General features: G+C 41.7%; 2 protein-coding genes across 6 annotated transcripts; one reads left to right on the plus strand and one right to left on the minus strand.

The window, feature by feature from the left end:
* The first annotated feature begins 34,501 nt into the window (after nt 1-34,501).
* Lpin2 (lipin 2) lies at nt 34,502-131,671 on the plus strand. 5 transcript variants are annotated; one of them, XM_042675362.1, is made up of 21 exons: nt 34,502-34,615; nt 41,986-42,101; nt 96,161-96,361; nt 105,024-105,119; nt 106,737-107,038; nt 110,400-110,507; nt 111,414-111,537; nt 112,366-112,705; nt 115,149-115,248; nt 116,440-116,627; nt 118,173-118,266; nt 118,897-118,966; nt 119,749-119,838; nt 121,083-121,165; nt 123,088-123,232; nt 124,394-124,542; nt 125,291-125,377; nt 126,532-126,684; nt 127,182-127,296; nt 127,925-128,028; nt 128,323-131,671. In XM_042675362.1, the coding sequence occupies exons 3-21, from the start codon at nt 96,170-96,172 to the stop codon at nt 128,465-128,467; spliced, it is 2,685 nt and encodes an 894-aa protein (XP_042531296.1). In that variant the 5' UTR covers nt 34,502-34,615; nt 41,986-42,101; nt 96,161-96,169; the 3' UTR covers nt 128,468-131,671. The 5 variants fall into 5 exon arrangements, with proteins under 5 accessions (XP_042531296.1, XP_042531295.1, XP_042531297.1 ...); XM_042675361.1 differs by lacking the exons at nt 34,502-34,615; nt 41,986-42,101 and adding an exon at nt 42,102-42,119; XM_042675363.1 differs by lacking the exons at nt 34,502-34,615; nt 41,986-42,101 and adding an exon at nt 42,697-42,800.
* Nucleotides 131,672-134,531: 2,860 nt separating this feature from the next.
* On the minus strand, nt 134,532-184,950 carry Emilin2 (elastin microfibril interfacer 2). The gene is made up of 8 exons (XM_042675292.1): nt 184,690-184,950; nt 184,101-184,223; nt 155,975-156,153; nt 150,053-151,969; nt 138,149-138,523; nt 137,336-137,368; nt 136,733-136,861; nt 134,532-135,539 (listed from the first exon to the last, which is right to left on the minus strand). Exons 1-8 carry the CDS (start codon nt 184,806-184,808, stop codon nt 135,202-135,204), a joined length of 3,213 nt encoding a protein of 1,070 aa, XP_042531226.1. The 5' UTR covers nt 184,809-184,950; the 3' UTR covers nt 134,532-135,201.
* Nucleotides 184,951-214,910: the final 29,960 nt, after the last annotated feature.

Consider the following 214,910-nt stretch of genomic DNA (forward strand, 5'->3'; position numbering starts at 1 on the left):
TCCTCTGTCTAAGTTCAGAGAACCCTTCCAGGCTTTCCAGGACACAACCTCCAGCAGTACTTGCTTTGGGATCACCATCCCCAACAGCATTTGTGCACATGTGCACACACAAACACATGTAGACCCCCGCATGCACACTAAGGCCAAATATCTGAGTCTATGTTGTGTTACTGTTGCAGAATGGCTGAGAGGATAATTTACAACAAAAAGAGATTAATTTCCTATAGTTCTGGAGAGTTCTATGAAGTCCAAGATTAAGAGGACAGCATCAGGACAGGACCTTCTTGCTGCATCATCCCATGGAAGAAGGAGAAGGAGAAGCATGAACTCACATAGAGAAAGGGAATGTACCCACCCTTTTGTCAGGAACCCACTCCAAGCTCCTGAAACCATTCCACAATACACCACAAATACAGACCTGATTACCTCCTAAATGACCTACTTCTCAACACTGCTGCTTTGGAGATTAGGTTTCCAGCACATGAACTTTGGGGGTTCAAACTAGCAGTGGGGAACAGATCAGACAGTTGGGAGGTCTTCCAAACATCTTCTCCTTTCATTGCCTTTAATCAAACTGTAACCCATTCACCTGACTAACTGACAGACTGCCATGACACAAGAATGTCAGGCAGGTACAGGGTGTGGTGTTCTTATTCTTAGCCATGACATGTGCTCTGAGTTGGATCTGGTCTGAGTGAGAACTCCAAGTTTTTTGTGTTGGAAACTTGATTTTTGGGGTGGCATGATGAGAGGTGGTAGAACCTTTAAGATGTGAGGCTTTGTGGGAAGTCCATGTCATGATCAAGGGCATATTGCCCTCAGAAGCAATTACAGTCATTCTCATGGGATCTGAAGTTAGTTCTCAGGGCAGCAGGCTGCTGCCTGAACCCAGAATTACTCTCGAACTTCCTATCTGGCCAAGTGATCTCTGGTTCCCACATGAGCTCCCATTATGATACTTCCCTCACCAAAATCAAATTAATGGGGGCTGCAAGATCTTGGACTTTCTACTTCTAAACTGTGCTCCTAAAAGCTTCTCTTCTTTATAGTTATCTAGCTTCAGGTATTTCATCACAGGAACAGCAACAAGAAAAACTAATACAGCAGGTTAAGGAGTTTTCTGAGAGGTCAGATGAACCCTGAGGAAAGTGACTGGCCAGAATCACTCTGAAATTTCCCTTCTCTCCACAACATTGCCATGTCTGTACAAGGAGATCTGAAAAAAAGGGGTCACTGAGTGGGAAGCAGTGGCAACTGGAGAAAAGAATCAAGTAGTGGCAGGTCTCCCATACCAAGAGATTGTGTAGGCCCCTAAAAGTGTTTGCTGTTTTGTTTTAAATAAAATAAAATAAAAGCAACAATAGCACATGCCATGTACCACCAGCAGCTGAGTTCTCAATGTCAGGAGAACCATGTATGAGAGCAGAATCTGACACCCTATCCTACAGTTCCACCTACCAAAATGAAGAATAGGGAAAAAGCAAAAAGGATGTGGAATTATGTGCAAACAAAATCTGAAATGGTATATTGTAAATTCTAAAATTGTGGGAAAGCATATGAAGCTGAGTATGTTCTTATGAAGATCCCTGACATCAGCAGAAAAACTTAATGGGACACAGTGGTAAAAGAAATGGTGTTTCTCATAGGTCCCATGGTTTCCCTTATTTGCAATATCTAGTATATGTATGAGTCAAGCAGAAAAGGTCAGATAATGTGATGTTAGGAAAATGAACCCTTAGATATGTATTTTAATGTTTTTTTCTTTCATGCATTTGTTTCTAATGCATTTATAAGATTATCTCTTTGTTGCTTTGTATGTCCCTTTCCCACAGTATAACCCCTGCTTTCACTATATTTGATGTCAGTATAACTTGTAGAGGAGATGGGGAAAAACAAGTCGTTTAAGGATACAGGTGGACCTGTTGCACCAATGAGAAGTACAACGAGCTTTACAACGTTGGTGCAAGGGGGAGGGGGTTCAGGGGGGAGGGGGGAGCCGGGGAGGATTGGGTGGGGGGGTGGGGGGGGGGAGGCTGGGAAGGGATGTGAAGGGTAAACAAAGGAGGAGGCTGCAATGCTTGATAAGAAATGTACGCATTATCCTGCCCATGTAATTGTAATCCCTCTGTACAGTGTGTTCACAAAAAAAAAAAAAAAAAAAGACACAGAAAAAAAAGGAAAGAAATGGTGTTTCTATTCAGAGTTGCTACATGATAACATTTCTCAATCAAATGCTTCTAAGAATAATTTCAGCCTTTATAATTACCAGACTCAATTAGCTACATCATGGTAGCTTAGGTAAAAAGCAGCTCTTATGAAATGGAAAACTATAACTGGAATTAGAGCCATTGATTTAAGTGATGCCAAAGGTGCTTTTTAGCACCCAAGATTTATATATCTGTGCACTACTAAATGTGGCCATATTGGAACATGGTAGTAAAGTTTCACTTTTATAAAATAAATATATTTGACACAAAATTTAAAACACAAGTTTTCCAAGTCCTTTAAGTTCAGCTTTATGATTTTATTTTTCTATTTAAAAACCAAGTCATTGAAAAAACTAATTTTAGGGCTGATTTTAGTTAATTATATTAATGTATTAGTTATATGAACTAGTTTTGACTTTAAAACTTCCCAGTGATTTAAATAACTATCAACTAAATTAAACATAAATATGGAAATGTTAAAAGTCTCTTAAATAGTCTCATGTGTATAAATTAGACCAATGTAAAAATCACAAACATTTTTGTGTCTTTGTTTTTGGGGTTTGGTTTTGTTTCTTTTTTTGGGGGGGTCCGGTCATGGGGCCTGAACTCTGGGCCTGGGTGCTGTCCCTCAGCTCTTCAGCTCAAGGCTAGCGGTCTACCACTTGAGCCACAGCGCCACTTCCGGCTTTTTTCTTTTTGCTTATGTGGTGCTGAGGAATCGGACCCAGGGCCTCATGCATGCAAGGCAAGCGCTCTACCACTGAGTCACCTTCCCAGCCCCTTGTTTTGTTTCTTAAAGATAAGGTCTTCTTATAGAGCCTGGGCTGTTCTTGAATTCATGATCCTCTTGCCTCAGCCTCCCAAGTGCTGGACTTACAGGCATACATCAGCACAATCAAACATTTAATGTCAATGTTAACGTCAATATTAAATTAGAATCTCAAGCCAGAGCTGTTTATCAACTTAATTATCTAGAATATTCCAACTACCTAATACAATGATATAAACTGAAGGGTCAGGAACTGAGTTTTAATATTCTCACCAGGACAAGAAACATGGACTCAGATTGCTCAAGATGTAAAGCTGGTACCAAAATCCCTCTACAAAGCGGGATGTGCAGAGGGCAGCTAGTTTTTAAAAATGGACTTAGAAAAATATTACCAACTGACACAGAAAGGCTGTATAAAAGCTTGCCATCTGCTTGGAGGTGGTTCTAGGGGAAAATTAATGGATCTCAAGTTAGTTGGGCATGAATGTGGCCTCTACACCACATGGTGTAAAAATCCTTAGCCAAGAATTCCCATAAATATGGTCAATGTCTGGGGTTCTAGATAAGAAAATATAAAAACACATAAATATAAAAACACATTATAGAGAACTTCTGTGTCTACCCACAAAAGATTATCATTATGGAAATTGTTCTCTCATCATTAGAAAATCCAGCAAATATATAGAAATAAATGGTTAGGTCATTGTCTACTAGACAGTCAGGACTTTGAACCCTAAGAGGAGGAGAGGAAAGTTCTCAGATACCTATGATTGCCCCAGTTTCTTGCTTAACTGGAGTTAGTCTTCTAACTGCAGTTCAATATGTGTCAGTCCCTTTGGATTGAAGAGATAGAATTTGAAGTTCCAGGAGACTGAGGCATCTAGAATTGTGAGAAAGGGTATTGGAGATAAGAGAGCTACAAAGAAATGAAACACCAGAAGTTTGAAATGGCCTGTGGCCAAATGCTATTCTGTGGGTGTGTGAGGAAAAAGCTACGGGTCACACAATTCTTTAAGATCATATGAGCCAGAAATAGTTCTAGTTCTCACCAGTTGGAGTAAGAAATTTTGTGGTACATGAAGGGTTGATATACCCTTCAGTAGCCAAAAAAAATAACTATAGACTAACAGGTGATCTAAATGTACTCTAAAAAAATTTAAAATAAGCCACAAAAGGACCAGATTTCTACAAGACTTTAATATGTCTGAACAATGCTTAAAACACTTTAAATGAATGCATTTTAGACAATAGGCAAAGTCAGGTGCTAGTAACTCTTGTTCTGCAATCCCAATTATTCAAGCGGCTGAAATCTGAGGATCACAGTTCAGAATCAGCCCAGGCAAAAAAAAGTCTGAATGATTCTTACCAATTAGCTAGTAAGAAATCTGCAGTGGAAGAATGACTCAAATGATAAAACACTAATCTTGAGCAAAAAAGACAAGCAAAAGTGTGCACACACACCCCCACACACCAACAGGAAGGCATGTATTCTGGGGACCCTGGCTCAGTGATGGAGTGTATGCCTCACATGAACAAGGCCTAGGTTCTATCCCCCAAACCACACAGCAAACTAAAACAATTAGCAAATATGCACAGAAATAGGAAAATATGACTAATAATCAGGAGAAAAAAACACAGTAATGAAAACAAGCCCTGATAGCATTAGTAAAAAAGGGGCCTGAGCTTAGTGATAGAATGATTTTTAACATGACGAGAAAGATCTTAAGACTTCCCTTGTAAAAACATTTCTTATGCCAAAGAAAGACTGAATATATCAAATGCAGACACAGGAAAATTTCAAAGTATATCATAATAAACTTGCTTTCAAAACTGTAACCATGTTCATTATTGCACTATCCAGCATGTACTTCTGCATGGCAACCTTGGCAACCATCAGGCTTCTCCAGCCTCAAGGCCCATCTCATCAAGGGTGTTACATGGAAATAGATGTTGGACTGGCCCTGACACCTCAGCACCCTTTCATTCCTCAGCCTTGGGAATTCAACTCTACCCTAAGTTGAACACTTTAAAGGCTGTTGCAGCATCTTAGTCTGGTCCTCAAGAAGAGGCTGCCCAGGTCAGAAAGCTATTAAGGAGGTAAGTGGACAGGGCTAGGGTAAGGATTGCAGAGGGGTTAAAGGAAAACTTGATGACTTTTGTGCTCAAGCAGCTAGGTAGATGGCTTTGTAGCTGAAAGAGGAGCTGTTTGGACACTGAAGGAGAAATGGTTGGAAATGTAACATCATAGAAAAAACTACATACTCACAGTAAGAAATTATGACTTTCTGAGAATATCAACTATAAAGTATCCTGATTGCAGGGTTGGAGTTGTAGCTCAGGTGATAGAGCACGGGCCTATGAGCAAAAGCGGTCCAGTCCTAGTCTTGGGCAAAAGAAAAGAAAAGAAAAAGAAAGGGTCTTTATTGCAAGAGAAAAAGGCAATGTGAAATGTATGACCAGAGTAATGGAGGATGGCGTTCATATGGTTACCAGGGTTAAAGTTTTGATGCTTTAGAACTATGAATTCTGTATCCTTTTATTGCATATTAGAAAAACAAAACTCCTCTTTGTGCTGCATTTATAAAATTGGCATTATAAAAGCAAGTCTTTTACAATAAAGAAGTTAAAAATCAGTTCTGGCATCCAATCAGAAATTCCTCATTTCTGTAACAGTTGCCAGCACACTTCCAGGTACCAAATGGCACTTGTAGAGATTAGACTGTATGTTCTGGTTACTTCTAAGTATCCTCTACTATTAACTGAGGAAGGGATTTACAGATTTATAGTACTTCAAAGATGTTTATTACGTTCTACTCTAAGGTTGATGCTACTTAACCACCACAATGCATTTAGTAAAACACTCAGCGTCTAGGAAAGATTATAATCTTGTTCTACAATGACCATAGTGCTTTAGACACTTGTACTTTGACCTCTCTCTTGGTATTTTTATTTTTTTAAATTTTCTTGTAAAGATGCTGTACAGAGAGGTTACAGTTACATCAATAAAGAAATGAATACATTTCTTATCGGGCATTGTTACCCTTTCCTTTGTTTTTCTCCCACTACCCCTTCCCTCTCCCACCTCCCTCAGTCCCTCGCCCCCAAAGTTGTAAGGTTCAATTCCATCATAGTGTCTTGTGAGTATTGTTGTTGCAATGGGTCATCCTGAGTCCTTGTATCAGCATTTTTTTATTCCCCTCCCCACCCCAATTAGATAAATGTATATACAAGATGCAAGGTACCAAAATCCAATACAGTGACAACAGGGATATATCATAGGTGGAAGAACATACAAAAGAAACAAAGAAAAAAATCACATAGTACATTAAAAACAACAACAACAAAGAAAAACCTCTTGTGTCCATATCTTGGGGTTCATTTCACTTAGCATCATTTTCTATGGTCATATGTACATAGTGTTTGAGCTTTTCTCCCCATCTGAGAAGATTATCCTAGACATATATTAATTGTTGCAAATAGGGAAACCATGGGACCTATATTTCTTTGCGTCTGACTTACTTCACTTAATATGACTTTTTCCAAGTCTTTCCATTTCCTAACAAATGGGGCAGTGTCATTCTTTCTGATGGAAGCATAGAATTCATATATATCTATATATATATATATGAATTTTATATATATAGATATATATATATATCACATTTTCGTGATCCATTCATCTGCTGAGGGGCATCTGGGTTGGTTCCATATCTTAGCTATGGTAAATAATGCTGCATATACATAGTCGTGCTAAAAGCAGACACCCTGAAAACATTACAAGAAGGAATAAGAGAAACTCTAGGGCTTCTTGCACAGGTCGAAATTTTATTAATAAAGACCCAGAAACAACAAATCAAAGAAAGTTTGGACAAGTGGGATTACATTAAACTTCAGGGCTTCTGCATGGCAAAAGACATAGCTAGTAAGATCAATAGAAAGCCTATGGAATGGGAGAAGATCTTCACTAGCTATACAAGAGACAAGGGTCTCATATCTAAAATATACTTAGAACTGAAAAAAAAAATCCTCCAAAAACAAATCCTCAAAGAAACAACCATCCCATTAATAAGTGGGCTAAGACTTAAAGAGTGATTTCTCTGAAGAAGAAATAAGAATGGCCAATAGACATATGAAGAAATTTTCAACTTCTCTAACCATAAAAGAAATGCAAATCAAAACAACATTGAGATTCCACCTCACCCCAGTTAGAATGGCTATAATCAAGAAATCTAATAACAAATTTTGCAGAGGATGTGGCCAAATGGGAACCCTATTGCACTGTTGGGAATGTAAACTTGCTCAACCACCCTGGAAACAAGTATGGAGGTTCCTCAAAAGACTACACATAGAGCTCCCCTATGACCCAGCAATCCTACTTCTGGGCATTTACCCCATTGACCACAAAAAGGCTATACTAAAGCTCCCTCAGTATTTTAAAGTTATGTTCTTTAAAAGCCAGGTACTGATGACTCACATCTATACTCTTAACTACTTGGGAGACTGAGATCTGCTCAGATTGGGGTTTGAAGCTAACCTGGGCAGGAAAATCCATGAGACTTTTATCTCCAATTAACCATCAAAAAAAAGCCAGAATGGAGCTGTAGAGTTTTGAGCAAAAAAGTTCAGGGACAGCACTAGATCCCTGAATTCAAACCTCAGGACTCTCTCTCTCTCTCTCTCTCTCTCTCTCTCTCTCTCTCTCTCTCTCTCTCTCTCTCTCACACACACACACACACACACACACACACAGAACCTGACTAACCAAAAATGTGTGTAGTTAATTTAAATCATTGGTGATAAATCAACACATATATCTACATTAAAATCTCAATTCCTACCATGGTGAACCCTTTTGTACAATGAATATACATGAAAACTGAGAAAAAGCAATAATAGGGAAGTCAAACTGCCCATGCTGGGGGTGGATACCAAAAGGAGGTGAACGTGCCAACAGCATGCAAGAGGGTGAATATGGTTGAAATACTTTATATGTCTGGAAAGACGTCTGGAGGTTCCTCGGAAAACTAAACATAGACAAACCCTACAACCCAGCCATACCACTCCTAGGCATCTACCCTGAACAACAGAAACCAGGATATGACAAGGGCACCTGCACCTTCATTGTGTTCATTGCTGCACTGTCCACAATAGCCAAGATTTGGAAACAACCCTGATGCCCCACTACAGATGAATAGATCCAAACATTGTGGTACCTATGTACAAAGGAATTTTACACAGCCATTAGAAAGGATAAAGTAATGGTATTCTCAGGGAAATGGATGGAACTAGAACAAATCATGTTGAGCAAGATAAGCCAAGATCAGAGAGAAACGGTAAGTGATCCCCCTGATAAGCAGATGTTAGATTCAAAATGCAAAGAGATATGACAAAGTAAACAGGACTCAAGATAGCCATACACAGTGAAACCAAAAGAGATCTGTCTTGGAAGAATAACACCAAATAGTAATACCCAAGCACCTCTTCATATGTGCATAAAGTACTACACAGACTGAAAAGAACCCCAAAGACAAGGAAACAAAGGGCCTCTTCTTAATTTGTCGTATCATTTTTAGATGACTCGATGTTCTTTACCTCATATATGGTGTCTACATGTGCACAGCTGAGGGAAGCTGGGAGGAGGGCACAGAATCAGAAGAAACTGGGTTAAAAAAAATACAGCAGAGGAGCCCATCAACTGCACTGGACATGGATGAAAGTGAACTAAGCAACTCAATGGCGGTGATGAGAGAGAGGGAATGAGAGAGGAAGAGGGAACAGCTGACACTATGAAAAAGGAAAAAATGTACTTAGCACCCGATTTGGAAGAAATAGTTTTCTCGTTAAAGTTCATAGAGTTATTAAACTTTGTAGATTAAGATAATGACTATTATCATTGTTAAGGTTAAAATATGTTTGTGACTTTAGGTATAACTAAGCTTTGTAGATTAAGATAATGATGATTATCATTGTTAAGGTTAAAATAAAATAAAATACTTACTTTAGGTAAGCATAACTATGCCACAGTACTGTGAAATTTATATAATCACTTAATCTCAATAAAGAAATTTTTGGAGGAAAAACGAATAGTTTATATGTATATATAAAATAGAACAATGAAACCTAATGAAATTGCTTCAAGAAGGAGGACAGGGAGTGGAGAGAGTGATGGAGTATGTTTGATGGAGTACATCGTTGGCCCATATGGAAATGTCATAATAAGATGCCCTTAGAATAGCTAGTGTATACCACTATAATATCTTCCTTAAATTTTTTATTGTAAAGATACTGTACAGAGGGGTTACAGTTACATGAGTAAGGTAATGAATACATTTCATATCCAGCATTGTTACCTCTTCCTTTGTTTTTCCCCTACTATCCCTTCCCTCCCCACATACCCAATTCCTCCCTCCCTACCTCAAGTTGTAAAGTTCATTGTAAAGTGTCCTGTACATCTCATTGTTACAATGGGTCATCCTGTATCCTTGATTCAGCATTTTGTTGTTTCCCCTTCCCCTCTCCAAATTAGAAAAATTCATATACAAGATACAGGGCACCGGAATCAAGAGAGGTGATAACAGGGGTATAGAACCAACCCAGATGCACCTCAGTAAATGAGTGGATCAAGAAAATGAATGGATCAGAAAGAATGACACCACCCCATTTGCTAGGAAATGGAAAGACTTGGAAAATAGTTATACTAAGTGAAGTAAGCCAGACCCAAAGAAATATAATATCTTTTTGAAAAAAATTCAACCTCTAAAATTTACATGAAAGCTTCAAAAACAACTTAACTCACTACTATTACCATCTAAGTGGTTTTTTACATCTTAAAAAAATAGACTTTAAATGTAGTCTATAACTGTAACTCCTCTGTACATCACCTTTATGACAACAATGTAGGCCAGTGTCAAGAAAGGATGCCACATGCTTAACACATGCTGTGGCTCTCTGGGGACCATGCACACATGCTGCTATCCAATTATGAAGGTAAATATTTGTCTTCTGAAAAAGGATGGAAACAGCATACAGTACAACTAAGTTTCATTGAAAACACTTCGGACGAGCTGGAGCTGGAGCTCAGCGGTAGGGAACTTGCCTACCATGTGCTAGACCCTGGGTTTGATTTTTCAGCACCTCAAAAAGAGAAGGGAAGGGTGGAAATCAGGAAAAGAGAGGGAAGGGGAGTGACAGAAAGGACGCTTTGTCAATAATAAGCTCTTCTGGTTCTAAGCCAAGAGAAAATGTTCCACATGGCTGGGACAATTAGAACCAAAGCAGAACTTCCTTTCAGAGACCAGGAGATATACTCCAGCATCTGTGTTTTATTTCCTGAGGTTGCTTTGATGGCTGTGGGGCCAGAAACTGCCAGAGAAGCATCTCCAAGCAGCCCGTGTGGTAGCTGCAGTGTGGTTATATGTGTACATGAACACTCTCTCCCCTCTCCTCCTGTACTTTTCTCAAGGAAAACCTCTTGGTCACAGGCTGTCTGTCAATACAGTCACCTCCAGCTTCTATACTTGCCACACCACCCAGTCCCAATCACCAGAGTTCATCTGAAACTACCTCTTCATCATCCCCAACCCCAAACCAGAGATTGCATTACCAAGAGGTTTTGTTGTTCACTTATTTCCCAAGAGCGTAAGCTGTACAGAGGGAGAAGAGAATCAACTCCCTGACGTGGCAGAATTTAAACACCTGAAGTCCTCCTCTAAGGCGAATGTCAATTCTACTGAAATAATAAGAAATGATGGAAATGAAAACCAGCCCTTCTTTTCTTCTCAAAATTGAAGACACCCAGGAGGTTGAGGCAGGATGATGGTAAATTCTAAGCCAGGCTGGGCGACATAGCTACACTGTCTCAAAACATACTGCCAAAGTTACGTTATTCCAACTGTGGTATCATTTCTTCTACTCATTTATCAATTCGTTTTTTATTCCTTTAGTAAATATTTACTTAGCTCCTTGTCTGGGCCAGGCCCTGTTCCCCACATACTCCTGAGCAGGACTAGCTAAGTGCTCTTAGTCCCTGCATTCCAGCCACATTTATGTCCAGTGTGAGTGGAAAATTACTGCCAGCCTTGACCTTGGCACAGGTTCTGCCAGAAGGGTTGGAAGTGAACTGGGGGTGAAGAACTGGTTTTTTCCAAGTGTATTAAGGCAGAACTCCTCTGGAGGCTGGGACTTAATGACCAGAGAGTGAGACAGGGTAGAAAACAAGCATTGGTTATCAAAAACTCTATATCAGAGAGATCAGAGAGAGGTGGGGGAGGAGGAGGGAGAGGGAGAGAGAATGAATTAGGCTATTTCATTTAAACATGTATAATTGTAATGTTTCTCCATTTATACTGCTTAAAGCTCTTCATACCTAATTTAGCTTCTTACCTAACCATATTAAAGAAGGAAAGTCATTGACTTTACATGGAGGACACTAAAAAAAGAAAAACTTAAGTAAAAAATAGAAGGATAAGTCACATTACCTAGAGTAATGGAAACATTTTATGTGTATTTTTAAATATGGTCGTGCAAAATCACTTTATGCTATGAAATAGACACTTGGATGTGTTTGTTTCTGCCAGAATCAGAGTGGGTGATACTCAACAATACTTATGAAATAAATATCTCTGATATAGCATGGGTGCATGCGGAGCCAATGTGTTGAATTTCTATTCTTATTGGCCAAAAATAAAATAATAAGAAAAATTATTATCCTAAGGCTGAAGATAACCAATCAATGCCCAGACCTTTGCTAATAAGTTATTTAAAACAAAATAAGTAAAGAGAATAATTAAAAGAAGCCAGCCAACAAACAAACTAAAACCTACACATAGTTGAAACATTTATTGTAGTGGTATGTTATAGATGTAGAGTTGTATATAATTATTGCTATATTACTTATTGATTATATAGAAATATTCTATTCATTATATAGAAGTATAATTATATACTATTATTGTATCATACTGATATTATGTTGTATAATGAAAGCTGCTAGTAAGATAAAGAGATTTGAAATCTAAAATAATTACATGAACACCTTAAAGAATAAAACATTTGGAATGGCTCCTTATTTCTATAATAGCATCAGTTACAGAAGTGCAAGCTGTTGCTCATCCCTTTAAGCCAACACAGGAAATTTGTAACAAAGGCATCATTCAGCACAAGAGTCAAACTCTGGGAACTTCCTTTAAATAAATTGGGAGGAGAAGGCGGGGAAACCAGAAAATGTTTAGTACTATGTCTTTAAAATTCCGCATGTAGAGATTAGGCAAGTCACTGGAAAATGGCAGAATTCTAACCTAATTTACTGGTTCTTTTCCATGAGGTCTTGAGAATTTTACCCCCTTTAGAGCCTGATGATATCTTCCTAAGTCCATGGCTCCATTTCTGGCTTTTTTTGCTGATTAATCAGAGATAAGAGTCTCACAAGCTTTCTTGCCCCGGTCCTCAGATCTCAACATTCTACATAGCTGGCATGAGCCACCAGAACCTTGCTGAAACCTTTTTTTTTTTTTTTTTGGTGGTGATGGTGGCGGTGCTAGGATCAAACGTGGGATTTTGTTCAAGCTAAGCACATGTGTGCCAACTGTTCTAAGCCCTTTCCTCCTTGATTTTCTCTGTAAGTATATATAGAAGACACTTTTGATAGGACTGCATCCCAGATGAAGACTCAGAAGGACTTTGTCCAAAGCCCTATACCTAGTCCATAGCTGAGCTGGATTTGAGCCAAGCACTTAGGCCCCAGAGTCCACATTGCTAACAGTTCATTGGACTCTGCTACCACTCCAGTTAAATGAAAAAAAAAAAAAAGAAATAGTTTCATAATCATAAAGCATACTAGAAACATTACTATCCTCCCAATATTTCAAGGTCCCATGGTGGAGAGGGGGACATTACCCAGGGCAAGATGGTTCTGGAAGAATCCCACCTCCCTCTAGCTCCCATTGACACAGTCTCCAAACACATAACATGCCAGAGAAAACACAACAAAAATATGATTCGAATAATTAGATGGTGGAAGAACATAACTAATCTCTTAAATGTGAAGTCCTTCAGGAATCAATGATTTATTTACGTCCTTACCAACTCTGTAGACCTCACAATCATGCCTGGCACATTAGTATGTGTTTGATAAATATCTGTGAAGTCAAAATAAATTAGGGCCTGGAAATGAATAGTACACTCAAAGTCAAAGGAATCTTAGAACCCAATATAAATTTCAGGGTAAAGATGTTGGCGGTCTTAATGCACATGTATCAGATGTTGCTACATCAAGTTCACGGTGTTCACACAGAGAAGTGAAGGCAGGAAGATCAAGGTCTGGTTCAGAAAAAACAAAAACACGTGAGACTCTAGTTGAAAAAACAAATCAAAAGCAAAAGAACAGAGGCTTGGCTCAGGTGGTAGCGTCCTAAAAGGCTCTGGGTTCAGTTTCCAGTACCACCATAAAAAGGAAAGAAAGGAGAGAGGGTTGGGGGAGGGGGAGAAGGAGAAGGAGAGGGAGAGGTGAGGGGGGGGGGAAAGGGGGGGGGGGGAAGGAGTGAGAAAGGGAAGAAGTGAAAAGGGGGAGGGAAGCAGAGAGAGAAGGGGAGGAAAGGAGAACAATGTGAAACCACTAACCAGTGTGAGAAACGTTCCTTATAGAAAGCCAAGGCGTTGCCCCATTTGTAAACAGAAACTAGAACCCTCTAACTGGAAAACCAATCAGTTCTGAAAAATCACAGCAAGCTGATCTGCTCTTGTAGGAATCTTTCTACACAACCTGAGGAATGAGGGACCCTGAGAGAAAACAGCACTGCAGCTACTACAGATGAGCTCATAAGCAAAAATTAGAAACCATCTGGAACACGGAGCCCCACCAGGAAGACTCTCAAGAAATCACTCCCATCTATCACTCCCGTCTAAGAACTAGTTATTAGAACAACAGGAAAGAATCTTGAAGACATTTGTGTTTAAAATACAGAGAGCGTCAACCCTGAGCAAAAAAAGCCAAGCAGGAGCACAAGACCCTTAGTTCAAGCTCCAGTACTAGCAAAAATAAAATATAATAAACAAAATACAGAAAGAAATAAGGGAAGAAATAGTCTAAAATCAGGAACCAGGTATTAAGAAAAGGGCAAGTGAGTTTAGAAAAGAATATCTAGAAATATTGTATGTGAAAATTATATTAATTGGAATCAAAGAGAAAACTTTATGAACAGTTGACTGGAGAGAGAAATGATGAATTAGGGAATATCTTACAAATCACATTATATATGTGTGTGTGTGTGTGTGTGTGTGTGTGTGTATATATGTGTATATATATATATATATATATATATATATATATATATGAAAGAATAACCATGGAAGACCATTTGAGGTACCACTGGAGCATAAATGGCATACCAAAGAAGAAAGTAAGAACACACCATCATTATTGAGAAGATGACATGATTTTTTCCCTACCATCAAAGATACATGATAATACTCCATATATCATGAAAGAAACTAAAAATAACCATCAGAATTCACACTTAAATTCAACTAAAATACCAAAAAAGGGGAAGTAGTAGAGCTACATGGGTCAAGCAAAGTATAACTGGTATAGAGCATTCTTCCTTAATACCCATGCTTCAGTTTTGTGTCTGGTAAACCAGGAGAGTATTACCTTCTCTGAGAATCAGATCTCTGCCTTGTCAACACTAGGAGGTAGAGAGGCTGAGAGTAATAGGGAAGGAGCCCAGATTATCATATTATTACAATCTCGGGAACTTTCTCAAATCCATTCTAACGTGTTGCCAATGTATTTGTAATTCCATCCTTATTTCTTCCAACTTTAATCCTGCTTTAATTGTGATGTCTAAGCATATTCTTTATTCAAAAATAACTACAAATCAATCACAGAACAAATTCCATAGAATTGTGTCAATGGGTTGTTCAAATTTACTGAACATTTACAAAGGACAAACTTTTAGAGTTGACATCTATAAAGTCACAGGGTGGGACAATGAGGAATGGGTTTGAATTGGATAGGGTTGGATATAGGATCCAGAAGAGGGGTGCAGCAAGTACAAAGGCTCAGGACCAGGTCTGTCTGTACTTACTGTGTTTGACTAACAGAAAGTCGGTCAGTATACCTGGAAACTAGGTCATATCATATGGAGACATGAAGACTGGAATAAGGAATTTGGACTTTATTCTAAATCTAATGGGAATCCACTAGGAAATTTAAGCAGAGGAATAGAAGTAGAGAAAATGGATTGAGAAGGGACAAAAATGAAGGGAAAAGGGTGAGTTTTTCTTCCTCCAAAATTCATGTGAGGATTGATGACAACTCAGACTAACATTGGTAGTCAAGATGGAAAGAGGAGACAAAGAGGAAATATATTTTACTGTTAAAGATTTGCTGGTGCATTGGATATAGTGAAGGAGGGAAAGAGAGAACAACCATGTAGAACTTGAAGTCTTCCAGCCTGTTCACTTGAAGGAGGGTGACTCCACTATCTGAAATAAGAAAATAGGGAAAAAGAGGTTCTTGGAGGAAACTGAGCATTCCATGGGGGCATGTTAATTTAATTTGTGTGTGTGTGTGTGTGTGTGTGTGTGTGTGTGTGTGTGCTGGTACTGGAGCTTTAACTCTGGGCCAGAGCACTGCCCCTTAGTTTTTCACTCAAGGGTGGCACTCTACCATTTGAGCCACACTTTCACTTCCAGCTTTTTACTGATTAATCGGAGGTGAGTCTCACAAACATTTCTGCCCAGGCTGGCTTGGTACTGTGATCCTCAGATCTCAGCCTCCTGAGTAGCTAGGATTACAGGCATGAACTACCACCACCCAGCTGGAATGTTAATTTTGAGACATTTATCAGACCTATGAATATAACAGTGGGGAGGTTGAATAGACAAAGCTCTGGTTCAGGAAAGTGATCATGGGAGAAAAATTAGATGTCAGGAAGAGGAGGAGGGTGCAAAGAGGTATGCTAGAGGAGACAACTTGAGAGACAAGAAGAGGGTTGATGAGTGCCAGAAAGGCACAAGAGAAGAATGTTTGGCCCTGAAAACAGAGTGGTCCGCTGTGTCTGATCAGAGTGAGGTGGTCGTTGAGTTTAGTTTTTATGTCACAAGTCTTGGTGTGGACTTGAAAGAAAATGGACATTGAAAAAGTGGGAGCTGGGTGGTAGTGTAATCCTGGGCCTGTAATCCTAGTTACTGAGGCTGAGATCTGAGGATGGACATTTAGAACCAGCAGGGGCAGAAAAGTCTGTGAGACTTTTAATTAACCAGCAAACAGCTTGAAGTACCAGTGTTGCTCAAGTGGTAGAGCACCAGCCCTGAGTGAAAAAGCCGAGTGAGAGTGCAAGCTCCAGTACCTATATTTAAACACAAACTAGCCCAGCCCACTGGCTCATGCTTGTAATCCGAGCTACTCAGGAGGCTGAGATCTGAGGATCGCGGTTCACAGCCAGCCCAGGCAGGAAAGTCCATGAGACTCTTATCTCCAATAAACCACTCAGAAAACCAGAAGTGGCACTGTGGATCAAGTGGTGGAGCACTAGCATGGAGCTGAAAAGCTGAGGGACAGCACCCAGAGTTCAAGCCCCACAACAAAACAAACAAAAAACACAACTAAACAATGGAGACCCAGAATACAGATGGTTTTAATGTCATTTTCCCGATGGAGAGTAAAGAAATGATAGATGGTAGCTGAAGAGGACTCTGAGTATATGTGGGGGGAGGGTATGTCTTTAGGATGATTGATAATAGATTGACTCATGTAGGTGATATTTAACTGAGGAGATACAGTAAGATACAGACAAATCCTGTGCTAGAGGGAAAGAGTGACTAAGATGGGTGGAGTTTGGTTATATGTGAGCAGAAAACCTTGCCCTCTTCCTTCACAGGAAAGAAGGCAGAGACTCAGCACAGGCATATGTAGTAAACTGTAAGAAAATGCAAAGGTTCTTATTTAACTGATTCAGCCTTAGTTTTTGGAAATGTTGAGATTTGAATTCAGGCTTGGTGCTTGCAGAGAGGCACGCTGCCACTTAGACATGCCTCCAGTCCCTTTTGGCACTGATTTTTTTCCCCATGTATTAGTCCTTGAACTCATTGATATCATACTCCTGCTTGGCCTTTTCTTTCATGACTGGCTTTCTATCACTTGAGCCATGCTTCCACTTCTGACTTTTTGCAGGATATTTGGAGATGGGGAGTCTCTTTGGCTTGTCTGCTGGGATGACTTTGACCCTGGATTCTCAGATCTCAGCCTCCTGAAGAGCTAGAATTAGAGGCATAAGCCACTGGTGACGGGCTTGAACTGATGATGTTTGAGATCATCTCACTTCCTGTCTGAGCAAGCATCTACACTGCTATTTTTTTTTTTTTTTTTTTTGCTTCTCCTCATACCTGGGATGGCACAAACAAACCACAACCAGCTTCTTCTGTTGAAATGGAGTATTGTAGACTTTTCCAATTGGGCTAGCCTGGAATTACAATCCTTCTGATCCGAACCTTCCATGTGGCTGGGATACAGGCACAAGTCACCAATGTCTGCCTCTGATTCCATTTTCTTAAGGGTCCTGTTACTAAGTCTTCACAAAGTGAAGGATTGGGGATAAGATGGGGCACTGAGTTGGGTATTTAAAAGAGGTAAAGGTATGACATAATCATCTTAGAAAGCAGGAGATGTAGCACGGTTTCCAGGAAGTGTCAGGCCTATTTGAAATCTGGGTGTATGAGTTTAAAATGAGACTCATCTGCACAGTTAGGCAATTTCCTGTATAGTATTTGATTGCACAAGTGTCATTATGATAAAGACCTGGAGTTTACCAGGTGAGTAAATAGAGATAGAATGGAGAAACTAAGGAAAGCAGGAAAGCGAGGTGTACCAGGAAGTGATTGGTTGAATAAAAAAAAAAAGAATATATATAAATATATTTGCCATATACAATATATTTATATAATATATATTATATAATTATATAGTGTATATATTACAATATAATATATGATATATAATATACAATTTATAAATATGCATTGCATAAATATAATTATATATAGTATATAATATATAAGATTTTTAATGGACTGGTAATGTGAATGAAATAGAACATTTGGAATTTAAGCCTTCAAGTAAATCTGCCAGAGGATAATATATCCTAGTCAGAAGGTAAAATGCTTAATTTTGAAATGTCAGAGAGGTTTCTCCTCCTCAGGCTTCCCTTAATTATAGGTAACATTTAAGTTAATATTATGAAACAGGCTATAGTTAATAATCTAAGAGCTAAACTTCACAAAGAGCAAGAAAGGTGCCTGGTTGTCACTTTACTGAAATAGTTCCCCTCCTTCCTCTCATTTGGCTGAAGTTATGTAACTAGAAAATCAGGCTTCTTCCAGCTACTTCCTTTCAAATGAAGATGTAGGGGAAAGATGACTCATCCCAACCCAGGCAGGACAAAAGCACTCATTCCTTCTTGCAGTACGAATTCTGCACCTCTTAGAGAAGGATCCAGTGTGGCCCACCCAGTAGGGCACAGTAGGGCACAGTGCCTGGGTAGCCCAACACTGTTCCCCTTTTTTCTCTCAGTTTTATCCTTCAGTGGGAATTAACTTCTCAGATTATTTCCAGAGACGGGGGCTTTACATGGGAAAGGGCAGAGGCACTGAGTACCTACAACAGAAAGTTTAGGCCATCATAATTGGCTTGGTATGGGGCTGGGAAGTTGGCTCAGTGGTAGAGTGCTTGCCTTGCATGCCTGAGGCCCTGGGTTCCATTCCTCAGCACCACATAAGCAAAAAGAAAAAAGCCGGAAGTGGTGCTGTGGCTCAAGTGGTAGAGCGCTAGGCTTGAGCTGAAGAACTGAGGGACAGCGCCCAGGCAGAGTTCAGGCCCCACAACTGAAGAGCTGAGGGACAGAAGCGCCCAGGCAGAGTTCAGGCCCCACGACCGGAAGCAAAAAAAAAAAAAAATTGGCTTGGTATTGCACTGATTCTCTTAAAATTCAAGTAAAACTAGAAGTATTATAAGAAAGGATACAAAGCAAATATAAATATATGTATATATATAGTTTTTTTTAATGTATATCTTGGGACGTAGAAATTCTGCATGTATTTATCATTATGAAATACAGATACTGCATTAAATTGTTTAAGAATCTTCATTACAATATCATTTATAATATTACAACATAGAAAGCAATTTTGGGTGTAAGGGTAATCTGGCTGTAATCTGGCAGATGTCACCCCATTGAACATCAGGGTTGATTTGGCTGATCTGGCTGGCTAGGCAGGAGTCCCTTCCTCCCTCACCACTCCATGTGTGTTCCTCCTAAAGCTGCTCACTCGGTTGAAGAGGACAAACCACCCTCACCCCCAATAGAGGAGGACTGGTCTTTGTTCAAGAGTAGCTATGTTCCCCTGCTAGAACCTCCAAACAAGCTCTCATAAAAGGCAATTTCACAGTAAAAACAAGAGGTTAAGAAAACTGAAGTAGCTGAATACTGATGACTCACACCTATTTCAGGGGATCATGGTTCCAAGCCCAGCCAGGGCAGAAAATTCATAAGACTCCATCTGCAAAATAACCAGCAAAAAGCTGAGTTGGAGATGTGGCTAAAATGGCAGAGCACCAGGTAAGCAAGCAAGCTGAGCAAGAGGGCTCTTGATGAGCTCAACATTGTATAGCTGTGAACGTAGCCATCAAAATGTTGATATGTTACCCGATGCATAAACAAAGCTCATTTCTTTCTTTAAATTAAAAATTGCTAAATAAATGCAAAGGGGAGAAAAGATGAAAAGAATATATACCACTATTGATAGCTATTATACTATATGATGGAATTATAGGCAAGTTGGTGTAATTTTGTTTATGCTTTGTTATGTTTTTGTTAGAAAATAAAACAACTAAGTGTGAAGGTTTTCAGTCATAAAGGAAAATATTCCATTTTATTTTTTATTTCCCAGCTGTGCAAAATGAATTCATCAACTGGCCTTTTAATTTTGTCCTTAAGTCTTAATTAACTAACAAGGCTTTCATTCACAATATTTATTCTGACAGCATTTATCACAAAGAAGCAGTTAGTTCACTCAACCTAAATTACTTGATTGGGAAAAAAAATGGTTCTTGCTGGAACATAATGATGCCCATAGGCAGACAAGGAGGCACAATGTTGTTTTTCTAATCTATGGGTTTTCCAATAACTAAATTATCTTCTCTTGGAATGTAGGTAATGCAGTACCTTCAGTTTGAAGACATGCAGCATTGTAAGGCTGAACAAACACAGTTCAGGTTCTTGCTGGTATTAGAGTGGCAGTCTGGTAGAGAGAAAATGGCAAGTGGCTACCATCCAGCTAGCTGTGTGCAGAAAAATTAGCAGAAAAAACAGAAGACCACCCTCTGAAATGTCATCTTATCCCTATTTCCTATACTGCTACTTAAACTCCAAACAGACCACGAATGGAAAAGACAAAGAAAAAGGTAGGCCAAAAAAAGAAATCTAAAGATAGCTGAGCTCTTATGGTTCATACATGTCATCCTAGCTATTCAGGAGATTGAGATCTGAAGATCATGGCTGGAAGCCAGGCCAGGCGGGCAAATCTGAGAGACTCTTATCTCCAAGTTAACCAGCAAAAAACTAGGAGTAGAAGTGTGGCTTGAGCTGTGAGTCAAAAAGCCAAGTTAAAGCATGAAGCCCAGCATTCAAGCTCTACTATCAGTACACACACACACACACACACACACACACACACACACACTCACAAAATATTAAAATGGAAAAGCATAGAAGATTAATATACTACTCTAATAATAATAGCAACAACAAAAAAAGTAGAAAAGGAGAGGGCCACAGCACTCACTGTGTTCCCATTGGCAGGACAGTGGCTATACAATGACAACAATGCACTGTCACGAGAAGAAAGAAGTTCCATCCATCTGAGCACAATAGACCGCCCTTCTAGAGCAGACATTTTGTTATTCTTGTACCCTTAAAACCCTGACCTTGCTCGCTGAAGTTGGCCCATGGTTTTCCTCTGTGTTGAAAATGCTTAGTAAAAATTCCATGGCTGGGGAAGTGTAATTTCATACTTCTAAATGGAATAGAAAAATGCCAACAAGTAAGCTAATAGAAACTTACCTTTTTATTACCTAATGTATGGAATGTCTACACAAATATACTCAGGTTAAGTATTTACTTAGACAAATTCTAAGAAGTACATTAAGCACGTTGGGAAATGAGAATAAAGAGGATGATATGCCTTATTTTTTCACATTGTGAAGCAGGAAAATGTCCCATCAGTTCTGGCATTTGAAAATTAAAGCTGATCATTATCAAAATCACCAGCTGCAACAATATCAAAAGGCATATCTAAAAAATAACAAACAAAAAGGCTAAAGGTAGACCTGTGTTCAAACCTCAGTACTGCCATAAATATACACTGTGCCATATATAATTATATATTAAATAATTATACTATATATTATATTTATTATGTTACATTATAATAATTTAGAAGCCCTAAAGAGCCTATGGTTACAGTAAATGTGTCTAGGTAGAATACATTGAAGAAAGTGAATAAATCTTTGATGAATGTATTATTAGTCAGCTTTCAATTACTGTAACTAAATCCCAAGATAATGAACTTACACAGAAGAAAGAGTAAGATGGCTCAAGATTTTGGAAGTTTCAGTCCATGTTCAGTGGGCCCTGCTGCTTTGAGCCTGTGGCCCCATGTTACACGAGAGCCTGTGGCAGAAGAAAATTACTCACCTCCTGGCTAGTAAGTAAAAGAGATAAAAGGAAGGTGAATGGTTCCAAATATTCCCTTAAAGGGTATGCCCCAATAACCTAAGGACCTTCCTACTTGGTCCCACCTTTTAGTGGGCCCACCTGGGGACCAAGTCTTTGCCACCTGGATCTTTGGAGGACATTCAAGAGTCAAACTATAGCAATCTTGTGAGGTAGAAATGTGAAATTATCACTGAAATAAAAGAAGAATTGGAATACGAGAAAACAGGAGATATATGGTTAGGAGAAAATTCTTTTTCTTAGGGTTTTGAGTATCATTTTGTTTGTTATAGACAGAAAGGGCCTTAAGAGAAACAAGAATGAGACAAGGGAGAGAGTTCTGGAATAGGAGAGGAGAGGAGGCAAGAGGACGTGAACAAGACGGGATGAGCAGTGCATTTCCCCACAGACTTAGCCCAGAACTTGAGTGGTGAGTTGATACATGGACTATAAATTCAAGGGTGTAGTCGTTACTGGAGGAGAGGGAGAAGAGTGAGGCCCAGCTCTGGAGGCAGCCTTGTATAGTGAGGCTCACCCTACCTGTCTTGTAGGTTGCAGGGTTCCAGCTGGGAGTGTCATACACTTTTACCCTGTAGTGTGGCATCTCAGAAATAGAAACACCAGAAGTGGAGCTCAGTGTGGATTCTGGCATGGGCCCCAATGACTCAAGGAGTCAGGCCTAATAGTAATTGCTTAGCTAGAGAGCTGAGCAGTGGTGGCATATACCTATAATCCTACCCACCCAGGAGGCTGAGCTCTGAGGTGGTCTGAGGCCAGCCTTGGGGGAAAAAGGTTCATGAGATTCTTATCTTGAACTAATCAGCGAAAAGCTGGAAGCGGAGGTATAGGTCAAGTTGGTAAAGTACCAGCCATGAGCAAAAAAAAACAAATCTTAACTGAAACGTGGTTTCAGGCTATATGGATGAACCAACAGAGCAGGTAAGGGGGAAAAAAAAGGGCAAAGAGTTGTCTGACTATTTGAAGACAGAGCCTATATAAATGCCTCATTATACCTCCCAAACTTGTGTATACATATTATATTCTAAGTGAATGAGCAGAGTACAATGAAACCCCTTCCCCTCCAAGAATATGTTTCAAGACCCTAATAGTGAATTTCTGAAATTTCAGATAATTGACCCTTATACATAGAAAGCTTAAACTTATATATGTCAATTTCAAATGACAAATTAAGCATAAAATGAGACTGCTAATAAAATAGGAAAAGTAATTTTTAAAAGGTTTCAAACCTATCAATTATTTATCTCTGGAAATCTTAATTAAATACTTTCAGACCTCAGTTGACCATAGGTGACCAAAATCTTATCTCAGAGTTTAGGATTAGGAGTGAGGTGAGGCAACTGTTTAAGATACAAACTCAACCAGGAGCTGGTGGCTCAAGCCACCTGTAATTTAGATACTCAGGAGGCTAAGACCTGAGGAGCACAGGTTGAAGCCAGCCCAGGCAGGAAATTCCGTCAGACTGTCATTTTCAATAAACTACCCACAAAAGGCCAGAAGCAGTCCTGTGGCTCACGAGGTAGAGCACTAGCCTTGAGCAGCAGAAGCTCAGGGACAGCACCAGGCCCTGAGTTCAAGCCCCAGGACCAGAAACACAAAAAACACACAAAGAAGATACAAACTCTCAAGACAATACCTGCCTGGTGGGTAACATAGACATTTGCAGGCAGAGCCAAGAGATAAACTCAGAGTGGGCAGCCTATCTGGTCAGTTGAAGAAAATGCTGTGCATAGAAGGCATCTTCCAAATACACTGGAATATTTACCTTCTATCCTTCCTTTGCTGAGTTTATTTACTTTAACTCTCCCTCCTTGCAACTAGCATAGTCTCTCATAAAGAGCAGGCCTTCTAGATGTGTTTACAGAACTTAATGCAAAGCAGACAGTGGTTGGTACTTGCCTAGCTTTCAGTGTAGCCATGGAGCAAAAAGCCTTCTGCATATAGGCAGCATGGCTTGTACTTGTTGCTCTCTCTTAGCCTCACCGTGCATTCTGTCTTGTTCATTTTCTGGCTACCTGGGCAGCCTCCATGAAACTTCTGGGATTCCTTGTATGCTCACCTAGCTTTGCAGTGAGCAATCATAAGAATATGCCAGCCACCAGGCAGCCGAGTACAGCCCCACTCCCCACCCCTTTCCGGATCCTCACAGACCAAGGCACTGAACAGGCCGGCTCTGGATGCCCTTCCAGCATCTCAAGGCATCCCATGAAGGCTTGGCTGCATCCCACCAGGATATGCAACTTGCTCAGATGACCTTGGGTAAATACTTTTCCCTGCTCCAACTTTACCTCCGGGCGATCTGTGGGTGGCCCATCTGCACAGTTTGCCCATCTCAGCAGGCAGGAACTAGAGCAGACCTGTCACTAATCCTCAAACCCATGAAATTTGTTATTCTGAAATTCCCTGGCTCCTTCTCCACAATAGAGGCCTTGTGCAAAGGCTAGTTTGCATGAGAAATTTAGGTAAAGCTGTTAGTGCTGTTAACAACCATGGACCGGGAGCCAGGCCTCTGATGCCATACATGTAGTTCAAACCTCTTCAGAAAGAATGCCAAGTTGCAGATGAGAAAAATAGCAGAGAAACTATTTAAGACTCTTGTCATGAGACAGAACCAAAAATCTGGGCCACAGCTCCTAGGTGCAATGGAAGATGACATGTAGGACATCTTACATGAGATTATCCCAATCTTATTAAATATTGCAATGTAGGCAGCAACTCATTTGCAATGCTCATAATGAATCTTGCTAGACAGCTGAAGGTCTCTAGCTAAAAGTATGACTGATTAAAAGCCCCTCGGGACAAAATAAATCTTTTGAGTGTGTCAGTTTTGTCTCCCTCCAGTTCTCTTATATCTGTCCCCTTGTGTAACAGCTAGCATGTGAGACCTAGCCAGGTGGCAGAATCACACTTAGCAAGCTGGGCTTCAAAGCCACCATTTTCTGTCTAAAGGTCAGATCAGCCTCCTTCTTAGCCCCCTGTGGAAAGGGAATGAGGAGGCCACTACCTGTCTCCCCTTGTCCCATGATGCTTCTGAAAGAATTAAAACTTAAAAAAAACAATAAGGAATAAAATAAAAAAGAACAATAAGGAATAATAAATGTTTGAATGGACTTTTCAACATTATACAATGCATAGATATATTGAAATATCACACAGTGTCCCCCTAAGTATGTGTCAATTAAAAATAACATTAAAAATATAAACCACCAACAACCACAAAAATAGAAAGCAGTGCTTCAGAGAGTGTTTGGCACATTGTAAGTGAACAGTAAGAGGTTTCCTATTCCATCTTCCTACCCTTTATTCCTGACCCATTTTCCTCAAGGGCCCTTTTCAAAGGGCAAAGAAAAGCCTGTTTGAGACATATTAGAGCTTCAGTTCACTTCTTGTACTGGAATGGTTTGGAGTGCATGGAGTCAGGAATTCACATTGGTGGGAATTTCTTACTGAAACGATTTGTTTTTGTTTAATGGAATCTGTTCTACCTGCTTTCTGAAGGGAAATCTACTTTATCCATAAAGTAGATAGTGGAGTTGAGTGAGGTAATTAGTTTGTGCTAGGTTGATCTATCCAATGCATGGATGAGCAATCTAAGGCACTGGGAGGTGAATCAATAGGTCATGTGCCAAGGAATGGATGAGTGGAGAAAGAGTGGAAATCTCCGCACTTCCACCAAAGCTGTTTTCTCTCCCAGTTGCACTGAGACACTGGCTTTTGAAGTTCAGAGGCCAGAATAGGATACAAGTATTAAGAAAACACAGGACATGTGACTCAGTGTAGAGTGTGTGCCTATCGTGCTCAGGTTCCCAGGTTTGAGAGGAGGGAGGAGAGAATAGGAAGAAGAGGTGCCCTGTGTCTGCGATCCCAGCTTAGAAAGCAGGGTCAAAGGATGAGGCCAGCTTCAGGCAAAATGCAAGACCTCACTCTTTACTTTTGGAAAGCAAGAAGGAATGGTGATTGGCTCAAGCTGTAGAGTGACTACCTAGCAAGCTTGAGGCCCTGAGTTCAGATCCAAGTATTGCCAAAAACAAAAGAAGGAAAGAAAAGAAGGAAGGAAGGAAGAAAGGAAGGGAGGGAGGGAGGGAGGGAGGAAGGAAATGAAGTTAAAAAAGAAAGACAAGATGCTCAATTATTTTTGTCCTGTGTTTGATGCCCAGCTTTAGTGATGCAGCAAAGACCTTGTTGAATGCATATTGGTGGGGAAAGCCACCAATCAGGAGCTTATACTTACTTCTGCCATGAGCCATATTTAGCATCCTTCTCTCCAAACAATCTATGTTGGTTGAACTGCAAATGTCCACAGGAAGAACAATTTCACAACCAGGAAAGGCTTCACAATGAGTCAGGGCTTTAGGCTCTGTCTCCAACCAGCTCTACCATGATTAGCCAACTGTAATAGACAAGTTATACCACTTGCTCAGCCCTGCTGGCTATTTTCGGCATCAGTATATATAAAAAGGAAAGAACTTGCTGACCTCACTGAAGTGATAGAAGGATTAATCAATGAAAGAAAATTTACTAAAGCAGTCCCCATAAAGTTCTATTTCCTTTATAGACTTAGAAGGTCAAATATATTTAACTCGAAGTCATTTTAGTTGAACTGCTAATAATATGTATACCACATATTATTATAATCATCAATAGATTTCCTTTTTTTTAGGGCCTTGTGCCTGTGGATCAGGCATTATTCCGCTTGAGATATGGCCCTTGACCTTTTTTTCTTTGTTCTTCTTTTTCTTTTTCTTTCTTTTTTTGTGCTTTAGTGATTATTTCAGATGGAATCTTTTTTTGTCTGGGGCTGGGCTAGAACTTCCATCCTTCTGATCTCCACCTATGTCGCTGGGATACAGAGTGATTTTTATTCTTCATTATTAAAGCAGAATAATTTTTATCATATATCAGAACTAACATCTCAGTGTCAGCTATCTAGAAAATATTCTTCCCTCAACCTTTTGTTTAACTGAGAAATTACTAAACTTTTACTAAATTGTGCAGTTCCTGCTCTATTATTCCATACTCTTTATTCTTGCCTCCTTGAAAGGGCTGCTCTCAATTCATATTCCATCTTTTTTTAAATAGATGAATTCCCTTAGGAAATAGGGATTTAAAATTCTGCATGATTTCTATAATTACTATTTTGGTCGCCTTCAAATGTTTCAATCCAACTCTCCTAAAATATATGACCCAAGCCTGAATACACTAGCATGAGTACACTCCTTGTACAGAAGACATAGCTCCGTATGTAGACACTTCTCTGCCTTATGTCTTTCCGGTCACTTTATCAACCTTGAGATTTTTGCAAAAAGCAAATTGTAGCCATTAAATGCAGCAGATCACATGTCCCACACATGTGGGTCTTTCTAAAGCCAATGTGATTTACGATGCTAAGTTTAAAAAGCTATCACTGCTGTTTATTGACCTGCCTGTCTTTTTCATGGCTTTTCCCAATGAACTGAGACAAGAAAACTCTTAGAAGTATACTCATCTTGGATGATATAGCATCATCACCTGACTTTGCGAATTAAATACTGTGCCTTACGTCAGGGAAAGATCCAAACATGGTTCACTTTGAGAAATGTTATTTCTATGTTCCTAAGTAGATGAATAGAAAAGAAGTTTTTGAAAGTGAAACTTTTTTTGCAGAACTGGGAGGTTTTGAACTCAGGTACTTGTTCTTGCTAGGCAAGCCACTTGAGCTATACCACCCCATACCTCAAACGCTTTTTGCTCGACTTATTTCTCACACTTTTGGGGCTGGCCCTGGACCTCAGTAGGCCTACATACTGTATACATCTGTGTGGCTGGGATCACAGGCATGCACCACCACATGCTGCTTGTTTGTTGAGATAGAATTTCAATAAGTCTTCTTCCCAAACTGGCCTCAAACCACTATCCTCTTAATCTCTGACATCTCTGTAGCTGATTACAGTACCTGGGAGATTGGGTTTCCATATAAAGAATCATAATACTGGCTCTGTTATTCAACAAAAAGGAAAAACTATGTCTAGATGATGAGGTTAGGATGAAGGTGAAAAGCACTTGCTTAGAACTGGGAAGAATAAATAGAATTGAGGGACTGGGAAAACTTTCCAGAAGGAAGAATCAAGGTGCGCAAAGTTGAATGGGAGTACAGAAGATGTGTATGGTTAACAGACAGAACTAGAAAATGGGTCAGGGGATCATGGTCCCTCAAGTAATTCCTCGATGACCACTGGTCTGGCTGAGGGTTCACATGTGGCATTGCTATGTGAATATCTCCAGGTTGCTGGACTGTCTTAAAACTAATTCAGGCAGCTGAATGTGGTAGCACACACTAGTAGTGTGAGCTACTCCCCAGGATGAGACAGGAGGACCACAAGTTCAAAGTCAACCTGAGCTAGCAATATAGTAAGACTGTCTCTTAAAAAAAACAATAAATTAAAAAAACAAAAACTAGACCCCGGTTTTCAAAGCCTAGAGCACTGATAATAATGAGCCTGTACATTTGGAAATAATTGGCTCCTCACAAGTAAACTGTTTACATCAAACATTGTTTTTTAATTGGTTGTTTTTATTTGTTTTTTTTTTTGGGGGGGGGGCCTGGTCATAGGGCCTGAACTCTGGGCCTGGGCGCTGTTCCTCAGCTCTTCAGCTCAGGCTAGCGCTTTACTACTTGAGCCACAGTGCCACTTCCGGCTTTTTTCTTTTTGCTTATGTGGTGCTGAGGAATCGAACCCAGGGCCTCATGCATGCAAGGCAAGCGCTCTACCACTGAGCCACCTTCCCAGCCCTGTTTTCAATTTTTAATTATTGTTAATTAAGTTTTAAATTATCATTAAGTAGTTATACAGAGAGATTTCAATTCAACATTTCAGTTTGTGAGTGCAAAGCATCTTTTTTATTGTGAAAATACTGTACAGAGGGGTTACAATTACATGGGCAAGATAATGAGTACATTTCTTTTTTTTTTTTAATTTTATTTTATTTGTGAACATACTGTACCGAGGGGTTACAATTACATGGGCAAGATAATGCATACATTTCTTACCAAGCATTGCAGCCTCCTCCTTTGTTTACCCTTCACCTCCCTTCCCAGCCTCCTCCCCTCCCCCCCAATGAGTACATTTCTTATCAAGCATTGTAACTTCCTCCTTTGTTCCCCCTTCCCATCCCTTCCCAACCTGCCCCCCGCCCCCCCCCAATCCTCCTCCCCCACCACCCACCAAAGCTCTAAAGTTCGTTTTCAACATAACGACTTGTACATCTCATTGTTGCAATGGGTCCACAACTGTATCCCTATTTAAATGATTTGTTTTTTCCCTTCCCCTCCACAAATTATACGGACATCAAGTACAGTGAAAGCAGGGTTATACCCTGAGGGAGGGACATAGAAAGCAACAAAGAAATAATCTTATAAATGTGTTACATAAAAGAAAAAAACATTTGAATACATATCTTAGGGTTCATTTCCCTAACATCAACTTATCTGACCTTTTCTGCTTGACTCAGACATATACGAGTTATTGCAAATAAGGGAAACCATGGGACCTATGTTTCTTTGGGCATGGCTTACTTCACTTAATATAATTTTTTCCAGGTCTTTCCATTTCCTAACAAATGGGGCAATGTCATTCTTTCTGATGGAGGCATATAATTCCATTGTGTATATATACCACATTTTCTTGATCCATTCATCTACTGAGGGGTATCTGGGTTGGTTCCATATCTTAGCTATGGTAAATAATGCTGCAATAAACATAGCTGTGCTGGTAGCTTTAGTGTGGTCTTGTTTGTGAACATTTGGGTAAATGCCCAAAAGTGGGATTGCTGGGTCATAGGGGAGCTCTATGTGGAGTCTTTTGAGGAAACTCCATACTACTTTCCAAAGTGATTGAACAAGTTTACACTCCCACCAACAGTGCAGTAGGGTTCCCTTTTGACCACATCCCCTCCAGCATCTGTTATTAGAGTTATTGATTATAGCCATTCTAACTGGGGTGAGGTGGAATCTCAATGTTGTTTGATTTGCATTTCTTTTATGGCTAGATAGGTTGAGCATTTCTTCATGTGTCTATTGGCCATCATTCTTTCCTCTTCAGAGAAGTTTCTCTGTAAGTCTTTAGCGCACTTATTTATTGGGTAGTTGTTTCATTGAGGATTTGTTGTTGGGGAATTTAATTTTTTGAGTTCTAGTATATTTTAAATATGAGACCCTTGTCCATCGTATGGCTAGTGAAGATCTTCTCCCAATCCGTGGGCTTTCTATTGATCTTGCTAGCTACGTCCTTTGCCATGCAGAAGCTCTGCAGTTTCTTACAATCCCATTTGTCCAAACTTTCTTTGATGTGTTGATTCTGGGTCTCTTTTAAGAAAATTTCGGCCTTTGCCAAGGAGCCCTAATGTTTCTCCTGTAATGTTTTCAGGGTGTCTGCTTTGACTTCAAGGTCTTTAATCCATTTGGAGTTGATTCTGGTGCAGGTGATAGGTAAGGATCTAGCTTTAGTTTTCTATAGGTGTTTAACCAATTTTGCCCCCACCATTTACTGAAGAGGCTGTCTTTTATACATTTTATTTGTTTAGCTCCCTTATCGAAGATTAGGTGGCTATAGGTCTGTGGGTTAATTTCTGGGTCTTCAGTTCTATTCCATTGTTCCTGAGGTCTGTTCTTGTGCCAGTACCAAGCTGTTTTGATTACTAAGTACAAAGCATCTTGATCAGTGTTGCCCCTTTCATCATTCTTCCCCATCTCTCCCAACTCTATCCATCCTTCATCTGCAATTTACCTGGTTCCATCTTCACATATGTACATTGAATATTATGCCTGCGTTTGCCCACCCTTCCTCTCTCTATTCATGTGTTGCTCCTTCCCCTTGATCTCACTCTTCCCCTTATATACACAACACATGTTCCAGCTTCCTAGTATTTGTTGTTGTTGTTTTGAAACTGTAAATTAATTATTTAAAGGAGTAAAATCAAAGCAGGAATCCTTCCCTGCATATACCATACTTCAGTTAATACATGTATATGATCCTGTATGTTTACATATATATTTATAATTTAGATTTAACTTCCACACGTGAGAGAAAACATGTGACCTTTGTCTCCCACATTGGAAAAATTATATGAAGACAGGTTTCAGCAAGCATCATTGTGAGATTTATCCAAACACATCTCAGAGATGAATTAGTGAGCCCCTCTGAAGCCAAGGATGTTTTCTCAGGAGTCTTCTGTCTCTGAAACAAAAACAAGACCACCAGAAATTTTTCTTTAGGAGGCTAAAAATGGAAGAGATAAAGAGATGTTGGCCCAGTGGGAAAATAAAGCTTCCAAGGCCTGTGCACACTCTTCTATACTGGGACCTAAATTTAGAATCAAATCTGAAAACAAGATCAAAGACTGCTTCCTTTGCAAATTCCACATTCCCAGTCTGAGTTTCCGTTGGTATCTTGTAAGATCATTTCCCAAGCTGCTATCCCAGGCTACATCTGACTCAGAACCTCCCCTCCTCATCCCCCTCCCCCGCCCCACCGTGTCCCCCAAACCGAGAGCTGGATTTTCTGGCACAAGATCGGAGGAAAATTCCAGAAAATTCTTCAACAACTAGAGTTTGGAAAGGAAGATTTTCCCCATCATTCCCCAAGCCTAAACTGAGCTGCTTTCTCCCTCCCAAGGCTGTGGATTATTAAACCTGATTTAATTAAACTCTGATTACCTACAAAAGCCTGGCAACCTCAGTCCTCAGATCTCAGCCTCCTGATTAGCTAGGATTATAGGAATAAGCCTGGTGCCCAGCCTGGCCTTTTTTTCTGATCATTTTTTCCTCTTGCCACACCTCTGTTTGCACTTTATCTTTTTTCCCTTCTACACTGAAACAAAAAGTTCTAGCTCAAGCGAATTGTGTTTTAGAGAGGAGGTGCAGTCAGAGTGATTGTTACAGAAAATGAAGGAGCATTGGGGACAGTAGAAGTTCCAACAAAGAAGTTTCCTTCTTTCTGTGCTCTTTCATACAAGTCCTGATTTATTCTTAACTCAAAAGTTAATACCCACAAAGTGGGCCATCCTGGATCAAGAAAATGTGATATATACATACACACACACACACACACATACATATATATATATATATATACATATATATATATATATATGAATTCTATGCTTCCATCAGAAAGAATGACACCAGCCATTTGTGTGGAAATTGAAAGACTTGAAAAAAAATGGTATTAAGTGAAGTAAGCCAGACCCAAAGAAACATAGGTCCCATCGTTTCCCTCATTTGTAATAATGTAGTATATGTCTAGGACAATCCTAGCAGATGAGAAGAACAGCTCAATAGCTATGTACATATGACCATATAAGATGATGCTAAGCAAAATGAATTCCAAGACATGGACACAAACAGTTTTTCTTTGTTGCTGTTGTTTTTTAATGTACTGCATGATTTCTTTTTTCTTTTGTGTTTTCCTTCCTATGGTTTATCTCTAATTGTCACTGTATTTGATCTTGGTACCCTAGGTATTTTATATATATATATATATATATATATAATATATGTTTATCTGAATTAGGGAAGGGAAGGGGAGCAACAAAATGGTGAGACAAAGGACAAAGGGGGAACCAATGTGCCAGCAATACTCACAAGATAGTATGTTAGAAATGATCTGTACAACTTGGAGGGGGAGGAGGTTGGGGAGGGAAAGTGGGAGAAAACTGAGGGAGGAGGTTACAAGTTCAACAAACAGTGTAATCACTACTTTACTTATGTAACTGTAACCCCTCTGTACATCACCTTGACAATAATTTTTTTCTTTTTAAATACATTTTTATTGTGAAAATACTGTACAGAGGGGTTACAGCTACATGAGCAAGGTAACGAGTACATTTCTTATCCAGCATCGTTGCCTCCTCCTTTGTTTTTCCCCTATACTATCCCGTCCCTCCCACCTCCTCAACTATACCCCCGTACCCCCCACCCTCTAGTATAAAGTTTTGTTGGTTTTTTTTTTAATTGTGAAAATACTGTACAGAGGGGTTACAATTACATGGGCAAGGTAATGAGTGCATTTCTTATCAAGCATTGTTTCATCCCTTGTTTCCCCTTCCCATCCTTTCCCATCTCCCGCCCCCCTCCCCCTCTCTCCTCCCCTCCCGGCACCTGCACCAAAGTTGTAAAGTTCATTTTCGACCTAACATCTTATACATCTCATTGGTGCAATGGGTCCACCTGTATCCCTATTTAAACTGTTTTTTCCCTTCCCCTCCACAAATTATGCCAACATCAGATACAGTGAAACAGGGTATTTATACTGTGGGGGAGGGACATACAAAGCAACCAAGAAATATCTTATAAATATGTTAGACACAATAGCAAACAAGAAAAAACATTTGAGTCCTTAACTTGGGGTTCATTTCGCTTAACATCAACTTATCTGACCATTTCTGCTTTTCTCAGACATATACTAGTCATTGCAAATAAGGGCTTGACAATAAAATTTTTATTTATTTATTTATTTTTGTAGGGGTCCGGTCGTGGGGCCTGAACTCTGAGCCTGGGCACTGTCCCTCAGCTCTTCAGCCCAAGGCTAGCGCTCTACCACTTGAGCCACAGTGCCACTTCCGGCTTTTTTCTTGTTGCTTATGTGGTGCTGAGGAATCAAACCCAGGGCCTCAGGCATGCAAGGCAAGCGCTCTACCACCGAGCCAACTTCCCAGCCCTTGGCAATACAATTTTTTTTTTGGGGGGTGGGGTGGGATCCGGTCGTGGGGCCTGAACTCTGGGCCTGGGTGCTGTCCCTCAGCTCTTCAGCTCAAGGCTAGCGCTCTACCACTTGAGCCACAGCTCCACTTCCGGCTTTTTTCTTTCTGCTTATGTGGTGCTGAGGAATCGAACCCAGGGCCTCAGGCATGCAAGGCAAGCGCTCTACCACTGAGCCACCTTCCCAGCCCGGCAATAAAATTTTTAAAGAAAGTTAATACCCAGAAAGTGGGCCATCCTGGACTCAAAAGCAATCTCATTTCCTTGTAAACGTTTGTGGAGGGAGCCCAGTAACTAAGTTGGGGAACGTTCCATAGATTAGCTAATTGATTGATGACTATACAGCACTATAATAGGAATTTACATTTATTTTTTAAATCCTGGCAGAAGAAACTTATAGGGAGAAAAATACAAGTCTAACAGTAGAAAACTAACAGTAGAAAATAAACTGGGCATAGTGACATCTACCTGTAATCCCAGCACTCAGGATGGGCCTACAGAAAGATCCAGAATTCCAGGGCAGAATGGCCTAGTTAGGAGACCCTGTCTCCAAAAACAAAATCAAAACAATCTATAAAGCCATACATTTCATCACTCTTCCTCCAATTTTCTAGCAATGGAAGAAATTTGTCTATTATTAGTGAGTCACTTAGAGACGTACAAAGAAGAGAGAGAGAGGGAGAGAGTAAAAATGACTAAGAAAACTAATGTAGTTAAAAGAGCTGTCACGAGGGAGAAAATGGGGAGGGGTAGGAGCAGGAAGGAGCAGGAACACTTCGCTTAGATGGGGCTTTCCTGAGACGCCTCAGCCCAGCCATTGTACAGAACAAATGTCCTGAACCTGAGCAGAAAGCAAGGAGGGGTTTTGAAGTTTGTTTGCAAGAGTTTAAAGTGTCCTCTGGCGACACATTCTTAAGAACAATTTGTAATAGTACAGACATTCCATTCAAATTAGTGGCTGTTCTGAAAAGAAATTAAGACAGTAGCTGCTGAGACAAGCAATCTGGAAGAACAGGAAAGTTAATATTCACGGAGTTTTCCAGGCTGGTCTCACAGTCCTGGCTCTGTATCTGCTCTGTTCCTGAACTCCCAAATGCTCTATGGGCAGCAGCCTTCTCAGGTGAGTATCTTTTAAAGTCTCTCTGCCTCTCTTAGTGTCTAAAACTCTGATTCTCAGTGTTTGTTTGGTTAGCATGTAAATACAAACTGATGAAGGCTTTGTCTTTCACAGTAAAACTAGAGGCTTTAAACCTCAGGCCAAACTCCAGGAGTTTCACGTCAAGTAAGGCCACTAACTCCTATAGGACAAATAAAGAGATTTGATTAAAGACAGAGGAAGGAGCTATATTTCGTGGCAGCCACAGAAAGACAGCACTTCAGTATTTCATCAGCTGTCTTCTGGAGGTACAGACATTTGTTAAATAGGGAGAACTGGGATTATATCAGAAAGGTATACGACCTTAAAAGAGTCCCAAGTCACAGGTATATTCAGAGGTGACCAAAGGTAGTATAATAGTCCATTGTCAGGATTGTTCAGGTGGGGTCTTATTACACTTTGTGTCATTGACATAAGAAATGGTAGCAAATAAAGTCGATACTCAATGTACATATATGAAAATGGAACCAGGTGCTGAAGGAAAAGGTGGGAAGTTGGGATAGATGGGGGGGGGCAGAGAATGATGGAAAGGGGTGGCATTGACCGAGATGCATTGTATTCATAAGTTGATATGTTGAATTGAAACACCTTTGTACAACTCTACACACACATACACACACACACACACACACACACACACTAATCTTTTTAAAAAGCTGAATTCTGGAGGCTCATGTCTATAACCCTAGCTACTCAAGAGGCTGAGATCTGAAGATCAAAGTTCAAAGCCAGCCCTTAAAAAAGAGAAAGGAATGTCTGGTGCCAGTGGCTCATGCCTGTAATCCTAGCTACTAAGGAGGCTGAGATCCGATGATTGTTTGAAGTCAGCCCCAGCAGAAAAGTCCCTATGAGACTCTTTTTTTTCCCCAATAAACAACTGAAAAACCAGAAATAGCACTGTGGCTCAAGTAGTAGAACACTAGCTTTGAGCACAAAGAGGCTCAGAAACAGCGCTCAGGCCCTGAGTTCAAGCCCCACAACTGACGGGGAGGAGGGTGAAGGAGAGAAAGAGAAAGAGAGAGAGAGAGAGAGAGAGAGAGAGAGAGAGAGAGAGAGAGAAAGACAGAGGCAGAGACAGAGACAGAGAGACAGACAGAGACAGAGGCAGAGACAGAGACAGAGAGACAGACAGAGACAGAGAGAGAGGATGCTATTAGATATGCTGTTTCAAGTATAACAATAAAGTAAATAAATAAGTAATTGTGCCTGACGAAGTGGTCATGTCCTGGCTTCCAAGAGGGCTGCAAGTGACTGCAGAAGAGAAACAAAGTCCATAGATATAAAATGGAAAAGTCTGAACTTCTTAGCCTTTATCTGGTTACCAGTTTATTTGTGGGTCAAAGTAATAGTCAATGTTTCTCAGAAAAGAAAGCAGCTTTTCAAGCACTTCCTACTGCAGTATGGATGAAAAATCCTTCTATAGGACACAGGATGTATTTTCTCCAAACATCCAGTTGAAAACTGAGAAAGGCAGTGGCTGCTTCAAATAGATAATGGTTTTAAGATGGAGTCTCCTAGGTGACATGAAGTGATTTCAGGAAGGTTTGTCTGTTGGACAGGGCAATTGTCTCAACTGCTGATTGAGTTTGCCTCAATCATAATGTACTATGGTGGCCTAAGGAATTAAGCAGTGTGACAATGAGAGGGGATTTCAACTCCTGTGGCAGATATGTTGATTGATTCCATGGTCTCTAATTTTATGAGCTGGCAGCACGTGGGTAGTGAAAATAAGGAAAGCTCATGGTATGACTGGAAGAATCTTCGTTGTCAGGACTGGGAATTATTTCCACCAATTTCAAAGAGGACAATCAGGGTTGGGCTGGTAGTAGCCCACTGAGAGAGTACTTGACTAGCATGTATGAAGCTTAGGTTCCATCCTAGAAAGGTGAAAGGAAGGAGATGGAGGAAAAGGAGGAGGTAAGCAAGTCTAAATGGAATGAATGACTTATTAGAAAAGTTTTCAGCTTCAGCTGTTTCTTTTTGCCTTCTGACCCATTTTATGTGTAACTATGTCCTCTTTATCATTTAGAAGGATGTAGCATAAAAACATCTGTAATGTTCTGTTGAAAAGCAGTCATTCCTTTGCAAAGAGTTAGGGAAGTTCTAAGACATACTGTATTTATCTTATAAGTGATGAAGGGAATCACAGTTTGTAGACATACAATAACACTAAAAAAATGTAGTGTATGAAGCTGGGTGTTGGTGGCTCACACCTATAATCCTAGCTAGTCAGGAGGTTGAGATCTGAGGATTGCAGTTGGAAGCCATTCCAGGCAGGAAAATCCTTGAGACTGTTATCTCCAATTAACCACCAGAAAACTGGAAGCGGAGCTGTAGCTCAAAGTGGTAGAGCTCTAGTCTTGAGTAGAAAAGCTCAGAGACAGCACCCAGACCCTGAGTTAAGCCCCAGGATCATCACCAACAACAACAAATGTAGTGTATGGTGTATGAGAGATCCTAAGTAGTGGAATACGGCAAGAAATAAAATCTATTTGAATCAGAAAGTAAGAAATTACATGATACAAATGTATATGTAACAACTCAACATATACACAATGTATTGCGATGAATGTGAAAGTTCAGCAATGTTGCTTAAGTCAATATATAAAATCATTCACATTGATAAATACCAGCAATAAATAAGTAGGACTGGTGTGTGTGTGTGTATGTGTGTGTGTGTGTGTGTGTGTGTGTGTGTGTGTGTGTTGATACTACTGTAGTTCTTGATCAGGGCCTAGGTACTGTCCCTTAGCTTCTTCACTCAAGGTTGGTATTTTACATTTTACAACTTCACCCACACCTGGTTAGAGAAAAGAATCTTACAGACTTTCCTACCCCTGCTGGCTTCCAGCTGAGTTCCAGCCAAGATTCTCAGATCTCAGCCTCCTGGGTAGCTAGGATTATAAGCATGAGTCACCAGTGCCCAAAGATCTGTCAAGAATGATGTTGAGAAAAGATACCAGTTAGAGGTCGGTGCCTCATGCCTGTATTTGTAGCTCCTCAGGAGGCTGAGAGGATCTTGTTTTGAAGCCAACCTGATCAGAAAAATTTTCAAAAATCCATCTCCAATTAACCAGCAAAAAGTGGGGCTAGAATTATTGCTCAAGTGGTAGAGCACTTTGGAGGGAGCCAAACAAGTGCAAGACCTTGAATTCAAGCTCCAATACTAGAAGCAGAAACAAGATGAAACAATTGCAACAAAAATTATTGCCAGGAAGAAAAGGCACCTGTTAGAAGGTTCTCTATCAGTTAAGCCATATAGTAGCATTCAAAATTTGATAAATAGTATCAAATATTTAATTTATACCATTTAAATATCACCACATTTTTCTTTCTGGACCCATGATTTTCCAAACAATTAAATTTTTTTAGTATCTTAAAAAAACTTATTCTAGAGCCAGGGTTTGAATTTAGGACCTATCATTCACTTGGCTTACTTGCTTAAGCTGGCACTCTACCACTTGAGCTATACTTCCAGCTCAACTTTTTTTCTGGTTATAAATAAACTGCTCAAGCAGATGAAATCTCATGGATTTTTCAGCTTTGAACCTTTATGCTCTGGATCTCAGCCTCTTGCATAGCTAGTATTACCAGCATGAGCCACCAGTGCTTGGTTTGAAAATTAGCTCTTATCTTCATTGAATTGTGCTCAGAAAACATGGTCTCTATGGCACAACGGTTTCAAAATGTTTTGAGGCTGGGCTTAGGGTGCATAAGCAATCTACTTTAATGACTTTTCTGGGTATACTTTTTTTTCTTGGGTATTACGTTGAATCTGGAATTCCACTTTTATATGCTTATTTATCTATTCATTTATGCCGATACTGGGGTTTGAAGTCAGGGCCTGGGCCCTATCCCTTAGCATTTTCACTAAAGGCTGGAGCTCTATCACAGCTCCCCTGTGGCTTTTTGGTAGTTAATTGGAGAAAAGAGTCTCATAGATTTTTTCTGCCCAGGCTGGCTTCAAATCATGATACTCGTATTACTGAGTAACAAGGATTATAGGCATGAGCCACAGCACCTACCTTAGAAGTTACTTTTTTTAACCCAATAGTATGTAGTACTGAACCTGTTCACATTCTCTCTCCATTTCTCTCTCCCCAACATCCTGCTAACCACTAGTCTACTTGTCACTTCTATGAGATCAGTATTTTATCCCAGTACTAGCACCAAAAAGAGAGAAAGCCAAAGGGGAAAAAAAAGAGAAACAAAATAACTTCTAATATTCTGCAGCACAAGAGGGTAATCATGGTTGACATCACGTAATTGTCTATCTCAAACTTACTAGTAGAGGGTCAGTGGCTTACACCTATAATCCTAGCTATTCAGGAGGCTAAGATCTAAGAATTGTGGTTCAAAGTCAGTTTGGGCAGGAAAGTCTATGAGGCTTTTACTTCCAATTAACCACCAAAAAGCTCGATGTGGAGCTGTGGCTCAATTGGGCAGATTGCTAGCCTTGAGGAGAAAAGCTCAGGGATAGCACCCAGGCCCTGAGGTCAAGAGCTAGGGGCCAGCATACACATGGAGGAGGAGGAGGAGGAGGAGGAGGAGGAGGAGGAGGAGGAGGAGGAGGAGGAGGAGGAGGAGGAGGAGGAGGAGGAGAAGAGGAGGAGGAGGAGGAAGAGGAGGAGGAAGAGGAGGATGAGAGAAGAAGAAGAAGAAGAAGAAGAAGAAGAAGAAGAAGAAGAAGAAGAAGAAGAAGAGGAGGAGGAGGAGGAGGAGGAGGAGGAGGAGGAGGAGGAGGAGGAGGAGGAGGAGGAGGAGGAGGAGGAGGAGGAGGAGGAGGAGGAGGAGGAGGAGGAGGAGAAGAGTGGAGGAGGGAGGAAGAGGAGGAGGAGGAAGAAAAGAAGGAGGAGGAGGAGGAGGAGGAGGAGGAGGAGAAGGAGAAGGAGAAGAAGAGGAAGAGGAGGAGGAGGGGAAGGAAGAAGAAGGAGGAGGAGGGGAGGAGGAGGAGGAGGAGGAGGGGAGGGAGAGGAGGAGGAGGAGGAGGAGGGAAGAAGAAGAAGGAGGAGGAGGAGGAGGAGGAGGAGGAGAAGGAGAGGAGGAGGAGGAGGAGGAGGAGGAGGAGGAGGAGGAGGAGGAGGAGGAGGAGGGAAGAAGGAGGAGGAGGAGGAGGAGGGGAGGAAGAGGAGGAGGAGGAGGAGGAGGAGGAGGAGGAGGAGGAGGAGGGAAGAAGAAGAAGAAGAAGAAGAAGAAGAAGAAGAAGGAGGAGGAGGAGGAGGAGGAGGAGGAGGAGGAGGAGGAGGAGGAGGAGGAGGGGGAAGAAGGAGGAGGAGGAGGAGGAGGAGGAGGAGGAGGAGGAGGAGGAGAAGGAGAAGGAGGAGGAGGAGGAGGAGGAGAAGGAGAAGGAAGAGGAGGAGGAGGAGAAGGAGGAGGAGAAGAGGAGGAGGAGGAGGAGGAGGAGGGGAAGAAGAAGAAGGAAGAAGAAGAAGAAGAAGAAGAAGAAGAAGAAGAAGAAGAAGAAGAAGAAGAAGAAGAAGAAGGAGAAGGAGAAGGAGAAGAAGAAGAAGAAGAAGAAGAAGAAGAAGAAGAAGAAGAAGAAGAAGAAGAAGAAGAAGAAGTTATTATTAGAGAGAACTTTATATGGTCCCAACACAAAGAAATGATAAATACAAAGAAATGAAAAATGTCTAGGTGATGGATGTACCAGATGGCCTGATGTGATCCATTACACTCTGTAAATGTACAATTAAAGTGTCACACTGTACCCACCTAACTATGTATACCTACTGTCAGTGAACTAAAACTATATAAATTAAATAGCATATACAAATATATAATATTAAACAAATATAATGTTCATTTATTTCAAAACACAGGTTTGGAAAATCAACCAGGCCCAGGATAAATATTAACTTCACTGCTTACAAGATCTTCATCTTCATCTTCATCTATAACAAAGCTCCTCTCTCCTGGGAATCACCAGACAGGAGACAGCTTGTGTCTTCCAGCCCCAAGCTGGGAAAACTTGATTCTTATTCTAGGAAATCCCTTCTCCCCTTTCAGATTTCCTCAGTGATAGACCTTATCCACGGCATGCTCCCTCTTGACTTAGGTTCCTCAATGAGTTTAGAGATTGAGAGATAAAAGGCAAGAAGGAAATGTATTGAAACAACTTCTGCTTTCCATTCCATCATTGTCTAACTTCTTGAGACAGGCACTAGGCCTGGGTCCATTCTCATAAGGGGAAAATTGCAAGGATCTAAACAGAAGTTAATGTTGGCAAAGTTGTCTCACTATGAAAGGAATTGCTGAAGCATGCATGCTCAAGGACCAGGGGATAAAATGGGAGCAAGGAGGACTCTGTATATCCTCTTAAGAACTTGGACTTTTTGACAAAAAAACAATATACAATTGTACATGATACAGGAGTCTAGACATTTGACATGTTGGTCTAGAGACCAAAGGAGGGTATTCTTAGGAGATGATCACAGTGCTCAATAGCTATGGGCATATCTATGGGCATAGATATTATATAAAATTTTGTTTATTGAAATGAACTCCAAGAAATTTGAAACAAGAGGGTTTTTTGTTATTTTACTTCTTGTTTTTTTCTCCTTTGTAGCTATTTTTTTTTTAAATTTCTGTACTTTAGGTGTTTATGTGTTTGGGGGAGAATAAGGGGAGCGCAGAAGAATAGTGGGGACAAAGGGTGAACAATGCAGCAGTGATACTAGACACTATAGGAAGCGTATGTAATTCTCAAAGCAGGCCTGTTTCTATTTTGTTGACATAGGAACTGAGGGATAAATTCTTTCTATGGTTTTACTTATGCTTCTCCATAGTGTGTGTGTGTGTGTATTTTGAAGCTGCATGCCTGTAATCCTAGTCACTTGTGAGGCAGAGATCTGAAGATCTTGCTTCAAAGCTGGCCAGGACAGAAAAGTCTGTGTGACTTTTATTTCCAATTACCCAGCAAAAAGCCAGAAGTGGAGGTGTGGCTCAAGTGGTAGAGTACTAGCCTGGAGCAAAAAAAACTTAAGGGACAGTGTCCAGTCTTCCAGTATTCATTGGATGGGTGGTGGGACCTGGAAGGGGGGGGGGGGCTTGATTTTGGAAGAGCAGATCCAGATCCAGTCTTTTTTTTTTTTTTTTCTCTCTCTCTGATGTGCTTGGGGAAGTGAAACCATCCTTTTCCGTGAGGCCTTGCTTACTTTGGGGGAAGTTACCCACAAGCGAGGCAGAAGGGCCTTGTGGGGAAGGGAGTGTAAGGGTTCTGTGGGTCTGGGTGCAGCTAGGCAGTCTGGCAGCAGGCTGGATCCCCGGGAAGGAACTGTGCGGTTGCTAGGCCCATTGCTGGAGGTCTGAATCAATGCTCATTTCATCATTCTCAGAGCCATGGGAAACATCCTCAGGATGCGCACTGGGAAATGAACCTGCCTCGAGAAGTTACTCATTGGCTTCCACCCCTCACTTGAACACAGCAGTGGACACGGACACCTCGCAGTCGGTATTGTAAAAAGCAGATGTACGACGGGGTTTTGTGGGGGCAGGAGGGGAGACTGATCAAGGTGGACGCCGTCACGTCTTGCGGCATGCTGGAGCCGGCGGGGACTGGCTCTTACTCGCGGGGAGCACGCGAGTGGTTTTCACGTCGTGACCGTGCGTCAGGATTTTCTGGTCCTCGCGGGTGCCTCGCTGCAAGGTTGCCCGGGGCCGTGGGGGGCGGGGGGGAACAGAAGAAACTTTTCTTTTAATGCAATCTCTCGTGGCCGGAAGTGGGAGACGTCGTCGCCCCGCTCGCCGCCCCAGGAGACAGCCGGGGAGCGGGCAGGAAACCCACACGCGCGCTCGGGGCGGCTGCGGCCCGGGGCGTGCCCGCCAGCGCGCGGCGCGCGTCCCCAAGGGCGGGGGAGAGGGGGAGCTCACATCACGTGACAGGGCGGGGCCTGCGCGCTGCCCGCCGCCCGCTCGGCCGCCGCCGCTGCCGCCGCCGCCGCCGCCGCCGCGTCCCATTCATGAGGGCCGCCCGGCTCTGCTGCGGCCCAGGCGGCTTCCACGGTAGCAGCGGCGGCGGCGGGAGACCCGGCCCCACGCGCGCCCCCGGCCGACCCCGCCCCCTCAGCCGCCTTCCGAGGCCGGTCCTCGCCACCTTGGTCCAGCCGCCGCTGCCTCCCCTCAGCCGCCCTCCGGGAGCGCAGCGCCTCAGGTAAGCGAGCGCCGGCGGCTCCTCGCGCCCCCGGCTGCTGGCGGACGCAGCTGGCGGGCGCAGGGCGGCCGGGTGGCAGGCCGGGGGCCCTCCGGGGAGGCGCGGGCCGAGCTGCCCTCTACCCGCGACCCTGCCCGCGCTTCGCCGCCACCGCGCCACGTAGACGCGGCCCCGGTCGCCGCCGCAGGACGGACGCCGCGGGGGTGAGGGGGGGGGGGCTGAGGATCCGGGAGAGCCCCCGGGGCCCGGCCGCCTCCGGGGCGTGATGGTTTCCCCCGAGCCGGCTCCGGCGGGGAGGCCGGAGGGACGGGGCGCCGGGCACGTGATCCGGAGAGACCCGGGCCGGCGAGTTGCGGGTGTTTCTCGGGGGTCGGTCGTTTGCCCACCGCCGCCGTCGCTCCCCGAGGCCGTGGCCCGGGTTCAAGTGTCAGTCGTTCACTCTGCCCCGGCCCCCCCCCCCCCCCCCGGCCCCTCCGACCCCCCCCCCCCGCCCCCTCCGGCCAGTCTTAATTGGTATCCGCTTGGTTGAGACAGTTGTACCCAGGGGCTTCTTGAGCGTGTGTGTGTGTGTGTGTGTGTGTGTCTGTGTGTGTGTCTGTGTGCGTGTGTGCGTTTAATGCCGCGGATCACCTGAACCGACGGACGGAGATTATTTTCATTCAAATTTGGGATGGCCTTTAGGCGACACAATTATGCAAAATGGGGCCAGGGAGATCACCCTTCCTTTGGGAAAGTGCTAGAGGTCTGAATACTTGGAGAGGCTCCCAAGGATTACTGAGCCAGCAGCCGGACTAATTTTTAATGCTAATTTGAAGGCTCACAATCCCCCTCCCAGTTATTGAAAATGAGTTTCTTGCTTTGCTGGCTAGCCTGACCCTGCTAAAGTTCGTTTGCTCTATGTTAAAAATGCTGGTTAATGGCTAAGATTTATTAGGACATACACTCCCCCCCTAGTTTATAATGTTCTGATGATACACAGTCAATTTTGAAGTCCATTTTTGGAATATTTGGCAGTTACATTAACCCCTTAAGGGTTCACGTGTTGAAGACCTGAGGTTGGTTGATGGTTTGCAGTGGCTGAGGAATGAAAAGTGTGGCAGGTGATGATGGGGGGGGGGGGGGGGATGGACGGTGCAGACGGTAGAGCCAGGTGACAACCCTCCTGTAGCTGGCCCTTCCACTGAACTTCCTAACTTTGGCTAGGTTTGACCTGAAGTGGTTGCCCTTCGGGCACAAAACAAAGCTGATTACAAGAGTGGGTGGCTTCTTTCCTCCACTTAAATGTGTAATCAAATGTGGTACCACGAGCCGAAATATCCTTGCTTAAGTGTTAGTAGGTATAAATGTACAACACTAGAAATGAAACAACAGAGTTCTTCTATTTTTTAATCAACAGAGAAGCATTATGTATAAGAGGATCTGGAAATGGGAGCATTTGAAAACCCTTGAGCACTATAATGAAGTACTGTTGAGCAAATAATAGGGTCAGCTGGGGCAGTGCTTTCTTTATTGCTACCTTCTTGTAGCAACAGCAGCGCTCATCACTCCTGCATTGTAATTTTTGGTTTACTGACTGAACTGTCCTAGCTCTGGGTTCAGACTCCCTGAAGGCAACACTTCCCAAACTGCTTAGGACCAAGCTGAGAACTTGGTTGAGTTAAACTATGAAGTAGCAGGCAGTTTGTCCTTTCCTGGGAGTCGGTGGGGATTCCTAAATGAATTCACCGAATTTTCCTGAGTGGTGAGTCTTGAGTGGATAATCTTGGTGGTGCCACACATTGGAGGTGGTTAGAGGTTAACTTTGGCAAATGAACATTAAGTGGGGGTTTTCAGTACTGAAATATCAATATTTAGTTTAAATATTGTTTGGTTCTTTATGTAAACAGCTATTTTTTGTGCTGCTTTGCATGCATAACAAAGCAGAACAATAACTCAAGGTAGATTATAAGCAGCCTCATTCAGGATTTCTGTTTAAGTCTGACTTGAGTCTGTCTTTAAATCATTTCCTTTTTGCTCTGACCTCAGAAACTGTTGCTGTGTTTTGTATGTGTGGGTTGATCTGCCCTGTCAGTTGGTAAGCAGTGGTTTGGAACCTTTATTTTAAAAATCTGTTCTTAGCTGTTTCTAATTTCCTTCATTGCTAAGGAAGTTATTATACTGCTGGCTGAACCCCACGGCCTTCTGAGCTATCATTTGCCTTTTTCATAATGAAACAACTGACAGGTTGGTAGGCAAGGTCTGCAATTGGCAGAACACATATAAATGGTGTGTTAAACCTTGCGAGAGCTTGAAGACACTTATTTTAGGCTACAATGGTAATATTGTGGTGATGACTTGGTAACTAGGTATTTGAATGAGAAGTTGTCTTGGTGGCTTTGCTAAAAGGTAACCATTTTTAGCTCTACCTCTTCCACCTTTGTTTTTTTTAAATTTTATTTTATTATTATTTTTGGTTTATGTGGTACTGAGGAATCCAACCCACGGCCTCATGCCTGTCAGGCAAGCACTGTGCCACTAAGCCATATTTCTACCTCGACCATTGTCTTGATTCGATTCTTTGTCAGTAACATGTTTATTTTTTGGGGGGGGAGGGGGGCTCTGGTTGTGGGCCTGATCTCTGGGCCTGGGCTCTGTCCCTCAGCTCTTCAGCTCAAGGCTAGCGCTCTACCACTTGAGCCACAGTGCCACTTCCGGCTTTTCTTTCTGCCTATGTGGTGCTGAGGAATCGAACCCAGGGCCTCATGTATGCAAAGCAAGCTCTCTACCACTGAGCCACCCAGCCCAGCAACATGTTTATTACAGTAAACATTTTGCATGTGTGAGGTCCTATACTTTTCAAGACAAACATGAGGGAAAGTTACTCCTGGGGTTCAGATGAAGTGGCCAGGTAACTTCATTTCCCAGGTGTCAGCAATGTAACCCTCAAGTGATAGGTTGGTGTCCAGGCCACTTTATTCTTTCTCCCCTTGGGACCCAGCTCTTGATTTGCAGCAGGAAGCTAGGCCCTCCTGTCTGATGGTTGAGTTCAAAGCCAGCCTGGGCTACCTATCCAAGCCTGGTCTCAAAACTAAACAATAACAAAGTTAGGAGAGGAACTCTGCTACAGTGCAAGCAAGATAAGGAAGGCCCTTAACATTCATTTTAGGGTTAAAATGATGAGAAACTTTTTTTTTTCTGATTTGGCTCATTGACTACAGTTTAAAGTCTTTTCTCCTTGAAGCCTTTGCATAATAAATTTCAATGATGTTCTTTGTCAGTTTAGGTTGATGTTAAAATTATTATTATTAAGAGATGAGAAAGAAAGAAAACCTAGTGAAACCGTTACTTCGTCATCTTTTCCTACCTCCATTCACCTTTGTACAAACCAAGATAGTTTATGTGACTGATAAAAGAGGGATCGTATAGAATTCTAGTTAGATTATTTAGGCCACTTATATAATTTGAGAAACTTCATAAATGAATTAGAAAAATGTGTGTATAGATTGTGGGGAAAGGTAGCTTCCAAAACATGATCTTTTAAAAAAATCTTCATATTCAGCATAGAGTCATCTGATAACTTGATTATAATTTTTTCTCCTGCACGAGGAAGTTTGAGGTATTTATTCATTGTCTAGGCTACCATGTACATTTTTCCTGGTTAGAATATAGAATTTCCTAGACAAGATGGGAAGAGGGGAGATTGAGCTGCCCTGGCCAACTGTCTGCCACATAGCCTTGAGGGAAAGCTCTGCTTGTGCCAAAGCTGTGCACCTACTGGCCTTGAAGGTAGTGAGAAGCATTCAAAAGGAGAGGTAGGCAAGCTGCCCAGGGCAAGGAGGAGGATCCTGTGACCCAAAAGACTGTACACTGCTTCTGCATCTTCTATGTGGGAAAAGTCTGTCCTTTATGACCAAACTCTGAGAAAGACACTGCCTAATGCCTGACAGTCTAGCCAATGTTTGAGGTCCTTCTTGCACCAAATCCCAGAGGCTTTTCCAGCCCTCTGACCTGCACCTGCATAGTATATAAGGCTTTCAAGGCAGAAGAACAAGAGCCCCACTGGATGGGCAGAGACTATATAGAGGTGTGAATGTGTTTGTGCATTTGAACGTTTGTGCCTGGCAGAAGTGGGACAGGGTGAGAGGGAACTAATGCTGCTTCCCACACCATGGTATATCTGTGCACAAGCTTTTGGCTTCCCTTTTTGTTCTACTCTAAGTGGGCCTGATGGGATCTCCACCACTACAACCTGAGGGGGTCACAGTGTGTGGTGTACTTCAGAACAGTTCCAGGGTACACAGGGAAGTGAGTTGTGCAAGCATCATCCTTTCTGGGCCATACAACAGTGGTCTGCTCCAGCCCTCAGCCAAGAGGAAAGCCAGAGCGCACAGCTTGCCCTCTGCCAGGGCCCACAGTGTCCTAAGTGGGAACACTGAGGGGAGCTTTCTGTGCTATCCTGTCAGCTTGGGGTAGCAGCAAACAAGAGCCTCTCTAATTATTTTGAATTGTTAGCGCCTATGTACCAGTAAGACAGTTGGATAATTAACATGAATCAAAAGCTCGGAATTAGCTCTTCTTCAATTAGGATGTTTTTCCTACAGATTGAGTCTGTAAATATGTCCTTGTACAGAGACTTGCTTTCTTAAAAGTTAGCCTAAGTCTAGGAATGTTTGGGCTTAGTGAAACATCGTAGGGTATATACTTTTTATTTTAGCATGACAAGGGTTAACCTTTGTTGTTGTTTTGCAAACATTCCAAAATATCTACCCACATATTACATGTCTTAAAAAATCTCTTACCATTTATTTTAGATGACTTATAGGTAGATATATTTGACATTATAGCCAGAATAGCTAATTATATGAACTCTACAGAAATAAGACAGAAATGTTAAACAAACAAAAAGCTCTGTTGTTTAAAATGTGTACTAAAGGCTTAGAGGAAAGGATTCATCTTTAGTTATGGAATTTTCCAAGTGGCTCACCTAGTTCAGAATAACTTACCTACCTAACATTGCTTGAATGATAGAAATTTGGAATTTTGGATTCTTAGTCCACCAAATGGTGCTGCTGCCTACTATTTAGGAACACTCAACATTTCTCTAGGAACTTTTTAATGTTCGTAAAAGATTGTCATCATTACTTTAGTTACATGATTGAATGCCTTCTTTGGGCTAAGCACTGTGCTAAGTGCTTTATATTGTCACAACGCCTCTATAATAGCCCTATTTCTAGGTGAGGATGCTAAAACTAAGAGGGATTTAAAAAAGGCTACCCAGCCACATGGCAGTAATCTCCTTCTGTTGCTCTTCACCTCAGTGCCCAAAGAATGTACAATTCTGATGCATTTATTTGACATTCCCCAAATCAACGTTAAGGTTTTTTTTTTACTTTTATTAGGTAGAACTGAACAAACTATCTTTAATGTCAGCATCTATAAACTGGTAATAGAGGAATAGCAGCTACTTAATAGGAGCCTTGGGTTTCTTTGATCATTTATGTATGCAAGGCCAATTGTGCTAGAGAGAGAAAACCAGCCAGGAAAACAGTGAAGGAGATTGGTCCCCACCTCAAACACTTGGTGCTGGCTCTGGGACCAGTTGAACACTATGAATATGATGTTCCTCTGTCTACCTTTCACTGTATGAGCTTGTCATTAGGCCTAGACTGGATCAAGTATCTAAAAGCTAAATTTTTCATACAACATGGCCTCTGAACTCAAGCTAAATATTGCTCCCAGACTTAGCCTAAGAGTATTGGAAGTAAGAAATGGGCAGAAGAAATTTGATTATTTGAGACATTATCTGTCAGTATCCATCATAATGTCCTCTTCAGGGATTTCCCTGGTAGGGATTTGAGTAGGTTTCTGATTTGAGTAGATATGTACCTTAATCCTGGACTGGCACAAAGATAAGCAATGTCAGAGTTGGATGGGGCTCCCAGCCTGTTCTCTGTTCAGAAATCTTTATTCTATCATATTGTGTAGCTAGCAAAAGCCACCAGTGCAGTTGACTATCAGACTTTTCTGAACAGGTCTTTATTTATTTTTTTCAGATTTGCCTTTGGAACTAGTGACCTTTTTTTCACTAGATCATTTGACTCACCAATTACTGTATCTGTATACTTGCCTGTAATGGAGTTTTACTTACTGATTAAATGAATAACTTAAAAACCTTTATTTGTACAAATATATTCAGGCCTTTAGGACTTCCAGATTTATGAGTGTAGTTTTTTTGAGGTGGTACCAGAATTTGAACTCAGGACTTTTAGCTTAGTTGTCTGATTGCTCATGGCTGGCTGACACTACCACTTGAGTCATACCTCCAGCATAACTTTTTGCTGTTAATATTGATGAACTTTTGTTGCAAAGCTAGAATGGAACTTCAGTCCTCTGAAGTACCTGGGATTATAGGCATGAGCTATCAGTACCCAACAAATTAATAAATGTCCTTTTTAAAAAAAGTCCATTAGTTGTACAAGGGGATTCCTTTGTAACATTTCCACACATGCATATAGTATGTCAATCACACTTCCTTCCTCTTCCCTATCTCACTCCCCCTTCCCAAATTATTTTCAACAGGTTATATTGCTCTGTCTTCATATATGCATATAAATTAAGGAGGGCCATATCCATCCTCCTTCATTCCTCACCCCCATTTAGCGCTCTACCCTCCTGGTACCCACACTAGACAGTGAGTGGTACCAGCTTACTTTCTTATCACTCATTCTTCCATTTTTTAAGTTTGTTGTAATTGTATGGTGAGGCTTCACCCTGGTTTTGATGGATATACTTTTTTTAACTTGATTTTATTTATTTATTATTATTAAGTAATTATACAAAGAGGTTACAATTCCAGTAAGTCAGGATATGAACACAATGCATCTTGATCAATGTTATCCTTCCATCATTTGTCCCCATTTTCCCCCTTCTTGTCCCTACTGTCAAGTTAAGTAGTTCATTTTATACATAATGTACATTGAATAGAATGAGTGTATTTATGCACCTTTCCTCCATTATGTACCCTGCCCTTTGTTCTTCCCCAAAACATGTTGCTGCTTTCTGGTATCCATTTTGTTAAACAGTTCATTAGTTGTTCATAGGAGTTATGCCTTTTGACTTCTCTTTTAAATATACCATCCTTTAATCCATTTGTGTCTATATGCTTAAGGTCCTGTATATGTTATCATGTATGATTGTATTTTAGATCTAGCTTCCACTAGTGAGAGAACACATAGGCCATTTGTATCTGAGTCTGACAATGTTTTCTAGGTCTGTTCATTTCCCTTCAAATAACTTATTCTTATAGATGAGTAAAATTCCATTATGTATGTGTACCATATTTTCTTGATCCACTTATCTGTTGTAGGGCATCTGGGCTATTTCCATAACTTGGCTATTGTGAATAGTACAGTAATGAACTTGGATAAGTGTCTTTACTATATCCTGACTTGTAATATTTTGGGTAGATGCCCAAAAGTGGTTATTACTAGATCATAGGGGAGTTCTGTTTAGTCTTTTTTGAGGAATCATCAACTTGAGTGGTTTCACTAGTTTACATTCTCATCAACAGAATTAATTTTTCCCTGAATCCCCACCAGCATTTGTTGTTGTTAGTATTCTTATTGGAATGAGATGGAATCTCACTGTTGTTTTGACTTGCGTTTTCTTTATGGCCAGGCATGTTGAGCATTTCCTCATGTGTTTATTGGCCATTCTTGCCGCTTTTAAGAAGTCTCTATTTAGCTCCTTTGCCCATTTATTAAGTGGATTATTGACTCGTGGGGAGTGTTGGTTTCTTGAGCTCCTTGCATAGTCTGGATACTAGACTCTTGTCAGATATATAACCAGTAACAATCTCCCAATTTGTTGGCTGTTTTCGTTTTTGTTTTTAACTTTGCTGTACAAGAGACTTCAGTTTGATGCAATACCATTTGTCGAGTCTTTCTAATTTACTGAGTCCCTGGAACTCTATTCAGAAAGTTTCTGCCTAAGTTCTAATGTCTCTCCTACTTCTTCCTGTAGTAATTTCAAGGTTTCAGGTCTGACATTGAGATCTTTGATCACATTGAGTTCATTGTAGCGTGAGGAGACATCTAGTCTTCTACATATGGATGCACACTTTTTCCAGCATCATTTGTTGAAGAGGCGTGTCTTTTTTAACATAGGTTTTTGGCTTCCTTGTCAAATATCAGATGACTATAAGAATATGGTTTTATTTATGGGTCTTCCAGTCTATTCCACTGGTCTTCAGACTATTTTTATGCCTATACCAAGCTGTTTTTGTGTTAGAGCTTAGTAGTAAAGTTTGAGGTCTGAAGTTGTGTTACCTCCAGCATTGTTTTCTTTGCTCTCCCCTCCCCCCACCAGATTTGCTTTGGCTATTAGGGGTGTTTTGTGACTCCCTATGGATTTTAGGATTGTTTCCCCTCTCTTAGTAAAGAATGACATCAGAGTTTTGATGGGTTTTATAAATTGCCTTTGGCAGTATGGCCATTTTTGCAATACTAATTTTGCTGAGGCATGAACATGGGAGGGCTTTGTACTTCATGCTGTCTTCTTTAACTTCTTCAGATTTTTGTAGATTTTGCTGTATTGGTCCTTCACTTTCTTTCTTTTTTTTTTTAAATGTTTTTTTATTGTGAAAATACTGTACCTAGGGGTTACAGTTACATGAGCAAGGTAATGAGTTCATTTCTTATCACCTACTCAACTACACTCCACCCCCCCCCACACACCTGCCCACCTAAATTGTAAAGTTTGTTTTTCAACAGTGTCTTGTACATCTCATTGTTACAATGGGTCAACTTGTATCCCTATTTAAAAGTTTTGTTTTTTCCCTTCCCCTCCTGAAATTATACTTGATTAGATTTATTTCTGGATATTTTATGTTTTGTGAGGCTGTTGCAAATGGAATTGTTTTCCTGATTTCCTTCTGTCTGCACATTGTTGGTATACAGAAAAGCTACTGATTTTTGTGGGTTTTGTGTCTTGCTACTTTGCCAAAGTTATCAATCAACTTTACTAAGCTTAGGGGTAGAGTCTCTAGGGTCTTTTAGATATAAGAGAATATTATCTGCAAATAGGGATAAGCTTGTCTTCTTTTTTACCCTGTTTAGTTCCCTTTAATGTCTTTTTTTTTCTTTTTTCTTTCTTTCTTTCTTTTTTTTTTGTTGGTTGTGGGGCTTGAACTCTGGGCCTGGGCGCTGTCACTGAACTCTTCAGCTCAAGGCAAGAGTTCTACCACTTGAGCCACATTGCCAGCATTCAGGTGGTTAATTGGAGATAAGAGTCTTGCAGAAAAAACAAATTGTTTAAATAGGGATACAGGTGGACCCATTGCAACAATGAGATATACAAGTCGTTATGTCGAAAAATCAGCTTTATAACTTTGGAGGAGGAGTGGGGAGACTGGAAGGGATGGGAAGGGGAAACAAAGGAGGAGGCAACAATGCTTGATAAGAAATGTACTCATTACCTTGCTCATGTATTGTAACCCCTCTGTACGATATTTTCACAAAAAAAAAAAAAAAAGTCTTGTATGTTAGGTTTTTAAAAAGAGGTTGCTGAGTAAGAACTGCAGCAGCACGCACGTGGTATTCAGGTAAGGGGTAGGTTTATTCAGTAGACCTGCTGGGACCAGGCAAGGTTGGCACTCCACGTGGTTTTGAAAGGCCTGGGAATGAGAGAGAGCTGGGAAAGAGAGGAAAGAGCTAGAAAAGAGCAGAGAGAGGGGTAAGAACAGTAGCACTCACGTGGTATTCAGGTAAGGGGTAGGTTTATTCAGTGGACCTGCTGGGACCAGGCAAGGTTGGCACTCCACGTGGCTGGGAAAGAGAGAGGGAAGAGCTAGAGCAGAGAGAGAGCTAGAAAAGAAGAGCAAGAGCAAGAGCTAGAAAAGAACAGAGCGAGAAAAAGAGAGAGTCTGGGCCTGGGCTAGGCCTTATGTAGGGTATGGGCGGAGAAAGGTGTGGCCACATCAAATTCAGATGTGACCTCAGCAGATGCAGATGTGACCTCTTCCAGGTGTTCCAGTTGCCTAGGTAACGCAGGTACTGGGTGGAGACTTTGCTGCGAGGAGGGTGGAGTCTGCTCACCATCCAGGAGCGGACCTTACATTGTAGACTTTCCTGCCTGGACTGGCTTTGAATCGTGATCCTCAGATCCTCAGCTCTCAGCCTCCTGAGTAGCTAGGCTCTCTTTAATATCTTTCACTAGCCTTATTACTCAGGCTAGGAAGTCCAGTATTGTCTTGTTCCTGATTTTAGAGGAAATAGCTTGTGTTTCACCACTGAGTATGATGTTGGCTATAGGTTTGTCATAGATAGCCTTTATTATGTTGAGGTATTTTCCTTTTATTCCTAGCTTATCCAGAGCTTTTATCATAAAAGGATGTTGAATTTGGTCAAAACCCTTTTCTGCATCTATTGAGATGATTATGTGATTCTTCTTGACGTTCTGTTAATGTGTGAATATACTTTTTTTTTTTTCTGGTCCTAGTGCTTGAACTACAGGCCTGGGGCTGCCCCTGAGCTTCTTTTCTCAAGTCGAGTGCTCTACTTGAGCCATGGTGCCAAGTAGTTTATTGGAGATAAGAGTCTCATGGAGTTTCCTGCCCTGGCTGACTTGAAACCAAGATCTTTAGATCTCAGCCTCCTGAGTAGCTAGGATTACAGGCAGGAGCCATCAGCATAGGTGTGAATATACTTTTGATACATAGTTTATTCAGTTGTTTCCTCTTTTGTAATGGGTATGACAATACCTGACTCTGGGGATTAAGGAGGACATATGTTGATCTGTAATTACCCAGAGGTCCAGAGGTCAGCAGAAGGCTGGAGCTCCAGGGAAACCAGAGATATCAAGAGTTCAATTATAGGGCATGGGTAAAAGGTGAATTATACAGCTTTCTTGCTCAGAAGTAGTGTCTCCTTTTATGTTAAGTAGTTTCAAAATGGAGAGGGATTGGGAAGAAAACACCAAATGATTGAAAATGAGAAAGCAAAAAAAATGTGTTGGGGATAGCCTCTGTTTATATGTTTAGTGTGAGAATATATTTAGTTGATTTTTTATATATATATATAATAAACCATTTTGTGTGCTTGCTTAAATTCTCTTCCTTGGCTGGAAGCCGGTTGCATACACGAATCTTAGCTACTCTGGAGGCTGAGATCTGAGGATCACAGTTCGATGTCAGTCCAGGAAGAAAAGTCCCCATGAGACTCCTACCTCTAAGTAACCAATCAAAAACTGGAGGTGGCTCAAAGTGCTATCTTTGAGCAAAATAGGTCAGGCCCTGAGTTCAAGCCCCACAATTGACAAAATTTTCTTCCTTGACCTATTAATGTTTTTTGTCATAGGGTCAAAGTTAACAATTTTATATGTACTACGTGTGTTTCTAAACGTCTTGTGATCTTTGCCATCATTTAATCAGTCTTTGTATCTAGTACAATGCAGGTGAGTACATAACTAAAAGAAAAAGAATGTTATGGTAAGTTCATAAAGCCTCTAACATTTCTCTACAAACTGATTTTCATAAATGGGTGCCTGATATGGTAGATTACAGAAGTACTCGAAGTTTCTTAAATTGCATTTTTATCTTTAGTTTGTACAAAGGAGTTGCCATTCATCTAAGTTTTATTTTCTTCACTAAAATATACTAATAGGGCTGGGAAGGTGGCTCAGTGGTAGAGCCCTTGCCTTGCATGCATGAGGCCCTGGTTCGATTCCTCAGCACCACATAGGCAAAAAGAAAAAAGACGGAAGTGGCGCTGTGGCTCAATTGGTAGAGCGCTAGCCTTGAGCTGAAGAGCTGAGGGACAGTTTTCAGGCCCAGAGTTCAGGCCCCATGACCGGACCCAAAATAAAATAAAATATACTAATATTCCTGTGTTATTATGGTGGCAGATTGAGTCTTCTGAATGTGGTCTTTCTGAATGTTGGCTAATTTTTTCACTGGTGTCCTATCCCATGAAATGGAAAAAGGCTTTTTTGTGTTAACATGTTCACTGTCCCAGGTGAATGAACTGGATAAAATCCTGACAAAGCTGGAACTCTACCGCTTGAGCCACAGCTGTACTTGCAGCTTTTTACTGGTTATTTGGAAATAATAATCTCCCAGACTTTTGTGCCTGGACTGGCTTTAAACTGTGATCCTCAGATCTCAGCCTCCTGAGTAGCTAGGTTTACAGGCATTCCTAACTTAACAGGAACTTTGCTGTGTTTAATTTCCTGGTTCATTCATCTGAAAATGAAACATAACCTAAAGCTCAAATGGACCACAGATGCTAATGCTGAGTATTCTTTCTTTCTTCTAATAATTTTTATTCTTGTCAATGATTGTTTTTCATAAAGCAGTATCACATAATAGCTTTTCATCTTTAAAATTGTGAAATATAGCTGGGCGCCAGTGGCTCATGCCTGTAATCCTAGTTACTCAGGAGGCTAAGATCTGAGGATCATGGTTCAAAGCCAACCTGAGTAGGAACATTTTGAGACTCTTATCTCCTAATAATTAACCACCAGAAAACCAAAATTGCACTGTGGCTCAAAGTGGTAGAGAGCTACCCTTCCATGAAGAAGCTCAGAAAGAGTGCCCAGGCCCAGAGTTCAAGCCTCATGACCAACCAGGGGGGGAAAAAGTGAAATATATTGTTTTTGTAGTTGAAATGTTTAGATAATATTGAGGTTTAAAGTGACCATTACTAGTCTTCCTTACTACCAACTACCATGTTCTAGGAAAAACGTTCTTATTTTGACTGTTTCTTGTGAGTTTTGCCTGTTTTTGTGCACTACTGGGAATTGAACTCAGGGCCTTATGCCTTTTAGTTTTTGTGTTCAAGGCTAATGCTACTCTGCCATTTGAGCCACACCCCACCTCTTAGCCATTGGCTGATTAATTGAAGGTAAGAGTCTCGTGTTTGCCTAGGCTGGATTCCAACTATGGTCTTAAGAGCTCAGATTCCTGAGTAGTACAGGCTCTTAGGGTTTTAGCTTCCATGCCATTCCATTTTAAACATTCTTTGCAGATATTCCACTAGGCAGGATAGGACTCATCTTTTTCATAATCCTCATGTGACATACATTTTTTTTTAATTTAATTTTATTTTATTTGAGAACATACTGTACAGAGGGGTTACAATTACATGGGCAGGATAATGCATACATTTCTTACCAAGCATTGCAGCCTCCTCCTTTGTTTACCCTTCACCTCCCTTCCCAGCCTCCCCCCTCCCCCCCACCCAATCATACCCCCCTCCCCCCCCCCCCCACACCGACATTGTAAAGCTGGTTTTGACATGACATTTTGTACTTCTCATTGTTGCAACAGGTCCACCTGAATCCTTAAACGACTTGTTTGTCCCCATCTCCTCCACATGTTATACTGACATCAAATATAGTGAAAGCGGGGGTTACACTGTGGGGGAGGGACATACAAAGTACATTTTCTTTTAATAACCTAATGTAATTATAATATTTTACTTCCCCAAGTTTTGAGTTTATATTTTGACTATTGTTCAAAACTAAGCATGTTTAGTGATTTTATTTCCTTACTACGAAATTTTATTTTCTCTTGTCAACAGCTATTGGCTTTCATTTTGGAGTATGAAAATTCTAGCTCCCTTTTTTTTTTTTTTCCTTTTGCAAGGGGGCAGGAGGGTCAGTCATAGCATAGGGCTTGAACTCAGCCTGGGTGTTCTCCTTGAGTTTTTTCACTTAAGGCTAGCACTTTACCACTTTGAGCCACTGCTCTACTTCCGGTTTTCTTGTGCTTAATTGGAGATAAGAGTCTCACAACTTTCCTGCCGGGGCTGGCTTGGAACCATAATGCTCAGATCTCAGCCTCCTAAGTAGCTAGGAATGCAGGCATGAGCCGCCAGTGCCCAGCAAGCTCCCATTTTTCTGAATACAATCCTTACCTTGTCCTGGATATTAGTCATTTCTCTTGTGTTGGAGCCTTGCCCTAGGTCTGGGTTCTTCCTTCCTCTCACTGCTCTCCTTCTTTATAGAGGGCTATTCCTGCAGCTTTTCCAGAAAAGACTCATAGAACATAAATTCCTTAAGATATTATAGGTCTTAGATTTTTCACTATTTTAACTTTATATGTCATTGATAGGTTACCTACAGACTGCTAAGATAGAAAGTTTTTTCTTAGAATTTTGAATTGTTTTTGGTTAAAGTGCCAAGCCCTTTTTATTTTTTTCTCCATTATATCCTTTCCTCTCACATTTTTGTAGCACCTGTACTGTATCTCATTTAAAAGTATCTCTTAGCAGGCACCGGTGGCTCATGCCTATAATCCCAGCTACTCAGGAGGCTGAGATCTGAGGATGGTGGTTCAAAGCCAGCCCAGGCAGAAAAGTCTGTGAGACTCTTTATCTCCAATAACCACCAGAAAACTAGAAGGGACGGTATGACTCAAGTGGTAGCGTGCTCACCTTGAGCTGAAGATCTCATAGACAGTGCCCAGGCCCAGAGTTCAAGCCCCACAACCAGACCAAAAAAAAAAAAAGTATCTTCTGCTAATGAAGTATGTTGGTTTGTGATTTGCTATCCTGTCTTTGGGCAAGACAAGGTCAGGGACGAATGGAATATGAAGGAAATACCTTCCTTACCTGGCTTTACAGTGAACCTTCATTCCTGGTCTTGTTTTGTTCTTTGTACCTGGCTAATAGGTAAGTATGTCACCAGAAACTGCAGGCTAGAGGGCATAAAAACACTCAGAATATAGGTGCTCCTCTGGCTTGGAGAGGCTTCTCCCCATGTGTAGGATCAACTTCTGTGTATCTGTATGAAGTTGAGGAAGGGGTTGGCACCTAGTGCTGTATCTCTGATTGAGAGTGAAGCCACGTGTATGTGGCATTTCTCAAGCCATTGCTGTTACAGAAGCGCTATAGACCATTTTTTATGTTGTGATTACTGTAAGGACCACCCGGGTGGACAGGTGTCTGGAACAGGGCTTTCAGTGGAAACTTTCAATTTGGAAATCCATGTATATCTGACTCGGGGAAATATTCTTGTATGACTTGTTTGATAGCCTTTCTTCTTTTGTTTCTGTTTCTGCTTTCTAAAACCTAAGAATCAGATACTTGGGGCTTGGGACTGTTGGACTGATAACTTTGATATTTGTTGCCTCCTTTATCTTTGCTAGACATACAGGGTTTCTAAGCCTTCTATAGAGACGTTTAAATTTTACTATTACATTTTAATTTCTAAGACCTCTGTTCTCAAATGTTCGTTTTTATTAGTGTTCTATTGCAATTTTCGGATTCAGTGTTTTCTCTTGCATCTGACAATATTATGGTGTTTATGAAACTTATTTGCATTGCTTATTCCAACAAATGGCTTATTTGTTTTAATTAGTCTTTTATAGTAATCCCTCCTCAGATGTGTGGTATTTGTTGGCTGTTTGTTTATATGTAAAAGTTCCAGCCAATTGGAACTGCTCTGCACGTGAGCTGGACTAGTGTAGGGTGGCTTTCACAATGGGCAATCAGAAAGGGGATTCCAGTATCAGTATTTATAGATCCTTTCCCTATTCCTCATGATGTATTCCTGAGAGAGGAACCTGCTTAGTATTCTACTGTAAGTAGCAATGATCTGGAAGCAGAGGAGTAAGGGTGAGTAGTTCTTAAGACCTTCTTAGATTTCTGGAAAGTGATTCATCTTGTTTCCTGTTGATGATTTTTCCTGTGCCTACTCTATCTTGATTTGTAAGTCAGTTATCACTCTTCTGTTCATTATATTACTTTTAATATTTTAAAAATAGTTTTGCAGAAAAATATCATATAAAGTTCCCATGTAGCATGCACCTGAGCTTCCATTGTTAACATCTTACATGAATTTGCCCTATTTGTCAGTTAATGAGCCATATTAATATATTATTTGTAACCAAGGTCCATAGCCTAAATAGTCTAACTAGATTTCCCTTGTTTTTACCTAATGTTCTTTTTCTATCCTCAGACTCCTGTCCAGATTACCACCACATCACATTCAGTTGTTAAGTCTTCCTGTATTTGAGGGTGGAATTTCACACAAGAAATTTATAAGTTCATCTAGTAAGCTTTATACTAAAATAGACTCAAGGGTGTTTATTTTATACAGTGATTATAACCTTGTTATATTATGCTATGTTGACCAAGTCATTCTAGTTGTAGCCACTGAGAGTGCTTTCATTTTGTTCCTGTGTTCCTTTAACATGTCCCAACAAATTTGGAGTTGGTGTTTCCTGTTGTTGCTATTGCTTGTTTTGAAATGGATCACACTGTGTTGTCTAGGATGGTATCAAATTTGTAAGATCAAATAATCCTCTCACCTTAGCCTTATTTGCCACCATACCTGGTTTACTAGTTGGGTTTTGTTTTACCCACTTACTTTATTACCTGGTCCTCCTTCCATTTTTCTTCTTCCAAAAATTTGACCTTTTCATTTCCTGTCATCTCATCTATTCATTTCCATTGTCCTTTTGAATTGCCCTTTTGTATTTCTTTATTGTATGGTTCATGTGTATGTTACCTTGCTAGGGCTGTAGTAATAAAGTATTGAAGACTGAGTGGCTTAAACCACACCATGTTACTGTGCTAGCATTCTAGAGACTAGGAGCTTAAGCAGGAGTGGTGCATACCTCTGTACCTTCTGGTAAATTGATGTTCAGTATTTGGGGTTCCTTGGCTTATAGATGACATTACCTACCCCTGATTTCTGCTTCGTGTGTGTGTGTGTGTGTGTGTGTGTGTGTGTGTGTGTGTGTGTGTGTGTGTGTGTGTGTGTGTGTGTGTGTGTGTGTGTGTGTGTGTGTGTGTGTGTGTTCTTGTATATTGGCTTAGGGCCTACCTTAACTTCATTTTAACATGGTTGCCTGTAAAAGTTCTTTTTCCAAATAAGGTCTCACTTACTTTTTTGGGAAGGCACATTTCAATCTATAATGAGTTTCAAGAGAATGGAGACAAAGTATGTGGTATTCTCTAGATTAACAGGATGTCTAGTTATATTGAGAATTTTAAAGGTGCTTTGAGTGATAACCTTCCATCTTCATTGAAGATCAGAAAGAAGCCTTTATGAAATAATTTTTAGATTATAACTAGAGACTTTTGTTGGGACTTGTGACTGCTAAAACTTCTGCAGATTTCTGACTGTTTGATAACCTAGCATCTGAGTCATCTCATGATTTATTCCTGCATTGTTTCTAAAGTAACTTGAGGATTGGCAAAATGACTTAAGAATGTACAGAGCAATGTGTGGTGTGAGAGTCAGTCGTGTCTGCATAGTTACCTGACCATAATCAGCCAAGTTCTGCTTCCCTCAGGTTCATTATACTCCTATTTTTACACAAAGCCTTTCTGGAGGTTTTTTTGTTTTTGTTTTTGTTTTGTTTCTTTTAATACTCTGCCATACATGTTTCTACTTTGGTCTTTGCATGCCTTTTCCTAAGGTAGCCATCAACTGCCCTTCCATCCTTTTTGGCAGTGCCTTTATTTCCCCTTATTTAATTATCCCAGACTAGGATTTGTTTAAAAAAACAACATCCTGTTGCTATTTTACTTCTCCCTTCATTAGGAAGGTGTATCTTGAAAGCCAGGCTCACAGCTTGGTCCCAACCTCTTAGAATAAACAGTGCCTGATTTAACAGAATATAACATTGTGGCTAAACAAGTCACTGAGTAAAACAAGGTTTATATTTTCATGTCCCTAGTATTGGTTCACTGACTTGCTGTTGCTCTTGGAAGAAGTCCTTCTTGTTGAAGTAGCTCAGTATACTCAATGTGTCTGGTTGTGATAACACATGCTGCAGCCTTAAACTTTTCCAAAGCTGCAGCCCCATCTGGAGTGATATGCAGTACTGGCGGCAGCAGTGAAATTGGTAAGAGCACTGTTTCCAAAGTGTCTCTCTTTACCCAGCCAGATGTCATCTCAAATCTGGGAAGGGGACCACTGTAGGAGTAGCTGGAACAGCCCCTCCTACATATTTGAAGCTCTTAGGAGGTCTCAGGGGATTCCATGCTGAATAAAGCCAGGCAGGAACAGGAACTGTGTTTTGATTACCACTGGGGAAGATTCGCTGAGTCTCTTCTCATTTCCTAGGGGTCCTCTGCAGATGTACCACCAGACGATTGGAGTTGGGAGATTACTACTACTTGGATTCCTCCATGCCATGTTCTATTTTAACTAGTACAGGGAAACTAGGTAGTTTCCAGATTGAAAAAGATAATGTGTGCCAGTCAACTAGACTCCTCTGTAAGAAACAAGGGCTGCACTGATAGGTAAAGGCAAAAGAGATTAAAGTTGTTTGAAAAAATGGGAGCATGTGCTGCAAAGTGGAGAAATTCTCCTGAACATATCTATGTTATTAACTAAGTAAACTGGTGAATTAGTGCTTTTTTTTCTTTTTTCCAAATTACATGCTTTTGATAATCATGGAAGATCTTTCTTTTCACTTGCCAGAGTCATTAAATCATAATAGAACAAGCAGCATGTGAGGTTGCTGAAACTGTTTATTTGGCAGAAGCAGCCTTTTAAACAGAACTACGGCACTGTCTTCATCATGGCTCACACTGCAGGGTGGCAGTGGCTAATCATCCCTTTTGTATTACCGTGAGATTGATGTAGCTTTGACTTTACTAATAATGTTCTCTTGAATTATGGTTAGGATTAGAAAAATTAGGAAACTTTCCAAAGATAAAGCATATATATTTATGACTTATTGACTCTGATATGTGTTACTCAGAGGTTTGTTGTTAGCTTTATACATAGCAGGAAATTGAGATTTTGATGGCTGAGGGAAGAAATTTGAAAAATCAGGTATCCTTGAGGAGGGGAGGATATGCAGCATGGTTTTGTTGTTTGGGGATCAATATTATGTATTTATGATATTCAACAGAAGAGGCCAACTGTGGTGGGTGGGGGCAGTGAAGGAGAGGGAGAAAAGTGTGGTGTCTTTTTTGCAGTTTATGATAGCCATTGGAATGGTGATGAGATATAATTTATGGACATTACTTACATATAACATATTTAACACTATTAGTTTAAAATTTAACTGTAAGAAAACTTCCAACTTCTATTAAAAAACATTGACTGTGGAGCCCTGTGATTAAAAATATATTGCCTTGTTTTGTTTTTTTGTTCAATACTGGAGATCAAACCTAGTGGATTAGGCATGCTAAACAACATTTCTATACCTTTGAGTGACACCTCTAGCCCGTATGTTGCTATTTGATGAGCAGTACTCTCTCTCTCTCTCTCTCTCTCTCTCTCTCTCTCTCTCTCCCTCCCTCCCTCCCTCCCTCCCTCCCTCCCTCCCTCCCCCCATGCTGTCATTCTGGAAAATATTCAGAAACAACTCTCCTTTTTAAATTGTTTTCAAAGTCTTGAAAACAAAGTTCATTTGCACTTAGTGGTAGAAAATATTTACGCTTCAAGGTAGATTAGGATCATGGAAATAACTAAAAACCATTCAAAGTAATATATGTAGAATAGATGAGTCATGTTTACTTCTGGATTATGAGGTGTGACCATACGAGACATTAGCTGAGAATAGGTTTTTACCTTAAACCAGTCCATTCAGCTCTAGGGTTCTTCTGACCCATTTAGTCTTCTGTTGCTTTTTAAAGTGACTGGAGTGTGAATTAGGCTCATACTCTTTGTACAAATAATCTGAAAAGACAGGATTCAATGAGTTGGAAAATGATTTGTAAAACCAAGAGACATTAGACCTGTAGATTGAAATAGGAATTTAGGAAGTTAGTGTACTTTCCTCACTCAATATCCTCACTGGATATTGAGCTCCTAGATGCAGGCACCTTGACAGTTTTGTATTAAGCATAGACTGACATCAGACTTGAGGCTATTTAGTCGATTTTTTGTTTTTGTTTTTGAGGTTTGAACTTAGGGCCTGGGCCCAGTGCCTGAGCTCTTTTGCTCAAGGCTAGTGCTCTACCATGTGAGCCACGGCTCGATTTCCAGTTTTCTGGTGGTTAATTGGATAAGAATGTCATAGACTTTACTATTTCGGTTAGCTTTGAATCTTTATTGTCAGATCGTAGCCTCCTGAGTAGCTAGGATTACAGGTATAAGACACCAATGCTAAGCTTGCTTTGGTTATTTTTGGAATAGGTTCTCCTTTTTATGCTTTCCATTTACCTGGAATGCCAGGCACACATTACAATGCTTGGCTATGGTTAAAGAAAGGGGTCTTGGAGACTTTTTGCTGAACTGGCTTGGATTTCCAAGTTTTAAGTAGCTAAGAGGCATGAAGCACCACACTTGGCTTATACTTGATTGTGTTTTTGTTTTTTTGTAGGAAGTAACTAGTGGTATTTAGTAGAGCTAAATGCTTAGGAGAGTCTTGTTTTCATAGTGTCAGATTATTGTACCCAGAAAGATGCATAAAGATTATTCAGAAATTCTGGATTTTTTTGATGAGGATATCGAATGTTTTGTTACAGAGAGACACTATCTCAACCCCTCACCTCAAACAACCTGAATGTCATTGCTATAATTTTTCTGTTATACAACTTGAGAACTTCTGATAAAATAGGGAGATTCACTGCTGAAGTCAATAATCTAAGAATTCTGAATATTTTAATTTAAATATCACTAGTTAAATATTTATAAGATTATGTCTTTGTTGCTTTGTATGTCCCTCCCCCATGGTATAACCCCTGCTTTCACTATATATGATGTTGGTATATGTGGAGGGGAAGGGAAAAAACAAATCGTTGAAACAGGGATACAAGAGGACCCATTGCAACAATGAGATGTACAAGTCATTATGTCGAAAAATGAACTTTACAACTTTGGTAGGGGGAATGATACAAAGGGATGGGAAGGGGAAACAAAGGAGGAGGCTACAATGCTTGATAAGAAATGTGCTCATTATCTTACCCATGAAATTGTAAGCCCTCTGTACAGTATTTTCACAATAAAAAATAATTATAAAAAATAACAAAACAACAGGAATAAAAGAAACTTTCCAGTAATGAAAAAAATATATCACTAGTTAAATAAGTTCCTTACTTGGTAAGACTTAAATGTAGCATTAAAAATTCTTAACATTGTGAAAATAAATTCCTTGTTATTCTCTTAGCAAGACAAATACATAGTTTCTTTTCCTGCTTATTATTTCCAGCAGAACAAGTGAAGCTGCATACAAGAATATGAAATGTTTTAATTCTGGCTTGGGATTCAACAGAGGTTGAGATGCATGAAATGTGTTGAAACTGTTTTAAAAGGGGGGAGTGGGATGGGAGAAAGTGATCGGAGTAAGATTATGCTAATAAAAATAAAACAATAAATTTTTTTAATTGTGAATAACATCCATTGGTTGTGCAAGGGGAATTTCATTGGGACATTTCTAAACATGTATAGAAAATATAAGGGGTAACCTTACTCCGATCACTCTCTCCCATCCCGCTCCCCCTTTTTAAAACAGTTTGAACACATTTTATTCTATTTCATACTACATAGACCATATTCATCCTCATTCACCTTGGAGAATTCTCTGTTGTTGTTTTTTTTAAGTAAAATACGATAAGTAATTGTTTGAAAAGAGTTGAAAGAAATTGCATCAACAAAACAGTTTAAGCATCATTAGTTTTTCAAGTGTTGCAAAGACTCTCAAGTTGGAAATGTCATAAAGACCCAACTATGGAAGGAAATACTCTCAGGAGTGAAGGAACATGATCAGGGTTGACTAGGACCCTACAAAGTACTAATCTCATAACTTTGTGATAATTTTCACTTATATTTTCTTTGGATTGTGATAATGATAAGATTTGCTCATACACTTTCATTTATTTGTTGCAGTTTTCTGGCGTTTTAAGTCATCTCTGTTTTGATTCTGATGGGGGAAAACCCAACACTGTTTCCTCAAACACCTTTGCTTATCCTTGGCTGTGATACACTGGAATATGCTTTGAATTTATATAGCAAAACAATTTGTTTCTGTAATGTTTAAAATCATTTTACTATTTTAAAATCATTTACTATTCAGAATAAGACTGCATCTCAGCATGATTTGCTTTCCTTTTTCCTTCCTTTCCTTCCTTTATGTGGCCCATATTGGACTCCAAATTGAGATTTTTCTGCCTCAGATTTTTTAGTGTTGGGGTTGCAGGTGTCAGTTCTCCAGCCATGACTTCAACAGGATTTCTTGAGTTTAAATACATAGACCCAGTACAGAAAATTTCTTGTGTTTAGTATGTCATTGTATGCATTGCCATGCAAACTGCTATTTAGAGATGGAATGAGGGAATAAAAGACATTGACCTGCTGGGAAGGTGGCTCAGGTAGAGCACTTGCCTTGCATGCATGAGGCCCTGGGTTCGATTCCTCAGCACCATATAAGCAGAAAAAAGCCAGAAGTGGCTCTCTGGCTCAAGTGGTGAAGTGATAGCCTTGAGCTGAAGAGCTGAGGGACAGCACCCAGGCCCGGAGTTCAAGCCCCACAACCGACAAAAAAAAAAAAAAAAGACAATTACCTAATTCAGTGGCTCACACCTGTTAATTGTAGCTGCTTAAAAGGCAGAGATTTGGAAGAAATGTGGTTCAAGGCCATTTTGGGCAAAAAGTTCTTTTTCGTATGTCTGCTAGCTAATGGGGGTTTGAACTCAGGGTCTTGTGTGCTGTGCTTTAGCTGACACTCTACCACTTGAGCCACAACTTTAGTGGGTAATTAGAGATAAGAATCTCATGGACTTTTCTGCCTGGGTTATCTTTAAACCCAGATCATCAGATCTCAGTTTTCTTAGTAGCTAGGACTATAGGAGTAAGCAGCTGACACCTAGCTAGGTAAAAGTTTTTGAGACTCCATTTCAAGTAATAAAAAGCAGGGCACATTGGTACACATGTGTTACCCAGCTATTTGAGAAGCATACATAGAAGAATTATTGTCCAGGCTGGCCCAGTTATAAATGCAGACCCTCCTTGAAAAAAAAATAAAACCATAAGCTACACTATTCAAAAAGAAATGTACTCATTGGACATGTAATTGTAACCCCACTGTACATCATCTTTACAATAACATTTAAAAAACACACACAATTGGTATGTATGGCTCAAGTGGTAATTCCTGAGTCTACTAGTATTGCTGAAGAAGAAAAGGAATGAAAGCATAGAGAGCATAGAGGTGTAGCTGAAGGGGAAGAGTACAGTCATGGTATGTCCAAAGATCTACATACAAAAATAAAAAGACATTTAAAAAGAAACAACAGGTTCTCTCTTCCCAATTAATAAGTTAACTCTTTGCAGCTCACCAAATAAGGTAGCCAAGACTCCAGGGTAGAGGTTTTCTCCACCTCTTTTTTTTTTAAAATTTTATTGTCAAAGTGATGTACAGAGGGGTTACAGTTACATAAGTAAGGTAGTGATTACATTTATTGTCCAACTTCTTACCCCTTCCTTCATTTTTCTCCCTCTTCCCCGTTTCCTTCCCCCCAATTCCCCCGCAAGTTGTACAGATCATTTCCAGCATGTCTTGTGAGTATTGCATTGGTTCTCCCTTTGTTTCACCAATTTGTTGTTCCTCTTCCCTTGTTCAGATAAATGTATGTATAATACCAAAATCAAACACAGTGACAATAGGAGATAAATCGTGGGGGAGGGGAGGGGAGACACAAAAAAGAAATCACATAGTACATTGAGAACAGCAACAATAAAGAAAAACCTCTTATGTCCATGTCTTGGGAGTTCATTTAGCTTAACATCGTCTTATATGGTCATATGTACATAATTATTGAGCTATTCTATTCATCTACTAAGATTATCCTACATATATATTAACATAAATAAGGGAGACCATGGGACCTATGTTTTCTTGGGTCTTACTTACTTAACCTAATACGATTTTTTTTTTCCAAGTCCCTCCATTTCTTTACAAATGGGTTGGTGTCATTGAGATTCCACCTCCCCCCAGTTGGAATGGCTATAATCAAGAAATCTAATAACAGATGCTGGAGGGGATGTGGCCAAAAGAGAATCCTACTACACTGTTGGTAGGAGTGTAAACTTGTTCAACCAGTCTGGAAAGCAGTATGGAGGTTCCTCATAGAGCTTCCCTATGACCCAGCAATCCCACTTCTGGGCATTTCCCAAATGACCACAAACAAGGCCACACTAAAGCTACCAGCACAACTATGTTTATCATAGCGTTATTTAACATAGCTACAACCCAGATGCCCCTCAGTAGATGAATGGGTCGAGAAAATGTGGTAAATATATATACAATGAAATTCTATGCTTCCATCAGAAAGACTGTCGTCTACACTTCTTTTGGCTTTATTTTTCTGTAAATGTTGACCAGAATTTGTGACAATCAGGCTGTAATTATTCTGATCCTGGATTGGGCTGTTTGATTTTTAATGGTCAGATACATATGACTGCTTCAGCCAGGAAACTCCTATTTGCTCATCTCAAAATTCTAGGTGAATGCTTCACTTAGAATATCTGTGTTGCAAGGATTAGGTTTTTAGGGGGGGCCTGACTCCTTAAGCTGGCATACCTACATCCAGTTTCTAATGATACTCTAAGCCATACAATAAATAAATGTAATAAATTTATAAATAAATGTGATAGATTTACCCTTGAATTTGGTAGGTGTTGATTTTTAAAGATAACTGAGCCTTCAAAGAAATTGAGTCAATTTAATATGGGTCTCTGACTTAAGGAGATCCTATTTTTTAACTTCTGGAAAGAAGTGTTTGAATTGCCTTATTCATTCACAGCTCAATGGAATAGGTATTGTTGAGCATTGGAATTTATGTGAAGATATTACACAACATGGGAACTTGATAAAACTTATTTTTTTGCCAGTCCTGAGGCTTGAACTCAAGTCTAGTGCTGTACCACTTGAGCCATAGTTCCATTTTTGACTTGTTTTTGTTTTTGTAATTAATTGGAGATAAGAGTCATTGGCTTCAAACTATGATCCTCACATCTCAGCCTCCTGATTAGTTAGGATTATAGGCAAGAGCCTCCGGCACCCAATTGGATAAAACTTCATATATAAGCCATTAAACTACATTGAACAACCTGAGAATGGTAGAGGAATTTCCTTTTGGTTTTCAATGTAGCAGTTCCTTTTGGGTGGTTGTCATAGTTTCAATAGTGACAAAACAAGAAATACTTTATATGCTTTAGTGTAGCTGACAGAACCATGTGGCTTTAATAAAAGGAAAATTGTTTTAAGTGTTTGTGGTCCTTTTTTCTTGTGGATCCTTTTGTTATGAGTCCTTAAACTATAAAATAATTACAATGGAGATTAGAAAATTATGTAAAACAATCTTTTTCATCCTGAATTTTTTAACTCATCTTCATTGCTAATTCAGAAGAAAACGTTGCAATTCCACAGTTGACCGCTAGGAAGAGTATAGTTATGTTTTGTGGTGAAATATGGACACAACTTGGGTACTAGTATAAAAGCATTTTATTGAACTAAGTTAACACAACTTCGCATGTGCAAATTTCAGGCAAGGAAGTTTAAAACTATTTTAAATGTTTCTTTTTTAAATTATGTTTTCACTATCTTCAACAAAAGAATTACCATTTAACAAATCAGTTTGTAAGTACAGTGCGTTTTAATCAATGTCACCCCTTTCATCACGTTTTTTCGATTCTTCCCAACTCATCCCTTCAATTTTCTTAAGTTTCATATGATATATTGAATATTACGACGGCATTCTGCCCTTACCTTCCTTTCTTTCTTCCTGTATTCCTCTTCCCTTAAATCCCCTTCCCTACCCCTCAATTATCTAGTTCCTGGTTTTCTTTTTTTGGACTATAAAATTTTCTAAGGAATTACACCATGTGAATTCTCTCCTGCAAATACTGTACTGTGGTTAATACATCTGTGTGTGCTCACATACAACCCTGTATGTGTTTGCTTATACATTTATAAATTACTTCTAGCTTCCACATATGAGGGAAAACATAAGTCCTTTGTCACTCTGGGCCTGACTTAATTTCACTTAACATAATTTTTTTCTGAATCTGTCAATTTCTTTGTAAATGATGTAACATTCTAATTGATATATATATATATATATATATATATATATATATATATCACATTTTCTTGATCCATTCACCCATTGAGGGACATCTAAGCTGTTCCCATACCTTAGGCAAGGAAATTTTAAATAATTGGTTTTTTGTTGTTTGTTTTTTTGTTGGTCATGGGGCTTGAACTTTGGGCCTGGGCGCTGTCCTTCAGCTCTTCAGCTCAATGCTAGTGCTTTACCATTTGAGCTACAGTGCTACTTCGGTTTTCTGGTGGTTAACTGGAGATAAGAGTCTCATGGACTTTGCTGCCCGGGCTGGCTTTGAACCACTATCCTCAGATCTCAGTCTCCTGAATAGCTAGGATTACAGGTGTGAGCCACTGGTACCCAACTAAATAATTGTTTTCTTATAAAGCCCTTTACAGCTAGTCATATATTTATGGGAAGGGGTATATATTTCACTTGGTAGCATTATCACTTGCAGAATCTGAACAAGATTTTTATTCTCATAACTGGCATTTAATTTTGTTTCTTTAAGCCAGATTATCTTTTAAAGGTGTACATCTTGAAAAGACCACCATGCACTTCTTTTCCCTTGATCGTTTGTTTTGAGACAGTTTTACTGGGTAGCCCAGGCTTAGCTCAAATTTCACCAATCCTTCTGCTTCCTCTTCTGCCTACCTCTACCAGCTAGCCTAACCATTTTCAAGATCATCAAAGAGCAAGGTACAGTGGGAAGGTTATCTCTGCCCACCTAGGAAAGATAGATCCCCTGATTTAAAACAAAAAACTTAGAGGATGCTATATAGCAGTAAAAAGTCATTTTTTTCAATATTCAGCCATTTACTTTTGTGTGTGTGTGCTAGTTCTGGGTCTGAACTCAGGACCCAGATGTTATCCCTGAGCTTTTTTGTTCAAGGATAGCACTCTACCACTTGAGCCACAGCTCTATTTCTGGCTTTTAGTGGTTAATTGGAGATTAGAGTCTCATGGACTTTCCTGCCCAGTCTGGCTTTGAACTGGGATCCTCAGACTTTAGACTCCTGAGTAACTGGGATGACAGGTGCCCAGCTCCATTTACTTTTTATGTCAGCCTGTAGAGTTTAGTAGTAAATCATTTTTATTTTTTCTTAGGAAATCAGAGATTATTGAATTTTTTTTGGTTTGTGATTTTACCATTGACCAAGACTAAAAAGTGTCACCACCCAATTGGGAGGCCAGAACAAAAACAAAAGGTCCCAGGTCGGAAGAGTGCCCAGGTTACCACAGGGAAGCTGAAGTTGTGTGCCTAGAAGCAAATAGGTATTTCAGATGAACTCACCTCTGATGACTCCCTGGTTATAGACAGGACATTTTGTGAGTCACCACCAACAAAACAATGATACAATACCAAGATGGGTAGGAAACTCATGGCTGCCCAGGAGCCGCCTTGTTGTGTAAGAGATGAACATTGGCCAAACAGTTTGTACCCATTGATTGCACTCTGCCCTGCTGGATCTCCACCAGTTTTCACCTGTTAGATCTTTCCTCTGGTTTCTTGTCAGCTGCCTCCCACTGCCTCTAGCATATTGTCTCTAAATCTCAATTTGGCAAAATGAAAATACACACTGAGTGAGACATGGGGAGGACTCATGTTTGGGCACCTTTGCTAACCTTTGCTAGGTGACCTCTAGCTATTGCCTGAACTCTTTATGAACCTCAGTTTTCTCATATTTAAAATTGATAAGGATGAGGGTTTTCTTTTTCTTTCCATCTCATATCCTACTTAATTTTCTTCTACTCTCTCCTGGATATCTCTTCCACATTTATTTCCTATGCCTCTGACTTTGCGTGCCTTTCCTTCATGTTCTTAACTCGCTTCTCTTAATCTCCCTATTTTGTTTGCTCCTATTTTTCCTTGACCTCTCATTTCTCCTACCCCTCTTTTTCCCCACTAGCCCCTCTTTTTCCCTAGTATGAGAGCTTTATTAACTATACCCTGTGATGCCAGGGCTCCAGAATTGCAGCAGGTCATGGAGGAAGAGGTTTACATTTTTATATATGCAGCATCATATTTAGACCATAAAAATCTGTCACCTCCTTTGAAAGGAGGAATATGTGTATGTGATATATATATAGTTATGTTACAAGAGAATCTGAATACTTCAGTGTACCTCATGTTCTCATTACTATCTGGAAGACTGAACAGCAAGCAGGGAAATTTTGTTTAACACAAAACAAGTTTTTCTATTTTGAATTTTGGTGAAATGTTTTTTAAACTTCCCCTTAACACATTATTTGCATCTTGGTGGTAAATTACCATTTCCCCTTGCTTGGCCAGACATTTGGTAGCTTAGAGATAGAAAAAAAGTTTCATTAAATGTGTGTTGATCAATAAATAATTGGTGAGTTATATACTTTCATGGGATGGTGTAAAATATTGTTGTTTTTAGTTCTTCAATAGGCCAAACTTTACCAGAGTATCCTTCCTCTGTTCCTTGCCCTGAAAATTGCCTCAAGGCCCTAGAGCAGTACTACTCATTAGAAATCTAGTGGGAGCTACATGTATAATTTTCAATTTTTATGTTTTAAAAATTAGGAAACAGCTAGGCAATGGTGGCTCATGCCTATATTCCTAGCTACTCAGGAGGCTAAGATAAGATCTGAGGATCATACTTTGAAGGCAGCCCAGGAAGGAAAGTCTGTGATACTCTTTTTTTTTTAATTTTTTAAAAAGTCACAAACACCTTTTAATCTTCACAATCATAGTCATCATTATGTGGTACTCTTTTATTTTTAATAAACTAACCCAAAGCTGGAAGTGGAGCTATGGGTCAAGTGGTAGAGCACTAGCTTTAAGCAAAGGAAGCCCAGGAACCAGCACACAAACAAAAAAAGTAGGAAACAATAGACATTAATTGTAGTATCCTAGTCTAGTATATCCAAAATATTATTTCAACATACATATATACATATATGTATATTTATATACATTTATCTATTTATATTATATATTACATACTATAAATCTATATGTAACAATTTCACTTTCTTTTTCATACAAGTCTTCAAGCTCCAGTGGGTATTTTTTTTTTTGGGTGGTCCGGTTGTGGGCCTGAACTCTGGGCCTGGGCACTGTCCCTCAGCTCTTCAACTCAAGGCTAGCGCTCTACCACTTGAGCCACAGCACCACTTCCGGCTTTTTTCTTTTTGCTTATGTGGTGCTGAGGAATCGAACCCAGGGCCTCATGCATGCAAGACAAGCGCTCTACCACTGAGCCACCTTCCCAGCCCCTCCAGTGGGTATTTTATACTCAGAGCACACTATAGCTTACAAATTCTCAATAGGCACAAAAGATTGTGCTATTTATTACAAATAGCAATTTGGCAGCTTTACAAAATATATTTTAACCCAAAATAAAATAATGAAACATTTTAACTTAAAAATCTAATATTTTGTCCATGTGAGTTGAAAGTATTTTAGGCTTTTAGAAAAATTTAGGTGAAGTTACTTTCTGAAAACTGGCAAGAAAATACTGGGAATATTGGTGAAGAAGTGTTGTCATACTGTGGAAGTGTTATAAATTTTGTTTACAGTGCTGAGCAATATATCTGATACATCTGTGAAAAATATAAGGTCATACCAGTATGAAGTAAAAATATTTAGTGTTTGGGGGATGTACAAAGCATATGTAACCAGGCTGACTTTGGGAAGCTCACTGATGCTCAGAAAATGCATGTAAATTATTTCCCTTGCATGATTCGTTTACATAAGACTATTTCTCCATATTTGTACATGTTTTTATTTCTGAAAATGAGGATGTAATTGGTTCAAGAAATCATTAACTCAATCCGTGTTTGTGAGCTGACAGCTGCAGGACCATCATGTGATTGGGCAGGACTTGGTACCTATCAGTGTAAACACATGGCACAACCTATCTCATGCCTTTGCTTATCTCCTCAGAGAGAAGGGTTGAGGCATTTTGAGCAAATCTCATTGGCAAGTTGTGTATGCATTGCTTTTTTTTTAAAGAATCATTTCCTTTCAGTTTTACCCATATTTCTGTCTGCAAACAGCATTCAGTTTGTCAGCAGAGCTGCTTTCTGTTTTGATGAGGTCTTCATTGCTGTAAAGAGATACGCTTTAAAAGCTTCTTCAATTTTAAGATGTTTTACTTAGAAGATGATAGTGAAGAAGAGAAGGTTAAGGAAAGCTCATTAAATAGAACTCCAGGTGTTTACCATGGCAAGGCTCCTCCTAATATCCTGGTGAGTCCCATCCACACATGCCTGGTTTGTTTGCTTGCATGTTCAGACAGGGTACCAATAAAGAGAGATAGGGTAACCTACCAGACTAAAGCAGCTAATGTGTTTTCTTTGAAATGTAATGTTATAGTAAATTTACTAATTTTCAAATGCATATGGAACATCAATCTTTGACTACCTGACCTTTCTAATTGAATCTATGCTATACCTTTCTATCTTTTCCTGTTACTTAACAAATAACTTTTTGCCTAGAAAAAAAATTGATTTAGATTTTTTGAAATCTAGGTTTCAAAGTGATGTATCTAGCTTCATATTCTCTTTACATCTTTGTGTAGATAAGGTATAAAAGTCAATTTTGAAGCCCTTCAAATGTACTGTCTTAGCCAAAATCTTTGAAGGCCAAATTCATATTTTGAAACAGACATTTTATTTGGATGAATAATAGACAATACTGACTTCAATCTTATGTGATTGTAAAGAAAACCAAAAAAGATTGCAAGCTTGGAATGTGTGGGGAAAATAGAAATAGTCTGAAAATTTTCTGTAGGACACCAGGACCTGTGTTTGCTAGACAAGTGCTCCATTGAGCTACATCCCTAGCCCTGATTTTTTTTTTTTTAATTTACAGGGTTTTTGTTTTTTTCCTGTCTTGGGGCTTGAACTTAGGACCTGGACATTGTCCCTGAGCTTGTCTTGCTCAAGACTAGCACTCTACCACTTGAGCTACAGTGCCACTTCCAGCTTTTTCTGTTTATGTGGTACTGAGGGAGTCAAACCCAGGGCTTCATGCATTCTAGCAAGCACTCTACCACTAAGCCACTTTCCCAGCCTATTTAGTATTGTTATAACACACAAAACAGAACATGTCATATAACTTTAGTTTGAGTTCCAAAAGACTGCGTTAAGGAAACTAAATGAGATGACTTTTTATTTAATCACAGAATATAATGTTCCCTATGGAATCTTTTTTTTTGGGGGGATGTGGGGGGTCCGGTCGTGGAGCCTGAACTCTGTGCCTGGGTGCTGTCCCTCAGCTCTTCAGTTCAAGGCTAGCGCTCTACCACTGGAGCCACAGCGCCACTTCCGGCTTTTTTCTTTTTGCTTATGTGGTGGTGAGGAATAGAACCCAGGGCCTCAGGCATGCAAGGCAAGCGCTCTACCACTGAGCCACCTTCCCAGCCCCTGGAATCTTTCTTATAAAAATAATACAAAGTAAATGCCTATTTTAAAAGCTTTAAACATTTTAGAAAATTAAGGACAGATAGTTTATGAAAATGTTAAATCAACAAAACCAAAAACATTAGATTATTTCTAAGATCTGGTTGATTTTTTAGTTATATATAATTTTTATTGTCATCTTTAGAGATGTTACCACTTCCTGTGTGCTTTTGGGAGTCTGTAGTTTTAGTTCTACTATTCAGACTTCCAGAATACTAATTGTTTGAATATGAATGGAAGGTGCTAGTGAGGGAGGCAGTTTGCTTTTGAAATCTCCATTTTTGTACAGAGTTTATATGCAGATGGGTTTTTATACTCTTCTAACAAAACTATAAAAGAAAGGAGAATGTGGAATAAACTGATTTCTGTATGAAAGAATTTACTTAGTAGCACCAGCACACACAAACTGTCTACCAGAAAAAGAAACTCTTAAGATGTTGTTGGTGTTTTCCAGAGAAACATCTAGGGCTGTGTGCTTAGACTGCATTTTATTAACAGTTCTCTTTTATGCTACTGTTATATCTTTGACGTTCCCTGAGTCACGACCGGCCCCTAGAGGAGCATGAATTTCTGAATGGCTAGTGGTTAAGATACTAGATTAGATATCTGCTTAGTAAGCTGTAATGACTATGTTAAAGTTTAACTTTATAACTTAGTATGTATAGTGAGAGGTGGAATCCTACTTCCTCTGACCCAAACATTCATTACAAGTCACATTTTGGGAGGTGACAGTTTGGAAAGGACCTCTTTCTTCATGGTCTTATGTGTTCAAAGTGTATAAAATCCAATGACTTTAAAAAGTGAGAAGATTTCTGTGCTTTGTTAGAAATTGGGAATTTTTTTAATCTATTTTTTTAAACAAGAGAATTCATTGTGTAGGTTAAAGGATGTTAGGTTGAACTATGTAAGCTATGTTCAGTTACCCTGGAGTTCTAAAGTAATGTATTGGCTTTATTTTCCCTCTGTTTCTTTTAAATTACCTTGCTTATTGTAGTGTGTGTGTGTGTGTGTGTGTGTGTGTGTGTGTGTGTGTGTGTGTGTGTGTGTGTGTGTGTGTGTGTGTGTGTGTGTGTGTGTGTGTGTGTGTGTGTGTGTGTGTGTGTGTGTGTGTGTGTGTGTGTGTGTGTTTCTTTTGCTAGACCAGAATGTGATAGAGGAATTCTTGGCTAAACGCATATCCTAAGAGGTGTTCCAGAATCTTTTAGCAGTTTAGAGCTACGGAGGATTCTAAAGCCCAACTAGCTGTTCTCAGGTTAGAAACAGCCATAGGCACTGACAGAGGTTGCCCAGTTGTGTTCTTAGCAGTAAGACTTGGTGTTGGTCTTCTTATCCTTGCCAGCTGCAAAGGCATAGCACCTGCTAGGGATAGTGCTCCTCAGAATTCCTATTTCTACTCTATCAAAGGACCTGAGCTCCACTGGTTGACTCCAAAAAGCTCAACAAGATATGTGCATGTGTGCGTGTGAAAGAGAAAGAGAGGGGGGTGGGTGGGTGGGTGCTGGTCCTGTGGCTTGACTCAGGGCCCTGGTTGCTGCCCTTGAGCTTTTTTTTTTTTTTTTTGCATAAAGCTAACACTCTACAACTTGAGTCATAGATTTACTAACAGCTTTTTGGTAGTTTATTGGAGATACAAGTCTCAACAGACTTTCCTGCTTGGACTGGCTTTTAACTGCAATCCTCAGATCTTAGCCTCCTGAGTAGCTAGGATTACAGGAATGAGCCACCAGTACCCAGCTAGCTCAACAGATTTAATCATCTTAACCAGTGGTAGAAGGGAGCAAGACACACTGTTCTGTTGGCTAGGGCTCATGACATGAGGCTGAGTGCTTTATAAGTAAGTTAGGAAACCCTGAGTCCATCTGGACTTCTTAAGTGGGTTGATGAGACTCCAACTTTAGCACATAGTTATTTACTCATTCCTTCCTGAAATCCTAGAAGAACGCTAGCTTAACAGACTCATAACAAATCACATTCCTCCAGTCTAGCATGGATAGTGTTCACAAAATTCATTAAATATTTAATTGAGTAGATTTTCATTTCTTCACCAAAATAAGGTTATTAAATGCAACTGCCTCCTAATTAGCTGTAGAGCTCAACTAGCCTGAGTTCTGAGTCCTAGAACAAGAGGCAAGAATTACCTCCTCCTTTGCTGCATAAGGGCCAAGTTTCACCAAACCTTTGAGATTTTTTTATGAGTTCCATTTTCAACATTTTTTTTTGTTTTCTCTCTCGATACTTATATCACTTGTGATGCGTTTGAGGATAATAGACATATCTTCCATACCTTTGGATTTTCAGAGGGGTGCTGCTGCTCTAGCCACCTAGCTGTGAGTACTGACTCCTAACCCCTGAAATCTGAGGTAATATAGAGCATACAGGAAGCTTTGATGGGATCTCTAGCCAGGAGTCACTGTGTACTAACAACTTGAAAACCCAGTGAGATTGATTGAGCCGGAGTCACACAGGCTGGGGATGTTAGTAGTTAGATGGTTTGGGGAAATACGTTCTCTTAAAATCTGTTTTTCTAGCATGTTTGTTTCTTTTAATAGTGATCCCATGGATGCACTCAGGGATTTGGGGGAATGTGGCTTTGAGTAGCATTGTGGCTTTGAATGTAGCAAAATTTAGACTGCTTGAGAATTAGTGTGTGTGTGTGTGTGTGTGTGTGTGTGTGTGTGTGTGTGTTACTAGGTTTTGAATTCAGGGCCTCCCACTCATTTGGTTTACTTGCTTGAATAGTGAACTACCACTTGAGTGGGTACATCCAGCCCAGCTTTTTGTTGGTTATTTTGGAATTGGAATCTTTGGGACTTTTTGTGCCTATTCTGACTTTGAACTGCAATCCTCCAGATCTTAGCCTCCTAGCTAGGATGATAGCTGCCAGCACCAGGCTGAAATTATTGTTCATTTTTACATTTCTTTAGTTTCAATGAGGAAAGACTTAGAGATATCTTACAGTTATGCAGGTATGTATCTGCCTCCAAGAGACTGTGCAGTATGTGGCTAACCCTTTCAGTTTGAAGGAAACAAAATTCTCTTCAGCAAATATACTGTCCTACAACTGAGTCTGGTGGATGCATTTACTAATATGTCTGAATTACTTGTTAGTTTTGTTGGTGGTGGTGGTGGTGGTGGTCGTGGGGCTTGAACTTTGGACTTGGGCGCTGTCCCTGCGCTCTTCAGCTCAAGGCTAGCACTCTACCACTTCAGCCACAGTGCCACTTCCGGTTTTCTAGTGGTTTATTGAAGATGAGTCTCAGAGTTTCCTGCTTGGGCTGGCTGTGAACGAGTCTTTAACTCTTTTCCTGCCTGGGGGACAGGAAATGTTTCGCTCTCTGTTTCTCCCTACTTTAACTCTGATACACTAAAATAAGTCCTTGCTAAAACTTTCAAAAGTGTTATTACTTTGTAATTATTTTGTGAAAGTATTTTTTTAGCTCTGTAATGAAATCATGCTTAAAACTTCGTGTGCCTTTGGTGTACCATCTTATCATTAACTCCTATTTATCTGGGAAGACTTTTATTAGAAATCTGCCTAGTGCCAAGGTGTTGGTGAACTCTTGTAATTCCAGCACTTGGAAGCCTGAAGCAGGAGAATTATGAGTTTGAGGCTACCTGAGCTGCCTTGACAATCAGAAGAATGGAGGAAAAGAGGTGAATCAATCTAAAGTTGTGATCTCTAGAATGTTATCACACGCTCAAACTTACCTGAACCCTATTCAACTGCAAATAAGAGAGGCTATCTTCTTTCTGCTGGGTCAAGGGGCTGTAGTAGCTAAGATTATAGAAGTCATTTGTCACTTTTGTTTTTCTTATTCTAAGAAAGGATGATACTATAGTCATTATAGATTTCAATTGAAATCCTATTGGAAGAAATAATTCTGTTGGTGAGTGAGGCAAAAAGGAACAGTCTCTGAAAATGTAAGAATTTTAGAATTGATCCACTTGCTTCTTGTCATCAGCTTGAAATTACTGACGTTTTAGGGTGACTTGGGGACTTCAGGAAAAGTATTTGTATCTGTAACACTTTGGGGAAGGTATGATCATCAGGATTTCTCTAATGTACAGCCAGACATGGATGAAAAGTGTTCCTAAGAATAGTGATTCTTAACTCTGGACACTGGAACCTGAGCTTTGGTGAGGATACACAGATTTTTCCCAGATAAACTGAGGCAATTAGGGGGCCCAAGAATTACATTTTCTTTTTAGAACAAAACTACAGCCTTTTAAAGATACTTTTTGGAGAAGTCCCTATTCTGTTTCAGAATCGAATCTAGCATCTCATCTGTTTACTTTTCCTGTGTCCTCAGTTTCTTCCAATCTATGATAACCTTTCCTTTAATCTTTCCTGATCTTGACATTATATTGAATACTGATTAGATGCAGTTATCCTCTATTTGGATTTGTTTAGTGTTGTCTCATAATTAGATGGAGGTTGTATATATTTTTTGTGAAAACAGAACTAATGTATCTTGGGGCAGATAATGAGGCTTAAACACGGACTTTCTTTTTGGTTTTGTATTTTGGGGCTGGTTCCATGGCTTGAAACTAAGGCCTCATGCTCTTGCTAGGTTTTCTTGCTTATGTCTGGCTTCAAGTCACTATCCTCCAGGTCTCAACATCCTGAGTGGTTAAGATTACATCTGTGAGCCATCTGTGGCCTATTCAATGTGTCCTTTTCAAGAGGTCATATAAGAATATATGTTTTATTACTGGTGAAATTTCTCTTCATTATTTGATGAAACAAGTTTCTATAGGTACAGATTTCTCCTATGTAGATGAAATACTACTTTCCTTTTCTGTAATGAATTGAGAGTTTTGGGGAGAATAGTTTGAGGAGAAACAAGCTGTCTGAACATTCTCAAACTTTTGTCCTCTTTATTTTTTGACAGTCATAGGTTTTGAACTCAGAGCTTTGCTCTTAGTCTGCTTATTTCTCAGCTGTGTTCTGCCACTTGCATCATGCTTCCAACCCAGCTCTTTTGCAGGTAATAATTGGAGAGGGAGTCTTGAATCTTTTTTGCCCAGACTGGCATGTTAAACTGTGATCCTTCAGCCTCCTGAGTCATTCGGATTACAGGCTTGAACTGCTAGTGCCCAGCTTACCCTCTGTTTTTAACATCTGTTGATGGACTTTTCTTACTATTATTGTGTTTTCTAATAGTGATTTTCTAGTTTCAGTTTATTTCTTCAGTTCTGAATTGGAATTTATCTTTAAGATAAAGTCCCTTCTTGGCTCACTTACTCATTTACAACAGTGTAAACTCATTAATATTTGCTTTATTCTCTTTCATCTTTGTTGCTCAACTTGTTCAAGGTTTAGCTATTAGGACTTCTTTTATATTAATTCTCATGTCCCTGTAATTCACATGCCCTATTCTTGTGATTTTGAGTACTTTGGTAGTATCCTGCACTGCAAAATAGTCTAGCAGCAACTTGTGTTTTACTGCCCTCAGACCTGGAATAAACTACTTCTCCAGGAACAAGGCCTTGTTCCTTTTTATTGCAGAAATATTATATGGAAACTAAGATTTGAGCTCTAGATAGTTTCCTTGCTTTGGAAGTGTCCATGGTTGTAGATCCTCTTATCAGGAGAGATTTAAATAAATATTCTCCCAAGCACAAGTATGTGTGTACTTATCTACATATATACTTGTAAACCATGAGATCCCATTCCAATTCAATACCACAGGGTTCATTTAGCCTTCCCCATTAGGAAATTATGTTTTTATAAGCTTCCCAGGACTTTATGATCTAATCAGACTGGAGAATAATGAGTTTTGGATATACATCTGTTACGTACAGTATGACCAACTATACAAATTGTGGACTGCACATATTTTATATTCTAGACTACTCATATTTAGACTAAATAGTTTGTGTATTTAGATTTTTTAATCTCATGGAAAATAAACAATTTTGTTTTTACTGTTTTATGTCTTATTCTGGAAAAATGTTTTTTGTCTCTTCCTTGAAACCTATTTTATCTAATGTCCCTATGAAAAATTATTTTTCAGAGATGGTAAAGAAATATATTGAATGAGTCTTTAGGAGTCTTAAGACTTAGTTAAGAACTATTCAGTAATCATGATTTCCATAATTGGGTTAGTCATTTCTTTTTCTTATACTAAAAATTATTTTATTCCTAGCCATCATAATTAAACTAAATCCTTTTGTTTGGTGGTAGAGTAGTTCTAGTTCATGGCTAGTTTTCCTCTAAAGACTTTTTCAGAGAAATGGAACATTCTTCAAATGTTGACTGGTTTGAATGCCAAGGGAGCTGTAAAACATTTAAAAAATATATAAACAACTACCCAAACAAGAGACACAAAGTTTCAGAATTTCCACTAAATTTATCTAATTCTTGAATTACCTTCTTTTTGATAAGGCAGTCTGAATTGTATTTTTAAGTGTACTTTTATTTCTTACGCAAGTAATTTTATATCAGAGCCATTGATAATAACCTTTCAGCCTTGGGTCGATGAGAATGTTGGACTGTGAAATTTGAGCCTTTAGATGTTAATAGCTGCAATATTAGTTCAAAGGTGCAATAACCTTTTAGAAGTTACAATACCTTTTAAAGCCCAGCCCTTTTAAATGCATCTGACATATTCCTACCTGAGTTTTACTATGCTACAGTATTATGCAAGCAAGGGACTTTCAACCCAAGGAATTAACAGAATTGGAACATTAAGGTTACATTAGTTATGCGGGTGGGGGATGTTATAATTCCACACATGTTTATGGTGTATTCCAAAAAAAAATCTCAACACTGTATCACTCTCCTTTCCCTCTTCCCATTTCCAAAACAATTTTAACAAATTTCAACTCATCTGTGATATTAATTAAGGTTGTCTTTAAGGAGGTAAGAAGATAGAAGATAGATTAGTGATGCTTGACATCTCTATTTAGACCTACAAGAATGTGTTTCCCATCTGCAGTTGTAATTTTGACAGTACAAGAGTCAGTCAGTACAAGAAGTTAATTCTTAACTTCTAGGTCAATGTGTAAATAGAACTTCCAATAGAAATGGAATGCTTACAGGGAAATTGAATCCTGCTAATGTCTGTGATAGTCATTCCTGCTAGTACAATGTATGGTTTTCATACCAGCATGCTAATAGTCTGTCTATGCCTTTTGAATGTGGAAGTAAGCTAAGTGATCAGATTTCCAGTTTATTATAAAGATCCTGTAGTTATCATTGAACACTACCAATATAGGTTATATAACTGTCTTGTCTTAGAAGGTTTAAAATGGAAACCCAATACTTAAAACATTTATATTTTTAACTTGTACTCATATTTTAAAAAATTTTTTTTCTTGTATAGTAACATGTGGGGTAGTCATTAGGATCTTCTAAAAGTCTGTTTAATTCCAATTTGCAAATAGCCATGGAAGTTACATAGGAGTTTGTGTGGTCCCTAGATGCAGTGGAGAGATCATGATGTTTGAGACAAGCATACTTAGATGTTTGGGCCTATCTCTCTTTAACTGCTTGACTTCAGGTAGGTTACTCATTACCTTCATTATGTTCTAGTTTTCAAGTTGTTTACAGCACCTAACACTGACCTCACCTGATTGCAACTATGAAATGAGATGAGGTATATGATGATATTTAGAAAGGTTGAACTTTAGTACCGCTCGTTTATCCCGTCATTCAGGAAGCAAGATGAGTAAAACATCTGAATTGTAGCTTAATTCCATAGTGTGGTTAATAAGGGATATGCAGTGTTTAAAAGGTTTATGTCAGTGAGTAAATGAAGAGTTTGTATTTACCAGTATAGTGCATCTACATTTTAAGTAAATCCCACATATGAAAATTCAGGCTTATAAAACAAATTACCACTTTGAAAGTGATTAAAGGTAGGGTGTATGTACATGCTCATGTGTGCATGCTGGTCCTAGGGGCTTGAACTCAGGACTTGGATGCTGTCCCTGAGCTTTTTTTGCTCAAGCTAGCACTCTACCACTTGAGCCATAGCTCTTCTTAGGGCTTCGGGGATACTTAATTGGGAATAAGAGTCTCATGAACTTTCTTGCCCAGACTGACTTCCAACCACAATCCTCAGATCTCAGCCTCCTAAGTAGCTAGGATTACAGGTCAGCATCACAGCTAAGATGGAGTTTCTTTTTAATAGGAAACTGCCATGCATCTACTGATGAAGTTAATGATGAAAAATAAGACATTCAGAAATATATGTAAATATTCTCATTTACTTGCAATTATGCTGACTCAAAATATGTGCACAGGTGCTTATACTAGGCTTATTTGTGATTGTCAAGAGCTGAAACAACCTAGATGTCTTCCTTCTAGTGAATGGATAAACTTGGTACGTCCAGTCCATAGGATGGATACTTCTTAACAGCAAGGAACAAACTGATACTGGTACATGAAACAAATATTAATCTCAAATGCATTGTGCTAACTAAAAGAAGCTAGATTTCAAAGCTGTTATGATGTTTTATATGATTATTATGATAGTTTATATGATATTCAAGAGAAGGCAAGATTAGAGATAGAGAAAAGAGAACAGGGCCATTGGAGGTCTCTGGGGGAGCAGTCTAATTTTTCTATACCTTGATTATGGTCCTAGTTACAAATTATTTGGTTAAAACTTAGAAAAATATACTATAGAAAGGTTAATTTTACTGTGTGTGAAGTTTTTTATTCTTTTAATCTATTTCCAGTAGTTCAAGGTATAGGTATTTGAAATCTTAAAATTGCCATACCTAAACAATTAGCCAGAAGTTTTTCTGTGCTGCAAGTTTTCTATGTTGATAGCTATCATCATTCCTCAGGTCAATTTAAGTAATAGTCTGTCATCTTTCATGATTATACAGAATCTTAAACTCACTACGTTTTCTAATGATTTTTTACTACTTTCTCACTAGTTTTCAGCCAGATTTTTCCCTGTCATAGCATCTGTCATTTCATGTACCTAGAAGTCAAGTTGGGGCCTATTGTAGTTGAGAAGAGAGTAAATAAGTACTAAATTATCAGAAAGATTTGTTATAAGGGATGAAAGAAGAAGTGATAGAGAAATGCAGGAAGAAAAACCATTTAGACAGTTATGACAGTTTGAAACAAGTTTGGTCATGTCAATGAAGTGTAGGATTGAGGAAAAAAGTTGAGTTTTTATTCTTCTACCTTGCTGGTTGCCATTTTTAGTATCTATCCAGGCATCCTGGTTTCATTATTACTTTGAAATCTAAAATAAGCACTTAATTTCTCTTGATCTGTACCAAATTCTTTTATTGAAAAAAAAAGGATACTTAGGTACATTGCTGAGTTTATCATTACTCGCCTTTTTCTGTGACAACTATAAACAATTAGAAAGTTGGTTGCTTTCATGTAAGTAAAATGACTAGTAGAAACTAGATACGTTGGCTTGTTATCTTTCACTATGTGATCATCTTTAGTTCTGGTTTCATCTCTTGTCACCTAATTTCCCCATGGTAACTTGCCATACTTCCTTTGACAACCAAAGGGCCTCTCTTCTGCTCTGGAACTCTGCTGGGCTACTCATGGTTCTTCAGAATGATCTGTACAGGTGTCGGTTGTTCTCCCTAGAATAATTTTAGATTTGTTCATCCTGAGGCCTATGTTTGTCTTCTCACTTATAGATGTATGTACATTTTCCTTATATATGAAAGGAAAAACATTGGTTTCTGAATATGTAAACATTGCTTTTGCCTTTGGGTTCACTACCACCACTGATTTTTGAGTCTGTTTTAAAACAACTCTTACTGTGCAGTGAACTCTCAGTCCTCCTGTCTCAGTCTCTCCAGTGCTGAGATTACAAGATATACAGCCATACCTGCTTTCCCTACTAATCTTTAAAAATGTGGATGCCTCTCTGTGTATATAAAATCAATCTGTCTATAATCATTTACCTCATTGGCTCATCCAGTAAGACAAAATACTTTGTGTATTCTCCTTGTTACTGATTTTGCTCACTAGATCTTATATGCATGCACTAGTCCATACAAGGATATTCAGAGGTGGGAATACAGCTCAGTGGTAAGAGCACTTGCCTAGCACCTGGAGATCCTAGGTTCAAATCCATCCTCCCAAATCCCTCCAAGTCTCCCCAGGTAAGATCTCCCAGGCTTTTGGGATACAATGAGGGATGCATTTATGATTTTTGGCTGAATTTAGGATTTTGAAGGGATCTAAACTAATAAGTAAAGTGTGGTGAATGTTGTGTGGGGAAAGAGCAGGGTTCTGTGAATGCGACAGTGTCAACTTGTACTTCAGTTTTTCTCATCCATGGAGGTAGAACCCATGCATCCTTACCCCTACTGTTGTTGTTGTTGTTGTTGTTTTTTCCTTTTTATTGTTTAGATGCATAATCTGTTGTGGACATAGTTTCCTATTTGATCCCACTTCTTCTGTATCCAGGAAGGCTAGAACATACTGTTCCTTTTTTTTTTTTTTTTAAGTGCCCGGGGCTTCAACTCAGGGCCTGACATATTTTTGCTCAAGGCTAGCACTCTACCACTTGAGCTCACTCCACTTGCCAGCTTTTTGGTAGTTAGAGATGAGTCTCATGGACTTTACTGCATAGGCTGGCTTTGAAACATGATCTCTCAGATCTCTGATTCCAGACAAGAGCCATTGGTGTCCCGACATGCTTGTTACCTTTTAGAAAATCTTAGATTGAAGAATAAAGCTGGTGTTGGATTTTGAAGGATTGTCCTGAAAAGTTTTTGGGCAAGTAACTGGGGTGAAGAAAGATGAGTTGATGATTTTTCAAGGTGGAATTAATAATGCTTGTAGTTTGTCTTATATTTGCTAAAATCTGAAGTAAATAGCTGAGAATATATGTTGTTATGTTGGCAAAAGTCTTCCCTTCTTTAAACCTAAGACAAAAATTTGTCAGTCTGTTTTATAAATAGTGAATATGGTGACTTTATCACAGAGAAGTGAACTCAGCAAGCAGTAATCTATGTTTCATTATTTCCTTAAAGAAAATAAGTTGTGATAGATTCCAAATCTAAATTTATCAACATGTTATCCTTTCTAACTAAGCCTAAGGCTAGTCTCATATCCTCTCATTTAATATCTTTAAATATAATTTTGTTGTTAAGGTGTTACAGTGGGGTTATCATTTCATGTCACCCCTTCACTTTATCCCAGTTTCCCCCTCACATCCTTGTCCACAAATTGCATAGTTCATTTTCCATATAGTATCATCTAAATTTTTTAAAAATATAGACAGATCTCTAGATTACATTTGAGGTATTTTTCTTGCTAATTTTGCCATAGTGATTTTTGAGTATAATAAGGTTTGGTTGAATGACTGGTCCTTATGACTCACACCTATAATCCTAGCTATTCAGGAGGCTGAAATCTGAGGACTATAGTTTGAAGCCAGCCTGGGCAGAAAACCCTATGAGACTTTTATATCCAGTTAACCAACAAAAAGCCAGAAGGAAAGCTGTTTCACGTGGTGGAAGAGTGCCAGCCTTGAGTAAAAAAGCCAAGCAAGAACACAAAGCAGAAAACTCAGTGCAGTACAGACACACACACACACACACACACACACACACACACACACACACACACACACACACACACACACACACACACACACACACACACACACACACACACGGTTTTATCAAGTCAGAATCAGTGTTGGCTTGTTAGACATATGTTAGAAGTAGTTCATGCCTATAATCCTAGCTTATCAGGAGGCTGATATCTGAGGATCTCAGTTCAAAGTCAGCCTGGACAAGAAAGTCTGTGTGACACTTCTCTCAAATTATCTACCAAAAAGTTAGAGTTGTGGCTTAATTGATAGAGCACTAGTATTAAGCACAAAAGCTTAAGAACAGCGCCAAAGCCCTGAGGTAAAGTGCTAGGCTAGGACCAGCACCCCACAAAAAAAGTGAACTGTAAACACACCAAGTAAACAAAGGAACTTTATGACTGGCTCTTTATTCAGAGAGATGCTGGGAAGACAAAGGGGTCTTGGTATTTCTAGGTGAAGGGCCAGCTCATGTCTGATTGCTATTGCTCTCTATACACAGACATACCTGTTTGGTCTGGTTTGGAAAAGATGTCTCCTTACTCTTGCCAGCCAGCTATGTATGGCAAGGCCTGTGTCCCATAGAGTAGACACAGCCACTCATCCGTGTGTTTGAGAGGATTTTCCTGAGAGATGAAATCTTCGTAATTTAGGGAGGTATATATTTGAGATCTAATCGAGCCATTGCATCATGGGTCAATTTAAACTCCCAAACAAGTATATTGAGTCCAAAAATTACTTTTTATGTATTCCAAAAGGGATGTTGAAGAGCTTTTGGTTTTAATTATGGAAGGGACTTTTAGGACATCAAACCGCTGCTAATCCTAGATTCCAGTTGTCATAAAATGTCTAAAATTCATGGTCTGTTAAGTTTGAATCAGATGATGAAGTAAGAGATATATATATATACCTCAGAGGACAGGGTATATTTTTCAGCTCATAACCACAAAGTTTTGTTTACAAACTTCATTGGGATTGAGGAGAGAGTTGTTGGGATCAAAATTACACGTAGTTTTCAAACCTTCATGTTCACCAGACTCACAAGACAAATTGTTAAGACCCCGCATCCAGCTTTTATTTATTTATTTATTTTTGGTCAGTCATGGGGCTTGAACTCTGGGCCTGGGGGCTGTCCCTTAATAGTTCAGCTCAAGGCTAGCGCTTTGCCACTTGAGCCATAGTGACACTTGTGGTTTTCTGAGTGGTTTATTGGAGATAGGAGTCTCACAGACTTTCCTGCCTGGGCTAGCTTTGAACCACAATCCTCAAATCTCAGACTCCTGAGTAGCTAGGATTACAGGCGTGAGCCACCGGCACCTGGCTAACATCCAGCATTTATATTGTGGTTCTAGCCTGTCTCCCAGGAACGTGCTTTATTATTATTTTACATTTTAGAGGGGAATTCTTTGAGTATAACAGGAAAAGAGAAAAACGTTTACTGTTCTCCATGCAAGAAATGGGGAGTTAAAAACTCAGAATAGTTTCTATATATACCCTTTTCCCTCCTTCCCCTGGTACTCAGGCTTGAACTTGGAGCCTGGGCACTCTCAGCTTTTTTGCTCAAGGTTAGCACTCTACTAACTTGAGCCACAGCTCCATATCTGGCTTTTTGGTGTAATTAGAAATGCATCTCATGTACTTTCCTACCCAGGCTGGATTCTAACCATATTCTTTTTTTTTAATACGTTTTTTATTGTAAAAATACTATACAGAGGGGTTACAGTTACATGAGCAAGGTAATGAGTACATTTCCTATCAAGCATTGTTACCTCCTCTTTTGTTTTTCCCCTACCGTCCCTTCCCTCCCCTACCGTCCCTCCCCTCCCACCTCCACAACTATACTCCTCCCCCTCCCCAGCCTAAATTTTAAACTTTGTTTTTCAGCATAGTGTCTTGTACATCTCATGGAAAGTTTTCTTACTCCCAAGTTACATGGTAATTTAGCCATGGTCTAACCATATTCTTAAAATCTCAGCCTCCTGAGTAGCTAAGATAATAGGTATGAACCATTGCCTCTCAGCTATTTATAGCTTTCATACTTTCTAAGCTAGAGGTAAACATCTCCCGTCTTCCCCTACCTCCACAATCATGTGGTTTAGCAACTCCCAACTATTGAACAGTGAGTGGGTAAGATGAGTGAGACCCAAAATGCAAGTAAACTTCAGGACTTCCTTTTGTCATACATGGTATTGACTTTTTTTTCTTTCTAGAACTATTGTAAAGATTTCACAGCTGGGGATGGGAAGGTGGCTCAGTGGTAGAGTGCTTGCCTCATGCATGAGGCCCTGGGCTTGATTCCTCAGCACCACATAAGCAGAAAAAGCCAGAAGTGGCATTATAGCTCTAGTGGTAGAGTGCTAGCCTTCAGCTGAAGAGCTGAGGGACAGCACCAGGCCCAGGGTTCTGGCCCCAAAGCCAAAAAATAAAAAAAAAAAAAAAAAGATTTCACGATCTTTTTACCTTTCAATGGAGAAAGGAAATTTTGATAGCTCTTTATATCTCTTTGCCTTGTAACTTAATATCTAAAAGGAGGTGGTTGAAGGGAGCTTCACAACTTTTTTTCAGTTTACTTGATCCTAATTTTTAGTATTGGTCATTTTGGTATTTGACTTAATAACTTCATAGTCATATTTGGTGTTTGAATGAATAGCTTCATAGCCCCTTTTAATCCTAAAAAGGGATGTGGAAGGTTGATGTTCTGTTTTCTATCACTCCTTTTTGTGCTGAATGGACTGCTGTTCCTGTCTAGAAAAGGGCCACCAAAAAGTCCATTTTCCTGTCTGATTTAGTAGTGACATGGGAAATTCAGGTAAAAGATGCTGCAATCAGGATCAGAAGACATGAAGTTACTCTTTCACTAAAAGAGAAGTTAAATTGAAATGAGTGAAAAGCATCTTTTAAAAGGTAGAATTGGGGGCTGGGAAGGTGGCTCAGTGGTAGAGCGCTTGCCTTGCATGCATGAGGTCCTGGGTTCAATTCCTCAGCACCACATAAGCAAAAAGAAAAAAGCCGGAAGTGGTGCTGTGGCTCAAGTGGTAGAGTGCTAGCCTTGAGCTGAAGAACTGAGGGACAGTGCCCAGGCCCCATGACCGGACCCCCCCACACACACACAAAAAAAGTTAGAATTGTTTTTATACGAGTAGATAATTTGCTGATTCTTGAGCCATATGAAATATAGGGAATGCAAAGTTTACAGTTGCTATATATTGAAAACACCTGTCATCTACAGAAACAGCATAGTAGAATAATAGCTACTAATAAAGATGACACCTATATTCATCTATCTGCCCTCTCTCTCTCTTTTTTTTTTTTGGCAGAGCTGAGGATTGAACTCAGGGCTTTGCACTTGCCACGCAAGTGCTCTTCCACTGAGCTAAATCCTCAGCCTCCACTGAAGATTTTAGATGTAATCGTCAATTCATGGTTGCCTTCTATCGATAATATTGCTTCAATACTGAGCCTCCTAGAGGTTGATTTTAAATCTTGTTTATGACTTGCAAGAATAAAATTTTGTAACCCCTGATGAATTTAGCTGGCTATTCTGGCTTCCATTGTAATAATGTAAGAGAAATAGGTTTTATTCTTGAAATGTAAAACCAAATGTGTCCACATCTAATAATCTTGAAAAATAAGCCATATGCCATGCAATTTTCCCATCTTTGAGTAAGTCCTTTTAACGTTTTGCCCTGCCTTTTAGTAGAATGAAAAGTTTGTCTAAATCTGGTTCCAGGAGTAGGGCTGGAAATAAAAATCCAGAGATTTTTATTACTTTACTGTTTACTTCAGGTCCTGAGTTGCCTCTTTTGGGTCCCAAAGTGAGGGATCCAAGTCCTATAGAACCCTATCATTTTCAGATAAACATTGTGCTGTTTCTTTGAGGTGACCTTAATATTAAGGTCTTTTTGTTGTTGTTGTTTTTTCAGAGTCAAAAGTTAGTTTCCCTGGAGATACAGTGTGCCCTAGATATTTTTCTTGGGGGGAATGTGTTTCAAGAGATTAATTATTCTGCAGATCCCAATAAATTAAGGAAAAACCATGTGCATACTGAAATGAGGCTCCACAGTATAGAGTTAAGGTCCTTAATTCTCTTGTTAAGATATTTTCAGTTGGTAATCTTTTATCTAAGCTTTAGCATTTAAGAAAATAAGATTAGGGCTGGGAAGGTGGCTCAGTGGTAGAGTGCTTGCCTTGCATGCATGAGGCCCTGGGTTTGATTCCTCAGCACCACATAAGCAAAAAGAAAAAAGCCGGAAGTGGCGCTGTGGCTCTAGTGGTAGAGCACTAGCCTTGAGCTGAAGAGCTGAGGGACAGCACCCAGGTCCAGAGTTCAGGCCCCACGACCAGACCCAAAGGAAAAAAAAAGAAAAAAGAAAAGAAGATTAGAATCTACATATGAACATTGAGTTGTAGAGAACATAAAATGTATTGGTTTTCTTGGCTGTCACTGGCATTGGATTAAATACTGTTAACCAAGATAATAATAATGGTTGATCCATCATAATAATATGGCCTCCTCTGTCAGAAACCCATACATAAGATTGCATCCTTTATAACCTCTTAGTTTAGGGTTATAGGGGTGCTGGCAGAAATGGTTCTATTTTTGACTTTAGTTTAGAGCAAGGCCTCATATAGTTAAGGCTGGCCAGTAACTCATGATCCTTCTGTTTTAGCCTCCCAAGCACTGGGATTACAGGCATGTACTGTCATGCCTGGCCTATTTTTCTTTTGACAGCTTTTTCCTTATCAGTGAACACTTTCTCCAAAGACATCCATTAACCCACCACTTTTCTTTTTGTTTTGAATTGTCCTTATCAGGATGGATTCTCTGGATGCAATCTCTCATTGGGAGGGAAGTGAAAACACAAGTTGAGAGTAAGTGCCAATAAAACCATTTTTAGCCAATTTAAATTGGTCCTTAGACTGCATATATATATACCTGGAATCCTTTTTTAAAGTTTAGTGTTGTCTATTCTGTAAGTAATGTCCTGGCATATTAAAAGAATGCTCTTAGATTACTTTGTTAGGACTGTACTTGTGAGATTCAGTTCCTTTCTCAAGCCATCAATTTCTGTCATTCTAAAATGGTTGAGGGCTTCTTTCAACCTCCCAGTGTCAATACAAAATCACAATGCATTGAGATGCATGCATGAAAAGAATTTCAGTGTCTCACAAAAAGGAGAGTGAAAGTTTTAGCAAGATTTTATTTTAGTATAACAAGGTAGAGTAGGAAGAAAAGGAAACACAGGAAATGGAAGTTAAAGACTCAGGAACATACATGCTTAACCAGCAAAATTTGATTGTTTCCCATGGAAACACTAAAATAGAGTTAGTCCTTCTCATTTTTCTTCCCTTAGCAGGAAAGAAACAAGTGAGAAGTTTAGGAGGTGATAAGTTTGCTCTTTAGAAAGAATTTGTAATCTACAGGAATTGAAAGAAACTTGTCCTATAGCTGAAGAGACATTTGGGATTCTTGCTCCACTGAGGATCTGAGAGCAGTGAATTTCACAAGTGCAACTGTTAGCATTTCTTATGGATTGTCTGAACTTCAGAGAAATCATATGACCTTGATGGACCATCTATTTTGTCGTGCTCTTAAAAGATGGTCTGGGTTGCTCCTTGTGCTGCTCTTGTTTTCTGCTTCGTGTGTTTTTTTAAATTCATATTTTACAAAATATTTTAAAAGTAGTTTATAAAATAATAAAAATTTTGCTGTGATGGAAAAAAATTGAATGACATAAAAGCAAGGAATTTATTTGAATTTAAGTGATTGAGGGAATCTTCTCCCAAGAATGGCAGAGTTTTTTTTTTGTTTTGTTTTGTTTTTTTTTTGTCAAGGCTTATCATCTTTTATCTGTGGCACTCAACTGTTTGCTACTTTTTATCACAGAAAAACTTGAGCAAGTTATATTCAGCTCTTCATCTTTTGTCCTCAGGGACACCAGATGATAGCCCTATAATTTAAGTAGTGGAGTGAGGAGATGATAGAGAAATTTGGAACTGAGTAAAGATGGAAGTGAGTTCTAGTCAGCAGTAATGAAAAACCTTGTTTCAGTCTGAAATATAAAATAAAGTTAATAATATTGTCCTTACATAACCTGCAGTGTCTCTTTGAGGATCAAATGAGGAATGTTTGATAAAGTTGAAAAATACTAAGTCCTCATCAAATACAGGATATAATATTGTTATCTTGGAGGAGTTTAGTTTAGGTCACGCTGGAATGTATAACTAGGTAACCAAGTCTGCATGTCTCTTTGTTGAAGAATACAGGACTGGTTTTCCTTAGCGTATCACTAACTGCTGTGAGCAAAAGGTTAGGATGGAATGCTAGTTCTTTGGTTTTCATTTTTGTTTATTTTTGTAGGAATACATTTTAGTAGTGATAGATTATGTTAAAGAGAAAACTCTTCCACATATCCCTGCATGCATTTGATCATCAGCTGCTCTTCCATAGATGAGCCCATAAGAAAGCTTCTCTCCAGGTGTTGTTACAGTGACCCTATCGGAAGGTTACTGCTTATCATTTACCCTTTGTTTTCCCAGTCTTCATAAACAGACATGTCTTATATCTACCAGGAGAAACTAGTTACTAAACAGCTTGTATTTTTCTACACTTAGCAGCCAGCATTTCCAGAATAGATCTGTATATATAATAGCACAGTCCTAACCATAGCAATTTAAATCAATCTTAAGTAGATGTACTTATGTTTAAGTATGGATTTTATGTTCCAGTTGAAGTAAATTTTTTCTATATTTATGTTTTTATAAGACTTATGACTAAATGTTGATGATTAAAAGTTAGTCTTTTTCAATATTTTTTAAAAAGACAACTGATTTTTTTTTCCATAGAATGTACCAAAATTCATTTTTACATTGCCACCATTAGTTAGTTGATCATATAAAGATTGACTTCTTGGATGTTGTTTAATTACTGTGCCAAACAAACAAAGCTTGTTGTAAACATACTTTACAGAATGTGAAATCTTTGGTTGTTCTATGTTGCCAATAAATAGTCTCCGATAGAATAGTAAGAAGATGTACTACCTTAACAGAGTTTCATTTCTCTTCGATTTTTTTAAGACACTCTTAGTATAACAAAATTGTGTAGCATGACTCTAGAAAAGAATTTTTTAATGTGTATTCCCTTTTCTAAATAATAATAATAATGGTGATTATTATTATTATTGTCATTGTCAGTCATGAGGCTTGAACTCAAGGCCTGAGTGCTGTCCCTGAGCCTTTTCTCTCAAGGCTAGTGTTTTACCACTGTGAGCCACAGCACTACTTCTAGTTTTCTAGTGGTTAACTGGAGTAAGAGTCTCACAGACTTCCCTGCCTAAGCTTGCTTTGTACTGCAATCCTCAGAGCTCAGCCTTCTGAATAGGATTATAGGAATGAGCCACGTTTGCTGGGGTCTAAATTATTTTATGAAACAAGTCTGAGTTGCTCCGTTGGTAAATCAGCATGTGAAAAGATGCTTAACTTCATTTATTAGGAAAATGCAGATGAAAAATAATAGTACCATACTATGGTGAAGGTGCCAAGTAACTGGATCTCATATATTGGGAATGTAAAAACCATTTTACAAAGCAACTCTGGATAAGAGTACACCAGTGTCTTGATAAGTTAAACATACTATTGATCAGTGAGGGAAATTAATAGTGTTATTCTGAGCAAAATATAAATGCATGTGTGAAATACCATGGTGAAATCTCTTGGTGCAATTAATACACACATTGAAAAAAACCAACAGGCTCTGGTTTTTTTGGGTGGTGGGGGAGGGGAGAATACCAGCAGGGGCTGTTAGGGCTAATGAAGTGAGGAAATGAGAATGAATATGGATGAGGTAGTCTATTTGCATGTATGAAAATAAAACAATAAAACCTGTTGAAAATGGTTTAAAGAAGGGGAGAGTAGGATAAAGGAGAGTAGTAAGAGGTAATGAGGTTGACCAGGATGCATGCATACATATGTTACAGTGAAACCCTCCTTCTGCAAATAATGTATGCTTAAAAAAAATTAAGCATGCAGTATCCATGCAGCGCTGAGTATTTATTCAATGAACTATTTATTTTCACACAAAAACCATATTAAATGTTAGAATATCCAGAACATGGAAACAGTTCAGCTGTACTCAGTAGGGAAATGATTAAACTGTGGTTAAGTCTGTGAGATGGAATACTACTTAATAGTTGAAAGGAAATAGCTGTTGACACACAGCAACCTGGATGAAGCTCCACAGGAATAAACTGAGGGAAAGAAAGCAGTCCCAAAAAGCTTCTACTGTACTTTTTCATCTATATAACTTCTATCTTAAAATGTCAAAAATTTCAAAGTGGAGAAGAGGTTAGAGTTTGCTTAGAGACTAAGGGGTGAGAGAAGGCAAGAAGGAAATAGATTTGGTTGTAAGAGGGCAACAGGAGGAGAGATTCTTGTGATGATGGTAGTGTTCTGAATCGTAATGGAGTCAATGATAATGTCATAGCGATGTTACATTAGCCATTCCTATTCCTATCTACAGTGATCTCAAAATATAAAAGTTAACTTTTAAAAGTACAGTGAGATGTTACATGGATAATCTAGTGAAACTCCTTCCCACATATTTCTTAGGGTTTAAAATTTTTGCCCCCTTACATGTTTTTAGATTCATTACTGCTAGTTCATTTGATCATTCCCTTGTTTAAGAAATAATTATTGAGTGATATGTGCTTAATCTAAGCTTGCTATTAGGTTGAATCGGTTCTGAAACCAAAATCACTACCAGTTGCATTTTATAATTGCAACACCTCATGCCACCTCATTTTATTGTATAGTGGTAAATTTTGTTGCTAACTTGCATTGCTCAAAGGCACCTCTTGTCCAAGTACATATTGAGGTCTTGGTAGCAAATTTTCCTTGAACTTCCTAGGGCTCTGTTTCATGATATAGAACTCATAGGCCTTGTTTTCACATTAGTCTGTGTGTAAGAGCAGAAAATCTTGTTTAGTAAAATTAGGTCACTATTGTAGACCCTGGTTCATCCACAAAGAGTAGGGTGAGTTTCTTTGCAGGCAGATCCCTTGTTTTCCCAAGGGATCAGCATTATTTCTCCCAGTTCTGCTTTGATCTTATCCTGGCAACCTAGAATGTCTCTCTAGAACTTTGCAGAGATGGAACTCTGCAAAGCTCAGGGCAGCTTCATAGCTGGGTTTAGTGAGACTACTGTTTATGGTGAGTAAAGTGGAGACTAGTTTTGTCAGACCTGGGATTCTGTAGAAGTCAGTTTTTGGATTAGCCAGAGCAGTGGAGGATCTCTTACCTTGGTCTACTCTACCCAGGAGAAGAACTTTCCTTGAATTGTGCTTTCACATTATATTAGAGGTGACAGTGTCTCTAATGAATGAAGCATAGCAGTCTGCTTAAGACCTAGAAGGATGTAACACCTTTGGACTACATAAATTGTTCTAGTTTGGGTTAAGGTTTTCAAGGAAGAATTGGGTGGGGCAAAAGGGATAACTTTTTGTGAGGGATTCCTTGTTAGAGACCGCTGATGATCCTGATTTAAGCAGTGGATTGAGGTTGAAGAAGTAGATCAAAACCTCTTACTTTGAATTTTATGGGATATGAATGCATATCAGTGAATTGTGTTAAAACAAGTAATGTTATAAATGTGTTTAGCCTTATCTAGCTTACAACTCATTTGTTTAATCTAGCGTGTATCTGAACCATAATATTCTATTAGAGTTGAGTATAGAACCCAGCCCTCATATCCTTATTTCTGCTCTTAGGAGTAATATTTCTTTTCCATTTTCTTTTTTCTGCTTGACTGTTATTGCCAGAGTAGATGCAATATCCCCAGGTTTTTTTTGCAGGAGGGCAGCAGTGGTGGTCAGAGTTCTGGGGTGACTGCAGCCACTGAGCTTCTGGGAGATGGAGTAGGGGAGTGCTCTAATGGCAGTTAACATCACTACCAGTAGGAAAGAAAAAGGAACTTCTGTAGCCTAAACCCAGACTGGGACAAGCTCTTAACACAGAAAGAAGGGCAGGCAATCTGTCCTCCGTAGAAATGTGTTAAAATGACACTGTTGAACAACAAACTTTACAATTTAGGTTGGGGCAGGTGAGTGTAGTTCTGGAAGTGGGAGGGAAGGGATGGTAGGGGAAAAACAAAGGAGGAGGCAAGGTAATGTACTCATTACCTTGCTCATGTAATTGTAACCCCTCTGTACAGTGTTTTCACAATAAAAAAACATAAAAAATAAAACAAAACAAAAAAAATAAAACAGTGGAAGCAGAAAACTAGCTCTAAGGTAGCCAAGTTAATGACATAAAATCAGGTATGCCGTGAGCCACTGTAGTTTTGGTCTTTGTCATTAGACTCACAAATCAGTATTAACATCTCTCTTTCTCTCTCTCTTTATAGTCTCAAACCATGAATTATGTGGGTCAGCTGGCCGGGCAGGTGCTTGTCACTGTAAAGGAACTATACAAGGGCATTAATCAAGCCACCCTGTCTGGGTGCATCGATGTTGTCGTGGTACGGCAGCAGGATGGCACCTATCAGTGTTCACCTTTTCATGTACGGTTTGGGAAGCTGGGAGTCCTGAGATCCAAAGAGAAAGTGGTAAGTACAGCATACAGCCTGTCTAAAGAGTTGGAAAAGTGGGTCTCAGTGAGCAAATTATCATGGTGAGCTTTCTGGCCATTTTCCTTTTTCAACCTGCATGTTGAAGACAGTGGTATGAGAAGTCAGCCTTCAGGTGTTGCTTTTGAATTTGTTCTAAATTCAGAAAGCCCTATTATAGAAATTCTCTCCAAAGGAAAAAGAAACTGGTAATTATTAAGATCCTCTTACATGTTAAAACTTTGAAGAGCAGAATGAAAAATTAGTTATAACTTAGGGTGCTGTGTATATTTAAACAAAAATTCTGAGTGTGATAGCTCACACCAATAATATCAGCTAGTAAAGAGGAATTGGGAGGATCCTTGTTTACATCATAGTCCTGCATCATAGACTTGGCCGTGGCAGAAATGAGAGATACTGTCTTAAAACTTAAGAAACCAAAAAACAAACCCTAAAGCAAAAAGAGCATGCGATGTGGCATTGTGCCTGTCTAGAATGTCCCAAGTTTCCTGACTTCAAATGAAAATGCTCTCAGAAAATAGTGGGGGGAGTCTCTTCTACCTAAATAGCACTTTAAAATACTCAGTGTATTACTTCTCCATACTGATTATGAACTAGGCTGATGTTATCTTTATTTGTGTTAAGAAAATTAATGCTATATTTATAAACTTGTAATCTGTATGAGCTTATTGACACACCAGGACTTGTCCTCCAAACTGACTAAAAGCTAATCCAAAGACTGGTTGACTTTCATTTATTTTAGTGATGAACCCTTCAAAAAGATATTTGTGAGCCAGGCATTGGTGGCTCACACCTGTAATCCTAGCTACTCAGGAGGCTGAGATCTGAGGATCCCAGCTTGAAGCCAGTCCACCCAAGCAGAAAAGTCCATGAGACACACGCATTCTCTTTCTCTCTCTCCCCCCCCCCCCCCGTCTCCCTCTCTCTCCCCCTCTCTCTCCTCCTCTCTCCCCTCCTCTCTCCCCCTCTCTCCTCCTTTCTCCCTCCCTCTCCCTCTCTCTCCCCCTCTCTCTCCCTCTCCCCTCTCCCCCTCCCCCTCTCTCTCCTTCTCTCTCTATTTGTATGTATCTATATATATTACTATAAAAATACTGTACAGAGGGGTTACAGTTACAGGAGTAAGGTAATGAGTATATTTTCTATCGAGCATTGTTACCTCCTCCTTTGTTTTTTCCATACCATCCCTTCCCTCCCCACTTCCCCAACTTCTCCCCACCCCCCCCCGAAGTTATGAAGTTTGTTTACAACATAGTGTCTTGTACATCTTGTTGTTACAATGGGTCATCCTGTAACCTTATTTCAGCATTTTGTTACTTCCCTTCCCTTCCCTTAATTAGAAAATTGTATATACAAGATTCAGGGCACCAGAATCAAATACAGTGAAAAAAGGGGTTATACCATGGGGGAAGAACATACAAAAGAAACAGAAAATTCACATGGTATGTTATAAGTACATTAAAAATAACAGCAAGAAAGAAAAAACCATTTGTATCCCTATTTTGGGGTTCATTTTGCTTAACATCATCTTATCTGGTCATATGTACATACCTTTGACCATTTCTGCTTGTCCCAGACATATACTAGCTATTGCAAATAAGGGAAACCATGGGACCTATGTTTCTTTGGGCCTGGCTTACTTCACTTAATATAATTTTTTCCAAGTCTTTCCCTTTCCTAACAAATGGGGCAATGTCTTCTTACTGATGGGGGCATAGAATTCGTGTGTGTGTGTGTGTGTGTGTGTGTGTGTGTGTGTGTGTGTGTGTGTGTGTGTGTGTGTACATACCACATTTTCTTGATCCATTCATCTACTGAGGGACATCTGGGTTGGTTCCATATCTCAGCTATGGTTAATAATGCTGCAATAAACATAGTTGTGCTGGTAGCTTTAGTAAGCTTTGTTTGTGATCGTTTGGGTAAATGCCCAAAAGTGGGATTGCTGGTTCATAGGGGAGCTCTATGTGGAGTCTTTTGAGGAACCTTCATACTGCTTTCCAAAGTGGTTGAACAAGTTTACACTCCCACTAACAATGCAGTAGGGTTGCCTTTTGGCCACATCCTCTCCAGCATCTGTTGTTAGATTTCTTGATTAAAGCCATTCTAACTGGGATGAGGTGGTATCTCAAAGTTGTCTTGATTTGCATTTCTTTTATGGCTAAAGAGGTTGAGCATTTCTTCATGTGTCTATTGGCCATTCTTATTTCCTCTTCAGAGAAGTGTCTCTTTAAGCTTTAGTCCACTTATTAATTGGGGGGTTGTTTCTTTGAGGATTTGTTGTTGGGGTATTTAATTTTTTGAGTTCTAAGTATATTTTAGATATGAGATCCTTGTCTGTTGTATGGCTAGTGAAGATCTTCACCCAGTCCATGGAGTTTCTGTTGATCTTGCTAGCTATGTCCTTTGCCATGCAGAAGCTCTGCAGTTTCATGGATGAAAGGTTGTATAACCTTTCTTTGATTTATTGTGTTTGTGGGTCTTTGTTAAGAAAATTTCAGCCTGTGCCAAGGAGCCCTAGACTTTTTCCTATTCCTTCTCACATCAACAAGAGCAAGGATAAGAACCACATGATTATCTCAATAGATGCAGAAAAAGCATTTGACAATACCCCTTTATGATGAAAGCTCTAGAAAAACTAAGAATTCATGGAACATTCCTCAATATAATAAAGACTGTGTATGATAAACCTACAGCCAGCATTATACTTAATGGCGAAAAGCTAAATCTCTTTCCTCAAAACTCAGGAAGGAGACAAGGATGTCCACTCTCTCTACTCCTCTTCAATTTAGTATTAGAATGCCTAGCTACAGCAGTAAGACAAGATGCAAACATAAAGGGGATCCAAATAAGGAAAGATGAAGTAAAACTCTCCCTCTTTGCAGATGGCATGATCTTGTATTTAAAGAACCCCATGGACTCCACTCCCAAATTACTTGAGCTGATGTAACCCTCAAAAGCAATGGCTTTTCTATATGCCAACAATGAGAAGAGTGCAGCTGAAATCAGGAAAACAACTCCTTTTGTAATAGCCCCACAAAAAATAAAATACCTAGGAGTTAACTAGAGAAGTGAAGGACCTCTATGATGAAAACTTTAAAAACCTGAAAAGGGAATTAAAGCAGAACTAAGGAAATGGAAAATCCTCCCATTCTCCTGGATTTAGAGGATTGACGTCGTGAAAATGGAAATACTGCCAAAGGCTATCTATAAATTCAATGTGATACCTATCGATATTCCAACCTCATTCTTCAAGGAAATAGAAGAAGCAACCCCAAAATTCATATGGAATGATAAAAGACTCCAAATAGCAAAAACAATCCTTAGCAGAAAGAACAGTGCTGGAGAACTATCAATACCAAATTTCAAACTACTACAAAGCCATAGTAATCAAAACAGCTTGGTACTGGCTCAAGAACAGATGTGAGGACCAATGGAATAGAACTGAAGACCCAGAAATGAACCCACAGACCTATAGCACCTAATCATTGATAGGGAGCTAAGAAAAATAAAATAGAAGAAAGACAGCCACTTCAGTAAATAGTGCTGTCAAAATTGATTAAACACCTGTAGAAAACTAGAGCTAGATCCTTATATATTACTCTGCACCAGAATCACCTCCAAATGAATCAAAGACCTTGAAGTCAAAGCAGATACCGTAAGACACTTATCTCTAATTAACCACCAGAAAACCAGAAGTGGAGTTGTGACTCAAAGTAGTAGATTGCTAGTCTTGAATGAAAGAGCTCAGGGACAGCGCCCCAGCTCTTGATTTCAAGCCCCTTGACCAACACCCCCCCCTAAAAAAAGGTATTTGTATTAGCCATTTTTATTCCTCCTCCCTTCTCTCCCTCCCTCCCTTCCCTTCTCCCTTTTCCCCTACCCTCTTCTTCCATATTTATTGTGGGGAGGCTGGGTGGGCTTTTTGAGGAACTGGGATGGAACCCGTGGCCTCAAGCATGCGTAACACATGCTGTACCACAGTGCTGTGCCCTAACCTTGCCTTTCTTCAGGTATTGGGTAATAGGGAGGTTTGCCTAGTACATAAAAACTGAGTTATTAATAAAGCTTTTCCAGTTTCTCATTTCCTTTCAACTTGTGGCCTACAATACTAATCTATATAATGTATTGAGAGATTCTGTCAAGATTACAGAGAGAGATTACTCAAGATTACTGTGAGAGAAATCCTCATCAATTTCTGACACAGATCTAAGTTTATGTTAGAAGACCAGCGTCCACAAGTTAAGAACATTTAATATCAACCTTTTGCTATTTTATATAGCTGAGTTTGTTTGTGGGGGCTGGTATAGAGACTTGAACTCAGAGTTTCTTATTCTCACCTCTCTAGCTCACAAAAGGGCTATTGCTTCACCATTTGAGGCACACTTCCAGTCTAACATTTTGCTACTTGATTGGAGATAGAATCTCACAGACTTTTCTGCCTGGGCTGGCTCTGAACCTTCATCCTCTTAAGTCTCAGCTTCTTAAGATTACAGGTATGAACCACCGGTGCCCAGGTACATAGCTGCTATTGTTTAAATACAAATTCTCCTCTTTAATTAAATATATGTTGTTTTAAAAGTGAAAGTCAATGAAGGGTTTAAAATCTAATTTTTCCCCCAAGGGATGGGAGGAGATGGGTGGTAGAGAGACTTTCCTAGGCATAACAAATCAGTTTGTCCCGAAGAACCACATTTCAGGGTGATTGTATGCTCTGGCCTCTGCTCAGAGTCACCATGTAGAAAGCAAAAGCAGATGTGATTTTCTTAGGGATCTGGAAAGTTTCATTGCAAAACAGTGCTGTTCAGCAACAATTTAGCTCCTGTGCTTTTTTTTTCTAGTAATACTAGTAATAGTACTTTCAGAATGAATCTGTTTTGAGGAAATCAGCAGCAAACTGTTTCTGTTCTGAAATTATCCATTAATTGTGCAAGAATTTGTAAAACTGCTTTTGAGCTGCCTCATCAGGTTTTGATTATCAGATTGGATCTGTTTTTCAATCTTTGGAAATGGAACCTGCAACAAATGTATGTAAGCTCTAGAACATCTGTAAATGATGACTGAGCAGATAGATAGCCTTTCTGTGCATGCTCTGTGCTTCTAATTTAGGAATATGATTTTTTCACAAGGTTCATTCAGTTGTGTTAAATGTCTTGCCAAATCCATATCTCAAGCATAATTCAGGATAAAAGAAATTTCTTTTCCACTCTGATATTCCAACAACCTAGAGGATAAATTTGGGAATCAATTGACTTTTATTTATTAAAGCACAGCTTTCCTGTGATGGTAAAATATGAAACTAGGTTTGCTTTGAGATACACTGGCAATTTGCATTAACTACTTTTTCTGAGACTTTAGGTTATGGAGAGCTATTCATTGACTTTTTGTTTATGCCGAGGCCCCAGTTTTCCAAATGTGGTAATACCTGTGAAGTGGATTTGAAATAATAAGCACTTTAAAACCACTTTAATTTTCCAATAGTTGTTTTCCAATTTTGTTTGATAGAATAACAGTGCTCTCCCGTTAACTGATAACTCAGGGATTTAATTTGGAATACTGTCTAAATTTACTTATACTTTGCATGTGGTATTAAATATGTGGTAATATATTTATCAACTCAGGTTATATTGTTTAGCTAGTACTGGGTTTGAATTCAGGGCCTCTCACTCTTCGTTGGCTTTTTTGATCAAGGTACCTGAACCACAGTTCTGCTTCTGGCTTTTTGCTAGTTAATAATAGATAGAGCCTCATGGACCTTTCTGACTTGCTGGCTTCAAATCATGATCCTCATATCTCAGCCTCCAGAGTATGTAGGGTTACAGGCATGAGCTACCAGGACTTGGCTTGCCCATGTATTTTAATAACATTGATGAATTTTGCCTGTATTTTGTTTGCCAAGTGTTTTTTTTTTTTTTCAGTTCTTTTTCTCCCAGTACTGCCATTTGAACTCAGCACTTCATGTTTGCTAGTCAAGCACTCTACCACTTGAGCCACACACCCATCCATCCCTTTGACTTCAGTTTTTAGCTAGTTTCTGTGTTTTTGTTTTGTCCTAGGAAAACCTGGGATCACAGTCCTTCTACTTTTGTCTCTCACATAGCTGGGATCACAGGTGCCTACTGCCACTTGGTTTATTTGTTGAGATAAAAGGCCCTTTTGTAGCTGGACACTTATTCTTGTGATCCTAGTGACTTAGGAAACTGAAATCCGAGGATTGAGGTTCAAAGTCAGCCCAAGTAGGAACGTCTGTGACTGTTAACGCACATTAACCAACGCCCCCCCACCCCAAAAAAAGCAGAAGTGGAGCTGAAAAGTCCTTGTATCCAGGCTGGTCTTAAACTGTAATTCTCTTGATCATTACCTCCTAAATAACTGGGACCACAGGCATGTACCATCCTACCCAGCTTTTTCATTTATGAGTCTCCTCTCTACTTAAAAATATAGTCATGGGGCTGAACTGAGGGAACTTGGGTTTTGCTAGTCAAGGTGATATACCACATGAACCATATACTCTTATTTATTTATTGTTATTATAAAGGTGATGTACTAAGGTATTAAAGTTTCATAAGCTAGGTAAAGAGTATGTTTCTTTTTGGACAACATCACCCCCTCCTTTGCTCTGTTTTTCTTGCCTGTCCTCATTCAAAAGTTGTATAGTTCATTTTCAACATAGTGTCTAGTGAGTATTACTGATAGCTCTACTTTGTTTTTCAGATAATTTTCTCACAAACTTATGCCCAAGCTGACCTTGAGCGGTAGTCTTCCTGTCTCCACCTCCAGAGTAGCTATGATTTAGAGGTGTGCCCCACTATGCTGGTTCTTCTGCACCATTTATTAAATGCAATTCTTTATTTCAGAGCTGCTCTTCCTGAGCACAGTGTAATCCCAGGTACTTAGGAAATGGACAATGGGCAGATCTTTATTTGCGACCAGCCAGAGCAAAAAGTTAACAAATGAGCCAGACATGGTGTTGTTAATCTCAGCTGTGTATAGGAGGCATAAGTAGAAGGATCACAGTATATGGTCCAAGGCTGGCCAGGGCAAAATATGTAAGATCTATCCGAAAAACAACTATAGCAAGGTGGGGCATGGTTCTGATGGTAGAGTGCCTGCTTATTAAGTGAAGCCTTGAGTTCAAACCCCAGTACGGGGCGGGGGGGGGGGGGGGGGGGGAAGGGCACTAACATTAAAACTTTTATTTAGTTGCTCAAATCCCATTTTGTCCATTAGTATTGTATGTACTATCAAATTGATTATTTTCTGAAATGCTTAATTTTTGTTGTTGTTGTTGTTGGAGATAGGCTCTCACTATGTATCCTCCTGGCTCTGCTCCCAAATTTTGGGATTATAAATGTGCCCCACCACACCCTACTTCCATCAGTGTTTAAGCTTTTTAGGAACAAAAATCTGGTCACTGGATATTCTCATGCTACTAAAGTAGCATTGCTTCTAGGTTGTCTCATCTGGAAGAGCTAATACATGTGTACATTTTTACACATGTTTAAAAATAATATTCATGGATTCTTCTGACTCCAGTACATTACTGCAGGTTGCTTTTCCTAATCTGTAACCTTTCTGACTATGAGGAACAGTTCTAATTAATTATCCACAGTGTGTCTGATATCTACCCAGTCCTACACAAGAGAGTTTCAAAATTGCTAATCAATATCTCTATGATTAAGAAAAATTACTACCATAAGTATTAATAGTATGTATATAAAGTTTGTCTCTGGACATTTTCCTTAAGTCTGAAGGTACTTCTGTATTATGTACTTCTTGCAGTACATCTTGATCCCTCCATTGGCAACAAGGGCATGATGCCCATAGTAAATTGTTTCTTCTATAATCTTACATATGACATGAATTTGTCTTCCAGCATCATCAGTTTTTATTTTATTGTTATATTTGGATATCTTGGCCAATAATTTTCTCTTTTAATTTTTTTTTAAGTTAGATATATTTATCACTTATCTTGAGGCTAGAGTACTAACAGATAGCAAAGAAGAGCAGTGATGGTTTACAGATGGCTTCTGTTATTTATGTAGTGATCTATGGACAGAAGACCTGGAGGGAAATTGCTCCCAGCTCATGAACATGCAGGGTGAGGATTGCTTGCCAAAATTTGGAAAGTGTACAAAAGTACCTATAGTATTTTTCCCATGTTGTATTATTTGAGAGATTAAAGCTTTAAAAATAGGTGGTAGTGGTGCCAGGCACCAGTGGGTCATGCTTGTAATCCTATCTACTCAGAAGGCTGAGATCTGAGGATTGAGGTTCAAAGACAGCCCAGGAACAAAAGTTTGTAAGACCCTTACCTCAATTAACTACCAAAAAACCAGAAGTGGAGCTGTGGCTCAACTAATAGCGTACTAGCTTTGAGTATAAAACGCTCAGGGACTGAACTCAGCCTCTGAGTTCAAGCCACAAGACCAGCTCACACACCAAGTTGATAAAACATTTTCAGTGTCTTAATTCTCCATCCCTGCCCTAACCCAAGTTTGTTTCTTTGAGATAGGGGATGTAAGGTAAGGGACAGTGTTTGTCTAGGGCTTTAGCTCTAGGAAGTGATTTTATCAAGTTTGGCTTAAGGGCCCAGAAAGTTTAAATGAAAGATTAAATATTAAGCCACATCTTATTTCTCTACTAGATTGATATAGAAATCAATGGCAGTGCAGTAGATCTTCATATGAAATTGGGTGACAATGGAGAAGCTTTCTTCGTGGAGGAGACTGGAGAAGAATATGTAAGTTTTCAAGGGTTACATCCACTTTATGCATTTGTTTTAGGCCTCTAATACATGTTCCAAATTAGAAATGGTCAGCAGTTTCATACTTGGATAAATGATTATTGCTGGTTAGACAAGATTTAGTGTTATATTGAAGAACTAAACTATCAAAAAGGAACTGGGGAATGAAGAACTTTACACCAGCTTTGAGGGTGAAGAAAACATACAGAAAGCCTTTATAAAATTTTCTCTTTTTGTAAGGGAAAGCACATCTTTAATTTACTATGCGTTTTGCAGTACTGAGGATTTAGCCCAAAGCCTCTCACACACTAGGGAAGTAAGTATTCTACCACTTGAGTTATACCTCCACCCCTTAATGAGCTTTCTTAATGTCTATTTTTCCCTTGACTGGAATTTATTTAGTTCTGCCTGAGTAAGGCATATTGCCTCAGACTGTATGTAAATGTTTGTACATGTGACCTTTAAACTTGGTTAGCAGTTATATCCCCAACCTTAGACACATAAATTAATTCTCTTAAGAGATTTCAAGTGATTGGCCTGTGTTCTTTTATAAATGATTATGTCTTTTAGCAAGAGAGCATATCTGTACAAACACCACCCATCCACCAACACTGTCCTGCCCTTATAAAAACTTTAGAAAATCTAAAATTTTCCAGGTGAATTATGACCTTCTACCTTTCATTTCCTCCAATGACAGAAGTATGAAGTTAATTTACTGAACACTAGACTTGTCTATTTAATCAGTTTGAAGCTAAGAATTACTTTAGATATTGAGTCTCCTTTCCAATTCGTGAGATGTTCAAAATACTATATGGTATAAAATTCTATAATACCGCCTATTACAGGGTTTTGTTTCTGTTACAGTCTTCTTCCACCTTCAGTTAATTTGGCTAGTTTGCATTAACCACTCTAAAGTCACCTAATTCATTTCACTTATGTATCCTGCTGTTCTTTTTTTTTGTTTGTTTGTTTTTGGGTCCAGTCGTGGGGCCTGAACTCTGGGCCTGGGCACTGTCTCTCAGCTCTTCACCTCAAGGCTAGTGCTCTACCACTTGAGCCACAGCGCCACTTCCGGCTTTTTTCTTTTCGCTTATGTGGTGCTGAGGAATCAAACCCAGGGCCTCAAGCATGCAAGGCAAGCACTCTATCACTGAGCCACCTTCCCAGCCCTATCCTGCTGTTCTTTGTCTCATCTGGTGTCCTTACTTTCTGCCTTCTGCTTTCTGGTATTCATACTGTTCTTTGCAAGTTCTTGACAAAGCCCTTATTACTCCCTCAGAATACTTCTGCTGCTGCTTGGAACATCTCTTTACAAAGAATTGAACTGACTGTTCTTTAATTGCTGATTTTGTGTATTTTGTGCCGAGTTGGCAAATCATTTCCTTCAAATGTACTTGATTACATGGGATGAAATGAGCTAATATAGCTATGTCTAGCAGAGTAGAAATTTGCTTGAGCGCTGTGGCCAGCACCTCAGATCAGTGTAATTTTCTTACCTTTAGAAATGAGTCTTCTTTGTACCATCGTAAAAATGTACAAGTCAAAGTGTTTATTATTGCTTTAGTCCATTATCCAGCTGATCATAGCTTAACTGCTTTCTCTGTGTTCTTTAAGGAAAAGCTTCCTGCTTATCTTGCTACCTCACCAATTCCTACTGATGACCAGTTCTTTAAAGATATCGACACTCCTTTGGTGAGAGAAGGTGGAGATGAAAGAACATCTCAGAGTTCAGACATTACACACATCTTGGAAACGGAGACTGTTTTCACTCCAAGTTCTGTGAAAAAGAAAAAACGAAGGCGAAAGAAATGTAAACAGGATAGTAAGAAGGAAGAACAGGCTGCTTCTCCTAGTGCAGAAGATGCATGTGATGTGGTCGTGAGCTCTGATGATGAGAAGGGAGCTCAAGCAGCAAGGTACAGCTCTTTTCTTGTGGTTGGTGGGGCTCAAGGACAGCCAGCAGTTGCTCTTACTGTTTGGAAACAAATAGCCATAGCATCATTTCTTTTTCTTTTTCCTTTTGCATTTCTGCAGAATTTACTGTTCAGCCTTTTGCTATGATATAAATTATTCATTTAAAAACAAAAGATCTGCCTTAGTCTCTAACTCCCGGTTAGATGCTATTGCACACATTATTTCACCTGTGCAATTACCCCACCCATGGTCTTTCCCCCTCTCCCCTGAATCAGGATTTTTCTGTGTCACCCAGGTTGACCTTGAACTCAGTCCTCCAGCTTCAGCCCTCCTGAGTTCTAGGATTACTAGTGTAGTCCTAGTATAAATCTGGCAACCCCACCCAAGGTTTTATGTTTGGCATCTTACCAGTACTAGAAGTTAACAATTTTGTTTTGAGTGATTATCAAAATATTCTAGTCAGTTGAAGAGAAAGGAGTTTATTTCTCTATTTTTAAGAGTTCTTAATCTTACTAGTTTAGTTAGAAGAGCTCAAAATACATGCTGCTTTCCAACTCAGTACTACCTGGGATTTAAAAGGAACAGATAAATCTTTTCTTACATTTGATTACATTTTATTTGGGGCTGGGAAGGTGGCTCAGTGGTAGAGTGCTTGCCTTGAATAAATGAGGCTCGAGTTTGATTCATCAGCACCACATAAGAAGAAAAAGCTGGAAGTGGTGCTGTGGCTCAAGTGATAAGAGTGTTAGCCTTGAGCTGAAGAGCTGAGGGAAAGCACCTTTCAGACCTTCCACTGCTTGATTTCAGGACTGTTACCATTGTAAGCAATTTCTTTGTTCTCTTACATATAGTAACATAGGTAAGTAGAAAACAAATGTAGGGGTGTTTTTATACAAATTTCAAATAACCTAAATCTTATTTGGATTAGTATAAAGTCCTCTACTAAATGTACAAGAGTTGTTATTTTAAGGGCATTTTGTAAATGGATAGTGTAAGTCAGTACATTGCAGAAATACTAGTGGATACCTTACTTTCCCAAATTGTATGAAAGCTCACATCAAGTATGTTAGGAAACTGATTAGGTACCTAGCACCTTGCTTCTTGGTAAGCAGACATCTTACAACAGATGTAGGGCAGTGTAGTATTTTTCAGGAACTTGTAAATAGTGTTTTTTGTGGGGAGCAGTAATGAGTTGCAGATCCTGTCACTTGAAAAAGTTCTTTCCTGAAATGTATGTGGGCTGAGTACAGTGGCACATGTTTATAATCCCAGCACTCAAGAAACTGAAATAGGAGTACTGAGAATTCAAGGCCAGATTGGGCTGTATAGCAAGATGCTGCCTCAAATCTACAAAGTCTATATAAACATATCCATATAAAATCTATATAAAATAAGATCTATGTAAAGATTTATATAAACCAACATAGCTGTATATTGTCAGGTATTATATATTATAAATAATTGTACGTGCTATTCTTTTATACAACTGGCATTTACTATACCAGCCTCACCACTAATGTAAATGATGCATTGCACTGATACATTACAGTGGTTATACACACGCACGCACGCACGCACGCACACACACACACACACAAACACACACACACATGAATTGCACTGGTCTTGAATTCAGTCCCTAGGTGGGAAGGGGGGCTTTTGCAGTTGAGTGATGTCTGCCCCCACCCCCACCCCAATAGTGGGAATAGGATCGAGGGCTTTTACATTCTAGACAAGTGCTTTACCACTGAACTACCTAGCACCTAATTTATTTTTACAAGTGACATTCTACTTAAACTCTTTTCAAAAATATTACTGATTATAGAAGGTTGAGTTTTCTTGAAGAAGGCAAATGAAAGAGGGAATTTTTTTTTTTTTTTTTGTCTGTCATGGGGCTTGAACTCAGGGCCTGGGTGCTGTCCCTAAGCTCTTTTGCTCAAGACTAGCATTCTACCACTTTGGGCCACAGTGCCACTTGCGGTGGTTGAGTGGTTTCTTGGAGATAAGAGTCTCGTGGACTTTCCTGTTTGGGCTGGCTTTGAACCACAAACCTCAAATCTCAGCCTCCTGAGTAGCTAGGATTATAGATGTGAACTACCAGCACCCAGAGGGAGTCATTCCTTAAAGCCATTGCAGTCACAGAAGGTCATTTGTAGTATTTTAAACTACCCAGGGCTTTGTTTGCATTGTACCTAGAGAGTCTCTCTGCCTCCCTAAAGATAGACTAGACTTGAGGCTTCAATAAAACATGGAAACATTTCACAGGATGTGTGTGTGTGTGTGTGTGTGTGTGTGTGTGTGTGTGTGTGTGTGTGTGTGTGTGTGTGTGTAAATTGTTGAACAATGTATCCTTCTGGGCAGGAAAAGGACTTTTCAAATTGGAACTATCCTGTCACAGTTTTGAGTTCAAATATACAAAACATCACCATTTTTGAAACAAATCTAAAATATGCAAAACAATATTTCCATGCTACTGATGGAAATATTTCAGATACACAGTAACACAATGAAGGATCAAAACCAGTCAGTCAGAAACCTCAACTTTTAACTCTCAACTACAAAAATGTGTTTGCTTTGAAAGATAAACTTAGGAACTAAGTCATGAAGCTTAAGACTTGTCATGGAGTGCATCTTTGCCTAGAGGCTATATTCTTCATCTCTTGATCAGTATTGGCTTTTAGGACCTCACAGGTACAGGTTCTTTTGTGGTATGTAATGCGGTGGCCTGGAGCTTATAGGCACCCTGCCTTTGTCCTCCTATATTCTGACGCATCAGTCATCTTTTATGAAGTGTTTATTTTACAAGGGATGTTTCGTGTCAAATTCAAATGTCAATTATTAGCCACAGTGAAATTTACTGAGTAATACTGTTAAAGTTGCTGATAAATATATTGTTATCTTAAGTGATCTTTGCTCATGGTACTTAGTAAACCACATTTATCTCTTAATACCAATTATAGATTAAAGTTAATCTTACGTTAGTAATTCAGTATTTTAGCTTTCTGCTGATTAAAGTATAACTTACAACAATATTGACAGGTATTAAATGTGGAATTTAGTAAATTTTGGTGATTGTATATATCCATGCAACTATCCTTAGCAATTGGGGAAATGTTGACTTGTACAATGAGGGCAGACTTGAAGATATAATGTAAAAGAACATCTGTGGGTTGAAGTGCTTTGTGCACAGTAACAGTGAACTTCAGCAACTGTAAATCTGTCTTGACTATAGGTCAAGTTACTGAGCTCTCTGCTAACATACACATGATTATTCCTGTGTTTTAACAGATAGTCTGTATTCAGGTAGTTTGTCAGATTTGTGGAGTATCATTATTGTTTCTGACTTTGAGTTTTTCCTTTCAGAGGATCTACAAATGCTCCCTTAAAGGAAGAAGAATATAAAGAACCTTCCCTCTTCCATTCTGGAGATCACTACCCCTTATCTGATGGAGATTGGTCCCCATTAGAGAGGTAAAAAAAATCTTTGAAAATTCTGTTTTCTTAAAGGAAAGAGGAAGGACATAATCAATAAATTTTCTGTTATTCAATAGCAACACCCATATCTTAAATAGTAGTAGAGTTTGTGAGTGTTTGCTGAAGTTTCAATGAATATGAACTGTTTCTCTCAATAATTGTTTTGTTTCTAAATTTGATCCAACCTCTAACATTGTCATCAAGTATAGGTCTTAGGCAGCACAGAATTTGCTCATCTACCATACTAAAATTCTAGTCACTTAGTGGCAACTGTTGACTATGTCTGTGAAAAAGCATGTCATAATGTTTGTTCTGTTCTCAAATCTTCATGTATTAGCTGCTTCTTTGTCTGGGTTTTGATACTGTAGTTGAACATGGAGCCAGATAGCTGTTAATTTAAACTACCTTTTGTGCATTTCTTCCCTTATAAAAATGCCTTTCTCATTAAGTTCCAGAGAGAAAAGCAAAGGAAAGAATGGATATAATAGGGGCTGGGAAGGTGGCTCAGTGGTAGAGCGCTTGCCTTGCATGCCTGAGGCCCTGGGTTCGATTCCTCAGCACCACATAAGCAAAAAGAAAAAAGCCGGAAGTGACTCTCTGGCTCAAGTGGTAGAGCGCTAGCCTTGAGCTGAAGTGGTAGAGCGCTAGCCTTGAGCTGAAGAGCTGAGGGACAGCACCCAGGCCCAGAGTTCAGGCCCCATGACCGGACCCAAAAAAAAAAAAAAAGAATGGATATAATAGTATTTACTGAGGACCTAATAAATCCTCAGTAAACATTAGTTGGCAAAACTCAAATGGAAGAAGTAACTGGTGTTCCCTTCAATAGCATGTATTTTTTTTTCTGTTTCTCTGTCATGCTCACAAAACTGAAGGCTTTGCTCTTCTTTGTCCTTGTGTTTGCAGCACCTATTCCCAGGCCTTATGTCCTAAGAGTGATTCCGAGTTGGAGGTGAAACCTGCTGAGAGTCTGCTCAGATCTGAGTCACACATGGAATGGACGTGGGGTGGATTTCCAGAGTCCACTAAGGTATTAAGTTTACCCTGTAGTCTGTGGATGTGTCTGATTAAGACAAATGGAGTCTCCCATCACTAAGTAAAAGAAGCAGCTTCTAACTAATTTCACAGACCGTAGTACTCACACCATCGTGCGCCCTCCTGTGGTCCTAATACAAAACAAAGTTAAAATGTTGGTAATTTGTATTTCTAACAGAAGCAACACAACAGTACTTTTTGTTTATCCTTAGCAAATAATGTTGATTGCTAATTACTGTAAGAAAATTCTGTATGCACCAAAAATAAACTTACCATACTGAATTTTTAAATTATATAAAGAGAATATTTCTTGAAAGGAAAAAAATGTTTAGATTCTCTTATTGAATTTAGTTAAGACATACAAACTGCTTATGTTTTTTTTATCTGGTTTGGATGTCCTACTTTGTTTTTTTTTTTTTTTTTTTTTTTTGGTTGGTCGTGGGACCTGAACTGGGCCTGGGCACTGTCCCTCAGCTCTTCAGCTCAAGGCTAGCGCTCTACCACTTGAGCCACAGCGCCACTTCCTGGACTTCCTACTTTGTTTTAACAGAGCCTTGTTAAATTTTATGTGCCTTGTTTCCCTCAAAACGAATATTTTCTACCTCTTGACATCTAAAAATTGTCATATTTCTAGTCTTTAATATTTAAATCTTCATAATAGAACAGTTATATCACATCATTGAACAAATTGAAATTATTACTTCTTGCCAATTACGAACCTTTTCACTTGAAATAGGTTAATGAAATGAACATGTTTACTAGCTTAAGTGTCATAAATACCTTTTGAAATCAGTTTAATTTTTAAACAATTTAACGTTTGTAGGTCAGCAAAAGAGAAAGATACGACTATCATCCACGAACAGCTACAATTACACCTTCAGAAAATACCCATTTTCGGGTAATTCCCAGTGAAGACAGTCTCGTAAGAGAAGTTGAAAAGGATGCTAATGTGGAAGACACTGTGTGTACCATAGTGAAACCCAAACCCAGAGCTTTGTGTAAGCAGATGAGTGATACAAATGCAGAACTTCTCCAGTCTCCTCTTGAGACACCTCGGATTTCATCTATGTTAGATGCAGACCACCTTCCTAGTCCATCCCTACCAGAGGCTCCCTCGGAACCCAAGCCAGCAGCTAAAGTAGACTCACCATCAAAGAAGAAAGGTAATAATTGTTTAATTAGTGGTGAAGTACTTGGATGGTAAATTCTTTCAGTGTTTATATATGAGATTGCTACCTTTATATTTCTCAGTCAAGACCCATTCTGCATTTTGTTATGATTCTTAGTGTCTTCACATTTAATCTTTCAAGTTCCAGTGGAGTAGTATGCTTAACTTCCTGACTACTATCTCCTGTCACTTAGGCCGTCTTTGGAAATATTTATTAAAAAAGTAAATGAATCAGTTCTCATGAGTTAATAAATATAACTACAGTACCATTACCATCTTGAAGAATTTAGATTTCCTCAAATGTGATAAGTGTATTTTTAATCTTTTTATCAATTCCTTTCATCAGTTTATTTTATTTTTTAATAAGTTTTTTTATTGTAAAAATACTGTACAGAGGGGTTACAGTTACATGAGCAAGGTAATGAGTACATTTCTTATGGAGCATTGTAACCTCCTCCTTTGTTTTTCCCCTACCATCCCTTCCCTCCCACTTTCACAACTACCTCCCCACCCCCCACCCCCCACCTCTGCCTGCCTAAATTGTAAAGTTCGTTTTTCAACATAGTGTCTTATACATCTCATTGTTACAATGGGTCAACTTGTATCCCTATTTAAACATTGTGTTTTTTCCCTTCCCCTCCCCAAATTAGACCGACATCAAATACAGTGAAAACAGGGGTTCTACCGTGGGGGAAGAACATACAAAGCAACAAAAAAATCACATAGTACATTATAAATAAGTTAGAAACAATAGCAAGAAAAAAAACCACTTATGTCCCTATCTTGGGACATACTATGCTAGTTATTTGCAATAACTAGTATATGTCTGGGACAAGCAGAAAAGGTCAGAAGCTATGTACATATGACCAGATAAGATATTAAGTGAACTGTTTTCTTTAGTTAGTTGTACAAAGGAGTTGCCATTTAACAAAGCAGCTTATGAATACAATATATCTTAATCAATGTCGCCCCTTTCAACATTCTCACTCAGCCTTCCCTAGCCATCCTGTCCCTTACTTTTCTTAATTTTGTAGGATATACATTGGATGCTTCTCTGCATTTCCCCCTCTTCACTGCATTCCTCTACCATGTTGATGTTAACCCTACTCCACCCCTTTGAGTACCTGCTGAGCTTTTGCTTTGTCTTTCTACAAAATTGCAATATTTGATATCTCCCTTGAATCTATTGTGTTTCAGTTAATATAGTTAATGCACTGGCATGCAACTAAATATATTTAAAATTTATAAGCTAAATCTAGCTTCCACATATAAAGAAAAACATACATCCTTTGTCTCTGTGCTTGATTTACTTCAGTTTTCCAAGTCTTCCCACTTCCTAACAAATGTCATTCTTTCTTCTTTTAATTTAAATTTTATGGTAAAGGTGATGTAAAGAAAAGTTACAGTTACCTAAGTAAGGGTAGTACATACATTTCTTTTTGAATGGTGTTACTTCCTCTCATTTTTTTCCACTTTTTCCCCTATAACCCTCCTCACCCCCAAGTTGTAAAGTTCATTTCTAACATAGTGTATAGTGAGAAAGTGAGTATCAGTGTTGAATTGATTCACCTTTTGTTCCACTGTTTATGTGATTCCATTACCTTCCCCAAATCAAAGCAAAGGGTACAGAAATCATCAGTTTATTTTAAAAGAACTCTTACCTAACCTCCCTTGTCTCTCCCTCTCACGTACCTTTACTCCTCTCTCCTTACTATCCTCCTTTGTAATGGACTTTTTAAAAGAGTTCATCCAATGTCATGATAAGCTCTTACATTCCAGATACATCTGATTGTTTTGCTAAAGTGAAATGCTCATATTTTCTTAACTGGCAATTAGCTTTCATACCATTGTCAATAGATATGTACCATGTATGTAATTTTGAATCTTCTAATGGCTACTTTTGAAAAGTATAATTAGGTTTGGGTTTATTAGGCTATATTCTATCCAAAGCAATAAATAAAGCCTAAAATTCTAGAACTTTAATATGTAATGAATGTAAAATTGAGATTTTTTTTTAAAAATTATAGAAAATCATGCTTTTATACTTTCTTACATTTAAAATTTATATTTTAGATCATTTTTACTGCATTTCACATAATTTAAACAAGTGACAATTTAAGTGTGCAATAGCCACTTGTGCCTGGTAGTTTCTGTAATGGAAAGTATATATAAGTAGTCTCAAGTTTGGTCATGTTTATCCTATCCTTAATTTTTTAAACTTTCATCATTAAATATAAAGTAGGTGCTAGAATTATTATTGAACACTTGGTTCATTGGCTTGGATGGTAATCAACAAGATAAACAGTTGACACCTTTTAAATATAAAACTTTATTCAAATCATGGTATATCCTATTTGGAAACCTTTATTTTCTTCCAGAATTATAAATGAAAAACAACACAATTGTTTACTTCTGTTATGTCTTTTCTATAAAAATAGGTGTCCACAAGAGAAGCCAGCACCAGGGCCCTGATGATATTTACCTTGATGACTTAAAGGTTCTAGAACCTGAAGTTGCAGCTCTCTATTTCCCTAAAAGGTAGTGTATGCTTTCTGTTCTGGGTGAGCAGCTCCAAAATACTCCAGTTATTTTATCTTAGGAAAAGGTGTAAAGTGATTGCTTTTTAGATAAATCTGATTATTCAGGATTTAGAAAAATCATAAATGTTATTTTTAGTATGGTGACTTAATAGCTATTTATGATAAGACTCAGCACAGTAGTTTAATTTTGTTTATAGGATTTGGGGGAGCTTCTTAAAATTTCTTCTTAGGTCTGTATGTACTCTAAATTTATCTCAAGTATACACATACTTCATTTGAAATAATCAGGGTTTTTTGAGGTGAGAAATTGAAACTGCTTTATTCTACTAGGAAAATTAAAATGTAAGCTGTCTTAATTAATTTCCTAGTCCTTGGTTATTTATACTGGCATTCTTATAACAGATTTCTTAAATTCTCTTTTTAAAAAAATGAAAAGTGAGGGGCTGGGAAGGTGGCTCAGTGGTAGAGTGCTTGCCTTGCATGCATGAGGTCCTGGGTTTGATTCCTGAGCACCACATAAGCAAAAAAAGCCGGAAGTGGTGCTGTGGCTCAAGTGGTAGAGTGCTAGCCTTGATCTGAAGAGCGGAGGGACAGTGTCCAGTCCCAGAGTTCAGGCCCCACGACTGACATAATAAGTGAAGAGTGTCAAATGATAGGACCTTTGTATACTCTATTATAATTTAATTGGTTAGAGCTACTTCCTATTCACTAAGCTGCAGCTTACCAACTATTTCCTGAAATAGTGTCATATAACTGATGAATCTCAACATCACAGTGAAGTTCCACAATCAAAGTTTATTTTTTGCTCTTGGCAGATCTTTCCAGTCCCTTCCTTGGTGACATGCCTGCATACAGGTCCCTTCTAATTTGAGACTCTGCTCTCCTCGGGGCCTTGAAGTCCAATATTCAGTAAAAATAACAAAGACCTTGCTGGAAGGGTGTACCTTATACCCAGCACTAGCTCAGTCACGTGGCCACGCCCAACTACAGAAGGGGCCACTCATGTGCCTAATAAAATTAGCACCCATGGGTGTTAAAAGAACATGTAGCTACCTTCTCCTCTTTTACCACCCACCTTTCTTCTTAAGGGATGTTTGCTTTGATCCCCCCAGCAAATCATGTAGTAAGCTAGAAACGTAAGAGTTTGTAATAAAACATATTTTTCAACCTTTTCTTTCCCCTGCTGCAGTGAAACAGACCCAGGCTCTCGTCAGTGGCCTGAGTCTGACACACTGTCTGGCTCCCAGTCACCTCAGTCTGTGGGCAGTGCTGCGGCAGACAGCGGCACCGAATGCCTCTCGGACTCTGCCATGGACTTGCCGGATGTCACCCTCTCCCTTTGTGGGGGCCTCAGTGAGAACGGAGAAATTTCTAAAGGTATGCTGGACAGTCATGCCATGTTCACACTGTGTCAATATGTGATTTCAAACTTGCCTTTACCCAGTTCAGGGTGTTTAAGTTCCTGCCTGATACTCTCATAAAATCAGTAATCTTCTAATAATTAGACTTTTAGACCACATTTTGGTGAGGACAGTACCTTGAAGGCTCTGATTTCAAACGAAGAAATAGAATTCTGCTGGCCTGTTGGCTAAGCAGTCAAGTCAGACTTCATCGTGTTGATCTTTTCATCTGCAAAGTTGTTGGAATATTTGTGTGACTAGGACCAGCTGCTTTCCTGGAAATTACTGGGCTTAGACCTGATGATAAAATTGATTATCCACTGAGTAAATGGTCTTTCTAGCAAAAAGTATAGAAGTCCACTTGAGAGTTAGCATGAGGTAAATAAAGCTTGCAACAGAATAAGGAAGGAGCTTAGCAGAGGTGGTCAGATAGCTAAAGTATAGATGTAATGGAGCACCTGTGTGTGGGTGAGTCTCACATTCCTTAGCCTTTTTAATTTACCTTTATTTTAAACTAAACCTTTAATCATTTCTTATTTTGGCTGATGGCCCATGATTTTCCTCTGAGAAAGGTTTTCTTTTCATAACTGCTACCATCATTTTTACATCATCCTATGTCTTCTCTTCCCTTCAGAGGAACTAAAGGTGTGATGTGTCAGATTGGGTGGCCAGAGCCCTAGAACTGTTTTCCTAAACTTCACCCTTTGGGGTTACTAGATATTATGCCTCTTTTTTTCCTTACCAGTACTGGGCTTGAATTCAGAGCCTGGGCACTGTCCCTGAACTACTTTTGCCCAAGGCTAGCACTCTACCACTTGATCCTCAGTGCCACTTCTGGCTCTTTCTATTTATGTGGTACTGAGGAATCAAACCTAGGGCTTCATGCATGCTAGGCAAGCATTTTACCACTAAACCACATTCCCAGCCCTTTTATGCCTCTTTATCTCTTTATCCCATTTGTTTGCCTTCTGTCTTATTTGCTTTGTTGTTTATTTATTTATTGTAAAGGTGATGAACAGGGGGGTTACATTTATAAAAGTAAGGTAATGAATACATTTCTATAAGACAAGAGTCTCATACCTTGAGCTCATGTTTTACAAGAAATGAAGAGTGTATTGTCAGGGCCAGGGGTATAATTTAAGTGGTAGAGCACTTGCTTATGTATACTGGGGGCGGGGGATGAAGTGTGATATTTTGCCTTGATAGATACAAAAATGTTAGGGTTTGATTTGGTTTTTTGTATGTTTAAGAAGGGCTTAATTTAGGGCAGAGATGTGGCTCAAGTGACAGTGATTAGTAAGTGCAAAACCCAGAGTTCAAACCCCATTACCACCAAGGGGGAGGGGGATGTGAGCAACTGAGCCTATATTTTTTTTTTGTAGTGCTGAGCTTTGAACTCAGGGCCTTGTGCTTACTAGTCAGATGCTGTACTACTTGAGGCAGCCCTCAGCCTACAATTCTAGTGATGCAGAATATTATAATTATCTCTAACCAAATTGATCATTACTATTTTATATTGCAGAAAAATTTATGGAGCATATCATTACTTACCATGAATTTGCAGAAAACCCTGGACTTATAGACAATCCTAACCTTGTAATACGGATATATAACCGGTAAATGTTCTTGCCTGATCATTGTTGAATATAAGGGATTTTTTTTAATAAGGTGCTATTTTTAAGTATAAAAATTTGTCTTCTCATATGAAGGAGCCAATTCTGAATGACTTTTAAGTGAAAATGAAGCCTCAAGTTATTTAATAAGGCATTGAAATACTACTCTTTTGTTTATGCTTCTGTTATCAGAGAGGTTTTTGGCTTGAAGCAGTTTTCAAAATGAAAATTTAGGTGTTGATTTGGAAAAACAACAACAACAAAACAGTCCTGGGACTTAAACTCAGGTCCTGGACACTATTTCTGAGCTTGTTTTGCTTAAGGCTAGTGCTCTACCACTTGAGCCACAGCTCTACTTCCAAGGCTTTTTGGTGGTTACTTGGAGACAAGACTCTCACAGACTTTCTTCCCTGAGCTGGCTTCAAACTAGGATCCTCAGAGCTCAGTTACCTTAGTACTAGAATTACAGGTATAAGCCACCAGCACCTAGCTTGGTCGTTTTTTTATTGAAAAGAGTAAACAAATCATTCTTTCTGCATTTCCTGTATTCCTTCACATCCTCCCCAACCCTGCTTCACTTCTCTCCCACACTATCCTTGTGTAATAATTTTGAATAATTTTTGTTTCTCACAGTTACTATAACTGGGCTTTGGCTGCTCCCATGATCCTTAGTTTGCAAGTATTCCAGAAGAGTTTGCCTAAGGTGAGTGATTGACATTTGAGGCCTTCTTGAAAGGTAGTGCACCAGCCTAGAGCAAAAAAGCTCAAGGGCAGCACCCAAGCCCTGAGTACAGAATATAGTACTTGGGTTTTTTTTTTTAAGCTGGGTACTATCCAGTATTTTGTCTGAGCACAATATTTAATATAAAGAATTCAACTCACTTGTACATACTTATTTAAATTGTCCCATACCAAAAATCTAGTGTATTAGCTGGGCGGAAACTCTTCCCTTTCACGTTCATTAAATATCTATACCAGTTTTGGGTGGTATATAACAATTCAAAGGTTTAGGCTGGGAGGATGCTCAGTGGTAGAGTGCTTGTCTAACATGCATGAGGCCTTCGATACCAGCACCATAGAAGAGCTCAGAGATTTTACTAATTTTAAGTGAAAAATTGAATGAATGAAAGAAGTTTGTCTTCTCATTAATGTGGGAAGAAGCAGCAAGAAAATTGCTGTAGTTACAACAGAAGCATGACCATTAGTGTAGTTGTATCAGATTGTGGCTTACATCTTCCAAGTAGAAGCCCAAACCTCAAGATGTGTAATCTATCGGCCAAGAAGAAATCATCTGCCTACCCTAAAGGACCTATCTAGCCAGACTACCAGACTCACACCATAGAGCTTCCATGACCTTTGCTGCCACCAAAGTAGGATGCTGTCCTTTCATTCTTACTGAAAACACTGTCAGAATTGGGATGTGAAGAATTGAGTACTTTACAATAAATAGATCACCCATACTGACCCAAGTTGGTTGATTTCCAGGCTACAGTTGAGTCCTGGGTTAAAGACAAGATGCCAAAGAAATCTGGTCGCTGGTGGTTTTGGCGTAAGAGAGAAAGCATGACCAAGCAGGTAACAACCTTGCTATGGACTAAAAATAAGTGAATCATTCAGTCAAACAACTTGTTAGCCACGTACAAGAAAATGGGCTGTATGGTCTGGGCTTTTTTAAGATGATAGAAAATTTTTATTAGAAAAGAAATATAGCAGAGAAAGCACATGGCATAGACATGCCATGGGTAGACAACAGTTCAGCCTATATCTGCTATCTTCTATGTGGTATTAGTGTGTGTGTGTGTGTGTGGCCTAGGTGCTGTCCCTGTACTTTTCAGTTCAAGGTGAGCGCTCTACCACTTGAGCCACAGTGCCACTTCCAGTTTTCTGGTGGTTAATTGGAGATGAGAGTCTCATGCACTTTCCTGCCCAGGCTGGCTTTGAACCGAGATCATCAGATCTCAGCCTCCTGAGTAGCTAGGATTACAGACGTGAGCCACCGGCACCTGGCTTTAACAGCATTTAAGCAGGTACTGTTCTAGGTAGTTTCATATCTCAGCTTTCTACAGCTCAACCCCAAAGACATTTGAATTGCCATTTTACAGTAATGAAGCTTGGGCACATAGAAATAATAGAGCTCTATAAAGTCATATAACTGGTGAGGGATGGAGCTGGGGATGACCTTGAGTCTTGACACTAGGGCCTATGCTCTTTCCTCTTCCTTGTTTTACCTTTCAGATAAAAGCAAAAATTTATAGTCCTCTACAGTTCCACATGCAAATAACTAGAATCTGCTCTTTAAATGAAGAGTCAGTAGATCAGGCTTATCCAGAGAACAGTATTACTCAAATAGATCAAGTAGATTCAAGCCTTCTGAAAAAGACTACTCTAAGTTTCACATATCAGATTAGTGTTGCCTAAGCCAAGTTCATGTCCACATCATTGTGTTCTGCTTTTTCCTGCCCTTGTGCAGCTGCTGAATAACTTCCAGAAGGAGCAGGCAGCATTGATCACTTCTGTTATGATGTTCCAATGTCTCTTCCAGGGCCCTTACCATTTTAGGTCACTTGTATTACACTTTATGACTAAAATGGTGCTCTTCTAGTATGTCTTAACTAGCTTTGTAGTGATCATTTTTTGTATGACAACACTTCTGTCTCAAGTTGCTGCTATACCCTTTGGGTCAAAGTAGACAGAGTGTGTTTCTTAAGTCTTTGTGAGTTCAGAAGGTTTTATTTTTCCTAGAGAGGGAAGCTGGTAAGTTTGGCTTATCCATCGGGTAAACATTTCATATTGCCATTACCTTTTTTTTTTTTTTTTAGCTGCCAGAGGCCAAGGAAGGAAAATCGGAGATGCCACCAACCAGTGAGCTGCAATCAAGTACTAAGGAGCCAGCCAGTGCCAGGTGAGGCCCTAACCATGGCTCAGAGTACTTGGGCTGATCTTGAATGTTTTGTTTAATTTTAAGTGACAAACATCTTTTTCCTATATCAGATGGACAGTAAGTGGCTTATTAGTACCACTCACATAACAGCTGCTTTTAAAAAAAAATATTACTAGTAAATACATCACTACTTATAAATAACCGGCCCCCATCACAGAGCCAGGGGAAGTGGTGACAAGAAGGTGGAACTTGGGGATGGGACCTTAGATCTGCTAAGGGTTATTGTCCCTGGCTAGAGGGAGACATGGAAAGGAATCTGAAGAGCTGGCTGACCCAGAGATAAGTTGCTCTTGTTGTGCCCATTGTAGTTGATGCTCTCTGCTTTAGTTCTCTTTCACTTGCTAACTTTCTTTTAGTAATCCAAGCCCAAAGGCTGGTTATTTTAATGCAGTTGTTCATAATAGTATGGAGAAGTGGTTCATTAAAATTCTGAAGAAAATTCTTAACAGCTTTGTTCTTAATTTTGTCAAATTCAAACTGTTGTATTTACCTTCTTTTAAAATAACATTTTAAGCTGGGCACCAGTGGCTCATGCCTGTAATTCTAGCTATTCAAGAGGCTGAGATCTGAGGATCACTGTTGAAAGCCAGCCCGGGCAGGAAAGCCTGTGAGACTCTTATCTCCAATAAACCACTAGAAAACCGGAAGTGGCTCAAGCAGTAGAGCGTTCGTCTTGAGCTGAAGAGCTGTGGGTTAGCGCCCAAGCCCAGAGTTTAAGCCCCCATGACCAACAATAACCAAAAAAATGTATTATATACCTTGATCTTTATTTCCTGAAACGTTTTTTTAAACATTCAAGTTGGTTAGAAACCTTTGCCTGTTTGCTTATTCCTTTGGGCCCAGCCAGCTTACAGAGCATTTGTCTGCGAAGTTCTGCTCTCCCAGCTGGTGGCAGGGCTGCTTGATAGAGATAATCATAGGGAAATGAGTGAACACATTTTGTAAAATTTCCTTTAATTCTCTTCATTAATATGATTCCATCCACAATAGGGTACACAAGGTCAGATATGCAAGACAAATAGTTGGCAGGATTCTAAAGAGTGTACAACTATATTTTAAATAAAATAGAATCTCTATTGGAAAGAGAATTAGGTTATACTTTATATAAGTCCAAGAAAGACCTTAGTATTGATCTGTCCTAAGTTAAAATTAAGAATGTCTTTACCTTCATATGAGGAATGTATGAGATGAAACATTAGCTTTTAATTAGCCCAGCATAGGCTGGGCTAGAGTCATGGTTCAAGTGATACAGCCCCTACTTAGCAAGTACAAACCCCTAAGTTCAAATCCTGTATTATCTCCCCAGGAAAATTGACATAAACAGTATTTTCTTTTATTTGTACTAATTGAAACATCCTTGTCAACAAGAGTAGGTGGACACTTGGGCATAGCAGAATGTAACAGGTCAAGACCAAAATAACTAGTTGTATGGCAATAAGGACATGAAGAGGAGGTGATCTCAGTAGTTAAGGATATGCATAAGAAACTGGATATGGGAGAATTAGAGAAGAACCAACTCTTTCATCGTAGAGAGGGTGAGGATACCTTTATTGCTCTTTTTCCTTTTTGCTTTTTTGTTTGGATGGTTGGTTTTTGATTTTTGGTTTCTGGTTAGACAAGTTCTCAATATGTAGCATAGGCTGGCCTTAAACTTAGAATCCTCCTGTCTCATCCTCTCAATGTGGATTATTAGCATGTGCCACTTTTTTTTTTATTGAACCTAAATTAAAAACTTATTGCCACACACTGGTGATTCATGCCTATAATCCTAGCTACAGTATTCAGGAGGAAATGAGATCTGGGAATCACAGTTCAGAGCCTGCATGAGCCATGGACACTTGGCTCCCTGTTGTCTCTTAGTAACATGGTTTGATGTTGAATAGGCCGGCCGAGGATGACACATCCAGTGACGAGGGATCACAGGAGCTGGAAGAAACAATCAAAATGGATACTCTCCCCACAGAGACCCTGAGTCATAGCAGCATGACTTCATATAAGAAGTCTCTCCGACTCTCCTCAGACCAGATTGTGAGTCTCATTTGATCCCTATGGATCCAGTAGGCTTTATTGTAAATAATTGCCAATCTCAACTGCACACAGTGTACATGGTGTGTGGTCACGTAAATACTCATCTAGAGTGCAAATCCCTGCTCCTCATGATTCATTCCAGCCATTTAGATCACCTGAACATGGGTTTTGATCCAACCCAGACCTGCTCTTCAGTCTATAGACGTAAACTAAAGAATTAATCTTAAAAAAAATATTTTCCCTAGTTCCTGATTTTGGCTTTCTTGGACACAGCTGAACCTCTTGAGTTATACCTCCAGCCCAGCTTTTTTTTTTAATACTTTTTATTGTAAAAATACTGTACAGAGGGATTACAGTTACATGAGAAGGTAATAAATACCTTTTTTATCAAGCATTGTTGCCTCCTCCTTTGTTTTTCCCCTACCATCCCTTCCTTCCCCTTCCCCAACTACTACCCCCCCCCACACAGCCAAAGTTGTAAAGTTCGTTTTCATCATAGTGTCTTGTACATTTCATTGTTACAGTGGGTCAACCTGTATCCCTATTTTTAAGCATTTTGTTTTTTTTCCTTTCCCCTCCCCAAATTAGAAAAATATTTTTGATAGTTAATTGAAAAATGCAGTCTTATAGATCTTTCTGCCAGGGCTGGCTTCAAACTGCCATCTTTTGGTCTCAGCCTTCCTAAGTAGATAAGGGTGATAGGCATGAGGTCCTAGTGCTTGGCTTCCCTGGTGAATCTTACATTTAAGCCAGAACTGTACTACTTGTCTTTTGGGAGTCAAGACAACAGAGAAATAACATTTTAAACACAAATTTTCCTCTCCTGTTTTATTTCCCATCTCTCATTTATTAACCACCTCTCATTTTGACCTATTTTTGATATGGAATGGCTTTCTTGAGCTCAGCAGGAGGTTGTAGGCAGAGCTGTTTTAGGGAGGTTAGAAAAGTCCTTGGAAGCCGATAACACTGCTCAAGCAGTGGCTTCCTCTGGACATCCATGAGCATTCTCAGTACCAAGCAGGGCTAAATGCTGATGTCAAAGAAATAGCCTTCCTTGTGTTTGTTAGTCACCTCAAACACTATTTTATAAAATTTGAAATAGATTGTCCCAAACTGTATGTCTTCAACTGGTTTTCTTTGTTCTTATGCTTTTTACTAAAGGCAAAACTAAAGCTCCATGATGGCCCCAATGATGTTGTGTTTAGTATTACAACTCAGTATCAAGGTACTTGCCGCTGTGCAGGAACCATTTACCTGTGGAACTGGAATGACAAGATCATCATTTCCGATATTGATGGGACAATTACCAAGTAAGAATGAGCCCAGCACACACAGCACCTAAGTAGAGGCAGTTAATGCACAGAGGGGAGTAAGTTGAGGGAAATAGCCACCCAGCTCTCAGCCATATTGGGAGTTTTAAACCATAATATCCAAAATGTAGTACAGTGTTAACATATGAATCGAGATGGATGGATCATGCAAATGGAACATAAAACATAACTGGCAAAGAGTTATTCTTCAGATTCTGGTGTTCAAAGAAAATGTTGAGATTAGGGACAAAAAAACAAGAATATGGGGCTGGGAAGGTGGCTCAGTGGTAGAGTGCTTGCCTTGCATGCCTGAGGCCTTGGGTTGGATTCCTCAGCACTACATAAGCAAAAAGAAAAAAGCCGGAAGTGGCGCTGTGGCTCAAGTGGTAGAGCGCTAGCCTTGAGCTGAAGATCTGAGGGACAGCGCCCAGGCCCAGAGTTCAGGCCCCACGACTGGACTCAAAAAAAAAAAAAAAAAAAAGCAAGAATATGTAGTTGTAAGCTGTCTCTGAAAATCAACATCTGGCTTTTGAGTGACTCTACTTCTAGAAGTACCTTAATGGGTGTGTACTCTCAGGGCTGCCTGGCATTACCTATACATGAAGAGATGATGAGATAGGCTTTGTAGAGTACCCTTGATTGCTGTCCCACCCAGTGCTTATTCACAACTGATATTCAACATATGGGAAATGCTTCGCTTTCTATGTTTAATTCCTGGTATCTTTTCCTGTTTCTACCTTCTTCTCAGGTCTGATGCTTTGGGGCAGATTCTCCCACAACTGGGTAAAGACTGGACTCATCAGGGTATAGCAAAACTCTACCACTCTATCAATGAGTAAGTATCCCTTCCCCGTGTCATCTTGCTCTAGTGAGCCTGTTTTGTTTTGATAATAATCTATAGAAAAATGCCAGAAGTCAGGCTGGGAACTATGGCTGCAATCTCAGCTACTTGGGAGGCAAAAAAGGTAGGACTGAGGTTTGAAGCCAGCTTAGGCAAAATGTTAGCAAAGATATGCTGGCCCAAACATGTAATACTAGTCACTTCTTAAGAAGCAGAGATAGGATTGTAGTCTAAGACCAGCCACAGGCAAAAGCAAGAGACCCTATCTGAAAAACAAACTGAAGCATAAAAGCTTGGCAGAGGCTCAGACTTCAAACCCAATATAAATCATCAGCCCACATAAAATGTTTGTTTGTTAAAGTCCAGACAGTACTTCTCTGTCATTGTTAACAGCATGAGGTCTGTGCCTAGCATTGTGTTACAGGCTTTACTGCATTATCTGTTAATATCGTAATGCTGTGAGTTTTAGTTATACCTACTACAGAGGTTGTACTCCTTTAGTCTTAACAATAACCACTTTTCTATAATTAGTACTAAATAGAAACTGATACTCATTTTTGATCTATTTACTGGCATTTTTAAGTGTTACGCATACATGGAGAACAGTTGATTACTCATGCAGTTCTTTCAGGACATTCAAGGGAAAACCACTGGATCCTTTATTGGGATCCTCACACCTAGGAGCTGCATTCATTTGAAAATGTGTAGCACTGTCTTCAGCATTAGTTGAGAATGCCATGATAGGAAATGATGGATGTCAGTTACCCAAGTGTAATTTTGTTCTATATATTATAGAGTAGTTTGCATCCCACAAATTGTCCTTGTAAAGATCCCTGTGTCTCTCCTTTATAGCGGATACTTAAAGGTGGTCCAGGATTTTCTGTCCTAGATCTTGCTCTCATGGACTTGATGCTGCGTATAAACTTGGCACAGTCATTAGTTGCATGGACCTCCATCATTTTTTTTTCCCCCATGGGGAATGAAATCTTAATCCTAAGTAATTTCTTGCTGAGTTCAAGAATTTGGCTTTCATAGTAAATGAGAGGAACATGATTTGGATGTATTAGAAGATTTTTGGGATTTTTTTTCGTTTGACCAAAATATGTATGCTAAATAGGATATGGTGTTTTCTTGTGTTTTGTTTTTAGGAATGGCTACAAGTTTTTATATTGTTCTGCCCGTGCTATCGGCATGGCTGACATGACTCGTGGCTACCTGCACTGGGTCAATGACAAGGGCACAATCTTACCCCGGGGCCCTCTGATGCTGTCCCCCAGCAGCTTATTCTCTGCCTTCCACAGGTAACTGTCCTGCTGTTACCCTAGGTTCCTTCCTCGGTGTGCATAGGGGCCAGGCAAGGTGTAACATGTGAGGACAGACACTTGACTCTTACTGGGTTTCCAACTGCTGGGGAGCTTTAACTCAAGCTGTTTCCCCAAATCCCATCTCTCAGTCATAACATAGACTGGAAAAGGAGGAAAAACAGTGTGCCAGTTCCAAAGCATTAAGGTGGGTGGCTGTGGACTGGGAATGTGGCTTAGTGGTAGAGTGTTTGTCTAGCGTGCATGAAGCCCTGGGTTTAATTCCTCAGTACCATATACACAGAAAAATCCAGAGGTGGCTCAAGTGGTAGAGTACTAGCGTTGAGCAAAAGCAGCTGAGGGACAGTGCCCAGCCCTGAATTGAAGCCCCACAACTGGCAAAAAAATTAATAAAATGGATGGCTGTGAGTACTAAAAGCTTTTGAAAAATGCATGCTGTTTGAATTTAGTGCTTATATTGTATATTTATCCCTCAGGGAAGTAATAGAAAAGAAACCAGAGAAGTTTAAAATTGAATGTCTCAATGACATTAAGAACCTGTTCGCTCCGTCCAAGCAGCCCTTCTATGCTGCCTTTGGAAACCGTCCCAATGTAAGTGTCTTCTGAGTGCCTGATAGATTCTGATGTAAGCATTATTATGGAGAAGCAGTAGATTAGGACGTATTTCCCATGACTCTAAAGCCATTTCAAATGAAGGGGATGCTTTGCTCAGTGTGTTCTCACTTGATCTGTTCCAAAGCCCCACAGCAGTTAAGGAGATCCTATAGATACAGATCTGCCCCAGACTTTTATATGGAAGGAGCTTCTTTGTTTCTGTAGCTTCAGTTCTTCTTTCTCAGGCAGTTCTGCCTTACGTTTTAAACCATGACTTTGGGTTCACCCCAAAGCCAGTGCTCTTTTTTTTTTATTAACTTTTTCCAGCATGCTTTCTGCAAGGCTACTTCATCACAGATATGCTAAGGTAATGCTTCCAGGACCATGTTCTCAGAGATCCCTATAGCCTTCCTCCGTTGCTGCCCAAGTTTTCTGACTCCCTAGGCACTCTCTGGGTTTGGCACCATTCCTTACACTGGGTTTGTTTGAAGTTAAATTTCCAGAAGCAAAACTGCACTGTGCCCATTGCCAAATATTTTCCATAGAAAGTCTTCTGTTGGTACAATGCCTCTGGCTCACAAGGATCCAGTGGAACTTCTCCTGACTGCTCTCTTTTCCTCTGCAGGATGTCTATGCTTACACACAAGTTGGAGTTCCAGACTGTAGAATATTCACTGTGAACCCCAAGGGTGAACTAATACAAGAAAGGACCAAAGGAAACAAGTCATCGTAAGTGTAGTACCGCTTCTTAGCCAGTGCCCTGCAGCCCAAGGCTCAACTGAGGACAGGCAGATAACAGCTGAGATCAGCGCCAGCAGATTATACCTACATATCTTTGGGCTGTTTTCTCCCCCAGAGTACCTGTTTAAGGAATCTCTGGTTCTTTTAAATGTGCAAGTCTGTGTCCTGGGATAGGAGTGAGACCTGCCTGTGGGGTATCTAAAGCCTGCCTCACAACCCATTCTTGTGCTTTATGTCACTTGTAGAGTCACAGATGGTGTCTCTTTCTCCAATCCCTTCTAGGTACCACAGGCTGAGTGAGCTTGTGGAACATGTGTTCCCACTTCTCAATAAGGAACAGAATTCTGCCTTTCCGTGCCCAGAGTTCAGCTCCTTCTGCTATTGGCGAGACCCAATCCCTGACGTGGACCTGGATGACCTGGCCTGAAGTGTGGCACATCTGACAAAAGTAGGGCTACAGTCATGTGCCTCCAGCAGAGGAGGTGACCAGCCCTCTTGCAGACTAGCAGCTAGCTAGCAGCTGGGCACTTGCGTTCCATAGCAAGGACAGGGGCTTGGAGCTGGTACTCTGGTCCTCCTGCACCTTCCCAGACACCACTGCTCGGAGCTCACAGGAGAAGTGAGGGACTCCTAAGTTACAGGTCTGTGCACTGCCATCCATGGGCCCTTGATGCTGCCCTCCAAGCTGTGTGCTGGACAGTGCTTCAACTGCATAACTTGAAGAAAAAAGAATCTGAAAAAGAATGGACCAACACAGTATACAAAGTAAAATGTTATAATTTCTACTAGTCAGATGAGATTGTTTCTATGACCAGGGCTTTCTTCAAAGGGTCAGGGCCCGTTGAATTACCAAAGTCCAGTTAGTGATGGCCACCACTTGTGCACATCTCCTTTGGGCTCCATTCCTGCACACTGAGGTGGAGTGGTTCTTTGATGTGCAAAGTTGGACAGACCCCAGGATACATGCAGGCCAGTGGCCTCAATGTGGGCTTCCAGAAATGAAATTCCCTTGAGTCATTATTTTCTCATCTGTGATTACTTCACAATGAGAAATCTTTAAATTATTTCTTGGATCTAGCCAGAAGAACAGGTCTATATTTGATTCAAGGCTGTGTCTGGTGTCTGGAATAATGGTGGGAGGTTGGGGTTTAAAGCAAACAAAAAGCAACAACTGTGTCTCAGAACTATTGATATACAATTGCATTGGGTTCTGGGAATAGCCCTTTTCTCTGTCCCTCTGCCTATTGTCTAGTTTAGGTGGGCCTATAACTATCCTTGGGAACAGATGTCTGCTCTTCTGTGCTTCAGATTTGTTGAGGAAGCTCAGTTGATGCTTTTCTATAAGCCATTGACATGCAGTATGGGCTTTGGCATTTGGAATCATGACCCTGTAAGTAACTCCATGGAAACCATGCTAGAGAAGGGGGTCATTGAGCAGCCAGTAGGTCATCAGTGTCTCCAACCCATTAGTCTGAATCTTACCAGCTGGGACACTTGTATGCTCAGCAGTCAGAAGCTGCCGTATGAAACCTAATGGGACATGGGGACATTAAGAGAAAAACAGCTTTGTTTACTGGCCTGGTTGTAGTGAGCTCACGTCAGACGTCTTGAGTAGATAGCACAAGGGGAGGGTCTTATTTTTGTAAGCCCCTCTAGAATTCGTGGTCAACGAATGTTTTCAGCTTTCTCACTAACAGCAGGAGAACTGTTAAAGAGGAGACTTTTGGGGGACCTGAAAAGGCCACTGGTCAGTCCTCCTCTGAGGAGAAGGCAGGAAGTAAAGGTTCCTGAACTGAACGGGTGCTGCAGATAACAACTCAACACAGAATGGTTTTGTTTTCAATTCTGCAGTGTGGCTGACCTTTTCTTGTTTGGTTTGCTTTACCCAAGACACTGCTGATGCAGAGTTGAAGAAATAAGGTTGCTTGTTTTTCCAGATTGGAGAGTTGAGCATCCTGCCTAAGTTTAGCCACTTTCCTAGTACAGTTAGATGCAGACAGTGTTGAAACCCTGGAAACAGAATTCTAAGGGTAAGCCCTGGAGGTGCATGCTCCCAAAAGGACAGCACAAGCTTTCTCTGGTATGAACCTTCCCCGTATATAGTTAACAAAGATTACTTGTTTAATTAGTTTATTTTTGTTAGGTAGGGAACTGAAGTTGTTTGTGTGAAGTTCTGGCCAATTAAGATTCTAGTAGAGCAGTCACATGGCTGCCTTATCCATAGATGCCATCAGCATGCCCTCTCACCGCCTTTGATTTAAGGGAATGAAGAGCTTTGTGAGCTTAACCTGAGCTTAGTAGGACCTCTTGCAAATGTGCAGTACAGAAAAATCTTAGCATACACCCATTAGTCCCTTTTAGGTTATCCTTTAAATAGTTTTTGACTAGTTTGTTTCCTTTCTTTGACGGGCTCTTTGGACACACAGGCCTTCTCAGAGGATCTAGCTTAGGAATTGGCTCTCCCAGCCCATGTGGAGGGCGGGTGGTCCTTCTGTCCCAGTGTCCATCAACCCTAGACTTTGTCGCTGCAGGTTGATCCAGTGGGTACTTAGGCTAATGAATGTAAATCTTTTTCCTTGTTTAAAGGAGTCCTTCTTGCTGAAAGTAGATTATTACTATCGCTGTAGTGTTATGGAAGTATTAAGTTTGTGCTGAAAATCCATTGCCATTTGGTACAAATGACATTTGTTCTTTCTGTGAAAGAGAGATGCCCTCAAGTGTGTTTGCACACAAACCCTTAGGATAGAGATAGAGCATCACCCTCACACTGTCTTCAGTGACGGGTGGTGTTGCAGGGACAATGCAGCAAGTGGGCTCTTCTATGTCATATTGTCAGTTGTTCTATAGGCCCTTTCCCTCCTAGTTCAGTCTAACGTTAGTGTTTGCTTTGCTGTCATGTGTTGAAGCGTGTTCTGTGGAAGCTGACATCCCCTCTCAGGCTGTGCGGGGTGCACATGTGGATTTCAAACATGCTAACAGCCCCATCATCAGTACCACGCTTCCCTGTTGAACACATCTGCAGTTTTCAACTGGAAAAGGAAATAAAACCTAGTAATGTGATGTCTTAAAACAAAAGCTGCTAAAAATTGTAAGAGCAACCCAAGAAGAGCTAAGTGACTGGAAAGGGTTTCTGCTCTGATCAGCCCACTTTCCTGTGGCTGCACAGCCTTCTGTGGTTGCCTTAGTTGGTATAGCCAGGCCTTCACAAGAAGAAACGGTTAGGAAGAACATAAACACTTTCTCTTTTGCAAGTGGGTAAGAACAGTTTCTTAGCGTTTCTAGTATCCTCATCTTTACTGTGGGGAGCCTTGTTTCTACATGTTTTAGAGCATGCTGGGTTCATTGTAAAACTGGTTAACCATTTTTTTCCAGGTGAAAACTACCTTTTTGGTTTGGTTTGAAGGTTTAAAAAAAAAGGGAAGGGAAAACTTTGTTCTTTTAATAATTACGTTCAGCTGATGAAGTATTTGATTATTAGACAGCAATGTCACTAATAAGTTTTAAGTTGTCAGAAATTGTGAACAGTACAGTATCTTAGTCATGGTAAAGATGTCTTCAAATAAATGGCTCATATTTTGGTGCAGTGTTTGATGTTCAAAACAAAACGTTACAATAATAAACATAAACTATATATTTGGCTCTTTCCTTCAGGGGATATTTAAACCATCTTCTCTGTACTCTTGCCATAAATTGATAATTTCCATAAATTAACATTTGCTGACAATTCAATTTGTCTACAGAGGAATCTATTTTTGTTGCTAAACTTTAAAAACCTGATTCCAGAAGTGAAGCTCCACCCACAGGAACTAACCTCAACCTCTATTGTTTTGTAGGTATTGCCAGGAAATGGTTCCTTCATACATACGTGGTTTCTCTTGTGGTTTCTCTTATAGTCTGGCTGGGCCTACATCAGCCCTTCAGCATCCCAAGAGTCCTTCTCCCTTAGCACCTGCCTACTTAACAGCTCTACTGTACAGAATTGCTGTGATCTTTGGTCAAATCCTCCCCCCTTCCCCCCTGCCCCCAGCAAGATTTGAAGCACGGGAAAGCTTTTTATTTAACCCTTCCTCACTGTGATGATGGTGATGGGAAAAGAACTAGAAAAGTGCTCAGACAGGGAGTATGGTTATGATGGAAGTTCTTATTCATAACAGCTTCAAGTGCCTGAAAGAACCAAACTCCATTATGTGTCCTTCTATGAAAGCCTGAACTCCTGGGTAGTTTGAATGTATCCTTTTTTCCTTCACAAATGTTATAAGGAAAGCAGATATTTTTTGAAAGTGGATGTGGGGGTGTGGGCAAAGCCATGTTCCAGAGCATAGACTTAAATATTTCCATAAATACTGTTTTCCTTTCAAGCTTCAAATAATTTATGGCAAATAGTCTGAAAGAAGATAGTCACTGGCAAAGCTTTAAGTCATGTGTTAATCTAAAAATGATTTACAGTGGAGCTTCCGTTGATTTGTGTTCTTTAAAAACAACTATTAAAGGATACCTGCAAAAAGTGTTTAAATTAGGTCTATTGTTAGTGTGACCTGTGGGAAGCAAAATGTCCTCACCCTGTCTAATCTTAAATACTCTTTGATCTTTTTCTCAGCAGTAACTCTTGTCAGAAGTTACCTCAGCCTAGCATGGTAGGGCACATCTGTAATGGCAGCTTCTTGAAAGGCTAGGGTAGACAGAATTACTTGAACTCAGGAGTTGAGCTGAACTAGACAACATTGCCAGAACCTGTCTCCAAAATCTTTAAAAACAAAAACAAAAAACACCTTTGGCAGTACTGGGGTTTGAATGTGAGGCATTGTACCTTCCAAACAGATTGTCTTGAGCCATATCCCCAGCCCTGTTTTTTGTTTGCTTTTATTTTTCAAAGAGGGTCTTGCTTTCCCCTGGACCAGCTAGATCATGATCCTGTGTACACTTCCCACGTAGCTAGGATGGCAGGCATACACCGTGTCCAACTTTTTATTGGTTGAGAATAGGACCGTATCAATTTTGTTGGCCTGGCCTCAAAGCAAGAACCTCCTAATGTCTACCACCTGAGTAGCTGTTTTTAAGGTAGGGTCTTACTAACTTTGCCTTCAAGGTTGAGCTGCTCTTGCCTCTGCCTCCTGAGTAGCTGGGATTATGAGTATGTGCCACCACACTTAGCTCTCAAGAAATCGTTACCTAAGTCACAGTGTTTAGTTTGTACCTCTGACTCGATCTCAAGACTTCAGGGATGTGCTGACTTGTTAAGGGACTGCTCTAAAGCCCCTGCAGTCCTTAAGACTCAGGCTCTTCATTTCTAAACTTAACTCTTACATGACCTGGATCTAGCCTTCCCATTTTATCTTGTAGTGAACACAGGCTCCAGCTGTCATCAGTCTTAGTGCATCTTGACTGTGTATCCAACAAAGGCAAAACACTAAGGAGGACCAGGTCGTGGAGTAAAAATACATTTCTGTCTGCTCCTTGCAGTTCCAGCTATATAGCGTGCCCTCTTTGGCACTAACGCCTTTTTTGTTAACTGTGTGAGAAGAGGGTGAGAGCCACATGCATGTGCTAACTGGCTTTTCCTGAAAACACCATGCTTGGCTTTTTTCCCATGAGTCATTTCTAGGACAGTCAAGGATACTCAGATGGCTACCTTTGCCAAATCCCAACTGTAGAGGCAAGGCCTGAGAGTGTTGTTCTCTTCCTGAACAGTGGTCCAAATTTTAAAGTACAACAGCAAACCATAAATGAGTTTGCCTGTTTTTGAGACAGGGTCTCTGAAGCCCAGGCTGCCATCAGACTTCTCCTGTCTCAGCCTCCAAGTGCTAGGGTTATAAGTGTATACTGCCATTATCTGCAAGTCTTGAATTCTTGCTTCTCCCCAGCTGGGATTGAGAATGCTAAAAGTAGACACTGGCTACTCTGAAGTTTTCTTTATAGACAGGCTGAGATCCTCTTCCCCCAGCCAGATGCAGGCCAAGGAAGAGAAAGAGAACTTGTTTCTCCCATCTACACCTTTCCCTGGGGCACTAGAGAAGTTGCCTGTCAGTTTTCCCACCTTAATTATTAGCAAAAGCCACCTTGTGTCGATGCTTCTGGGGCTCAGGAAGGGTTACCATGCCTGGGCCTCCTAGAACAGTGTGGAGGCTCTGGGGAGATGCCTGCCTTCACAGATCATCTCAGCTTTCAGCCAGCCATGTGTTTTGTTGAGCCTCTTGTTGCTTAGGAACCTGAGTTTGTAAAGCTGTATCTGCCAGTGAGCCATGTAGTGGAACAATGAGGATTTGGTCTCATTAGTGAAATCAGACCTACTGATAAGACCTGAGGCCTCCCCTGGAAGAGCCGTTCTCCAGCTGTGGAATTGGGACAGGGCAGCTGGTCTCAGAGCACCTCACAGCAGCAAAACCCAAGTAAGTGTATATACCCTGAATGCTTATGGACAGTGATTTTATAGCTGAGATTTTGGTTCTATGATTAAATGTTAGCAGTAACTTCTAATCACAAGGCACCAGAAATAACTTAAAGTGGTTTGTCTTTATTGATACTCCCTGTCTTTGCACTTAAATAGCACATGTCATATAAGGAGCCCAAACAGTCTCTGGTATATCACCCTTCACATCAGGGATGAGTCCCAGGCAACAGTGGTGAGTCAGGCACAGAATGGCCCAAGTTGAAAACTCAGGGTCCTGGGGCAGTGGCATGGGCCACAACAGCACTTCAGTGTTTAAACTTTCTCCTGCATGCAGTGTACAGAGGCAGTTGGCTACAGTGTTGTTTTCCAGTGAAAACCAGCTATGAGTGATGGGCATCCCACCTGCTCTTACTCTCCATCAGCAGCAAGACGCAGTCCTATGGCGAAGCAGTGAGACTCCACGGGTAGCACCAGGTAGGCCCAGCCCAGGACCTCATGCAGAGCAGAAGGCTGGGAAGATGCCAGGGAGGAGCAGAGCAGGCCTACAGGTTTCAGCAAGAGGGCTTTCCAAGTCTTTCAGTTGTCCAGTTCAGAGTGGCCACGTTAATCACATGACCACGGGGAGTGGCCTCACCGTGAGGTAAGGCCTTCATCCTGGGGGAGGTGGAGTGGCGGGTGCAGAAAACTAGACCGGTGCTCCATTTACATACATAAGTTGAATATATTAAGGCTTTGGAGTTTTTACAACCCTCCCTCCCTTCTTCCCATCCCTCCTAGAGGCGGGCAAGGAAAGGATATAAGAAAACCCCACTAAAGGTGGAATACATTTCGTCAAAGTCTGTGTGAGCCAACCTGCCCCCAGTCACCACAACGTTGACTCCGTCTCCTGCCTTCAAGTGCACAATGAGGTGGAATGCGCCTGGGCCCCCACAAGTGTGCACAGCCCCAGGGGGGTGGTGGTACTCCAGGAACTCCCTCCTGTACCCCGCAGTGTGCAGCTGGGCCACGCTGGCATTGGAAACAGACAGGACCGCTTCTACATAGGTGTCTCTCTCAGGGGTGAGGGTGGCCGTGATCAGGTAGCGCCCGTCGTAGGGAGCAGTGAAGATCCCTAGAAGGCAGACGGGATGGTAAGTCACCACCATACCTACCTGCACTGTCACGGACAAACTGCTCCTTGTACCAGTGCATTGTTTGCAGAGTCTAAAAGTGAGCAAGTAACTACAGGATTAAGTGGTACAGATATAAGTCCACCTAGCCTTAGCCCCATGTTGCAAGAAAACTTGGGGTCAAGGCTCAGCCTGTTCCCACCTAAGGCTTGATGGGACAGAAGAGCCTGCCAATTCAGATGGCTCTGTGGTGTCTCTCCTTGAGCATAACACAAACACCCTTGCCACCAATTCAGAGAGAGGCAGCCTCTGAAGTTTTATAGCCAGGAGACCCCAGCTTTCCTATGGGAGGGCTTATCTCCAGTATATAGATGGCTGGTGCTTAGGGCCAGGAGAGTTCTAAACGTTGCAGCCACATGGTATTTTGCTCAAGTGAGCAAATGGCTGGAGATAGGTGGCATAGGTGGCATGTGTGATCAGGCACCCTCTTCTCTGTCCTAAGTACCTGGGGCTCGAAAGGGCCAGGCCACCCTAGACCTTGCTTTAATGAGCAATGTATAGGTACTGGACCCTTCCCCAGACTTTCAAGGACAGAGAGGGCTAGTGCTGGGTCTGGCTTGCACCAGGCACTTACCTACTTAGAGGAGACTAGTGCTGGGAATGTGGATGGAGGGGGGCAAGTGCAGATTACTAGTCTGCTAGCAAAGATCCGCTCCAAGGCCACGGCGGTTCAGAGCAGGGCCCAGGAGGTAGCCATCTTCTCTGCCTTCAGGAATGGCTTTTCCAAGTTATGTGGTGACATTTCACATTTCAGAGTCACTGCCCTGGGACAGGACATTTAGCTAGATGGTAATGAGGCTGTGAATGGCTCGTGCCACCTGCCTTTAAGAACAGCCCCGGGGTCCAAGGAGGCAGCCCTGTGGGCGGGTCAGGGGCCAATGTGGCAGTGCCTCTCCCTCTACACAGGGATGAGGACAGACCCACGCCTTTCCAACAGCAATTTAAAAATGAGCAGCATTCCACTGGAGAGTACTGATGTCATAACTAGAAAATGCTGCTGCCCTCACACCCTGTGCATCCTGCAAGCCTGTGCTTTGTGAAAAGCTCCCCCCCACGATGGGCCTCACATACACAGCACTGGCAGGGCGCCGCCTGCCTTTGAGGAGACAGGAGCAGATTCCCTCCCACCACTCACCAGTGTTGGGGTTGTAAACGTCCCCATCGTTCACCAGCACCTTGTTAAAGAGCACGACACCCCCATCACTGGAGAAAGGCTTCTGGGTAAGTCCAGCTGAGAAAGACACCAGGGCAGGCACCGGGGCCCCTGGGGAAGACACACAGGTGTTGGACTAGGCTCCCATCTGGGGCAGGGATGGTGGCAAGGCACAACTGGACACAGACTATGCTTCCCACGTCGGATCAGCAGTGAGGATGACTGGGGAACTGGACCAACTCCACATGGCTGTGCATGGAGAGAAGCTGTATGTCCACTTGTGTGGAAGGCAGGGACAGATGCGCCGCAGGGACTGCTCCAGGAGCTGCTTGCTTACTGATGAACCATCGAAGCTGGACCCCCAGCCCACTTGTTGGGACCCCACAATGCATAGACCACCCTGCAGTCCCTGGGGAAAACTGGGGTAGCGTAGGAGGGAAGACTTGTCTGGGGCCTCCCTGGGGGCGTGGGTCAGTCCACGGCAGTCAGCAGAAGTCTAGCCAAACAGCCCATAAGAAACAAGGGAGGCGAGTGGGACCATAAGCCAAGGAGAAACATCTGTCCCCATGTCTAGAGCTGACATACCTGGAGATGCTACAGGCGGTGACTTGGGGTAGCCTGAAACAGACATTGGAATGTCAACAGCAGCTAGTTTTTCGTTACCTCTTCATTATTAAAAACAACAAAGACGTACCCGGAGCTGAGTTACTAGAAAGGGGGGCACACTGCACCCCCCTCTCCTGCATCCCTATTAAGGCTTGCTGCTTCTGGGTAGGTAAAAGGTCACTGAGGGCAAGAAGATACTGATACAAGGATGGCCAAATTCACCAGTCTCAACAACATAGAGGCATGCAGTCACTTTTTAGAAAATGCAGGTGTGATTGCTGCAGCTTTGGCCAAAAAGAAAAGCAGAACACTGTCTCCTTAGTAATGCCCCAGGCAGCTACCATGCTTCTCAGCCCATGACAGATGCCCGTGAATATCAATCTGGAAGAGTCTTAGAGCTGAGCCCCAAGGCCCAGTTCCCTGTCTATAACAGGCAGTACTGGCCTCCAGTGGTTAGGACATGTGCTTCAGCCTCCTCTACTTCTACTTTTACTCTGCCTATACCACCACTGTCCCCCGATGGTGACAGTTATGGCGCAGACATTTCACAGCACCTGTAGAGTACTTAGTATGCAAGCAGAGAGTGGCTTGGGACTGGCTAGTCACTGCCCCTGTGGACCTGCCAGGCCCCTCCATGGCTCTACTTCCATTCTAGCCCCGGGCCAGTCTCTGGGGTGCCTCAGTATCTCTTCTCGCCTTAGGCTCCTTGGAGGCTTCCTTTCTCAACTTGCTCCACAGAAGGCAGGGGTTCCCACAAAGCGCATGCAGAGTCTGTGGGTCCCCTGGGCTTACCTGGTGCTCCCGCATAGCCCTCGGCACTGGGGATGGCAGCCTGGCCTGTCTGGCCGTCCACCCCATGCGGCAGGCCCCTGCCTGACACACCCATCCTCCCTGGAGGCCCCGCCTCTCCAGTCTCCATGATGACCCCCGTGGAGCCAGGCAAGAGGGGCAGGCCTGGCCAGCCACGTCGGGAAGGAGGGGGCAGTGGCTGCAGGGGCCTCTGGGGCAGCACGGGCTGCTGGCCGACGCGTGGGGGAAGTGCAGGCTCCTCTGGGGACGGTGGCCTGGGCTGGGGTGGTTCTGTGGGGGCCTCCTCCGTGGAGGGTCCTGTTGGCACCTGTGGGGCAGTCTCTGCCCGGGGCTGGGGCACTTCCGTCGGCTCCTCTGCTAAGCAGGGGGAAAGCAGAAAGCAGCACAGGGTTAGAATGTTTCCAGGCCATTGTTTAGTCTCAAGTACCAAAAGGGCTGTGCCTATAAGGCTCTTATTAGCATTATCCACGGAGGAACCAGGGGTATTGTTTCCACCAAGATTTAACCAGCCACACCACAACTTGGGGACTGCTGACTCCAATCTAGTTCTGAGACGGTCTCACAATGTAGCCCAGTCTGGCCTTGAACTCACAATCTCCCGAGCGCTTCAGATTATTAAGAAAAAGCACTGGATTTATTGCTGTATGGGGAGCCGTTTTGGGGGCTCAATAAAGGGCCTTGATAAGCATCCATAAGCCCATCCCCAACTGCCTGGTGTTAGTTGAAGCAGCTATGGTCACACTGCCCTAGGTCCTCAGGGGGAGCTAAGAAGGCTGCTGAGACCCAAGCTGGGCAGCAGGATACAGCCTTTGGTACTCCCCCAAACAGCAGCTTTCTGGCTGCAGTGCTGCAAATTTTCCCAGTTCCATGAATGTTCACACCATAGATGAGGCACACATCACCAGCAAGTTGCTGGTGCCCCTGACCAGCACAGCGTCTAGACAAGCCCGCCCCACCCACACCCTCCAGAGCATCAGCAAAGGAACTTCCCAAGGGGAACCCCTGATGCGTGCTTCTGTGCCTTTTGAGGTGGCCACCGGGACTCAGCCAGAAGCTACTGCCCCGTTCCTCCTCTGCAAACCTTCCTGGAACTCGCCTTCCCTGCACAGGCCCTTCCTGATAGTGCATGAGACATCTAAAAACTACCGGGTGTGACTAAGAAGATCACTTTGTTACAGTAAAAATCAGCCAACTGTACCCGGCTGGTTCCTGCAATGCCTTCCAGTCCAGAGCTGTCCAATTTCAAGTAGCCAACATGAGCAATTGCATTTGGACCTACTGTCAAGGTTTGCTTTAGAGTTCATGAAGGTCAACATGGCAGATCAAATACATGCTCCCCTATACACTCAGGGCCATTTCCCCAAAAAATAACTAAATGCCTTTCCTAGCCAGTGCTTCATGAGAGAAACCCTACAAAAAAAATGAGTGTCTCAATTCTCCTAAAAATGGTACTAATTCCATTCCATACATAGAAAAACCAGATGTGGTATAGCACACTATAATCCTAGTACCTAGGAGATTTACTCAGGAAGATCACAAGTCCAATGCCAGCCTGGGCTGTATAGCAGGCTGTGAATCTTGAAAGGAGAGAGGTTAATTCATTCCATCCAATGGAATGACACCAAGCTTCAATTCTCTTTCAGAACCCTTACAGATTACAGACATTGTAGCTAGGGATCTAGCTCAGTGGTCCAGTGTTTGGCTAACATATATACACAAGGCTATGCATTCAGTCCCCAGCAATGGAATAAAGTACTGTTTAGTAATTCAGACATATAGACATCAGCCACAGTGAAGAGATAAAACTCACTGAAGATGACATTTGTTGCCCCTTCCCCGCTCCATTGCAGCAACACTTGCTTATAGCTGTGGTAGGACAGTCCTTCAAACTGCACAATAATGACGTCTACTCTCGACTACCTGATAGCTCCCAGGTACACCTGAGCCAAAGTCACCCAACATGAGGAATGTTACCAATAGGAAAGAAACAAGCAAGGAAAGGGAACTCAACATACTGCGAGAATGCAAATAGCAGCAGCTTTGAGGATATAGAAAACCAAGATGTAAGGGCTGGTGGAGGATGGGGAGTGGGGGGGGGGGGGCGGTAGTAGTTGGCATAGAGTGAAGACCAGCCTAGCGTGCGTGAAGCCCTGAATTTCAAACCAAGCACAAGAAGGATAGTCAGGGAAGAATAGTGGGCTGTTTGCCAGCCAGGCACAGTGGCACCTCCCCTAGTGTCTGCTGCTCGCCATTTGGAAGACTGATTAAGGAGGATCCTTGGACCCAGGAGTTTGTAGCCAGCCTGAGCAACATAGACCTTGACTCAGAAAAAAAGCATTTTGCACCAATCTCTCTCCTTCCCCACAGGCTCCGCCCGCCCGCACACTCCCCTCCCTTCCTAGCCCCGCCTTGTAACTCAAATTGTGTCTCCCATCCCAAATCTGAAAGTACTTTTCTCCAGTCCTATGACCCTGGACAAACTGTAGTTGGCAAACTATATGCCTCTGCTATATACAGGCTCCTCCCACATTCCTTCCCTGTGCTCTTCCTCTAAGATGCACCGTTGCTCTCCCCATGTTCCCATCCAGGCACCCACAGTCGTATTTTGTACCCCTTCATTCGCTCCTCCCTTTCCTTTTCCTGTACATCAGCTCTTGGATCCTTTGTCTACACTGTTTCCAGCATGATCTTTAATCCTATCTTGTGCTCGATAAATAAATCAAGCAATCTCCTCTGACATTCCCCACCTTCTCTATTAGTGCCAAGCCCTCCAAAGGGCTGGGCTCCGTGGCTTTGCTGTTGCTGGATATAACCTAGAACACTCTTCCTTACTCCTTCACGAAGCCCTCTGGGATCTGCACCGTGAGACTTGAACAATCTTAGCGTTAAATGTGGAGGCCATTTAGGCCTCCAGGGCTCCTTTCGGTTTTGTGTACCTTCCTTCTCTGGGTGCCTGGGGCACTGCTCAGGGCGTGGTGCGGGGCCTAACCCCTGGCACTGAGCAATACAAGCGTTCCGTGAATGAAAGGAGGCTGAGAAGCTTGCAGGTAGCACTTGTCGTGCTCCAATTCCTGCCAGCCACTTAACCAGACTCCCTCATTCTGCCAATATCCTGAACGTAGAGCTGTGGCTCAAGTGGTAGAGCACCAGTCTTGAGGAAAAATAGTTAAGGAATAGCACAGCACCTAGGCTCTATGTTCAAGCCCCGTTATTGGTGCACATACACACACATAAAAAGAACAGTAAGTTTCTTCATTGAAGAAACTCATCTCAAACTAACCAGCAAAAAGCCACAGTGGAGGTGTGACTCAAGTGGTAGTCCACTAAGCAAGAAGGTGAGACCCTGAGTTCAAGCCAAGAAAAACAACAACAACAAAAAAGCTATCAGCATCTAAGTGAGACTGTCCCTTCTTGGAAGTGTGACTCAGAAAGAGACTTCCTCCACACAGCAGTGTTTCTCTGTCGCCTTCTTCCCCAACATCAGCTGGCATGGGGAGGTAGGGGTGGGGTCCACATCACACCAGGCCAGGTGGCTGCACCAGAGTGGGCGCTACTTCCCTGTGGTTTGGGATGCCCGTGTCACAGACTGACTGGAGGGGAGGCCTGGGGCCACAGTGAGGCATGGCTGGAACTGAGGGACTCAGGGAAAGAATGCCCAAGGGATGGTCTGAGGACCGACACCCTTGCCCATCTGTGGAAACAGGAGCAAGGTGTGGAGCAGGCCCAACCCTGACATCCACCGCACACACAGAATGAAGGACAGGGATCCCTTTCTCAGAACTGCATTTGTTCAGAAGTACTTGTGCATGAGGCTGGTCAGTGCTTGAAGGGAAAGTGTCTAGGCTTTGTACCTTCCATTTGGCCCCTAATGTAAAAAAGGAAAAAGAACGGTGAAAGACAGCATTGTGGCTACCAGCAGCACTCCAGCATACTCACCGGCCTGCTTTATGGGAAAAGAAAAGGTTCCAAATTCAGCCAAGGAGCAGATTCAGCATCCATCACAGAGAACAGAGGATGAGGTGAAACACGAGGGAAGGTTTGGCACTGGTAGCTCATGCCTGTAATCCTAGCTAATTCAAGACCAGCCCAGGCAAGGAAGTTCATGAGCTGGAGATGAGCGGCTCACAACTGTGACTCTCCTCCTCACAACTGAGGCTCAAGTGCTAGAGCACGAACTAGCCTTAAGAAAAAAGAAACCTCAGGGACAGCTTCTAGGCCCTTCGTCTAAGTCCCATGATGGGCATTCACAAAACAAAAAGTGCACATTCAACCCTGTCTCAACAACCACCAAAACAAGGTGGGTAAGGTGGTACATGCTACTATCCCAGCCATGGCAGGAATGACAAGTAAGATCACAGTGCACAATGACTTAGGCAAAAACTCAAGACCCTGTGTTAAAAATAACCAGGAGGCGTGGTTCAAGTGGTAAAGCATCAACCTAGCAAGGATGAAGCCCTGAGTTCAAACCTCAGTGCTACCAAAAAAAATAGGTAATATTTATGGAGGGATTACTAAGTGCCAAGTAGCATTCAATATCCCACCAGTTCTTAGTTCAAAATCCTTCCAGAGTTTCTGAAGAGTACTTAAAATAGCCAGGTGCTGGTGGCTCATACCTGTAATTCTAGCTCCTCAGGAGGCTGAGATCTGAGGGCTGTATTTAGAAAAACCCTTATCTCCAATACACTATTTAGAAAAAGCAGGGAAATGGACATAGGGCTTAAGTGGTTGAGCACTAACTTTGAGCAAAAGAAGCTCAGAGACAGCACCCTAGTCCTGAGTTCAAGCCCCAGGACTGGCACACAAAAACAAATAGTACTTAAGATGAAAATTCTTGTTCATAGCCTACTAATCTAGCATGACCTGATTCTGCCCTCAAGCCCACTTCACCACCTGTGTCTTCCTGCCTTGCTCCTGTATTTGGCCAAAACAGCACTCTTGAACTTTTCCAAAAGGTAAATTCATCCCTGTTCTAAGGGCTTTGAACAGGCTGTTCCCTCTGCCAAGACTACCTTCCCACACAGACCTCTGCAGGACTGGCTCCCTCATTGAATTTGAACTCAAAATGTCATTCCACAAAGCATCCCTGCCAGGTGCATGAGCCTCACACCAGTCATCCTAGCTACTCAAGAGGCTGAGATCCAGAGAACTGAGGCTCAAAGGCAGCCTGGACAGAAAAGTCTGGAAGACTAATCAGCCAGCAAAAGCCAGGATTGATATAACAATGCACAACAAAACTGAGTTCCGTTTGCCTCCTCTCGCTCACACTGAGTCCTTTGCAGGCTTTCAATCTTTTCATTCACCATGTTTACTAGTAGTGTTTGTAGAGCTTTTTGGGAACTCTCCTCTGGATTATTCATTAACTGTTCTGTCACCTGATTATCATGAGTGGGAGCTGAGATATCCGACTTGCCATTTTTCCTGTGTTTCTCTGGCTTGTTCTGCCCAATTGGTATGAAAGTAACACCAATTTTGTGCTAGAACACTTAAGGCAAGCATCAACCAGAGTCCCTGTAGTTGCAGAGTCAAAATGGCTGCAGATACAATCTAGTTCAACAGATACAATCTATTCAGCATCAAACAACTATGGATTAATGGGCTAAGAGCAGCAAAGAAGGATTTGGCAAACCAGAAATTATTAGGTTTAGGGAAAAATGTGGGGAAAAACAGGATTAGAGGGATGTGGAGAGGTAAAAGGGGAGTGAATTTAACCAAGTCCTAATCTCAGAAAGGGAAATGGATTGGACAGAATGCTAGGAGATTTTTTAAAAAACTGGAAAAACAAAAATTTAAATTTAAAAAGTAAAACACTTAAAAATTATGTAAGTATAAAGAAATGATATTGAGAGAAGAATAGGATAGGATGAGAGGAGGGGAGGGATAGAAAGGAAACATGAAAAACTAAAAAGTGAAAATTCTTAAAATTAGTTACTTGAAAATTATATAGGTATAAAGAGATAATACTGTCTGAGACAAGCAGAAATGGTCAGATAAGCTGATGTTAGGAGAAATGAACCCCAAGATAAGGACTCAAATAGTTTTTCTTTCTTGATATTGTTTCTAACATATTTATAAGATGATTTTGTTGGTGGTTTGTATGTCCCTCCCCCACGGTATAACCCCTGTTTTCACTGTATTTGATGTTGGTACAATTTGTGGAGGGGAAGGGAAAAAACAAATTGTTTAAATAGGGATACAGGGTGGACCCATTGCAACTATGAGATGTACAAGATGCTATGTCGAAAAATGAACTTTACAACTTTGGTGGGGTGGGGGGTTGCGGGGGGAGATGGGAAGGAATGGTAAGGGAAAACAAAGGAGGAGGCAACAATGCTGGGTAAGAAATGTACTCATTACCTTGCTCATGTGATTGTAACCCCTCTGTACAGTATTTTCACAAGAAAAAGAAATATATTAAAAATAAAATCTATTTTTAAAAAAACTGAGTTTGGTACGTGCAGGGGAGGATTCCCATGGTGTAACACCTTTTGACAATTGATAGTTTAACAAAATGAAGACCAGGAAGCTCAAACATGTCCTGTGTGAGCGGCGGGGATGTAAAGGGAGGAGGTGGACAAACAGGTGTAAAGTGGGCAAATACAGCCATAGGACCCAGTGTATATGTGTGAAAATGAACAGGTAACTTGGGGGGATGGGGGTTAGGATAGAGAAGGGCAGGCATGAAGGGGGTGACTGATCAAGATTCATTGTGCTTGTAAATTGATACAACTACATAATTTTAAAATGGGAAAAACAGGGCTGGAAACATGGCTCAAGTGGTAGAGTTGCAGCCAACAAAGCCAGTGAACCTGAGGTCCTGAGTTCAAACCCTAATACTGGGGAGGAAATGAAGGTTCCTTACTCCAGTTCTCTACCACCTTACTCTATGTTTGCTCAGGGAAGCAGATCTTTATTTGTGTACGTTGTCTGCTATTCTTGCTGGTGTAAAATCCTGCAGGCTGAGATAGCAGCACCAGAACATAGCTCAGGAGACACATGTTAAATGAATGAACGAATGAAACATGGATTAATGAAGAACCTGGAGTCAGGATAGCTGAAAGGGCTTCATTTCTTTAAAGTTAGACTCCCTCTGAGTCCAAGGTGAAAGCGATGTCCTCCTATCACACCCATAATCCTAGCTACTCAAGAGGCTAAGATCTGAGGACCATAGTTCAAAGCTGGGGGCTGGGGAAAACATGGTAGTTCAAAGTCTATGGGACTCTTAACCTCCAACTAACCACCAACAAGCAGGAAGTGGAGGTGTGGCTCGAGTGGTAGAGTGCTGGCCTCCAGTTCAAAAGCTCAAGGATAGTGCCCAAGCCCTGAGTTCAAGCTCCAAGACTGTCCCCTAACCCCCGCCCCGCCACACACAGAGAAAAGCCCAACGTTTGCATCCAATATCAAGAATCAGAATTCCTGAAATTCTTCCCCCAAGGAAGAGCACCTGCATTAATGTGAGAGGCACAGAGCCTTGAATCCATCTGAGCATCTGCTAAAGACTGCTCCATCTGCTTCCTCTAGCACAACTGATCCCCTCAGAGACTTGTGGACAGACAGTGGGTTGACACCGACACCACAGCCCACATCCTCTCATGTAACCTGGGTATGTCCCCCACCATCACTGCCCATTCTCTCCTGACACCACCAGCCACATCACCCTGTGCAGCTTGCCTGCTATGGCGGACAGAAGGAATGTGGCAGAAGTGATCCTGGGTCAGGTCTGGGCCATGTTTGTAGGCATTCAGCAGCTTCTGTTTTCCCACTGGGCTGGCAGCCACCCTCTAAGCCTGACTTCATGGGAGGAAGCCCCATGAAGGACTCCCACTGGGAGGAGGCCCCAGACAGCCATATGAAGAGACAGCCATGTGGTAGGGGCTGGGGCTGGGCCAGCCTGGGCCTTCCTGCAGACGTGCAGCCCTGCCCCAGGTCCCCACCCTGGTAAACGGAAAGCACTACCACTGTTGCAGACCACCAAGCTTTGTGGTATGACAGCGCCATGACCGATCCGGCCTTCTCACTAATGCCCCTCCTCCAGCTTTCTGAACCCCACCCAACTCTCAAGTCTCAGCTGTTAATACCATCTAGAAGTTTCATCATTTTGCTTCACCCCTCACCCTATGGGCCTATAAACCCTGCTCAGCCCTGAAGGCTCAGCTGAGGAGCGCCCTCCTGGGAGAAGCCCTCCTAGCCTGCACAGCACACCCTACTCCTAGGGCGAAGCTCTACCACATAAGAGGGGCGAGGCTGTATGGGAATTGAGTCATGAGAAACAACAGCGCCACATTCTTGAGCGGTCAGATTGGTAGTCTTACAGGAGAGCCTGCGACTGCAGGTATACTCTTGTCACAAAGCCCTACCGTCCCTCACATACTTAATTTAACACTGTTAGAAAACTGAGCCACGACAGTAGTAAAGCAAAGAAAGAGCAGAAAAACCCCACCACCTAACCAGATCAACCCCAATGAAGAGCTGAAGTGGGACACCACGGTGACAGGAGGAGAGCCCGGAGACAGGAGATACAAGGCCTGGTGTCCTGATGCCTGAGCTGGAGCTGATCTGGGCCTAAATAGGGCCAGGGGTAGGGGGCAGGGTCACAGGAAACTTGACAGTTCAAAGCACAGGACAGGTCCAGTAACCTGTCATCCAAGTCCCCACCCCTCCCTGCCTTTAGGAATTCAGGCACACCTATCACTTGGGGGTGGAACTTTCTGCCTCTATCATTAAACCCGATCCCCTATCATCCGCCATGTGTCCAAGATGGTGCCAATTAGATCCTTATTTTGTTGTGAGAGCATGGAAACAAACCCCTCTTGTGCTGTCACTGCACTTCCATAGACCACCCCACTCATCCTCAACGGGCCTGCATGTCTCTTTCCAGCAGAAATGTGGATGCTTTTTCAATAAGGCTTACACCAACTCACCCCTGCGCCCGCACAGAGCCCCGCACACAGATGGTGTTCAGTGAACGCTCTGTTGCCTATGAGCTAATCCATGTATAATAAGTCACCACCGAGCTGTGATGTCCGGCTTCCAGATCTCCCTGGCCTGGGTGCTTTATGAGGCTGCGGAAGACTTCGTCTACTTCTGGCTCTTGGCAACACAAATGCTTGAAAGTGCATGCAGTCTCCATTCACCACAGTGGGTCCAGCCCCAAAGGGCTGTGCATTCTTGACAAGGCACCCACCACCTCCAAGTCATGCTGCACAGACAAACATCGAGGACAGACACAGCTTCACGCTGCCTGGGCGTTGCAAATCAACTGGAAATGTCTGGGCTCTGACTGTTATGATAAAGCAGGGTCCAGACAGCATTGTCACCACAAGGGACAATTGTCGTGTGTATACACACATACAGGTCTCGTGACCTTTTCTCTACATTCCAGACATTGCAGGCTGTGTGGCCTGGGGGGAGGGGGGAATGAGTGATACACAGTGCAGGACACTGTCCTGAAGGTCCTGGTCCTGCCCGGCCTGGGTAACTAGCTGCACAATGAGCACCAGCCTCTGGGTACAAGGTCCAGGTCATGATCCCACCTGACTAGCCAGGCCCCTGCCCAACTGGGCTCTGGTCTCTCTCCCTGGCTGGGTTTTACCCAATCCCTGCTTAGCTGAGTCCTAATGACGAAATTCCACAAATTCACAGAAACCACAAGAGCCCCACTTCATGGAACAGGCCCACATCACCCAGAGTGAACAAGCTGGAAAGGTGACAGAGCTGCAAGGGGGTGGGGTGGGGGGCCAGGAGGAAGACAGGAGGGAAGACTGTAACAGGAGGGCCTGGTAACTTCCCAGCACACAGCTGGCCCTCCACAAGCCCTGGCAGGCCGCAGACTTCTGTGCCCAACTCTGGGAGGCACAGTTCCACATGGGGCAAGACAAGGATCTCGAATACACCCTGGTGTGAGCGTTATGCCCACCTTTGGTCCTCAGCTTCACCCAAACCTGAGCCCCTCCCATCCCCGGAGTTCTGCCATACAGCTGGCCCCTCCCTCTCTGCCCAGACCCACCTGAGCTCCCATCTACCTCACTTCCTACCCCCAGACCCTGCTGCTACCTAGATAGCAGAGGCTGCCATGTGCTCTCTCTCTCTCTCCAGGGGAAATATGGCTCCTTTAATAAACCTTGTAATAATCTTTCTCCTGTGCCTGCCTGTGGGTGGTCCTCTGGCATGGATGTGATGGATCCTTTTACCTGGCCTGGGCACTAATCCCAATCCTTCCGTTAAACTGTCTGTGGAACTTACACGTTTCCTCTCTCTAGAACACTGTCTGGTCTCCTGGGCTTGTCGCAGCCTCCTAAGCTATGCCCATGAAGGTGCTCAATAAATGTTAAACTCCCCTTTTACTTCTACCTCCAACTACAAAGGGCAAGTTATTTGGAGCTAGAAGCAGAATCTAGATAAAAGGGACCCAAGCGATTTTTATCTCTCTTGTTCTTTTTAATGTACTTATAATGTACTGATTTCTTTTTGTTTCTTTTCTATGTTCTTCTCCCATGGTATAACCCCTGTTGTCACTGTATTTGATTCTGGTGCCCTGCATCTTGTATATACATTTTTCTAATTTGGGGGAGGGGAAGGAAAATAACAATATGCTGAAACAAGGTTACAGGATGACCCATTCTAACAATGAGATGTACAAGACACTATGTTGAAAATGAACTTTACACTTTGTGAGGGGGAGGAGGAGTTGGGGAGGTGGGGAGGGAAGGGATGTTAGGGGGCAAACAAAGGAGGGGTAACAATGCTTGATAGGAAACGGCCTCGTTACCTTGCTCCTGTAACTGTAACCCCTCTGTACATTATCTTTACAATAAAAACTATATTTTTTTAAAAAGAGAAATGCCTGTCCAAGAATTATGGGTTTGGCCACAGGCAACACTCATTATGGAATATATTATTCAGTTATAAAGGGATTATTCATTCAACAGACCTTCTCAGCACTGTGGATTGTGGCACGATGGGGCTTTGTAGTTACTGTCCCTAAAATGCTCGTGCCCGTGGTCTTGTGGAAACAAATTAAGGCACATTTGGTGTTGGGTGAATGGTTAGTACCCAGAGGACTCCACACGTACTAGAGGTGACCAGTATCCCCGGTCCTAAATTGTGATGCCATAAACCAGACTCCAACTTTCAACTCTCCAGCACCCACGCAACACATATCAGTATCAGCATTTCTCATTTATTTGCCCTAAAGGAGCAGATTTACTTTATTTATGATACATAGTGAACTGCTACTATGTTTGTGTGTACATGTGCTGGTACTAGGCTTGAACTTAGTCCTTGAACTCTTGGTTTTGTTTTGGGTTTTGTTTTTTGTTGTTGTTTTTTGCTCAAGATTGGCACCCTACCAACTTTAGCCACAGCTCCACTTCTATGTTGGTGGTGAGTTGGAGATTGGAGTCTCATGGACTTTCCTGCCTGGGACTAGCTTCGAATCATGATTCTCAGATCTCAGCCTACTGAGTAGCTAAGATTATAGGTGTGAGCCACTGGTACTTTTATAAAATACATGGAGCATGTGCTTCAAGGTTGCAGTGATGTTGGATCATGCTCAAAGTTTCTAAAGGCATATTGTCCATGTTAGAAGTAACCAACCAATTTACACTTGGGGTAACACTGGTAGACCTCCAGCAATCTACTATAATACTGTCACATTGTGCAAATACCTCCAAGAAACGGAATTGCTGGCCGAGAACATCAGCTCAAGGCCTTGAGTTCCGCAACCCCCAGTACCACAAAATAAAGAATAAAAATTAATGAAGGGGTGATATTGCCCCAAAAGAATTTGTGCTTATTATGGAATTGTAACACCTCTGTATGAAACCTTTCATAATAACCGTACAATTCTAGTTGCTTAAAAAAAAAATGGGACTGTCAAGTTGAACTTACTTGCTGATGGTTGGAATTTGACCAGATCTTGCAGATCAGTAGAAATCTGGAAAACATGACTATAGAACTGCTGGACAGAATTCTTCAGGCCGGAAATGTCTCTGGAATGGGACCTGAGCGTCCCGTTCATCTGCCTGACACAGGTCCACAGGCTGCTGACGTGTTTGTTGAGACCTTCCTTGATCTTCTGCAGACTTCCGGAGATGGAGTCCAGCCGGCTGCACGTCTTTTCCATTTGAGACACCCTACCCTCCACCGCAGACACCTCTCTCTGGACCCCGTGCGTATTTTCCTTACAAGTGTCCAGCTCAGCCAACACCTGGTCCTGCCACCGCTGCCACCTGTCCTCCAGCTGGCCGCAGCACTGAGCCATGGGGTCCTGGGGAGATGGGAGGGTGCCCGCCATCCGGTCAGGCTCACCGACTTTGGAAAACCCACCCGATTCGGCATTTTTACCTGCTTGACTATTGTTCATTTCACTCTCAAGCTGAGTCACCCCGTTTTCTGTGCGATTTAGTTGAAAATAGAGGACACTAAAATCCTCTTGGAGCTTCCGGATGCTCTGTTCGGTTTCTTGGAATTTTCTCTGCATGGTGGCATTTAGGGACACCAAAAGGTTCAGGATGTCACCCGGGTGGTCGTCTCCGTGTGGCAAAGCACCCTCCCTCTCGTGAGGGCTTCCCTGAGAGTTCTGAAGGCAAAAGTCCTCCACCACTTGAACCTTGACCTTTAGGTGGTTTAGCTCCATCAGGACCTGCTCACTCCCCGTCCCAGACCCCCTGGCTGGGGCTGGCCCTGGGGCAGCGAACTCCACCTCAGAGCCATTGGCCATCTGGAGAAGGCTCCCCAGACGATCTTCCAGGGAGTGGATCTTCTGATCCAGAAGCTGCTTCAAGTCATCCACCTCGCCATGGATGGCCCCCCGAAGGGTCTCCTCGATGTAAAAGCAGTGTTCTTCTGCATTCTTCTCTGTCACATTGATCCTGGCATCCAGTTCCTGCCATCTGGCGTCGAAGTCCACATCTGCTTCTGGAACCGCCAAGCGGTCAAACTCGTTGTCCAGCCGTCCATTCAACATTCTGGTGGCTTCAGCCACTCTCTCAATTTTCTGGTCTAATGTCTTGAGCTGGTGACCAAAGTCACCATCCGCTCCACCACCTCCACCGCTACAGCAATCTGGCCGGGCTGAAGGATCCTGCAGCCGGGCTCGGAGGTCATTGATGTCTTTTCTTAGGCTGGTCTCCTTCTCCCCAATCAGCTCGATCACCCCCTGGTAGCTGCTGCCATAGTCATCACACTGCTGCTGGAGGCCCACCAGCTTGTACTCACATGTGTTCTTCAGGTCAGCCAACTTCCGGTCCATCCCTTCCATGAGCTCCTCCCTCAGGGCATCCATCTTACTGTCCACGTAGGCTTGGTAGAGCTCATTGGTTGTCATGGTCACTGTAGGGCCCTGGGCCGCCTCCTGCAGTTGCTTGAGCTGCCCTTCGTAACCCTTCACTTTCCCATCCAGCTCTTCCAGCTTGTCGCTCTTGGTCTTCAGTGTATCTTTGACTTCAGCCAATTCAGACTTGATGTCCTTCATACCAGATTCCTTGGGAGGCTGGGCGGCATCTGTGTCTCCAGCAATGTCACTGTCCGGGGCCGGCTGAGGGTGTGGGTAGCTGGGCCCTGGAGCCAGGATTTTGCTGGCATCCTCCTGAGTGATGTGTCTGAGGTTCTTATTCACTCCGGCCATGGAAGATTGGAGGTCCACAACCATCCGGGTGAGGCGGAGAACTTTCTCCTCAAGCACTTGAATTTTCTTCTCCTGGAGCTCCTGAGGCCCCGGTTTTGGATCCCCTGCTTGGCTTGGTTCTGCTGCACGAGTTGGTGACAAGGTCTGCTTAGGCTGAGAAACTTGACTTGGTTCAGTATCTATAAGAAAAAAACACACATGGTTTAGCATTTGCCACCTTTGGCCGACATCTGCAAAGACCATGGACAGGATGCCTACAGAATATACCTGAACCCTCACTCATGGGTGAGTGAGCCATTGCTGTGTTCCCCCAAGCAAGTTAATTAACTTCTGTGAACTGTAATCCACTCCTTCATACAGAAAAGGCCATAAGTGTTCAAAGTGTACAAGATGCATGCTAGTCAGTAGTCCTGTTCTCCCTAAAGGGAAATAGTAATTATCTACCTTATCAGGTCAACATATTGGTTCTACCTTGATGAACTGCAGCCACCAACCACTAGTGAACTGCCACTACACACCTCCACAAAGACACTTACATTCTATCCTATGCCTGCTGGACCATTTGGGGTAATCTGAAAACAACCCCTGAATGTCTTAGTTTTCTTATCATCCTGATGCTAAGACTCTTGTAGAAATAATTTGGCCCTGTACGAGTATGGGCAAGTCAACCTCATGAGGCCCTGGGTTCAATTTCTAGCACTAATTTTAAAAGAAAAAAAAAGCAAAAGAGAGCTATAGCAAGAACTGGCTGGTGTCACCTAACAAAAGAGCCATCTGGTCATATGTAGTAAGATTCTCTAAGTTAAAAATTATAAACATTCCATTTTCGATCCTATTTGGGGCGAATGTCCCTACCCCCCCCCCCCAAAAAAAAAACAGTCAAAAGAAAGGGAAAAAATGTCATCGGCTGTGTCTTCAAAGACAGTGGGAGAAGAATGTGGACATGAATGGCCTCAAAGTCCGTCAGTCATCACCAAAGTAGAAAAAGTCAATGCAGCAGATTATAATGAATTAAAATGCATGAATACACAGGACCGGAAGCACTGAAGTACACTGGGAGTGTTGTAGGTACTTGAATGTAATGTTCCTTCTTTAAACTTTTGAAAACACAAGATTACAGTAGCAGCTATTTATTTATTTATTGCCAGTCCTGTTGACTCAGGGCCTGGGCACTGTCCCTGAGCTGCTTTTTGCTCCAGGCTAGTTCTCTACTACTTGCGCCATAACACCACTTCTGGCTTTTTCTGTTTATGTGGTACTGAAGAATCAAACCCAAGGCATCATGCATGTGAGGCAAGCGCTCTACCACTAAGCCACCTTCCCAGCCCACCAACTATTATTTATTACAAGCAACTTGATGGTAAACCATAACCCAAACTCAAGGGCTAGGTTCCTAAGCAGAGGATGATGAAGAACACATAACTTCCCATTCTGATATTTCTACTTTATCTCAAGGCACGAGAAGAAAAAAAAGGTTCAGCCATATGTAAACAAAACGCAATTCTGAGCACCAGAGAGAAGAATGGGGATGATGAAAGATGGTGAACACTTCCGTTGCCCACCACTGGTGAGTGTAAATGGCTACATTTTCAAGGAACGTGTGGCAGTAGTTACCAACATACTCAACTTGATCCTGCAATTATACTTCTAGAAATATATTCTACAAACTAATGAGGACTGATCACAAATGTTTACAAGGAAAGAATTGTCATACACCCATGATCTATAATAATGAAAAATGACCACAACCTAAAAAAGAAGTAACACTGAGGAACCATGTCCAAACAACCCTATCCTCCAATTCCTATCCATGATTCTATAGACACATGACAAAATAGTTGTGTTTTGGTGCAAGTACTAGGGCTTGAGCTCAAGACCAACAGCTCTTAGCTTTTTCTACTCACAGCTAGCATTTGAATCATGCCTCCACTCTGATTCTCATATCTCAGCTGCCCAAGTACCTAGTATGTTCTTTATTATTTTCTTTCTTTGCAGAGAGAGTCTCACTATTTAGTCCAGGCTTCCTACAAATTTGTGATCCTCCTGACTCAGCCTCCTGAGTACCATGATTTTAGCAAATATAATATGTTCTGGACAAAGATAATAGAAAATGATAAATAATTCCTTTTGTTCCTCCTAAATCCCCTATAATGAAAATAAAAATGGGACCATATATTATATATATTGTTGTATATATTGTACATATTAATATATAACCTACATTAATATATAATCATATATTACATAATGCATATAATATAGATAGGAATCAGGTGAGTTTGGACTGCTTAATAGCGATATTGGAAGCCACAGAAGAAGTGAACAATGTCTCAAAAATTCTGAAAATGGACCTGGTAGTTTATGCCTATAATCTCAGCTTCTCCGAGGGCAGAGGAGATCCTAAGTGAGACCTGCTCAGGCAAAGTTAAAAAGACTGCCTCAAATACAAAAAGGCTGGGGTATGTTGCTCAAGTAGTAGAGTACTTGCCTATCAAGCACTGAGTCCCAGCATCCCAAATCCCTAAAACTGAAATAAATATCTGAAGAAAAATAATTTCTAATCCAATTCTGAAGCTAAAGTAAAAACATTTTCAGATGTACAAAAAGTGTCATTCCATGACACTTCTGGAAGAGGATATGGGTGTAGTTTAGTGCTATCAAGTCCCTGCCTAGCAGGCATGAAGGCTCTGCGTTCCGTCCCCAGCACTGGAAAGAAACATTTACAGTAACTGCCTGCCTGTGAAGACAAAGGAGGAGTCACAGTTTTTCCACTGTTTCTTAGAAAACTAGATTACTTAGGGTATGTTTAAAATTAAGTAAACAAATTATTAGGACCCAAGAGATCCTTTCTCATATGTTCCTGATCAGAAGTGGCGCTGTGGCTCAAGTGGTAGAGTGCTCACCTTGAGCTGAAGAGCAGAGGGACAGCGCCCAAGCCCAGAATTCAAGCCCCACGACCAAAACAAAAAACAAAACAAACAAAAAACAAAACAAACAAAAAAACCCCACATCTTCTTAATGTCTTCTTCAAAGCACAGGTGACTACAAGAAATTTCTAACTTAGGGTTCAGCCTTGCAAAGATCTAATTCCAAACAGAAAAGGAATGTGTTTACCCAATTTTTATTTTATCTAGTCATTTATTTACTTTTTTTTCAGCTGTGGGGCCTGAACTCTGGGCCTGGACACTGTCCCTGAGCTCTTCAGCTCAAGACTAGAGCTCTACCACTTGAGCCACAGCACCACTTCGGGCTTTTTCTGCTTATGTGGGGCTGAGGAATCGAACCAATGGCCTCACGCATGCCAGGCAAGCACTCTACCACTGAGCCACCTTCTCAGACCTTACTGTCTTATTTATGAAATAGGTTTTCATTCTGTAGCCCAAGCAGGGCCTCAAAGTCAAAATCTTCCAGACTTTGCCTCCCAAGTGCTGTGATTGTGGGCATACTCCACCATGCTTGGCTTTTAATTACTTTAAAAGACAATTTTAACTTGTATAAACTAAGATTTATAGATCTTACTGATTAAAGTAAAAACAAAACAAAAAATTCATTGCACCTGACACTAGGCCTGGAGGTACACTAGTCTGAATTCATCCAAATGTTCACCTGTGTGTATGTGCTTGAACTCAGGGCATAGTGCTCTTGCTTGGTTTTTTTCACTCAAGGCTGATGCTCTACCACTTCAGCCACACCTCTATTTCTGGATTGTACTGATTAACTGTAGATAAGAGCCTAATAAACTTTCCTGCCTGGGTTGGCTTCAAACCCTCAGCGTGATTTTTTTCCCAGTCCTGGGCTTGAACTCAGGGCCTGGGCCCCTGAGCTGCTTTTTGCTCAAGACTAGCACTCTACACTTGAGCCACAGCACCACTTCCAGCTTTTTCTGTTTATGTGGTACTGAGGAATCAAACCCAGGGCTTCATGAAGGCTAGACAAGCACTCTACCACTGAGCCACCTTCCCAGCCCCATAGCTCATGATTTGTAATGTACTTTCTTTCACGCCCTAATAAAGCAAGCTAGTTGCAACAAAGTGTCATTCGATTGCTTCTGCTGCTGCAAATGAATTTCAGCTGTCAGAATATATTCATTCAACTTTGCATATCATAAATCCTGCCCTTTGAAAAGAGCACTAGGAATACCAAAGGAGCCCATGTTCCGCAAAGCCCGGGCGACCACACGTTACCTGTAGCTTTCTTCACACTGTGGCGAGGCCGTGCGGGCGTGGGGCGGAGGGTCCTCGCAGCGGGGTCCTTTGGACCCTCTTGACAGTCTGTGCCTTTAAATCCAGGGCAGCACCTCCATTCCAGATGTGTCACTGTCTTGTACCTGGTGACGTACCTGGGTCTGAAGTTTACCCGATACCTGCGGATGGAAAGGCAGGATCTCTTTAGTGGCTGTTGTGAGGAGCAATTCCCACCTCCCACCGCCTTGGGACCCCTTGTTCCCGCCAGGCTGTCCTGGAGGGCTTGCTCACAGAGCCTCCGCTCAGCCTGGGCCCTCTGGAGTGGTTCAGGATGGCAGAGGTTCCCCACTCTCGCCTCCATCTTTGCTGGGTTTGGAGAAGATTTTTATTTTTGTTCTTTGTTTTTGTTTTTTGTGTATGTACCTGTCCCAGGGCCTAAACTCAATGTCTGGGCCCCTGAGATTTTTTATTTTCTTAAGGCTACCACTTTGAGCCACAGCTCCCCTTCCAGGTCTTTTGGGGAGGTGTGGAGTGTTGAACTAGAGATAAAAGTCTCACAGATTTTCTTGCCAGGACTGGCTTTGAACTGTAACCCTCAGATCTCAGCCTCTTGAGTGCTGAGATTACAGGCTGGTACTACCATATCTAGCTCCTGCATTTTGTAGATTCTGGGTAAACAGACCTTAGAAAAACTCATGAGAGCTGGGCACTGGTGGCTCGCGCCTGTAATCCTAGCTACTCAGGAGGCTGAGATCTGAGGACTGCAATTCAAAGTCAGCCCAGGGCAGAAAAATCCGTAAGACTCTTATATCTAATTAACCACCAGAAAACCAGAAGTGGCGCTGTGGCTCAAGTGGTAGAGCGTTCACCTTGAGCTGAAGGGATTAGGGACAGTACCCAGGCCCAGAGTTCAACCCCATGACCCACAATCTTAGCTACTGAAGAGACTGTGATCCAGAAATCATGATTCAAAGCCAGCCCAGGGAGAAAAGTCCACAAGATTCCATCTCCCAAATAATCAGCAGAAAGCAGGACAGAGAACCAGCTGAGCAAACAAGCTGAGCTAGTACAAAGCCCCAAATTCAAACCTCAGTACTGCTGCAACAAACAAACAACAACAACAAACCTTAGTAGGCTGGGGATAAACTCAGTGGTAGAGCACTAACATGTCTAAGTCCCTAGTTTGATCCCAAACACCATAACACACATACATGCATGCAGCTTGAACGCACAATCCCAATTTAATGTGGACACTTTTCAGTCTCCCAAATGAGTTTTTATTTCACCAACAAACTGTTCACCAACTTCTGTTCTATAGCTACTCTGCTCTATGGGAATTCTTTTCTTTTTAGTTTTCTTCTTTTTTTTTGGTGCCACTCAAGGTTTAATGTTTTAAAGAAACATTTCAAGTTCATTTCCCCTACAATCTATACAATCCAGCTTTGCCCCTTCTTCCCCCAACTCTTGCAAAGGCAGCAGGCTGTGGGCCCCGGGGATGACATCTCCTGCTCTTCTGTGCAAATGTTTTTACAGGATACCTTGCTCCGTACTGCCAAGGATGGGGATCAGGAAGTGGATCAGGAGGCTGCTAGGGTCTGGGCAAAGCAGTCATTGCAGGCCTGTGTCAAAGGCTTGGTTTCTGACCAGCTGGCAGTGCTCCTGGGAAGTGAGGGAAACATTCAGGTGGCAGGACCTCCTGGCAGGAAGTCAGGTGACTGAGGGGATATGGGAACTCCCTGCTTCTCATTCTGCCTCCCAGGCTGCCGCAAGAGACGCAGCTTCCTCCATCACAGGCCCCAAAGCAATAAAGCTCATGAAATCATGAGCCAGCATAAAGTTTTTCTCTTTATAAATAAGCCGATTGATCTCAGGCTATTCATGATAATAACTGAAAGCCAACTAATATAGAAGCTCTATTTACAAATAGGATGATTCTTCCAGGGCTGGGCTATGGCTCAGTGTTTGTTTGCTTAGCATGCGTGAGGCCCTGAGTTCCATCCTCGCCACTGCAAAAACTGAAAAAATAAAGTGCACATTCCCTAACAGACAAGGGAACCATGCAGTCTCCAAAGAAAGGGCGAGGCCTGGATCTATAGCAGGCAGTGACAATCCAACAGCCCAGCTGAATATGACGCATGAGACCAGAAGTTGACTCCCTCCAGTATCTCTGCTCATAGCTCAGTCAAAAGCCATGGCTGTGTGGTATATTAAGCACAGCCGTGTGTGTCTGTGTGTGTGTCTGTGTCTGTGTGTGTTAGTTACTGGGGGCTTTAACTCAAGGCCTAGGCACTGACCCATAGGCTTTTTTTTTTTGGTCAGTCATGGGGCTTGAACTCTGGGCCTGGGCACTTTCCCTTTGCTCTTCAGCTCAAGGCTAGCACTATACCACTTGAGCCACAGCGCCACTCCCTTAGGCTTTTGTGTGTGTGTGTGGTCAGTCTTGGGGCTTGAACTCAGAGCCTGGGTGCTGTCCCTGAGCTCTTTTGCTCAAGGCTAGCACTCTACCACTTCTGGTTTTCTGGTTGATAATTGGAGATAACTCGAGTCTCAGATTTTCCTGCCTAGGCTGGCTTTGAACTGCAATCCCCAGATCTCAGCCTCCTGAGTAGCTAGGATTACAGGCGTGAGCCACCAGTGTCAGGCTATACCTTAGCTTTTGCTGAAGTCTAGTGCTCTACCATTTGAGCCAAACCTCTACTAATAGACTTTTGCTGGTTAACTGAAGAGGAGTCTCTTGGGTATGTTTTCTGAGGCTGGCTTTGAACTGTGATTCTCAGATTTCATCCTCCTGAGTCACGAGGGTTACATGAGTGAGCCACCAGAGCCCACTGGGAGCTCTCCTTCGTATACCACAATGGCTCCTTTCTGGCTTGGAACCCTGGCTTCTCTGTCTGGCCCTCTTCACTCGCTCTTCATCTCTCGCAGCAGCCCTAGCATCTGGCCTTGTCTAGGGGCCAATTTCCGGAAAGAAGCAGGCTTTGTGTCACTCTCTCGGGATTGCTGAGCACCACACATGAACAGCTCAGGACCACCAGCTGCCGGGCTGCAGGAGCCTGCGGGCTCAGCCAGCCGGACAATGCCATGTCACACACCAGCCTTGGAGCAGTGGCCTCAAAGTCACCTTCCTAAGAAATCACAGCTTTCTACAGGGCATGCACTTTAGCTTGGGGTTTTGTTTGCTTGGTTTCTTGTTGTTGTTATTGTCGTTTTGTGCCAGTCTTGGGTCTTGAACTCAGAGCCTGGGCGCTGTCCCTGAGCTGTTCTGCTCAAGGCTAGCACTTGCATACTTGAGCCACAGCTCAATATTTGGCTTTTAATGGGAGATAAGAGTCTCATGGACTTTCCTGCCCATGCTTGGTTTCAAACCTTAATCTCAGATCTCAGCCTCCTGAGAAGCTAGGATTGCAGGTGTGAGCCATGGGTGCCCAGTGGTAATGCACTTTTGACATCTCCTCCGAGGTTTAGGAACCACAACCGAGTCCTCTCTGTGAGGAGCTTCTCCACTCGTACAGCAGCACCTCTGTAGAGGCTGCGCAGAAGAGGCTCTTCCCCTTCCCCTCCCCCTCCCTCCCCCGCCAGGTCCTCACACCTCTCACCACCCAGCTCGCATGTAGTAGGCCTGGGGTGGAAGAAGCTAAGTGATGCTCCTGGAGGATGGAGGACCAGAAGCAGGGCAAAGGTCCCCATTCCAGGCCCTTCATCCTCTCTTTCCACACCACAGCCCCATCCAGGGCCCACTCCGTATACTGCCCCCTTTGCAGAGGTGAGGACAGGCACACAGGTAATGTGACTTGCTCACGCTCAGTCAGCCTGGCGTGGCAGGACTGGAACTGAACCCCAGCCTTCTCTCCATGCTCTACACAGTCCTCCCAGCACTCAGAGGCAACCTGGAGATGTTCTAGAAAACAGGGTGGAAAGCCCTGTCTTCCCCACCAACACACACACAGCAATTTCATGCCTGATCATCTAACTCAGTTCAGTACAACCCACCCTGGTGCCCTCCCACCCCACCTACCCAAAGAATCCCTGGACGTTTAAAGAAAGAGCAATTACACTTCATGATCCTGTGTACTCAAACAGATCACAGCGCTGGAGAAGTGTGCAACTCGGAAAGGCTTTGCTCTTCTGAGCATTCAACACAGAATGGGAACCTGTGTGTACCTAGACCTGGTTCATCAGTAAGTAGATAAGGATTATGGTTCAAAGCCAGCCTGGGCAAGGCTGTCTATTGAGACTCTTATCTCCAACTAACCATCAAAAAGCCAGAAGTGGAGACATGGCTCAAGTGACAGAGCACCATCCTTGAGCAAAAAGCTAAGGAACAGTGCCCAGGCCCTGAGTTCAAGCCCCAGGACCACTACAAAAAGAAAAAATGGAGGAGGGAAGGGGGGAGGGCGATGGAGGCAAGGAAAAGAAAAACAAAGAGAAGAGCGATGATAGGCCATAGCCCACCAAACTTCGATCCACAGAAGCCAGCTGTTAAGAAAGTCCCGGTTCCACCAGTACACGGCATGGTTTTTCTAAGGGGGATGATGCTTTGGAGAGAGTTCTTCCTTAGATCAGGTCTCTGGATCTCCACCTCCTCCCACTCCCACTTTCCCCTTCCGCTGTTCAGGTTGACAGGCATCCCTGTCAAGTCAGCTACCTCCAGGCCTGGGAAGCTGCTGGAGGGATTCCTCCATGCCCGATGCCCCTCACGTGACTGAGTCCTGCGCCACAGCCTTGGGGTCGCCTCTGTGGGAATCTGGGGATCATTAAATAGCAGTTGTCTAGCTCCACCAAGCTCTGGGCTTATCCCAGGAGAAATCAGGGTCTTATAAACACCAGGGCCAGGTTGAGGCTACCACTTAAGCTACACCCCTTCCTCCAGCCTCCAGCTTGTAAACACTGTCAGGAGCAGTCGGGGCGTGGCTCAGCATTAGAGAGCTTGCTTGGCAGGAAGGCCCAAGATCTATCCCCCTAACTGCCCAAACAAAGGCCAGGCTTTACCCCACCCCACTCTAATGGAGGTTGAAACAAAGGGAGGATTGTGAATCCAAGGCCAACCTTGGCTACACAACAAAAACCTGTCTCACAACAAATGCCAAAAAAATAAAGTAAATCCAAGCAGCAAAACCACAACCCTCCCCTCAAACACAACAATAACAACAACAAACTCCCAAGTAGACATCAAATGGAATCAGTGAAAATTCTCCAGACCTGGGCTCCATTTCCTCCCCCAGAAAACACATCCATTTCCTCCCCGGCCCACCACACGGGGCTGAGAGCTGGCTCGAATGGTTAGAGGGCCTGCCTTCTGAGTGTGAAGCCCTGAGTTCAAACCCCAGTACCACAGCAATCAGTTCATCAACTACCACACAGGGCAGCAAAGCTCAGACAGAGCAGCCAAGTGTCCCCTGCCCCCTGGGCCAGGAGAACACAGGAGATACTCGTTCACTGCACGTAGCATGCTGCCTCCAGGCCCAGGCACCACAGCCAAAGAACTGGCCAGGGGAGCTGTGTGGTGGCTGCAGGCCTGGCGCTCCTCCCAGGCTCAAGCGGGGCCAGAACAACACCCTGTCCCACCGCCAAGTGCTGGCCACAGCTGCTGAGGACATCCCAGGGGGCCCTCAGGGCTGCAACACTTAGCTGACCTACAGCCCTGCACCTGCTACCCTGTCACCAGCTCCTGCACACACTCCCCACTTCCTACAAACCTCTTCTGGGGGGAGGCTAAAAGGGTTATGAAGCTAGCACCACATCAAGGCACCAGGTGTGTGCAAGAGTTCCTGGTAGGGAAGAGGATGGCAAGAAGAGGAGTGGAAATGGTGACTGGGAATTCAGGGACTGTCAGACTGAAAGGGTCCCTGCCGACATGTCTGTATCCATACAAAGTCACAGCAGACATGCTCACTTCCATCTTCTCCTCCCATAAGGACCATTAGGGCAAGTACTCCTCTTAGTGTTGGTCACTCAACATCCTCATTTCAAAAACTTTCTTTAAATACATTGTTTTTGTGCCTTTACTGGGACTTGAACTTAGGGCCTTGCACTTTCACTTGGCTTTTTTTTGCTCAAGGCTGGTGCTTTACCATTTGTGCCATACCTCCGCTTCCAGCGTTTTGCTAATTAAATGGAAAATAAGGGTCAAACGGACTTTTCTGCCCAGGTTGGCTTTGAACCTTAATTTTCAGCTCTCAGTTTCCTGAATAGCCAGATTAGAGGTGTGAGCCACCAGTACCTGGCGTTAAATACATTGTTTTATTTGATTTTGATTTCTTGTAGTCCTGGGGCTTGAGCTTGGCTGGCATGCCCCCACTTGAGCCCCAGTTCCACTTCTGAGGACTTGGTGGTTAATAGGAGTGAGAGTTACGGACTTTCCTGCCTGGGATGGCTTTGAACTACAATCTTCCTATCTCAGCCTTCTGAGTAGCTGGGATTACGGGTGTGAGCTACGGGCACCTGGCTTAAATACATCTTTTAAAGAGCAGTCTAAGTCCATAGAAAAATGGAGGGAAGGAAGAGACACTTCGCATCTACTCCCCCCAGGATGGAACATGAGTCATAACTGATGGCTTCACCACCATCCTCCAAGGTCCACAGCTGGCACTGGGGTTCATGCTGGGTGCTATACATTCTAGGTTTGGATGACTACAGAATGGCATTTGTCCGTTACTACTGTATCATTGCCTACAAGTCCTCTGTGTCCTGACTCGTTGTCTCTCCTCCTCCAGCAACCACTGATATTTCTTTACTGTCTTCCCAGTTTCACCCTTCTGGGATGTCATATAGTTCAAATCTTACAGTATATAGACTTCCTACTTGGCTTCCTTCACTCAGCAATATGCATTTATGGTTTCTCCATGTTTTTTCACAGCTTGAGAGGGTTTTTTTTTTCAGTGCTGAGGATAGAACCCAGGGCCTCACATGCAAGGCAAGTGCTACCACTGACTAGATCCCCAATAGATCATTTTAGTACTAAATAATAGTACATTGTCACTGGGCATGGTGACACATGCTCATAATTCCAGAACCTCAAGAGGCTGAGGCAAGAGGATCTTGAATTTAGTGTAACCCAATCTGGGCTATGTTGAGAGGCTGTATCTCAAACAAACAAACAAAAACTTTGTCTAAGCCAGGCACCAGTGGCTCACAGCTATTAATCCTAGCTACTCAGGAGGCTGAGATCTGAGGATTGCTGTTCAAAGTCAGCCTGGGCAGGAACGTCTATGAGACTCTTATCTCCAATAAACCACCAGAAAACCAGAAGTGGCGCTGTGGCTCAAGTGGTAGAGTGCTTGCCTTGAGCTGAAGAGCTGAGGGACAGCACCCAGGCCCAGAGTTAAACCCCATGACCACCACCACCAACAACAACAAAAAATGTCTAAACAGTGTTTTTCCTGTTGTAAGCACTCATTAACTGAACCAATGATTAATAAAGCAACAGTATTACATCTACTTTTGCCATTATCATACATATCACTTACTCTCTAGTCAAATCTTAGTGGATATAAATTAGTGCATCTTTCTAGAACTAAATCAAGCTTCAGACCACTGGGCCATCATAGGTTGCACAGAAATCATACACCAGAGAGTGACCCAGACTATGCTGTCCATGTGGTCTTAGCCCCATGTGACTACCTTTTATACTTGTGACTAATTTCAGAAATTAAAATTAAATTAAGTCAGGCAGTGGTAGTCCTAGCTACTCAAGAGGCTGAGATCTGAGGATTGCAGTTCAAAGCAGGCTGAGCAGGAAAGTCCATGAAACTCTCATTACAATTAACCACCAAAAACTTAGTAGTAAAGCTGTAGTTCAAGTGATAGAGAGCTAGCCTGGTGCACAATAGCTCAGAAGAGTGCCTAGGCTCTGAGTTCAAGCCTGCCAAGGATTAGCACATGTGCATGTACACACATACAATCACACAGTCACACACACATATACACTAAATTAACTAAATTAACCCTGGCAGTGATGGCTCATGCCTGTAATCATATCTACTCTGGAAGCTGAGATCTAAGAATCATGATTTGAAGCCAACCTGAGCAGGAAAGTCCATGTGAACTCTCATCTCCAATTAATCACCAAAAAGGTAGAAGTGAAACTATGACTCAAGAGATAGCTAGCCTTGTGCACAAAAGCTCAGAGACAGCACCCAGGCCTTGAATTCAATCCCTAGGATCAGTGCACTTGTGTGCATGCACACACACACACAAAACAAATCATTTAAATAGGGATAGAGGTGGACCCATTGCAACAATGAGTCGGTATGTCAAAAAATGAATTTTACAACTTTGGCTGGGCGAGGAGAGGGGGCGGGGGGGGGCGGGAAATAGGAAGGGGAAACAAAGGAGGAGGCAACAATGCTTGATAAGAAATGTACTCATGGGGCTGGGAAGGTGGCTCAGTGGTAGAGCGCTTGCCTTGCATGCTCGAGGCCCTGGGTTCGATTCCTCAGTACCACATAAGCAAAAAGAAAAAAGCCGGAAGTGGCGCTGTGGCTCAAGTGGTAGAGCACTAGCCTTAAGCTGAAGAGCTGAGGGACAGCGCCCAGGCCCAGAGTTCAGGCCCCATGACCGGACCCAAAAAAAAAAAAAAAAAAAAAGAAATGTACTCATTATTTTGCCCATGTAATTGTAACCCCTCTATATGGTATTTTCACAATAAAATAAATAAATAAATAATAAATAAATACACTCAAACTGTAAAAAAAAAAAAAAGAACATGTAAAGTTTATTGAATAAAAAATGAGGGGCTGGGAAGGTGGCTCAGTGGTAGAGCGCTTGCCTTGCATGCATGAGGCCCTGGGTTCAATTCCTCAGCACCATATAAGCAGAAAAAGCTGGAAGTGGTTCTGTGGCTCAAGTGGTAGAGCACTAGCCTGGAGCTGAAGAGCTGAGGGACAGTGCCCAGGCCCAGAGTTCAGGCACCATGACTGGCCAAAAAAAAAAAAAAATGAATAAAATCCTGGAATGCAAAAATAAAGTATTTTTTAAAAACCACCTAAATTAGTCAAGCATTCTTGTGGTTCACACCTATAATCCTAGCTACTGAGGAGGCTGAGGTCTGAGAATTGAGGTACAGAGCCAGCCTGGGCAGACAAATCCACAAGACTCCTAGTTATCCAGCAAAAAGCCAGAAGAGGAGGTCAGGTTCAAGTGGTAGAGCACCAGCAAAGAACAAAATAAAAAAGAATGGAAGGTCCTGAGTTCAAGCCTACTACACAGTTACGATGTTTCCTGCATAGATAACAGCCCTCTGTCATGAGAGTCATATTTCAAGTACTTAGGAGCATGAAGAACTCGATCAACAAACAATTCTACTGAGCAGACCGGACACAAGATTGTCCCTGAATCAGCCAGAGGCACACATCTGCTCACATCTTCATGTCAACTTTTCTCCTTCCACTACAAAGACAAGTAGATGCTTCCCTGAAATAACCACACATCGGTGGCGAGGGATGGTCTACCCGCTGTTGCACAGCTAAGGCCACACTTGGCATTTTCTTGTATTTTGTTTAGACTCAGGTACTAAAACTGCACAAATCGAAAGTCCAATGCTGCTCCAAGGACACACTGAACTAGGATCTCCCAAGAACAAATTTTCTGATAAGCTCTCTTCCTTCCACTCAATAGCCTGCCTGATTGCTCTGCCTTCATTCAGGGTGTGTACAATAACTGGAGTGAAGAAAGAGGGTGGAGAAAGAAACTAGGAACAACTTCCCCAGAAGAAGGCATATCAGAGAGATGCAAATTGTTCACCAGGATGGGCAGACCATACAGTGTCCAGAGCTACTGTTTCCACAGACCAACAGGACACACCATTGTGTGGCCATGTAGGGTGTGTGTGTGTGTGTGTGTGTAAAAGGCCTCACACGCTTACTTGACTTTTTTGCTCAAGGCTAGCAATTTACCACTTGAGCTACAACTCCACTTCCAATTTTTGCTGGTTAATTGGAGATTGAGAGTCTGATTAGCGCCAGGCGCCAGTGGCTCATGCCTGTAATCTTAGCTACTAAGGAGGCTGAGATATGAGGATCTTGGTTCAAAGCCAGCCTGAACAGGAAAGTCCAGGAGACTCTTATCTCCAATAAACAGCCAGAAAACCAGAAGAGGCATCGGGGCTCAAGTGGTAGAGTGCTAGCCTTGAGCTGAAGAGCTGAGGGATGGTGCCCAGGCCCAGAGTTCAAGCCCCATGAAGGGGGATGGGGGGGAGGGGGAGAGTCTGCTTAGCTACAACAGATATGTTCATATTGCAATCTTCAGATCTCAGCCACCTGCACAGCCAGGATTACAGGCATGAGCCACCAGCACCTGACTAGTAACTCAGTTTTTAAGGATGTGAGGTAAAGTACACACAGCATGGCATGCAGTGTCTTAACTATTTTACTTTTTTTTTTTTTTTTTTTTGCCAGTCCTGGTTGAACTCAGGGCCTGAGCACTGTCCCTGAGCTTATTTTGCTCAAAGCTAGCACTCTACCACTTGAGCCACAGTGCCACTTCTGGCTTTTTCTGTTTCTGTGATATTGAGGAATCAAAACCAGGGCTTCATGCATGCTAGGCAAGCACGCTACTACTGAGCCACCTTCCCAGCCCCATTTTACTTGTTTTTGATGTTGGGGAATTAAACCCATAGCCTAGTGCCTTCTTGGCAAACACTCTAGCACTGGTCTACAGCACAGCCTAACTTGATTATTTTTAAATGCCAGTGTGACAGGAGCACACTGACATAGCTGTGCAGCCATTACTGCCGTCTATCTTCAGGAGTTTTTGGTGCCAGTACTGAAGTTTGAACTCAGGGCCTGGGAGCTGTCCCTTCTATATTTTTGCTCAATGCTGGCGCTCAACCACTTGAGCCACAGCCCCACTTCTAGCTTTTTGGTGGTTAACTGAAGGTAAGAGTCTTATAGACTTTCTTTATAGAGCTGGCTTCAAACTTGGATCCTCTGATCTCAGCCTCCTGAGTAGCGAGGATCACAGGCATGAGCCATCAACACCAGGCTTCCAGGACATCTTAGTCTTCCCAAACTGAAACTGTCCAAATGAATTACCAGCTCTTCATCCCAGAGCCCCTGGCCACTAGCAGTCTAACGTAAGTAGCTATGTAAGTAGGATCTCAGGATTTTTTTTGTTCTGTGCCTGGCTTATTTCTCATCATAATATGTGCAAGAGCCATCCAGGTTGCTAAGTCAGAATTCCCTTCCCTTCCGTGCAGTCGTTCATGTTCATCAACTTTGGTCTTAGAATTCTTGTTTAGGCACTAACAATGGACTGATTTTCTAGAAATTTCTTTTTTTTTTTTTGGTTCCAGTCGTGGGGCCTGAACTCTGGGCCTGGGCGCTGTCCCTCAGCTCTTCAGCTCAAGGCTAGCGCTCTACCACTTGAGCCACAGCGCCACTTCCGGCTTTTTTCTTTTTTTGCTTATGTGGTGCTGACGAACTGAACCCAGGGCCTCATGCATGCAAGGCAAGCGCTCTACACTGAGCCACCTACCCAGCCCCTCTAGGAATTTCGTGTGATAAATGTTTTTGTTATTTTTGGTTTGGTTGTGGGTTTGTGGTTTTTTTTTTTTTTTTTACTGTCAATGAATGAATAAATAAAATGAGCTTTTAATATTTACTGACATTCTGCCAAACGCAGATGTGGTTGGACATTTTAAAGTTAGGAAACAAGTCAGGCAAGTTGGAAGTGAGGGGTGATTTTAGAATATCATTGAAGGAAAAAAGTTTCTGCCCCCCCAGCTGAGGAACGCCTCCCATCTGAACCTGGTGCCCTCCTGACAGTCAGAGCCTGCCACTAACCCCATGTGAGTTACAAAGACAGTCTATGCAGTGTGAGGGGTGGATGCCTTTCCCAGGACGGTGGCACCATTCCAATTCTAGAAAAGTCCCCGCCCAAGACAAACTGAAAGAATCAAGGGGCCTCCTTCCAGTGTGAAGCTCAAATGCAGAAATAAGAATTCACATTTTTTTTCTGCTACATTATGCATTTTAAATTAGATCTCTGCATAGAAATTGTAACATGGAATTAAGGGAATAGAAAACATTTGACTTTTTAGGGACATTAATCTAGATTTAAAAACCAGAAAGCTTGAGGAAATCCAATTTCTGCATACAAAATGTATTTCATGAATGTACAAGTCAGATTAATGAGCTCAATTAAAATCAGGTCACACTATAGCTTTGTGTATGTATTTGTATTAAATAGCAGATCAGAGACAAAAGTACTGTGTTCCAAAACAAGAATACACTTATAGACTGTGTGTTTCTGTGTCCAAAGATATATTTTGGAGGAGAAACCACAACAGTAAGCAAGCTGCTTATTTTTCCCTTCCCTCTTGAATTAATTTCCTTAAGCACTTAGAATGGTAAGTTAGATTTCAAAAGCTGAAGTTCTTTTTTGCCTCTAAGTTATTTCTCCCTGGCCAGACCAAGTAATAATAGGTCTTCCCCTTCAATGAACCATCTTCTCCCAGAGGAAAGAACAATTCCACAGTCCTAAAGGAGGAGATTAAAGAGACCCACAGCGACTCAGCTGCAAGGCTGAGTCCCAACTAAACTGCAATAGATAGTGGAATTGTTATTCTTAGATTTGCTAGAATATTGGAAGCCTCTTTTTGAGCAAACTTGCATTGCTGAAAATGAGATCATATCCAAGTGCTGGCTGCATCCAGCCCCGTGAAATATAGCTCAAGCCTCGTGCTCCAGGGAGTCCACATTCTTCACTTGGATTTCTTCACTTTGGGAGGCATCCCTACACCAAGTCACTGTGCTAATATGGGGAGGAGGAGAAGGGTGATGTGTCCCACAGCCAATGGTGCTGAGCAATCCAGCAGGGCGCTCATATTTCTAAATATTTGGGGGGTGGGGGTAGGCAATTTCTTTCCAAATTGTATACTACTCCATTTCTCAAACTTCCATTCTGTTTGCTCATTCCTGGAGTCCAAATCACCCAACACCCATCTCCCAATCTCTCCCTAATGAACTCATCCTCCTAGTTCCCACAGTCTGGACCATGAGAACATCTGCTGGCCTGGACTACTAGCATGCAGCATGATGCGAACCACACGCTTGACTTCCCGGGGGGTTGTACTCAAGAGGAACAAGAACTCGACTTTGGGTTGGCTGTGGCATCCCACCAGTGATGGGGGAAACCAATGGTGCGCCAACCCTATATAAACAATGCCCAAAGCTCCAGGCATGTCATATGGATTTGAATTACTTCCCAAAAGACATATCGGAAGTCCAGCCCCCAAATACCATAGAAGGTGATTTTATTTGGAAAAAAGGACATTTTTCCAAGTAAAGATAATCAAGGCAAAATGAAATCGCTAAGATGGACGTTAAGTGGGAACAGATGGCTCACATCTGTTCATCCTAGCTGCTCAAGGAGGCTGAGATGTGAGGATCATGGTTCAAGGCCAACCCAGGCAGGAAACTCTGAGATATTATGTTCAACTAACTACCAAAAAAGCCACAAGGTGTGGCTCAAGTGGTAGAGCAACAATCTTGAGCGAAAGGCAAAGGGACAGTGCTCAAGCCCTGAGCTCAAGCACCAGTACTGTGTGGGTATGTGTGAACACCCCCACACACAGGTCTTCTTCTGACTCTTGTCCATTAAAAAAAGGGGAAACTGGAGCCAGAGACAGACTTCATATGATAAGAAGAGCCAACAGGGCAAAGCTCCCTTTGGCCCAAGGAGCTAAGTCTGGAACCAATCTGTCCTTCACAACCCTCAGGACAACCCAGCCTGCCGACACCTTATTGGCTGTTCCTTGGAGCAGTCCCTTCACTTCCTACCTTTTGGTTCTGGGTCACACTGCTTGGCTTACGATGGCCCTGGCCTTCCATCACATCTGCATATACTCAACTAGAGCCGAACCTTCAAAGCCCAGCCACCGTGTCACCACTTTCCAAGCAGGTTCTCAGATTCCTCTTAGCTACAAATCATTTCTTCCACTTCTGAATCTCCCAAACGTTTTGTGTTTCTCTTATTGCAATCCTCATTTGATGTGTTATAATTATTTCTATTTGGTTCATTTCATCTGCTGGACATGAACTTTTCTGAAGGGCATGGGAAGGAGTGTGCCCTTCACATACCTCACTGTGCGTAGCTCTGGGTCAGACACGGACCCTGCACTACATATTTGTTTAATAAAACCAAGTAACTAAGAGTCTTCGAATTTTAAGTCTTCTCTCAACTGTACTGAGCTTTCTACCAAATGACTTACGTTTAACATTTGCCAGGACTAGAAATGTGAAATGTGATTGTTTTTCTCTTCTATGGCTTATCTCAACATCTGCTATCTATTTACCATCTCCCATTGTTCACGAGAAAAATCATAACAGGTTTTGAGTTTTGAAAACTCATAAATGGCTTCCACATTCAAACTCATCAGAAGTTGTCAGCTACAAGACACTGATGCACACACAAGTATGCTGCTACAGGAGGAAGAGTTAATCAGCTAGAGATGCTCCATACAGTATGGTGAATCTCAGTCATTCTGCTCAATGAAAGAAGCCAGATCAAAGAAAGAGAAGACCATCTACCATATGACGTGATTTACAGACAACTCTAGAAAATGCAAGCCAATCTATAGTAATGGAAAGCATCTCTATGGTTCCCATGGAGGGGTTTGGGGGGGAAGGTGGCTGTAAGGAGTAGGGTAAAGGAGATGTGCACCAACTTAATTGTAATGTTGATTTTACAGGAGCATGCCCACATGCTGGAATATTAAGTTATACACCTTCCAGTGTGTAAAGCTTAACAAAATTAAAGCTATTGTTTAAGGATTATATGTATCTGCATACAGAGATTATTTTAAAAAATAACTACATGTACCTGCATATACCAATAAGAAATAGTTAAGAAATAACTATATATATTTGCAGCCAAGTATTTTTAAATCTCCACATCTGGCTGGGAGTATGGCTCAGTGATAGAGTCTGAGTTTAGCATGTAAAAAACACAACCAGAAATTGTTGTCTATCCAGGGCTCAGGTTGAACACTGATTTCTGTACCTTTAAAGTACAATTATTGAAATCAGTAAGAAAGGTAGTCAAAACAACATTTTTACCTTCCTTCAAACTGTCCATATTTTGGGAAATAGTGCTCACAAAACACTAAGAGGACAGGTAGCAGCATTTTGAGAACACAGCAGGAGTGTAGCTCATAAATCCAAAATGTTAGGTGATACGACAAAACTAGAAACAAAGAACTCCCACTCATCTGGTCGAACCACTACTAAATATCCCCATGCTGCTAATCACATGTATGGTGTATAACATGTGAACACCGTTATATGTTACAGACTGTGATAGACAATTTGCTCCAGGATAGTTAGAATGAACTTGTGACTTTAAATGAGCATCATTATTCCACAATACTGTGAAATTCGGGAAATTATGTAATCACTTAATCACAATCAAAAAAAAAAAAACCTTGGGGAAGGTAGGGAGGGAAGGAATGGTAGGGGGAAACCAATGGAGGGGGTAACAATGTTCAAGAGGAAGTGTACTTATTACCTCACTCATGTAACTGTAACCCTCTGTATAGTATCTTTATAATAAAAAAACAAACAAAACAAAATATCTTATTGATATTTTATTTTGGTTAATGATGAGCTAATAACATTTTAAACAGACTAAATAAAAATAAATTAAAAAGAGTGTAGCTCAGTGGTACAGCACCTGCTTAGCGTGGGTAAGGCCCAGAATTCAGTTCCCAGCATCAAAGGAAAACATATATACAAAAAAAAAAAAAAGGTCACCACATTCCACAGTGGCTGCAGCCTATAATCTTAGCTACTTGGGAGGCAGAGGCTAGGGAAAATGGTTCTAGGGCCCCCAGGCAGAAAAAAAAATTCCCAGGACTCCCTCCCAACCAATGCTGGGCCAGGTAAGGAATATTATCCCAGCTGTGGGGGGGAGAACAATGGCTGGGCCCAGTGGGCATACTCGGTCATCCCTAGTAACACAGGAAAGCACAAGTATGATCACGGCAGTCTAGACTGGCCTGAGCATAAAGCAAGAACAAAACCAATCCAAGGGAATTAAAGGCATGGCTTAAGTGGCAGAGCATCTCCTTAGGAAGCACAATCAGGACTGTGAACTCAAGATTCTGTTCTAAATTCGATCATCAGTACTAACCAAATAGCAACAACAACAAAAGGATCAACAGGTATGGTGGCATACCCCTATAATCCCAACACCTAAAAGGGCTGAGCAGGAAAAGCTTGAGGTCAAGGTTACATAGCAGATTCTGTTTTTTTAACAAACAAAAGGGGGGACTGGAGAATGAGATTGCCCATCTTGAAAGAGAAAGACAGACTGACACAAACAGTGACCACCAATCGGTGGGTAATGACTAGCTTCTGGATAATGACTATCAAAGGGTGTTGAGCAGTGACTTGCTCTTTGGTTCAGGAATGGAGTCACAGTGCCATTTCTGCTTTCCTTCTGCCCTGCAGTGAGCAGGAACTCCGTGTTGTCTTGTACTTATTTTCTGCGATGTTGGAACAAAATGACTCCAAATCTCCAGCTAGTGGCCAGAAGATGATGTAACCCGTGTTTGTGAGGGGCACATTGCCTGTCCCGATGGAGCTGGGAGGTGATGATGCACACTCATCTGGGCAGCTCCTGAAGAGCCTCTAAAAACCTCACACACCAGCCAGGTCTGCACGCTGTCAGCCTTACAGCCTGGACATGGGAGTCTAGGATGTTTGGAATACTAAGAAAAGCTTCCTACTATCTACCTGCCCAAGACCTCCATTCACACAGCTGAGGAGGAGGAGGAGGGAGTCTCAAGCTGTAGAACTGGCTTCCATCTCCAGCACCCCCCCCCCAAAAAAAGATAATTTAAAAAAGGAAGAAGAACAGCACTTAAGAGCTCTGGGCTAGAGGCTTTTGAAAATTCAAGACAAGTCTTCATGAATGGCTGATTGCAAAACCCACCCCCGCCCTGGAGCTCTGTCGAAATCACCACTACACTTCTCATCTTCCCCCTTCAAGGTCTGTGGAAAACGCTTCCATTAGCAGAAAAACAAGCTGAGAATTTGCCCCCACTAACATGTAGGGGACATGTTAAAGTCCTTATCTCGTGATCCTCAATACCCCTGTGAAGCGCACACGCAGAGAACACTCTGGAAGGCAGGGAAGCATCACCCACCTTGTTTTCAAATGGACCACAAGCTCAGCTCTGTAAACAGATATCCCGATGGAGCCGTCCATCCCGCAGGCTCTGCTCAGTCACAAGAGAAAGTTTGCTGGGAAATCTCTGCCAATTCTCTTTCATTAAAATAACCAGCTTAAAAAGGCGTTGCCTACACTCTTCCCCTTCACCAACTTTCTCTTAACTAAACACATAAGAAAATGCATCATCCTGAAAGGCTGACATGGCAAAGCCTCAATTTTTAGGCTTATTCTCTCATCTTTAGGGATTTCCTTAGGTGTGGGGGGGAAATTAGGAACAGCTGGGCCTTTCCACCATGACACACCCTAAGAAGCTTGCCCTCCACAGCATTTTCAAATCAGAAAATCCATTCGAATCCTTCCTCCTTTCTCGTAGTACCCATGGCCCCTTTAAAACAGGAAGGAAAGAGAAAACTGTACTGCTAAGTTCTGTTTTAATCAGTTCATTATTTTTCCCTCCACGGGAAAACTTCCATGTTAGCCCCTCTTGATTCCCCCAGGCGACGCATGCTTTGTAAAGCCCTGCTCAGCTCTGCTCCATCATCTGACAAAGTGGCTCACTGTTGTTTTTAAGCCCAGAACACTGCTTCACCAAGAGCAGAAGCAGTTAATTCTGAGAAGTTAACACAAAAAAGTCATGTAGCCAGCAGTAAATCAGAACATTTGAGGGACAGACGAAATCATCTTAACACTGGCAGGGTTATCGACATTATCTTTTAACAAACAGAATGTAAAACATTGTGTAACTGTTGTACACAATACCTACCGCATTATTCATGCTCAGCAAACACGAGTAACTTTAATATTAGCCACATGTGGAAGAGGATTTTTCCCCCTAAAAGAATTAGCTCAGTGGTAGAGCTTTTGAATAGCATGCACAAGGCCCTGGGTTCAATACCCAGCAAACACACATAAAAAGAATTAAGGAAATGTGTTTGTTAGTGGTCGAGTGAAAGATTACTTAGGAATGGGTACTAGTTCACCTCCACGAACATCCTAGCCAGCCTTCTCTATTATCTCCTCTTGCTTGAATACCTGCAGAAACAGCAAGAGTGGCTCACGCCTGTAATCCTAACTATTCAAGGAGCTGAGATTTGAGGACTGAGATTCAAAGCCAGCCAAGGCAGACAAAACTGAGAGACTTTTATATCCAATTAACCACAAAAAAGCCAGAAGTGCTCAAGTGGTAGAGCATCATCCTTGAGCAAAAAAAAAGCCAAGCAAGAACATGAGACCCAAGTTCAAGTCCCGGTACGAGTGTGCGCACGCATGTACACATACACACAATATCCAATGACAACTGGAGCATTTGCTTTAAGCAACATAATTGCTAGTGTACATTCCAGAGGGAAAGTATACCGTGCCTTGCTTCCCACACCATCTTAGTTTCCTGCTTTTTATTGGGTTATTGAGATGGTCTCATTGTGTAATGCAGGCTGGCCTTGAACCCACAATGCTCTTGACACACAGCCTCCCCAGTACTGGGCTACTCCATTACAGCCTACTCCATATCCAGTAATTAATTATCTTAGGACACTAAATTATTTCATTATCTTTAGCACTCCAGTTTTTCTCCCAAGTCCAAGCTTTCAAAGATAAAACCCCAGCAAGGCAACATTCCAGACAGCGAAGACCGTGAGTGCTGGCAGACATTCTGCAAGTCCCCAGGCTGCCCCCTCCACACTCCACCAGGACTGTCACCAGAGGAAAATGAACCTCAAAGGCCCAGTGACTTGCCTGAAGTCCCAGGGTGGTGGGGGAAGCTAAGGCCAGAAGCCAAGTCCCCTACTCTCTTCCAGAACAGGTTGCTCACTCCACCCAATGCTGACTGAGCCTTGGAGGTGGGGGGCGGGGGTGATGGGGGGAGGTTGCTCCGCCCTCTTATCCCCTTCTGTGATTGGCAGCTGCTTGAGGATGCCCCGCCCCACCTGGCTCTTCCAGAATGAAAACCTGTGTGTGCCTGGCAGAGCAAGACCAATTAGTGACAATAAAGCACACCTGAACTAGCATCAAATTGTTTTCCTTAAACCATGATTTTATTTCAAGCCTGTAAGGTTTTTCTCCCCGCAAAAGGCAGAACTAAAGTTCCAAAGCATATGGTTCTTTTTCTAAGACCCTAGCCTCTGCCCAGTCTCCTAGGTGACCCTGTCGCTAGAATGGAGTAAGTGTAGCCATGCTCTGGAAATGCCTCTCCAAACGGCTGGAAATCTGGAAGAGGAAGGAGCTGGAGAAACAAATTAGTAGACTTAAGATCTGTAGGAACAACAACAACACCCCCCCACCCCCCAACACACACAAAGGAAAAAAAAAAAGCTGGGAAGGAAGAGACAACAGCAGCCACCTGGCTTCCCCCCCCCCTCTCAGGCTTGGCACGTGACACCTGAGAGTCACAGGCGCCCTGGCAGGTGCCCGGCCTTCCTCCACTGAGTGAACACTGAGGAGCGAGGCTCCAACAGTCACCTGTGTGTCAAATATTTTCAGAGAGAAATGGGGGCTGGGACCAATCTCCCCAAACTATTTACAGGAATGGTACATTCCGAATCAGATAGGATTTCTGCATAGAGGTATTGAAGTCTTGAAATGGATGGAGATATCAGTCCTTGGAGTGTTTTTTTCTTTCCTTTATTCTTAAATGTTCTGGGCATAAGTGAGAGAGAGGGGGAGGGGGGAAAGAGAGAAAGAGGAGAGGAGAGGGAGAGAGGAAGAGAGGGAGGGAATGAGAGAGAGAAGAGAGGGGAAGAGAGGAAGAGAGTTGTGCCACATTTCCCACAGGCGATTGCTCCCCAGTAAGCAACTTTTCTTCTCACTGCATGACTGTATGCTCCCCTGGAATTTACAGATTACAGATCTCTTGGAACAGAACCCAGAACCAACACCTGCTGTAAATTCCTCAACTCCCAGTCCACATTACCCCAGCAGCACAGGCTCTGCGTGGAGCCCTCCCTGATCCTTCCCCCAGCTCATGAGATTTTTTTTTTTTAAGCACTAATACAAGGGGTGGTGGAGGATGCTGGTGGCTCAGGCCTGTCATCCTAGCTACTCAGGAGGCTGAGATCTGAGGATCACAGTTCAAAGCAGCCCAGGCAGGAAAGTCTGTGAGACTCTTATCTCCAATTAACCACCAGCTGTGGCTCAAAGTGGTAGAGTGCTAGCTTTGAACAAAATGAGTTCAGGGACAGTGTCCCAGGCCATGAGTTCAAGCCCCATGAACAAAAAACAACTAAAAAAAAAAACAACCCAGGGCTGGGAAGTTGGCTCAGTGGTAGAGCGCTTGCCTTGCATGCCTGAGGCCCTGGGTTCGATTCCTCAGCACCACATAAGCAAAAAGAAAAAAGCTGGAAGTGGCGTTGTGGCTCAAGTGGTAGAGCGCTAGCCTTGAGCTGAAGAGCTGAGGGACAGCGCCCAGGCCCAGAGTTCAGGCCCCACGACCGGACCCAAAAACAAAACAAAAAAACCCAACAACGTAATAGAGACAAGTGTTCATAAAGAAGGAGAAAGAGAGGCCACACCACAGAGGAAGGCAGGTGAAGACAGGCAGATGATGATGCAGCCACAGCCCAGGGACTCACAGAACCTGTCTGGATCCCAGCATGGAGCCCTTGTCACACACCTGGCTACCTGTGTCTCCATTCTCAGGAGAGTGAAGAACTCTTTTGGGGGGAGGGGTGGGCAGTCCTGGGGCTTATCTCACCTTCCGGGTACTCTCTCTCTCTCTCTGAGCTTCCTTTGCTAAGGCTAGACCTCTACCACTTAGGCCAGAGCTCCATTTCCAGTTTTTCTTTGAGTAGTTTATTGCAAGAGTCTCGTCGACTTTCCTGCCCAGGCTGGCTTTGAACTGCAATCCTCAGATCTCAGCCTCTTAAGGAGCTAGGATTACCAGTATGAGCCACTAGGACCTGGCTGAGTGTAGGGTGTGGGTTTTTAATTCTAGGTTCTGGAACAGCTGGCCACAGAGCTGATTGTCTCAGCTCTTCGACTTGTTCCTTTCACCCCTCCCTGTGACTCCTACGCCCTGCCCCGCAGGGCACAGAGCACAACCACCAGGCAGAAACCACTTCCTTGGTCTTGCTTCCCACCCAAAGCAGCAAGAAGGGCAAGCAGCGGGAGAGCCAGCATGTGGACAAATAGATGGTTTCCTTAAGAGAAAGGGATCCGGTGAGCACCGAGGAGGCAGTCCAGCAATACTGCTCCACCCTGTCCTCTGCTGGCCTTGCCTCCTGGTCTTTCTGCAGGATCCTAATCCCCAAGGCCACATCTGAGGTGTGAGCACCCCAGATGCCAGCACTGTTGCTTCCTGGAAGCTGAGCAAAATAGCTGCCCCAACCCTGCTGCAAAGAAGATGAGTATGCAGACACAGCTCAGAGCCCTAAAGCACATGGCACTCCAGCCAGCCTGCAGCACAGCCTCTGCCTCAGTTTCCCCTCTGTGAAACAGCCAGGCCTACCGCTCAAACTGCTAGACAGTGGTAGGACGGTGTAAAGAGTCCCAGGGGCAACCACATTGGAGGTATGGTGTGTTACCATACCTCCTTGGAAGCAAGTTGGCAGGCCTAATAAATAGGCAGAGGGACACAGATCCAGGCTGTGCTCTGGGGGTGGGGGAAGACGGGGGCGTGCAGAGGGCTCCCCAGACTTGTTCTACCTGCTCCTGATCCTTTTTCCTCCCTACTATACCCCCACACTCTGGGCCACAAACAGGCCTCTAGAATGGACCTTACCCTTGGAGTGAGAGCCTAATGTTGAATGTTTGTTCTCTGGAATGACAGGCCCAGGCATTAGGCACAGGGACTCAACCATCTGGCACAGTCCTCCCCCACAGATCTGAATGAGCATCAGATTGAGTTCAGAATCATAATTAGCCATATTAAGGCCAACAATGCTAATGTACTAAGTTAAAAACATCTCACATTGGAATTCCAAACTATTCACGAAGAGCAAAGTAGGGGGGAATAGACAATAAATCCAGAGAACTACTAAGAGAAATAGCCACATAGCCACCTGCTCTGACTGTTGATAGAGACTCCATTCATAACGCCCCCCACGGAAAGAACCCGGATGTCCACCAGCTGTTCCCATCTCAGCAGATCATGGTTCTGGAGCCCACGGGGCTAGCCTGCTCACCTGCTTTCCCTGATGGTGGACTTGAGCATTTGCCACCGAGATCACATGGCCCACAAAGCTTTCCATATTTGATTGTGGTGGCCATTACCCAGCTATACATATTTGTCAAGACACATGAAAGATAAATGGAAAAAAAAGATAGATGGGAGCTGGGTGCCTATAATACTAGCTCCTCAGGAGGCTGAGATATTCAAAGCCAGTCCTGGCAGGAACGTCTATGATATTCTTATCTGCAATTAACCATACAAAAGCCAGAAGTAGAGGCATGGCTCAAGTAGAAAAGTGTCCAGTTTCTAGTTAAAAAAAAGGGGGGGGCTGGGAAGGTGGCTCAGTGGTAGAGCGCTTGCCTTGCATGCATGAGGCCCTGGGATCGATTCCTCAGCACCACATAAGCAAAAAGAAAAAAGCCGGAAGTGGTGCTGTGGCTCAAGTGGTAGAGCGCTAGCCTTGAGCTGAAGAGCTGAGGGATAGTGCCCAGGCCCAGAGTTCAGGCCCCATGACCGGACCCAAAAAAAAAGAAAGAAAGAAAGAAAAAAAAAGGGGGGGGGGGTCAGTACCCAGGTCCTTGAATTCAAAACCCAGGAGCAGCACAAATAAAAATAAATAAATAAATATTACTAATGTTATGCTTTGTAAATTATTCTTCAATTAAAATGCAAAGAACAAAGCAAAACAACATGAAAAAGAATCAATAAGAAAAATTCTACTAAGATCCAAGACAGACCAAGAAGGCCTGGGCAGGACAGGGGTAGATACAGCAAAGCTCCATTGGTTTGGAGTTGTAAAAAGCAGAAAAACTCCAGCCCTTCAGATCCCCTCGAAGCCCAGCACTAGGAGGTGAAGCAAATACAGAGGCAACCATCCTGCCTTACACTTGGGCTCCTTGGACGTCCTGACCAACAATGACCACTCTATGGACCGGATGCCTCCAAATGCTACAAATGCTAACAGCTGTCAGGCTGGGCAGGAGATTCTGCAACTATCTGGAATTACTCCTGTGAAATCTGGATGGTGAAAGAAAGAAACAAGGCCTGGTCTAGTACAGAGTAGAAACAGGTCATTTTCTACCATCGGCGCACTGAACATAAGCAATGCAGTAGAAGTTAAGATACAGCAGAGCCTTCACTCCTTTTCTCTGCCCTACCAGAGGGGCTGGCAACACTGCACAGGCTACAGTAGACAACACACACACACACACACACACACACACACACGTACAAACAAGTATTGCTCATACCAGGCACTTGGTTTACACAGCACTCTGGAGAGATATTTCCATCTAAACCTATCTCCAAAGATACCATCCTTTTCAAACTCCAAAGGAGGAATTCCAAGTCATTCACATCCCCATATCACCCAAAATCTGTCTCCAAAGCTAGCCCAGAACCAAGAAGGTACTTCTCCCCACTTCCCTGCAAAGATTCCAGATGCAGAGGTTAGAGTCGCCATATTGCCAGGCTCTTTGCTGGGACTATGGTTTTTATGAGCAATCAGAAACAAAACAAATAACAAAAAACCTCAATGTAATGAAATAGTCAAAGACATCTAGCATTGTAGGAAGTCAAATTATCTCAGAAAGGAAAAATAGTCCTAAGACCCACCTTGAGATTACATGGTAAGTAATGGCACCCTGCAGAGCCCCCTATGGAATTACCAAAAGATTACCATTTTCTTTTTTTGGGGGGTGGGGGGTCTGGTCATGGGCCTGAACTCTGGGCCTGGACGCTGTCCCTCAGCTCTTCAGCTCAAGGCTAGCGCTCTACCACTTGAGCCACAGTGCCACTTCTGGCTTTTTTTCTTCTGCTTATGTGGTGCTGAGGAATCGAACCCAGGGCCTCATGCATGCAAGGCAAGCGCTCTACCACTGAGCCACCTTCCCAGCCTCTGATAAGCCATTTTCTTTGAAGCAATCCTCCTCACATCTACTTCCCATACATGAAGAAGGAAAAGAGAGAGAGCTAGAGAGAGACAGAGACAGAGACACAAAGAAATTCCTAACTTTTAAATTCTTAAATGATGGTGATGAAGATGCAAAATCCTTGTAGGAGTTAAGAATAATTAGTGTGTAATTATTTACACAGAAGGTTGATAGTTGATATTCTTTCTGGAAATATGCTTTTAACATCATCCCCCAGGGACAAGTTTCAAGGTGGTACCTGGGCTCAGGAGGGCTTTGTACAATCTCAAAGTGGTCAAGCTTTCCGGTCAATTATATTCAGTTATCCTTGTCTCATTAACTTCACTTTTTAAACAACTGACCTTGCCACCTAAACAAATGTTTTATTAACCAAAGTAAACGAACTGCACAGCATAAGAGACAAGGTGGCAAATGACACTGTAGCAAAGTGGCCCACAGTAAAGTGAGTTTCAGGACACACCATGTGCACACACGCGCATGAGCACAGGTTCGCACAAGCCAATCTCCACACCTGTGGGAATGGCAGTCCAGGAAAGAGGTGTAAATGTTCTCAAATGTGGACCACTGGGCCATCACTCCACTGAACGCCTGAGCTAAAACAAGCTGATGCTTTCCCCTGGCAGTCCACAAGGTTCAAGAGCCCTGGATCTAAAGACAACTCAGTCCTTGTCATCAATGGCTCATCTCAGTAGACATTCAAATAATTGTCACTAGAACTGAATTAACAGATATGTGAATGAAAAGTCCTAAGGGTGCCTGGCCACAAAGAAGTTTCTTTTCAGCATCAGAAAAGTGGTCACTCCCAGAGCACATAAAAGCTGAAATAAAGATACAGGTTAATCCATGTAACAATGAGATGTACAAGACACTATATTGAAAACGAACTTTACAACTTTGGGGAGGAGGAGTTGGAGAGTTGAGGAGGGAAGGGATGGTAGGGGAAAAACAAAGGAGGGGGTAACAACGCTCCATAGGAAATGTACTCATTACCTTACTCATGTAACAGTAACCCCTCTGTACAGTATCTTTACAATAAACAAATATATATATATATATATATATATATATTAAACCCTCCTGATTTCACACGATGATGTCCAAATTCACAATCTGGGATCTATGACTCTTCATATATGCAAATATCATTGCACAAATCCTTCAGGAAATGTGTATGCCCTGGGCCTCTACAGCTCAAGGAGACGATGCCTGCCCATACTCAATTCTGTATCTGGGCTCAGCTGTTCTTTTATTGGTATGAGTCACTCCATCCAGCCCCTTCTTTCTTATATAGTTCCCCCTTAGTCCCCAAATGCACTCAGTCTCTGTCGGCATCTCCACTTCGGTCCCCAAATGCTCTCAGTTCCTTCCATTGTCCCCTAAGGGATGGTATTCTGGATGACTCCTCGCTGCCATCCTAGCTATCTAACTCCATCCATCCATCCTAACTGCCTCCAGCCCTAGACCTGTAACACCGCAGAAAACCTCAACCCAGGGCAGGATTCCAAAGACTTATTTTTACAGGTCTCTAATTATAAGGAACGAATGAGAAGGCTGACAGACAATACCACAAATCTTCATCAGAAACAAGTGACAGGAAGTGGAGGTGTGTCTCAAGTTGGTAGGAAACCAGCCTTGAGTCAGATAGCCAAATGAGAGTGCAAGGCCCTGAGTTCAAGACTCAGGAGGAAGGAAGGAAGGAAGGAAGGAAGGAAGGAAGGAAGGAAGGAAGGAAGGAAGGAAGGAAGGAAGGAAGGAAGGAAGGAAGGAAGGAAGGAAGGGAGGGAGGGAGGGAGGGAGGGAGGGAGGGAGGGGAGAGACTAAGAAATTCCAAGTAACCATTTCTCCACTCATCTCTTAGTCCTCAAAGTGTAGGAAACATTTAATGCTTGCAAAATATGGCAAAACATTCCCTTCCTATCCCTAATGAGAACAGAATAGGTCAAGTCTATAACTGTTGAAGTTAAGATTTAAGATTTTCAAGTGAATTAACTAAAGCTGTGGATTTTTTTACATTCCAAATTTAACAATAAAGCATTTAAATTGTAAAAAGACAGTTAAACTTGTTTATATGATTTTTATTGAAGAAAAATACCCAGGTCACTCAATTTGGGCTTTGTTTCATAAAACAACAGAAACATCTGCCTTTGTAGCAATTCTGTTGTTTCTCCCTGGGTGGCAAAAATACATAGCAACTGTCTTTCATTAACCTTTGACCTAGAGCTCACTCACTTTCCACCAATGGTCATGTCTCACTATTTCACTGAGTCTTCATCAAACACAATTAAGTCATGGGGTCTTCTGGATAACTAAAATAATTTGAGAAAATAAAAGCCAATGCTTTTTAAGCCAAAAGCATTACCTCCCCCAGCAAATATCTCTGAGATTATAGCAATGCATAAAATATAGTTCTTGTATAAAATGAATGAAATTTTCTAGACTGATTCTTCAATTCTGATTGCAAACAAATCCATTTGCTTCATATGTCGACCATGATGTACCCTTTGAAAGAGGACCCCTTGGTCCTCTTTTACTGGTTGCAGGCCTTGGGCTGGAAGGTCTAAACGGTACTGGCTAGAATGAGGTAGAATGACAGTGCTGTCCCCTTATCCACTTTAGCCATTCCTATGGAAACCCAGGGACTCCAGCCTTTTCCTCAATGTATTCGAAACCTAAAGACATCTCCTAAGTTTCAGTGAGCTTATTTTGGCTTTGTTTTTTGCCTAGCAGCAACTGTCCATCATGGCTCTCTGGGCAGCCCATGGGCTCTGCAGTGACCACCTCTGTCCCCCAGGTCTAAAGCTGACTCATCTGGTGCCCTTTGGAACAGGGCTCCCTGGAGTTCAAGTTCAGTTGGGCCCCTTACACTTGCCAGGGGCTGATTTGCCTACTGACTATTCTTCGCTGTAATGACAACTGTGCTGTAAGACAAATAATGTATTCTTCATGGAAAACAATTTCAGCCTTCTTAGTGTTCCTCAACCGCCATTCATTCACATTGCTCATCTTCCAACTGACACAAAAACTCACTTTCCTGATGACAATTCAATGTGTGGTGTGTTTTACAGAATTTGTCCTTTAATACCCCGCTTCCTCCTTGTTTTGTTACAAGATGGTAAAATTCTCTAAGCAAAAAGATGATTCCTTCTTCCTTTCATCTTAAAAGGACCATTCTTTCCTGATAACTGCGTTGGTAACTTCCCAAATCTAACTTGAAAAGAAAAAGCACACTTTAAGGCACATTATTTCTGAGAGTTTTGGTTTAGAAAGCTATGGTTCTAGTGAGATAAGGATATTTGGAACAAAACTGGGCCTGTCTCAGAACAACGGCCAGCCTAATAGCTCAACTGATCCTATGTGGAGAAAGGTTTTGTGTGTGTGTGTGTGTGTGTGTGTGTGTGTGTGTGTGTGTGTGTGTGTGTGTTAGCAGTATACATTTTGGAATCTTCTGTATGCCCTAAAACACACAATATGGATCCAATTAAGTTCAGCTGCCTTATGTTAGTAATAAAATTGAAAGAGGAGAGAGACACAGACAGACAGACAGAGACGGAGGAGAGGAGAGGGAATGGGTGGGGAGAGGAGAGAAAGGGAGAAGGGAGGGGGAGAGAAGAGGACAGGAGAAAAGGGGAGAGGAGGGGAAGAGAGTGAGGAAGGAGAGATTGGGGGGCGGGGAGCCTTGTGTACCCTGTCCTACGTCCCAGAGAACCATAACTCCAACTCCTGCGCATCCTCAGAGCCGCTTCTTAAATAGCCCAGCGTGGCTGGTACCCAGCTCGGCACTCCAACTTTACGGCTGCTGGGTTTCCCCCAAATCTGGAGAAGATGTATACCAGGGCTGGAGCCCAGTGCTGCGGCCCCACCCCACCCTCGTGGCCGGGCTTGGGCTGGGCGCCGCCCGCGGCTCCGCGGCCGGACTCACACGAGCGCAGACGGACAGGGCATCTGGTTCCAGCCACAGTTGTACTGCGCCTGGACGAAACTCTCGCTGCCCTCCAGCACCGAGCAGCTCACGTTCTTGTGGACGATGTAGGCGCACCAGTTCCTGGGGTGGAGAGAGAGGGGGAGAGGACGGGCCGTCAGCGGGAGAACAATGAGGCCGGGAAGGGAGGGCGAGCGGACCGAGCCGGGGCCAGCGCGGGGGTCAGGGAACCCGTGCACCTCTCGGGAGGCGGGAGCGGAACAAAGCCGCCACCCGAGGAGTCACGGGGCGTCTTTGGAGAGCTTACGCCCTTCCCCACCCACGACAGCAGAGCGGTGGGGCCCAGGGGTGCCTGGAAGTCCGGGGGTCCCTTTCCAGGGGGTCGCGCCCGACCGTGCCACCGTGCGGGTCCCTCCCGGCGTGCCCGCTCCACGTTGGCACCGCGTGTTGAGAGATCGCCCGAGGCGGGGTTGCCCCGGGACCCCATGGGGGTCCCCTGGCTCACAGCTCCAGGTCAGGGAGGAACAGGCGGGGAGGGGGGGGCCTAGGGCGCTTGGGTTTGGGGTGAGCAGTCCCGGCGCGCACTTACTTGTTCCTGGCGCTGGGCCGCGCAGGGTGCCCGGGCTGCGGGCCGGCGTGGCACAGCCCCGTGCCACCCAGGGCCAGCAGCGCCAGCGCCCAACACCAGGGCGCGTGGGGTCGGCACATGGCGGGCGAGAGCGGGGTCCGCAGCGCAGCGACCCGGGCTTAGCGCACCAGGCCCCGGGCGCCCTGGGGTAGAAGCGGGAGCTCGCGCCCCAGCCGCGCTCCGCCAGCGCCCCTCGGCTCCTCGCTCCCACTTCTCCTTCGCGCTGGCTTCTCTGCGGTCCCTCAATGACGCACGGGTCCCCCCGGGTGCCGCCCTCTCTATTTCACTTCCCTCTCCGAAACGTGACTCGCCCCGCACCGGAGTCCAGTCCCTTCGCCGCTCGGCAGGGGGCATGGGGTTAGGGGTCTGTGTTACAGAATTTCCAATTACTCATTCCTTTGGTCTCTTCCCAGAACCCGGCTACTCCCCGCGAACCCCCCAGACTCTCCGGAAGCAGCCACAGTCCACAGTGGGCCACTCTGGCTGTCCCCACCCCGGCCTGGGTGCCAGCCTCCTGTGGAGAAGGAGGGACACCAGTATCATCAGCCCCCCTGGGGCAGGAGATAGGGCCCCAACTCAGATTTCCTCTATTGGCAAGAAAGACGCGACCATGACCCCAAAACCCTTAAGGACTTAGAATCTGAGTTGAGAAGGACATGAACTGCCTTTACTCATTCATTAAAGTTGCCTGTCCACTTAAAGAGTTTGTGAGGACGGCTGAACAGGATCGAGAGAGAGCTAGAGAGAGGGCTAGAGGTAGCAAGGAAGCGAGGGAGGGAGGGAGAGGGAGGGAGGGAGGGAGGGAGAGGGAGGGAGAGAAAGTAAGAGAGAAGGAGGGGGGAGGGAGAGAGGCGCCAAGGTACCCTCTTTCCCCAACAGCTTCTGAAGCACACTATCCAACTCTGCCTTACACAAATGACTGGAAGCTGATCTCACAGCCCCTGCCTGTTGGTCCTACTCAGGCCTTTCTTCTATCAGTATTAAAGGCTTCTACTCCACTTTAGAAGGCTTCTGAGTCAGGCACCAGTGGCTCCCTCCTGTAATCCTAGCATCTCAGGAGGGGGAGATATGAGGATGGAGGTTCAAAGCCAGCCCAGGCAGGAAAGTCTGTGAGACCCTGATCTCCAACAAACCACTAAAAAGCCGGTTGAGCTGTGGCTAAAATGGTCAGGTGCTAGTCTTGATTAAAAGAAGCTCAGAGACTGCGCCTGGGCCTGGAGTTCAAACCCCAAAACGCTAACAAAACAAACCCTTTCCATTTCAGAGGGATTCAGAATAGCTGAGACACTGCTATGCTTTTCGACTTCTTTGTATGTGTCCTGCCTATTCTTTTTTTTTTTTTTTTTACTTTTTGCTTATGTGGTGCTGAGGAATCGAACCCAGGGCCTCAGGCATGCAAGGCAAGCGCTCTACCACTGAGCTAACTTCCCAGCTCCCCCTCCTGCCTATTCTTGAGTTACGCACATCTCTACCAATTTCTTTTTAGAATGAAGTAACTCCACAGAAGAATGTTATATAAAAATCACCACCAGCAGAGTGTAGTGGACCACACCCTTCATCCCAGCACCCCAGAGGTTGACGCAGGAAGATTATACATAGATGATACACTGGCATACATACATACACTGGGATACATAGGAAGACCCCATTTTCAAACCAAAGCAAAGCAAATAAGCAAAATTACCACCAAAGTGGTACAATCTCAGGGGTGCTGGCCAAGAGCTCTGTATGGGAGATACCCTGCTGCTTCTAACCAATACTTTAGTGAGATTTTAGCAGAAGGCCTAGGTGTGTGCAGTTTGGATGAGCTCACAGCTTACCATTGGCTGTGAGTTGTTTTGGTTCTGTGAGGGTAAAGCTTTGTGAGGTTCTGACTGTACAGAATGAAGCTGTTGATTCATTTTATCTCTCATTTGCTTTCATGGTGTTGTTGAGCCTTTTGATTTGCAAATGGAAGGAAGAAAATTCCCTAAGTAAGATTTTTATAAGAGCTAAGCAGAAAATTATACCATGTAAGGACATAATCTGTTCATGAACTTCCTAAATGGAAGATCATGGACTGAAGTCATCCCAGTCTTCAAAAGAGCCACGCTAGGGGGGAAATAACAGAAAGATAAAAAGCTGTCTTGCGTAACCCAATCGCTGTCTGTGCCTTTCCTGTCCTCCCTGTCCTTATCACTTTGGTCCATAAGTGATGTGGGGAAGAAACACTCTTTACAAACGGAAGATGAAGGAGCGTGACATGAAGTCATGTCATGTCTCTCTATGCTAACCTACCTTCTCTTTGATACAGGTAATTCTACAACTCAAAAGTGGCTTGAACTAATCAAGCCAAACCTAGTTTTTCCACTCAGATATTCCAGGAACCTCTCCAAGAGTTTGAGACCAACTGTGCATTGGGATGATACAATATTCACTTGGCCTCTGAAGCTATGGCATCCACATTTGTGAATTCAACCAAACACACACACCAACAAATACTTAAAAAAAATTGGGTCTGTATTAAACATGTACAGACATTTTTTTGTCATTATTCCTTAACAATACAGTGTTTGACATTCACAGGAGCATGTATATTGCATTAGGTATTATAAGAAATCCAGAGTAGGGGCTGGGAAGGTGGCTCAGTGGTAGAGCGCTTGCCTTGCATGCTCGAGGCCCTGGGTTCGATTCCTCAGCACCACATAAGCAAAAAGAAAAAAGCCAGAAGTGGCACTGTGGCTCAAGTGGTAGAGCGCTAGCCTTGAGCTGAAGAGCTGAGGGACAGCACCCAGGCCCAGAGTTCAGGCCCCACGACCGGACCCAAAAAAAAAAAAAAAAAATCCAGAGTATACATCAGGAGGGAGACAGGCTGGCTACATACAAACACTACGCCATTTTATATAAGATTTTAGTTTCCATTAGGGTCCTGGAACCAATGCCCACTGATAAGAAACAATTGTGCTAAATCAGCTAAAAATGGCTTCAACACTAAATATATTTTATTCTGAGAAGGTTTTGTTTGTTTTTTGAGACAGGGTCTCACTAAGTAGCCCAAGCTGACCTTGAACCTAACATCCTCTTACCTCAGCCTCCTGAGTGCTGGGCTTATAGGCATGAGTCATCACGCCCAGCTATGAGCTTCTGTTACAAGCTAGACTTTGTGCAAAAATATTGGGTATTTGTGAGTCCCAGCTGATCTGCCTGGTTTACAGAGTTCCCAGACATTCCTGTGCACTGAGCAGTATAAGTGCCTGACACACACGATTAGTGAGCCAGTGTTTATTGCACACACTCTTCTATGGTGAAGCTCATGGATATGTGAAGTGGGGCTGTCCCAAAACATGGAAGGAGACTGTTGACTCTTGGGGGAATTAGTACAGGACTTGTGGGCCAAGATCCTAAGAGACTCTTTTCTCTCTCCAAACCGATGAGGGAACACTACAATCCCAAGAGCTAAAGAGCCCTCCACAAGAAACAAAACACCAAGAAGCTTCTAAAGTATGAAGGGTTAAACATGTTAAGAAGTAGATCAATCAGGCAGGGCATATGGTCTCCCAGCCATAAGCAATAATGTGGGCATGATGTTCAGAAAATTGAGTGTGGATTCTTTATATGCTGCCAACTACCTTTAATAAACTCTTGAAAGCTGTTAGTTCCCTATAGCAATCTGATAGAATCTCTTCCTCATTTAAAGCCAGATTATCTCCACAGCAACTTGTACCCTGGCTTCAGGAAAAAAGCAAAGTAGAACTATTTTGCAAAATCTGAGCTGGGCACCAGTGGCTCATACCTGTAATCCTAGCTACTCAGGAGGCTTGAGATCTGAGGATCAAGGTTCAAAGCCAGTCCAGGAAAGTCAGTGAAACTCTTATCTTCAATTAACCACTAGAAAACTGGAAGTAGTGCTGTGGCTCAAGTGGTAGAGTGCTAGCCTTGAGCGGAAGAGCTCAGGGACAGCACGTAGGCCCAGAGTTCAAGCCCTATGACTTTCAAAACAACAACAACAACAACAAAAATCCATTCCTACATGGGCATGTAACTTAGTGGTAGCGCATTTGCACAACATGTATAAGGCCTTGGGTTTGAACTCAACATCACAAATTAAATAAATAAAGAAGAAATCCATTCCTTTGTTCATGTATTGCTCATGACATAAGATCCTCTGCATTTGAGGACACTTTTTTTAGACACACTGAGCCTGCCAGGCCCCCAGGAAACCTGTCTATCCCCCTCAGTTGTCTGAGAGAAGGGAGCCAGTGACCATTACTGGGCAGCAGGTAGGTACCTCTCCCTTTCCCTACCCCCACACCACAATCATCCAGACACAGGACATTTGGTTAAAATGGGCTGATCTGTATCTAGAATGTGACCAAAATCACAAGACTAGGCTGGACTTGTCATATCTAATCTCATTTTACTTTCTAGGCCTAAAATTTTTTGCTCTGGACTTGTGTGTCCACATCATGGTATGGTTATTGCTTCTATGGTCTACGCATCTAATGATGGAAAGAGAGTCCCAAGAAGACTTCATGTATCCTTCTTCACTGTTTGTTTTGGAGCTGAGGATTGAATCTGGGACTTTGCACATGCTCAGCAAGCATTCTACAAGTCTATATTGACTCCTCTTTCTTGAAAGGTGCAAGGGGGGAATTTTAAGATACATTTATTAGAGCTGTATACTCAAATGCATGCTACACTGTCACTTGAGAATTCCAAAGCTGTGAGAAGTTGACATCAACCCTCCACTCATACGCAAACAAAGCATACTTAGGCATCCATGCAAAGGAGGGAGTATGTGTGTTATTCGCACCCTCACCTGCTTAGCGGAATGCTCAGCACTACCAATGAATTAGTAACTGTTTGACAGTTACTCCTAGAGAAAGTATAGAGTTAAGTGTCTCTAAACCTCTAGTCACAGTGGCTGGCAGATAACATCACTTTGTTTTATGTGTGTTTTTATTTAAAGGCACACTACTGATGATTCACTAACATTTAAATCATGGCCAAAGACACTTTAACTCACGCCCAAACGAAGCTCATCAGATCCTCCTATTTTCTCCACAATGCCATCCCAGCCTTCTTGGGGCTTGAGTTCAGTCCTCATATGCAAACACTCAGCAGGGGGCATACAGTAAATGGAGGTGAATATGGTCACATGTTCTCCTTACTACTTTTGGGAGAAAAAGTCACAAATTTGTGGCAAGGTATAGCAGCTTTTTTTTTTTTTAAACCATTCCTCTTGTGTGCCAACCAACACAAACCTGGTTATCAACTTCTTTCTAGTAAAGAGATCAATAATGCACATATAGACTGCATCAAAAGAAACTTAAATGTGACATTCAAGAAAAGAATACTGGGGGCTGGGAAGGTGGCTCAGTGGTACATGCATGAAGCCCTGGGTTGGATTCCTTAGCCTAAGCAGAAAAAGCTGGGAGTGGTGCTGTGGCTCAAGTGGTAGAGCTCTAGTCTTAAGCTGAAGAGTTGAGGGACAATGCCCAGACCCAGAGTTCAGGCCCTACGATGGACAAAAAGTCAGTCCTGGGCAGGAAGGTGTGTGAGACTTATCTCCAATTAACCACCAAAAGGCCAGAAAAAGCCAGGAGTGGAGCTGTGGCTCAAGCGGAAGAGCACCAACCTTGAGCAAAAGAGTTAAGGGTCAGTCCCCAGGCTCTGAGCTCGAGCCCCAGGACTGGCATGTATACATATGCACACACAAAGAAAACAGTACTGGAAGCTTAACTTTTCGCCCGCTTTTCTTTCTTTGGATCCCAAGATAAAACACAGAGCTCAGCTTATTGTTTAGGAGACTTCATATTTAACATTGCAAAGGAGTTTATTTTCAAGCAACTCAATGAGCTCTTTGAGAGGATTGATAGATAACACTATGCAAATAAATTCAGAACATTAAGCTATGCCATAGTACATTTTCTTTTCCTTGAAAATATGAAACATAGGATCCTAATTGTGTTGTGTCCCCTAATACTTCTTTCAGTTGCTTCTTAAGCCTAAGGATGCTTCCTACATCTAGCCATATTACATGTGAGACTCCAGTGATACCACATTTATGGGGTTTTGTTGTTGTTTGGCTAGAATATTTTGAGACAGGATCTTGCTATGTAGCTCAGGCTGGCCTCAAAGTCCTGATCTCCTGCCTCTGCATCTTGGGTGCTGAGATTATAGGCATGTATCATCACACCCAGCATAGTGTGGTTTTGAACACGTTTTTTCTGCCATAAGCTGACAAAAATAGGTTCTTTGAATTGTTTCCAAGACAGCCAGAGTAGCTTAAGCAGTAATGTCTTCATATATATGAGCCACACCAAACAATGTTGTTGCTCAGCACTTAGAGAATGGAGTTCATTATTCTAAAATAAACATGCTAAATAGGCAGAATATGCTTGAGAACTATGGAATAAGTTATTAAACTTTAACACAATCTGGAGCCCGAATGGTATGGAGTATTCATGATCAAATTAACTCTTTCTACCATTGTAATTCCAAACAATGTTGTAACTATTAAAGTTCAGTCCGTTCTCATGTTTGCAGTACTTACGTGTTATAAAGTTGCCAGGAACACTGCACTGGCAAAAACTAGTGAATTACTCCTAGAGAAAATTCAGGGTTAGAAGTCTATAGACTTCTAGTCACAGTGACTTGTAGATAACATAAATTTGCTTTTTGTGTTTTTGTTTAAAGGCACACTATACATTGTTGATTTAATAATAAACTCATAGCCAAAACCACTCTACTTCATGCCTGAATAAAATGTGAGTTATTTTCCCCACAATGCCACCCCAGCCTTCTTGTATTTAAGAACTCTACACAGCCCTTTCCCCCTTAAGCAGTTAGTTGGGGAAGACATTCTCTGTTCCCAGAGACCATTTCTCAGCCACACATGGGAAACATTTCATTTCAAACAGTGAAATCACCAACAAACCCCACAAAATGAGGCACCACATTTACCATGAAAAGGTCACTTGTTTACAGGATAAGCAGAAACAAGAAGATAGACAATTACTTTAATTTGTTTTAAAGATTTAAAGATTAAAACATTTATATGGTAGAGTCAAGGGAGATCTCAAATAGCGTACTTCCTTAGAAAGGCAAAATCGAAGTTCAGCAAAAATAAAACATCACAAAGTGGGTACTCGAAAGGAGTCGGGTGGGGCCAAAGGGAAAGGAGTAGACAAATGAAGGGGTGGAGAGAATGCAACCAAGAATCCAACATCTATTTTAAAAAATTAAGAAGAATGAGGGAAGGGGTAGGTTAAGAGGGATGGGTGAGAATGTTGAAAGAGGTGACATTGTTCAAGACATACTGTATTCATAAACTGCTTTGTTAAATGGCAACTCCACTGTACAACAATTAAAGATAACAATAAAAAGGAAAAAATACTAATGCACAAAAATAAAAATGAAAGTGTTTAAATGGACAAAAAATAGACTATATCACTGCAAATAATAAAATCTGAAACTGGGAAAGACCCAGTTGACCCCTGGTCTGTTAACCTCATCCATGACATCACATGGGGCTCAGCTAACTTTCTCACCACTCAACACGCGTCCACGAATGACCAGGAGAATCTCAATTAGAAGTAAGCCTGGGCAGAAAAGTCCATGAAACTTTTTATTTCCAATTAACAAGAAAAATGTTAGAAGTGGGAGTTTAGCTTAAGTGATAGAGTGCCAGCTTTGAGTGAAAAAGCCAAGCAAAAGTGAGTTCAAGCCCTAGTATTGGCACAGAAACAAATGAACAAATGAACACCACAAAGGAGTGTGGTATAGCCTGTGGCAGAGTGTTTCCCTACCACCTTTTACTGGAGAAGGGAATAAAGAAATGTCTATTTTTCTCCTATAACTAAAAATAGACGAAGTGAGCTGGTGACTTGATTTGCCTGGACCAATCTCTTTCTCCTGGTGTAGATCAGTTGACACTTAGTGTCTCTTTTCATCTTCAAAAGAGCCTGGGTTGGGAACAAATGACATGATCTTTTGACTAATGGAAAACGCAAGGTGAGAAGGGAGGTTTCATAGTTGGGGAATGTTGAGGGTCAGGTCAGGAAGAAGGGCCCTAGTTTATAGTTACACTCTTACATGTTTTCCCCTAATGCCTCAAAATATAAAAACAAAGTATTTTATTTCTTGAATATTTTGAGGTTTTGCTCTCGGAAGGGCTGTTTAGGGGCACAGTGGTGCCAGGATTCCTGGGACCAGTAGGAAGAACACTAGAAAAAAGGCTTCAGAACTTCGTTCCAATGTGTCTCAACCCTACAAAAACTGTTTACTACTGGCGACTGCAATGTAATACTTTCTAAAAATAAATTTTGAAGAGAATATATTATGAATGTGTGCAAATCCAACAACAAAATCCCCCTTTGCATAACTAATATAAAAATCTCTTTCCAAGCATGGTGGTACACATATAGAATCCCAGCTACTTGGAAGGCAGATATATAGATATAGAGATATAGAGACTCTACCAAAAAAAAAAAAAAAAACCTAAAGCAAAATAGGGCAATGGGTATGGTTTAACCAGTGGAGCACATGCCTAGCAAGTACATGGCTCTGAATCCAAAGCTAGTACCACTTAGATAAATTTATTTATTTATTTATTTTTTGTCAGTCGTGGGGCTTGAACTCTGGGCTTGGGCGCTGTCCCTCAGCTCTTCAGCTCAAGGCTAGTGCTCTACCACTTGAGCCACAGCGCCACTTCTGGTTTTCTGGTGGTTTATTGGAGATAGGAGTCTCACGGTCTCTCCTGCCTGGGCTGGCTTTGAACCGCGATCCTCAGATCTCAGCCTCCTGAGTAGCTAGGATTACAGGCGTGAGCCACCAGTGCCTGGCAGATAAATTTATTTTTATGGACTATGCTTTTTTCTTTTTTCTTTTTTTGCTGATATTGTGGTACTCAGCTGGTACTCTATCACTTGACCATACCTCCAGCCCTGTTTTCTTATTTTTAATTTGCTTTATTATTATGAAGGTGATGTGCAGAGGGATTTCCATTACGTGACTCAAGTAATGAGTACATGTTCTTTTGTACAGTGTCCTCCCTTCCTTCACTCTCTTCTAGTCCCTCCCTCCCAACTCCAGCCACGAGCTGTATAGTTCACTTTCATCAGTACGCAGTGAGTTCTACTGCTGCACTTTTTTTCCATTTTCCCCTCGAGTTCTGTGCCCTCCTGAGGATAGACACACAAATAAACCATACATAAAGAAAACAGAACCATCAATAAAATTTTTTTAAAGAGATCTCAAGCCAGACCCAATAAAACATAGGCTCCATGGTTTCCCTCATTTTCATAATTAGTATATGTCTAGGATAGTGCTAGCAGAGGATCACAGTAACTCAATAGCTGTGTACATATCACCATATAAAATGATGTTAATTGAAGTGAACTCCAAGACATGGAAACAACAGGTCTTTTTTTAAATTGTTGACCTTGTTGTTGTCAACGTACTGCATCAAGTTCTTTTTTATTGCATTTGTCTTTTTCCATCGCTTTATCCTTGACAATCACTGTCTTTAATTCTGGTAACCTGTATATACATTTATCTGATTTGGGGAAGGGAAGGGGTATAACAAACTGGTGCAACAAGGACAAAGGGTAACCCAATGCAACAATGATGCTCACAAGACACTATGCTGGAAATGAACTTTACAATGTGGGGAGGAACAAATGAGGAGGGAGAGGGATAGTGGGAGAAAAACAAAGGAGTGAGTAACAATGTTTGACAAGAAATGTACTCATTACCTTACTTATGTAACTGGAACCCCTCTGTACAGCATCTTTTCAATAAAACAAAATTAAAAAAGAGATCTCTTATTTCTATATCTTGAAGTTCATTTCAATATGTGTGTGTGTGTGTGTGTGTGTGTGTGTGTGTATTAGAGAGAGAGACACATAGGCATTGTGTCTTTGTGTTTTTCTACTAAGAGTATCTTCTTTTGGTCTCACTGTGTGTGAATGTGTAGAATCCTATATAATTTATCATATGCCAGTGTATTTTAGCTCTAACTTCCAATATCAGAGAAAACATGTGCTGTTTGTCTGAGTTTGGCTTACCTTACTTAACATGGTTTATTCTGGGTCCATCCATCTCCCTGCAAATGACATTATTCTTTTTAATGTCTGGGTAAAATTCCATTGTGTATAGGTACCACATTTTTTGATCCATTCATCTATTGTAGGGTATCTGTGCTCTTTCTATATCTTGGCTATTGTGAATAGTGCCAGCCCTGCTTTTGGCTGGTTATATTGAAGATAGAGGCTAGTTGACTTTTTATTACTCAAGCTGACTTTAAACCATGATCTTTCAGATCTTGGCCTCCTCAGTAGCCAGGAATATAAGCATGAGCCACTGGTGCCCAGCTGGACTTCAGTTTCTTCACAAAAATGTTATCAGAGTATATTCTCATTATAAAGAAGATAAATCTGGCTAGGGTATAGCTCTGTAATAGAACACTTGCCTACATGGGCAAGACCTTTGGTTTCACCCCCAGAACTAAGGAGAAAAAATCATAAGTAATCATTTCAACAAATTATCCCAAAGTGAACATGGCATGTAACTGTCACCTGGGTAATAAACCTGACAAGCACCCCAGGACCCCTATGTTTCCTTCCAATGACTGATATTCTCCAAAAATCTCAGCTATGCTGACTTCCAACACCATCAATTACTTCTAAATATTGGCTTTTATTCAGCTAATTCCTATTTTGTCCTTTACTTGGCATAGTGCTTGGCACCTAGTGCTTGTTGAATGTCTTGGGAATGAGGGAAAGAAAGCAGACATGCATCTCACTTATACAGGACTGTGGACCAATAGTATATGGGTGGAAAGTAACACTGAATTTGGTGAGGACCTGGAGATGTGTACTTGGAAGCAAGGTGAACACTCAAACACTTCTTCTTTTATTGTTCGTTTTTGTGAGGTGTTTGGTATCCAACCCAGAGCTTAATACTTGGGAGGCAAGTGCTCTACTACCAACCTGCATCCCCAGCCCCTCAGTTTTATCGTTTTTTAAGTACATGTCCTTGGGCTTGAATTTAGAGGCTGGGCACTGTCCCTAAGCTTTTTTGCTCAAGACTAGTGCTCTACCACTTGGGCCACAAATCCACTATCAGTGTTTTGAGTGCTTAATTGGAGATTAGAGTCTCAGGGACTTTCCTGCTCAGGCTGGCTTTGAACCATGATCTTCAGATCTCAGCCTCCTGAGTAGCTAGGATTAGAGGCATAAGCCACCAGCACCTGGCTAGCTGTATCTTTCAACGAATGTACCTAAACAAGTTGAATGAATCTAAGCCTCTGCAACGTTTTCCTTGGGCCTTCATCAACTCCACTCACAACACATCGCTGTAATTGGTGAGGGCAGTCTCCAGAGAGCTGACTTCTCTTTCTCACTTGTAAGTGAGCCCACATTACAGAGGCACCCTCCCTCTGACCCAGGCGGCCAAGACATGACTATTTTCAGCCCAATCAGGCCGAAAACAAAACAGCCACCCTCCCCCTAAGCCAAAGCATGTGATGTCCAGCCAGAGCTTCCCGCCCTAATGAGTGAGGTAACGAGGGGCCAAATAAGGCTGCAAACAGCCATTGCCTCAGAATACAGTTCTTCTCAACTGTACTTTTGGGTTTTATTTTTATCTTTTAAGGCTGTGGAGTGGCACCAATCCTTCCCATGAAGCATGGCCGGTGTAAACCTGTCCTAGGCCCCAGCCCCTTTCCTGATCACCAGCTCCAGCTGCACTCCTGCATCTTCCATTAAGCATCAATTCTTTATGCATGCTGATTAAGGGAGAGACCCCAGAAAGGATATCTCCTGGCGTTACTTGAGATGAGGGGAGATGGTTCTGGGCACAAGTGCTACCTGCTAGAAGCAGGTAGGGATGGGAAAAATCTCTGAGAAAAATCATCACAGCTGAACCTTAACTTTGAGACAACATCCTTGTCTTTTGTTATAGATAGATAGATAGATAGATAGATAGATAGATAGATAGATAGATAGATAGATAGATAATTCTGGGCTCTGAACTCTGAACTGTGCTTGTTAGGCAGGCATTCTAGCATACCTCCAGCATGAAAACTATCTAAAACATAAGAGAAAGTCAGCATCAAAGAGTTTTGAAGGATAAAGAAAAGTTTGACAAATTTATTAGGCAGATTTTGTGAAACAGGAGAAAAGAAATCTTTCCAGTTGTTCCTGTGCCATGAACAACTTAACTACAGTTGCCCTCCAGGCCCATAATCAGCCTAGGTCCTGCAGAGTCCCCACCAGGAAAAGCTGCCTACTCATCTTGCTGAATGAAGATGGAGGACCAGGGGTGTAGATGCCAACCAAGTTCATTGTACTTGGAAAAAATGATCATATATTAGTTATACACTGGGGAGGGGCAGTGTTTCATCATGACATTTCCATGTCAGTCTTATCACAGTCAATCTTTCCTCTTGTATCGTTCCCTCTTATACACCTTAACCCTTCTTAAAAACCCTGTAAACTTAGCTATACAAGAGACTGAGATCTGAGGACTGTGGTTCAAAGCTAGGCTGTGCAGGACAGTCTCTAGAACTCTTAACTCCAATTAACCATGAAAAAGTAGGAAATGGAGTTGTGGCTCAAGAGGCACAGCACTATCCTGGAGCAAAAAAGTTCAGAAATAATGTCCAGGCCCTGAGTTCAAGCCTCAGGACCAACATAGGCACACACAATCTCTCTCTCTCTCTCTCTCTCTCTCTCTCTCTCTCTCACACACACACACACACACACACACACACGACAATTTCATCAGGTTTCATTACTCTACTGACATACATGGAAAGACTAACAGTACTTTTAAATAAGTGGCATTAAGAATTAAGCATCCAGCAGAGACCATGAAAGCAAAGAGCCTGGAATGAAGAATGCCATAACCTGAAGACCAATAACTATCAACTAAAAATAATGTACCCAGCTAAGCTCTCCTTCCTAACTGAGGAACAAATAAAAACTTTCCACAGAAAAGAAAAATTGAAAGAATATATCTCCACCAAACTAGCATTACAAAAGATACTTAAAGATGTCCTACACATAGAAAACCAAGAAGAACATGATAAAGGCAGAGAAATGGCTCCTAAAAAGAGAATCAAATAATCATAGTAAGAAGCTAGGAGACATAGACTCTAAGAAGATGGATAACATGGCAGGACCTACCAAGCACTTCACAATCCTAACTCTTAATATTAATGGACTGAACTCGCCAATTAAATAACATAGACTGTCTAGGTGGATCTAAAAGCAAGATCCATCTATCTGCTGCCTTCAAGAGACACACCTTGCCCACAAAAACAAACATATTCTGAAAGTGAAAGGCTGGAATAAAATCTACCAAGCAAGGCCTGGGAAGTTGGCTCAGTGGTAGAGTGCTAGCCTTGCATGCATGAGGCCTTGGGTTTGATTCCTCAGCACCACATAAGCAGAAAAGCTAGAAGTGGTGCTGTGGCTCAAATGGTAGAGCGCTGGCCTTGAGCTGAAGAGCTGAGGGACAGCGCCAAGGCCCAGAGTTCAAGCCCCATGACCGACAAAAACAAACAAACAAACAAAAAACTATCAAGCAAACAACCCCCGTAAGCAGGCCAGAGTTGCAATCTTAATATCAGATAAAATAAACTTCAAATTAAAATTAGCAAGAAGAGACAAAGAAGGACGTTACATACTAATAAAGGGATCTTTCCTACAGAGGCTATAACAATCTAAATATCTATACACCAAATACTGAAGCACCCAAATTTATCCAAAAAACACTACTTTCCCTGCTGGATAGATCAATCCAGCAAAAACTCAATAGAGAAACCTCAGATCTAAACAATTGCATAGACCAACTAGACTTAACAGTGTCTACAGAATATTTCACCCAGAAGCATCAGAATACACCTTCTTCTCAGAAGCACACAGAACATTCTCCAAAATGGACCACAAAGCAAATCTATACTAATTCATAATATTGAATTATTCCCTGAATTCTCTAAGACCACAGTGGAATAAAATTAGAGCTCAACACCAAAAGCCACCAAAGAAAATTCCATAACACAGGGAGATTGAACAACACATTGTTGAATCACCAGTGGGTCATGGAAGAGATTAGAAAGGAAAATCAAATGTTCATGATATTTAACAAAAATGAACATATAAATTACCAGCTCTTTTGGGAGAGAGCAAAGGCAGTACTCAGAGGAAAATTTATAGCTGAGTTCTTATATCAACAAATTGGAGAAAGCTTAAATCAATAATTTAATGATGTACCTGAAGCTCCTTGGAAAACAGCAATAAGTGGCAGGGGGCGGGGAAGGATGGGAAGGGATGGGAAGGGGAAACAAAGGAGGAGGCTACAATGCTTGATAAGAAATGTACTCATTATCTTGCCCATGTAATTGTAACCCCTCTGTACAGTATTTTCACAATAAAAAAATAATAAAATGCATATAGTATAAAAAAACAGCAGTAAAACAAACCCCAAACCATTAGATGGAAACAAATAATTAAAATTAAACCAGAATTAAATGAATGACTCCAAAAAAATCATACAAAAGAATCAATGAAACAAAGTTGGTTTTTTGAAAAAATTAACAAAATTGATAGATACTTATCAAATGTTACTAAAAAAAAAAAAAAAAACAAGAGAGAACACACCCAAATAAACAAAATCAGAGATGGATGGAAACCATAACAGAAACGACCAAGATTCAGAACACTATAAGGGAATACTTCTTAAACCTATGCTAACAAATTTAAGAATCTGGAAGAAATGGAAGAATTTCTAGCAAATATTTATATGCCCAAACTAGACTAAGGAGATTTAAACCAACGACATAGACTCATAATGCACTGAAATAGAAACAGCAATAAGAGACTTCCCATCCAAGACAAGCCCAGGACCGGATGGATTTACAGCTGAATTCTCCAAAGCCTTCAAACCAGAACACATTAATACTTCTCACATTCTTCAATGAAATTGAAAGTGAAAGTTCACTACCAAACACATTCTATGAATCCAGCATAACCCTCATCCCAAAACCAGACAGGGACTCATCAAAGAAAGAGAACTATAGACCCATTTCTTTTTTTTTTTTTTTTGGGTCCAGTCATGGGGCCTGAACACTGGGCCTGGGCGCTGTCCCTCAGCTCTTCAGCTCAAGGCTAGCACTCTACCACTTGAGCCACAGCACCACTTCTGGCTTTTTTCTTTTCTTGCTTATGTGGTGCTGAGGAATCGAACCCAGGGCCTCAGGCATGCAAGGCAAGCGCTCTACCACTGAGCCATCTTCCCAGCCCTAGACCCATTTCTTTGATGAACATTGATGTAAAACTTTTCAACAAAATTCTGGCTGATCAACTTCAACAACTCATCAAAAAATTATACACTATTTGAAACAGGATTTATTCCAAGGATGCAAAGCTGTTTCAATATACACAATCAATTAATGTAATTCATTACATCAAAAGGAACAAGGCCAAAAACATATGATCATCGCAATAGATGCAGAAAAAGCATTTGACAAGATCTAACACCCCTTTATGATGAAAGCTCTGGAGAAACTAGGAATTCATGGAACATTCCTTAATATAATAAAGGCTGGGTATGACAAACCTACAACTAGCATTATACTTAATGGTGAAAAGATAAAGCCATTTCCTCTAAATTCAGGAACAAGACAAGGAGGTCAGTTCTCTCCATTCCTCTTCAATATAGTATCAGACTTCCTAGCTAGAGCAATAAGGCAAGATGCAAGCATAAAGAGGCTCCAAATAGAGAAAGATGAAGTAAAATTCTCCCTCTTTGCAGATGACATGATCCTGTATTTAAAGAACCACATAGATTCCTGTCCCAAGTAACTTGAGCTGATCCAAAACTTTTACAAAGTAGCAGGGTACAAAATTAATTCACAAAAATCCATGGCTTTTCTGTATGCCAACAATGAGAAGAGTAATGCTGAAGTCAGAAAAGCAACTCCTTTTATAATAGCCCCCTGCCCCAAATAAAATATCCAGAAATTAACTTAACCAAAGAAATGAAAGATCTCTATGATGAAACTTTAAAAACCTGAAAAAGGAAATTAAAGCAGAACTAAGGAAGTGGAAAAACTTCCCATGCTCCTGACTTAGGATGATTAACATTGTGAAAATGGCAATACTGCCAAAGGCTATCTACAAATTCAATGAAGACCCATCAACATCCCTACATCATTCTTTAGAGATAGAGGAAGCAATCCGAAAATTTGTATGGCATAATAAAAGACCCCAAATAGCAAAAACCATCCTTAGCACAAAGAACAGTGCTGGAGGAATATCAATACCAAACTTCAAACTATTATAAAGCTATAGTAATCAAAACAGTTTGGTACTGGCACAAAAACAGACCTGAAGACCAATGGAATAAAACTAAAGACCAAGAAATGAACCTGCAGACCTATAGCCATCTAATCTTCAACAAGGAAGCCAAAAATATAGGATGGAAGACAGCCTCTTCAGCAAATGGTGCTGGCAAAACTGGTTAAACACCTATAAAATAACCTAAAGTTAGATCCTTACATGTCACCCTGATCAGAATCAATTCCAAATGGATCAAGGACCTCAAAGTAAAAGCAGATACCCCAAAAACACTACAGGAAGAAATATGAGAAACACTAGGGTTACCTGGCACAGGCTAAAAATTTCTTAATAAAGACCCAGAAACACAACACATCAAAGAAAGGTTGGACAAATGGGATTGCATGAAACTGCAGAGCTTCTGCATGGCAAAGGACATAGCAAGCAAGATCAATAGAAAGCCCACAGATTGTGAGAAGATCTTCACTAGCCATACAACAGACAAGGGCCTCATAACTAAAATATATTCAAAGCTCAAAAAATTAAATCCCCCAACAATAAATTCTCAAAGAAACAACTGTCCCATTAGTAAGTGGGCTAAAGACTTAAAAAGAGACTTCTCTGAAGAAGAAATAAGACTAGACACACGAAGAAATGTTCAAACTCTCTAACCATAAAAGAAATGCAAATCATTACAACATTGAGATTCCACTTCACCCCAGTTAGAATATCTATGATCAAGAACTCTAATAACAACAGATGCTGGAAGGCATGTGGCCAAAAGGAAACCTTACTGCATTGTTGGTGGGAGTATAAAATGGTTCAACCACTTTGGAAAGCAATATGGAAGTTCCTCAAAAGACTAAACATAGAGCTCCCCTACGACCCAGCAATCCCACTTCACAAATGATTTACACAAATGATCACAAACAAGGCCATACTAAAACTACTAGCACAACTATATTTATTGCAGCATTATATACCATAGCTAAGATATGGAATCAACCCAGATGCCCCTCAGTAGATTAGTGGATCAAGAAAATGTGGTGTGTGTGTGTATGTGTGTGTGTGTGTGTGTGTGTGTGTGTGTGTGTGTGTGTGTGTATACACATATATATGTATATATAAATTCTATGCTTCTATCAGAAAGAATGACACTGCCCCATTTCTAAAGAAATGGAAAGACTTGGGGAAAATCATATTAAGTGAAGTAAGTCAGACCCAAAGAAACATAGATCCCATGGTTTCCCATTTGTAGTAATTGGTATATGTCTAGGATAGTCCTAGCAGATGAGCAGAATAGCTCAATAGCTATATACATATGACCATATAAGATGATGCTAAGTGAAATGAACTCCAAGACATGAAAACAAGGGGTTTTTCTTTGCTGTCGTTGTTGTTGTTGTTTTTAATGTACTATGTGATTTATTTTTTCTTTTGTGTTTTTTTCTTTTTCCTATGTTGTCACTATATTTGATTTTGGTACCCTGGGTATTGTATATATGTTTATCTGAATTAGGGAAGGGAAGGGGAAAAACAAAATGGTGAGACAAAGGAAAAGGACAAACCAATGCAACGGTGATATTCACAAGACACTATGTTAGAAATGATCTATACAACTTGGCAGGGGGCCTGGGGGTAGGAAAGCAGGAGAAAAATGAGGTGTGGGGGGGGAACAAATTCGACAAGCAATGTACTCACTACGTACATAACTGTAACCCCTCTGTACATCATCTTGACAATAATTTTTTTTAAAAGAAGCACTTAATTGTCATCTAAGCTGAAGTCTTAGGAGCAGTGTTGCAATCAACATGGGTGTGCAGGCATTTCTATTGTATGTGGACTTACGTCCTTTAAGTATATGCTCAGGAATGATAGAGCAGGGTCATTCGGTAGTGGTATTTTTTGTGACACCTCTGTACTGATTTCCGGAGTGGCTGTACTAATTTACATCTCCACCAACAATGTCTACAGTTTCTTCCTTGCCCTTCATACACTGTGAATCCATCAGCATTTGTTGTGTTTATTCTCTTAATTATTGCCATTTTGATTGGGATGGGGTGGGATAGGATCTCAAAGTCATCTTGATTTGCATTTCCTTTAGTTTAATGAGGTTGAATATTTCCTTGTGCATTTACTGGTCATGTGTATTGCTTTTATTTTTAAAGTCAGTGTGGGGCTTGAACTCAGGGTCTGAGCACTGTCCCTGAGCTTTTTTGCTTAAGGCTAGCACTCTACCACTTTGAGCCACAGCTCTACTTTCAGTTTTATGCTGGTTAATTGGAGATGAGTCTCACAGACTTTCTTACCTGTCTGACTCGGAACTGCAATCCTCATATCTCAGCCTCCTGAGTAGCTAGGATTATAGGCATGAGCCACCAGCACCTGGTAAGTATTACATCTTTTGAGAACTATCTGTTCTATTCAGTTGCTCATATGTTGACTTGATTTGTTGTTCCTTTTGTGTTTTATTTTTTGAGTACCCCCACCAGGGTAAAACCTTTCTCCTGTAAGGGTGATACTAGCTTCATAATTTTGTAGTGTTTCTTTCCTTTTACTTTATGGAATACTTTTAGAAGAACTTGTCCCAGAAATTTGGGATGGTGTGGTCATTATTGCCTTCTTTTCCTTTACTTCAGACTGTAATACACCTTCAACTTGGTCATTAGTCCTTAATATTCCTTCTTCCATGTGGGCTAGTCTACTGCTGATGTTTTCCAATGAGTTTTTTTCTTATTTGACTTATTAGGATTTTCATTTACAAGAATTGTGAGGTTTATTTCTTTTCCAAAATAATTCTCTCTTTGTTGAATTTCTCATTCAAGTTATTGAGTTTTCCATACAGGTTTTGAGTTGAACATTTTACTTAATTCATCAGTTTCTTTGAATCTTCTTTGAGGCCATTGATCAGGGATTTACTAAGTAGAAATGACTCCTGGCATTCATTTTATTCATCTCTCTATTGAGGGGCATGAGCTGAGTCCACTTTTGGACTGTAATAAATAATGTTCTTTTTTTTAATAGTGTTCTTTTTAAGTATTAACATGGGTTCGTTTTACTGTAAAAATGTTAGATGTATAACTGCCAATAAATCACTACCATTAGTTCCAACATAAAAAAATAGGTTGTAATTTAAAAGCCCATTAAATTAGAGCCAAGTACTGTGGTACCAGACTAAAATCTCAGTACTTGAGAGTCTGACTCTAGAGGATCAGATGTTTGAGGCCTGCCTGGGCTACACAGTGACACCTAGTCTCAAAACAAAAGCAAAACAATGACAAAAATCCAAATATTTTCTCTTACAAAATAGTAAAAATAGCCAGGCACCAGTGGTTCATGCCTGTAATCCTAGCTACTCAGGAGGCTGAGATCTGAGGATCATGGTTCAAAGCTAGCCCGGGCAGGAAACTCCGTGAGACTCTTATCTTCAATAAACCATTAGAAAACTGGAAGTGGTGCTGTGGCTCAAGCGGTACAGCACTCGTCTTGAGCTGAAGAGTGCACAGACAGCGCCCAAGCCCAGAGTTTAAGCCCCACAACTGACAAAAAAAGAAAAAGAAAATAGTAAAAATAATGACATTTTCCAACCTATGCCAATAAGGCTATTTAAACCAAACAGTAGCAGTATTATACACTAACAATGTAAACTTATGATGCTTTAAACGCTGTGTAATCTAGAAGAAAATGCTATCTTCATTTACTGAAAGAGCTATATTTTTCTTAAAATATCAATTGGGAATTTCCTACTCATTTTCCCTCTGATTCTTACTATATTCTTAATCATTTCTCTTTAGTGCAATCCACAGCTCATATCTAGGTTTTAGTTGTTCCTACCTATTCCATTTTACTCTGAATGGTAGGGTATTCGTTCCTACATGAATTGTGAAGTGCTTAGGCTGTTTAATTAACATATGCCTAGTATTTGAGCAAAACCAGAAACTAATAGATTAAAATCCACCAGGCATATGCAAATTATCATTCAAACATCCACCCCTATGCCACCAATCCCCTTGTCTTTCTGGAAAGGCACAGGAATAAAGTAAACACTGACAAGTGAGTTAAGGAGTAAAGGCCAAGGGAATGCTAAGAACAAAGGGCAGGAAGCATGCAGACAGGGCTCAAGGAAGAACCAAGTCCCAACAGATAAAAGATGCTTCTCATGGGCTGAGTCAGCTGTCAGAATGACCAAGAGGCAGTTAAAGGTAAAGAACAGATCAGAGAACTCAGAGCAGAAAGATTTAAGCTGTCCAAACGGTCCAAACAGTCCAACAAACAGTCCAAACAAAAATAAGGCAAATTGTGATTTTTTTTTTCATTTTCCTTCATAGCACACTCAAATAATCTCAGAACAGAAATGAAGGCAAGAAGACAATACTACTCTTAAATTCCTGTGCTTGTGCAGCTGGTTCCCAGGGAATTGTGTGAGAGTTCAGATGCTGTCCAGGTGCTATGTCTAGTTCCTCAATTCCCTCAAAGTAACAACTGAAAATAACATAGTTTATCTGGCCAGGTGTTATGTCTAGTTCCTCAGTTCCCTCAAAGGAACAATTTACAACATAGCTTATGTTCAAGCAGTACAAACCTCTCAGTAAAACAGCAGCTTAGAAAAAATAAATATTCTGCTATACCTTAAGATCTAGGTGATTAAGAGATGATATTGGAGCTGGGTATTGGCTCATGCTTGTAATCCTACTCAAGAAGGCTAAGAGCTAAGGATCCTGGTTCCAAGCCAGCCCAGGCAGGAAAGTCCATGCAACTCTTATCTCCAATTAACCACCAAAAATCTGGAAGTAGAGCTGTGGCTCAAGGGGTAGAGTGCTAGCCTTGAGCACAAATCAGGGATAGTGCTCAGTCCTTGGATCAGCCTGCGCGCGCGCGCGCACACACACACACACACACACACACACACACACACACACACTGATACTGAACCATCCTACTACCCCAAACTCCCAAACCTCAAGCTTGCTCTCTGACAGGTAACCTCTGGAAAAACATTCCTGATCCATTGTTATCATTAGAAAAACATTTCCTCAGGTGTCCTTACTGTTCTTCTCTTTACTCCTTGGTATGAACTTTTCCTTTCCCAGGTGAAGCACAATTTGAGTGAACTGTTCTTACATATGTTTCTGCAATACAAAACTGCCCCACATCAGAATTTCTTCTTAGTAAATAACGTAAATATTCCAAAAGTTAAGTGGAATACAATCATTTAAACGCCATTTGTTCAGCTTCCTTTCATGCAGAGACTTCTAATATTCTTGGAATTTAACTTTAAAGATTCTGGCTTTCAATTAAAATGTACTTGTATATATGCTATCTGGGAGGAATCTGCAGGAAGTTAAAAGTATCAAAATGTAGATGACTATAGGCAATCTACATTGAATACATATAAACCCAAAAATCTAAAGCATTTCAGGCCATAATGTGTATTACAACCCAGTTAAGTCCAAAATGTCATTTGAACCATTGCTTATATAGGAAAACATGAGTAATTATTTGTCAGGAGGCCAAGGAACACCAATTACAGAACACATGCCTGACTTTGAAAGGTTAGAATGGTCCTCCAGTCAAGGGTGCATTCCCTTAGGTATTTTACCCTAGGGTAGAGACACTTTTGGGAACTAGGTCTGGAATAACCTGGGAGTGAGAAAGCCCATGAAGGCACAGTTAAAGGTGACAAAGGAGTTTTATTAGTCGGTCTGCAACTGCTGTGTCCTAGGCTACCTCAGAACTAGGAGCAGCTGCAACCTCCAAGGGGGCGAGCTTTTTACCTTTTTTCCTCCTTCCCGCATGCCTCTCCGCTCTTCTCAGGCCTCTCAACCCTGTGCAGACCTCTCTGCTCTCCAGAGGCCTCTGTGCAGGCCTCTCCACTCTCCACAGCCCTCTCAGCTCTGTGCAGGGTCTCCACAGGCCTATTGGGTCTTCACAGGTCTTTTTGCTCTGCGCAGGCCTCTCCACAGGCCTCTCTGCAGGCCTGGACTCTCCTCAGGAGAGCCTGGGCACTGCTCTGCTCCAGGAGGCCCATCTATCTAGTGGCCTCTTGCAGCCTGCCTCTTTTTCTATCCCCCCAACTCCCCAGGAACACTCAGCTGATATATATATATAGATAGATATCAGTCCTCCAGTGGCCCAGCATGTGTGGTGGTAACTTCAGCACGGGGCAGGACTTCCCACCCCTTTGGTTCTTACAGAACTTAGTTTAATGATAAGGTACTTGCTTAGCATGGGTGAGACCCTGGGTATAATCCTCAGAAGCACTGTTCAAAAAAAGGTTTTAATTTATAATCTACAGATAATATATTAGAATAAACAGGCAATGAATTCATAATTTTTTTCAAAATGATAGCAGCAATAAAGTTGTAAATGCTAATGACCAGGTGAAATAATTTAGATAATCATGGAGTGGAAACCAGCAAGTGATCAACAGGAAGCATAATGTGCTTTTAAACTGTGTGAAAAATCGTGTAGGGTTCTATGTGATTCCTCTATGTGAATAATGTTTAGTTTACCATGTGAATCTTCTATTTCAAATCAAGGCTGAATGTTTTACTAAAGCTTTGCTGCTGGATTTTGTTTTGGATTCTGTTATGTTGTCACCCTTCGGATCGCTGTCTTCTGATGCTTTTATTTCTTCTGCACTGTCCCTTGAAGCTTCTCGTTTCCCTTCTGCTCTCATCTGAAAGGCTTGGCTGCCTTCCCACTGACCCATGCCACCTAAATATCCTCTCAGGGGTCCTTCCAGACCTGGCTGCTCTAGGCCATAGCAAGCAGTACCACATAAACAGAAAAAGGCAGAGTGGTGCTGTGGCTCAAGAGGTAGAGTGCTAGCCTTGAGCACAAAGAATCTCAAGGACAGTGCCCAGGCTCTGAGTTCAAGCCACAGGACTGGCAAAATTAGAGGTATACACTTTGCTGGGCACAGTGGCTCACAGCTCAAGCCTGTCATCCTAGCTACTCACGAGGCTGAGATCTGAGGATCGGGGTTCAAAGCCAGCCCAGGCAGAAAAGTCCGTGAGACTCTTATCTCCAATAAACCACTAGAAAACTGGAAGTGGTGCTGTGGCTCATGTGGTAGAGGCTAGCCTTGAGCTAGAGAGCTAAGGGATAGCACCCAAGCCCAGAGTTCAAGCCTCACGACAAAAAAAAAAAAAAAAAAACCAAAAACAGAAAAACAAACAAACAAGAAAACATGGAAGGATGGCTTTGATTACTGGATAGCTTTTATTATTTCTGTTGCATGGGAATCTATTCATTTAGTTTTAATTCCCACTTTTTTTATTCCAGTTATGCCAACTGGTATTCTTGGTCAGTTGTGGGGCTTAACTCTGGGGCCTGGGCACTTGCCCCTCAGCTCTTCAGCTCAAGGCAAACACTCTACCACTTGAGTTACAGTGCCACTTCCTGTTTTTTGAGTGGTTTACTGGAGTCTCATAGACTTTCCTGCCCAGGCTGGCTCTGAACCACAATCTTCAGATCTCAGCCTCCTGAGTAGCTAGGATTACAGTCCTGGAAGGATTCTATATCATTTGGTGGCAGCTTAGTACAAGTAAGTGAAACTTAAGGATGCTAGCTGCTACCAAAATTCACTAAAATCTTTCAGGATGATTTCCTTTTGCTTCTGTGAAATGTGTCCAGAAAGTGACTGGACATCTTGCTTTATACACACCTCTGTGACAGCTCCTGAGCCTTTTTCTTGGTTTCACAGCAATAGTGAGTCTAGATAACTCCTATAGTCTCAGATCACAGCCCTAAAACTGCTGCCCTCGGCCAGATGATTCATACTTTCTGCTGCTTTCTGAGTCTTTACCAATCAAGCTCACCAGTTCTTACGCACATTCCATGATTCCATGTCTTTTCTTGAAGTTTGGGGGGGGGGGGGTAAGGGGGGTTGAACTCAGGTCATTTCACTTGCTAAGCAGGTACTCTAAGGCCCTGCTAACTAATGTCCTAGCCCTGACTTTGTTCTGCTTTTGAGATAGGGTCTTAGCTCCTGCCCAGGCATGTACCAGGTCATGATCCACTTATGTTAGGGTTCCCACTAGCTAACAGGCACATGCCACCCAGCCAGTTCTTCATTGAGGAAGAGTCACAATTTTTCTTTTTTCTCCGTGGGCTGCTTTTTAATCTTGATCCCAATCTCAATCTCCCAGTGAGCTAGAACTATAGGTGTGAGTCACCAGTGCCTGGCTAGATTTCATGTATTTCTTAGCAATATTAAATACCTAGTTAGGTCCAGTTGCAGGGAGTGGGGGTGGAGGGGAAGCTGCTAAAGCAATGTTTTGGAGATTGTCTTTAGAATCATGTATTATATATATATATATATATATATATATATATATGTATATATATATGAACTGTTATATATATAGATGAAGTGTTATATATATATATGAAGTGTTATATATATATATATATGAACTGTTATATATATATATATATATATATATATATAAACTGTTCCATTTGATCTGTAAAATCTATATCCTATTGCTGGTCAATTTCATCCATGCTTACTTACTTTGAATAAGATCTAGCTTGCTTTTAATACTGATACTGATAAAGGAGTTATGCAGGGAGTTAGTAAACTTGAAGGTTGAGAGTGATGACTTGGATGTTAATGAATCACATCTTGGACTTTCAGTATTATCAGAATGTCTTGTGACACAAAAGTCTTGCTGACCCACACGCTCTCACGGCTGTGCAAAATGATAGCTTTTCTCTGGTTATCTGAGGCCAAAAACTCTCCCACCCAACATGTAGGAGGACTTGATGATGAGGAACTGATGACTCAGTATCCAAACCTTGGTGTCATATTAACGGAGTCTTCTAGGACCGACCCTGCCTGGCTGGCTGGCTTTGAATCTTTATCCTCAGATCACAGCCTCCTGAGTAGCTAGGATTACAGGTGTGAGCCACTGGAGACCAGTCCTCCCTCCCTACCACCCCACCCCTGACCTCCACCTCCAGTATTTTTGAACTGATTCCTTTACTTTAAATTCAATCCGGTTACCCTATTGTCAACTTGTTCTGTTAGCTAGGCTAAGTCAATTTAAAACTGAGTTTTGCTGAATTGGCTCATTGGTATTGTTTTTCTTTCTTCTCTAACATGTTTCCTAGCTATATTATTTGGGGGCTGCAGGCCTTTGTAACTGGCTGCCTGCAGCCTGCTAACTGTATAATAAAGACTTCAATATTTCATATTAAAAAAAAAAAAACTTACCTGGGCCTTTGAACTCTTCGGTCTTCACTTCCAATATTCCCATTTGATTTTTTCCCCAAGATTTCCATCTTCTTATTGTAACTCTTCTTTCATATCCCATGTGTCCTTTATTTCAATCAACCATTTTAATTTTGAGCTTTTTGTATCCTTACTGAATCCATTCAGCTGCATATACAGTACTATCCTAATTTTATTGGATCATTTTTATTGACATGTTTCATTATTTAAATTTCTTCTTCACTATTAAGTTCTGGGATATGATCTATATGGTCTACTTTCTTGTTATGAGTATGGCTCAGAAGTAAATTTCAATGTTTAATACATTGTACATGAAATTTTTTTCCACTCATGGTGTGGAAGCTTGCCTAGAAAAACTAGTGCAATGGATAAACCACAACCTTGTGTTTGTGGCAATCTCTAATGATGATCAGTTATTACTACTGCTCCAGTATCTTTAGATGCATATAAAAGCAAAGATGTACTTTTTTTTTTTTAATATAGAAAGCTCTTAATTAGAAGGGTGGTAATGGGAAACAAGAAGAATAACTCTAAGATGGGTGGTTACACAGCCTCTTCTATTAAGCCAAAGAGGCTAATAAGTAGACTGAGATAAGTAGAAAAGATATAGTTAACATTCTGTGTGTGTGTGTGTGTGTGGAGAGATGAACAAAACACTCAGAAATTAAATGATGTTTGGGCAATGTACTGCAGCTAGGAGTGTAAGTAGTATGGAAGGGACTAGGGATCAGGGAATAGAGATAGAAAAAACCATGAGTGAACAAAGTTCTAATTGTAGACAGAAAAGTAGGGAAGAAAATTTTAAATTGAATACTGAAAGGTATATGTTGAGGCTCAGATAGGACTGCAGGGAAAAGAAGTAGAGGGAAAAGTAGAATTAACTACCTAGGAGAGTACAAATTTACCTAGATCAGACAAAAAAAAAATTAATACAAATAAACAACCAAAGCCAGTAATGTAGACTTATATAAAAATATGGATTTTCAATTTTTCTCTATGTATATACATGTACATGTATGCATACATGCACATATATACATGCCTCTGTCGAGGCAAGAGGCTATGGATAGCATGTGAGATGGCAGGGCTCTGACTCACTGAGCAGTTAACATATGAACCAGAAAGCTGAGTACTTGGGCTGGGAAGGTGGCTCAGTGGTAGAGCGCTGGCCTTGCATGCATGAGGCCCTGGGTTTGATTCCTCAGCACCACATAAGCAAAAAGCCACAAGTGGCGCTGTGGCTCAAGTGGTAGAGTGCTAGCCTTGAGCTGAAGAGATGAGGGACAGCGCCCAGGCCCAGAGTTCAGGCCCCACGACTGGACCCTCCCCACCCCCCCCCCCCAAAAAAAAAAAAAAGAAAGCTGAGTACTTAGCAAACTTCAGGCTGAAAGCTTTGTCCTGGCACCATGTGATGGGATTCACTCCTGGTCATGAAAGGTGGAGCCTCCAACAATTCCAGTACCTCAAGCTGCCTGTAATGGCATGGCACCCCTGCTGGACAGTTTGAGCAGCAGCTGTTCTCAGATGACTGCTGTGGAGACAGTGCTGTGAAGAGCAGCCACACCCATGCCTCTGCTTGGCGACTGTATGGAGTACCAAGCCCCCTTCAGGGGTCTGTTAGGTGTCAAGTACACTGCTAGTGTACTTCCCCAGTTTTTTCTCTGCTTCCCAGAGAAATCTTTCCCATAATAGGTACTCCCTCAAGATGGTATCTTCCTATCATCCTGAGGTATTGCAAGTTACAGAATACTTTTCCTCACCAAGGCTGACTTTCCACACCAGAGTAGCCAGTTTCACAAATTCCTATACTGAGAGAAAGGATTATGGGATAGGTGAGCTTTTCTGCAGCTAGAATTGGCAGTCACCAAGACTGTTTTACCTTGTAATGGAGTCTTCAGCTTCCCCTTCTCCCAGAGAACTAGTGATGGGCTTAGCACACCTTGCTGTTTTTGCCAACTTGGTTTCTCTAGTTTTCTACCTTCCTGCATTGTGGTTCCTGGTTTTCTTCTCTTCAGCATTTAATCTTTTCTGACACAAGTTTTTTCATTCACACAGTAAAAATGGTAGATACTTTTAATCACCTTGTTTTGCTTCTGTGTGTGTACGCGCGCACCAGCATTGAGGCTTGAGCTCACTGTATTCTTGTTTAACTTTTCATTAGAGGCTTCACTCTATCACTTGAGCCACACTCACTTCCATCCTTTTGGGATCAGATATCTGTCTGGGATATCTGTCTGCCCAGGCTGACTTCAAACTTCAATCTTCAGTTCTTAGCCTCCTGAATAGGTAGAATTACTGGGCAAACCACTTGTGCCTGGCTTTAGATTTTCTTGATTATTCCTCACTGCTATTTGCTTTTAAGAATATTGCCAGAAGTTTCAAATATAGAAATAACTACATGGAAACAGTGGGACAAAAGGTTAACCAATTCGGCAGTGAAACACACTAAACACTGCATTGGAAATGAACTATACAACTTGGGGGGAGAGGGAATTTGGGAAGGGAAAAACGGAGAGAATGGAGGAGGTGACATTGTTCAAAATGAAATGTTATTTATTACCTGACTTATGTAACTGCAACCCCTCTGTACAGCACCTTTACAATAAAATTTTTTTTAAAAAGTTACAGAACAAAAACCCTCTATATATCAAAGTATTGACAGTTTTTATACTAAAAACTATAGTGGAATTAAACCTGTTTGTTTCAGAAACCATAAGTAATGTAGAATCTGAAGTATATTAAAACACACACACACATTTGGAAGATTGATAAGATTTGAACTCAGAGCCTTGTGCTTACTAGGCTGATGTAATACCATTGAACCATAACCCCTAGCTCTGATTTTCACTAGTTATTTTAGTAAAGGGCTTGGCTTCCCAAGTGGGTGTGGTACATGAGTTGGGATCCACCTACTAAGTGCTGTGGGATCAGAGATGTGTACTGCAGCAGCCAGCTTCTTGCAGATGAGACTCACCAATTGTTCTGCCTGAAATTCATTCTTGATCCTATCTCAACCTTACATGTAGCTTGGACTGTTGAGTGTACCACTGAGCCCAGTTTTACAATAAATAACAGGCTATATGACTTTAAATGTACAAAAAATTTTAAATTTGGTCGACTTTTACTACCGAGTAAAGGAAAATTGATTACCATAATATGGATTAAAAACTTGGAAAGATGCTTTTAGTTGGAGGTTGTGGGATTTGGACTTATTTTTCCTCAGAAGAAAAAAAAAAAACAGAAATTTCTTTTAACTATTGTGATAGACTTCAGCTTAAGTATCACACAGCACAGAATGAATGGCTACAGCATGATTTTTTGTGTAATTATAATCTTTTGTAACATAAATACAGAACTAAATACTTGAGGGGAAAAACTGTTCATGTGTATTTGATGTTAAAAATAAAAGTGACTGGGCTGGGAATGTGACTTAGGGTAGAGTGCTTAACTAGTATGCATGAAGCCCTAGGTTCAATTCCTCAGTACCACATAAGCAGAAAAGCCAGAAGTGGTGCTGTGGTAGAGTGCTAGCCTTGCGCAAAAGAAGCTCAAGGAAAGTGCCCAACCCCTGAGTTCAGGCCCTAGGACTGGGCTCCCCTCCCCGGCCCCCAAAAGTGATCTATTTTTAATGTGTTATTCTATACTGACTTTAGTATTTGATCAAACTATAGCACAAGGTAATACTTTAATATATTGTTAAAATCTTTAAGCAAACCTATTAAAACATAAGAAAACCACCACGTACCTAAGCTGTGGCTCATGACTGTAATTGTAAACACACAGGAGGCTGAGATCTGAATTCAAAGTTAGCCCAGGCATTAAAAAGTGGAAGGATTGGGGCTGGGAAGGTGGCTCAGTGCTAGAGCGCTTGCCTTGCATGCATAAGGTCCTGGGTTCGATTCCTCAGCACCACATAAGCAAAAAGAAAAAAGCCAGAAGTGGCGCTATGGCTCAAGTGGTAGAGCGCTAGCCTTGAGCTGAAGAGCTGAGGGACAGAGCCCAGGCCTACAGTTCAGCCCCACAACCGGGACCTTCCCGCCCCCCCCCCCCCAAAAAAAAAAATGGAAGGATTTTACCTCCAATTAATCAGCAAAATCTGAAGCTGGAGGCAAGCTCAACTGATAAAAAGACCAGTTGTGAGTGAAAAAGCTAAGCAAGAACAAGGGGCTTAACTTAAACAAAGCAGAAAAACCTTACTGAAATTATCAAATTTATTATTACCATTTTGGTGGTGCTAGGGATAAGACTTAGGATTTTGAACATGTTGGGCAAGCACTTTACCACTCAACTACATCCTCAGGTCAAGGTTAATTTCTTTCATTAAAAAAAATTATTCTCAAGACAGTTGTGTTACATAGTTTAGGATGATCTCATTTTACTTCAGCTGACATTAAAGATGCACACCACTATGTGTGACAAGGAAAAATTCCACAAAAAAAGGTATAAATGCACCTGAGAGGCTGGAACAGAATGATCTTGAGTTAAAAACCAGCCTGGAAGCTGGGTGTTGGTGGCTCACACATATAATCCTAGCTACTCAGGGGACTGAGATATGAGGACGTAGTTCAAAGTTAGCTGGGGCTGGCTTATCTCTACTTAATCAACAAAAAAGCTGA

The sequence above is a fragment of the Dipodomys spectabilis genome, unplaced genomic scaffold, assembly GCF_019054845.1.
Source record: "Dipodomys spectabilis isolate Male_0828 unplaced genomic scaffold, ASM1905484v1 ptg000024l, whole genome shotgun sequence".
In the NCBI taxonomy this organism is placed as follows: domain Eukaryota; kingdom Metazoa; phylum Chordata; class Mammalia; order Rodentia; family Heteromyidae; genus Dipodomys; species Dipodomys spectabilis.

Bases quoted from the DNA above. Each gene is read 5' to 3' on its own strand.
- Lpin2 (XM_042675359.1), top strand. From the start codon at position 72,911: ATGTTTTACTTAGAAGATGATAGTGAAGAAGAGAAGGTTAAGGAAAGC. The intron at 118,267-118,896 runs GTAAATGTTCTT...TGTTTCTCACAG, and splicing joins GTAATACGGATATATAACCG to TTACTATAACTGGGCTTTGG. The intron at 118,967-119,748 runs GTGAGTGATTGA...GTTGATTTCCAG, and splicing joins TCCAGAAGAGTTTGCCTAAG to GCTACAGTTGAGTCCTGGGT.
- Emilin2 (XM_042675292.1), bottom strand. From the start codon at position 184,808: ATGTGCCGACCCCACGCGCCCTGGTGTTGGGCGCTGGCGCTGCTGGCC. The intron at 156,154-184,100 runs GTGAGTCCGGCC...TTCCATCCGCAG, and splicing joins CCCTGTCCGTCTGCGCTCGT to GTATCGGGTAAACTTCAGAC. The intron at 138,524-150,052 runs GTAAGTTCAACT...CCCCCTGCTTAG, and splicing joins CAAATTCCAACCATCAGCAA to CAGAGGAGCCGACGGAAGTG.